Raw genomic sequence first — 288,358 nt, forward strand, 5'->3', positions numbered from 1 at the left:
TGTCTGTGTTTAGCTAATGAATGGTATACTGTATGTGTTTACCTAGTGAATGGTATAATGTCTGTGTTTAGCTAGTGAATGGTATAATGTATGTGTTCACCTAGTGAATGATATAATGTCTCTGTTTCGCTAGTGAATGATATAATGTATGTGTTTAGCTAGTGAGTGGTATAATGTATTTGTTTAGCTAGTGAATGGTATAATGTATTTGTTTACCTAGTGAATGGTATAATGTATTTGTTTACCTAGTGAATGGTATTCTGTATGTGTTTACCGAGTGAATGGTATACTGTATGTGTTTACCTAGTGAATGGTATACTGTATGTGTTTAGCTAGTGAATGGTATAATGTCTGTGTTTAGCTAGTGAATGGTATACTGTATGTGTTTACCTAGTGAATGGTATAATGTATGTGTTAACCTAGTGAATGGTATTCTGTATGTGTTAACCTAGTGAATGGTATAATGTATGTGTTTACCTAGTGAATGGTATAATGTATGTGTTTACCTAGTGAATGGTATACTGTATGTGTTTAGCTAGTGAGTGGTATAATGTATGTGTTAACCTAGTGAATGGTATTCTGTATGTGTTTACCGAGTGAATGGTATAATGTATGTGTTAACCTAGTGAATGGTATTCTGTATGTGTTTACCGAGTGAATGGTATAATGTATGTGTTTACCTAGTGAATGGTATAATGTATGTGTTTACCTAGTGAATGGTATACTGTATGTGTTTACCGAGTGAATGGTATACTGTATGTGTTTACCGAGTGAATGGTATAATGTATGTGTTTACCTAGTGAATGGTATAATGTATGTGTTTACCGAGTGAATGGTATACTGTATGTGTTTACCGAGTGAATGGTATACTGTATGTGTTTACCGAGTGAATGGTATACTGTATGTGTTTACCGAGTGAATGGTATAATGTATGTGTTTACCGAGTGAATGATATAATGTATGTGTTCACCTAGTGAATGGTATAATGTATGTGTTTACCGAGTGAATGGTATAATGTCTGTGTTTAGCTAGTGAATGGTATAATAAATGTGTTTACCTAGTGAATGATATAATGTCTGTGTTTCGCTAGTGAATGGTATAATGTCTGTGTTTAGCTAGTGAATGGTATTCTGTATGTGTTTAGCTAGTGAATGGTATAATGTATTTGTTTAGCTAGTGAATGGTATAATGTATGTGTTTAGCTAGTGAATGGTATTCTGTATGTGTTTAGCTAGTGAATGGTATAATGTATTTGTTTAGCTAGTGAATGGTATAATGTATGTGTTTAGCTAGTGAATGGTATTCTGTATGTGTTTACCTAGTGAATGGTATAATGTCTGTGTTTAGCTAGTGAATGGTATAATGTATGTGTTTAGCTAGTGAATGGTATAATGTCTGTGTTTAGCTAGTGAATGGTATAATGTATGTGTTTAGCTAGTGAATGGTATAATGTATGTGTTTACCTAGTGAATGGTATAATGTATGTGTTTACCTAGTGAATGGTATAATGTCTGTGTTTAGCTAGTGAATGGTATAATGTCTGTGTTTAGCTAGTGAATGGTATAATGTCTGTGTTTAGCTAGTGAATGGTATAATGTATGTGTTCACCTAGTGAATGATATAATGTATGTGTTTACCTAGTGAATGGTATAATGTATGTGTTTACCTAGTGAATGGTATAATGTCTGTGTTTAGCTAGTGAATGGTATAATGTATGTGTTTAGCTAGTGAATGGTATAGTGTCTGTGTTTAGCTAGTGAATGGTATAATGTATGTGTTTAGCTAGTGAATGGTATAATGTCTGTGTTTAGCTAGTGAATGGTATAATGTCTGTGTTTAGCTAATGAATGGTATACTGTATGTGTTTACCTAGTGAATGGTATAATGTCTGTGTTTAGCTAGTGAATGGTATAATGTATGTGTTCACCTAGTGAATGATATAATGTCTCTGTTTCGCTAGTGAATGATATAATGTATGTGTTTAGCTAGTGAGTGGTATAATGTATTTGTTTAGCTAGTGAATGGAATAATGTATTTGTTTACCTAGTGAATGGTATAATGTATTTGTTTACCTAGTGAATGGTATTCTGTATGTGTTTACCGAGTGAATGGTATACTGTATGTGTTTACCTAGTGAATGGTATACTGTATGTGTTTAGCTAGTGAATGGTATAATGTCTGTGTTTAGCTAGTGAATGGTATACTGTATGTGTTTACCTAGTGAATGGTATAATGTATGTGTTAACCTAGTGAATGGTATTCTGTATGTGTTAACCTAGTGAATGGTATAATGTATGTGTTTACCTAGTGAATGGTATAATGTATGTGTTTACCTAGTGAATGGTATACTGTATGTGTTTACCGAGTGAATGGTATAATGTATGTGTTCACCTAGTGAATGGTATACTGTATGTGTTTACCGAGGGAATGGTATAATGTATGTGTTTACCTAGTGAATGGTATACTGTATGTGTTTACCTAGTGAATGGTATAATGTATGTGTTTACCTAGTGAATGGTATACTGTATGTGTTTACCTAGTGAATGGTATACTGTATGTGTTTACCTAGTGAATGGTATACTGTATGTGTTTACCGAGTGAATGGTATAATGTATGTGTTTACCTAGTGAATGGTATAATGTATGTGTTTACCTAGTGAATGGTATACTGTATGTGTTTACCGAGTGAATGGTATAATGTATGTGTTCACCTAGTGAATGGTATTCTGTATGTGTTTAGCTAGTGAATGGTATAATGTATGTGTTAACCTAGTGAATGGTATAATGTCTGTGTTCACCTAGTGAATGGTATACTGTATGTGTTCACCTAGTGAATGGTATACTGTATGTGTTTAGCTAGTGAATGATATAATGTATGTGTTCACCTAGTGAATGGTATAATGTCTCTGTTTAGCTAGTGAATGGTATAATGTATGTGTTCACCTAGTGAATGGTATACTGTATGTGTTCACCTAGTGAATGGTATAATGTATGTGTTCACCTAGTGAATTATATAATGTATGTGTTCACCTAGTGAATGGTATACTGTAGGTGTTCACCTAGTGAATGGTATACTGTATGTGTTTACCTAGTGAATGGTATACTGTATGTGTTTACCTAGTGAATGGTATAATGTATGTGTTTACCAAGTGAATGGTATACTGTATGTGTTTACCTAGTGAATGGTATAATGTATGTGTTCACCTAGTGAATGATATTCTGTATGTGTTCACCTAGTGAATGGTATAATGTATGTGTTTAGCTAGTGAATGATATTCTGTATGTGTTCACCTAGTGAATGGTATAATGTATGTGTTTAGCTAGTGAATGATATAATGTATGTGTTCACCTAGTGAATGATATAATGTATGTGTTCACCTAGTGAATGATATAATGTATGTGTTTACCTTGTGAATAGTATTCTGTATGTGTTCACCTAGTGAATGGTATAATGTCTGTGTTTAGCTAGTGAATGATATAATGTATGTGTTCACCTAGTGAATGGTATAATGTCTCTGTTTAGCTAGTGAATGGTATAATGTATGTGTTAACTTAGTGAATTGTATAATGTCTGTGTTCACCTAGTGAATGGTATACTGTATGTGTTCACCTAGTGAATGGTATACTGTATGTGTTCACCTAGTGAATGATATAATGTATGTGTTCACCTAGTGAATGATATAATGTATGTGTTTACCTAGTGAATGGTATTCTGTATGTGTTCACCTAGTGAATGGTATAATGTATGTGTTCACCTAGTGAATGATATAATGTATGTGTTCACCTAGTGAATTATATAATGTATGTGTTCACCTAGTGAATGGTATAATGTATGTGTTTACCTAGTGAATGGTATAATGTATGTGTTCACCTAGTGAATGATATAATGTCTGTGTTCAGCTAGTGAATGATATAATGTATGTGTTCACCTAGTGAATGGTATAATGTCTCTGTTTAGCTAGTGAATGGTATAATGTATGTGTTAACTTAGTGAATTGTATAATGTCTGTGTTCACCTAGTGAATGATATAATGTATGTGTTCACCTAGTGAATGGTATAATGTCTCTGTTTAGCTAGTGAATGGTATAATGTATGTGTTAACTTAGTGAATTGTATAATGTCTGTGTTCACCTAGTGAATGATATAATGTATGTGTTCACCTAGTGAATGGTATAATGTCTCTGTTTAGCTAGTGAATGGTATAATGTATGTGTTAACTTAGTGAATTGTATAATGTCTGTGTTCACCTAGTAAATGGTATACTGTATGTGTTCACCTAGTGAATGGTATACTGTATGTGTTCACCTAGTGAATGATATAATGTATGTGTTCACCTAGTGAATGATATAATGTATGTGTTTACCTTGTGAATAGTATTCTGTATGTGTTCACCTAGTGAATGGTATAATGTCTGTGTTTAGCTAGTGAATGATATAATGTATGTGTTCACCTAGTGAATGGTATAATGTCTCTGTTTAGCTAGTGAATGGTATAATGTATGTGTTTACCTAGTGAATGATATAATGTCTGTGTTTAGCTAGTGAATGATATTCTGTATGTGTTCACCTAGTGAATGGTATAATGTCTCTGTTTAGCTAGTGAATGGTATAATGTATGTGTTCACCTAGTGAATGGTATACTGTATGTGTTCACCTAGTGAATGATATAATGTATGTGTTCACCTAGTGAATGATATAATGTATGTGTTTACCTAGTGAATGGTATTCTGTATGTGTTCACCTAGTGAATGGTATACTGTATGTGTTTAGCTAGTGAATGGTATACTGTATGTGTTCACCTAGTGAATGGTATACTGTATGTGTTCACCTAGTGAATGATATAATGTATGTGTTCACCTAGTGAATGATATAATGTATGTGTTTACCTAGTGAATGGTATTCTGTATGTGTTCACCTAGTGAATGGTATACTGTATGTGTTCACCTAGTGAATGGTATAATGTATGTGTTCACCTAGTGAATGGTATACTGTATGTGTTTACCTAGTGAATGGTATAATGTATGTGTTAACCTAGTGAATGGTATTCTGTATGTGTTAACCTAGTGAATGGTATAATGTATGTGTTTACCTAGTGAATGGTATAATGTATGTGTTTACCTAGTGAATGGTATACTGTATGTGTTTACCGAGTGAATGGTATAATGTATGTGTTCACCTAGTGAATGGTATACTGTATGTGTTTACCGAGGGAATGGTATAATGTATGTGTTTACCTAGTGAATGGTATACTGTATGTGTTTACCTAGTGAATGGTATAATGTATGTGTTTACCTAGTGAATGGTATACTGTATGTGTTTACCTAGTGAATGGTATACTGTATGTGTTTACCTAGTGAATGGTATACTGTATGTGTTTACCGAGTGAATGGTATAATGTATGTGTTTACCTAGTGAATGGTATAATGTATGTGTTTACCTAGTGAATGGTATACTGTATGTGTTTACCGAGTGAATGGTATAATGTATGTGTTCACCTAGTGAATGGTATTCTGTATGTGTTTAGCTAGTGAATGGTATAATGTATGTGTTAACCTAGTGAATGGTATAATGTCTGTGTTCACCTAGTGAATGGTATACTGTATGTGTTCACCTAGTGAATGGTATACTGTATGTGTTTAGCTAGTGAATGATATAATGTATGTGTTCACCTAGTGAATGGTATAATGTCTCTGTTTAGCTAGTGAATGGTATAATGTATGTGTTCACCTAGTGAATGGTATACTGTATGTGTTCACCTAGTGAATGGTATAATGTATGTGTTCACCTAGTGAATTATATAATGTATGTGTTCACCTAGTGAATGGTATACTGTAGGTGTTCACCTAGTGAATGGTATACTGTATGTGTTTACCTAGTGAATGGTATACTGTATGTGTTTACCTAGTGAATGGTATAATGTATGTGTTTACCAAGTGAATGGTATACTGTATGTGTTTACCTAGTGAATGGTATAATGTATGTGTTCACCTAGTGAATGATATTCTGTATGTGTTCACCTAGTGAATGGTATAATGTATGTGTTTAGCTAGTGAATGATATTCTGTATGTGTTCACCTAGTGAATGGTATAATGTATGTGTTTAGCTAGTGAATGATATAATGTATGTGTTCACCTAGTGAATGATATAATGTATGTGTTCACCTAGTGAATGATATAATGTATGTGTTTACCTTGTGAATAGTATTCTGTATGTGTTCACCTAGTGAATGGTATAATGTCTGTGTTTAGCTAGTGAATGATATAATGTATGTGTTCACCTAGTGAATGGTATAATGTCTCTGTTTAGCTAGTGAATGGTATAATGTATGTGTTAACTTAGTGAATTGTATAATGTCTGTGTTCACCTAGTGAATGGTATACTGTATGTGTTCACCTAGTGAATGGTATACTGTATGTGTTCACCTAGTGAATGATATAATGTATGTGTTCACCTAGTGAATGATATAATGTATGTGTTTACCTAGTGAATGGTATTCTGTATGTGTTCACCTAGTGAATGATATAATGTATGTGTTTACCGAGTGAATGGTATACTGTATGTGTTTACCGAGTGAATGGTATAATGTATGTGTTTACCTAGTGAATGGTATAATGTATGTGTTCACCTAGTGAATGATATAATGTATGTGTTCACCTAGTGAATTATATAATGTATGTGTTCACCTAGTGAATGGTATAATGTATGTGTTTACCTAGTGAATGGTATAATGTATGTGTTCACCTAGTGAATGATATAATGTCTGTGTTTAGCTAGTGAATGATATAATGTATGTGTTCACCTAGTGAATGGTATAATGTCTCTGTTTAGCTAGTGAATGGTATAATGTATGTGTTAACTTAGTGAATTGTATAATGTCTGTGTTCACCTAGTGAATGATATAATGTATGTGTTCACCTAGTGAATGGTATAATGTCTCTGTTTAGCTAGTGAATGGTATAATGTATGTGTTAACTTAGTGAATTGTATAATGTCTGTGTTCACCTAGTGAATGATATAATGTATGTGTTCACCTAGTGAATGGTATAATGTCTCTGTTTAGCTAGTGAATGGTATAATGTATGTGTTAACTTAGTGAATTGTATAATGTCTGTGTTCACCTAGTAAATGGTATACTGTATGTGTTCACCTAGTGAATGGTATACTGTATGTGTTCACCTAGTGAATGATATAATGTATGTGTTCACCTAGTGAATGATATAATGTATGTGTTTACCTTGTGAATAGTATTCTGTATGTGTTCACCTAGTGAATGGTATAATGTCTGTGTTTAGCTAGTGAATGATATAATGTATGTGTTCACCTAGTGAATGGTATAATGTCTCTGTTTAGCTAGTGAATGGTATAATGTATGTGTTCACCTAGTGAATGGTATACTGTATGTGTTCACCTAGTGAATGATATAATGTATGTGTTCACCTAGTGAATGATATAATGTATGTGTTTACCTAGTGAATGGTATTCTGTATGTGTTCACCTAGTGAATGGTATACTGTATGTGTTTAGCTAGTGAATGGTATACTGTATGTGTTCACCTAGTGAATGGTATACTGTATGTGTTCACCTAGTGAATGATATAATGTATGTGTTCACCTAGTGAATGATATAATGTATGTGTTTACCTAGTGAATGGTATTCTGTATGTGTTCACCTAGTGAATGGTATACTGTATGTGTTCACCAAGTGAATGGTATACTGTATGTGTTCACCTAGTGAATGATATAATGTATGTGTTCACCTAGTGAATGATATAATGTATGTGTTTACCTAGTGAATGGTATTCTGTATGTGTTCACCTAGTGAATGGTATAATGTATGTGTTCACCTAGTGAATGATATAATGTATGTGTTCACCTAGTGAATGGTATTCTGTATGTGTTTACCTAGTGAATGGTATAATGTATGTGTTCACCTAGTGAATGGTATACTGTAGGTGTTCACCTAGTGAATGGTATACTGTATGTGTTTACCTAGTGAATGGTATACTGTATGTGTTTACCTAGTGAATGGTATAATGTATGTGTTTACCTAGTGAATGGTATACTGTATGTGTTTACCTAGTGAATGGTATAATGTATGTGTTTAGCTAGTGAATGATATTCTGTATGTGTTCACCTAGTGAATGGTATAATGTATGTGTTTAGCTAGTGAATAGTATTCTGTATGTGTTCACCTAGTGAATGGTATAATGTCTGTGTTTAGCTAGTGAATGATATAATGTATGTGTTCACCTAGTGAATGGTATAATGTCTCTGTTTAGCTAGTGAATGGTATAATGTATGTGTTAACTTAGTGAATTGTATAATGTCTGTGTTCACCTAGTGAATGGTATACTGTATGTGTTCACCTAGTGAATGATATAATGTATGTGTTCACCTAGTGAATGGTATAATGTATGTGTTAACTTAGTGAATTGTATAATGTCTGTGTTCACCTAGTGAATGGTATAATGTCTGTGTTCACCTAGTGAATGGTATAATGTATGTGTTCACCTAGTGAATGATATAATGTATGTGTTCACCTAGTGAATGATATAATGTATGTGTTCACCTAGTGAATGATATAATGTATGTGTTTAGCTAGTGAATGGTATTCTGTATGTGTTCACCTAGTGAATGATATAATGTCTGTGTTTACCTAGTGAATGATATAATATCTGTGTTTACCTAGTGAATGGTATTCTGTATGTGTTCACCTAGTGAATGGTATAATGTATGTGTTCACCTAGTGAATGATATAATGTATGTGTTTACCTAGTGAATGGTATTCTGTATGTGTTCACCTAGTGAATGGTATAATGTATGTGTTCACCTAGTGAATGATATAATGTATGTGTTTACCTAGTGAATGGTATTCTGCATGTGTTCACCTAGTGAATGATATAATGTATGTGTTTACCTAGTGAATGGTATTCTGTATGTGTTCACCTAGTGAATGGTATAATGTATGTGTTCACCTAGTGAATGGTATAATGTATGTGTTCACCTAGTGAATGATATAATGTATGTGTTTACCTAGTGAATGGTATTCTGTATGTGTTCACCTAGTGAATGGTATAATGTATGTGTTCACCTAGTGAATGATATAATGTATGTGTTCACCTAGTGAATGATATAATGTATGTGTTGACCTAGTGAATGGTATTCTGTATGTGTTCACCTAGTGAATGGTATAATGTATGTGTTCACCTAGTGAATGATATAATGTATGTGTTCACCTAGTGAATGATATAATGTATGTGTTCACCTAGTGAATGATATAATGTATGTGTTTACCTAGTGAATGGTATTCTGTATGTGTTCACCTAGTGAATTATATAATGTATGTGTTCACCTAGTGAATGATATAATGTATGTGTTGACCTAGTGAATGGTATTCTGTATGTGTTCACCTAGTGAATGGTATAATGTATGTGTTCACCTAGTGAATGATATAATGTATGTGTTCACCTAGTGAATGATATAATGTATGTGTTCACCTAGTGAATGATATAATGTATGTGTTTACCTAGTGAATGATATAATGTATGTGTTCACCTAGTGAATGATATAATGTATGTGTTCACCTAGTGAATGATATAATGTATGTGTTTACCTAGTGAATGGTATTCTGTATGTGTTCACCTAGTGAATTATATAATGTATGTGTTCACCTAGTGAATGGTATAATGTCTGTGTTTACCTAGTGAATGGTATAATGTATGTGTTAACCTAGTGAATGGTATTCTGTATGTGTTTACCTAGTGAATGATATAATGTCTGTGTTTACCTAGTGAATGGTATTCTGTATGTGTTTACCGAGTGAATGGTATAATGTATGTGTTTAGCTAGTGAATGATATAATGTATGTGTTCACCTAGTGAATGATATAATGTATGTGTTTAGCTAGTGAATGGTATAATGTATTTGTTTACCTAGTGAATGGTATAATGTATTTGTTTACCTAGTGAATGGTATTCTGTATGTGTTTACCGAGTGAATTGTATACTGTATGTGTTTACCTAGTGAATGGTATACTGTATGTGTTTAGCTAGTGAATGGTATAATGTCTGTGTTTAGCTAGTGAATGGTATACTGTATGTGTTTACCTAGTGAATGGTATAATGTATGTGTTAACCTAGTGAATGGTATTCTGTATGTGTTAACCTAGTGAATGGTATAATGTATGTGTTTAGCTAGTGAATGATATAATGTATGTGTTCACCTAGTGAATGGTATAATGTCTCTGTTTAGCTAGTGAATGGTATAATGTATGTGTTAACTTAGTGAATTGTATAATGTCTGTGTTCACCTAGTGAATGGTATACTGTATGTGTTCACCTAGTGAATGGTATACTGTATGTGTTCACCTAGTGAATGATATAATGTATGTGTTCACCTAGTGAATGATATAATGTATGTGTTTACCTAGTGAATGGTATTCTGTATGTGTTCACCTAGTGAATGGTATAATGTATGTGTTCACCTAGTGAATGGTATAATGTATGTGTTCACCTAGTGAATGATATAATGTATGTGTTCACCTAGTGAATGGTATACTGTATGTGTTTACCTAGTGAATGGTATAATGTATGTGTTCACCTAGTGAATGGTATACTGTAGGTGTTCACCTAGTGAATTATATAATGTATGTGTTCACCTAGTGAATGGTATAATGTATGTGTTCACCTAGTGAATGATATAATGTATGTGTTCACCTAGTGAATGGTATACTGTATGTGTTTACCTAGTGAATGGTATAATGTATGTGTTCACCTAGTGAATGGTATACTGTATGTGTTCACCTAGTGAATGATATAATGTATGTGTTCACCTAGTGAATGATATAATGTATGTGTTTACCTAGTGAATGGTATTCTGTATGTGTTCACCTAGTGAATGGTATAATGTATGTGTTCACCTAGTGAATGGTATAATGTATGTGTTCACCTAGTGAATGATATAATGTATGTGTTCACCTAGTGAATGGTATTCTGTATGTGTTTACCTAGTGAATGGTATAATGTATGTGTTCACCTAGTGAATGGTATACTGTAGGTGTTCACCTAGTGAATGGTATACTGTATGTGTTTACCCAGTGAATGGTATACTGTATGTGTTTACCTAGTGAATGGTATAATGTATGTGTTTACCTAGTGAATGGTATACTGTATGTGTTTACCTAGTGAATGGTATAATGTATGTGTTTAGCTAGTGAATGATATTCTGTATGTGTTCACCTAGTGAATGGTATAATGTATGTGTTTAGCTAGTGAATAGTATTCTGTATGTGTTTACCTAGTGAATGGTATAATGTATGTGTTCACCTAGTGAATGGTATACTGTAGGTGTTCACCTAGTGAATGGTATACTGTATGTGTTTACCTAGTGAATGGTATACTGTATGTGTTTACCTAGTGAATGGTATAATGTATGTGTTTACCTAGTGAATGGTATACTGTATGTGTTTACCTAGTGAATGGTATAATGTATGTGTTTAGCTAGTGAATGATATTCTGTATGTGTTCACCTAGTGAATGATATAATGTATGTGTTCACCTAGTGAATGGTATAATGTCTCTGTTTAGCTAGTGAATGGTATAATGTATGTGTTAACTTAGTGAATTGTATAATGTCTGTGTTCACCTAGTGAATGGTATACTGTATGTGTTCACCTAGTGAATGGTATACTGTACGTGTTCACCTAGTGAATGATATAATGTATGTGTTCACCTAGTGAATGATATAATGTATGTGTTCACCTAGTGAATGGTATAATGTATGTGTTCACCTAGTGAATGATATAATGTATGTGTTCACCTAGTGAATTATATAATGTATGTGTTCACCTAGTGAATGGTATACTGTATGTGTTCACCTAGTGAATGGTATTCTGTATGTGTTCACCTAGTGAATGGTATAATGTATGTGTTCACCTAGTGAATGGTATACTGTATGTGTTCACCTAGTGAATGGTATTCTGTATGTGTTCACCTAGTGAATGGTATAATGTATGTGTTCACCTAGTGAATGATATAATGTATGTGTTCACCTAGTGAATTATATAATGTATGTGTTCACCTAGTGAATGGTATACTGTATGTGTTTACCTTTTGAATGGTATTCTGTATGTGTTCACCTAGTGAATGGTATAATGTATGTGTTCACCTAGTGAATGATATAATGTCTGTGTTTAGCTAGTGAATGATATAATGTATGTGTTCACCTAGTGAATGGTATAATGTCTCTGTTTAGCTAGTGAATGATATAATGTATGTGTTAACTTAGTGAATTGTATAATGTCTGTGTTCACCTAGTGAATGGTATACTGTATGTGTTCACCTAGTGAATGGTATAATGTCTGTGTTTAGCTAGTGAATGATATAATGTATGTGTTCACCTAGTGAATGATATAATGTCTGTGTTTAGCTAGTGAATGATATAATGTATGTGTTCACCTAGTGAATGGTATAATGTCTCTGTTTAGCTAGTGAATGGTATAATGTATGTGTTAACTTAGTGAATTGTATAATGTCTGTGTTCACCTAGTGAATGATATAATGTATGTGTTCACCTAGTGAATGGTATAATGTCTCTGTTTAGCTAGTGAATGGTATAATGTATGTGTTAACTTAGTGAATTGTATAATGTCTGTGTTCACCTAGTGAATGGTATACTGTATGTGTTCACCTAGTGAATGGTATACTGTATGTGTTCACCTAGTGAATGATATAATGTATGTGTTCACCTAGTGAATGATATAATGTATGTGTTTACCTTGTGAATAATATTCTGTATGTGTTCACCTAGTGAATGGTATAATGTCTGTGTTTAGCTAGTGAATGATATAATGTATGTGTTCACCTAGTGAATGGTATAATGTCTCTGTTTAGCTAGTGAATGGTATAATGTATGTGTTCACCTAGTGAATGATATAATGTATGTGTTCACCTAGTGAATGATATAATGTATGTGTTTACCTAGTGAATGGTATTCTGTATGTGTTCACCTAGTGAATTGTATAATGTCTGTGTTCACCTACTGAATGGTATACTGTATGTGTTCACCTAGTGAATGGTATACTGTATGTGTTCACCTAGTGAATGATATAATGTATGTGTTCACCTAGTGAATGATATAATGTATGTGTTTACCTAGTGAATGGTATTCTGTATGTGTTCACCTAGTGAATGGTATAATGTATGTGTTCACCTAGTGAATGGTATACTGTATGTGTTCACCTAGTGAATGATATACTGTATGTGTTCACCTAGTGAATGGTATACTGTATGTGTTCACCTAGTGAATGGTATACTGTATGTGTTTACCTAGTGAATGGTATACTGTATGTGTTTACCTAGTGAATGGTATAATGTATGTGTTTACCAAGTGAATGGTATACTGTATGTGTTTACCTAGTGAATGGTATAATGTATGTGTTTAGCTAGTGAATGATATTCTGTATGTGTTCACCTAGTGAATGGTATAATGTATGTGTTTAGCTAGTGAATGATATAATGTATGTGTTCACCTAGTGAATGATATAATGTATGTGTTCACCTAGTGAATGGTATAATGTCTCTGTTTAGCTAGTGAATGGTATAATGTATGTGTTAACTTAGTGAATTGTATAATGTCTGTGTTCACCTAGTGAATGGTATACTGTATGTGTTCACCTAGTGAATGGTATACTGTATGTGTTCACCTAGTGAATGATATAATGTATGTGTTCACCTAGTGAATGATATAATGTATGTGTTTACCTAGTGAATGGTATTCTGTATGTGTTCACCTAGTGAATGGTATAATGTCTGTGTTCACCTAGTGAATGGTATACTGTATGTGTTCACCTAGTGAATGGTATACTGTATGTGTTCACCTAGTGAATGGTATACTGTATGTGTTCACCTAGTGAATGGTATACTGTATGTGTTCACCTAGTGAATGGTATAATGTATGTGTTCACCTAGTGAATGATATAATGTATGTGTTCACCTAGTGAATTATATAATGTATGTGTTCACCTAGTGAATGGTATACTGTATGTGTTCACCTAGTGAATGGTTTCCTGTGTGTTTACCTAGTGAATGGTATACTGTATGTGTTTACCTAGTGAATGGTATAATGTATGTGTTCACCTAGTGAATGATATAATGTATGTGTTCACCTAGTGAATGGTATACTGTATGTGTTTACCTAGTGAATGGTATACTGTATGTGTTCACCTAGTGAATGGTATAATGTATGTGTTCACCTAGTGAATGGTATACTGTATGTGTTCACCTAGTGAATGGTATAATGTATGTGTTTAGCTAGTGAATTATATAATGTATGTGTTCACCTAGTGAATGGTATAATGTATGTGTTCACCTAGTGAATGATATAATGTATGTGTTTACCTAGTGAATGGTATTCTGTATGTGTTCACCTAGTGAATGGTATAATGTATGTGTTTACCTAGTGAATGGTATTCTGTATGTGTTCACCTAGTGAATGGTATAATGTATGTGTTCACCTAGTGAATGATATAATGTATGTGTTCACCTAGTGAATGATATAATGTATGTGTTGACCTAGTGAATGGTATTCTGTATGTTCACCTAGTGAATTATATAATGTATGTGTTCACCTAGTGAATGATATAATGTATGTGTTCACCTAGTGAATGATATAATGTATGTGTTCACCTAGTGAATGATATAATGTATGTGTTTACCTAGTGAATGGTATTCTGTATGTGTTCACCTAGTGAATTATATAATGTATGTGTTCACCTAGTGAATGGTATAATGTCTGTGTTTACCTAGTGAATGGTATAATGTATGTGTTAACCTAGTGAATGGTATTCTGTATGTGTTTACCGAGTGAATGGTATAATGTCTGTGTTTACCTAGTGAATGATATAATGTCTGTGTTTACCTAGTGAATGGTATTCTGTATGTGTTTACCGAGTGAATGGTATAATGTATGTGTTTAGCTAGTGAATGATATAATGTATGTGTTCACCTAGTGAATGATATAATGTATGTGTTTAGCTAGTGAATGGTATAATGTATTTGTTTACCTAGTGAATGGTATAATGTATTTGTTTACCTAGTGAATGGTATTCTGTATGTGTTTACCGAGTGAATTGTATACTGTATGTGTTTACCTAGTGAATGGTATACTGTATGTGTTTAGCTAGTGAATGGTATAATGTCTGTGTTTAGCTAGTGAATGGTATACTGTATGTGTTTACCTAGTGAATGGTATAATGTATGTGTTAACCTAGTGAATGGTATTCTGTATGTGTTAACCTAGTGAATGGTATAATGTATGTGTTTACCTAGTGAATGGTATAATGTATGTGTTTACCTAGTGAATGGTATACTGTATGTGTTTACCGAGTGAATGGTATAATGTATGTGTTCACCTAGTGAATGGTATACTGTATGTGTTTACCGAGGGAATGGTATAATGTATGTGTTTACCTAGTGAATGGTATACTGTATGTGTTTACCTAGTGAATGGTATAATGTATGTGTTTACCTAGTGAATGGTATACTGTATGTGTTTACCTAGTGAATGGTATACTGTATGTGTTTACCTAGTGAATGGTATACTGTATGTGTTTACCTAGTGAATGGTATACTGTATGTGTTTACCGAGTGAATGGTATAATGTATGTGTTCACCTAGTGAATGGTATTCTGTATGTGTTTAGCTAGTGAATGGTATAATGTATGTGTTAACCTAGTGAATGGTATAATGTCTGTGTTCACCTAGTGAATGGTATACTGTATGTGTTCACCTAGTGAATGGTATACTGTATGTGTTTACCTAGTGAATGGTATTCTGTATGTGTTTACCTAGTGAATGGTATACTGTATGTGTTCACCTAGTGAATGGTATAATGTATGTGTTCACCTAGTGAATTATATAATGTATGTGTTCACCTAGTGAATGGTATAATGTATGTGTTTACCTAGTGAATGGTATACTGTATGTGTTTACCTAGTGAATGGTATAATGTATGTGTTTACCTAGTGAATGGTATAATGTATGTGTTTACCAAGTGAATGGTATAATGTATGTGTTTACCTAGTGAATGGTATAATGTATGTGTTCACCTAGTGAATGGTATAATGTATGTGTTTACCAAGTGAATGGTATACTGTATGTGTTTACCTAGTGAATGGTATAATGTATGTGTTCACCTAGTGAATGATATTCTGTATGTGTTCACCTAGTGAATGGTATAATGTATGTGTTTAGCTAGTGAATGATATTCTGTATGTGTTCACCTAGTGAATGATATAATGTATGTGTTTAGCTAGTGAATGGTATAATGTATGTGTTCACCTAGTGAATGATATAATGTATGTGTTCACCTAGTGAATGATATAATGTATGTGTTCACCTAGTGAATGATATAATGTATGTGTTTACCTTGTGAATAGTATTCTGTATGTGTTCACCTAGTGAATGGTATGTCTGTGTTTAGCTAGTGAATGATATAATGTATGTGTTCACCTAGTGAATGGTATAATGTCTCTGTTTAGCTAGTGAATGGTATAATGTATGTGTTAACTTAGTGAATTGTATAATGTCTGTGTTCACCTAGTGAATGGTATACTGTATGTGTTCACCTAGTGAATGGTATACTGTATGTGTTCACCTAGTGAATGGTATACTGTATGTGTTTACCGAGTGAATGGTATAATGTATGTGTTTACCTAGTGAATGGTATAATGTATGTGTTTACCTAGTGAATGGTATTCTGTATGTGTTTAGCTAGTGAATGGTATAATGTATGTGTTAACCTAGTGAATGGTATAATGTCTGTGTTCACCTAGTGAATGGTATACTGTATGTGTTCACCTAGTGAATGGTATACTGTATGTGTTTAGCTAGTGAATGATATAATGTATGTGTTCACCTAGTGAATGGTATAATGTCTCTGTTTAGCTAGTGAATGGTATAATGTATGTGTTCACCTAGTGAATGGTATACTGTATGTGTTCACCTAGTGAATGGTATACTGTATGTGTTTAGCTAGTGAATGATATAATGTATGTGTTCACCTAGTGAATGGTATAATGTCTCTGTTTAGCTAGTGAATGGTATAATGTATGTGTTCACCTAGTGAATGGTATACTGTATGTGTTCACCTAGTGAATGGTATAATGTATGTGTTCACCTAGTGAATTATATAATGTATGTGTTCACCTAGTGAATGGTATACTGTAGGTGTTCACCTAGTGAATGGTATACTGTATGTGTTTACCTAGTGAATGGTATAATGTATGTGTTTACCAAGTGAATGGTATACTGTATGTGTTTACCTAGTGAATGGTATAATGTATGTGTTTACCAAGTGAATGGTATACTGTATGTGTTCACCTAGTGAATGGTATAATGTATGTGTTCACCTAGTGAATGGTATACTGTATGTGTTCACCTAGTGAATGGTATACTGTATGTGTTTACCTAGTGAATGGTATAATGTATGTGTTTACCAAGTGAATGGTATACTGTATGTGTTTACCTAGTGAATGGTATAATGTATGTGTTTACCAAGTGAATGGTATACTGTATGTGTTTACCTAGTGAATGGTATACTGTATGTGTTTACCTAGTGAATGGTATACTGTATGTGTTTACCTAGTGAATGGTATAATGTATGTGTTCACCTAGTGAATGATATTCTGTATGTGTTCACCTAGTGAATGGTATAATGTATGTGTTTAGCTAGTGAATGATATTCTGTATGTGTTCACCTAGTGAATGGTATAATGTATGTGTTTAGCTAGTGAATGATATAATGTATGTGTTCACCTAGTGAATGATATAATGTATGTGTTTACCTAGTGAATAGTATTCTGTATGTGTTCACCTAGTGAATGGTATGTCTGTGTTTAGCTAGTGAATGATATAATGTATGTGTTCACCTAGTGAATGGTATAATGTCTCTGTTTAGCTAGTGAATGGTATAATGTATGTGTTAACTTAGTGAATTGTATAATGTCTGTGTTCACCTAGTGAATGGTATACTGTATGTGTTCACCTAGTGAATGATATAATGTATGTGTTCACCTAGTGAATGATATAATGTATGTGTTTACCTAGTGAATGGTATTCTGTATGTGTTCACCTAGTGAATGGTATAATGTATGTGTTCACCTAGTGAATGGTATAATGTATGTGTTCACCTAGTGAATGATATAATGTATGTGTTCACCTAGTGAATGGTATACTGTATGTGTTTACCTAGTGAATGGTATTCTGTATGTGTTCACCTAGTGAATGGTATAATGTATGTGTTCACCTAGTGAATGATATAATGTATGTGTTTACCTAGTGAATGATATAATGTATGTGTTCACCTAGTGAATGATATAATGTATGTGTTTACCTTGTGAATAGTATTCTGTATGTGTTCACCTAGTGAATGGTATAATGTCTGTGTTTAGCTAGTGAATGATATAATGTATGTGTTCACCTAGTGAATGGTATAATGTCTCTGTTTAGCTAGTGAATGGTATAATGTATGTGTTAACTTAGTGATTTGTATAATGTCTGTGTTCACCTACTCAATGGTATACTGTATGTGTTCACCTAGTGAATGGTATACTGTATGTGTTCACCTAGTGAATGATATAATGTATGTGTTCACCTAGTGAATGATATAATGTATGTGTTTACCTAGTGAATGGTATTCTGTATGTGTTCACCTAGTGAATGGTATAATGTATGTGTTCACCTAGTGAATGGTATAATGTATGTGTTCACCTAGTGAATGATATAATGTATGTGTTCACCTAGTGAATGGTATACTGTATGTGTTTACCTAGTGAATGGTATAATGTATGTGTTCACCTAGTGAATGGTATACTGTAGGTGTTCACCTAGTGAATGGTATACTGTATGTGTTTACCTAGTGAATGGTATACTGTATGTGTTTACCTAGTGAATGGTATAATGTATGTGTTTACCAAGTGAATGGTATACTGTATGTGTTTACCTAGTGAATGGTATAATGTATGTGTTTAGCTAGTGAATGATATTCTGTATGTGTTCACCTAGTGAATGGTATAATGTATGTGTTTAGCTAGTGAATGATATAATGTATGCGTTCACCTAGTGAATGATATAATGTATGTGTTCACCTAGTGAATGGTATAATGTCTCTGTTTAGCTAGTGAATGGTATAATGTATGTGTTAACTTAGTGAATTGTATAATGTCTGTGTTCACCTAGTGAATGGTATACTGTATGTGTTCACCTAGTGAATGGTATACTGTATGTGTTCACCTAGTGAATGATATAATGTATGTGTTCACCTAGTGAATGATATAATGTATGTGTTTACCTAGTGAATGGTATAATGTATGTGTTTACCTAGTGAATGGTATAATGTATGTGTTCACCTAGTGAATGATATAATGTATGTGTTCACCTAGTGAATGGTATAATGTATGTGTTCACCTAGTGAATTATATAATGTATGTGTTCACCTAGTGAATGGTATAATGTCTGTGTTTACCTAGTGAATGGTATACTGTATGTGTTTACCTAGTGAATGGTATAATGTATGTGTTCACCTAGTGAATGATATAATGTATGTGTTTACCTAGTGAATGATATAATGTCTGTGTTTACCTAGTGAATGATATAATGTCTGTGTTTACCTAGTGAATGGTATACTGTATGTGTTTACCTAGTGAATGGTATACTGTATGTGTTCACCTAGTGAATGGTTTCCTGTGTGTTTACCTAGTGAATGGTATACTGTATGTGTTTACCTAGTGAATGGTATAATGTATGTGTTCACCTAGTGAATGATATAATGTATGTGTTCACCTAGTAAATGGTATAATGTATGTGTTTAGCTAGTGAATTATATAATGTATGTGTTCACCTAGTGAATGGTATAATGTCTGTGTTTACCTAGTGAATGGTATACTGTATGTGTTTACCTAGTGAATGGTATAATGTATGTGTTCACCTAGTGAATGGTATACTGTATGTGTTCACCTAGTGAATGGTATAATGTATGTGTTTAGCTAGTGAATTATATAATGTATGTGTTCACCTAGTGAATGGTATACTGTATGTGTTTACCTAGTGAATGATATAATGTATGTGTTCACCTAGTGAATGGTATACTGTATGTGTTTACCTAGTGAATGGTATAATGTATGTGTTTACCTAGTGAATGGTATAATGTATGTGTTCACCTAGTGAATGATATAATGTATGTGTTTACCTAGTGAATGATATAATGTATGTGTTCACCTAGTGAATGATATAATGTATGTGTTTACCTAGTGAATGATATAATGTATGTGTTCACCTAGTGAATGATATAATGTATGTGTTCACCTAGTGAATGGTATAATGTATGTGTTGACCTAGTGAATGGTATTCTGTATGTGTTCACCTAGTGAATGGTATAATGTATGTGTTCACCTAGTGAATGATATAATGTATGTGTTTAGCTAGTGAATGATATAATGTATGTGTTCACCTAGTGAATGGTATAATGTATGTGTTTAGCTAGTGAATGGTATTCTGTATGTGTTTACCTAGTGAATGGTATAATGTATGTGTTTACCGAGTGAATGGTATAATGTCTGTGTTTACCTAGTGAATGATATAATGTCTGTGTTTACCTAGTGAATGGTATTCTGTATGTGTTTACCGAGTGAATGGTATAATGTATGTGTTTAGCTAGTGAATGATATAATGTATGTGTTCACCTAGTGAATGATATAATGTATGTGTTCACCTAGTGAATGGTATACTGTATGTGTTTACCTAGTGAATGGTATAATGTATGTGTTTAGCTAGTGAATGGTATAATGTATGTGTTTACCTAGTGAATGGTATAATGTATGTGTTTAGCTAGTGAATGGTATAATGTATGTGTTTAGCTAGTGAATGGTATTCTGTATGTGTTTAGCTAGTGAATGGTATTCTGTATGTGTTTACCTAGTGAATGGTATAATGTATGTGTTGACCTAGTGAATGGTATACTGTATGTGTTTAGCTAGTGAATGGTATAATGTATGTGTTTAGCTAGTGAATGGTATTCTGTATGTGTTTACCTAGTGAATGGTATAATGTATGTGTTGACCTAGTGAATGGTATACTGTATGTGTTTAGCTAGTGAATGGTATACTGTATGTGTTTAGCTAGTGAATGGTATACTGTATGTGTTTAGCTAGTGAATGGTATTCTGTATGTGTTTAGCTAGTGAATGGTATAATGTATGTGTTTACCTAGTGAATGGTATAATGTATGTGTTTACCTAGTGAATGGTATAATGTATGCGTTGACCTAGTGAATGGTATACTGTATGTGTTTAGCTAGTGAATGGTATAATGTATGTGTTTAGCGAGTGAATGGTATAATGTATGTGTTTAGCTAGTGAATGGTATAATGTGTGTGTTTAGCTAGTGAATGGTATAATTTATTTGTTTAGCTAGTGAATGGTATACTGTATGCTTGTGAACCAGGTCAACCTTTCTCTTAAGGCCAATTTTAATTTCCGAAATCTACGGGAACGTTTTAATTTTATAGATTGGAAGATATATTTTTTGGGGGCAAAGATACATCTCTGTAATTCTTCTAAAGGTGTTTGATGAGAAATGTGCCAAAGCCTTCTTCCTGAAATACCCCAACACCAAACTCCTGCACCATCGTGCTGAACACAACGACACAGACAGATCCCATAGACTCCATATCCTGTTATCTAATAGTTTTGGACTTAAGGACAGTGTACATCTGTACACCTGGAGGCAAGGACAGGTAGAAACACATTTGGGGAAACAGCAGGTTGCTGGAGGACCAACAGTCAACAAACCACTAATATCCTGGCAAATTGGCTCATCCATTACTATACCCAATCAGGGAGGAGAGTCAGTAGAAAGTAAATCCCACATTAACCAGGCGCTATGTAATTTAGTGGTTCCCATTATAAGCCAAGTGGGATGTGACTGAAACACGGCGGCAAGTGAAGATCTTACTATCCAAATATTGTTACATCATTTAATTTCCACCTCTCATTCTCCAAACGGCTATGAACTCATCTGTATCAATATGAGTATTCCATTATGGAGGCCGGTTGACAGAGATTTAACTAACAGGCTTAGAGGGCCAGCCAAAAATCACAGGTCACATCATCAGAACACATACAGTGCATTCTGGAAAGTATTCAGACCCCATTACTTTTTCCACATTTTGTTACGCTACAGCCTTATTCTATTCTTTTTTTCTTTTTAAATACTCATCAATCTACACACAATAACCAAATAATGACAAAGCGAAAATAGGTCTATACAATATATTTTTGCAAACGTATTAAAAGTTTAAAACAGAAATACCTTTACACAAGTTCATAAGACCCTTTGCTATGAGACTCGAAATTGATCTCAGGTGCATCCTGTTTCCATTGATCATCCTTGAGATGTTTCTACAACTTGATTGGAGTCCACCTGTGGTAAATTCAATTGATTGGACATGATTTGGAAAGGCACACACCTGTCTATATAAGGTCCCACAGTTGACAGTGCATGTCAGAGCAAAAACCAAGCCATGAGGTCGAAAGGAATTGTCCGTAGAGCTCCGAGACAGGATTGTGTCAAGGCACAGATTTGGGGAAGGGTACCAAAGCATTTCTGCAGCATTGAAGGTCCCCAAGAACACAGTGGCCTCCATCATTCTTAACTGGAAGAAGTTTGGAACCACCAAGATTTTTACTAGAGCTGCCCGCAGGCCAAACTGAGCAGTAGGGGGAGAAGGGCCATGGTCAGGGAGGTGACCAAGAACCCGATGGTCACTCTGACAGAGCTCTACAGTTCCTCTGTGGAGATAGGAGAACCTTCCAGGACAACCATTTCCGCAGCACTCCACCAATTAAGCCTTTATGGTAGATTGGCCAGACAGAAGCCACTCCTCAGTAAAAGGCACATGACAGCCCGCTTGGAGTTTGCCAAAAGGCACCTAAAGACTCTCAGACCATGAGAAACCAGATTCTCTGGTCTGATGGAACCAAGATTGAAATCTTTAGCGGCCTCCCGGGTGGCGCAGTGGTCTAAGGCACTGCATCGCAGTGCTAGTTGTGCCACTAGAGATTCTGGGTTCAAGCCCAGGCTCTGTCGCAGCCGGCCGCGACCGGGAGGCCCGTGGGGCGGCGCACAATTGGCCCAGCGTCGTCCGAGTTAGGCTGGCAGGGATATCCTTGTCTCATCGTTCACTAGCGACTCCTGTGGCGGGCCGGGCGCAGTGCATGCTGACCAGCGGTGTTTCCTCCGACACATTCGTGCGGCTGGCTTCCGGGCTGGATGTGCGTTGTGTCAAGAAGTTGGGTTGTTTTTCGGGGGACGCATGACTCTCGACCTTCGCCTCTCCCTTGTCCGTAAGATCCTTGATGAAAACCTGCTTCAGAGTGCTCAGGACCTCAGACTGGGGCGAAGGTTCACCTTCCAACAGGACAACGCAGCAGTTGCTTCAGGACAAGTCTCTGAATGTCCTTGAGTTGCCCAGCCAGAGCCCGTGCTTCAACAACGTAACGTAACAAATTCTGGAAAAGTCAAGGGGTCTGAATATTTTCCGAATGCACCGTAAGTGCAACTCTCACTCAAATTGAAACGGATCCTTTTTATTGATTTATTTCTATTAAAAACATGAATGTATAACAGACATGGGGATGTGTCTGGCAAGGAACCACTGTTACCTTCTATCTGCATGGCCCCCTAGCTGATAGGCATCTATTAACTGAATCCAGGTCACAGCACTAATGTAATCAGCTGAGTTATCTGAGCACCATCACGTTCTATCTCACTACTGTCTATAATACTACAGTACCTTTACATTGAGTCATACTTCATGCTTGGTGCATGTGGTTCCCACATGTGATCATACCATCTTGATGTCTGGTTCTGTAGATCGTTCAGGTCCATCTGGGAAGTGGTCTGTAAACAAAACACAGGTGACTATGCCAAATCCTGTTTTCAAATCCTGCTGAGGAAATGGATTTTGCACTTTCACAAAATGAAATTTAACCGCATTGTGTCAGTGCCAAAGGCCTATATGTCAAAGTAACATTTGAGAGGGTGAAGTTCCCTGTAAAAAGCGCTACCCATGCTGGAAAACAAATCTCTCTTATTTTGGAGAGGCCCTGTAAATCATGTTCTTTATACCTCCGGCCGAAGTCAGACGACTCCCACGGTGGGAGAGGTGGATGATTGAAATACCAGCGGGCTCTCACTTAGTGGGTCAATAGAGGAGAACCTGTGTTCAACGGGAGAAACAGAGCCTGAGAGAGCAACCTGGTCTCAGAGCATTTTGCATAATTCCACTCCATTCAGTGCCGATTTTCAAAATGTACAATATTTTACGAATTTGCAAAATGTACGATATGTTACAAATTCCAATTTGTTGTGGCTAACGTTAGCTAGGTGACTAATGCTAAGATTAGCTAGCTGGCTAACGTTAGCTAGGCTAGGATTTAGGATTAAGGTTAGGTGTTGGGTTAAATAGTTAATTGAGTTTTGGCACTGATCTAGCTATGTATTCAGTATCCTACATTATTATAACCTTAATTTATATTCCTAAATTAAATGTGTTGGTGCATGAAAATCAGAATATCAGACCTGTCTCTATGTATCTCTAATTTTTCTCCCACTTGTACGTCTGTGAGAATCCCCTCTCATCCTCCCATGATGTATGTCTCTCTCCAGCCTGGTCTCGTAGACTAGACGTAACATAGTTAACATCAATCCAGTACACTCAAATTAGTACGATATGTTAGGTTTGGTATGGTTACATAAGACCGAAGGTTTACTTAAGGCAAATTGAAAGGAGGGTGGTTGGTCGGGGTAGAAGGGTAGGTGTATAATGCAAACATCTAGCAACCCATAGGTCGAATCTCATCAGGACCAACTTTAGTATATTAGCTAATTAGCACATTTTCAACTACTTACTACTTTGCAACTACTTAGCATGTTATCTAACCCTTCACCTAACCCTTTTATATCCCTAACCCTAATAAATCTTTGACATTGGCTCAATTAATGCAAAAAGCTTGAAGAAACTTAATGACAAACTTGATCTTAGAACTGCTGTTCTAAATACACAGAGCAACACTGGAACAGATGCTTATTCAAACATAGATTGAAAAGAATATGTGTAGGCACAGTAGAGCTTTCACAGACGTCGAGAGTCTCATTAAGCAAGCTGTATAAGATTTTACAACTTTGGCAGATGTCTCCGATAAAAGGGTCCAACATGTATAGCATATCCCCACATTGGCATATATCCCACCTGCTGCCTGTCTGCAGCTTCCATTACCATCAAGCTATGGTTTGATATTTTGATGGAAGTGACATAACAAGGAAATTACACTCGGAAATTGGAGGTGATTATTGCCTAACAAGCGCTAAGGGCAATGTTTGGTGCCGTAGAGAAAATGAGAAAAGTGCCAGAGAAGTCAGACAATATTTTGTCCAGGTGTGGTTGTGGGGAGACCCCTCTAAACGTTTCTCCACCACTCTCACAGTCAGAGGGCCATGGCACCGTGTTTATGGCTGCAACAACACTTTGTTTGTATCCTCTCCTTTCTTTCAGTAGACATGTAATGTGCCTCTGCCACTCCTGACCTACACCTGCAGTCATGCTCCTGACCTACACCTGCAGTCATGCTCCTGACCTACACCTGCAGTCATGCTCCTGACCTACACCTGCAGTCATGCTCCTGACCTACACCTGCAGTCATGCTCCTGACCTACACCTGCAGTCATGCTCCTGACCTACACCTGCAGTCATGCTCCTGACCTACACCTGCAGTCATGCTCCTGACCTACACCTGCAGTCATGCTCCTGATCTACACCTGCAGTCATGCTCCTGATCTACACCTGCAGTCATGCTCCTGATCTACACCTGCAGTGATGCTCCTGATCTACACCTGCAGTCATGCTCCTGATCTACACCTGCAGTCATGCTCCTGATCTACACCTGCAGTCATGCTCCTGACCTACACCTGCAGTCATGCTCCTGACCTACACCTGCAGTCATGCTCCTGACCTACACCTGCAGTCATGCTCCTGACCTACACCTGCAGTCACGCTCCTGACCTACACCTGCAGTCATGTCCTTATCTACACCTGCAGTCATGCTCCTGACCTACACCTGCAGTCATGCTCCTGACCTACACCTGCAGTCATGCTCCTGACCTACACCTGCAGTCATGTCCTTATCTACACCTGCAGTCATGCTCCTGACCTACACCTGCAGTCATGCTCCTGACCTACACCTGCAGTCATGCTCCTGACCTACACCTGCAGTCATGCTCCTGACCTACACCTGCAGTCATGCTCCTGACCTACACCTGCAGTCATGCTCCTGACCTACACCTGCAGTCATGCTCCTGATCTACACCTGCAGTCATGCTCCTGACCTACACCTGCAGTCATGCTCCTGACCTACACTTGCAGTCATGCTCCTGATCTACACCTGCAGTCATGCTCCTGACCTACACCTGCAGTCATGCTCCTGACCTACACCTGCAGTTATGCTCCTGACCTACACCTGCAGTCATGCTCCTGACCTACACCTGCAGTTATGCTCCTGACCTACACCTGCAGTCATGCTCCTGACCTACACCTGCAGTCATGCTCCTGACCTACACCTGCAGTCACGCTCCTGACCTACACCTGCAGTCACGCTCCTGACCTACACCTGCAGTCATGTCCTTATCTACACCTGCAGTCATGCTCCTGACCTACACCTGCAGTCATGCTCCTGACCTACACCTGCAGTCATGCTCCTGACCTACACCTGCAGTCATGTCCTTATCTACACCTGCAGTCATGCTCCTGACCTACACCTGCAGTCATGCTCCTGACCTACACCTGCAGTCATGCTCCTGACCTACACCTGCAGTCATGCTCCTGACCTACACTTGCAGTCATGCTCCTGACCTACACCTGCAGTCATGCTCCTGATCTACACCTGCAGTCATGCTCCTGACCTACACCTGCAGTCATGCTCCTGACCTACACCTGCAGTCATGCTCCTGACCTACACCTGCAGTCATGCTCCTGATCTACACCTGCAGTCATGCTCCTGACCTACACCTGCAGTCATGCTCCTGACCTACACCTGCAGTTATGCTCCTGACCTACACCTGCAGTCATGCTCCTGACCTACACCTGCAGTTATGCTCCTGACCTACACCTGCAGTCATGCTCCTGACCTACACCTGCAGTCATGCTCCTGACCTACACCTGCAGTAATGCTCCTGACCTACACCTGCAGTCATGCTCCTGACCTACACCTGCAGTCATGCTCCTGACCTACACCTGCAGTCATGCTCCTGACCTACACCTGCAGTCATGCTCCTGACCTACACCTGCAGTCACGCTCCTGACCTACACCTGCAGTCATGCTCCTGACCTACACCTGCAGTCATGCTCCTGACCTACACCTGGAGTTATGCTCCTGACCTACACCTGCAGTTATGCTCCTGACCTACACCTGCAGTCATGCTCCTGACCTACACCTGCAGTTATGCTCCTGACCTACACCTGCAGTCATGCTCCTGACCTACACCTGCAGTTATGCTCCTGACCTACACCTGCAGTCATGCTCCTGACCTACACCTGCAGTCATGCTCCTGACCTACACCTGCAGTCATGCTCCTGACCTACACCTGGAGTTATGCTCCTGACCTACACCTGCAGTCATGCCATGTTTTGACTGGTATTTATTACGTCCAAACATGATAAGGTTACAGATGTTTCATCAGTTTTACAGAGTTTTAGCAGACAATGCACATTACCTTGAGCCCTTACCATCATTAAATACAGTGTGCATATGGTACAATCAAATATCAACACATTGAATATTGATAATCAGTTAAATTAGATAATTGATAATCAATTAACTTACCTCACTCACATTGATGTGAAATAAATTGCTTGCTTGCAAGATTTTACGACAGAATGTATACTGCATGTGCACTTCTGATTGAACTTCTGGAACTTAATCAACATAATCTCACAAATAACCCTAGTCTCGGCGTTAAAGAGCAAGGAGTGGGAGTGGGCGGCCAGCAGCGGCAGCAGCAGCGGCAGAAGGAGCAGTGGAGGTGAAACATGAGCATGTGAAAGCAATTACAGCAGCAGGCTGGAGCTGTTAGCCTGAATGTGGGCTAGAAGGGGTGCCGGCTCAGGCTGTCTCTCCATCCCTATCCCATCGCCAAGTTGTCAGCCGGCCAAGCCACTTCCCCACAACTCTGCTGGCCTAAAAATCAAGAGGCCCTGCACAGGCAGGCGTGGTCCCTCCTCCAGCTCCACTCACACTGTAGACTAGACCCTTTTAGGAAAAAACTATAAGCCCTTGTTTCCAACTATGATCTATTAACTCACCCTGGGAGGACTGGGAGGGAGGGAAGGAAGGAAGGAAAAAAGGAGGGAAGGAGACAGCGTTAATGTGGAGCATGCATCAGTGAAGCTGGGAGGGGTCAGGGCAGGGGTTATTGATATTGTTTAACTGAGGAGACCTCTGGAAGGCATAAATAGCTGAGGGAAGCGTTCAGGTCTCGCAGTCCCTCCTCAAGACAGCCCAGGCACAGGTTTCACTCCTCAACTTCAACGATAACCACATCTGTATCTGCAAACTCAGTAAGTACCCACTCCTCTGTCATCTCAAGCCCTGCCTTAATGAATGTCAAGTGGACCTTTGTGTAGAGCGGATCTGACAAGCATGCGTGCAATGAGTACTGTAGGTGTTATGTGTGGAAAGCAAAAGCTATTTGTCACTCATCTAAATGTTGTGAACAAGTGTTCTATGAATGCATGATGTTCCTAATGGCATAAGCTTATTTATATTCATGAATGCGTACACGTGAATTGTCAGACTTAATGTCGCCGCTGTTACATTCCTAGGCTTTCATTGTCAGTAGGTTAGCTGTGAATGTTCATACTCATGTAGCTTAATGCCTACAGGTACATTTCAAACGCAATAATAATGAATGAAGACATATTATCGTGTATAGACTGTAAACACCTTAGAATTCTATCAGTGCAGATATTAATATAAACATCTACGTTGATGTTAAGCCTGCATCTGACCTGCTTCTGTTTCCCATTTCACTTTCACACTCATTGTTGCACTGTGTTTAGGCTAAGCGAGTGTTTGAGTCTGGAACTGTGGAAATGTTTTAAGGCCAAAATTCTTTCCTCCTCAGTCATATGGACCACATACTTTAAACCAACTCAGAAGGAATGTGGTTGGTTGCCCAGTCAAGTGGCGCAGAACCTGAAATGCCCCTCATTCCCCTATCTCTTTTCCAGCTCAGTAACAAGCATGGAAAGAGACATGAACGTGAGCAGCACTAGCAGTGTGGTGCACTGGCTAGCCAGCCTGACCCTAACCCTGCTTGGGAGTGTCCACCCCATGCCTGTGACCATAGACCCGGTGTGCACAGCAGACACCACTGCCAAGTACAGCCTGACATTTACAGGGATGTGGAGCCAAACCTCCTTCCCTAAGCAGTACCCAATCTACCGCCCCCCTGCCCAGTGGTCCCCTCTCATTGGTAAGTGAAATACTTTTTGGGCGGAAGGCAACCTAGCAGTTAAGAGCGTTGGGCTAGTAACCGAAAGGTCGCTGGTTCAAATCCTCGAGCTGACTAGGTGAGAAATCTGTCGATGTGCCCTTGAGTAAAGCATTTAACCCTAATTGATATTTTAAGTCACTTTGGATAAAAGCGTCTGCTTAATGACAAAAAATAAAATGTACTGTTATTAGCCTGTGATCTGACTCCCTTTGTTTATACTGTAATAGTAAACATATACTGTAGATTCCTATATTCATGAATAAAACATAGACATCAGGTAAATACTATAGACATCTGGTCATCATATGTATATGTAGCCATGCATTGCAGATTTCCACATTTTCCCTATAATTAAAAACTCTTTGAGCACCTGGAAAAGCGGTATATGCATCCAATCCATTCCTATTAGTTTACGGTGTGCCTGAAAAGCAGACATTTTAAATGCATTCTGAGCTGCTAGTTAAGAGCTACACAAACTGGGGGAAACAATCCATGTAATTTTTCCATTCCAGGGGTGACCCACAGTTCAGACTATCATATCTGGCAGCGGAATGAGTTTGCAAGCAACGGGGTGAGGGAGTTCTCTGAGAAGGGCGAGGCCTGGACTCTGATGAAGGAGGTGGAGGCGGCTGGGGAACGCATCCAGAGTGTCTACGGGCTGTTCTCTGCTCCAGCCTTGGTTGGGGGAACGGGCCAGATGACCTCAGAGTTCGAGGTCTTTGCAAGGCACTCTTTCGTAAGTTTCTCAATCTTCACAGAGCATTCAATAGCTATCTAAAATACATATCTCAATTTATGTCTATCTTATATACCTCTCTGAATGGCCATCTATCTTATGAATGTGCACCTATTTACTTGAAGAACCTTTCTAAAAGGTATGTCTCTTTGAGACTACGCCAGAAATCAAGTATATTGTCATAGAGAGATAACTATGTAAAACCTACCTATATTCTAAACCTTGTACCAACTTTTAACATAAAAGGTTTTTATGAGTATCCCAGTAGGTATAGATTAGTAGATTCATATATTTGCTGTTCAGTTGCCAACTCTCATTTATATGACCCAAAGCTAACAACCGTAAAAAAAAAATGTATATATAGTGGGGCAAAAAAGTATTTAGTCAGCCACCAATTGTGCAAGTTCTCCCACTTAAATAGATGAGAGAGGCCTGTAATTTTCATCATAGGTACATTTCAACTATGACAGACAAAATGAGGAAAGAAGAAATCCAGAAAATCACATTGTAGGATTTTTAATGAATTTATTTGCAAATTATGGTGGAAAATAAGCATTTGGTCAATAACAAAAGTTTATCTCAATACTTTGTTATATACCCTTTGTTGGCAATGACAGAGGTCAAACGTTTTCTGTAAGTCTTCACAAGGTTTTCACACACTGTTGCTGGTATTTTGGCCCATTCCTCCATGCAGATCTCCTCTAGAGCAGTGATGTTTTGGGGCTGTTGCTGGGCAACACGGACTTTCAACTCCCTCCAAAGATTTTCTATGGGGTTGAGATCTGGAGACTGGCTAGGCCACTCCAGGACCTTGAAATGCTTCTTACGAAGCCCCTCCTTCGTTGCCCGGGCGGTGTGTTTGGGATCATTGTCATGCTGAAAGACCCAGCCACGTTTCATCTTCAATGCCCTTGCTGATGGAAGGAGGTTTTCACTCAAAATCTCAAGATACATGGCCCCATTCATTCTTTCCTTTACACGGATCAGTCGTCCTGGTCCCTTTGCAGAAAAACAGCCCCAAAGCATGATGTTTCCACCCCCATGCTTCACAGTAGGTATGGTGTTCTTTGGATGCAACTCAGCATTCTTTGTCCTCCAAACACGACGAGTTGAGTTTTTACCAAAAAGTTATATTTTGGTTTCATCTGACCATATGACATTCTCCCAATCTTCTTCTGGATCATCCAAATGCTCTCTAGCAAACTTCAGACGGGCCTGGACATGTACTGGCTTAAGCAGGGGGACACGTCTGGCACTGCAGGATTTGAGTCCCTGGTGGCGTAGTGTGTTACTGATGGTAGGCTTTGTTACTTTGGTCCCAGCACATTGCAGGTCATTCACCAGGGCTCCCCGTGTGGTTCTGGGATTTTTGCTCACCGTTCTTGTGATCATTTTGACCCCACGGGGTGAGATCTTGCGTGGAGCCCCAGATCGAGGGAGATTATCAGTGGTCTTCCATTTCTTAATAATTGCTCCCACAGGTGATTTCTTCAAACCAAGCTGCTTACCTATTGCAGATTCAATCTTCCCAGCCTGGTGCAGGTCTACAATTTTGTTTCTGGTGTCCTTTGACAGCTCTTTGGTCTTGGCCATAGTGGAGTTTGGAGTGTGACTGTTTGTGGTTGTGGACAGGTGTCTTTTATACTGATAACAAGTTCAAACAGGTGCCATTAATACAGGTAACGAGGGGAGGACAGAGGAGCCTCTTAAAGAAGAAGTTACAGGTCTGTGAGAGCCAGAAATCTTGCTTGTTTGTAGGTGACCAAATACTTATTTTCCACCATAATTTGCAAATAAATTCATTAAAAATCCTACAATGTGATTTTCTGGATTTTTTTTCTCATTTTGTCTGTCATAGTTGAAGTGTACCTGTGATGAAAATCAAATAGGCCTACGAAACACAACGATCTCAAAGGAGTGTCCCTGTCATGAAAATCTTTGTTACTCATTGATGTTGTTTGCTATCTATGCCAAAGCTTTCATTAGTCATACCTGACATACTTCATCATAACATGTCACAGGATAAGATAGTTGTGCACCAGGGCATCCTACTCATTTTTCTATTCTGGTTAGACAGTTTGAGCTGTTCTGTGAAGGGAGTAGTTCACAGTGTTGTATGCGATCTTCAGTTTCTTGGCAATTTCTCGCATGGAATAGCCTTCATTTCTAAGAACAAGAATAGACTGACGAGTTTCAGAAAAAAAGTTATTTGTTTCTGGCCATTTTGAGCCTGTAATCGAACCCACAAATGCTGATGCTCCAGATACTCAACTAGTCTAAAGAAGGCCAGTTTTATTGCTTCTTTAATCAGCACAACAGTTTTCAGCTGTGCTAACATAATTGCAAAATGGTTTTCTAATGATCAATTAGCCTTTTAAAATTATAAACTTGGATTAGCTAATACAACATGCCATTGGAACACAGGAGTGATGGTTGCTGATAATGGGCCTCTGTACACCTATGTAGATATTCAATTTGTTAAAATCTGCCGTTTCCAGCTACAATAGTCATTTACAACATTAACAATGTCTACACTGTTTTTCTATTAAATTTGATGTTATTTTAAAACAAGAACATTTCTAAGTGACCCCAAACTTTTGAACGGCATTGTACATATATGTTTTTACACAACATTCAGAGTCTTCATTTGGGATCAGTTTCTTATTATTGGCCTCGGGGTATCCAATAAAAGATGTCAGCAAAAAATAATTATTACTGTTGGAACTGTAGTTGAGGAAAGCTCTGGAAAGATGAGAGTACGGAATAATGAAGAGCAGATTAAGACCACTGATCCTTTGAGTGGCTGCACTAAATTTGAGTTTACTGTTAGACGGACACCAAGAAACATCCACACATAACCCATCCTACTTCCCCCCCTCTCTCTACAGCTATCCTTCATAGTGCGGATAGTTCCCAGCCCAGACTGGTTCCTGGGAGTGGACAGCTTTGACCTGTGTGAGGGAGACCAGTGGAAAGAGAGCGTCACACTGGAGCTGTACCCCTACGACGCAGGCACTGACAGTGGCTTCACCTTCTCCTCTCCCAACTTTGAGACCATTCCTCAGGACAAAGTCACACAGGTAAATCTAAAAGAGCCCATGGTTCATCATCATGTCTATACTGTAGGTAACTGATGATGCTATATCAACTTTGGTAATCAATACCAGAAGTGCTGTTGACAACACAACTTGATTTTGTCCTTTCCAGATAACATCATCATCTCCAAGCCATCCTGCCAACTCTTTCTATTATCCCCGTCTGAAGAATCTGCCACCCATGGGCAAGGTCACCCTCACAAAGACCAAGAACAACCAGATCTTCAGCATACCCATGGAGCCCACCCAGTTCAACCAGACTGGCAATGAGATTGGCAATGAGATTGAGGACTCTCTCATAAGTAAGCAAGAAACATTTAAGAAACAAATACAGTGAATTAATATTTATCGCTTGCTATCCTGCAATCCTACCTCTCTGATAGAAAAAAACTTGATCAATTAGGTCTTTAACTTAGTCATCATCTTATGAACCAAGATGTATTCAATTTAACCCCATTAAAATGAAAGAAGAGAGCAAAGAATTGTCACTGGCCATCTGGCAAAACATAAAGCGTAAAGTAAAGCCTTGCGGTAATCGGATCCGTGGTGCGCCAGCATTGAGTTGGAGTCAGCAAGAGCTGTTCCTCTGTGCCCATGGCAACCAGGCAACACACAGGATAAAGGAGGTCAAAGGCATTAGACATTTCCTGCCTCTCAGCAGTGATGTCAAGTAGTCCAGCCTTGCTTTTATTTCCACGTTACATCCTCCTGCTTCTCTAATTCTCCCAAAAAATAACCTCAATCTGTGATAGATATCAACATTTTACTGGCTCATAACATGTGAGGGGGGGGGGGGGGGGGGGGGGGGGGTGGCTTGGCAAACCACATGATTTTTAAAACATACAAAGTCAAGTTTCTGTCATTTAATTATTCAATTAAAGTTCATCAAGGTTTAGCAACCGTAGCTAGGAATGTACAGCTACAAGCTTAGGATATATAAAAGCATATATTTTAAAGAGTTTCCTTACATTGGGATTTACTTTGGCATACATACAAAATACATTTGGTATCCCTGTATATTCTATACAATCAAAAAAAGTCCTGTTTCCTACAATTTTACAGCATTATTTGACATAGTACTTGGAAATATTCTATACCATTTTTTTCTGATTGAGCAAATTAACTAAAAGTTTAGTATCAGTTAATAAAGCAAGTCTTCCCCTTTCGTATGAAATGGTGTTGGGTGGCTTAGCTAAATCAGTCATTTTAATCTATGCCTGAAGGCTTATCCTTGTGTGGCATGTTATAACTCCAGCAGACCACCACACACACACACAGAGGGGCCCTAGAGCCTGGCTAGAGAAAGGGTCACTGAAATCATATCAACCCTTACTGCTGCACGCTCAATCAAGTGTTACAGGTCTCTGGCCTCTTGCAATTCAAGTGTTCTATGGATTGCTAAAATAATGTCTTAATGCATATTGCTAACAGAATATATCTGGTGTCCTTCCAACTAGATTCCACCCCTCTAGACTGTGAGGTGTCTGCATGGTCACCCTGGGGCCTGTGCAAAGGCAAATGTGGAGACTCAGGCGTGCGCCACAGAACTCGCTACATCCACCTACAACCAGCAAACAATGGGGTAGTCTGCCCCTCACTGGAAGAGGAGAACAAATGTATCCCTGATAACTGCTTATGACTGGCCGGCAAGACCACGAAACAGAAAAGAAGAGGTCATGCAAGACGACAAAGAGTACGAAAGATGCGTCCGTCATCTCCACTGGAGAAGCCCAAGCTGTAGAAATTGACCCTTTTCTCGCTGGGCTTCCTAGCCTATTCACTGGGAACAGTGGAGGCTGGTGAGGAGAGGACGGTTCAAAGTAATGGCTGGAATGGAATAGATGGAACAGTATCTAACCATTAGAAACAAGTGTAATACCATTCCATTCCAGCCATTACTATGAGCCCGTCCTTCAATTTAAAGTGGCACCAGCCACCACTGACTGAGAAAGATTTATAAATGGGTCACAGACATGCAATTATTGTGAGGCCTGAGGAGTGAAGACGTTGTCTAGAAACTCTGCCCTTAGTTCTTGTGATTTATGTTTCCCTACGTCATTGGGTTTTCTGAGGTAAGCTAGCCATGAGTCTGGACCTGGAAGCCAGTTCCACTGTTTTGTTCTTCTTCTTCATTGTTCCCCTCTAATCCAGGACTGATCTAGACCTGGGACACCGGGTGCGGCCAACTAATTATCAGGTAGAACAGAAAAACAGCAATACTTCAGACCTTGCAGGGTAAGATTTGAATACCCCTGTTTACAGACAATCAGCAGTGTTGGAAAAAGTACCCAATCATCATACTTGAGTAAAAGTATAGAAAGTTACTTAAGTAAAAGTGAAAGTCACCTAGTAAAATTTTACTTGAGTAAAAGTCCTTGTTTTTAGCCATGGGCAAACTCCAACACTCAGACATTATTTACAAAATATGCATTTGTGTTTAGTGAGTCCACCAGAACATAGGCAGTAGGGATGACCACGTGTTCTCTTGATAAGTGTGTAAATTTCACAATTTTCCTGTTCTGCTAAGCATTCAAAATGTAAGGAGTTCTTTGGGTTGTCAGGGAAAATGTATGGAATAAAAAGTACAATATTTTCTTTAGGAAGTGAAGTAAAAGCTGTCAAAAAAATAAATAGTTAAGTAAAGTACAAACACCCCCAAAAACTACAGCAATTTCAACAACAATTTCTCCAGTACTTTAAAGTAATTTTACTTAAGTACTTTACACCACTGACGATATGGCAGTCAACCCCAAAACCTCATCGAAGGCTCCATTACTTACAATAGACCAGATGTGTTTACAGATAAAGCACTCTTTTCCATGATGATCTCTACTACAGAGAATATATTTATTTACAGGGTTTGGACCTGTACTGTACAGTATCAAGCAGTAGAAATCTCACACTCGATCGTGCTATTGAGATATTGTCAAAATCAGAGAGAAATGGCAAAATGCGTACTTTTCTGAGAAAATGTACCTCCTAAAAAACAGTACACCGGATTTTGTTGATGTTTGTCTGTCTGTATGTATGTTCTTTGTAAGTCCAATAAACTGTAAATACATGTAAGTTGATTGCAATTTTATTTCTAATTGATGTAAAGCAACAATATTTCATACAATCAACAAAATACATCATGCTACACAACTGCATACACCACAGCATAAAATAGGCCTACGAAACACAACCCTCTCAAAGGAGTGTCCCTGTCACGAACATCTTTGATACTCATTGATGTTGTTTGCTATCTATGCCAAAGCTTTCATTAGTCATGCCTGACATACTTCATCATGCCATGTCACAGGACAAGATATGACAAACTGTCTTTCAAAGTAGTACAAATGAGCTCTTCCCTAGAAAACCCCTAAGCTACCTAAGCTACAGAAAACCTGAGAAATAGACTGACTCTGGAAAATTCCAAGAAATAGCAATCATAGCCTACATCTGGGCCATTGGTGCCTTCCGCTTCATATATTTCTGCTTGTTTCTCAAGTGTTGGTCTTATTTCAAACCAATGACAAATTATGGAAAATTACTGGGAAAAGTAACAGGAAAAATAGACAGATTATTGGCTTTTGATGGAGGACAGTCTTTACAGATACTATGCGACTACAATCTTAAGGGAAAAAGGTGCTATCTAGAACCTAAAAGGGTTCTTCAGCTGTCCCCATTGGAACATACTTTGAATAGCTCCTTTTGGTTCCAGGTAGAACCCATTTGGTTCCAGGTAGAACCCTTTTTGGTTCTATGTAGAACACTTTCCACAGAGGATTCTATATGGAACCCTAAAGGGTTTTCCTATGGGGACAGCTGAAGAACCCTTTTGGAACCCTTTTTTCTAAGAGTGTAGGTTTCATGATGGTACAGTGCACACTAGTTAATAAGTGAACAATTTAATGTTTCTTTATCAGTACATGTGGGCTTCTACTACTGGTCAGGCTTATCAGTTTCTCTGCTGACCTTGGGTACCCACTCAGACGCACAGTTTGGACGGTCGGTCGCAGCAACAGCAGGTGTCAGTTTCTCACACCAGAGTTGTCGCCTGCACACTAGCAACCATAAGGCTCATTATACTCATTTAACTTTGTCACATACTGTGTGTCAAAATGAATGTGAGGGGCATTGGGATGTAGGTTCTGTGTTACCTGGCACTGATGGCTGTTATGTACTTTGATTTGGGTGAACATTAGCAAAAGTGCCTCATCAAGGAGATTCAAGGTAACATGCTGATCACAGGTCAGTTTTATGGGCAGGTGGAGAGGAGGACATTGTTCTGCATGGTTGACAGGTGAGTTCTATGGGCAGGTGGTTTAAAAAGTTCAGTGGATTAGCAGAGATCATGATGAAGTCAACCAATTAAAAAGTTCATTGGGTTAGCAGAGATCATGATAAAGTCAACAAGGAGGCATATGGCATTTGTTTGATATTCTATTACATTTTTAGTTGAACCTTTATTTAACTAGGCAAGTCAGTAGTGTTCTATTAGTATTTGCACGCTTAATTTGCAAAATCATCTCTACTTTTTCTGTAATAATGGCTTACTCCAAAGCAATTTTAAGCACATTAGATGTAATAAAACATGTGGAATATCGGCTGTCTGTGTTGTGTTTTTCTCAGGTCATTTTCTTTTGGAGTATTGGGAAAAATAACCCTAACTCCCCTCCTCTTGGCCTCACTATCACTGTGATCCAGACCACCATGTCATTTTTCTTCTAGATATTAATTAAAAAAACATGACAGATTTGGAAAATTCTAAGTCACATCCCACGCCTCTGGCCCACATTGTTGTGCATGCAGTCCAACTCGAATCTAAGGTTTTCCATTTTCGCCGGTGACAGGCTTGTGAGTTCCTCCATGCACTGAGTCTGCTGGACTGTGTTGCTCCACAACCATATTTGAATATTGTTCTGATATTTCCAATGCAGAGGATTCATTTTGATGCTGACCCCAGTGCTGAGGCACAAAGACAAGACCCAGACTATGGAGTACAACCTGAAACCCCTAAGAGACCAGATGCAAAACATCACCACAAGGAAATAATCAAACACACTTTGTTATGCAAAGGGTCATTTTCCAAAATTCTAGTTTCAGAAAAAAGCGGACTATTATTTTGATCAGAACTAGACCTATAGTACAATACATGAAAACAACAAATATTGTGTTGCGCTACTAAGCCTGTCCTATTAACGGTCTATAATGAACTATTCACCAGCCCTTTTATTCATATTCACAGGAACTAGATGAGACGTTTTGCCAGATCAGTGAAGAAACCAATGGGAAAGTTTTGTGGTGGGCTGTTGTGTAGACTTCCATTCAACTATCAGTTGGATTTTGGCAAATCAAAAGACTGAAAGACTTCCTGATTGCAAAGAAGTTGATTTGATAAAAACTTTAGAGCAGGAATTATGTCTGGCAGTACAATGCAGTGGCCACTAGAGTCAAATGCTATTCCAAACTAGACTTGAAGATCAGTGCTGAGGAGGCATCTATTTTACTGTACATCCTTCTAGAGACAATGTATGAATTAATAAAATGTGTTTGTTTCATTTTACACAACTGTCCCAATTTGTTTTCTCCAATGAACACACCAAAATGTAAATAATGACGTAGCCAGCCAATCAGAAAGCGATCTGACATGCAAACAAACCGAAAATCAGAAGGTAGCCAAGCTAGTTGATTGCTACAGTTGCTAAAGCCAGAAAACGACACGGAAGGGTTTGTGACAGTTTACTAACTAGTCCCATAGAGAACAAAGGGCCATCGTGTAAGTCAGATGTGGACCTTTCTTCAGTAAAATATAATTTACGTTTTAGTAGACACCTGTTCGGGGGCAGCTAAGTAAGAAAAGTTACTGTAGCTAGCTATTTTTTTTTTGGGGGGGGGGGGGGGGGGGGGGGGGGGGGGGGGGGGGCGTTGACACGCAAGCTAACGTTAGCTAGCTAGTTCGTCTTTATAGTCCTGTAAGCCATTAATCTATTTTGGCTGATCTCTGCGACTTAAAAGCAAGAAGATAGAATGTCTGAGTTTATAACTATGTCGTAGTTTTATGTTATTTTATTTTTTTACTATCTAACATTGGCTAACGTTAATCTCTTAGCTATAGAAAATGTCTTACTGGATCTGCTGTAACTCCTGCTTCAACCTCCCTGGTCCTGACCGCAAACTAGCTGTTACTACCTGTGGTCATGTCATCTGCAACGTGTGTTTTCAGAAAGGTAGCAAGTTCTGTAGGTCTTTAATTGTACCAATGTACCCTGTTATGTATCCTTAAATTAAGTTCAACATATCATACTACCTTACGTATGATGCTATATGAGATATGTTCCTCCATGAAACTCAGCCTACTTCTCGGTTTGCAGCAGGTCTGTCTTTTTTTAGAATACACAGGCTAAACTTGAACACACGGACCTCTGCTGGTCGTTTTCTGATGTTACAGAAACTATTTGGCCGCACAAAAAACCGTCACGCAGTTTGAAAGCATAATTCTAGTCCGTGTTATATCATAATGGCATGCTATTGTATTGTATAAAATAATGTGCTTGTTCCAATAACCACATTGTACATTTTCTTTCAGCCAATCAAGGGGAGTGCATGATATGTAACGCAAAATGTCAAGTTACTCCTCTCTCAGACAAAGTAAGCAGTGATACAGTATCTTATAGATGTGATTATCTGGCGAGGCTCACAAATAAATCTATTTGATAACCTAAACTTTACAATCTTTATTTTCACAGAGTAGTGCAGAAGTAAAGGCCCTCTTCTCTGACATAAATTCTGTAGCAACCAAACACTTAACAGAGATAAGCAAGGTATTTCTCTTGATGCTCATAACAGGATAGGCACATAAGATATTAGCCTATTTATAGTGATAATTTGAAACACCTCAAAGTTGTACTGCATGTATAAAAACAACATATGTATGCACTCTATTAGGTGTTACTATTCCAGGCAAGGCACCAAAAGAGGTTGTTGGCACATTCCCAGCAGAGGGTGAGGCTGGGGGACATTTAGTTGTATCTCTACTACTATTTAATAATACCAAAGAGTTTAATGGTAGCCTCTCTCTTCTGTTGTTATAATTTGAAACATCTGTGCTCCTTATTTTTCAACCCGTTTAGAATGAAAAGTTAGAAGAAGTTTTACTCAAGATGAAGCAAGAAATGCAGCAAATGTCCAAGTAAGAATGTAAATCATTAGACATCATATAGCAGAATTCACTACCACATATTAACGACTGCTTAGTGTGACTTTAACATTCTTATATTTACCAGGAAAATTACAGAGCAGAATGTCTATATTGCCAAGCTGGAGAGCACTCGTCAGCAGCAAAGGTATCAATATCTTTATGGGTGTTACTGCTTTCTACTCACCAGGTGTCACTATTGTCATCTTTGTTTTTCAAACATGAGATCATGGAGGGGACTCATTTGTTATCAACATATTTTTTATTCAGACCAACTCTTAATGACCATGGTTGGAGATGAATCACATTCCTCTCTCTCTCTGTACAGTGCAAAAGCAGCTTCTACATCACAGCTGAACCGTAGTTCTCACAATGCTCGTTCACATCAAATCAAATCAGATCAAATGCAGATACCATTCAACTCACCCATGTCCCTCTCTCGCTACTCGTCTACTACAAGTCTGTAAGTATTACATCTTAGGAAATCTGCATTAGGCCTACACATATAAAACAAATGTGAACCCTTAAGTTAAAGGTTACAAATATTTAGCCTAAATGAACATAGATGCCAGTACATAGAATATATCCAGGAACAAGCTAATGTATTGTGTAACTGTTTTCTGATGGTTTGATATAAAATATGACATGACGTTCTGCGGTCGTCCTGACCCGGTTTGATTTATAGTCAGCATGCTGTAGACTAGTCTAGCTGACAGACAGAGCATGTGTCTGTCTACTGGGCTCTCTGTGGGGCCCTTTGCTCCAGACCTCTATCACAACAGCCCTGAGCTGCAGGGGAGAAAGGGGATCCTCCAATGTAAACTGTGTATATCCTGACTTCATTCACCCTAGCTGCTGTTTGGCTTTGCCCTGCAGTACCACACCAGTCTCACCTGAATAAGCTGGGCAGGCTTGTGAACATTATGTCTGAGTGAGCATTTCCATAATCTTTCTTCCCGGGTTCTATGAGAATGAAATGTGACATGCCATGTTATGTGATTTCCCCTCAGGGCAGAAAACATGGAGGTGGATAACAAAGGTCTGTTTAGGAAAGTATGTGAACCTTTTCATTTGACCAAATATGGTTCAAATCAGAGACAAATAATCGAAAAAATGGTATCTAAATATGTCTCCGGTTCATATTAATAGTATACTTATTTAGTTTTAGCTGTGTATACCCTGACTCCAAATCATTCTCCAAATCATTCTCTAAATCATTCTTTGATGTTTAATACCAGTGATGAGTTCTACGGCAGACTGAAACTGGTTTTAATGACAGAGACGTATGTTTGTGCAAATGGAAATGTTTTTTTCTCCCTGAACAGCCGGCGCTCTCTGGAAGTGTCCAGAGGTTGTCCTTGATCAGCCCTCCACAGGACGGCCGGATGGGTACGTTTGCTACTCTACTCTGCTCTACTCACAGACAGCCAGATAGATACCTGTGGAGCTGTTCACTGCTTACGTAACAGCACAATGCTTCAATGGATTCAACTTTTGTGTGTTGTATCTGAATAAGGTTTTTCGTTCTTGTTTGTGTTTGACTCGGCTATGAGTCTGGAAGCACTATATCTGAGTTTTAGCATACAATATTTAGGGTGTTGCTGAACTTGTGGTGTGTGAATTCTAAATATTGCATCTTTAGGTACGGTCCCCCATCGATCGACCAATCAGAACACCCTAGTCAACCACTCAGCTCGCTCGGCCACTGTCAGGTCTAACTTGTTATAATCACATCATTATCACAACTTAATCATTTATACACCAATGTGCCATGACACAATAAATTAACTTTGATGCCTTGCCTTCTGTCCTCCCAGCCGCCTGGCGGAGTTGCAGATGACCCCTAACCTGCCGTATCGTATGAACACGGGGTGGGAGACGCCCGTGTTCAAGCCCCCGTCAGCCTACAGACACTCCTCCATGTCTTCTCTGGTCATGTCCTCTCTGGGGGTCACCTGCCCTCCACCGTAACACCGCCAAGAGCCAGCCATCACGACGGCACAAGGAGATGTCTTTGATCCACTTCTATGCCCTCCACGAGTGACTTAGCTAGAGTATCAAATCACTTGGCAATGGTTGAACTCTCCACCATGGAGAGATGAGCTGTGGAATAGGAAGTGTTGTTCAGAAATTGAGCCCCTTCACACAGGGTTAAGAAGAGTTTGGAAGCAGTGGTCTGTTGGTTGTGTGTGCAGTGTAGCGTGTATATTGTCATTGTAATGGATTACATACAGTATTACTTGTCACAGTAACAAATAAAATTTAACAAACCAATCAAATTGATCTCTCAATAATTAATTGACCAATAAGACACTGAAATCACAAAACCTGTACAGTAACCTCTGTACCACTGAGTCATTAATCATTAACGAACCACTCATCTGATAGGCATGTTTAGAGGTTGTGATTTGCAGTACAATTAGTTAACACCCACAGTGAGTCCCAGACAATGCCAAGCGTTCCATTGGCCTCCAGCATGACTCACCCAGGACAGGACCAGCTCTACTCTCTTCTCTGTTGTCTCTGGGGGGCCTGCTGCTGCCTGCCTGTCCCTCCGAGGCATTTTCAAGGTCAACTAATCACAAAGGCACCGTGTGAAGAGGTGTGGGCAACATAATTGTGTTATTTCTTCAAATAGCTTGTCTAACATGGCAGATATGACACATGATTAGAACAACCTCCATGGCCTTTTGATTGCTTCGAGCCCCAAGGGCAGGAAACTACTTCTTACAAGCACAGGTTTTGGCTGTCATAACTACTTTAAGGATTTACAGACTTGCACAGGGCAAAAGTGGTGGTTTGCGTGCAAAAGTAGATTGCTTGGAACAGGGTTGGAACACCTTAGTAAGATGGCAGTTAGACTCAGAAGGCTACACTTCCCAATCCCGTCTGAATCAGCCATCTGCTACCAGTGACCTGCTACCTTTCAGGACAAAGATAGAGGAGATCTTGGAAGCACACTATGATTATTTCCTGTGGTTTCAATGTTTCCTTAAAGCTTTTAACAGACATGATGACATGGAATGATGACACCCTGAAGACAGCTGTGGCGGGAGATGAGGACCGTTCATTCATTTTACGTCAACTCAGGCAGCTGTGGGCCGCAAATGAAGCATGATGAAACACAGGAAGTATGGCGGGAACATGGGTCTGTCCTGGCAGAACAAATTCTCCTGCGGGCCGATGAACCAAAATGACCCTCCTTGTTTGTCTTATTAGAATTTGCCAATGCACATTACTTTAATGTATAGGTCCCTTGGCAGAACATTTCAAAGTACCACCTATTCTCAGTTTGGACATAGAGAAAAATGATTAGGGAATCCCCCAAAAAGTAATTCTACTCTGATAACATTTCAGGGAATGGAAATTCCATTCACATTGATTTGCAGCTGACTTTCCACTCAAAATGAGTCATGCTAAATCAGTGTGTTGTGCACCCTGTGATGAGTGTAGTGGAGCCACAAGTGATGTTCTGCACTGGACACGTACACAACCAGTGCATTCAGAAAGTATTCAGACCCCTTGACCTTTTCCACATTTTGTTACATTACAGCCTTATTCTAAAATGGATTAAATACTCAATCTATACATAATACCCCATAACAATAAAGCAAAACGTTTTTTATGTTTTATTTGTGCTAATCTATCATTTAAAAAAAATGTAATAGCACATGTACATTTTTGGCATGGATATATGTTTTATTTTTATATCACATTTACGTAAGTATTCAGACCCTTTACTCAGTACTTTGTTGAATCACCTTTGCAGTGACTACAGCCTGGAGTCTTCTTGGGTATGATGCTACAAGCTTGGCACACCTGTATTTACGGAGTTTCTCCCATTCTTCTCTGCAGATCCTCTCAAGCTCTGTCAAGTTGAATGGGGAGTGTTGCTGCACAGCTATTTTCAGGTCTCAACAGAGATGTTCGATCGGGTTCAAATCTTGTCCCGAAGCCACTCCTGCGTTGTCTTGGCTGTGTGCCTAGGGTTGTTGTCCTGTTGGAAGGTGAACCTTCGCCAATCCCTGACTAAGGCCCTTCTCCCCTGATTGTTCAGTTTGGCCGGGCGTACAGATCTAGGAAGAGTCTTTGTGATTCCAAACTTGCTCCATTTAAGAATGATGGAGGGTACGGTGTTCTTGGTGACCTTAAATGCTGCAGAATTTCTTTGGTACCCTTCCCCAGATTTGTGTCTCAACACAATCCTGTCTCGGAACTCTATGGACAATTCCTTCAACCTCATGGCTTTGTTTTTGCTGTGACATGCTCTGTCAACTGTGGGACCTTATGTAGACAGTTGAGTGCCTTTCCAAATCATGTCCAATTGAATTTACCACAGGTGGACTCCAATCAAGTTGCATAAACATCTCAAGGATGATCAGTGGAAACAGGATGGACCTGAGCTCAATTTCTGTTTTCTAATTTAGTTTAATTTGGTAAAATTTCTAAAACCCTGTTTTTGCTTTGTCATTATGGGGTATTGTGTGCAGATTGCTGAGGATATTTTACTTATTTTAATCCATTTTAGATTAAGGCTGTAACGTAACAACATTTGGAAAAAGTCAAGGGGTCTGAATACTTTCCGAAGGCACTGTATAAACACATATAATTACATGCATGTGTTGCATGGACATATGACCTCCCCAACACATGTGCATTCTCACAGGCAGATATACTTTCACACTCACACACACACACACACACACACACACACACACACGCACACACGCACACACACACACACACACACACACACACACACCTGGTGCTCGTTAGCTCACTCAGAGGTAGAAAACAGGCTATCATGTTGGGTTAGGCAGAGCCCTATCCCCTCTTGCTTCTGGGCTAAATCTGTGTGGATTTACACCATGGGTAAACTCCAAATATGGCTTTAAATCTAAATTAGTCAAAGAGTTTTCCATTGTGCCAAGCGAGAGCAGAAACAGAATGTCCGTGCTCCCACACAGCAGGCACGGCGGAGCGTTTCATTGCAAAACCGTCAATGTTTACAGCTGTAGGCATAGGGCCTACACATGGCTTACTACAGCTTGACGAGCCCATCACTGAATCCCCCTCATGGACACGTGTTTCATTTATATTCAGCTGAGATTGAACAATGCCTTAATTGTGTTGTACAGATGCACAGAGTACATTATTCCCTTCATTACGAGACATGCAACAAAGAGGAGTTGAAAACGAGTGTGTCGAAGAGTGTAAGTCAGACCACAGAGTTGGATGACCCTGTCTAGTGGCATTTCTGACTCAAAAACAATACTGTCAAGAGTCATGATCTGGACCTGCCTAATTTGGTCACAGTTTTCAGGCCATTCCATAAACCTCACAACAAGCCCATAGCACTTCATGACAGCCAACTTGCCTCTTTTCCACAGCACTGGCTACAGTTGCAAGATTTTACTTGACCAATCTGTTAAAAAACAAAGATAAATATTAGAGCTGTAAGCATGTGATCATTACTGAGAGAAAAAGGAGAACCCATTTGCGTATCTTGTCGTGATGTGCCTGTCCAGACAGGTATCTTTGTATAATCTGTGTTTCCTCTGTTGCCCACAGCAACACGTGCCGTTTCAGTAGCTTTTCATGGTTGTGAATGACCACAATTTAAAAGGAATCAGGTGTGAACAGACGCTATTGTATATAAGAAATGTGCATGAACTCCTGTGCTGGGATTTGGTATAATTTCCTGTTTGGGGTCCAGTGAGAGTGAAATTCAGCCCTGGGGCAAGCTGTCATTGTGTCAAAGAGAGGCAGAGAGAGAAATGTAAATCAGTGCTTTCTCTCTCTCCTGGATGGCTGCAGGGCTTACAAATGAGTCGTGCCACTTCACCAAGGAAAAGAAAACAATTTCTAATGGTGGGCACAATTATTTAACACTCACAGTGTGTCCTCTCATAGAGGCATACATCTGCTTGATAAATTGAAATTACATTTAATATGCTCCAGTCTTAAATCGGATATTCTCACAAGGCATGTTGTTCTTGTCAACCACAATTTAGGTGGATGACAGGTATAATTACAGAAAGACTTATCTCACAAATAAATGATTCTCCTTGCCCACACTTGCTGTTCAGAATACGTTGTCTCAAGTTCTGTGGATGAGTGATATGGTTCTTGCCTGGCTACCCATCCACACTGCTCTAGCCAAACGCCACGCCCACTGTTTCTTCTCAATGATATACAGAGAAATAAGTAGAGCAGTAAATCTCAATTCAGGACGAGTCGTCAGGTAAATATGCTTTAGGCTCAGTTGTCTTCCTGACACCAGCTACCTGTGATGTGAACCAGTGGTCAGTGGCTCACACTATAATCCACTAGACTCCCACGGACAGCCTCTGATTTCAACACAACTTTTATTTAAATCTTCTTCAGGATCGGTGGGTCCCCCACGGGACGGTTGAGCTAACGTAGGCTAATGCAATTAGCATGAGGTTGTAAGTAACAAGAACATTTCCCAGGGCATAGACATATCTGATATTAGCAGAAAGCTTAAATTCTTGTTAATCTAACTGCACTGTCCAATTTACAGTAGCTATTACAGTGAAATAGTACTATGCTATTGTTTGAGGAGAGTGCACAGTTATGAACTGTGCCTAATTAGTTATTAATAAACTAATTAGGCACTCAAACTGGACAGTTTTATCTCAATCTCTTCATTCAAAGACTCAATTATGGACACTTTACTGACAGTTGTGGCTGTTTTGCGTGATGTATTGTTGTCTCTACCTTCTTGCCCTTTGTGCTGTTGTCTGTGCCCAATAATGTTTGTACCATGTTTTGTGCTGCTACCATGTTGTTTTGCTACCATGTTGTCGTCATGTTGTGTTGCTACCATGCTGTGTTGTCATGTGTTGCTGCCTTGCTATGTTGTTGTCTTAGGTCTCTCTTTACATAGTGTTGTGTTGTCTCTCATGTCGTGATGTGTGTTTTGTCCTATATTTATATGTTATATATATATTTTTTAATTCCCAGCCCCCGTCCCCGCAGGAGGTCATTTGCCTTTTGGTAGGCCGTCATTGTAAATAAGAATTTGTTCTTAATTAACTTACTTGCCTAATTAAAAAAAGGTAATTTTTTTTTTTTGAATACAGCTTTTGAGGATAAAGATCTAAATTGTGGATTTGATACATTTGGGAGAGTCGAAATAGCCTCTATGGTGGTCTATGAGTAAAAAGAGGATGAGGCTGATGTGGTACTGGCCGGCCCACTCATGTTCTCTTAGTCACACACAGACATCCCGCATGTGAAGGGCCTTTGAAGGCCCTGACTCCAACCCATGCTTGAGTGATGTCAGCCGGGCTGTGGAAGTCCTTTCCTGTCAGACAGCTTGGCAGGATGTGTAAAGAAAGTCTGAAAGACAACCCTGAGATTAGGCTGCTTTTGTCACGGCTCCGTGGCAGACTTTAGAGGCCTTGGCCTCTTTCCCATCACAAAGATTTCCTTTCTCACTCTGCATCCCTCTCTCTTCACCAGCACAGTAAACATCTGGGGGAAACCACGGCCTCTTTATTTTTTTGTGTGGTTTTTATTTCCCCAGTTTTAAACGGTGGTTTTGTTGTTCTGAACATCAATTTGAAAAGATGGAGGTATGCAAACAGAGGGAATTATTCTCAGCCAGATATTCACAGGTGTGTCCTTCACGCCGGCTTCATTCATCTGACAGTTCCTTTCAGTGAGCACCAGTAAAGACCTCTGGACACTTTTCCATCATCACAATACAGTTGGTAGTTGCATAAGTGCCCAAGAATCTGGTACAAGGGTTCACACGCTCTTTTTTTCAGCACTATTGATTCTTAAACATTACAATTAAAGCATGTCCACCATTAGTATTAATATATAGTGTATCACTAATATATAGTATCAATATATTAGTGATTTGGATATAAAGCCCCCATTCACAATTATCCAAAATGTATATTTTATTGTCAATCAACAAAAGTCTTATTTTGAAGGCTGAACTAGCGAGGCTACATACTGTCACTGAGTGTTCCAGAATGAGACCATTCTCATTGATGCCTGCTCCTCACCCTGTCGTCCTCATTGAGAAGCTGTGAACTCAACACCGATGTCTGTCAACAGCACAGGTGTGTGTCATCTGCTTCAATCACTCCGCTGAGAGCTTCTCAACCCTGAATCCACACGCAAGACTTGTTCATCTATCATCTAGAACAAAAACACTGACTGACAGCTAAATTAGTTGCTCTGACTGCCCCTATCTTTTTAACAGCAAATTGCATTTTAAATAGCACATATACTTGTGTTTAATGATCCCTATTCCCATGTGTCAATTTTGTGTACTTAAGAGTTATTTGTTTCTAATCTCCTAAAATGTGTTATATACCCTCATGTCTGCTCCGGCTATCTGTGGCCTGTCCCTCTAGGCTGTCTGTGGCCTGTCCCTCTTGGCTGTCTGTGGCCTGTCCCTCTAGGCTGTCTGTGGCCTGTCCCTCTTGGCTGTCTGTGGCCTGTCCCTCTAGGCTGTCTGTGGCCTGTCCCTCTTGGCTGTCTATGGCCTGTCCCTCTTGGCTGTCTGTGGCCTGTCCCTCTTGGCTGTCTGTGGCCTGTCCCTCTTGGCTGTCTGTGGCCTGTCCCTCTAGGCTGTCTGTGGCCTGTCCCTCTTGGCTGTCTGTGGCCTGTCCCTCTAGGCTGTCTGTGGCCTGTCCCTCTTGGCTGTCTGTGGCCTGTCCCTCTAGGCTGTCTGTGGCCTGTCCCTCTTGGCTGTCTGTGGCCTGTCCCTCTAGGCTGTCTGTGGCCTGTCCCTCTTGGCTGTCTGTGGCCTGTCCCTCTAGGCTGTCTGTGGCCTGTCCCTCTAGACTATTTGTTGATGACTGATTTTATGATGTTCTCTATTCTTTTTATATAATAAAAGTCACTTGACATGCATGCATGAATTGTACACATAAACAGCACTATTCATTGCACAGCTTCATATAAAACACAAATTGCAAAGATTAACTACCATTTTAATGACGTTGATAAAATGAGTAAAATGTTTCCATGTGACAAAAATCATATTGAACCTAAAAGACAATAGACTGTACAAGATTGTCTATAGAAAGTTTACCAATAATGTTTTGAATATCTGAATGGCACATATAAATATTTTACACTTGATACATATTTGCTACATAGCTTACACTGTAACTATAAGACAAAATGTCATCCACTGATGAGGTGCTATTTTTTTTTTTTACATAATGCCCAATTGTAAAGAAAAAAATTATAATTCTTGTTTATGAAATTAAATTAAAGTAGGCATTGATATACAACACCAGTCAAAAGTTTGAACACGCCTACTCATTCAAGGGTTATTTATTTGTACTGTTTTCTACATTGTAGAATAATAGTGAAGACATCAAAACTATTCAATAACACATATGGAATCATGTAGTAACCAAAAAAAATTTCAACAAATCTAAATATATTTTATATTTGAAATTCTACAAAGAAGCAACCCTTTGCCTTGATGACAGCTTTGCACACTCTTGGCATTCTCTCGACCAGCTTCATGAGGTAGTCACCTGGAATGCATTTCAATTAACAGGTGTGCCTTGTTAAAAGTACATTTTTGCTTTTGAGCCAATCAGTTGTGTTGTGGCAAGTATTGTTGGTATACAGAAGATAGCCCTATTTGGTAAAAGTCCATATTACAGCAAGAACAGCTCAAATAAGCAAAGAGAAATGACAGTCCATCATTACTTTAAGACATGAAGATCAGTCAATATGGAGCATTTCAAGAACATTTAAAGTTTCTTCAAGTGCAGTCGCAAAAACCATCAAACGCTATGATGAAAATGGCACTCATGAGGACCGCCACAGGAAAAGAAGACCCAGCGTTATCTCTGCTGCAGAGGTACCCTATACAAAATAGAACCTGATTGTTTTCCCCACACTAAAACAGTTAGTCTTTTTTAAACATGAAAAATATATATTTTTATAATTATATGCAGTGGGGAGAACAAGTATTTGATACACTGCCGATTTTGCAGGTTTTCCTACTTACAAAGCATGTAGAGGTCTGTCATTTTTTTTTATCATAGGAACACTTCAACTGTGAGAGACGGAATCTAAAACAAAAATCCAGAAAATCACATTGTATGATTTTTAAGTAATTAATTTTGATTTTATTGCATGACATAGGTATTTGATCACCTACCAACCAGTTAGTTTTTCTTTAAGAAGCCCTCCTGTTCTCCACTCATTACCTGTATTAACTGCACCCGTTTGAACTCGTTACCTGTATAAAAGACACCTGTCCACACACTCAATCAAACAGACTCCAACCTCTCCACAATGGCCAAGACCAGAGAGCTGTGTAAGGACATCAGGGATAGAATTGTAGACCTGCACAAGGCTGGGATGGGCTATAGGACAATAGGCAAGCAGCTTGGTGAGAAGGCAACAACTGTTGGCGCAATTATTAGAAAATGGAAGAAGTTCAAGATGACGGTCAATCACCCTCGGTCTGGGGCTCCATGCAAGATCTCACCTCGTGGGGCATCAATGATCATGAGGAAGGTGAGGGATCAGCCCAGAACTACAAGGCAGGACCTGGTCAATGACCTGAAGAGAGCTGGGACCACAGTCTCAAAGAAAACCATTAGTAACACACTATGCCGTCATGGATTAAAATCCTGCAGCACGCAAGGTCCCCCTGCTCAAGCCAGAGTATGTCCAGGCCCGTCTGAAGTTTGCCAATGACCATCTGGATGATCCAGAGGAGGAATGGGAGAAGGTCATGTGGTCTGATGAGACAAAAATAGAGCTTTTTGGTCTAAACTCCACTCACCGTGTTTGGAGGAAGAAGGATGAGTACAACCCCAAGAACACCAGGCTTCCGGGTTAAGTGGAAATTGTGTCAAGAAGCAGTGTGGCTTGGTTGGGTTGTGTTTCGGGGGACGCACGGCTCTCGGCCTTCGCCTCACCTGAGTCCGTATGGGAGTTACAGCGATGCGACAAGACTAAATACCAATTAGATACCACAAAATTGGGTAGAAAAAAAGGGGTAAAAGGACATTAGACGAGTGGAAATATGTCCTTTGGTCTGATGAGTCCAAATATGAGATTTTTGGTTCTAACAGCCATGTCTTTGTGAGACGCAGAGTAGGTGAACGGATGATCTCTGTATGTGTGGTTCCCACCATGAAGCATGGAGGAGGTGGTGTGATGGTGCTTTGCTGGTGACACTGTTGGTGATTCATTTATAATTCAAGGCACACGTAACCAGCATGGCTACCACAGCAGCATTCTGCAGCGATACACCATCCCATCTGGTTTGTGCTTAGTGGGACTATCATTTGTTTTTCAACAGGACAATGACCCAACACACCTCCAGACTGTGTAAGGGCTAATTCACCAAGAAGGAGAGTGATGGAGTGCTGCATCAGATGACCTGGTTTCCACAATCCCCCGACCTCAACCCAATTGAGATGGTTTGGGATGAGTTGTACTGCAGAGTGAAGGAAAAGCAGCCAACACGTTCTCAGCGTATGTGGGAACTCCTTCAAGAGTGTTGGAAAACCATTCCAGGGGAAGCTGGTTGAGAGACTGCCAAGAGTGTGCAAAGCTGTCATCAAGGCAAAGGGTGGCTACTTTTAAGAATCTAAAATCTAAAATATATTTTGACTTGTTTAACACTCTTTTGGTTACTAGATGATTCCATATGTGTTATTTATAGTTTTGATGTCTTCACTATTATTCTAAAATGTAGAAAATAGTAAACATGAAGAAAAACCCTTGAATGAGTAGGTGTGTCCAAACTTTTGAATTTTTATATACTGTGTGTGTGTGTGTGTGTGTGTGTGTGTGTGTGTGTGTGTATATATATATATATTTCTGATTTTCTCTATTTTTGTATATTTTCAATAGTGAATCAGATTTCAAAACCTAATAGGGAACCTGAGTTTATAAATACGGATATGGACACTTATTTGATCTATTTAACAAAGTATTGCAACACTCAATTTTAGATTTTTTTATTGAACTACGTAAGTCAGTTAAAATAACAATTTCTTATTTACAATGACGGTGACACTGGGGAACAGTGGGTTAACTGCCTTGTTCAGGGGCAGAACGACAGATTTTTACCTTGTCAGCACGGGGATTCGATCCAGAAACCTTTCAGTTACTGGCCCAATGCTCTAACCAGCAGGTTACCTTCCGCACCAAATTCACCTGTGTGAAAAATGAATTGCCCCTTTACACTTAATAACTGGTTGTGCGACCTTTAGCTGCAATGACTGCCACCAAATGCTTCCTGTAGTTGTTGATCAATCTCTCATATCGCTGTGGAGGAATTTTGGCCAACTCTAGCATGCAGAACTGCTTTAACTCAGCAACATTGACGGTTTTTCAAGCATGAACTGCTCGTTTCAAGTCCAGCGACAACATCTCATTTGGGATTTGTCTGGACTTTGACTAGGCTATTCAAAAACTTCAAATTTGTTGCATTTAAACCATTTTCATGTACACTTGATTGTGTTTGGTTTTCGCCGGATATAATGAAACCCATTTCTTCCAAAAATATTCAAATTTGCCAAAAAGACCCTGGATGATCATCAAGACTCTTGGAAGAATGTTCTATGGACAGATGAGTCAAAGTATAATTTTGTGAACGACATGGGTACCATTACGCCTGGCAAAAACCAAACACTGCATTCCACAGTAAGAACCTTATACCAACAGCCAAGCATGGTGGTAGCGTGATAGTTTGGGATGCTTTGCTGCCACATGGCCTGGATTGACGGTAAGGCAAGTACCTTAATATAAGGAACCATCAATTCTGCTCTGTATCAGAGAATTCTACAGGTGAATGTCAGGCCATTTGTCTGTGAGCTGAAGCATAGCTGAGTCATGCAGCAAGACAATAATCCAAAACACACAATCAAGTCTACATGAAAATGGCAAAAAAGTTTTGAAATGGCCTAGTCAAAGTCCAGACCTATTCCCAAATGAGATGTTGTCGCAGGACTTGAAACGAGCAGTTCATGCTTGAAAACCCAGAAATGTCGTTGAGTTAAAGCAGTTCTGCATGGAAGAGTGGGCCAAAATTCCTCCACAGAGACGTGACAGACTGATCAACTACTACAGGAAGCGTTTGGTTGGAGTCATTGCAGCTAAAGGTGGCACAACCAGTGTAAAGGGGAAATTACTTTTTCACACAGGGGCATGGGTGTTGCATAACTTTGTTTATGAAATAAATGAAATAACTAAGTCATTGTTGTGTTGTTTGTTCACTCAGGTTTCCTTTATCTAATATGAGGTTTTGGTTGAAGATCTGATAACATTCAGTATCAAAAATATGCAAAAGTAGAGAAAATTAGAAAGGGGGGGTGGGGGGGGGGGAACTTTTTCACAGAACTGTGTATATGCATTCGGAAGGTATTCAAACCCCTTGACTTTTTCCACATTTTGTTATGTTACAGCCTTATTCTAAAATGGATTAAATAAATTGTTTTCCTCATCAATATACACACAATAAACCATAATGACAAAGCAAAAACAGCTTTTTATACATTTTAGCAAATGTATTAAACACAAAACACAGAAATACCTTATTTACATAAGTATTCAGATCCTTTGATATGAGACTCTAAATTGAGCTCAGGTGCATCCTGTTTCCATTGATCATCCTTGAGATGTTTCTACAACTTGATTTGAGTCCAGCTGTGGTAAATTAAATTGATTGGACATGATTTGGAAAGGCAATCCTGTCTATATAAGGTCCCACAGTTGACAGTGCATGTCAGAGCAAAAACCAAGCCATGAGGTCGAAAGGAATTGTCCGTAGAGCTCCAAGACAGGATTGTGTCAAGGTACAGATCTGGGGAAGGGTACCAAAAAATGTCTGCATCATTAAAGATCCCCAAGAACACAGTGGCCTCCATCATTCTTAAATGGAAGAAGTTTGGAACCACCAAGATTATTCCTAGAGATGGCCACCCGGCCAAACTGAGCAAACGGGGGAGAAGGGCCTTGGTCAGGGAGGTGACCATGAACCTGATGGTCACTCTGACAAAGCTCCAGAGTTCCTCTGTGGAGATGGGATAACCTTCCAAAAGGACAACCATCTCTGCAGCATTCCACCAATCAGGCCTTTATGGTAGTGGCCAGACAGAAACCACTCCTAAGTAAAAGGCACATGACAGCCAGCTTGGAGTTTTCCAACAGGCACTTACAGGACTCTCAGACCATGAGAAACAAGATTCTCTTGTCTGATGAAACCAAGATTGAACTCTTTAGCTTGAATCCTAAGTGTCACGTTTGGAGGAATCCTGGCACCATCCCTACTGTGAAGCACGGTGGTGGCAGCACCATGCTGTGGGAATGTTTTTCAGCAGCAGGGACAGGAAGACTAGTCAGGATCGAGGGAAAGATGAACAGAGCAAAGTACAGAGAGATACTTGATGAAAACCTGCTCCAGAGAGCTGAGGACCTCAGACTGGGGGCGAAGGTTCAGCGTCCAACAGGGCAAGAAACCTAAGCACACAGCCAGCCAGAGCCCAGACTTGAACCCGTTTGAACATCTCTGGAGAGACCTGAAAATAGCTGTGCAGCAACGCTCTCCATTAAACCTGACAGAGTTTGAGAGGATCTGCAGAGACGAATGGGAGAAACTCCCCAAATACAGGTGTGCCAAGCTTGTAGCGTCACACCCAAGAACACTCAAGGCTGTAATCGCTGCCAAAGGTGCTTCAACAAAGTACTGAGTAAAGGGTCTGAAAATGTATGTAAATGTGATATAAAAAATAAATAAAAGTATACATGTGCAAAAATTTCTAAACCTGTTTTTGCTTTTTCATTATGGGGTATTGTGCGTAGATTGAGGGGAAAAACGAAAAAGTCAAGGGGTCTGAATACTTTCAGAATGCACTGTGTATAAATATATATATATATTGAGTCTAGACAATTACTTAGGATTTAAATTTGTAGGTCAATTGAACAGGGTATTTCCATGATTCTAGATTCCCCCCAAAAGGCTGAAAGTAATAGATGAACTTTAACACTACTTTGATCAACATACTTGGAATAAGTGCATGAATTCTGAATCTGGCAGTCCATTAGCTTTGACACAACAAATACTGGGGTAAAACACAGAACAACTGAACAATCAGTTTGAGGACACTTTTCACAGACAATGCAGCAATCATACTGTATTTTGGTTTTTGGGAAGCTTTCCATTTCTCTTCTCAAAGCTTAAAAAGGGTTCCATTACATGAGCATATTCCACAGTTTCCTATAGTGGTCAGAGTTATACCCTATACACACCCAAAGAACAAGAGACAAAAAGAAAGATGGCCACCTGAGAATTCAAAAGTTGAACAAGTCCTTTTGTGATTGGGTGCACCTGCGGTTTGGATCAGCCCAACAGTACCACTGACCATGACGCCCACATGTCAGTGACCTGTAAAACCCAAGTAATAACGAGAAGAACACAGAATTATTGTATGCGTTGCTGTAATCCTGAATATTTCAGTATCTAGGTTCTTTTTTAGGATAGTGACAATATGATCGGCCTTAGGAATTATAACGTTCTTTACACGATTTCATACCATTTCCTATTACCCATAAATCATTTCCCATTCACGTACAAAAGACTGCAATGCTTTGCAGGTCCTTTTCCTTGAACAAAACCTTTTTTAGAAACAAAATACATGCAATCTTTGTTGACTCAATCCCGCTGTGTCTCTGTTGGTTGACCTCCTTCTGACCTTCTCAGGATGTGAAGGCACATTTGGATTCTGATTCAATCCAACAGCAATCCATAAAATCTGTGAACATTTTACATTGAACCGTATTCCTTTTGGTGCTTACTGAGGCTGTGCATCTGACAAAAATGTGGAGCTAATAGACATAATCCTCTTGGACCCTTCCACAGACACTGCACATGAAGGCCAGAGAGGTGTTGCAGGAAATGCTGCTATTTTCCTACAGAGTAAAGACTCTCAAATGAGACAGAGCTAACTCTATACATTCACTCATTTCAGTCACTGTGAGTTTGTGCAGATTGAACCAGACTAGAGAAACAAATGTTGCCATCTCTCTGCAGTGGTTCTGCAGTGGGGTTCTGTGTGAAATATTGCTCCATTTGGACTCACATTAGTTCATGTGGGATTCCTGAAGGCATTTCCATGTCCCTTATTCTGTACCTCATGGAGGGTGCTATCTATCCTGACTGTGTCCATGTTCCCCAGGGCCTTGGTTCAGTACAGTATAGTATTTAGCAGTAAGAGGGTTTGTGTGCAGCACCCCAGCTCAGACTGTTTGGCTGGGTCTTTAGGAGGAAAGCAGGACTGGGCATGTGGAGGGGAGGTGGTGGGAGCTGACCCAACACTGCAGACATGAGGGCCTGTCGGTACAGTGGCAGCTAACATTGGTAGTGGATATGCTGGTGTTGGTGCACTTTTCCATCCATGTGTGAGTGTGTGTGTGTGTGGATGTCTGTGTAGATCTTTGGGTAGACTTTAGGGACCACCAGACCGCTGCCTCCCTGGGCCAGGAGGAGCTGCTGCTGCTGGGTCATGTAGTAGCTCAGGCAGTCTTTGTCCCCGCTGGGGGGGCAGGCTGGTACCCGTGGGGGCGGGCGCTGTAAGGCGGTCAGGGCCTGGGCGGTGACCACACCTCCAGAGGAGCAGTGGCGTTTGGATTGACAGAACCACAGCAGGACAGTACCCAGGATGAACACCAACCCTGCTGGGAGGCCGATGATCACAGGCCAGGGCAGGCTGTGAGAGGTAGCCGTGGGGATGGGAGTGTGTTGAGGCTTTGGGTCTGGAGGGGAGAGAAGAGGAAATATGGGAAGTTATGAGCAGCTTGGTCAAAAGTCACTATTAAAACCTGATGGTGAATACATACAGTAGTAAGTATAACCATTATTAAAACAACTTCAGTTTAACAGTTTTGGATGATGGGTGCATCACATGTTGTTTAGTGGTAAATGTGACAGGATGTTACATGGTTGTAAAAGGGTGTTATGGGTAAACAGGGTGTAACAGGGAGTTATGGTTAAACAGGGTGTCATAATATGGTGGTCACATGGTGTTATGGTTAAACAGGGTGTCATAATATGGTGGTAACAGGGAGTTATGGTTAAACAGGGTGTCATAATATGGTGGTAACAGGGTGTTATGGTTAAACAGGGTGTCATAATATGGAGGTAACATGGTGTTATGGTTAAACAGGGTGTCATAATATGGAGGTAACATGGTGTTATGGTTAAACAGGGTGTTATAATATGGTGGTAACAGGGTGTTATAATATGGTGGTAACAGGGTGTTATGGTTAAACAGGGTGTTATAATATGGTTGTAACAGGGAGTTATGGTTAAACAGTGTGTCATAATATGGTGGTCACATGGTGTTATGGTTAAACAGGGTGTTATAATATGGTGGTAACAGGGTGTTATGGTTAAACAGGGTGTTATAATATGGTGGTAACAGGGTGTTATGGTTAAACAGGGTGTTATAATATGGTAGTAACAGGGAGTTATGGTTAAACATGATGTTATAATATGGTGGTAATAGGGTGTTATGGTTAAACAGGGTGTCATAATATGGTGGTAACAGGGTGTTATGGTTAAACAGGGTGTTATAATATGGTGGTAACAGGGTGTTATGGGTAAACAGGGTGTAACAGGGTGTTATGGTTAAACATGGTGTTATAATATGGTGGTAACATGGTGTTATGGTTAAACATGGTGTTATAATATGGTGGTAACATGGTGTTATGGTTAAACAGGGTGTCATAATATGGTGGTAACAGGATGTTACAGGTAAACAGGGTGTAACGGGGTGTTATGGTTAAACAGTGTGTTATAATATGGTGGTAACAGGGTGTTATGGTTAAACATGGTGCTATAATATGGTGGTAACAGGGTGTTATGGTTAAACATGGTGCTATAATATGGTGGTAACATGGTGTTATGGTTAAACATGGTGTTATGGTTAAACATGGTGTTATGGTTAAACAGGGTGTTGTAATATGGTGGTAACATGGTGTTATGGTTAAACATGGTGTTATGGTTAAACAGGGTGTTATGGTTAAACATGGTGTTATGGTTAAACAGGGTGTTGTAATATGGTGGTAACATGGTGTTATGGTTAAACATGGTGTTATGGTTAAACATGGTGTTATGGTTAAACAGGGTGCTATAATATGGTGGTAACATGGTGTTATGGTTAAACAGGGTGTTATAATATGGTTGTAACTGGATGTTATGGTTAAGCACGGTGTTATGTAGTTGTAACAGGGTGTTCCACTCACCAGGCAGGACAGTGAGGTAAGCACTGCGGAAGCTGTAACCCATGGTGTTGGCACCCAGACAGATGTACATCCCAGCGTCCTCCTCCTTGGCCCGGGTGATGAGCAGCTTGTTGAGGTAGGAGCCATCTGGCCTGGACCACACCTCTCCTGTGGGCAGCACCACGAAGCCATGGTCGCCCACCTCGATGGTGGAGTTGTACTTGTTCTCGTCCCCCGGCTCCACCCTCTTCAGCCACTGAATCACCGGCTTGACGTCACTGCGAACCTTACACTGGAATGAGGTGGTACCGCCGTAGTCCACCGTGGTGTTCACCGGATGGGTGCCGGTCAGGATAGGCTTGGAATTTGTCCGCTCTATAACGGGAAAAATATGTATAGAGCGTATTCAGACAATTCAACTGAACAGAAAAGTTATTGCCATGTTCAGCGCTTTCCTCTCGTTCTCTGTGCTGCGGCTAGAATAGGCTGAGGTTGAGGGAGAAAATGCCACATTTGACACAAGCAAGCACAAGTTTTATTCACTTCCTCCTCTCCGCTTCTGGGTTTGGTAGAAACATGTGTTTTTGTAGTCAGCACACAGATGGGATATAATGCTAAGCAGATGGTCAAGGGGAGAGAGAGAGGGAGGCTGAGGCTCACCATACCACATCAGCCCAGGATTAACCCAACCTCACAACACTCAACCAACCTAAACCCAAACCCCATCCTCAAAACTCAACTATAAACCAATCTGACCAGTAAACAAGAGTTAATGCCCAACCTCCAAACTCAACCCACTGTATTAATACCCTGCTCTAGCCTAGTGGTTAGAGCGTTGGGCCAGTAACCGAAAGGTTGCTGGATCGAATCCCCAAGCTGACAAGGCAGTTAACCCACTGTTCCCTGGGCGCTGAAGATGTGGATGTCGATTAAAGCAGCCCCCTGGACCTTTCTGATTCAGAGGGGTTGGGTTAAAAGCGGAAGACACATTTCAGTTGAAGGCATTCAGTTGTACAACTGACTAGGTATCCCCCTTTCCCTTACCCTCAATGCTAATCAAACTTCAACAATGACCCAAGCTTATAAATCAACCAAAAAACAATACATCTATACTGTAAGTAAGTGACCAAACTTACGGATGACTTCCACTTTGTATGTGGCGTTGATCTCTCCAGCCCGGTTGGAGACGTGGCAGGTGTACTTCCCGCTGTTCTCAGGGGTCAGATTCTTCAGACTCAGGGTCCACTTCTTCTTACGGCCCTCACCCACCTCCTCAGGGGTCAGCGGCTTGTTGTCCTTCAGCCACACGATGTCCGGACGAGGGTTCCCGCTGGCCGTGCACTTCAGCCGTACTGAGCTGCCCACCGGCCGGGCGATCACGCGCTTCCTCATCTTGGCTGGCTGCGTGAAGCGTGGTCGGACTGCGATCAAAGGAAGGGTTGTTTACGAAATAGTGTTGTTGAGAAAAAGGATAAACTTCACAGGAACAGTTTATAATGGTGTGCACAATGCACACCAGACAGCTATTAAATATCGCAACGAATCACACTGGAGGACTTTGAAAATAATGAAGGTTAAGTATGTTTGTTTGACAACATCGTTTTTCTAACACTGAGCAAATAAATATGAAGGGTATGTTGTGGGGCTTCCATTTGGGGTCAAACAGTATTTCTGGTGTGGCGGCACTATTCAGCATATCATAACCCACCAAGGGGCACGTTGACAAAACCACCACTTTCCCCTTTAAAGTTTCACTCAGCAGTTCAACGCTGGTTGTATCTGAACTGTGTCGAGGCAGAGTCAACAGGAGAAAAGACAATAGTGGACTCCAGTTTGATACGACTGGTCAAAGGGGGCAGCCAACAGGGAGAGAGGGGAGAGGATGGAATGTTTCCCCAAACACACTTCATTCAAATAGCCTGCTCTCTGGCCTGTCAGAGGTAATTACCCAAGCAAACAGCACCCTGCTGGTGGGGGGGAGGGGGGGGGGGTTGTGTGTGCCAGGGCAGCACACACAGGGCAGAGTGGTGCCAGGTGTGGCCAGACACACTAGAACTACACCCCCTCTCCAGAGACTGGGCCACTACATACCCATCACTAAGACAATGCCCTGTTTTCTAAATGATCTAGGGTCAGATGAAACCAGAGATAAACGTCAGAGAGAGAGAGAGAGAGACAGTGCTCAGTGTCTTACCCAGTTTCCCTGAGAGGTCAGTGGGGTATTCTGGGTCTCCCGCTGTTCCTGCTCCGTCCCTCCCAGTGCTGGCATCCTCTACAGATAGAGAGAGAGACACAGACAAACAGCATAGCATCAGTGTCAGAGGGAAATAACGTCCTCCCAGTGATAAAACAGTTTTATAACTCACAGCTCTAGCAGTGATCCAATATGCTCTAATGTGTCTGTGGATGTAGTAGTGGGATTAGGCCAGAACCAGAATCCAGCCTGAAGTATCATGGGATGATGAAGACCCCAGATCATCTCTGTGACTGGTTCTGCTCAAGGCTTTGTTCTGCCACCCCCCTCCTCACTCCAGGAGACACAAAGTGATGGACTAACAATGATGAGTCAATGCTAAACAGATCGGCCATACTGAACGTCATGAAACCACTTCAAGATGTGGACATATTCTGAGGAGCCGTTCATCAGAGATGCAAGAATCAGACATTACATCAGGTAGGACTGGGTAAACCAATGCCAACTTGTCAAAACTGATAAGTGACTGATCTATTCTCAGTGGCTATATGTGCTAATATTGGCCTGGCTGGCCTGCGCTGAAGAAAAATCTGCTTGTGAAAAGAGCGAGCCAAGAACAGTCTTGGACCACCTGCGGGTGCCACATGTATTGATTTGCAGCCAACGTCTTTGAATTCAGCCATTTGGACTGAGAATATATTTTAAATGCAAATAGAAGAAAATGAAGACAGCATCCTGTTGGCTCTATATGTGCAGTGCTGGATAGTTGTATCTGACGAACTGGTAACCTGAGTTGCTGTATGGTATTCTGCTTACACCACGCTCTCCTCTGCTCCTCCCTACAACTCCAACACATGACCGGCATGTTCAGAGCTGCCAGTTCTTTGAAGCCGGCGGCAGGACAGTTTGATCTCAAAGAATACATGGTTAAACACTCTTACAGTACTGGGCCTCCAGAAGAGAGGAGAGGAGGGGAGGAGGGGAGAGGAAGAGGTGAAAATGTGTGGAGAATAGAAGAGAGGAAGGGAGTGGAGGAAGAGAGGAAAAGAGAGGAAGAGAAGGGAGAAAGAGGAGAGAGGAAGGGGGGAAGAGAGGAGAGGAAGAGGAGAGGAAGAGGAGGAGAGGAAGAGGAGGAGAAGAAAGGAGAGAAAGAGGACGAGGAGAGAGGAAGAGGAGAAGAGGAGAGAGGAAGAAGAGAGGAAGAGAAGATAGGTTATGAGAGGAAGAGGAAAGAGGATAGGAAGAGAGAGGAAGAGAAGAGAATATAGGAAATGAGAGGAAGAGGAAAGAGAAAGAGGGGGAGAGGAAGAGGAGAAGAGAGGAGAGGAAGAGGAGAGGAAGAGGAAGAGGAGAGAGGTAGAGGAGAGAAGAAGAGGAGGAGGAAGAGAGCACCATTGATGGACACCGGACAGCTTCATTATCAATCCACTCACCCAGCCATGCTCCTTACATACTAGGTAGGCCCCTACAGTGGGCCCCTACAGTGGGCCCCTACAATGGGCCCCTACAGTGGGCCCCTACAGTGGGCCCCTACACTCCCTCCCGCTCTCCATCCACAGTACCCTTTCTTCAAATCAAAATACAATGTATAGGTACAGTGGGGCAAAAAAGTATTTAGTCAGCCACCAATTGTGCAAGTTCTCCCACTTAAAAAGATGAGAGAGGCCTGTAATTTTCATCATAGGTACACTTCAACTATGACAGACAAAATGAGAGAAAAAAATCCAGAAAATCACATTATAGGATTTTTAATGAATTTATTTGCAAATTATGGTGGAAAATAAGTATTTGGTCACCTACAAACAAGCAAGATTTCTGGCTCTCACAGACCTGTAACTTCTTGTTTAAGAGGCTCCTCTGTCCTCCACTCGTTAACAACCTGTATTAATGGCACCTGTTTGAACTTGTTATCAGTATAAAAGACACCTGTCCACAACCTCAAACAGTCACACTCCAAACTCCACTATGGCCAAGACCAAAGAGCTGTCAAAGGACACCAGAAACAAAATTGTAGACCTGCACTAGGCTGGGAAGACTGAATCTGCAATAGGTAAGCAGCTTGGTTTGAAGAAATCAACTGTGGGAGCAATTATTAGGAGATGGAAGACATACAAGACCACTGATAATCTCCCTCGATCTGGGGCTCCACGCAAGATCTCACCCTGTGGGGTCAAAATGATCACAAGAAATGTGAGCAAAAATCCCAGAACCACACGGTGGGACCTAGTGAATGACCTGCAATGTGCTGGGACCAAAGTAACAAAGCCTACCATCAGTAACACACTACGCCGCCAGGGACTCAAATCCTGCAGTGCCAGACGTGTCCCCCTGCTTAAGCCAGTACATGTCCAGGCCCGTCTGAAGTTTGCTAGAGAGCATTTGGATGATCCAGAAGAAGATTGGGAGAATGTCATATGGTCAGATGAAACCAAACTATAACTTTTTGGTAAAAACTCAACTCGTCGTGTTTGAAGGACAAAGAATGCTGAGTTGCATCCAAAGAACTCCATACCTACTGTGAAGCATGGGGGTGGAAACATCATGCTTTGGGGCTGTTTTTCTGCAAAGGGACCAGGATGACTGATCTGTGTAAAGGAAAGAATGAATGGGGCCATGTATCGTGAGATTTTGAGTGAAAACCTCCTTCCATCAGCAAGGGCATTGAAGATGAAACATGGCTGGGTCTTTCAGCATGACAATGATCCCTAACACACTGCCCGGGCAACGAAGGGGTGGCTTCGTAAGAAGCATTTCAAGGTCCTGGAGTGGCCTAGTCAGTCTCCAGATCTCAACCCCATAGAAAATCTTTGGAGGGAGTTGAAAGTCAGTGTTGCCCAGCAACAGTCCCAAAACATCCCTGCTCTAGAGGAGATCTGCATGGAGGAATGGGCCAAAATACCAACAACAGTGTGTGAAAACCTTGTGAAGACTTACAGAAAATGTTTGACCTCTGTCATTGCCAACAAAGGGTATATAACAAAGCATTGAGATAAACTTTTGTTATTGACCAAATACTTATTTTCCACCATAATTTGCAAATAAATTCATTAAAAATCCTACAATGTGATTTTCTGGATTTGTTTTTCTAATTTTGTCTGTCATAGTTGAAGTGTACCTATGATGAAAATTACAGGCCTCTCTCATCTTTTTAAGTGGGAGAACTTGCACAATTGGTGGCTGACTAAATACTTTTTTTGCCCCACTGAACATACACCACATACAGTTGAAGTCAGATGTTTACATTCACTTAGGTTGGAGTCATTAAAACTAGTTTTTCAACCACTCCACACATTTCTTGTTAACAAACTATAGTTTTGGCAAGTCAGTTAGGACATCTACTTTGTGCATGACACAAGTAATTTGTCCAACAATTGTTTACAGACAGATTATTTCACTTATAATTCACTGTATCACAATTCCAGTGGGTCAGAAGTTTACATACCCTAAGTTGACTGTGCTTGGAAAATTCCAGAAAATGATGCTTCTGATAGGATAATTAACATCATTTGAGTCAATTGGAGGTGTACCTGTGTATGTATTTCAATATCTACCTTCAAATTCAGTGCCTCTTTGCTTGACATCATGGGAAAATCAAAAGAAATCAGCAAAGTCTGGTTCATGCTTGGGAGCAATTTCCAAACGCCTGAAGGTACCACGTTCAACTGTACAAACAATAGTACGCAAGTATAAACACCATGGGACCACGCAGCCGTCATATCGCTCAAGAAGGAGGCATGTTCTGTCTCCTAGAGATGAATGTACTTTGGTGCGAAAAGTGCAAATCAATCCCAGAACAACAGCAAAGGATCTTGTGAAGATGCTGGAGGAAACAGGTACAAAAGTATCTATATTCACAGTAAAACGAGTCTCTTATCGACATAACCTGAAAGGTCGCTCAGCAAGGAAGATGCCACTGCTCCAAAACCGCAATAAAAAAGCCAGACTACGGTTTGCAACTGCACATGGGGACAAAGATCGTACTTTTTGGAGAAATGTCCTCTGGTCTAATGAAAAATATAACTATTTGGCCATAATGGGCGTCGTTATGTTAAGAGGAAAAATGGGGAGGCTTGCAAGCCGAAGTACACCATCCCAACCGTGAAGCATGGGGGTGGCAGCATCATGTAGTGGGGGTGCTTTGCTGCAGGAGATACTGTTGCACTTCACAAAATATATGGCATCATGAGGTAGGAAAATTATGTGGATATATTGAAGCAACATCTCAAGACATCAGCAGGAAGTTAAAGCTTGGTAGCAAACAGGTCTTCCATATGGACAATGATCCCAAGCATACTCCCAAAGTTGTGGCAAAATGGCTTAAGGAGAACAAAGTCAAGGTATTGGAGTGGCCATCACAAAGCCCTGACATCAATCCTATAGAAAATTTGTGGGCAGAACTGAAAAAGTGTGTGCGAGCAAGGAGGCCTACAAACCTGACTCAGTTACACCAGCTCTGTCAGGAGGAATGGGCTTAAGGGAAGCTTGTGGAAGGCTAACCGGAACGTTTGACCCATGTTAAACAATTTAAAGGCAATGCTACCAAATACTAATTGAGTGTATGTAAACTTCTGACCCACTGGAAATGTGATGAAAGAAATAAAAGCTGAAATAAATCATTCTCTCTACAATTATTCTGACATTTCACATTCTTAAAATAAAGTGGTGATCCTAACTGACCTAAGACAGGGAATTTGGAATAAATGTCAGAAATTATGAAAAACTGAGTTTAAATGTATTTGGCTAAGGGGTATGTAAACTTCCGACTTAAATTGTACATATGCACTGGGTAAAACAGTATGTAAACATTATTAAAGTGACCAGTGTTCCATGACTATGTACATAAGGCAGCAGTCTCTAAGGTACAGGGTAGAGTACCTGGTGTTAGCCTGCTAGTAACAGTGTCTAAGGTTCAGGGCAGGGTGCTGGGCCGAGGCTGACTAGTAATGACTATTTAACAGTCTGGTGGCCTGGAGATAGAAGCTGTTTTTCAGTTTCTCGGTCCCAGCTTTGATGCACCTGTACTGTCTCCACCTTCTAGATGCTAGCCGGTATAAACACGCTCGGGTGGTTGAGGTCCTTGATGATCTTCTTGACCTTCCTGTGACAGCAGGTGCTGTAGATGTCCTGGAGGGCAGGCAGTGTGCCCCCGGTGATATGTTTGGCTGACTTTCCCACCTTCTGGAGAGCCCTGCCGTTGTGGGCGGTGCAGTTGCCGTACCAGGCGGTGATACAGCCCGACAGAATGCTCTCAAGTGGTGTCTACTGCACATTCAAACACTAAAGGCACTATGAGGGTTTATTGTGATTACACTGGGGACTTACATTTGAGCACACGCACACAAAGAACATGACCATGTTGAACATCATTCCATCAATTTCAGCTGTACTCAATAACAATATCCCCCCTCTTTTAATAAGATCCCCCCCAATCACAAGTCAAATGTCCTACAGTAATATACATTTCATGTCCTACAGTAATACAACCTCCATGTCCTACAGTAATATACATTTCATGTCCTACAGTAATACAACCTCCATGTCCTACAGTACTACAACCTCCATGTCCTACAGTACTACAACCTCCATGTCCTACAGTAATACAACCTCCATGTCCTACAGTAATACAACCTCCATGTCCTACAGTAATACAACCTCCATGTCCTACAGTAATACAACCTCCATGTCCTACAGTAATACAACCTCCACGTCCTACAGTACTACAACCTCCATGTCCTACAGTAATATACCCTCCATGTCCTACAGTAATATACCCTCCATGTCCTACAGTACTACAACCTCCATGTCCTACAGTAATATACATTTCATGTCCTACAGTACTACAACCTCCATGTCCTACAGTAATATACCCTCCATGTCCTACAGTACTACAACCTCCATGTCCTACAGTAATATACATGTCATGTCCTACAGTAATACAACCTCCATGTCCTACAGTACTACAACCTCCATGTCCTACAGTAATACAACCTCCATGTCCTACAGTAATACAACCTCCATGTCCTACAGTACTACAACCTCCATGTCCTACAGTAATACAACCTCCATGTCCTACAGTACTACACCCTCCATGTCCTACAGTAATACAACCTCCATGTCCTACAGTAATACAACCTCCATGTCCTACAGTAATACAACCTCCATGTCCTACAGTAATACAACCTCCATGTCCTACAGTAATACAACCTCCATGACCTACAGTAATACAACCTCCATGTCCTACAGTAATATGCCCTCCATGACCTACAGTAATATACCTTTCATGTCCTACAGTAATATACCCTCCATGTCCTACAGTAATACAACCTCCATGTCCTACAGTAATACAACCTCCATGTTCTACAGTAATATACCTTCCATGACCTACAGTAATATACCTTTCATGTCCTACAGTAATATACCCTCCATGTCCTACAGTAATACAACCTCCATGTCCTACAGTAATATACCCTCCATGTCCTACAGTAATATACCCTCCATGTCCTACAGTAATACAACCTCATGTCCTACAGTAATACAACCTCCATGTCCTACAGTAAAACAACCTCCATGTCCTACAGTAATACAACCTCCATGTCCTACAGTACTACAACCTCCATGTCCTACAGTAATATACCCTCCATGTCCTACAGTAATACAACCTCCATGTCCTACAGTAATATACCCTCCATGTCCTACAGTAATATACCCTCCATGACCTACAGTACTACAACCTCCATGTCCTACAGTAATACAACCTCCATGTCCTACAGTAATACAACCTCCATGTCCTACAGTAATATACCCTCCATGTCCTACAGTACTACGACCTCCATGTCCTACAGTAATATACATGTCATGTCCTACAGTAATACAACCTCCATGTCCTACAGTACTACAACCTCCATGTCCTACAGTAATACAACCTCCATGTCCTACAGTAATACAACCTCCATGTCCTACAGTACTACAACCTCCATGTCCTACAGTAATACAACCTCCATGTCCTACAGTACTACACCCTCCATGTCCTACAGTAATACAACCTCCATGTCCTACAGTAATACAACCTCCATGTCCTACAGTAATACAACCTCCATGTCCTACAGTATTACAACCTCCATGTCCTACAGTAATACAACCTCCATGTCCTACAGTAATATGCCCTCCATGACCTACAGTAATATACCTTTCATGTCCTACAGTAATATACCCTCCATGTCCTACAGTAATACAACCTCCATGTCCTACAGTAATACAACCTCCATGTCCTACAGTAATACAACCTCCATGTTCTACAGTAATATACATTCCATGACCTACAGTAATATACCTTTCATGTCCTACAGTAATATACCCTCCATGTCCTACAGTAATTACATGAATATACCCTGCATGTCCTACAGTAACATACCCTCCATGTCCTACAGTAATGCACCCTCCATGACCTACAGTAATATACCCTCCATGTCCTACAGTAAAATAACCTCCATATCCTACAGTAATATACCCTCCATGTCCTACATTAATATACCATCCATGTCCTACAGTAATTACAGTATTATACCCCCATGTCCTACAGTAATTACAGTAATATACCCTCCATGTCATACAGTAATACCCTCCATGTCTTACAATAATTACAGTAATATAGCCCTCCATGTCTTACAGTAATTACAGTATACCATCCATGTCCTACAGTAATCACAGTAATTTTTATTTTTTTATTTCACCTTTACTTAACCAGGTAGGCTAGTTGAGAACAAGTTCTCATTTGCAACTGCGACCTGGCCAAGATAAAGCAAAACAGTTTGACACACAACAACACAGAGTTACACATGGAATAAACATAACATACAGTCAATAATACAGTAGAACAAAAGAAAACAAAAAGTCTATATACAGTGAGTGCAAATGAGGTAAGTTAAGGAAATAAATAGGCCATCGTGGCAAAGTAATTACAATATAGCAATTAAACACTGGAATGGTAGATCGGCAGAAGATGAATGTGCAGGTAGAGCTACTGGGGTACAAAGGAGCAAAATAAATAAATACCAGTATGGGGATGAGGTAGGTAGATAGATGGGCTGTTTACAGATAGGCTAAGTACAGGTGCAGTGATCTGTAAACTGCTCTGACAGCTGGTGCTTAAAGCTAGTGAGGGAGATGTGAGTCTCCAGCTTCAGAGATTTTTGCAATTCGTTCCAGTCATGGGCAGCAGAGAACTGGAAGGAAAGACGACCAAAGGAGGAATTGGCTTTGGGGGTGACCAGTGAGATATATCTGCTGGAGCGCGTGCTACGAGTGGGTGCTGCTATGATGACCAGTGAGCTGAGATAAGGCGGGGCTTTACCTATCAGAGACTTGTAGATAACCTGTAGCCAGTGGGTTTGGCGACGAGTATGAAGCGAGGGCCAACCAACGAGAGCGTACAGGTCGCAATGGTGGGTAGTGTATGGGGCTTTGGTGACAAAACGGATGGCATTGTGATAGACTGCATCCAGTTTGTTGAGTAGAGTGTTGGAGGCTATTTTATAGATGACATCACCGAAGTCGAGGATCGGTAGTATGGTCAGTTTTACGAGGGTATGTTTGGCAGCATGAGTGAAGGATGCTTTGTTGCGATATAGGAAGCTGATTCTAGATTTAATTTTGGATTGGAGATGCTTAATGTGAGTCTGGAAGGAGTCTAACCAGACACCCAGGTATTTGTAGTTGTCCACGTATTCTAAGTCAGGGCCGTCCAGAGTAGTGATGCTGGACAGGCGAGCAGGTGCAGGCAGCGATCGATTGAAAAGCATGCATTTAGTTTTACTTGCGTTTAAGAGCAGTTGGAGGCCATGGAAGGAGAGTTGTATTACATTGAAGCTCGTCTGGAGGGGCCAGAAGTATACAGAATGGTGTCATCTGCGTAGAGGTGGATCAGAGAATCACCAGCAGCAAGAGCAAAATCATTGATGTCTACAGAAAAGGGGGTCGGCACGAGAATTGAACCCTGTGGCACACCCATAGAGACTGTCAGAGGTCCAGACAACAGTCCCTCCGATTTGACACACTGAACTCTATCAGAGAAGTAGTTGGTAAACCAGGCGAGGCAATCATTTGGGAAACCAAGGCTGTCGAGTCTGCCAATAAGAATGTTGTGATTGACAGAGTCGAAAGCCTTGGCCAGGTCGATGAATACGGCTGCACAGTAAGGTCTGTTATCGATGGCGGTTATGATGTCGTTTAGAACCTTGAGCGTGGCTGAGGTGCACCCATGACCAGCTCTGAAACCAGATTGCATAGCGGAGAAGGTATGGTGGGATTCGAAATGGTCAGTAATCTGTTTGTTAACTTGGCTTTTGAAGACCTTAGAAAGACAGGGTAGGATAGATTACTAGATTATAGAATATAGAATATACTCCTCCATGTCCTACAGTAATACCCTCCATGTCTTACAGTAATTACAGTAATATACCCTTCATGCCCTACAGTAATTACAGTAAAATAACCTCCATGTCTTACAGTAATTACAGTAATATACCCTCCATGATCTACAGTAATATACCCTCCACGTCCTACAATAATATACCCTCCATGTTTTACATTCATATACCCTCCATGTCCTACAGTAATAGACCCTCCATGTCCTACAGTAATATACCCTCCATTTCCTACAGTAATATACCCTCCATGTCCTACAGTAACATACCCTCCATGTCCTACAGTAATATACCCAACATGTCCTACAGTAATTACAGTAATATACCCTCCAATAGCCTTCTGAAATATAATATGGGGCGGCAGGGTAGCCTAGTGGTTAGAGCGTTGGACTAGTAACCGAAAGGCAGGGTAGGATAGATTACTAGATTATAGAATATAGAATATACTCCTCCATGTCCTACAGTAATACCCTCCATGTCTTACAGTTCAAATCCCTAAGCTGACAAGGTACAAATCTGTCATTCTGCCCCTGAACAGGCAGTTAACCCACTGTTCCTAGGCCGTCATTGAAAATAAGAATGTGTTCTTAACTGACTTGCCTAGTTAAATAAAAGGAAAAAATAATATCCAAACAGCATGGCTGCAGAAAATCAGCCTTCACCCGTTGCGGCCCGCCCATCAAAAACTCTCCCTGATTCATAGAAAGTCAAACAAAGACATGCAGTATGAGGGGTCAGGTTTCTCAATAAAACAAACTCCCTTTCCCCTTTCTTCTGAGGAAAATGGCACAACAGCGTGCTACATTTCACACATTCACTGACTGGGTGCCTTGTGACAGGCCTGTTTGTGTAACCCCACAGTGTATTTGTTTTAATGTCTGCAGAGTAGCTAGGCGGCAGCTCTGGAGGGCTCAGCTCAGTCCTCCGAAATATGAATCCCTGAGTCCAGTGTTAGTGTAGGCCTCTGTTTTCCAACAGAGTCATGTCTTTCAGTCATTTTTATTCAGAGACATTGGATCTCAGTCTGGACAGTCTAGTCTGGTAGCGAGAGGGTGGGTGGGTCAGTGTCTACTGTCCTCTCCTATTCACTGGCCAAGCCTAACTCTTCACAGTTCAATTGTGGCTTGAACCCCTCAGAATCAGAGCTTTGCCACAAGACGTTTTAGATTGATGTACAATACCAGATAATAAAACGCTTGGACAGAATTTTACCTCCAACTAAACACCCAGATCTAAACAAATAATATTTCTCCCAAAACCACGCTAATTACTCTGTCATCTTTTCTGCTTTTTGAGCAGAAACTAGAGTGTGAAACCTGAGAGGGACTGTTATTCCAACTCCACACACAAAGACTTAGCTCCAGAGGATTGACAGTGTGCAATGTTAGCTACAGCCTTCACCCCCAGCTCTCTTGAGAATCTGATTTACACAATTCCAGGGCCTAGCTTATGGAAACCATTACCATTTGGTGCTGTTACACAGGTCTGTATTAACGACTGTCTCTAAACGGAGGGGGAGATTTACGAGCAGTGGCGTTACTACATTACCTAGTGCCACTACACCCGTACAAAGGAATGAATAACACAGAGGCCGACAGATTAACAACCTGTTGAGGATATTTACAGTCAAAATCGCACCAGATGCATCTTTGAAGCGTTAACATTTTCAAAGTTCATTAAACATTACTGATTCGGCGCTATTAAAATGTTGACATTTCACAACATTTCCTGAGTGTGTGAGTTTTAATTGGTTTTAATGGCCAGACTGTGTATGCTTGGCTTGCATTGCCTAAGAACTCAATTCGCAGAGGCCCTCCACAAATCCTTTTCATCTCCCTTTTTGTAGAGCGAGTGTCTTCAACATGAAAGAGACATGAAACTAGAGTGAATCTTTTTAAACATTCTTTTTCACTAAGCTGTCCACCTAATAGTTGCTCCTTTGAAAGTTATTTTAGACTGAGCCAAGGCAACAACATTTATGACTAATACTATTTACTCAATGTGATTACGCATTGCAATTTCTGAGCTATATGAACAAATATGAACATGCTTAAACTGTGAATTGTTCTGTGAATAGTTTCCAGCTTTCAGACCATTCCATAAGGTAATCCATCTGCATGGGCCGATTACCCAGGATGCCTTGCTCTCTGGCAGGGTTCCACGGCGAGGAATTGCAGGGCAGATTTAGGGAGGCCTTATTCTGTCGAGCAGAGGACTGACCCGGCATTAAGCATTTCCTCTTCTCTTTTAGGGATTACCGGCACAGAGGGGGGAACGACTTGGACCACGCGACTTCCTGCCTCAGTCCAGGGTTCTCTGGGACCTCAGCACCAGGAGAATCCGAGGGTCAAAACTAGCCACAATTTGGCCTTCTGGGCTGACTCCTGGTCTATCTGTTCTGGACCCACTTTTCTATATGAGTCTGGACCCAGTACCACTGTCCTATGAGTCTGGACCCAGCTGCTCTGAAGCTCCCCTGCAACAGCCAGGAGCTGCCAACTGACACGTAGGTCGATGTCTAAGGGGCTTGTCAACAAATGAACAGCTACAGCACTAGCAAGAAATAGTGCAATGTTGGTATGATAAGTCCATTGTCCAGAATGCAATGTATTTAAAAAAGCATATGAATGTGTAACAGATAGGTTGGGGATGGGTTCCATTTAATCAAAACAACATGATACAGATGTACCTACATCAGTATCTGGAGAAACATTCTGGGAGCCAGTCTAGTTCAACATGGCAGTGGTTCAGTCAGGAATGGGAACTTAAGCAATAGCTAACACTTTTCCTTACTCAGACTGTTAGGGACCCCAAGATAAACCTGCTATTATAACAAGTCATTCGAACCCCCTAAAACACCACAGTATATGTCCCTTCTAAATTCAGAAACAAACCGAGCAGTTCAGCAACAGGTTCAGCTCTCTATGTTCAAAGTCAACACTAACAGACAAGTATTTCAGTGATTTCTACTGCGATCTTTCAGACAAAAGAAAAACATAGCTTACATGTGTGTGTGTGTGTGTGTTTTTGTAACTCCAAGCAGAGCTCTGTACTTCCTCACGTTGGTTTAATCTCCTGCCATCAACAGGCTCTGTAGTCTAACTGTGGTCACCTGTGTGAGGGGAAGGAAAGAGGACCTGCTGCACCTCAGGTTCCAGTGTGTACAGAGTCCCGTGGGCTGCCGTGTTCAGCACACACAGCTGGGACGCACACACACACTGTCCTTGACTGTCATTCTCTGGAGAAAAATATCCTTTTGTTGTTCCACTTATGGTTAAGAGAATGGAAGCTGTTTTTGGTGTGCCGTGCATACTCTGTAAAACTAGGTCACTGGTCAGTGTCTCCCTGACATACCCTGTCAGAACCACTTTGGGCTTGTGGTTTCTATACCTGGCAGTGTTGGAGGGTTGCTCTGTGTGTGGAAGAGAGAAGCAGCAGGTATAACCACTAGGGGGAGGTAATGTCTGATTAGGCATCATTCAGTCTCCTGTTATTAGTGAGAGGAAGAAATCTACCTATAGTAGTGTAGATCAGCGGTTCCAATCAGGCGTACTAGGACCTCTGGGGGATACATGGGGGCCTATCCACAGGGGGTACTTGAGAAGACTCATGAGACTATAGACCTACTGGTAAAATGCACAAGGGGGTACTTCAGTGGTTGTACAGTAACTGATAACCACTGGTTAAGATGGCTAAACACTTTCCAGTTTCGTCTGGTATGACGTAGCATAGCGATAAAGCCGCTCTCACTACACTTGAAGTTAATAAGAATACGATTTTAGATCACAAAAACGTCTATCATACATGTCAGGTGTCAATAGTGGCTGATGTCATAACGCGGGAGGTTGACTTCTCTCGAATGAGCCATTGATCATATTTTTGTGATACTCCTACCTAGATAAATTTGTAATTTAACAGAGGGTCTAACACATTTCTCCTATTCGTCTGCCTTTTCAGGCCAGGGTGCATTGCATGGCCGTTGCCAATGTCAGACTACATTCTGCGAGGAACATAGATCTGTAGGTTGAACATGGTGAGATTGTAGACTCCTAAACTGATAGTGCAGTTTTTTTTATGCGATTTTACAGCTAGCTAGCTACTTCACATGCTGATATTGACTTTGGTATTATTTTGATAGTTTGCTAGCTAGCTAGCCAGCCCATAGAAAGGGTATTGCATTGCGGCTTTTGTGGTCAACTTGAGCTGCAACTGATTTCCACAATGTTGCTACCAACCTTATTATTATGACAAAAAATATTTAACACTCCAAATGATCGAAATTTGTGGTTTTGGATGGATTTTTTCTTTATCATAGTCCAAATACACAGTATGATTAATGATTCATGTGATGGATCTTTTGTCATGAAACGTTGCAAACCGATTCCTATTCACTATTGAAATGTGCTATACCCAGGGTTACTGTTAAGTTTCTGTGTCAATTACTTTAATGTATCTTTAAACGGTAATGGGACGCTATCATATTCTGCTGATCAATTTGGAATTGATGGTGCGGTTGATTGTTGAGATGAACATTTTCAAAATGAATATAAAGAACAGATCCTTGGAGCATGAACATCACTAAGTACAAATATAATGTCAACATTCGCTAAAATAACATATCTGAGTACAAGTGGTCTATCCAGTTGGTCATAAATGTCAAGTGCGATGCATTTTATAAGTTCTGAAACCTGCAGTTAGTATCATGTTCTGTGTGTATCCGCACTAAAATGACTTTTTTTGTTCACTGTTCAAATCTTGGTTTCTGCCTCACTTGGAAAGCACATTTCCCTCATGCCTGTGTGCAGGGGCTGCTTCATATCATGTTAACACTTCATTTCCTCAGGATCAGGTATGAAAGCCAAATATTTGCCTAAAAGGGGTTTATGGGTGGACTGGAGAAGATACAATGGAACGCTGAACCCCCCCCCCCAAATTAGGACGATGGTCTAATCCAACCCGCTCACATTAGGATGATGGACTGATCCAACCCCCTCACATTAGGAGGATCTGTCCAGGCAGGTCCCACATGGATTCACTTCAAGGAGGGAACCGACTGGATTCCACCTCACATGTCTGTCTGTCTGTCTGTCTGTCTGTCTGTCTGTCTGTCTGTCTGTCTGTCTGTCTGTCTGTCTGTCTGTCTGTCTGTCTGTCTGTCTGTCTGTCTGTCTGTCTGTCTGTCTGTCTGTCTGTCTGTCTGTCTGTCTGTCTGTCTGTCTGCCTGTCTGTCTGTCTGTCTGTCTGTCTGTCTGCCTGTCTGTCTCACAAGAGCCTCTCACTAACACCAAAGAGGACAGTGCACATGGGGAAGGGACACACTTATGTCCACACAGGTCTATCTCAATTTAATTTAGTCTCTAGCTATGTTTTTGTTCAGTTTAACTTTTTATTCTCTGAGTTGTAAGGGCAGCCCTCCTAAGACATATCTGAGGGGAAGTGAAATTAGGAGATTCACAGTTGTCTTCGGAGGTGGTCGCTGCCTGCGACGTGCGTCTCTGTCTCTTCTCTTCCACTCTTCCGCTCATCATCCCAGCTGCTTCAGTGTAACTCTAGCAAACATGAAGGCCAGGACGGGGCTTTACCGAATTAACATATCTCACATATTGATCGCCCCACGCTCCCTTTGAAACCGACACTCCCGCCCTTGCACTTTGAACTCCTCTCTACAGTTCCGCCTAAATCATTTCAACATATAAAGGCTTTGTAAAAGCAATGGGGTTCAGGTTGGAGGTTCCTGTTACGGAGAAATGAAAGTTAATTCAGAGAAGCAGGGAACATATATTGACATCCCCCTACATCTAACATAAGGTTAAGAAGATGGGTAATATGCAGGTCATGGATAATATTATAAATCATATTTATACAAACTGCAGCCTGCCAAACAACAAACAAAAGCCCAAAACACTGCCAAAACACTTTTACAGATTGTTTACACGTATTTTATGTGCAAAACACAGATAAACAGTCTGAACTACACTGTACTATAAAACCCTGTGGAATGTGAGACTACCTCATGCAACCCATACTACAAAGTCAACAGTCAGCCAAAAACTAAAGCCTTAGGTTAAAAAACATGTTATCTTTCACTGTGTCGAGGTTACTGCTGACAGTGTCCCCTTGACAAATAAACATTTACAGCAAAACACTAACTTGTACTTTTTACTGTTCTACATCATTCAACTATTCCATACATTATTAAGAGGAGGAGATGAGGGTTGAGTGAACTCTACTTTGTGGTTTGTGCTTGACTTGGTACAATATGTTTATATTGACTTTCCACCATATGACAGCTTTCCTCCCTCTCCCAGACGAGTATAGCACATCCTGAAGGAGTATCACTTAGATCTTACAAATCACACAGTGGAAGCTACAAACCACATCAACACAGAGTTTCCACTCAAGGAGAATGTCTTTGCCACGCTGACCGACATACCTTCATAAACTATGGTAAATCTCTGAATAATGCAAATGTCTGCAGTTGAAATGAATTGAGAATGATTACAGTGAATGATACGTGGGTATACAGAACGTTTTGAAATGCGCTCAGGTCAGAAGAATGTAAAAACAAGCCTTCATCCCCGTTGACACAAGCTATCACTTTCAACACAGCGTCCTGCTGATCAAACTGACGTCCGATAGCCAAGGCGCCAGGGAATGATTCCTATGTTTGTGTAACAAACTAACTAAAAGGGGTAATCGCATAGCTATACTCATACCCAGATACGGCCTGGTAAATGGAGACCTTTATATCAACATTAGAAATAAAAAGTAGCTGAATTCTGAAATCATGCTGATTAACTGAAACAAGTTCATATTAACTGAAACAAGTTCATATTAACTGAAACAAGTTTTCCATCTTGTTTTGACTTCTAATGTAACGTGAACGTTGTTTTAACTCTTATAAAGGAGACAAAAAGATTGAAAAGATTCATTTATCCAGAGAATCTGCACATGAACAAAAGAAGACAAGAGGAAAGTCATTGTCACGTCCTCATTACGGATCAAAGTGACGCTAGTGGTTCTTGGGCAATTCTAGAGGGACAAACATTTCTCAAAAACACAGGAGTACCACAAATAAACATTATGCAGAACTGCTGGACAAAGGCTTGTGAAACCTCAAAATATTTTTTTGGTGTGCAACGTACTCTTTCTTCAAACATGTCTTTACGAACTGCTAGGCCTATTGCCCCCCATACACACTCCACTTGCTATACCCGTTCTACCCCCTCCACACTCCACTTGCTACGCGTATTCCTCCATCCACACTCCACTTGCTATGCATACTGCCCCCCATCCACACTCCACATTACATGCCTATTCCTCCATCCACACTCCACTTGCTATGCATACTGCCCCCCATCCACACTCCACATTACATGCCTATTCCTCCATCCACACTCCACTTGCTATAACTATTGCCCCCTATCCACACATGCTATGCCTATTCCTCCCATCCACACTTGCTATAAGGATTGCCACCTATCCAAACTTGCTATACCCATTCTCCCACCTCCAAACTCCACTTGCTACGCCTATTCCCCCTATCCACACTCCACTTGCTATGCCTATTCCCCCTATCCACGCACCACTTGCTATACCTATTCCCCCCATCCACACACCACTTGCTATGCCTATTCCACCCCATTAACACTCCACTTGCTATGTCTATTCCCCCCATCCACACTCCACTTGCTATGCCTATTCCCCCCATCCACACTCCATTTGCTATTCCTATTCCCCCATCCACACTCCACTTGCCTAGCCTATTCCCCCCATCCACACTCCATTTGCTATTCATATTCCCCCCATCCACACTCCACTTGCTATGCCTATTCCCCCATCCACACTCCACTTGCTATGCCTATTCCCCCCCATCCACACTCCATTAGCTATTCATATTCCCCTCATCCACACTCCACTTGCTATGCCTATTCCACCCATCCACACTCCACTTGCTATGCCTATTCCCCCATACACACTCCACATGCTCTGCATATTCCCTCCATTCACACTTGCTATGCCTATTGCCCCCATTCACACTCCACTTGCTATGCCTATTCCCCCATACACACTCCACTTGCTATGCCAATTTCCCCCATCCACACTTGCTATGCCTATTACCCCCATCCACACTCCACTTGCTATGCCTATTCCCCCATACACACTCCACATGCTCTGCATATTCCCTCCATTCACACTTGCTATGCCTATTCCCCCATACACACTCCACTTGCTTTGCACATTCCCTCCATTCACACTTGCTATGCCTATTCCCCCATACACACTCCACTTGCTTTGCACATTCCCTCCATTCACACTTGCTATGCCTATTCCCCCATACACACTCCACTTGCTTTGCACATTCCCTCCATCCACACTTGCTATGCCTATTCCCCCATACACACTCCACTTGCTTTGCACATTCCCTCCATTCACACTTGCTATGCCTATTGCCCCCATCCACACTCCACTTGCTATGCCTATTCCCCCATACACACTCCACATGCTCTGCATATTCCCTCCATCCACACTTGCTATGCCTATTCCCCCATACACACTCCACATGCTCTGCATATTCCCTCCATCCACACTTGCTATGCCTATTCCCCCATACACACTCCACTTGCTTTGCACATTCCCTCCATTCACACTTGCTATGCCTATTCCCCCATACACACTCCACTTGCTTTGCACATTCCCTCCATTCACACTTGCTATGCCTATTCCCCCATACACACTCCACTTGCTTTGCACATTCCCTCCATCCACACTTGCTATGCCTATTCCCCCATACACACTCCACTTGCTTTGCACATTCCCTCCATTCACACTTGCTCTGCATATTCCCTCCATCCACACTTGCTATGCCTATTCCCCCATACACACTCCACATGCTCTGCATATTCCCTCCATCCACACTTGCTATGCCTATTCCCCCATACACACTCCACTTGCTTTGCACATTCCCTCCATTCACACTTGCTATGCCTATTCCCTCCATCCACACTTGCTATGCCTATTCCCCCATACACACTCCACATGCTCTGCATATTCCCTCCATCCACACTTGCTATGCCTATTGCCCCCATCCACACTCCACTTGCTATGCCTATTCCCCCATACACACTCCACATGCTCTGCATATTCCCTCCATCCACACTTGCTATGCCTATTCCCCCATACACACTCCACTTGCTTTGCACATTCCCTCCATTCACACTTGCTATGCCTATTCCCCCATACACACTCCACATGCTCTACATATTCCCTCCATTCACACTTGCTATGCCTATTCCCCCATACACACTCCACTTGCTATTCCTAATACCCCTATCCACACTCCAGCTGGTCTCGCTCTAATGGTGTAGAGCCGCTCTTCGGTGGACAAAGGTCGTCCGTAAGGGATGTGATGCTGCTGGGGGTGGTAAGGAGTTGGTGGCAACTCGCTTGTCCTCCAGGGCGGACGCAAGGTTTTTAAGGACTTGGTTGTGATGCCAAGTGTAGCGTCCTTGGGTGAGGCTTGTTTTACACCCTGTGAGAATGTGCCTGAGGTTGGCTGGCATGGCACAGAGGGCACAGTCCGGATCTTCACCATACCATTGGTGAAGATTAACTGGTGTTGGAAGGACGTCATATGTTGCTCTGATGGAAAAGCTCAACCGCCTCGCTTCCATGGCCCACAGATCCTTCCAGCTGATCTCTCTCTTCTCCACACTGTCCCATCGAGTCCACTGTCCCTGTTTGGCAAGAGAGACTGCATTGGCCCACCTTGCAGCCTCCTCCTGATGGCGTACTTCCTGCACTACCATCTTCCGCCGCTCTGGTGCAGTGGCCTTACTCTAAGCAGCACGGCTAGTTAGCCCAAGGCCTCCTCTCCCTTGCTAAACATGAGCCACAATGTCAGCATGTCTGAGGGCTGCTGTTGCCTCCTGGACTGCTTTTCCTGGCCTCCATTTGCGCCCAGTTGCCAAGGTCGGCACGTTGTTTCTCACCACTGGGTCTCGAGATTCATTCAGTGTCATCTGGAGCCTGGTTTTTGCACACTTGAATTCCTCTGTTAGACTGGTGAGGGGCAGCTTGAGGACACCATCTCCATAGAGGCCTATGGTGGTAAGGCATCGTGGAACTCCGAGCCACTTCTTTAAGTAGCCTGTGACTCCTCTTTCCATCTTCTCCACTGTTGAGATTGGAAACCCATACACTGCTAGGGGCCACAACACCCGGGGTAGGAGACCAAACTGCAGACACCAGGCCTTTAACTTTCCAGGTAGCTGGGTGTTGTCGATGGACTGTAGGCTACTACTGATGTATTTGCTGAGTTGTTGCACCTGGTCTTTGTCCTTCAGGCTTGCATCATACCCCCTTCCAAGGTGTTTTACCGGCTGCTCAGACACTGTTGGGATTTGGTTCATTCTTCATCTCCGATGAAGAATTTCAGGTCAGAGAGTACTCCCTTCACAATCGAAATGCTGCGTGACTTGGATGGTTTAATCTTCATTCGGGCCCAGCTGATGTTCTCCTCAAGTTTTCTGAGCAGTCTCCTGGTGCATGGGACAGTGGTGTTCAATGTTGTAATGTCGTCCATGTAGGCTCTGAGTGGAGGGAGGCGGAAACCAGAGTGGACTCGCTGTTCACCAGCAACCCATTTTGAGGATCTGATGATAACCTCCATTGCGATTATGAATGCCAACGGAGAAATGGTACATCCCGCCATTATACCTACATTCAGGCACTGCCATGAGGTGGTGAACTCTGAGGTGGTGAAGCAGAACTGCAGATCCAGGAAGTACGACTTCACCAGGGTTGTGATGGTGTCCGGTATGTGGACAAATCTGAAGGCTATACCTATTCCACCCATCCACACTTGCTATGCCTATTCCCCCCCCCCATCCACACTTGCTATGACTATTCCCCCATCCACACTCCACTTGCTCTGCACATTCCCCCCATCCACACTTGCTATGTCTATTCCTCCCCATCCACACTTGCTATGCCTATTTCCCTCCATCCACACTTGCTATACCTATTCCCCCCATCCACACTTGCTATGCCTATTGCTCCCATCCCCACTCCACTTGCTATACCTATTCCCCCCATCCACACTTGCTATGCCTATTCCTCCCATCCCCACTCCACTTGCTCTGCACATTCCCCCCATCCACACTCCACTTGCTCTGCACATTCCCCACCATACACACTTGCTATACCTATTCCCCCCATCCACACTTGCTATGACTATTCCCACATCCACACTCCACTTGCTCTGCACATTCCCCCCATCCACACTCCACTTGCTCTGCACATTCCCCACCATACACACTTGCTATACCTATTCCTCCCATCCACACTAAACTTGCTATTCCTATTACCCCCATCCACACTCCACTTGCTATTCCTATTACCCCTATCCACACTCCACTTGCTATACCTATTCCCCCATCCACACTTGCTATGCCTATTCTTCCCACCCCCACTCCACTTGATATTCCTATTCCCCCCATCCACACTTGCTATGCCTATTCCTCCCATCTCCACTCCACTAGCTATGCCTATTGCCTCCATCCACACTCCACTTGCTATTCCTATTGCCCCCATCCACACTCTAGTTTGCTATGCCTATTCCCCCCATCCACACTCTACTTTGCTATTCCTATTCCCCCCATCCACACTCTACTTTGCTATGCCTATTCCCCCATCCACACTATACTTTGCTATGCCTATTCCCCCCAGCCACACTCTACTTTGCTATGCCTATTCCCCCCTATCCACACTCTACTTTGCTATGCCTATTCCCCCCAGCCACACTCTACTTTGCTATGCCTATTCCCCCCAGCCACACTCTACTTTGCTATGCCTATTCCCTCCTACCCACACTCTACTTTGCTATGCCTATTCCCCCATCCACACTATACTTTGCTATGCCTATTCCCCCCATCCACACTCTACTTTGCTATGCCTATTCCCCCCTACCCACACTCTACTTTGCTATGCCTATTCCCCCCAGCCACACTCTACTTTGCTATGCCTATTCCCCCCTACCCACACTCTACTTTGCTATGCCTATTCCCCCCATCCACCTTCTACTTTGCTATGCCTATTCCCCCCATCCACACTATACTTTGCTATGCCTATTCCCCCCTACCCACACTCTACTTTGCTATGCCTATTCCCCCCAGCCACACTCTACTTTGCTATGCCTATTCCCCCCTACCCACACTCTACTTTGCTATGCCTATTCCCCCATCCACACTATACTTTGCTATGCCTATTCCCCCATCCACCTTCTACTTTGCTATGCCTATTCCCCCCATCCACCTTCTACTTTGCTATGCCTATTCCCCCATCCACCTTCTACTTTGCTATGCCTATTCCCCCCATCCACCTTCTACTTTGCTATGCCTATTCCCCCCTACCCACACTCTACTTTGCTATGCCTATTCCCCCATCCACACTATACTTTGCTATGCCTATTCCCCCATCCACCTTCTACTTTGCTATGCCTATTCCCCCCATCCACCTTCTACTTTGCTATGCCTATTCCCCCATCCACCTTCTACTTTGCTATGCCTATTCCCCCCATCCACCTTCTACTTTGCTATGCCTATTCCCCCATCCACCTTCTACTTTGCTATGCCTATTCCCCCCATCCACCTTCTACTTTGCTATGCCTATTCCCCCATCCACACTATACTTTGCTATGCCTATTCCCCCCTATCCACCTTCTACTTTGCTATGCCTATTCCCCCCATCCACACTATACTTTGCTATGCCTATTCCCCCCATCCACACTCTACTTTGCTATGCATATTCCCCCCATCCACACTCTACTTTGCTATGCCTATTCCCCCTATCCACCTTCTACTTTGCTATGCCTATTCCCCCCATCCACACTATACTTTGCTATGCCTATTCCCTCCTACCCACACTCTACTTTGCTATGCCTATTCCCCCATCCACACTATACTTTGCTATGCCTATTCCCCCCATCCACACTCTACTTTGCTATGCATATTCCCCCCATCCACACTCTACTTTGCTATGCCTATTCCCCCTATCCACCTTCTACTTTGCTATGCCTATTCCCCCCATCCACACTCTACTTTGCTATGCCTATTCCCCCCATCCACCTTCTACTTTGCTATGCCTATTCCCCCATCCACACTATACTTTGCTATGCCTATTCCCCCATCCACACTATACTTTGCTATGCCTATTCCCCCCATCCACCTTCTACTTTGCTATGCCTATTCCCCCCTATCCACACTATACTTTGCTATGCCTATTCCCCCCTACCCACACTCTACTTTGCTATGCCTATTCCCCCATCCACACTATACTTTGCTATGCCTATTCCCCCCTATCCACACTCTACTTTGCTATGCCTATTCCCCCCTATCCACACTCTACTTTGCTATGCCTATTCCCCCCATCCACCTTCTACTTTGCTATGCCTATTCCCTCCTATCCACACTCCACTTCTTTCTTTTCTATTCAGGTTGGACCACTGCAGAGGTTGGGATGATAATCACCCTGCGGAATCACAAAGGAAACCAAGCAGAGGAAACAAAAAATAATTCTAATGAGAAAAGATTCCTTCATCATACAACCTAGCCGCTGCAGAGAACCTATTATGGGCCTTTTAAAGTGGGGGAACGCAGGGTAGTGTGTGGCTGCTGACTCAAAGGAGGACAAGTCCCTCCCTCTGTGGGCCAAGCCCTCAGGGAACAATAGTGGACAATCTTAATCCCCAGTACCACATAATGAGCTGTAAGCTTTCCTTTCAGCACAGAAATGTCTCCCTGCTTACCGCTCTAATCACAGACAAATACCCTTGTCCCATTCACAGGCCTGAAAACCTTGTTCTTTCCTGCACCTCTCAGCTAACCCTCGTCACTCACTCCATTTTTAAGTGTTGATGAAGTTTGAGTGCTGGACGACCCGTGAGAATGGATGGATGGGACCTCATTTCTCGTTGCATTGGAGGGTTCTCGTTGAGATGCATTTCCATTTTTTGATGGGTCGGCATCTGCTTAGATGTTGAGAGGCTTTTTGTTGATGTGAGATTCTCACTGTGCTATCATGTTGGCAAGGAAGGCCCATGTTGGAGATGTGGTCTAGGAGTGGACAAATGACCAATCTCGTTCCCTCATTATTCCCAGCGAGCCGCTACACATGTTCAGAATGACTTATTGAGAACGAAAAAGACATAGCATGCTAACTGCATGAGAAATGTTCATGCTTTCATTGAGAATTTCAGCCAAAACTGTGGGTTGGCTACTTAAGTTCCATTAGGGAGCGTTTGTGCGAGCTTGACTTACTCTGGCCCACATTTTAACAAATACAACACTGCCTCTAGCCTAAAACAGAGCTTGACTTACTCTGGCCCACATTTGAACAAATACAACACTGCCTCTAGCCTAAAATAGAGCTTGACTTACTCTGGCCCACATTTCAACAAATACAACACTGCCTCTAGCCTAAAATAGAGCTTGACTTACTCTGGCCCACATTTCAACAAATACAACACTGCCTCTAGCCTAAAATAGAGCTTGACTTACTCTGGCCCACATTTCAACAAATACAACACTGCCTCTAGCCTAAAATGTCAAAGTTTAACAAGGACTCTCCTCCTCACCAGTGTCATGATCAAATATATAATCAAGAGCCTCACATACAGTATATTGTTTGGTCATTGTGCTGCCACAGAATTAATTGTGAGCAAGGCCTCAAAAAAGCTTTATATACCAGAGCTGTGAGAAAACTTCAATATATTATTGAAACAATCTTGCGATTGTTTGTGAGAATGCCAACAGGTGTGGAAAGATTATATTGGGAAACAGTTCCTGTGGGGGTTGCCATGGAAGCCAAGAAGGGGAGTGAGGTGTTTGTGTGTGTGTGTGTGTGTGTGTGTGTGTGTGTGTGTGTGTGTGTGTGTGTGTGTGTGTGTGTGTGTGTGTGTGTGTGTGTGTGTGTGTGTGTGCGCTCAAACACACATGCATGTGGGGGTCTGGGAGAGGAAGTGCATCCATCTGATGAATGGGCATATGACTGAACTCAATTTTATACACTAATTGTAGTCTCACCCATTCATTTCTAATTACCGGTCATTTTTGACTGGGAAAACCACAGGTGTACAAATGTTAAATAAAACACCCAAAATGTAATGAAAATCATCAAAGTGTATTTTGTGTGTTCAGATGCCCTGTGTGGACAACGTCACTTATGACAATCAGATTAAATGAACTACATTTTTCAGAGAGAAAACTTGTAAATCGGTCCAAATCGAAAAATTTGGGGTAGGTGCAATGTAAAACAAAAAAATGACAAGGGTTTGACTGAGAGGACTAACTAGTGTTTCCAAGTGGCCACACACCTCTCCAAAGTGTGCACAGTTTCTAAGTCATTTCAATGTACTTTCATGACTCAAAGAAGAGTCTTCAACTTTAAGGTGTTTTTTTTTTTTATAGCTCTCCTAGCTGTGCCGTTGAGGAACTAGAGCAAGCACAGTTGTTTTCTTTGGAACAAAACCCTGCATCCCCACCTTTACACAATTACTTTTGTTGTTTACGCAATCCAAAAACGGTCCAACGGTCCATTAAAAATAGCAATCTGGGTCAGGTGGGCATAATTTGAAATCTTGTTCTACTGCCAAAATGACTAGCTAAGCTATAAAATACGATCTTACAGTGTTAGGCTTTCACAAGGCAATTCAGAGAAGCAGATCGTAATTTTGGTGCGCATAGAATGGCGTCATTCGTGGTCCACGTAACATTTTCTTCACAATTGAACACACATAGGCTCATTCTGTTCAATGCAACCCAGGGTATAACCCCATGTCAAACTGCACATCAAACATAGTGATCATAAACGTTGACACTATATATTACTTGAGTTTTATTATATGGAAATGTGAAGTGCACATTTGGAATCATAGGTGTTTGGCTTGCTTGCATGACATCAAAGCGGTATTTATTAGAATCATCAACGTCTCATCTTTCAAAATACATTGAGTCCTTGTAGTTTACAGCATTTCCCTCAGACAGCAAAACATTTGATAAAGTTGCCCAATTACCAGGAGGGATGGGGGAAACTTCTTGTCGAACGGTGCTCAAGTTCAGAATGGCTGTCAGTCAAAACCCATACAGAGCTGTCAACTGCAGAGCCTGAGCTCCGACTTCATGTATAGCATGTTACTGTACAGCCACTGCATTCCAATTAAGGTGTTTATCAGTGTTGAAATCTGACATTTTCAACTCGTATACGGGTAAGAGTGTAAAGGGTTAACCCATACAACACTGCCCCTAACCTCAAACAGAGCATGAAGACATACAGAAGAAAACAATAGACCCGAAACCAATTCAACTCCTGAGAGAAAGAAGACTTCCAGCTGAAGCATGTAGCGCTCTGCCAGGGAACCTTTCTTCCCTTTGAGTGGCCGGTCAGCGAGGGAAAGGGAGAGGGCTGGATGAGGAATCCATTAAAACAGAATGACAGCTAATCGGCTTAGGGAGAGCTGCTCTGTGGCCGAACCAAATGAAAGATTTTGGTTCCAAGACTCCATGTTCCATTTAAGCTCCCAGTGGAGCCGCATGAGCCCCCGATGGGGAGACAAACGACCAGCCACTTCAGGGATGAGGGGACAATTAAGCGCTACAAATGAATAAGCCCACTAGCCAGATCAGCTTTGAAGATGCATCAACTCTCTTCATTCTAGAGAACATTCCTGTAATAAAAGTGTTTCAAAGTGTATGTTTTTTTTTTATTTTTTACCTTTATTTAACTAGGCAAGTCAGTTAAAGATCAAATTCTTATTTTCAATGACGGCCTAGGAACAGTGGGTTAACTGCCTTGTTCAGGGGCAGACAGACAGATTTTTACCTTGACAGCTCGGGGATTCGACCTTGCAACCTTTCGGTTACTAGTCCAACGCTCTAACCACTGCTGCCCCGATACTGTGAACAGCATTGGTCCATCTAAAGACGTTGAGCTAGTATTTTCTGGTGTCTGCCTGCATAGATCTCATCCATTCTCTCAATCTTGTTACCGTTTATCTGTGGTCGGTGACTTGATCCAGGACCGTGATGTGGGCCCATGACAGTGCAGCCTCCTCTCCAGCCCACAGGAACAGGCAGGCGTGACATGGAAGTCTGGACCCCCATGCCCCTTGTGCCTTGTGTGTGTGTGGGGGGGCTCTGTCCCTGCCTCACAGGTCTGTTGCTGTTTCCTTTCCGGCTCTTTGAATAACTGCTTGCAAATAGCTTTGAAACCCAAAGCCCCACTCCCACCTGTGGCATGGCAACCCCTCTGGACTGCTATGTTGACATTTCTGTTGTTTTCTTCATTTCCGCTGTGCTGTTTCCAAGGGGAGTAGGTTCTCTAACAATGTGATAGGGAGGCAATGTTATCAGCTGGGGGGATAGGATAGCAATGGTCTAGTTAACATTGTAGGCACAACAATCTGGCTCAACTAAACACTATACGATATCACTATGGTCTATCTGTGGCTATGGCTGCAAAGAATAGTGCTTTTTAATGAACTGGCATGGACTGTACCTAATGCTGAAGTTACACTAAAAAGATCTCAGCTATGTGTGTAGGTTACTGCATGTATACTACTCCCTCAACACACAGCATTTCTAACTTTTACGATGTGAGAAACAGGTTTGTGAATTCTAACATGAGGGAGAGCAGAAGCTCTGTCTGTCAACTATGTAATTTCTTCAGCTCTGCCACACCCTGTAACCCTGTTCCCCTTTCTGTCCCAAATGGCACCCTATCCATTTCTAGTGCACTACTTTTGACCAGGGCCGATAGGGCACTTTATAGGGAATAGAGTGCCATTAGGGAAGCATTCTCTGTAACACTGTTCCCCTTCCTGATCCTTCCCTACTACAGACTGCCAGTCAACCCCTGGTTCCTGACCACCCATTCGCTCATACCACCCCACCATCATGGCAGGCAGGCCTGTGGACACATGGCCAGTGAGGATTAGTGGAGCACAAGTGAAGACAAATTTACCCAGCCACACGCCACAAAGGCCTCGTTAGCACATGAAGGGGAGGCAAGCGGGGGGGGGGGGGGGGGGGGGGGGGGGGGGTCAACATCAGAGAGCAGCTTCCCAGCTACCAACACTACCCCAACGCCCAGCTCTCTGAACCAAGAACTAAAGAAAAAACGCCAATCCTATCCTCCCCCTTCCTGTCCACCTCTTGCAATGGTAGCGTGGCTGGAAGTTCAATAATTAAAAAAATGAAAACAGATGTGAAAACACTACAAAGATGCCAGATTCCAGGTATAAACATATATCTAAATTAAATCACCAACTATTCATTTCAAATAAATATTTTCCCTTCCACATGAAGTCAAAATCAAACGGAAATCAGTGAATTACAGTAAAAGCCCTTTGTAACTTGACCACAGGATCTGAGTGCAGACCATGGAACAGCGTTCAGCATTCAACCCTCTGTGTGTGAGGGAGGGAGGGAGGGAGGGACAGCCGCTGTTTGAGGCCCTACACTTTGGGTTCTTTCTTCTCCCTGTCTGATGAGACACCAGATTTCTCAATAAAACTGCAGTAACTCGAGTCAATGCCTCCGAGCACTTTTCAATTTATTCAACATCTAATGGGATATCGTGGAGAGCACCCATGAAGGTTGTGATATTGGTGGTAATATGATCTGTTTTCTTCGGTTCTGCACGGAGAGAGCTGTGGAATTTGACACTTGCGTCATGGTGCGGAGCGAGAGAGAGCGAGAGAGCGAGAGAGAGAGAGAGAGAGAGAGAGAGAGAGAGCGAGAGAGAGAGAGAGAGAGAGAGCGAGAGAGAGAGAGAGAGAGAGAGAGAGAGAGAGAGAGAGAGAGAGGGAGAGAGAGCGAGAGAGAGAGAGAGAGAGAGAGAGAGAGAGAGAGAGAGAGAGAGAGAGATTAAGGAGAACAGGCAGGTCCAGAGAGTTTGTTCCCAGTTCATTTACCTTCTCGTAACATTTCTTTCTCTGTGTGTTTTTCAGTACAGACTCAAGGTCTGTGTGTGTGGAACATGGATACAGTGTGCCTGCCTGTAAAGAAAATAACATTCTGAGAATTACAATTGCGGGACAGGACACCCTTGCGATCCTCTACCATATGCAGTAATCGTTACACCTCAACAGATGTAAGACACATGACCAATAGTGTGTTATTAACTTGCATTTAAGATTAGTGTCTCTAGTACCACACATTCAGAGTTCTTACAGCAATATTCTTACTTACAAGGAATAACAGACCGTTCCAGAGCCTATCACAGTTGTGCACATGAAGGACGGACATATATAGAAGGCAGAGAGAGTGACCTCTCACTCCAACAATCACCAGCGTAAACACAAGTCACCAGGCAGTCATGCACTCTAACCAGCAGCAGTCACATTCTGGTCAGATGAACCAGACTGATCCAGGGAAATAAGTGTTTATTTTAACTACTGTTAATAGTAAAAAACGTGCCTCGATATCAGTCAGGCACATCCCTATTTGGACACAAAATGTGACCTTCAGTTAACTTTGTTCCTGTATTGACACCCTGACATAAACCCTGGAAGCCTATCCTGTTCAACTCCTGAAAATGAAAACTAAATGCTGCTGCTGGTAGAGGTTATCACTTCTGCACTATCTGTACAGTATGTCTACACCCCATCCCACTGGCAGCATGTGAGGTCAACAGAACCATCATAAACAGTACTGTCAGGTTACTGAACCGTACTGTAGACGAGTTGGTACAGCGAAACATTTTTCCCATAACCTTTAGAGTACAATTATACCCTGGGTTAATGGTAAGAGAACCAAGTGCATAGAGAAATAGATACAGTCTGCCTGTCTATCCCTCCTGGTCCAGGATCAGTCTATCTGCCTGTCTATTCCTCCTGGTCTAGGATCAGTCCCAGATGTTGGCTCAGTCTGAGCTTCTAGCGCCAGAGTAAGCTGCAAAAATCACCATAAATCACATTGTGTCACTTCCAACCAGCTCCCTACACACACACACATCTCTATCCAACACTCCTTTCTAGTCACGCTTGTGTTGTCATCACATTAATAAATCCGGTAGTGTCATTCACGATGGTGCAGTATACAACTTTATAAATATGAGAAGTAGATTTGTGAGTACAGTACAAGCTGTGGGTCCCATCATGAAGCCATTCTCCATCTCACTTTGTTCCTCTACATCAGTGGTTCTCAAACTCTTTCACTCAGAATCCCCTCTTCCAGTGTTGAGGAACTTTCACTCAGGCCCCCCTTTAGCCAGGCCTGCTAGAAAACTCTGAGCTTGGTGATAGAAGATCAACAGATCAACATGTGCTCCTATTACGTGAGCCCAATCCTCAAAACTGATCAAACCCCCAGACAAAACATTTGGATGCCAGAGGCAGCAGGCATTAGTAAACAAACTGGGATGCTCGTGTGGCAAGAGGAAAAATACATCTGTCATCATGGCAGCCTGCAATGTAGTAAATTCATTCACATATGAGTAAGTGGGTGGGGGGGTGGGGGGGGGGGGGGGGAGGACACGGCCTGCCACTGACCGATGAACAGCGATGCCTTTACTTGTGTTTTTGCGGTAACGCTTGGCGCCTCCTTTTCCTAGGTCCTTGCGTCTTTATTTATTTTTTGTTTGTTCTTGTTTAAAGTGCTTTATCTTGATTGCACAGATACATCATGTATTTAAAAAACCATAAAGTTGGGTTATATTTCATAATAGATGGGTTAGCTGACAACGTCACGAAAACGATGCACACGCTTGAATGGGGCAGAAGTCTGAGTTGTGATTCTGGATGAGCAGATACTGTAGCTACCAACAATGACAAGAAATTGCAATGTGGGGAATCGTAGTGGACTCGTTTCAGCTAGTTTAATATTTTTCCTGATATCATGTCTTGTTTTGAGGTGTTTTGACTGATTTCATGTCAATGCTAATATGGGAAACAATTTGCTCGCTAGCTAACAAACAACTGTAACAATATTCATTGGGAAAATGTATTTATGTTTTCAATAAACATTTGAGACTAAATATAGTTTACACATTGTCAACAATCGAAGCCAACCCAGTCTGTTTTGCCCTATAGTGGCGCACGCATCGATTTTGTTGCTAAACAACCAACCCGTCTATATACACATTCAATATCAACGACTACCAGCTGGATGGGAGAAGGGTTCCAACAGACTCCTCTCATCACCGGTCAGTCATCAACACCAGGATAACACTGAAATAATGCTGCTGAAATAATGCTGCTGGGGTGGGGAGATTACAGTATGTACAACCTCCCACTCATTTCAAGACGGACCAACCGTGGTCCCACAATGGTTGAAAGACTGAGCCAGATGCAACGGTCAGAAATTAGCATCATACAGTGCATTTGTAAAGTATTCAGACCCCTTGACTTTTTCCACATTTTGTTGTGTTACAGACTTATTCTAAAATGGATTAGTTATTTGTTTCTCATCATTCAACACACAATACCCCATAATGACAACGTGAAAACAGGTTTTTAGAAATGTTTGCAAAAAAATAACAGAAATACCTTCTTTACATAAGTATTCAGACCCTTTGCTATGACACTCGAAATTGAGCTCAGGTGCATCCGGTTTCTATTGATCATCCTTGAGATGTTTCTACAACTTGATTGGAGTCCACCTGTGGTAAATTCAATTGATTGGACATGATTTGGATAGGTACACACCTGTCTATATAAGGTCCCACAGTTGACAGTGCATGTCAGAGCAAAAACCAAGCCATGAGGTTGAAGGAATTGTCCATAGAGCTACGAGACAGGATTATGTTGAGGCACAGATCTGGGGAAGGGTACCAAAAAATGTCTGCAGTCACCAAAACTCTTCACAGAGCTGGCCGCTTGGCCAAACTGGCAATCGGGAGAGAAGGGCCTTGGTCGGGGAGGTGACCAAGAGCCTGATGGTCACTCTCACAGAGCTCCAGAGTTCCCCTGTGGAGATGGGAGAACCTTCCAAAAGGACAACCATCCTGAGGGGCCCCCGCTGATCCTCAACACAGGGGACCTGTGTATGTGCTTAGTCCCCTCCTGTACTCCCTGTTCACTCACGACTGCGTGGCCAAGCACAACTCCAACATCATCATTAAGTTTGCTGAGAATAAAACGGTGGTACAGCTGATCACCGACAATGATGAGACAGCCTAGAGAGAGGAGGTCAGAGACCAGACAGTGTGGTGTCAGGACAACAACCTCTCTCTCAAAATGAGCAAGACAAAGGAGATGATTGTGGGCTACAGGAAAAGAATGGCCGAACACACCCCCATTCACATCGACAGGGCAGTAGTGGAGCGGGTCAAGAGTTTCAAGTTCCTTGGTGTCCACATCACCAACAAACCATCATGGTCAAAACACACCAAGAAAGTCGTGAAGAGGGCACGACAACGCATTTCTCCCCTCACGATACTGAAAAGATTTGGCATGGATTCCAAGATCCTCAAAATGTTATACACCTGCACCGTCGAGAGCATCCTGACTGGTTGCATCACTGACTGGTATGGCAACTGCTCGGCCTCCGACCGCAAGGTGCTATAGAGGGTAGTGCATGCAACCCGGCACATCACTGGGGCCAAGCTTCCTGCCATCGAGGACCTCTATACAGAGGAAGGACCGCAAAATTGCCAAGGACTCCAACCACCCTAGTCATAGACTGTTCTCTCTGCTACCGCACGGCAAGCGGTACCAGAGCGCCAAGTCTAGGTCCAAAAGGCTTCTTAACAGCTTCTACCGCCAAGCCATTCCAATTTATAACATTTTTGACATGCGTTTTTCTGGATTTTGTTGTTGTTATTCTGTCTCTCACTGTTCAAATAAACCTACCATTAAAATCATAGACTGATCATTTCTTTGTCAGTGGGCAAACGTACAAAATCAGCAGGGGATCAAATACTTTTTTCCCTCACTGTACGTGTACATATTACCTCAATTACCTTGATTAACCTGTACCCCCGCACATTAACTCAGTACTGGAACCCACTGTATACAGCCTCGTTATTGTTATTTTATTTTTAGTCTTTTTATTTTTTTCACTTTACTTTATTTTGTAAATATTTTCTTAACTCTTATTTTTCTTAAACGGCATTGTTGGTTAAGGTCTTGAAATCAAATCAAATCAAAGTTTATTTGTCTCGTGCGCCGAATACAACAGGTGTAGAGCTTACAGTGAAATGCTTACTTACAGGTTCTAGCCAATAGTGTGAAAGAAAAAGGTGTGTGTGTGTGTGTGTAGGTAAGTAAAGAAATAAAACAACAGTAAAAATACATTTGAAAATAACAGTAGCAAGGCTATATACAGACACCGGTTAGTCAGGCTTATTGAGGCAGTATGTACATGTGGGTAAGGTTAAAGTGACTGTGCATATATGATGAACAGAGAGTAGCAGTAGCGTAAAAGAGGGGTTGGCGGGTGCTGGGTGACAATGCAGATAGCCCGGTTAGCCAATGTGCGGGAGCACTAGTTGGTCGGCCCAATTGAGGTAGTATGTACATGAATGGATAGTTAAAGTGACTATGCCTAAAAGATAAATAGAGAGTAGCAGCAGCGTAAAAGAGGGGTTGGGGGGGCACACAATGCAAATAGTCCGGGTAACCATCTGTTCAGGAGTCTTATGGCTTGGGGGTAAAAACTGTTGAGAAGACTTTTTGTCCTAGACTTGGCACTCCGGTACCGCATGCCATGCGGTAGTAGAGAGAACAGTCTATGACTGGGGTGGCTGGGGTCTTTGACAATTTTTAGGGCCTTCCTCTGACACCGCTTGGTGTAGAGGTCCTGGATGGCAGGCAGCTTAGCCCCAGTGATGTACTGGGCCGTACGCACTACCCTCTGAAGTGCCTTGCAGTCGGAGGCTGAGCAATTGCCGTACCAGGCAGTGATGCAACCGGTCAGGATGCTCTCGATGTTGCAGCTGTAGAACCTTTTGAGGATCTCAAGACCCATGCCAAATCTTTTTAGTTTCCTGAGGGGGAATAGGCTTTGTCGTGCCCTCTTCACGACTGTCTTGGTGTGTTTGGACTAGAGGTCGACCGATTAATCGGAATGGCCGATTTCAAGTTTCCATAACAATCGGAAATCTGTATTTTTGGACACCGATTTGGCCGATTTAAAAAATATTTTTTACACCTTTATTTAATCTTTAATCTTGTCAGCTCGGGGGATTCAAAGTCCAACTCTCTAACCACCTGATTACATTGCACTCCACGAGGAGACTGCCTGTTACGCGAATGCAGTAAGCCAAGGTAAGTTGCTAGCTAGCATTAAACTTATCTTATAAAAAACAATCAATCAATCAATCATAATCACTAGTTAACTACACATGGTTGATGATTTACTAGTTTATCTAGCGTGTCCTGCGTTATAATCGATGCGGTGCGCATCATTGCTCCAATGTGTACCTAACCATAAACATCAATGTCTTTCTTAAAATCAATACACAGAAGTATATCTTTTTAAACCTGCATATTTAGCTAAAATAAATCCCGGTTAGCAGGCAATATTAACCAGGTGAAATTGTGTCACTTCTCTTGCGTTCATTGCATGCAGAGTCAGTGTATATGCAACAGTTTGGGCCGCCTAATTTGCCAGAATTGTACGTAATTATGACATAACATTGAAGGATGTGCAATGTAACAGAAATATTTAGACTTATGGATGCCAACCATTAGATAAAATACAGAACGAGATTAGGCTGGTGTAACCGATGTGAAATGGCTAGCTAGTTAGCGGGGTGCGCGCTAATAGCGTTTCAAACGTCACTTGCTCTGAGACTTGGAGTAGTTATTCCCCTTGCTCTGCATGGGTAACGCTGCTTCGAGAGTGGCTGTTGTCATTGTGTTCCTGGTTCGAGCCCAGTTAGGAGCGAGGAGAGGGACGGAAGCTATACTGTTACACTGGCAATCCTAAAGTGCCTATAAGAACATCCAACAGTCAAAGGTTCATGAAAGACAAATGGTATAGAGAGAAATAGTCCTATAATTCCTATAATAACTACAACCTAAAACGTATTACCTGGGAATTTTGAAGACTCATGTTAAAAGGAACCACCAGCTTTCATATGTTCTCATGTTCTGAGCAAAGAACTTAAACGTTAGCTTTCTTACATGGCACATATTGCACTTTTACTTTCTTCTCTTTGCATTATTTAAACCAAATTGAACATGTTTCATTATTTATTTGAGGATAAATTGATTTTATTGATGTATTATATTAAGTTAAAATTGGTGTTCATTCAGTATTGTTGTAATTGTCATTATTACAAATAAATAAATAAAAATCGGCTGATTAATCGGTATCGGCTTTTTTTGGTCCGGTAAGCAAATTGGAGTGGGTCTAAGGTTTCTGGGATAATGGTGTTGATGTGAGCCATGACCAGCCTTTCAAAGCACTTCATGGCTACAGACGTGAGTGCTACGAGTCTGTAGTCATTTAGGCAGGTTGCCTTTGTGTTCTTGGGCACAGGGACTATGGTGGTCTAATTGAAGCATGTTGGTATTACAGACTCAATCAGGGACATGATGAAAATGTCAGTGAAGACACCTGCCAGTTGGTCAGCACATGCCCGGAGCACACGTCCTAGTAATCCATCTGGCCCCGCAGCCTTGTGAATGCTGACCTGTTTAAAGGTCTTACTCACGTCGGCTACGGAGCGCGTGATCACACAGTCGTCCGGAACAGCTGATGCTCTCATACATGCCTCAGTGTTGCTTGCCTTGAAGCGAGCATAGAAGTGATTTAGCTCGTCTGGTGGGCTCGTGTCACTGGGCAGCTCGCGGCTGTGCTTCCCTTTGTAGTCTGTAATTCACTGCTCAAAAAAATAAAGGGAACACTGAAACAACACAATGTAACTCCAAGTCAATCACACTTCTGTGAAATCAAACTGTCCACCTAGGAAGCAACACTGATTGACAATACATTTCACATGCTGTTGTGCAAATGGAATAGACAACAGGTGTAAATTATAGGTAATTAGCAAGACACCCCCAATAAAGGAGTGGTTCTGCAGGTGGTGACCACAGATCACTTCTCAGTTCCTATGCTTCCTGGCTGATGTTTTGGTCACTTTTGAATGCTGGCGGTGCTTTCACTCTAGTGGTAGCATGAGACGGAGTCTAAAACCCACACAAGTGGCTCAGGTAGTGCAGCTCATCCAGGATGGCACATCAATGTGAGCTGTGGCAAGAAGGTTTGCTGTGTCTGTCAGCGAAGTGTCCAGAACATGGAGGCGCTACCAGGAGACATGCCAGTACATCAGGAGACGTGGAGGAGGCCGTAGGAGAGCAATAACCCAGCAGCAGGACCGCTACCTCCGCCTTTGTGCAAGGAGGAGCAGGAGGAGAACTGCCAGAGCCCTGCAAAATGACCTCCAGCAGGCCACAAATGCGCATGTGTCTGCTCAGACGGTCAGAAACAGACTCCATGAGGGTGGTATAAGGCCCGACGTCCACAGGTGGGGGTTGTGCTTACAGCCCAACACCGTGCAGGACGTTTGGCATTTGCCAGAGAACACCAAGATTGGCAAATTCGCCACTGGCGCCCTGTGCTTTTCACAGATGAAAGCAGGTTCACACTGAGCACATGTGACAGATGGGACAGAGTCCTGCCTGCAATATCCTCCAGCATGACCGGTTTGGCGGTGGGTCAGTGATGGTGTGGGGTGGCATTTCTTTGGGGGGCCGCACAGCCCTCCATGTGCTCGCCAGAAGTAGCCTGACTGCCATTAGGTACCGAGATGAGATCCTCAGACCCCTTGTGAGACCATATGCTGGTGCGGTTGGCCCTGGGTTCCTCCTAATGCAAGACAATGCTAGACCTCATGTGGCTGGAGTGTGTCAGCAGTTCCTGCAAGAGGAAGGCTTTGATGCTATGGACTGGCCCACCCGTTCCCCAGACCTGAATCCAATTGAGCACATCTGGGACATCATGTCTCGCTCCATCCACCAATGCCACGTTGCACCACAGACTGTCCAGGAGTTGGCGGATGCTTTAGTCCAGGTCTGGGGGGAGATCCCTCAGGAGACCATCCGCCACCTCATCAGGAGCATGCCCAGGCGTTGTAGGGAGGTCTTACAGGCACGTGGAGGCCACACACACTACTGAGCCTCATTTTTACTTGTTTAAAGGACATTACATCAAAGTTGGATCAGCCTGTAGTGTGGTTTTCCACTTTAATTTTGAGTGTGACTCCAAATCCAGACCTCCATGGGTTGATAAATTTGATTTCCATTGATCATTTTTGTGTGATTTTGTTGTCAGCACATTCAACTATGTAAAGAAAAAAGTATTTCATAAGAATATTTCATTCATTCAGATCTAGGATGTGTTATTTTAGTGTTCCCTTTATTTTTTTGAGCAGTGTAGTTTGCAAGCCCTGCCACATCCGACGAGCGTCAGAGCCGGAGTAGTATCATTCAGTCTTAGCCCTGTATTGACGCTTTGCCTGTTTGATGGTTCGTTGCAGGGCATAGCGAGATTTCTTGTAAGCTTCCGGGTTAGAGTCCCGCACCTTGAAAGCAGCATCTCTACCCTTTAGCTCAGTGCGAATGTTGCCTGTAATCCATGCCTTCTGGTTGGGGTATGTTCGTACAGTCACTGTGGGGACGACGTCCTCGATGCACTCATTGATAAAGCCAGTGACTGATGTGGTTTACTCCTCAATGCCATTGGAAGAATCCCGGAAAATGTTCCAGTCTGTGCTAGCAAAACAGTCCTGTAGCTTAGCATCTGCTTCATCTGACCACTTTTTTATAGACCGAGTCACTGGTGCTTCCTGCTTTCATTTTTGCTTGTCAGCAGGAATCAGGAGGATAGAGTTGTGGTCGGATTTACCAAATGGAGGGCGAGGGAGAGCTTTGTACGCATCTCTGTGTGTGGAGTACAGGTGATCTAGATTTTTTTAGATTGGTAGAACTGATTTAAGTTTTCCTGCATTAAAGTCTCCGGCCACTAGGAGCGCCGCCTCTGGGTGAGTGGTTTCCTGTTTGCTTATTTCCTTATACAGCTGGCTGAGTGAGGTCTTAGTGCCGGCATCTGTCTGTGGTGGTAAATAAACAGCCACGAAAAGTATAGCTGAGAACTCTCTAGGTGAGTCCTGCTTGCTGTTATTGTTGAATTTTTTTTTGTCTAATCGGAGGTGAGTGATCGCCGTCCTGATATCTAGAAGCTCTTTTATGCCGTAAGATACGGTTGCAGAAACAATACGTACAAAATAATTTACAAATATCGTGAAAAAAACCACAGTAACAAATGGCAAATAGCTAATAACAAATAGCACAATTGGTTAGGAGACCGTAAAACGGCGGCCATCTCCTCCGGCGCCATTTTGGGCACCCTGAAAGTAAGCATTTCACTGTAAGATCTACACCTGTTGTATTTGCTGCATGTGACAAATACAATTTGACTTGAAGCCAACTCAGTCTGCTGCGACTGACTGCTCCTGTGGTCCATCAACCAGCTCACTCTGTATAATAAACCCATACACCATTCATGCACAATACTCCATACAGCAGTCATGCACAATACATACACTTCACACAAATGCAATTTATCACATTTGATACAAAATTTGAATGAATACTGGGCCATAATAGCAAGCTAAAGATACTTGAGCCCTATAGTCATAAAAGTCTATAATCAGCCTTGCTTCACCTCTGAGCCTTGCTGGGTCCCAGTGGCTGACACCTGCATACAATCAGTGAGGCTTTGGCTCCCCGTGATCCCATTGGCCAGTGCACTGATATCTTCAACGTAGTAACAGATATGCAATGAGAAAAAAATGCAAAAGGAATCTTTTAATTTCCCTAAAATTGTGTCGTCATGTAACTCTCTTGACTGGCTTCTGTAACCGGATCGAACAGTAAATCTTTTGTGCGATCAAATACAATAAAGTGGAAAACGAAAACTGTGAAAATATTTATACAAATGAAATGTGGTCCATGAAGCAGCAGTTGGCAAGGCAGCCAGAGACAAGCCTTAATGGGGAAAAGGTGTCAATACTTCAGTGAGTTAAACTCCAGAAAAAAACAATAAGGCTCTTTTGGTCCCGGTGTGGGTTAGACTTTAGTCCCGGTGTGGGTTAGACTTTAGTCCCGGTGTGGGTGAGACTTTAGTCACGGTGTGGGTGAGACTTTAGTCACGGTGTGGGTTAGACTTTAGTCCCGGTGTGGGTTAGACTTTAGTCCCGGTGTGGGTTAGACTTTAGTCCCGGTGTGGGTGAGACTTTAGTACCGGTGTGGGTTAGACTTTAGTCCCGGTGTGGGTTAGACATTAGTCCCGGTGTGGGTTAGACTTTAGTCCCGGTGTGGGTTAGACTTTAGTCCCGGTGTGGGTTAGACTTTAGTCCCGGTGTGGGTGAGACTTTAGTCCCGGTGTGGGTTAGACTTTAGTCCCGGTGTGGGTGAGAATTTAGTCCCGGTGTGGGTGAGACTTTAGTCCCGGTGTGGGTTAGACTTTAGTTCCGGTGTGGGTTACACTTTAGTCCCGGTGTGGGTGAGACTTTAGTCCCGGTGTGGGTTAGACTTTAGTCCCGGTGTGGGTTAGACTTTAGTCCCGGTGTGGGTTAGACTTTAGTCCCGGTGTGGGTTAGACTTTAGTCCCGGTGTGGGTGAGACTTTAGTACCGGTGTGGGTTAGACTTTAGTCCCGGTGTGGGTTAGACATTAGTCCCGGTGTGGGTTAGACTTTAGTCCCGGTGTGGGTGAGACTTTAGTCCCGGTGTGGGTTAGACTTTAGTCCCGGTGTGGGTTAGACTTTAGTCCCGGTGTGGGTGAGACTTTAGTCCCGGTGTGGGTGAGACTTTAGTCCCGGTGTGGGTTAGACTTTAGTCCCGGTGTGGGTTAGACTTTAGTCCTGGTGTGGGTGAGACTTTAGTCCCGGTGTGGGTTAGACTTTAGTCCAGGTGTGGGTTAGACTTTAGTCCCGGTGTGGGTTAGACTTTAGTCCCGGTGTGGGTGAGACTTTAGTCCCGGTGTGGGTGAGACTTTAGTCCCGGTGTGGGTTAGACTTTAGTCCCGGTGTGGGTTAGACTTTAGTCCCGGTGTGGGTTAGACTTTAGTTCCGGTGTGGGTTACACTTTAGTCCCGGTGTGGGTGAGACTTTAGTCCCGGTGTGGGTTAGACTTTAGTCCCGGTGTGGGTTAGACTTTATTTCTGGTGTGGGTTAGATTTTAAAAAGGTGTATGTCCCGGTGTGGGTTAGACCTTGCCTTTTCAACCATGCCAAATCATTTTTGGGACCAAACAAGTGAAGCATGGATTTATCTATGTTCCCATGTTGGATTCAGAGTTCACCAAGCAGACTGGTTGGGCTAATGAAAATACACTTGCCTGTTTCCATACTAAGTGGACCTCAGTGGGGATCTCATAGCTTAATGCTCCTATTACATGACCTACCGTCTTCTGGGGTCAAATCCACGATTCATGACGGTCTCCTTCAAAGCCAACACGGCAGGAGGCACTGAAGTCTAATTCTGCATCTGCACAATTATGTGACCCTACCCTAGTTAACGTGTACGTTCCCTGACTGCAAAATACATGGAAGTCAAATTGGCGGCCCCCTTTGAACGCTTCTTATTCGTGCCACGTAAACAACATGCCGCCCGGGCTTGGCGAGAGGAGGCAAGCCAACAAATAAAACAAGAACAAGTTTTAAGAAATCTGACTAAACAGCATCTCCAGGCCCGTGTCGGTGCTTCAAACACAGGCTGGCACCCAGAGCACCCTGGCACAGGCAGGGGGAGGGGGAGCAGCTGCTGCTGAGGTCATCTGGGCAGCTGCCTCTTTCCACACCTCACAGGCCCAGCCAGCCAACACTGGGGCCCAGACAGCCATCATTGTAGCCCGGCCTCCACGCTTCAAATAACTACGGCAGACCTATTCTCCATTCAGACTCTCTCTCTCTCACTCTCCCCTCTTGTGTTACCATAAAAATGTTTTACTCTGCATTGTTGGGAAGGGGTCGTAAGCAATCATTTCACGGTAAAGTCAACACCAGTTGTATTTGGCGCATGTGACAAATAGAAACTAATTTGATTTTCTCTTTCTCTCTCTCTCTCTCTCTCTCTCTTCAGTCGTGACATTTGTATTTGAGTGATCTGATTAGTCGTTTATTCAAGCACCACTACGCTCCCACAAGTCACAACTTCTCGACCAATCCAGAAGTTGACACGTTCACACAGCACTAGCAAGCTATCCTTAGCAAAAAGAAGCGTCCATCAATCTACTCACTGTGTTATTTATTTTAGGGAAAATGATTTACAAAAGTAAACTTTCAATAGTGAACATACTATCAATATACTGGCTACTGTTGATAGTCGACAAAAAAGCTACAAAAATACACTATAGCATCTGTCTTGGCTTGCCTACTGTAGCCAGCCTGATACTGCTTTTGGAATCACAGTTCTCTTAAAGGTGCAGCATCCTATTTTGAGATGACAAAAAATATTCTGAAAGTGACATACTTTAGAAACTATAATGAATGCAATTAATACAATGCAATTCTTAAGAATAGAGTAATGACTTGCATTGCTAAATGACATTAAACAGGTTTTTAATACATCATTCTAAACAAAAGAGGCTGCAGGTAGCCTAGCGGTTAGCGCATTGTGCCAGTAACCAAACGGTTACTTGTTCGAATCCACAATCCGACAAGGTGAAAAATCTCCAAGGCACTAATAATGGTAGACCCTGGCCGTGACCCCACTCTCCAAAGGTTGATTAAGGAGAGCTGGGATATGCAAAAAATATTTTATTTATTTATTATACATATAGCCTAATTAATAGCTGCATATAGAGAGAAAGCATGCCAACTTATAGGCCCTGCATGACCCCAATGCATTAAGAAACTATACCATGTCCGTGCCAGTAGAAATTCTGTTCGGGCCAGTAGATTTTTGGTCCCATTCCACTGATTCCGCTCCAGTCATTACCACAAGCCTGTTCTCCCCAATTAAGGTGCCACCAGCCTCCTGTGGTTAGCACTGTGGTTGATTTATAGTGAACAGAGCCAATGTGAGGGTCCGTTAGTACTGAACAGACCCAGTGTGAGGGTCCGTTAGTACTGTGGTAGTAAACTGAGCCAATGTGAGGGTCCGTTAGTACTGTGGTAGTGAACAGAGCCAATGTGAGTGTCCGTTAGTACTGTGGTAGTGAACATAGCCCAAAAGGCACCCTAATTCCATATATAGTGCACTACTTTTGCACTATATAGGGAATAGGGTGCCATTTGGGATGTGGCCAATATGAGGCTGAGGGTGGGTCCGTGGTAATGGTTTCCCTCCTTTTTGAGTCTGATTTACCACCAGTGGAGTTAATTACCCTCCTTCCTTTGTCCCAATGGCAGCCATTCTGGCCACGCAGCCAGGGGCCACATACGCTGAAGCCCAGTTCCTGCTGTTTAAACACCGGCTCTGTTTAGACTGATGGAGAACTTGTTTGTGTTCCCAAAGACGGCAATAATTGTTGCCAGTTTGGCTTTTTTACAATATCAGTTAAGTGTCTACAGACATCTGTCTGAGCATGTTCATTCCAACATTTCCCTGAGTTGTTAGGACACTAGTCAGACTATGAATAATGACCAGCTAAAGAAAACAACCTCTCAAGATAAAACCCTGGCATTGGGAATGAGCACGCTCCACACTGGCCTCGAACACACAAAGTCACACACAGTCAAACTCACTCATATGCAAGCACACACGTTCAACCAAAACAATCTGAATAGGAAAAGCTCTCTCTCTCTTTCACTCACACAAACACACACACACACTCATCCGTGGCATGAGGGTTCAAGTCCTTAAATAGTTGGGGTTTGGAAGGAGGGAGGGCAATCACAAGACCAGCCCATGGATGGATGACCCCCCTCCATCCCAGCGTCCATCTCTCCCCAGGACACCCTGCCAAATTAGACCCTGATTCATTAGGCAGACAGCCTCAGACATGACATGGCTTATAACCATCACACCTGAACACAGGCAGGCACCACTCATAGACAGGGCTGGGGGGTGGTTGGGGTCACAGAGAACCAAGGAGGAGGAGAGTAGTAGGATTATTATTTCTGTGTCTTATTGTCCAATTTCACTGGTTTTTGGCCTGGCGTCAGGGTGGTGGTGGTGATTCTCTAACAACATGAATGGAGCCATTCCACTGATAAGAATGATATGAGGAGAACCACTAACCAACCAACCAGTGGTAGAGCAGCCGTGTGAAATCATAAAACATATTAGATCCACTTGGCTCCCGTCGAGGTAGAGGAGGAGATACTGTACTGACTGTGTAGTAGTGTATAGCTTGGTTTCAGGTCTGTTCGTGCTGTCTTGGTCATTGTCACACCCCAAGACAATAAACAGATCTGGGACCCGGCAAATTGGATGGGAGGGGGGAGGAGACTCACCGACGACGATGAGGGTGTAGTTGATATTGACGCTGCCGAAGCCATTGGTGGCCTTGCAGATGAAGGTACCTGCGTCTTCGGCCTCCACCTCTTTGATGCGCAGTGCCTGCCGAAGCACCCGGAAGCGCATCCAGCCACTGTGGATGTTGCGGCCATCCTTTGCCCACATGATGAGTGGTGGAGGGTCGCCCTCCACGGGGCACTGCAGCTTCATGGTGCGCCCGATCCGCACCGTCTGCCTGTGGGCGATCTTCTCTGCCACGTGGGGAGGGCCTGGGATGAGACGGAGACGTAACAGTGTTATAATGGGACCTACAGTAGATTACAGACAACTGAATCAATCAGTAATATGCAGCTACAATGTTTGCTACTTCAGGTAAATATGGGCTGCCATACAGAACAGAACAATGCTGAGCCTGGTACTGACTATAATTTGAACTGAGATCAACCTTCTGCCATACAGAACAGAACAATGCTGAGCCTGGTACTGACTATAATTTGAACTGAGATCAACCTTCTGCCATACAGAACAGAACAATGCTGAGCCTGGTACTGACTATAATTTGAACTGAGATCAACCTTCTGCCATACAGAACAGAACAATGCTGAGCCTGGTACTGACTATAATTTGAACTGAGATCAACCTTCTGCCATACAGAACAGAACAATGCTGAGCCTGGTACTGACTATAATTTGAACTGAGATCAACCTTCTGCCATACAGAACAGAACAATGCTGAGCCTGGTACTGACTATAATTTGAACTGAGATCAACCTAACATTAACATTAAACAGAAGCTGGTGTGCTCTGATCTGAGGATTAGAAAAACAATGTCTGTGAGCAGATATTAAGATGAAATAAAAGGTAGAGTGGGCAGGGGGAATTTGAGGGGGTGATTTAACGAGGGAGGGAGAATAAAATGCGTAGGAGAGTGAGAGAAAGGCAGACAGAGAAATAAAACACAGAAAGGATCTGTGGTCTTCTGTTCCATCTCCATGCTCTCCTCTTAAAAACATGTTGGATGTGGAGACCAGCAGTCTAGAATAGTCCCCTGTGAGCAGCACGTCTAGATCAGTCCCCTGTGAGCAGCACGTCTAGATCAGTCCCCTGTGAGGAGCACGTCTAGATCAGTCCCCTGTGAGCAGCACGTCTAGATCAGTCCCCTGTGAGGAGCACGTCTAGATCAGTCCCCTGTGAGCAGCACGTCTAGATCAGTCCCCTGTGAGGAGCACGTCTAGATCAGTCCCCTGTGAGCAGCACGTCTAGATCAGTCCCCTGTGGGCAGCACGTCTAGGATCAGTCCCCTGTGAGCAGCACGTCTAGAACAGTCTTTCTGAATAAATCACATCACATTTCCACCGGGTTCAGTCCCTGGGCACCAGAGGTCAACACGTCATTACTGCCTTGTAACGTGCACATCTTCAGCCCCTTTTACAAAGTCAGCCCTTCCAATTGCCAAAGTGACATGTGTGAGGAAAAATGCTAAAAATGCAAAATTTCTGACTACAGTACAACTAGTGCTTCATGTGTTTAGTGTTAGCCATCCATAGTGGTGTGCAGTGATGTGTTGAGCGAGGCTTTAGTGCTAGCTTCTCCAGCCCACACACTACAGTACATGGCACACTCCCTGGAAGCAGTCTGGAGGCAGTCTAGTCTGCAGGCAGTGTGATAGTTTCACTTTTTATGTCTGTGGGAAATGGTAACCACAGTCCCTTGTCAGCTGGCCACAGCTCCCTCCTTACTCTTCAGCTACCGGGCTGTGGCTGGACAGATTCACTGGGTTGTTTGTGTGCTGGTCTTACTACTGATTGTGTGTGTGTGTGTGTGTGTGTGTGTGTGTCAGTATCACTATAATGTGCTCCTTGGTTAGTCATTATTACAGGGTTAAAACTAAGGTGCCCACCTGAGTAACACCAGACAGAAATCCTTCCCTCCACCATGCTGTGAGCATGCTCATGCCCGTTAGCGTAAAGCTAATTCCAGATTTGATTAATATGACTTGCATGAAATGTAACTCGATGGAGCCTGCATAAATTTGATTTGGTGGGTCGTTAGAGAAGCATTTTTGGCTTAGTTGAAAAGTTTTGCCGTTCTCACTCAAACAATGGCTGTTCAGCTTTAACTGTCACTGTTATGTCCGTTGTTGGAATGAGACCAAGGTGCAGCGTGGTAAGCGTACATCTTTCTTTAATTTTTATGACTACCAAAAAAACTAAAAAAAGATAAACGAACGTAACGTTCTGTAGGCTACACAGTAACTGTACAAAAACAAGATCCCACAACTGAAGGTGGGAAAAAGGGCTGCCTAAGTGTGATCCCCAATCAGAGACAACGATAAACAGCTGCCTCTGATTGGGAACCATACTAGACCAACAAAGAAATAGAAACATAGATTTGCCGACCCAAGTCACACCCTGACCTAACCAAATAGAGAATAAAAAAGGCTCTCTAAGGTCAGGGCGTGACAGTCACATCTTTCTATCATGTCCATTCATCCTCTAATCAGTTTTAGCCAATCCTTTTACAGAGATGGGAATCATGGTGAATAATTCTAGAGAGCAGTATGGACCCACTGGGTGAATCAACGTTGTCTCCACATTTTAATGAAATTACATTAAACCAACGTGGAATAGACATCTGTACCCAATGGGGAAGATGTTTAGAGGGGCAGTCTTACCAAGATAGTGGCACATCACTGATTTCACAGGAGAACGCGAGAACCAACATTTAAACGGATGGCGGTTGAAAATGTGAAAAGAAATGAGTCACAGTGAGGAATTCACTGGACTCGTCTTTGTCCTCCCACTTCACTGTTAATGGTTGACTCATCAGGAGCAAAAACCTCTAGTAAATCCTTCCTGGTCAGACTTTCTCACAGATTGGAATCTCATTCTCTCTGGAAGCCTGTAGACCTAAAATCCTGCTCTCTCTCTCCGTGTTGACTTCCAGCTGTACTGCTCTGTGCCTTCTGTTTGAGAGAAAGCCCAGGATTCAGGGCCCATAACTGCTCCTCGGGGGTCCAACAGAACCGCACCACCTCCCAGAGATCACAGGAGCATGACACAAGACTGCACCCCCCACATACTTTCACCAGTTAACCTGCTTTTCACTCCTCTGCCCTTCTCTTTTGGCCAGAGTGATGAATTGAAAACTCCTCTCTGAGGAGCTTTCCTTGACGTTGGAGGGACGACTGGCCTGGAGTCTGTTTAACCTCTCTCTGGGGGAATTAAACAGAAACGACCAAAAAACATCTATTTTTCATGAGATTGTCTGTCAGTGTGAATGCAGGTCACTGCTGCTTTGTGTGTGTGTGTGTGTGTGTGTGTGTGTGTGTGTGTGTGTGTGTGTGTGTGTGTGTGTGCGTGCGTGCGTGCGTGCGTGTGCATCAGAGAGCGAGCGAGAGGGAAAGGGAGAGAGAGAGAGTTGTGTGAGGAGAGCAGAGGGAATTGTGGGGAGAGGAAATTGCAGGCTGGACCTTTTAAAACACAATCTGTTTTGTCCATTTAAACCTAAATGCCTTACCCTATGCTGCTGCTGCTGGCTCCACTTGGGGGATCTAAAGTACACTACATGGCCGGCTCGTCGAACATCTCATCCCAAAATCATGGGCATTAATATGGAGTTGGTCCCCCTTTTGCTGCTATAACAGCCTCCACTCTTCTGGGAAGGCTTTCCACTAGATGTTGGAACGATGCTATAGCGAGACCATTATTCCTCCTCCACCACTATGCATTGGGGCAGGTAGCGTTCCCCTGGCATCCGCCAAACCCAGATTAGTCCGTCAGACGGTGAAGCGTTATTCATCACTCCAAAGAACGCGTTTCCACTGCTCCAGAGTCCAATGGCGGTGAGCTTTACAAGACAACCAACGCTTGGCATTGCGCATGGTGATCTTAGGCTTGTGTGCCATGGAAACCCATTTCATGAAATTCTCAACGAACAGTTCTTGTGCGGACGTTGCTTCCAGAGCGCTTCAGCACTCGGCAGTCCCATTCTGTGAGCTTGTGTGGCCTACCACATCGTGGCTGAACCGATGCTGCTCCTAGACATTTCCACTTCATAATAACATCACTTACAGTTGTCCGGGGCAGCTCTAGCAGGGCAGAAATATGACAAACTGACTTGTTGGAAAGGTAGCATCTTATGACCGTGCCACGTTGAAAGTCACTGAGCTCTTCAGTAAGGCAATTCTAGTGCCAACATTTGTTTGCATGGCTGTGTGCTCGATTTTATACACCTGTCAGCAACATGTGCGGTTGAAACAGCCAGATCCAGTAATTTGAAGGATTGTGCATAGTGATCTTTTTTTGTCATACTTTTTTTTGTTATATATAGTGCAGCTTAAAGAGGTAGCCTGATTCGATATCCCTCATCTCTATGGATCTCTCTTCCAGCCGCATAATCCCATTTCTCTTTATTCCCTTTTACAGCAAACTGGCTTAAGGTATAGAGGGAATCAACATACTGGCTTAAGTTAAAGAGGGAGTCAACATACTGGCTTAAAGTATAGAGGGAGTCAACATACTGGCTTAAAGTATAGAGGGAGTCAACATACTGGCTTCAGTTAAAGAGGGAGTCAACATACTGGCTTAAAGTACGGAGGGAGTCAACATACTGGCTTAAAGTATAGAGGGAGTCAACATACTGGCTTAAAGTATAGAGGGAGTCAACATACTGGCTTCAGTTAAAGAGGGAGTCAACATACTGGCTTAAATAAACCCCTAAAATAAAGTAGCTTAATTTAATTTGAAACCCCAAATATATTTTGCATGAAGAAACAACCTGTCATTCATCATAAACGTTGTGAATATCTGGTGTTTCCCTCTTCACAATGTTATGGTGAGTGAATGAGGACCCAAAAGCGAACTAACTTAAACAGAGCTTCTTTAATAACCAAACATAGGTAGGCTCAGATAGACCGGCAGATTCCGACAGGACAGGACAAGGTTACAGCAAACATGACGATAGTCTGGCTCAGGCATGAAACACAACAAACAAGAATCCGACAAGGACAGGAACAGAAACAGAGAGAGATATAGGGACCTAATCAGAGGGAAAAAGGGAACAGGTGGGAAACGGGGTGAATGGGTAGTCAGAGGAGACAAGGAACAGCTGGGGGAAAGCGGGGGAGAAAAGGTAACCTAACAACGACCAGCAGAGGGAGACAGGGTGAAGGGAAAGGACAGAGACAAGACACAACATGACAGTACATGACAGTACCCCCCCACTCACCGAGCGCCTCCTGGCGCACTCGAGGAGGAAACCTGGCGGCAACGGAGGAAATCCTCGATCAGCGCAAGGTCCAGCACGTCCCGAGAGGGAACCCAACTCCTCTCCTCAGGACCGTACCCCTCCCAATCTACGAGGTACTGGTGACCACGGCCCCGAGGACGCATGTCCAAAATTCTACGGACCCTGTAGATGGGTGCGCCCTCGACAAGGATGGGGGGGGGGGGGGGAAGACGAGCGGGGGCGCGAAGGACGGGCTTGATGCAGGAGACATGGAAGACCGGGTGGACGCGACGAAGGTATCGCGGAAGAAGAAGTCGAACTGCGACAGGATTAATGACCCGAGAAATACGGAACGGACCAATGAACCGCGGGGTCAACTTGTGAGAAGCTGTCTTAAGGGGAAGGTTCTGAGTGGAGAGCCAAACTCTCTGACCGCGACAATATCTAGGACTCTTAGTTCTACGCTTATTAGCAGCCCTCACAGTCTGCGTCCTATAACGGCAAAGTGCAGACCTGACCCTCTTCCAGGTGCGCTCGCAACGTTGGACAAAAGCCTGAGCGGAGGGGACGCTGGACTCGGCGAACTGAGATGAGAACAGCGGAGGCTGGTACCCGAGGCTACTCTGAAAAGGAGATAGCCCGGTCGCAGACGAAGGAAGCGAGTTGTGGGCGTATTCTGCCCAGGGGAGCTGTTCTGACCAAGACGCAGGGTTACGAAAAGAAAGACTGCGTAAGATGCGACCAATAGTCTGATTGGCCCGTTCTGCTTGACCGTTAGACTGGGGGTGAAAGCCGGAAGAGAGACTGACGGAAGCCCCAATCAAACGGCAAAACTCCCTCCAAAATTGAGACGTGAATTGCGGACCTCTGTCCGAAACGACGTCTGACGGAAGGCCATGAATTCTGAAAACATTCTTGATGATGATTTGTGCCGTCTCTTTAGCAGAAGGAAGCTTAGCAAGGGGAATGAAATGAGCCGCCTTAGAGAACCTATCGACAACCGTAAGAATAACAGTCTTCCCCGCTGACGAAGGCAGTCCGGTGACAAAATCTAAGGCGATGTGAGACCACGGTCGAGAGGGAATAGGAAGCGGCCTGAGACGGCCGGCAGGAGGAGAGTTACCGGACTTAGTCTGCGCGCAGACCGAACAAGCAGCCACGAAACGACGCGTGTCATGCTCCCGGGTGGGCCACCAAAAACGCTGGCGAATGGAAGCAAGCGTACCCCGAACGCCAGGGTGGCCGGCTAACTTGGCAGAGTGAGCCCACTGAAGAACGGCCAGACGAGTAGGAACGGGAACGAAAAGAAGGTTCCTAGGACAAGCGCGCGGCGACGGAGTGTGAGTGAGCGCTTGTTTTACCTGCCTCTCAATTCCCCAGACAGTCAACCCGACAACACGCCCCTCAGGGAGAATCCCCTCGGGGTCAGTGGAGGCTACTGAAGAACTGAAGAGACGAGACAAAGCATCAGGCTTGGTGTTCTTAGAGCCCGGACGATAAGAAATCACGAACTCGAAACGAGCGAAAAACAGCGCCCAACGCGCCTGACGCGCATTAAGTCGTTTGGCAGAACGGATGTACTCAAGGTTCCTATGGTCAGTCCAAACGACAAAAGGAACGGTCGCCCCCTCCAACCACTGTCGCCATTCGCCTAGGGCTAACCGGATGGCGAGCAGTTCGCGGTTACCCACATCATAGTTACGTTCCGACGGCGACAGGCGATGAGAAAAATACGCGCATGGGTGGACCTTGTCGTCAGAGAGGGAGCGCTGAGAAAGGATGGCTCCCACGCCCACCTCTGACGCGTCAACCTCGACAACGAACTGTCTAGAGACGTCAGGTGTAACAAGGATAGGAGCGGATGTAAAACGATTCTTGAGGAGATCAAAAGCTCCCTGGGCGGAAACGGACCACTTAAAGCACGTCTTGACAGAAGTAAGGGCTGTGAGAGGAGCTGCCACCTGACCGAAATTACGGATGAAACGACGATAGAAGTTCGCGAAGCCGAGAAAGCGCTGCAGCTCGACGCGTGACTTAGGGACGGGCCAATCAATGACAGCTTGGACCTTAGCGGGATCCATCTTAATGCCTTCAGCGGAAATAACAGAACCGAGAAATGTGACGGAGGAGGCATGAAAAGTGCACTTCTCAGCCTTCACAAAAAGACAATTCTCTAAAAGGCGCTGGAGGACACGTCGAACGTGCTGAACATGAATCTGGAGTGACGGTGAAAAAATCAGGATATCGTCAAGGTAAACGAAAACAAAGATGTTCAGCATGTCTCTCAGGACATCATTGACTAATGCCTGAAAGACAGCTGGAGCGTTAGCGAGGCCGAAAGGAAGAACCCGGTATTCAAAGTGCCCTAACGGAGTGTTAAACGCCGTCTTCCACTCGTCCCCCTCCCTGATGCGCACGAGATGGTAAGCGTTACGAAGGTCCAACTTAGTGAAAAACCTGGCTCCCTGCAGGATCTCGAAGGCTGAAGACATAAGAGGAAGCGGATAACGATTCTTCACTGTTATGTCATTCAGCCCTCGATAATCTATGCAGGGGCGCAGAGACCCGTCCTTCTTCTTGACAAAAAAAAACCCCGCTCCGGCGGGAGAGGAGGAGGGGACTATGGTACCGGCGTCAAGAGCTACAGACAAATAATCTTCGAGAGCCTTACGTTCGGGAGCCGACAGAGAGTATAGTCTACCCCGGGGGGGGGGTGGTTCCCGGAAGGAGATCAATACTACAATCATACGACCGGTGTGGAGGAAGAGAGGTGGCCCTGGACCGACTGAACACCGTGCGCAGATCGTGATATTCCTCCGGCACCCCTGTCAAATCACCAGGCTCCTCCTGTGAAGAAGAGACAGAGGAAACAGGAGGGATAGCAGACATTAAACATTTCACATGACAAGAGACGTTCCAGGAGAGGATAGAATTACTAGACCAATTAATGGAAGGATTATGACAAACTAGCCAGGGATGGCCCAAAACAACAGGTGTAAAAGGTGAACGAAAAATTAAAAAAGAAATGGTTTCGCTATGATTACCAGAAACAGTGAGGGTTAAAGGTAGCGTCTCACGCTGAATCCTGGGGAGAGGACTACCATCCAGGGCGAACAAGGCCGTGGACTCCCTTAACTGTCTGAGAGGAATGTCATGTTCCCGAGCCCAGGTCTCGTCCATAAAACAGCCCTCCGCCCCAGAGTCTATTAAGGCACTGCAGGAAGCTGACGAACCGGTCCAGCGTAGATGGACCGACAAGGTAGTGCAGGATCTTGAAGGAGAGACAGGAGTAGTAGCGCTCACCAGTAGCCCTCCGCTTACTGACGAGCTCTGGCCTTTTACTGGACATGAAGTGACAAAATGACCAGCGGAACCGCAATAGAGACAGAGGCGGTTGGTGATTCTCCGTTCCCTCTCCTTAGTCGAGATGCGGATACCTCCCAGCTGCATGGGCTCAGCACCCGAGCCGGCAGAGGAAGATGGTAGTGATGCGGAGAGGGAGGCGACGGAGAGCGCGAGCTCCTTTCCACGAGCTCGGTGACGAAGATCAACCCGTCGCTCAATGCGAATAGCGAGTTCAATCAAGGAATCCACGCTGGAAGGAACCTCCCGGGAGAGAATCTCATCCTTTACCTCTGCGCGGAAACCCTCCAGAAGACGAGCGAGCAAGGCCGGCTCGTTCCAGCCACTGGAGACAGCAAGAGTGCGAAACTCAATAGAGTAGTCTGTTATGGATCGATTGCCTTGACATAGGGAAGACAGGGCCCTGGAAGCCTCCTCCCCAAAAACAGATCGATCAAAAACCCGTATCATCTCCTCCTTAAAGTCCTGATACTGGTTAGTACACTCAGCCCTTGCCTCCCAGATTGCCGTGCCCCACTCACGAGCCCGTCCAATAAGGAGAGATATGACGTAGGCGACACGAGCAGTGCTCCTGGAGTAAGTGTTGGGCTGGAGAGAAAACACAATATCACACTGGGTGAGGAACGAGCGGCATTCAGTGGGCTCCCCAGAGTAACACGGCGGGTTATTGATTCTGGGCTCCGGAGATTCGAAAGCCCTGGAAGTGGCCGGTGGATCGAGGCGGAGATGGTGAACCTGTTCTGTGAGGTTGGAGACTTGGGTGGCCAGGGTCTCAACGGCATGTCGAGCAGCAGACACTTCCTGCTCGTGTCTGCCTAGCATCGCTCCCTGGATCCCGACGGCTGAGTGGAGAGGATCCGAAGTCGCTGGGTCCATTCTTGGTCGGATTCTTCTGTTATGGTGAGTGAATGAGGACCCAAAAGCGAACTAACTTAAACAGAGCTTCTTTAATAACCAAACATAGGTAGGCTCAGATAGACCGGCAGATTCCGACAGGACAGGACAAGGTTACAGCAAACATGACGATAGTCTGGCTCAGGCATGAAACACAACAAACAAGAATCCGACAAGGACAGGAACAGAAACAGAGAGAGATATAGGGACCTAATCAGAGGGAAAAAGGGAACAGGTGGGAAACGGGGTGAATGGGTAGTCAGAGGAGACAAGGAATAGCTGGGGGAAAGCGGGGGAGAAAAGGTAACCTAACAACGACCAGCAGAGGGAGACAGGGTGAAGGGAAAGGACAGAGACAAGACACAACATGACAGTACATGACACACAATGCAGAAAGACTGCATTTAATCAGTGGACACCAGTCGTTTTTATTACAACACGTCCTAATTGTTTTCTTTACTAAAGTAGAGGTCTATTACTAGTATTACTATTGCTAAAGGTACTGCAAACAGTCGTGGCCAAAAGTTTTGAGAATGACACAAATATTAATTTCCACAAAGCTTGCTGCTTCAGTGTCTTTAGATATTTTTGTCAGATGTTACTATGGAATACTGAAGTATAGTTACAAGCATTTCATAATTGTCAAAGGATTTTATTGACAATTACATGAAGTTGATGCAAATAGTCAACATTTGCAGTGTTGACCATTCTTTTTCAAGACCTCTGCAATCCGCCCTGTCATGCTGTCAATTAACTTCTGACTGATGGCAGCCCATTCTTGCATAATCAATGCTTGGAGTTTGTCAGAATTTGTGGATTTTTGTTTGTCCACCTGCCTCTTAAGGATTGATCACAAGTTCTCAATGGGATTAAGGTCTGGGGAGTTTCCTGGCCATGGACCCAAAATATTGATGTTTTGTTCCCCGAGCCACTTAGTTATCCCTTTTGCCTTATGGCAAGGTGCTCCATCATGCTGGAAAAGGCATTGTTCGTCACCAAACTGTTCCTGGATGGTTGGGAGAAGTTGCTCTCGGAGGATGTGTTGGTACCATTCTTTATTCATGGCTGTGCTCTTAGGCAAAATTGTGAGTGAGCCCTCTCCCTTGGCTGGGAAAGCAACCCCACACATGAATGCTCTCAGGATGCTTTACTGTTGGCATGACACAGGACTGATGGTAGTGCTCAACTTGTCTTCTTCGGCCAAGCTTTTTTCCGGATGCCCTAAACAATCGGAAAGGGGATTCATCAGAGAAAATGACTTTACCCCAGTTCTCAGCAGTCCAATCCCTGTACCTTTTGCAGAATATCAGTCTGTCCCTGATGTTTTTCCTGGAGAGAAGTGGCTTCTTTGTTGCCCTTCTTGACACCAGGCCATCCTCCAAAAGTCTTCGCCTCACTGTGCGTGCAGATGCACTCACACCTGCCTGCTGCCATTCCTGAGCAAGCTCTGTACTGGTGGTGCCCTGATCCCGTAGCTGAATCAACTTTAGGAGACGGTCCTGGCGCTTGCTGGACTTTCTTGGGCTCCCTGAAGCCTTCTTCACAACAATTGAACCGCTCTCCTTGAAGTTCTTGATGATCCGATAAATGGTTGATTTAGGTGCAATCTTACTGGCAGCAATATGTGTGTGTGAAGCCCTTTTTGTGCAAAGCAATGATGACAGCACGTGTTTCCTTGCAGGTAACCATGGTTGACAGAGGAAGAACAATGATTCCAAGCACCACCCTCCTTTTGAAGCTTCCAGTCTGTTATTCGAACTCGAAATCAGCATGACAGAGTGATCGCCAGCCTTGTCCTTGTCAACACTCACACCTGTGTTAACGAGAGAATCACTGACATGATGTCAGCTGGTTCTTTTGTGATAGGGCTGAAATGCAGTGGAAATGTTATTTTGGGATTCAATTCATTTGCATGGCAAATAGGGACTTTGCAATTAATTGCAATTCATCTGATCACTCTTCATAACATTCTGGAGTATATGCAAATTGCCATCATACAAACAGAGGCAGCAGACTTTGTGAAAATGTATGTTTGTGGCTACAACTATAGGCGTAAACATAATTCATTTTTAGAAAGAGATAGCACTTATATAGCCTAAGAAAGTAGCAGAAATGTGCAGAAAGTAGTTTTGAATGTATTTTATTGAAGGGAAACAATAACAGTCTTCAACATTTTTGACAACATAGTGATATATTCTCATATATTGTAAAATGAGGAATTCAACTACAAAATACTAGTCTTCTCCCATTTTTTAAACCATTGCCTCCACTAGGGTTGCACATTTTGGGAAATATTCAGGAAGTGCAAACTTTCCATGGGATTTAACAGGAATATATGGGAATTAACGAGAATATATGGGAATTAATAGAAATATGTGTAAATTAATATTAATACCATTTAAATGTAGATGTTTTTTGCATTGGATATATTTCCCATATCATATGGAGACAGAAACATAAACCTTTTACCTTGTCTGTCACGCCCTGACCTTAGAGATCCTTATTATTATCTATGTTTGGTTAGGTCAGGGTGTGACTAGGGTGGGAAAGTCTATGTTTTCTATTTCTTTGTTATTTGCCAAGTGTGGTTCCCAATCAGAGGCAGCTGTTTATCGTTGTCTCTGATTGGGGATCATATATAAGTTGTCATTTTCCTTTTGGGTTTTGTGGGGTGTTGTTTTCTGTTTAGTATCTGTACCAGACAGAACTGTTCGCTTCGTTTTCACTTTGTTATTTTGTTTGAGTGGTTTTTGATAATAAAAATCATGAACACTTTTCACGCTGCGCTTTGGTCCACTCCTTTCGACAAGAGCCGTTACATTATCATTTGTTGACATAATGGCAAATGATTAAATCCTTACAATAGAAATAAAAATGTAAAAAACTGTTACGAATTGAACTTTAATTAAATGAGTTGACTCTTCACATGTGATGATTTTACTGAACAACAAAAGAAAGGGAACACTGAATGATCCCCAATGATCCATCGCATCTCCCAAAAAGGTTTCAACATTCAACATCTGTAAAACAATAGTCTAGAAACAAAAGCTTTGGTTGTCTTCCTCTCAGGCTTCCATGTCTTCTCCCTGGACCTCCTCAATATCCACCTCTTGAACATCTGAGGCCTCATCTTCACTGTCACTTTCCAACCTTGTTGAGGATGGCTCGTGGTCAGGCTCACAAAGCCTCAAATTTGCCTGGATGTACATCAATTTTTCAATCCTTGTATTGGTCAGCCTTTTGCGTGCTTTGGTGTGTGTGTTCCCCCTCATGGACCAGTTGTGCTCCGAGGATGGCTGATGTTGTTGGGATTTGGAGGATGATGGAGGCAACAGGGGAAAGAGTCTGATTCACAAAGTCCCTTCCACCAGGTGGCTGATGAGATATGTTGGCACGACTGCCATATTGCATCTCCATCCCAAAGCCCTTGCTTGGAAGTGTACTTCGCCAGACTGTCAAGAACCTTGCCCTCATCCAGGCCAAGGTGGCGAGACACGGTAGTGATAACACCATAGGCCTTGTTGATCTCTGCACCAGACAGGATACTCTTGCCAGCATACTTGGGGTCCAACATGTACGCTGTGACCTGTATGGGCATCAGGCAGAAGTCTTCACACTTTTTAATGTATTTCAGAACTGCAATTTCCTCTGCTTGGAGCAACAGTGAAGTGGGCAGGGCAGTATGGATTTATTCCCTTAATCTGCAAGCAGAGTCTTAACATCAGACAGGATGGCATTGTCTCCATCAATCCGTGCAATGGCTACTGCTATAGGTTTCAGGAGTTTCAGGCTGCTTACCACTCTCTCCAGGAGGATTCTCTTGATGGGGCTTTCCATATCGGGCAGACTGTGATATGGCCACTTCTTGGAGAGACTCCTTCCCCTCCAGGAGACTGTCAAACATGATGACAACACCACCCCCAACGGGTGTAGCTGGGCAGCTTCAGTATGGTGCTCTTATTCTTCTCACTTTGTTTGGTGAGGTAGATTGCTGCTATAACTTGATGACCCTTCACATACCTAACCATTTCCATGGCTCTCTTGTAGAGTGTATCCATTGTTTTCAGTGCCATAATGTCCTTGAGGAGCAGATTCAATGCATGAGTAGCACAGCCAATGGGTGTGATATGAGGGTAGGACTCCTCCACTTTAGACCAAGCAGCCTTCATGTTCGCAGCACTGTCTGTCACCAGTGCAAATACCTTCTGTGGTCCAAGGTCATTGATGACTGCCTTTAGCTCATCTCGATGTAGAGACCGGTGTGTCTGTTGTCCCTTGTGTCTGTGCTCTTGTAGAATACTGGTTGAGGGGTGGAGATGATGTAGTTAATTACTCCTTGCCCACGAACATTCAACCATTCGAGATGATTGCAATACAGTCTACTTTCTCTATGATTTTCTTGACCTTCACTTGACCTCTGTTGTACTCTGCATCCAGCAAATGAGTAGATAAAGCATGTCTGGTTGGAGGGGTATATGCTGGGCAAAGAACATTCAGAAATCTCTTCCAATACCCATTGCCTGTGAGCATCAGAGGTGAACCAGTTGCATACACAGCTCGAGCAAGACATTCATCAGCATTTTTCTGACTACGCTCCTCCATTGAATAAAAAAGGATGACCATGAGCTGTTGCTATCGATAAGGTGTCTGATTCATAATTTTCCCCTCGGATAGAAGTAGAGGGACTTTGTCAGAGGTTTCTTGTTGTGAGCGCTGAGGGAACTTTATGCACTTGGCCAGATGATTCTGCATCTTTGTTGCATTCTTCACCTATGATTTGGGACAGTATTTGCAAATGTACACAGCTTTTCCTTCTACATTAGCTGCAGTGAAATGTCTCCACACATTAGATAGTGCCCATGGCATTTTCCTGTAAAGATTAGAAACAAATTAGTAAAAAAAAGAAATACAAATTAATTTACAAATAAATAGTTAAGCAGTTAGATTAAACAACATATTTGTTGATTGGTTTTAAAATGAAACATCTATCTATGGAAACAGGTGAATTAACACTCCTCAGTTAGCAGGCTCAAGCACGCTAAAACCCACATGGTAGCAAAAATTAACTAGCAGAAATTGTTAGAAATGATTTAAACACACTTTGCTGTAGTCTACTATTTACTAGTTAACAAAAAATTATGTATGTCATATAAAATATATTCACCCCACCCAGTATTGTAATCAAAACTTACCAGAAAACATGTAGTGCTTGGCTTAGATAGTGAAGTAGTGTGGGCTCAATAGCATCTCATGAGTGTACAAGATCTTGATCATCAGTTGCACTGTGCATGGAGAGGGTTGCAATTCGATTGAATTGGGGATAGTTTAACCATAATATGCCACAAGACCTAGAATTGCCTTATGTGTATCCCACAAAAAAGGTTCACTGTTATAAGACAACTTTTTTGAAAATTCCAGACATTTACCAAAAGGTTTCCGACCCTTTGCAACCCTAGCCCCCACCCACAAGGTGTATAAACAACAACAATAAATAATAATAAAATAGATACAAAACAAAAACGTGAAGAACATAAATCAATCAACTCTAATTAGCACATGTAGGACAGTATGCAAGTGTGTGTGCATGGACTTGGCAGATGTATTTCTCACATGTGCAGCACACAGTATTTGTTTTACAGTCCTTCGTTGGGGGGCATAACTGGCATCTCCTCCTCTTGTCTGCTCCAGCTGCAGCCTCAGGTGGATCAGGACAAGATTCAGCCCCCTGAACAGCTTTCACAAGCGTTTAAGAGGCTGCTGTGCGGGCGAGGGGCTCCCTTCTTTGAATGTATGTGGTTACAAGTCCCTTTCCTAGCTGCTCCAGGAACACCCTCCTCTTGTTCTGCTGATCGGGCATCCAGGTAGGGATGATCTTGTTCCATATCACAAAGGCATTGTATGAGGACACATCAACGATATTATGGAAGATGACTAGGGGCCAGCGGGCAGTCATCCTCCTGCAGCTGTAAGTTCCAATCACCTTGTCCAGATTGTCCACGCCTCCTTTGTTGTGGTTGTAGTCCAGGATGATGGCTTGCTTCCTGTCCTCACGATCACTGATCTCAGACGTTTTGTGCAGTGTGCTCAGGAGGACCACATTCTTGTTCTTCTTTGGGACGTAAGACGTAAGAAACTAGAGTGGGGGTGGGCTTGTTCTTTCTAACTGTGCCAACCATGGTGATGTTCCTCTTCAGGAGCTGCTGGCTGAGTTCATAAGAGGTGAAGAAATTGTCACATGTGGGCCCTGGGGTCATCCTTATGACATTTTGTGCTGCCATCCTGCCCTGGTTGTCATATGGTGACAAGGACAATGTTATTTTGCTGTTCTTCGACAAAAATGTCTCTCTTTCAGCTTGGGGGATTTATTTTTCATCTGCAGATGATGCATCGTGCTCTGGGTTATATTCTTCCCCATCTTCTTCTTCAGACACCTCCTCCTCTTTTAAATCACTGTTCTCTTGTTCCTCCTGGACCTGCTGGGCACTGAAACGTGCATTCATGGCTTCAGCAAAGAGAGAACTGGGGGGACTACCATCTGCAGCACCTTTATAGCCTCTGACTGCATTCCCCATTAGTAAACAATGCTTTCAAGAAACTTTTATTTTGTCTGAAATGTTGTTTATTTTGTCAGAATTTAAAAAAAATGTTGTCTGTGAACTTGAGTCATGTGTGGGGTCGTGGAGGGGAGATGCTGCACATGCGCAAGAAAGTTTTAGTTTTGTCTGAGTTCAATCAGTAGCACACATAGTCTCCATTTCTCATTGTGTGCATGTGTGTGTGTGTGTGTCTTTGTGGTGTGTAAATTATTTTATAACTGCCGGGTCAAAAATGACCCTAAGACAATCTTTGTACCCTGGTGGTGTACAGCTTTCATGGAAATATGAACAAAGGTGATGTTTCACTTTTTCTAATGTTGGGGTCACTCTAGGAAAAATCATCAAATTTCTCTGCTGTGGCGGGTCATTTTTGACTCTTAAGACAACACAAGGCTTAAGGTAAGGAGGGAGTCAACATACTGGCTTAAGTTAAAGAGGGAGTCAACATACTGGCTTAAAGTATAGAGGGAGTCAACACACTGGCTTAAGGTAAGGAGGGAGTCAACATACTGGCTTAAAGTATAGAGGGAGTCAACATACTGGCTTAAAGTACGGAGGGAGTCAACATACTGGCTTAAAGTACGGAGGGAGTCAACATACTGGCTTAAAGTACAGAGGGAGTCAACATACTGGCTTAAGTTACAGAGGGAGTCAACATACTGGCTTAAAGTATAGAGGGAGTCAACATACTGGCTTAAGGTATAGAGGGAGTCAACATACTGGCTTAAGGTATAGAGGGAGTCAACATACTGTTTAAGGTATGGAGGGAGTTGAGTCCACATACCGTTTAACCTCTCTCTAGGGGAATTAAACAGAAACTACCAAAAAACATGTTTTTCATGAGATTGTCTGTCAGTGTGATTGCACGTTTGCTTTGTGTGTGTGTGTATACATCAGAGAGAGAGAGAGAGCGAGAGAGAGCGAGAAAAGGAAAGAGAGAAAAAGAGAAGAGAAAGAGTTGTGTGAGGGGATGATAGGGAATTGTGGGGAGAGGAAATTGCAGGCTGGACCTTTTAAAACACAATCTGTTTTGTCCATTTAAACCTAAATGCCTTACCCTATGCTGCTGCTGCTGGCTCCACTTGGGGGATCTAAAGTACACTACATGGCCAAAAGTATGTGGACACCGGCTCGTCAAACATCTAATTTCAAAATCATGGGCATTAATATGGAGTTGGTCCCCCTTTTGCTGCTATAACAACCTCCACTCTTCTGGGAAGGCTTTCCACTAGATGTTGGAACGATGCTGCGGGCACTTGCTTCCACACAGCCACAAGAGCATTAGTGAGGTCAAGCACTGATGTTGGGTGATTAGGCCTGGCTCGCAGTCTGCATTCCAATTCATCCCAAAGGAGTTCGATGGGGTTGAGTTCAGGACTCCTTCCAGGCCAGTCAAGTTATTCCATACTGATCTTGACAAACCATTTCTTTATGGACCTCGCTTTGTGCACAGGGGCATTGTCATGCTGAAACAGGAAAGGGCCTTCCCCAAACTGTTGCACAGAATCGTCTAGAATGTCATTGTATGCTGTAGCGTTAAGGTTTCCCTTCACTGGAACTAAGGGGCCTAGACCGAACCATGAAAAACAGCCCTAGGCCACTATTCCTCCTCCACCAAACTTTATAGTTGGCACTATGCATTCGGGCAGGTAGAGTTCTCCTGGCATCCGCCAAACCCAGATTAGTCAGTCAGACTGTCAGATGGTGAAGCGTGATTCATCACTCCAGAGAACCGGTTTTCACTGCTCCAGAGTCCGATGGCAGCTTACTCTACACTAATCCAGCCGATGCTTGGCATTGCGCATGGTGATCTTAGGCTTGTGTGCGGCTGCTCGGCTATGGAAACCCATTTCATGAAGTACCCGCCGAACAGTTCTTGTGCTGACGTTGATTCCAGAGGGAGTTTGAACTCGGTAGTGAGTTTTGCAACTGAGGACAGCACTCGGCAGTCCCATTCTGTGAGCTTGTGTGGCCTACCACTTCGTGGCTGAGCCTTTTTTTCTCCTAGACATTTCTACTTCATAATAACAGCACTTACAGTTGACCGGGGCAGCTCTAGCAGGGCAGAAATTTGACAAACGGACTTGTTGGAAAGGTAGCATCCTATGACCGTGCCACGTTGAAAGTCTACTGTCAACGTTTGTCTATGGAGATTGCATGGCAGTGTGCTCAATTTTATACACATGTCAGCAACACGTGTGGTTGAAACAGCCAAATCCACCAATTTGAAGGATTGTCCACATACTTGTTTTGTTATATGTATACGGTATATAGTGTAGCTTAAAGAGGTAGCCTGTTTCTATATCCCTCATCTCTATGGATCTCTCTTCCAGCCGCATAATCCATTTATCTTTATTTCCTTTAACTGCATACTGGCTTAAGGTATAGAGGGAGTCAACATACTGGCTTAAGGTATAGAGGGAGCCAACATACTGGCTTAAGGTATAGAGGGAGCCAACATACTGGCTTAAGGTATAGAGGGAGCCAACATACTGGCTTAAGGTATAGAGGGAGCCAACATACTGGCTTAAGGTATAGAGGGAGCCAACATACTGGCTAAGGTATAAAGGGAGCCAACATACTGGCTAAGGTATAGAGGGAGCCAACATACTGGCTAAGGTATAAAGGGAGCCAACATACTGGCTAAGGTATAGAGGGAGCCAACATACTGGCTAAGGTATAGAGGGAGCCAACATACTGGCTAAGGTACAGAGGTAGTTAACATGCTGGCTAAGGTATAGAGGGAGCCAACATACTGGCTAAGGTATAGAGGGAGACAACATACTGGCTAAGGTATAGAGGGAGCCAACATACTGGCTAAGGTATAAAGGGAGCCAACATACTGGCTTAAGGTATAGAGGGAGCCAACATACTGGCTTAAAGTATAGAGGGAGCCAACATACTGGCTTAAGGTATAGAGGGAGCCAACATACTGGCTAAGGTATAGAGGGAGCCAACATACTGGCTAAGGTATAGAGGGAGCAAACATACTGGCTAAGGTATAGAGGGAGCCAACATACTGGCTAAGGTATGGAGGGTGTCAACATACTGACTTAAGGTATAGAGGGAGCCAACATACTGGCTTAAGGTATAGAGGGAGCCAACATACTGGCTAAGGTATAGAGGGAGCCAACATACTGGCTAAGGTATAGAGGGAGCAAACATACTGGCTAAGGTATAGAGGGAGTCAACATACTGGCTAAGGTATAGAGGGAGCAAACATACTGGCTAAGGTATAGAGGGAGCCAACATACTGGCTAAGGTATAAAGGGAGCCAACATACTGGCTTAAGGTATAGAGGGAGCCAACATACTGGCTTAAAGTATAGAGGTGGTGATTGACATTGTCAATGAGGTGCGACTGTCCTTGTATCCTGGAGAGTCTGGGCTCTGATCATAGACTGTAAGGAAGAGGAAGAATTCCACAGCAGATACACTGTCTATTGGCCAGTGAGTCCGATAGAGACATTTGGTCTGTCGAAGAGTCCAATGCACAACAAGCTGTTGGCATGCGCCTGTACTCTGAGCTTGGAGAAAGGGAGTTGGGATCTGTAGAATGTTTTTGATTATGAACTCTTAAGCAGGACTTAGGTCTAATGTGTTCTCTGTGCCAGAGTCTTCGCCTTCAGGAGGTCAGGGTGAGCCTGGTGAAAACTGATAGTCCTACCACACCAAGACCAAAGAATACCCCTACCATCCCCATAGGTTAACCCTACCACATCATCCCAGACACAGAATAACCCTACCATCCCCATAGGTTAACCCTACCACATCATCCCAGACACAGAATAACCCTACCATCCCCATAGGTTAACCCTACCACATCATCCCAGACACAGAATAACCCTACCATCCCCATAGGTTAACCCTACCACATCATCCCAGACACAGAATAACCCTACCATCACCATAGGTTAATCCTACCACATCATCCTAGAACATAGGATAACCCTACCACACCATACCAGACCACAGGTTAACCCTACCACACCATACCAGACCACAGGATAACCCTACCACACCATACCAGACCACAGGTTAACCCTACCACACCATACCAGACCACAGGTTAACCCTACCACACCATACCAGACAACAGGTTAACCCTACCACACCATACCAGACCACAGGTTAACCCTACCACACCATACCAGACCACAGGTTAACCCTACCACACCATACCAGACAACAGGTTAACCCTACCACACCATACCAGACAACAGGTTAACCCTACCACACCATACCAGACAACAGGTTAACCCTACCACACCATACCAGACCACAGGTTAACCCTACCACACCATACCAGACCACAGGTTAACCCTACCACACCATACCAGACAACAGGTTAACCCTACCACACCATACAAGACCACAGGTTAACCCTACCACACCATACCAGACCACAGGTTAACCCTACCACACCATACCAGACCACAGGATAACCCTACCACACCATACCAGACCACAGGTTAACCCTACCACACCATACCAGACCACAGGATAACCCTACCACACCATACCAGACCACAGGTTAATCCTACCACACCATACCAGACCACAGGTTAACCCTACCACACCATACCAGACAACAGGTTAACCCTACCACACCATACCAGACCACAGGTTAACCCTACCACACCATACCAGACCACAGGATAACCCTACCACACCATACCAGACCACAGGTTAACCCTACCACACCATACCAGACCACAGGATAACCCTACCACACCATACCAGACCACAGGTTAACCCTACCACACCATACCAGACCACAGGTTAACCCTACCACATCATACCAGACCACAGGTTAACCCTACCACACCATACCAGACAACAGGTTAACCCTACCACACCATACCAGACCACAGGTTAACCCTACCACACCATACAAGACCACAGGTTAACCCTACCACACCATACCAGACCACAGGTTAACCCTACCACACCATACCAGACCACAGGTTAACCCTACCACACCATACCAGACCACAGGTTAACCCTACCACACCATACCAGACCACAGGTTAACCCTACCACACCATACCAGACCACAGGTTAACCCTACCACACCATACCAGACCACAGGTTAACCCTACCACACCATACCAGACAACAGGTTAACCCTACCACACCATACCAGACCACAGGTTAACCCTACCACACCATCCTAGAACATAGTCTAGTCTATAGACATTAACACCAAGCCTAGTCTATAGACATTAACACCAAGCCTAGTCTATAGGCATTAACACCAAGCCTAGTCTATAGGCATTAACTCCAAGCCTAGTCTATAGACAATAACACCAAGCCTAGTCTATAGGCATTAACACCAAGCCTAGTCTATTGGCATCAACACCAAGCCTAGTCTATAGACATTAACACCAAGCCTAGTCTATAGACAATAACACCAAGCCTAGTCTATAGGTATTAACACCAAGCCTAGTCTATAGACAATAACACCAAGCCTAGTCTATAGGTATTAACACCAAGCCTATATACATTAACACCAAGCCTAGTCTATAGACAATAACACCAAGCCTAGTCTATAGGTATTAACACCAAGCCTATATACATTAACACCAAGCCTAGTCTATAGACAATAACACCAAGCCTAGTCTATAGACAATAACACCAAGCCTAGTCTATAGGTATTAATGCCAAGCCTATATACATTAACACCAAGCCTAGTCTATATACATTAACACCAAGCCTAGTCTATTTACATTAACACCAAGCCTAGTCTATTGACATTAACACCAAGCCTAGTCTATAGGTATTAACACCAAGCCTATATACATTAACACCAAGCCTAGTCTATATACATTAACACCAAGCCTAGTCTATATACATTAACACCAAGCCTAGTCTATTGACATTAACACCAAGCCTAGTCTATTGACATTAACACCAAGCCTAGTCTATAGGTATTAACAACAAGCCTAGTCTATAGGCATTAACACCAAGCCTAGTCTATAGGTATTAACACCAAGCCTAGTCTATAGACATTAACACCAAGCCTAGTCTATAGACAATAACACCAAGCCTAGTCTATAGACAATAACACCAAGCCTAGTCTATAGGTATTAACACCTAGCCTATATACATTAACACCAAGACTAGTCTATAGACAATAACACCAAGCCTAGCCTATAGGTATTAACAACAAGCCTAGTCTATAGGCATTAACACCAAGCCTAGTCTATAGGCATTAACACCAAGCCAAGTCTATTGACATTAACACCAAGCCTAGTCCATAGGCATCAACACCAAGCCTATATACATCAACACCAAGCCTATATACATTAACACCAAGCCTAGTCTATGGGTATTAACACCAAGCCTATATACATTAACTCCAAGCCTAGTCTATAGACAATAACACCAAGCCTAGTCTATAGGTATTAACACCAAGCCTATATACATTAACACCAAGCCTATATACATCAACACCAAGCCTATATACATTAACACCAAGCCTATATACATTAACACCAAGCCTATATACATTAACACCAAGCCTATATACATCAACACCAAGCCTATATACATTAACACCAAGCCTAGTCTCTATACATTAACACCAAGCCTAGTCTATATACATTAACACCAAGCCTAGTCTATTGACATTAACACCAAGCCTAGTCTATAGGTATTAACACCAAGCCTAGTCTATATACATTAACACCAAGCCTAGTCTATAGGCATTAACACCAAGCCTAGTCTATAGACATTAACACAAATCCTATAGACAATAAAACCAAGCCTAGTCTACAGACAGTGACACAAACCCTATAGACAGAAACACCAACCCTATAGACAATAACACCAAGCCTAGTCTATAGACAGTAACACCAAGCCTAGTCTATAGACAGTAACACCAAGTCTAGTTTATAGGCATTAACACCAAGCCCAGTCTAGACATGGACACAAACCCTATAGACAATAACACCAAGTCTAGTCTATATACATTAACACCAAGTCTAGTCTATAGACAATAACACAATGTCTATAGACATTAACACCAAGCCTATAGAATTTAACACCAAGTCTAGTCTATATACATTAACACCAAGTCTAGTCTATAGACAATAACACCAAGTATATTCTATAGACAATAACACCAAGTATATTCTATAGAAATTAACACCAAGCCTATAGACAATAACACCAAGTATATTCTATAGAAATTAACACCAAGCCTAGTCTATAGACAATAACACCAAGTATATTCTATAGACATGAACACCAAGCCTAGTCTATAGACAATAACACCAAGTATATTCTATAGACATGAACACCAAGCCTAGTCTATAGACAATAACACCAAGTATATTCTATAGACATGAACACCAAGCCTAGTCTATAGACAATAACACCAAGTATATTCTATAGACATGAACACCAAGCCTATAGACATAAACACCAAGTCTATAGACATTAACACAAAGTCTATATACATTAACAACAAGTCTATATAGATTAACATCAAGTCTAGACTATAGACAATAACACCAAGTTTAGTCCATAGACAATAACACCAAGTCTATATACATTAACACTAAGTCAATAGACATTAACACAAGTCTAGTCTATAGACAATAACACCAAGTCTATTCTATAGACATTAACACCAAGTCTATAGAGATGAACACCAACCCTATAGACATTAACACCAATATGATGGAAATATGTTGTTAAAAACAGCAATACATTTATAAAATTAATCAATAATTTAAGATCAGTGTGTGGTACGGAAAATAAGGACATAGGCCTACATGCTGGGTTGGAACTGGTCGTGAGATGATTTCACCAACAACTTGATGGTGTTAGATGACTGTAGACATGGGATGGTGTTAGGTGACTGTAGACATGTGATGGTGTTAGGTGACTGTAGACATAGGATGCAAAATAGTGATTGTATCCTAGGCAACGGCACAGCACTCCTTCTAAAGGGATAGATCAGCCTGTTTGTTCACTTTCAATCCATCTCTAAGTCACATAATTCCTAGGGAATCATTAATACACACGCATACTTTGAAACACTGGCATAGTGCTTAACATGTAAACTCCTTAGTCCTTAGGCCCAGTCCTTGAGCTTCCAGATTATAGTGACTGTCTGAAGTGGGCCGAGAAAGCAGAGAGAAGCCGACAGAGGGGCGAAGGGAAAAGCTGATTGGGTCTCTAACCCTAACCTCCCCTTAAGCGGGGAGGAATGAGGAGCGGGTGGGTTTTCATGTTGCCACCTTGGGCCCTGGGCTCTGGTGGGTTATCATGTTGTCACCTTGGGCCCTGGTGGGTTATCATGTTGCCACCCGGGGCCCTGGTGGGTTCTCATGTTGCCACCTTGAGCCCTGGGCTCTGGTGGGTTCTCATCTTGCCACCCTGGGCCCTGGTGGGTTCTCATGTTGCCACCTTGGGCCCTGTGCCCTGGTGGGTTCTCATGTTTTCACCTTGGGCCCTGGGCTCTGGTGGGTTCTCATCTTGCCACCTTGGGCCCTGGTGGGTTCTCATGTTTTCACCTTGGGCCCTGGGCTCTGGTGGGTTCTCATCTTGCCACCTTGGGCCCTGGTGGGTTCTCATGTAGCCACCCTGGGCTCTGCAGAGCCAACAGCAACATACTGGGTCTGTTTGGTCTCTTAACCTTCCTCTCATTAGAGCAGGTTCTCATGGCCTGCATCCCAAATGGCACCCTATTTCCAATAGAGTGCACCACTTTTGACCAGGGCCTGTCACACCCTGACCATAGTTTGCTTTGTATGTTTCTATGTTTTGGTTGGTCAGGGTGTGATCTGAGTGGGCATTCTATGTTGGATGTCTTGTTTGTCTATTTCTATGTCTGGCCTGATATGGTTCTCAATCAGAGGCAGGTGCTAGTCATTGTCTCTGATTGGGAACCATATTTAGGTAGCCTGGGTTTCACTGTGTGTTTGTGGGTGATTGTTCCTGTCTCTGTGTTTGCACCAGATAGGACTGTTTAGGTTGTCACTTTTCTTGTTTTGTTTATTCTGTTCATGTATAGTCAGTCGTCTTTATTAAAAACATGAATAACCACCACGCTGCAGTTTGGTCCGCCTCTCCTTCAGATGAAGAAAACCGTTACAGGGCCCAGGGCTGTAGTTCACTATTTAGGGAATTGGGCACCATTTGGCATGAAGCCAAGATAAAGGTTAGGGAACGATGGTGGGACAATACATTTCAGACATTTAGTTTCCCAACAGAAGGGCCCATCACAATAGTCGGCTCATAGGAAAGCCAATACGCACGCTCTCTATTCCACACACCCATAGCTATCCGAAGACCAACTGAGAGCCCCATCTCCCTCTTTGCTCTCTCCTTCCCTATAGCCCTGGGTGCAGAGTGATGACTACACAGGTAGACAGACTGCACCGCCTATCCTTTTCACAGGTAAAGAGTGCTCATTTCTACAGCTGTCAATAGGTCAATTGCTCCCAATTGGTAAAGCATGACAGTTAACACTGGCCCGGGGTTGGGAGGTGGTTACGTTTACATTAAAGACTGTGAACTTAAAGAGTAGCCACACTTTCCTCAGAGTAAGACTGGTCACACCTTTACTGAACTGACTCATCTGAAAGGAATTTTGAAGAGACCCTCCTGAAATACAGATAAATAATAATAAAGAGTTCTAATCATCAAGAATGGTGTAGTTACTACAGTGCCTTCTGGTCCTCGTCATATGTGTTAAATGAGAGCGGAGGAGTGTGAGAGAGAGAGGAGGGGGGGTAGAGAGAGATGGGGAGAGAGAAAGAAAGGGAGAGAGACTGATCCAGCCTGTGTCTCCTTCTCCCTTCAGGAGCCCTGCAATTCTGGGCTGGTGGAGGGCCTCAGTGTTAGCATCATAGGGTTCTGGGAAAGCTGAGGGGTGTGGGCACTGAGCCGATCATGTTTCCACACCGACCAGTCAGCAGATTGCGCACAGTCTTTAAAGTTCCACTTGCTGTTTTCAGGAGCAGGGCAGATCGGAGGAGTGTGAGAGAGAGTGTGAGTGTGAGTCTGAGTGTGTCAGGCAAAATTAAACATCAGTGCTCCTGTGACGCAGCCCTCCAACACTTATTTCCTGTAATGATGTTTCAGCGATGCATCATTGTTCTGCCTGAGTAAGAACATTCTAACTGCCTGGTTTGGAAATAGGCTAACTCTTTTGACTCATCACATACGCGGCTGCTACTGTTTATTATCTATCCTGTTGCCTAGTCACTTTATCCCTACCTATATGTACATATCTACCTCAACTACCTCGTATCCCTGCATTCCTTGTGTTATTCTTTTTCGACTATTTCTCTATTTTTCCCTCTGCATTGTTGGGAATGACCCGTAAGTAAGCATTTCACTGTTAGTCTACACCTGTTGTTTAAGAAGCATGTGACAAATATAATTAGAGTTTGATTTAAAGAAGAGGCCATGTGTCCATGGGATTCAGAGGGACAAAAATCCTGACCATGTCATCATGAGAACCACAAGCAGCAGGACTTCACCCAGACACTTACAGGTCTTTCTCAATACCACAGTACGAACTCCATTGTCCTTGCTCTGAGTAATGGCAGTAAGTGATCTGGGTACTGGAAGTAATCCAGACCCCCCAATTACCACTAGTTTTGTGCAAAATCTACAAACACATCTGTCGTTTTTCAAGTGAACAGATCAACAAATTAAGAAATGATGCCATCAGACCTGGAACATGCCCTGGACATACAGTGGGGGGGAAATGGTTTCAGAAGCATTTTAAAAGAGTAACCAAAAAGGCAAGAACCTGAGAAGGAGTTCAATCAAAAAGTTAAGAATTTTACTAGAATCTATTGGAAGAAAACTTGGGCCTGAATGACAAGTATCCAGATGTACTGGAAGCGAAAGGAGTGATACAAAAATGTAAAGTTTGCAGATAATTCCCAGGCCTGTGACCTGGGTTCTGGAGAGAGAGAAGCTGGCAGCAACTGTGTTAAAGGCTACAACTACTATTACACTGCCACTATGGAGCTTTACACAGTATTTTACTGGGGGTGGCTAAAAATGACCCTCCACGAGTAGCAGCCCATCCCCCCTCGAGCACTGGGTCTAGTGACAGACAGACAGAGAGCGAGACAGAGAGCGAGAGAGAATACCTGACCACTGTGACTGACCCAAAATGAAGGAAAGCTTTGACTATGTACATACAGACTCAGTGAGCACATAGCCTTGCTATTGAGAAAGGCCGCGGTATGCAGACCTGGCTCTCAAGAGAAGACAGGCTATGTGCTCACTGCCCTCAAAATGAGGTGGAAACTGAGCAGTACTTCTTAACCTCCTGCCAAATGTATGACCATATTAGAGACATATTTCCCACAGATTATACAGACCCACAAAGAATTTGAAAACAAATCCAATTTTGATAACTTCTGACACCTATTGTGTGAAATACCAGTTTGCAATCACAGCAACAAAATGTGTGACCTGTTGCCACAAGAAACGGGCAACCAGTGAAGAACAAACACCATTGTAAATACAACCCATATTTTATACTTTAACTATTTGCACATCGTTACAACACTGTATATAGCCATAATATGACATTTGAAATTCCTTTGGAACTTTTGTGAGTGTAATGTTTACTGTTCATTTTTATTGTTTATTTCACTTTTGTTTATTATCTATTTCACTTGCTTTGGAAATGTAAAACATTTCCCCATGCCAATAAAACACTTTGAATTGAATTGTGAAAGACAGCTGTAAGAGAGAGAGAGTGAGAAAGAAATCAACGGTACAAAGTCTGAGGACTGAGATAAATGACTGCATCACTTCACCACATCCAACCTTGACTTATTGGCCTGTACCTGTTTGATTTTGCTGTGGCAGCAGGACTTCACCGGACACAAAGAGTATCTGTGCTGAGAATAGGATACAAATAATGAAAGTATTCTGTTTCTCCAGGCTCATCCTAGTATGCAGAGGCACATGGAAGGCAGACCAGGAGTAGTGGGCATATATTCTGAGGAGAGCTCCACCCACCCACACACACAATAGACAAGAGGAGCTTTGCATTTGCCATCTTGAAGACAGATGAGAGGTCTGAGTTTTTTATTTTTTTACCTTTATTTAACTAGGCAAGTCAGTTAAGAACAAATTCTTATTTTCAATGACGGCCTAGGAACAGTGGGTTAACTGCCTGTTCAGGGGCAGAACGACAGATTCCTTGTCAACGACAGACCTTGTCAGCTTGGGGATTTGAACTTGCAACCTTTCAGTTACTAGTCCAACTCTCTAACCACTAGGCTACCCTGCCGCCCCTGCCGAGTTCATGAATCAAAATCAAATCCAATTTGATTTGTCACTTGAGCCGAATACAGGTGTAGACCTTACAGTAAATTGCAAACTGACAAGCCCTTAACCCCTAGTCGGCGGGGGGGGGGGGGGGGGGGGGGGGGGGGGGGGGGGGGGGGGGGGGGGGGGGGGGTCAATGCATTTAGTCCGGGTGGCCATTTGATTAATTATTCAGCAGTCTTATGGCTTGGGGGTAGAAGCTGTTAAGGAGCCTTTTGGACCTAGACTTGGCACTCTGGTACCCCTTGCCGTGTGGTAGCAGAGAGAACAGTCTATGACTAAGGTGGCTGGAATCTTTGGCAATTTTTTGGACCTTCCTCTGACAACGCCAAGTATATAGGTCCTGGATGGCAGGAAGCTTGGCCCCAGTGATGTACTGGGCTGCACCCACTACCCACTGTAGCGCCTTACGGTCGGATGTCGAGCAGTTGCCATACCAGGCGGTGATGCAACCGGCGAGGACACTCTCAATGGTGCAGCTGTAGAACTTATTGAGGATCTGGGGACCCGTGACAAATCAGTTCAGTCTCCTACTTACCACATGGTGGCGGCCCGTCAGGAAGTGCAGGATCCAGTTGCAGACGGAGGTGTTAAGTTCCAAGGTCCTTAGCTTAGTGATGAGCTTTGTGGGCACAATTGTGTAGAACACTGAGCTGTAGTCAATGAACAGCATTCTCACATACAGTTGAAGTCAGAAGTTGACATAGACTTATGTTGGAGTCATTAAAACTCATTTTTCAACCAGTCCCCCAATTTCCTGTTAACAAATTATAGTTTTGGAAAGTCAGTTACGACTTGACACAAGTAAATTGTTTACAGACAGATTATTTCACTTATAATTCATTGTATCACAATTCCAGTGGATTGACTGTGCCTTTAACCAGCTTGGAAAATTCCAGAAAATGATGTCTTGGCTTTAGAGGCTTCTGATAGGCTAATTAACATAATTTGGGTCAATTGGAGGTGTACCTGTGGATGTATTTCAAGGCCTACCTTCAAACTTAGTGCCTCTTTGCTTGACATCATGGGAAAATCAAAGGAAATCAGCCAAGAACTCCAAACGCCTGAAGGTACCACTTTCATCTGTACAAACAATAGTACACAAGTATTAACACCATGAGACCACGCAGCCGTCATACCGCTGTGGAAGGAGACACGTTCTGTCTCCTAGAGATGAATGTACTCTGGTGCGAAAAGTGTAAATCAATCCCAGAACAACAGCAAAGGACCTTGTGAAGATGCTGCAGGAAACAGGTACACAAAGTATCTATATCCACAGTAAAACGAGTCCTATATCGACATAACCTGAAAGGCTGCTCTGCAAGGAAGAAGCCACTGCTCCAAAACCACCATAAAAAAGCCAGACTACGGTCTGCACATAGGGACAAAGATCGTACTTTTTGGAGAAATGTCCTCTGGTCTGATGAAACACAAATATAACTGTTTGGCCATAATGACCGTCGTTATGTTTAGAGGAAAAAGTCAAAGAACACCATCCTAACCGTGACGCATGGGGGTGGCAGAATCATGTGCTTTGCTGCAGAAGGGACTGGTGCACTTCACAAAATAGATGGCATCATGAGGAAGGAAGATTACGTGGATATTTTGAAGCAACATCTCAAGACATCAGTCAGGAAGTTAAAGCTTAGTCACAAATGGGTCTTCCAAATGGACAATGACCCCAAGCATACTTCCAAATTTGTGGCAAAATGGCTTAAGGACAACAAAGTCAAGTTATTGGAGTGGCCATCACAAAGCCCTGACCTCAATCCTATAGAAAATTTGTGGGCAGAACTGAAAAAGTGTGTGCGAGCAAGGAGGCCTACAAACCTGACCCAGTTACAACAGCTCTGTCAGGAGGAATGGGCCAAAATTCACCCAACTTATTGTAGGAAGCTTGTGGAAGGCTACACGAAATGTTTGATCCAAGTTAAACAATTTAAAGGCAATGCTACCAAATACTAATTGAGTGTATGTAAACTTCTGACCCACTGGGAATGGGATGAATGAAATAAAAGCTGAAATAAATAATTCCCTCAACTATTACTCTGACATTTCACATTCTTAAAATAAAGTGGTGATCCTAACTGTTTTAGGTCATTTTACGAGGATTAAATGTCAGGAATTGTGGAAAAACTGGTGTATGTAAACTTCCGACTTCAACTGTAAGTATTCCTTTTTTCCAGGTGGGAAAGGGCAGTGTGGATTGCAATTGAGATTGCATCATCTGAGGATCTGTTGGGGCAGTATGTGAATTGGTCTAGGTTTTCCGGGATGATGGTGTTGATGTGAGCTATGCCCAGCCTTTCAAATCACTTCATGGCTACTGACGTGAGTGCTATGGGGTGGTAGCCATTTAGGCAAGTTACCTTCACTTTCTTGGGAACAGGGACTATGGTGTGAAACATGTAGGTATTGCAGACTCAGCCAGGGAGAGGTTGAAAAAGTTAGTGAAGGCACTTGTCAGTTGGTCAGTGCATGTTCTAAGTACACGTCCTGGTAATCCTTCTGGCCCCGTGATCTTGTGAATGTTGACTTGCTTAAAGGTCTGTTCACATCGGCTACGGAAAGCGTGATCACACAATCATCTGGAACAGCTGGTGCTCTCATGCATGCTTCAGTGTTGCTTGCCTCGTCGCGAGCATAAAAAGCATTCAGCTCGTCTGGTAGGCTCGCGTTACTGGGCAGCTTGTGGCTGGGTTTCCTTTTGTTGTCTGTATTAGTTTGCAAGCCCTGCCACATCCAAAGAGTGTCAGAGTGAGTATAGTAGGATTCAATCGTAGTCCTGTATTGATGCTTTGCCTGTTTGACAGTTCATCTGAGGGCATAGCGGCAGCTCTAGCCTTTAGATCGGTACGGATGTTGCCTGTAATCCATGGTTTCTGGTTGGGATATGTACGTACGGTCACTGTGGGGATGACGTTGTCGATGCACTTATTGATGAAGCCGGTGACTGATGTGGTATACTCCTCAATGCCACTGGAGAAATCCCAGAACATATTCCAGTCTGTGCTAGCAAAACAGTCCTGTAGCATAGCATCCGCGTCATCTGACCACTTACATATTGAGCGAGTCACTGGTACTTCCTGCTTTAGTTTTTGTTTGCAAGCAGTAATCAGTAGGATAGAATTATGGTCAGATCTGCCAAATGGAGGGCGAGGGAGAACTTTGTAAGTGTCTCTGTGTGTGGAGTAAAAGTGGTCTCGATATTTTCCCCTCTGGTTGCACATGTGACATGCTGGTAGAAATGAGGTAAACGGATTTAAGTTTTCCTGCATTGAAGACTCCGGCCACTAGGAGCACCACTTCTGGATGAGCATTTTTATTCTTTAATTATGGCCCTATACAGTTCGTTTAGTGCGGTCTTAGTGCCAGTGTCGTTTTGTGGTGGTAAATAGACGGCTAAGAAAAACATAGATGAAAACTCTCTTGGTAGATAGTATGGTCTACAGCTTATCGTGAGGTACTCTACCTCAAGCGAGCAATACCTCGAGACTTCCTTAATATTAGACATCGTGCACCAGCTGTGATGGACAAATACACACACACCCCCCCTTGTCTTACCAGATGCAGCTGTTCTGTCCTGCTGATGCACGCAAAACCCAGGCAACTGTATATTATCCATGTCGACTCATAAAATATTACAGTTTTTAATGTCCCGTTGGTAGGATAGTCTCGAACCGAGCTCATCCAGTTTACTCTCCTGTGATTGCACGTTGGCCACCATAAAGACAGAAGAAAGGTCTGAGTTCATAAAGCCAGGGATATGGATACTCTTACATTAAAATTTGTTATATTTTAAATAGTTGTGTTTTCATGTGTGAATTATTACAACCAAAATTACTTCAAATGCTTAAAATTCAAATGGACAATAAAATACATGTTGTAATTTGATAAGGCTTTGGAGACATGCTTCCTATTCTCTCTCCCACGTGTCCTCCTCCCCCATGTATCTGCTCCACTGGGTTCCTTGTCTGACAGCATTCCCCCCCCACACACACACCTCACCCCCATATGTACCCCAGACCCCCCCACACACACACACCCCCCACGCCCATATGTACCCCAGACCGCTACCTCTCTCACACATTCCTCACCTCCTCTCAGACATGACTAACTCAATTTGTTATGCGCAGGTCTCTGTCAGAAGAGGTTTCATCCGAAATTTCCAGTCAATTGAGTGCCGGGCAACCTGGCCCTGACAATGAGGCTAACTCTGTTCCTCAGGGAAACATTACAATTGTGTGTACCTACAGACAGAGACAAGCACTGAGGTGTATCTCCCTTTCTCATCTTGCACTCATCACTGACATCTTAATGAGGCATACATACAAACTAGCAGTCAGCTCAAATCAACAAAGAAAGCATTGACAACATGTTTTTTTTTAGAAGAAAATAGGTTAAGCCAGATAAGGGATGTACACAATATGAGCTCACAAACATTTGTAATAGTTGAACTCATCATATGAGATGACGGCAGTACTTGGCGCACACCCCACCAACGATGCTGTCCTTGGTGTGTGACTGTGTGTTGAGGGCCAGTGTGGATTGGCACAACTAGACATGAATGCCATGAGTCAGAGGCAGGGGCTGAGCCAGGTAGCACTCTGTTCACCACTGCCCGTCGATCTGTTCACCACGGCCCTGGCAGAGTGGCACTCTGTTCGCCACTGCCCGTCGATCTGTTCACCACGGCCCTGGCAGAATGGCACTCTGTTCACCACTGCCCGTCGATCTGTTCACCACGGCCTCAGGTTCGTTTCCCCCTCGGCTGCTGTCATTCAGGGGTCACTCTCACAGAGACGACGACCGCGCCTCCCCAAGCCCCTGCTCTCCCCCCTATCTCCTCCTCTCCCCTTCTCAAAGTTAAAGTCTTAAAACCCAGGGCAGCTAGCCAGAAAAAAGACTTAAAGGTCTTAAAGTATTTTGAAATAGGGACCCTGAAGAATAGAGATATTTTAGTCTCTGACATAAATCTCAGTATGATAATAGGTGACAACTCTGAGCCAGAATATGAGGATTATATATGGTTAATAGAGGACTTCAACATTGTGCTCATGTAACTTTGTGCACAGAAAATAATCACGGCTAGCACTCAAGGTTTTCCATCTGCACAACCTGAGGGTGATGGTGGTGGAATTCCATGCCGAAGAGACAGAAAGACAGACACACAGAGAGGAAATGGGGGACGACATCCAATGTGCAAAGTTTAAATAGCCTGTAGAGGATCTGCTTACGTCTCTCACTTCATGGTCTTAGAGAAACACACATTTCTCAGGCCCATTCAAATCCTATTGAGGAAGACTGGGGGAGACAATAGATGGTGTTGCCCTAAGCTTAAAGACAAACCAACTGTGAGAACAACACTGTGAAATAGCGAGACCTCCAGCAAACAACGGATTTAAAACTGGGGGAAAAGACAGCTGCTCATAGTGAGCCACGTCATATCACATGGTCCTTTTATCAGGCCTGATCCACCATGAGACTGGGGGAGAGATATAAGAGGCAGCAACAGATGAGAAATCCCACAGGTGCAAGCCTATTCACTCCAGACAGCCACCCTGACACCCCAAAGCTCCTCCACTGAATTCGAACCAAATCAGATCAAATCAAATCAAATTTTATTTGTCACATACACATGGTTAGCAGATGTTAATGCGAGTGTAGCGAAATGCTTGTGCTTCTAGTTCCGACAATGCAGTAATAACCAACAAGTAATCTAACTAACAATTCCAAAACTACTGTCTTGTACACAGTGTGAGGGGATAAAGAATATGTACATAAGGATATATGAATGAGTGATGGTACAGAGCAGCATAGGCAGATACAGTAGATGGTAACCAGTCAGCCAGGTGGTTCAGATTTCCTGGTTGGAGCCTATGGGTTTGGCTGGGTCTGTGTCCCGACTGCATCCTTTAAAAACCCACAACACTGCACCTAACAGCCAAAGCAACACAAGCTCCTCAGTTGCTAAAGCCTTCAAATTCCCAACTTTCAAACCACCCCACAACTCCCACACTCCTTATACATTCCAACAGCAGTGTGGATTCCACCCCGACAGCTGGAGTAATGAACAAGCCATGTGTGTGTGTGTGTGTGTGTGCTATGCTTTTCGATACATCACCTGGGCTTACAGGGGGGGGAGGCTTTGTGATGTCATTCAGACATACACCCCCTGGGCTTGCGGGGGGGAAGGGGCTCTGTGATGTCATTTAGACATACATCACCTGGGCTTATTAGGGGCTCTATGATATCATTCAGACATATCACCTGGGCTTATGGGGGGGGGGGGGGGGGGCTCTGTGATGTCATTTAGACATACATCACCTGGGCTTATTAGGGGCTCTATGATATCATTCAGACATACATCAGCTGGGCTTTTGGAGGGGGGCTCTCAGATGTCATTCAGAAATACATCAGCTGGGCTTATTAGGGGCTCTATGATATCATTCAGACATATCACCTGGGCTTATGGGGGGGGGGGGGCTCTGTGATGTCATTCAGACATACATCAGCTGGGCTTTCGGAGGGGGGCTCTCAGATGTCATTCAGAAATACATCACCTGGGCTTATTAGGGGCTCTATGATATCATTCAGACATATCACCTGGGCTTATGGGGGGGGGCTCTATGATATCATTCAGACATATCACCTGGGCTTATGGGGGGGGGGGCTCTGTGATGTCATTCAGATATACATCAGCTGGGCTTATGGGGGGCTCTGTGATGTCATTCAGACATACATTAGCATAGCTTATGTGGGGCTCTGTGATGTCATTCAGACATACCAAAACCTCTCAGATATTAAGTGGCTGTTATGGTCATTTTTTTTGGGGGGGGGGGTAATACAGCTGACCTTTCACCCCAGTACCAAAGGAAATGCCGGTGGAGGCTGATTGGTTCAGGTTGTTTAGAAAGAGCACAGGGGGCACTGGGTTAGTCCCACACTCTGAACAAACCAGCGGCATGCAGCAAAGGGAGAGACTGACTCAGTGTATGGCTGTGTCCCAAATGGTACCCTATTCCCTATATAGTGCACGACATAGGGATCTGGCCAAAGGAATTGCACTATGTAGGGAATAGGGTGCCATTTGGGACACTTAGAAAAGTAGTGTAGAGCAGGTGTTTCCAAACCTCTCCTCTGCTCTGGGACCCCCAGCCATTCCATGTAGTTTAACTATTCCAGAGCTAGCACACCTGATTCAAATTGTCAACTAATCATCAAGACCTTGAATAGGTGAATTAGGTGAGCTAGTTCAGTATTACAACAAAATTGTGAAATGTCTGGGGTTACCCAAGGAGAGGTTAGAAAACCACTAGTGGACACAGTATGACTGCCATTCGTCAATCACGTTAATGCTCAGTTTAGGTCCCAGAATGCTTGGGGGGGTCTCTCTCTCTCTCTCTCTCTGTCTCATCCTTCCTTACAGTCTCTCTCACACACACACACACCTGCTTAGGGGTGCAGGCCCCAACACAAACTGACACAGAAAATCCTAAAGAAAACAAGGAGAGCTGTCTCCGGTCCCGGGATTGCTTTTCAACATCTCATTTGTAATACGACCAGGAGAACAGCTGGGAAGGTGGGGGAGGAGGGAAGTACATGCATACATATATACAGTGCCTTCAGAAAGTATTCACACCCCTTGACTTTTTCAAAATAATGTTGTGTTACAGCCTGAATTTAAAATGGATTAAGGTTTCGATTGTTGTGTCACTGGCCTACACACAATACCCCATATGTCAAAGTGGAATAATCATTTATTTAGATTTTTACAAATTAATAAAAAAATGAAAAAATATCTTGAGTCAAAAGGTATTCAACCCCTTTGTTATGGCAAACTTAAATAAGTTCAGGACAAAAAATGTGCCTCACAAGTCACATAATAAGTTGCATGGATTCTGTGTGCAATAATAGTGTTTAACATGATTTTTTTATGACTACCTCATCTCTGTACCCCATATTTACAATTTTCTGTAAAGTCCCTCAATCAAGTAGTCAAGTTATTTTATTATTATCATTTTTTTGTATTTTACCCCCTTTTTCATGATATCCAATTACCATCTTGTCTCATCGCTGCAACTCCCCAATGGGCTCGGGAGAGGCGAAGGTCGAGTCATGTGTCCTCGGAAACATGACCCGTCAAACCGCGCTTCTTAATTAACACCCTCCCCTAACCCGGAAGACGCTGAGCCAATTGTGCGCCTCCCGGTCACAGTCGTTGTGATACAGCCTGGGATCAAACCCGGGTCTGTAGTGACGCCTCAAGCACTGTGAAGCAGTGCCTTAAGATCTCTGAGCCACTAGGGTAGTCAATTTCAAGTACAAATTCAACCACAACGACCCGGGAGGTTTTCCAATGCCTCACAAAGAAGGGCACCTATCGGTAGATAGGTAAAAATAAAAAAAGCAGACGCTGAATATCGCTTTGAGCATGGTGAAGTTATTAATAACACTTTGGATGGTGTATCAATACACCCAGTCACCACAAAGATACAGGTGTCCTTCCTAACTCAGTTGCCAGAGAGGAAGGAAACTGCTCAGGGATTTCACCATGAGGCCAATTGTGATTTTAAAACAGTTACAGAATTTAATGGCTGTTCTAAGAGAAAACTAAGGATGCATCAACAACATTGTAGTTACTCCACAATACTAACCTAAATTACAGAGTGAAAAGAAGGAAGATTGTGCAGAAAAAAAATATTCCAAAATAGGTATCCTGTTTGCAACAAGGCAATTAAGTAATTGCAAAACCTGCAAAAAATGTGGCAAAGAAATTAACTTTTTTATCCTGAATACAGAGCGTTATGTTTGGGGCAAATCCAATACAACACATCACTGATTAACACACTTCATATTGTCAAGCATGGTGGTGGTTGCACCATGTTGTGGGTATGCTTGTCATCGGCAAGGAATAGGGATTTTATTTTTGATAGAGACAAAATTAAGCTAAGCACATACAAAATCCTAGAGGAGAACCTGGTTCAGTCCGCTTTCCAACAGACACTGGGAGAGGAATTCACCTTACAGCAGGACAATAACCTAAAACACAAGGCCAAATATACACTGGAGTTGATTACCAAGACGACATTGAATGTTCCTGTGTGGCCTAGTTACAGTTTTGACTTAAATCGGCTTGAAAATCTATGGCAAGACTTGAAAATGGTTGTTTAGCAATGATCAACAACCAACTTGATAGAGCTTGAATAATTTTTTAAAGAATAATCGTCGTTGTCCTGTTGGAAGGTGAACCTTCACCCCAGTCTGAGGTCCTGAGTGCTCTGGAGCAGGTTTTCATCAAGGATCTCTCTGTACTTTGCTCCGTTCATCTTTCCCTTCATTCCTGACTAGTCTCAAAGTCCCTGCCATTGATGTGAGGCTTGGCATTCAGGCCAAATAATTCAATCTTGGTTTCATCAGATCAGAGAATCTTGTTCCTCATGGTCTGAGAGTCCTTTGGGTGACTTTTGACAAACCCCAAGCAGGCTGTGATGTGCCTTTTACTGAAGAGTGGCTTTCGTCTGACCACTCTACCATAAAGACCTGATTGGTGAAGTGCTGCAGAGATGGCTGTCCTTCTGAAATTGTTTGGAAGCCTTCCCCAGATCTGTGCCTCGACACAATCCAGGTTCGAAAATCTAAGGACAATTCCTTCGACCCCATGGCTTCGTTTTTGCTCTGACATGCACGGCCAACTGTGGGACCTAATATAGACAGGTGTGTGCCTTTCCAAATCATGTCCATTCAATTGAATTTACCACAGGTGGACTCCAGTCAAGTTGTAGAAACATCTCAAAGATGATCGATGGAAACAGGATGAACCTGAGCTCAATTTCGAGTCTCAGAGCAAAGGGTCTGAATACTTATTATTATTATTTTTTATTTTTTTACAATTTTGCTAAAGTTTCTAAAAACCTGTTTTCACTTTGTATTATGGGATATTGTGTGTAGATTGATGAGCAAAAAATGTCATTTAATCCATTTTACAATAAAGCAGAACATTACAAAATGTGGAAAAAGTCATGGGGTCTGAACACTTTCTGAATGTGCTGTACATGACAATGGTTAAAAAGGTTTGGAATGGCCTAGTCAAAGTCCAGACCTAATACCGATTGGGATGTTGTGGCAGGACTTGAGACAAGCAGTTCATGCTTGAAAACCCCAAATGTTGCTGAGTGAAAGCAATTCCTCCACAGAGATGTGAGAGAGTGATCAACAACTACAGGAAGTGTTTGGTTGTGGTCATTGCAGCTAAAGGTGGTACAACCAGTTATTGAGTGTAAGGGGCAATTACTTTTTCACACAGGGGCATTGGGTGTTGCATAACTTTGTTAAATTAAATAAATAAATAAAGTATAATTGTATTCGTTATTGGTAAACTCAGGATCCCTGAGTTTATCTAATTTTAGGTTTTGGTTGAAGATCTGATAACATTCAGTACAAAACAAATAGCAAGAAAAAAAAAGAAAATCAGAAAGGGTGCAAATACTTTTTCACAGCACTGTACAGTATCTAATCAAGACAGTGTTCAATTTTTCATATTTTTAAAAATTCATTTTATAATTTTTCTTCAAATTTGACAGTACAACGTATTTTGAGCAGATTATTGACAAAGACAATCAAATCCATTTTAATTCTACTTTGTAACCCAACAAAATGTGGAAAAAGTACCGGGGTGTGAATACTCTCTGAAGGCACACAAAGAGGAGAAAAAGCAGAATCTGCAGGAGGACTGGTGTGTTATTGTAAGCCCCTGGTGAAAGGTCAGGCATGCACACTCCCTGCTGCCCTCTGACCTGTAGCAATGACCAAACACAGGCTCCAGCCACCAACAATAAACTATTGTTTCACCACTGTACAACACAATGCACTGTCTGTGAGAGTATGTGCTGTCCAGCCTCCTCACCCTCCTGCTGCCCAGCCTCCTCACCCTCCTGCTGCCCAGCCTCCTCACCCTCCTGCTGCCCAGCCTCCTCACCCTCCTGCTGCCCAGCCTCCTCACCCTCCTGCTGCCCAGCCTCCTCACCCTTCTGCTACCCAGCCTCCTCACCCTCCTGCTGCCCATCCTCCTCACCCACCTGCTGCCCAGCATCCTCACCCTCCTGCTGCCCAGCCTCCTCACCCTCCTGCTACCCAGCCTCCTCACCCTCCTGCTGCCCGGCATCCTCACCCTCCTGCTGCCCGGCCTCCTCACCCTCCTGCTGCCCGGCCTCCTCACCCTCCTGCTGCCCGGCCTCCTCACCCTCCTGCTACCCAGCCTCCTCACCCTCCTGCTGCCCGGCCTCCTCACCCTCCTGCTACCCAGCCTCCTCACCCTCCTGCTGCCCAGCCTCCTCACCCTCCTGCTACCCAGCCTCCTCACCCTCCTGCTACCCAGCCTCCTCACCCTCCTGCTGCCCAGCCTCCTCACCCTCCTGCTGCCCAGCCTCCTCACCCTCCTGCTGCCCAGCCTCCTCACCCTCCTGCTGCCCAGCCTCCTCACCCTCCTGCTGCCCAGCCTCCTCACCCTCCTGCTGCCCAGCCTCCTCACCCTCCTGCTACCCAGCCTCCTCACCCTCCTGCTGCCCAGCCTCCTCACCCTCCTGCTGCCCAGCCTCCTCGCCCTCCTGCTACCCAGCCTCCTCACCCTCCTGCTGCCCAGCCTCCTCACCCTCCTGCTACCCAGCCTCCTCACCCTCCTGCTGCCCAGCCATAGCTGTGTCTGACCTAGACTCAACAGACCTCTAGTCTGCCTGCCTGTCTGTCTATGTTGTGGCTATTTCAGGCTGGAAAATATGTCAGTGTGGGTGTGGCATAATTCCAATACATCCGCAACAATATAAAGATGTTGCCTTCAGTGGCTAATGTGTTTGCAACATGGATTGACGCAGACTGGGGTACAGGCTTCTGGCTAGCCTAATGGAAGTCATGTCAGACAAGATTGGAGGACTGCAGGGAGGACTGGTGAAAACAGTAGTCCAGTTGGACTGCAGGAGAACTCTCTATCTTTCCCTCCTCTATTCTAATTGAGCTGTTTCTCCTCATTCCTACACAGGGAACCTATCCCAGTCGCATTGAACACCATGATTCTGTACCAGGAGGACTAGTGCATGGTGTCCCCATACCACCCTCTGCCATTGTGGGATAAAAACCATCAACCTACCCCTGAGGTGTCTTGATGGACACATTAAAACACAAACACCAGACGTGCTAAACTAACATTGACTTTATCTGAGCTCCTGTTTAATTCAGTTCCTTTTGAAGCCAGACTTTGTTTCTTAATCACCACATCCTCAACTCAGCAACATGCTGTTCCCAGTCTTAAATCAATTTACGACCTCCTGGGTAACACAGCTTCATTACTGGGGAATGTGATTAGCAGCCCAATGCTAATAAGGAGAAGCGAGAGAAAGATGGTTGCTGTGTAAACACCATCTGACATGCTAATAATCACTTTATGGCCTGTAGTCTGACAGAAGCCTTGCTCTATGGATCTATCCTCCTCATTGACATGAACTGGAGTAGATCTCTCATTCCTCACTCACACTCAGCTCTGTTTGTCACGTCTGGAAGACGGCTTATGTCTGAGCTTTGCCTGATGGTTTTGTGTGCATCATTTCCTGGAAATGCCAATAGGAATTTATTATAACAGTGCAATATAGTATTTACATTTTATGACACATTTGTCTCAATACACACACTTTGTCATTGTTAATAACATTGACTTTAACCAAGACATATGTATCAATCCCTATTCTAAATGTAACTACTGTTTGCTTAACCCACACTCCAGGCTCTGTGGATATACTACAGAGCTGTGAGGGGACCAAAGGCTACCCAGTGGCTCAGTTATGTTTCTCCAACACTCTAAATTAACTTCACACATTCCCTCTGGCTTAGGGCTAGCCATAAACTGCTGCAGTGGGAGGATTGTGAGGTAGGAAGGGAGAGATGGAGGGAGGGATGGATGGACGGAAAGAGGGTGAGATGGAGGGAGGGAGAGATCGAAGGAGGGAGCGATGGAGGGAGATATGGAAAGAAGGAAGGAGAGAGAGAGGGACTCAACCTCATCTCAGTTTCTATTCACTTTTAGAAGGCTCAGAGGAAGACAAGAAAGTTAGATAAGCAGGCTGTATTGAAAGTTAGATAAGCAGGCTGTATTGAAAGTTAGATAAGCAGGCTGTATTGAAAGTTAGATAAGCAGGCTGTATTGAAAGTTAGATAAGCAGGCTGTATTGAAAGTTAGATAAGCAGGCTGTATTGAAAGTTAGATAAGCAGGCTGTATTGATTTTCATTGTATACGTTTAGAGAATCAGCCCGTTTGGTGGGTTACTCTATAAAGGTGTGTCCAGATGCTCAATCATGAATCCTGGAGGGCTGGAGGGCTGCTACCAGCATGTAGCCGCATGGTGGTCCTAGTTTGTACAAACAGCACAGCAGGCCCCTACAAACCAAACAGCTCCACCTCCAAAAGCCCCCACATCTCCACGTGTCCATATGGCTGCCCGTCTCCATTGACTAAATGCAATGCTGGTAGTATTTAGTCTACCTTTTCTGCACCACGATCCTGTACGTCATAATGAGTCGGACTTTACTAAACGAGACAACGATACCAAGGTGAATGCAGTTCAATTTAATTTGTGATCATAATTTCGTTTTTTCTAACTGTTATGGTAACTATCCCATGACTTACTTGTTTCCCCATTTAGTTGGCACAGATGTTAACACCCACATTTCTGCATTAATAGTCTCTCTCTCGACCATGCAGACCCTGAATCATTGCATAAGCTTATACAGTTCATATGCCTCTCTGGCAGCTGGGCCCAAACTGTGCTTCCGCATGTAGTGGAAAATATTTGTCATCTGACGTGATGTTCTGCATTCCCCGTGCACCAAGGACACACAGGAACAGCAAACTCTTATTTAGGAGGGGAGAACTCAAATGGGGTCAAGGGTTATTGTTGTTCCTTTGTTAGTCATTTAGCAGACGCTCTTATCCAGAGCTACTTACAGGAGCAATTAGGGTTAATGGCCTTGCTCAAGGGCACAGACAGAGTTTTCACCTAGTCGTCTTGGGGATTCGAACCAGCAACCTTTCAAAATGCATTCTCTACTCCACATCATAGCAATCAACCTGAACTCTAAGAAAAGTGTTGTTACATGTCCTGTAGTTTTGAAAGTATGTTCCTTTTCTACTCCTGAAGGTCCCATCTGAAGGTATGAAACTAAGGTCACAAAATAATTATAGAATGTCAGCATATGTTTTGATGTGGACTCAAGATGTTCTACTGTATGTTGAGTTGCCATTGTTGACCCCCCACAGTATGTCCAAAGCCCAGCGTTGGGTCAAATGGAGTGCAAAGTATCTCAGATCACATGGGAAATAATCTCTGATTCGGTTTCAGTATCTCTGAGATATTTTGTTTTCTGCACAACCACCATGCTTGTCTTAGTCTTATCAAACCTGTCATATCAGACTTCATGAAGAAAGGAAGAAGTTTGTTTCTCTAATATCCGCATGCCATCGTCTATCTCTCCCTCTGTGTACCCAGTGAGGCGCTAGCTAGGCTACCCCCAGTGAGGCACTAACTAGGCTAACCCCAGTGAGGCGCTAACTAGGCTAACCCCAGTGAGGAACCCCTTATCATCACCAGGAAGACCAGTAAGGTTGTGTCTACCTTTAAGCCCACAGCTATCCTTGCCGCCTTGCTCCATTTACGATCAGAAACGCTGTGGCATTGCACAGCAAACAAACATAAATAGCCTAATCTAGTCGCATTTCTCTCTATGGGTATCTGTTGACTTTTGCTTAAGCGTCTCCGTGACTGCTTGGCTGTGTGACTCACTGATCCTATCTGCCTGAGCGTCGTGCGCTTGGCTCCCCATGTCCCCTTGCTTTCCCCACAAACAGACAGACAGAGAGGCAGACATACAGAAAGGCAGGCCAGAGCAGGCAGACAGACAGGCAGACTACAAGTCTGTTGAGTCTAGATTAGACACAGCTACGGCTGGGCAGCAGGATGGTGAGGAGGCTGGGCAGCAGGAGGGTGTGGAGGCTGAGTAGCAGGAGGGTGAGGAGGCTGGGCAGCAGGAGGGTGAGGAGGCTGGGCAGCAGGAGGGTGAGGAGGCTGGGTAGCAGGAGGGTGAGGAGGCTGGGCAGCAGGAGGGTGAGGAGGCTGGGTGGCAGGAGGGTGAGGAGGCTGGGCAGCAGGAGGGTGAGGAGTATACTATCTGCGCACCTCACTTGACACTTGCATACTGCGCTGCAGCCAAAAGGTGTGATTTAGGAAGGGTTTATTAGAAAACAGAAGGTGCCAAAAGCTGTGTGATCTAGGCAGGGTCCATTATAAAATGGAGGGTAGGCACTAAGCCCGAATGGACTATACCCCTAACTTGAGTTACACAACCACAATTTTGTACAGAAAAATACAAAGTTGTGAATTAGCAGCTTGTCGTAGATATCATCAGCACTTTTTGAAGATGGCTGCCTACAGATCTACTTCAGGTGAAAGGTTGTGGGAATTGCTCATAAATATTCATTTTTGGGGAGGGTAAACTAATTGTATCTGATCCCAACACTTTTTCACGAAAGCATACTTACCAGAAGTACACTGGAACACTCTGATAATAAAATGATGTGCATTGCGAGCAAATACGGCTCTAGACAGTTAGCGTACAGTGGTAAGGCGCTGAGTTCCTGCTATCTGTTACCACTTGCAGTGTAAGTTCAATCCCCCATGAGGTGCAAAGAAAACAATTGAAATGTGGACTTACATTTATTGAGGTATTGTGTTGGGAAGAAAAGTGTAATAATTAGAGGCTCAATTCAATACAACCCGCATTGCCATATTTACGGAGCAGCTCTTTTTCCCAATAGCCAAATTATCTCATAGATCTGTCTTGGGTACTGTATAAAAACCTACAACTAGAGTGACTCCTCTCACAGGTATGCTTTCACTTCTCAGAATTAAAAAGTGTGTCGGCATGGGATGAATGTTGTCAATAAAGGATAAGACAAATGTATATCTGCCCCATGTGGTATTAGAAATCTCAACCATTGAACTATGAGCCAACTGTCTTAGCAGCCTGCACCACCAGTCATAGCGGTTAGGAAAAAATACAATGAGTTGACACGACCACCATTGTCATCCATTTCTTGTTACGATGGATGTAGCTACGAATAGAAACGTATAAACCTCATCGTTTACAAGTTTTTTTTTCTTTAGTAAAAGCCCATAGATATGTACGAAATGGTAAGGAAAAACGTTGTATTTGGTCATATGTGGAAATGTGGCCTACTGCCTTTTAGAATGTTGTGTAACGTCAGTAGTCTATTCAAGGAAGCATCGTGCAAAATATATTGGCACACTCCACCTACCAAGACCATTGGCAAATAAGGCCCGCTGTCACCTGCTTTTATAGAGAGCCTTGCGGTGGTACCACCCAGCACATCTAGAAGGGAGTGTATTTCATACCGAACCCCTACCTTAAGATGACGTAGAGGCACCTTCTCAAGGTGCCTCTACATCACAAAATGTCAATGGTAGAGTTGAACCGCTAGGGGGAAAGAGCTAGATTTACTACTAAAAGACCAAAATATATCACTTTTGCAATGAACTGTCAAAACGAAGACCAGAACGCAGGTGTCTCACTATAACTTAGCCTTAAACATGGTTTTCCATCAAAACAAGTTTTAATGAATGTTACTCTTTAAAACACTTTCAGTTGTTATTGTTGCTTACTACTAAGTTACTACTCACCCCGTGCACAGTCCGACAACAGGATTATTTCACAAATGAGCAGGCAAATCCATAAATGCCCCATTCTTTCTGGATCGCAGGTTTCAACACTTCAAATCTGGGATAATGAAAAAACAAGACAATTCACAGTGAGGCGAGGTGCAACAACACATACTGGTTTTATCCACATCATCTCTAAGCTACTGGATATGGTTTTACAACAACAATATTATCTCACAGACGTTTCTTTGGAAGTGGGATAGCCAAGGAATTTAGTAAATATAACAGACTTACAGTCTTGTAACTAGTGACATTAAAACAAGTTGTTAATCATTTAACTGGAAAATACAATACTTCTGTTCCTAACACTAGAAAATGTGTTTCTGGAAAAGCAATTTAGGCTTTTTATTTATGATCTTCATTCAAACGAGCAGCTCTTATTCTGTTCATATGACCCTCTGTTTCTGGATAGAGGAGTTATTATTTCTGCCATTGTGTACATAAAATTGTAAGTCATTTGAAATTATGAACATCCTTTAGAGTTTTGAATTTAATCTGTGATAAGAATTATCAACATCACATAACATTGACTGTTATATTAAAGCATCTGCTATTGGGGAAAGAGACATGTCCTCCTAACTCATTGTATTAGAATTGGTTATAGATGCTGATGTATAAACTACAGTTAATCTAGCTGCTAATGAACCATCCACATAGATCATAAAATAAACATGTCATATGTGAGTTAGGTCGAGGCCAGGGTCATCTTTGTCCAGCACCCCTGGAGCAATTAGGGTTAAGTGCCTTGCTCAACAGAGTTTTCACAGAAGTCGACTAGGAAGGTTGGAACTACCTTTCGGTTACTGACCCAACTCGCTAACCACTAGGCTACATTCCGCTCTAGATCAGTGAGACATGGTGAATCAGTGGAATGACAACATTTTACACTCAAAAGTGGACAACAAATAATAGCTTTTATAAGGTAATATAGACTAACTATAATTTATGATGAACACAAACATTTTGATTTATGCAATACAGCTGTGTACTGTCCTATTAGTAAAACATAAGTAATAATCTGTAGTATCAATTAAAAGTTGTCTACTTATGCATTTCTAAAACAAACATGCATCCTTCTAAAATCAGCTGCTTAAAAAGAATCACATTGTAACCAGGGCCAATAACCCATTTTAAAATAATACAAGTTAGTAAGTAGTGATTTACCTGAAATGTCCTGCAGCAATGATTTGTATTGAATCGGTTTCCCACTAACGGAAAGTCTATCATTCTTATTGCCTTTACATTTGCATCAAAGGTGATCTAATCCAAATAATCAACAAATCAATATCCACTAAATGTTGAACTGCACGCACTGTCGCTCAAGTACCTGTGGCTCAGTTATTGAAAACAATTGTACCCTCCAATACAAAGAACACTATTGAACGTTAATATCAAACATGCGAGAGATCAAATCTAGTTCGTTTTTTGAATGACAGTCATCACATAACGCTCGTGTGAGACCACCTCACCGGACAGAACGCGTGCGTAAAAACTAAATAAATAAAAGTCCTCTGCTCGCGGTAGTCTACAGTTAACTCCTACCCTTATGAATTTCGGAAGAGCCGCTGCAGGCCTAATCTGTTTATTTATTTTCGCAATTTTCATTTGCATCCAAATACCTTTTTGCAATAATTGAGCTAACAGACCTTGCCATCCAGTAATCGACCGCAGGCAAACAAACAGCCGAGGGAAAGGCGGTCCATCCAAGCTCGGAACTTTTGCCCAATCACAGTGTAGCCCTAGTCACAGCTACTCAACAAATTTTAAGAATTAACTCTTTCGTATTAGCCTACATTTAAGGCAGTTCTGCTGAAAACATGGACTACATCATAATAATATATATATATATATATATATCATAATAATTGTAAAAAATATATATAGGCTAATATACATAATCACAAAATGTATAACAATAAAACATTAATGTAATAAATGCATTATAATGTAATTACAATGTAATGATAGTTAATATTCAATTGCATTTCTATTCCCACTAATCAGTAATCAGACAGATTGATTAAAGATTGAAATGGTATGGTTTGGGTGTTAAAAATACACACTGGCCTAGCATTAGAAAATTGGTCAAAAACATTCATAAGAGAAAATGGTCATTTAAAGAATACATGTGATAGGACAAAGTGTCATTTTATCAGACCCAGATTAAGCATTATCCTGGGTTAAAACAAGCTCCATGTAAAATGTCCATTGAGAATGTACTCCTGGACTAGGTTAAATCTGTGTCCAGGAAATCGGTCCCATGTGGTTCCTAATAAATTCATCAAGTAACACACCGATGCACTGAGAAGGAACATTAGATCAACCCGCATAAAAATAATTAATTTGATTTGTACGGTGCTTCTCACACCCAAGGCGCGGAAGAAAATAACACATGTAGTACAAATAACAATGAAAACAATCCAAAACACAGAAGATTGAAAGCAGACAACAATCAAAGCTATATACAGGTGTCGTCAGATCCGGTGGGCAGGAGAACTGAATTAACAGAGGACTTTGAACACTTTTCTGAAGAGCTGTCTTTAGCTGTTCCTTAAATGAGGCCGGAGACTCTGCAGCCCTGACAGTGACTGGAAGTGCGTTGAGGAGGATGAGGAGCTGCACAACTGAAAGCTCTGTCACCCATAGTTTTTAGTCTGATGTTGGGATGCTGAAGGGAGATGGACCTGGAGGAACGAAGGCTGCAGGATGGTAGGATGTCAGACAGGTACTTGGGTCAGAGTTGTGGATAGCTTGGTATGTGTGAATCAGGATTTTAAAGTCAATGCATGAGCATATGGGGAGGCAGTGGATGTTGAACAGCACTGGAGTGATGTGCTCACGGAGGGAGGTGTAGGTGAGGACACGTGCAGCACAGTTCTGGATATATTGTAGCCTGTTCAGACACATGGCATACGCACCAACAAACAGAGCTATTCAATAGTCCAGGCAGAGCAAGATACAGGCATGGATGAGTCGTTCAGCTGCAGGATGTGACAGCATAGGTTGTAACCTGGCAATGTTCTGTAGATGGAAAAATTCAAGTTTGGTCACACCTTTGATGTATGCCTCAAACGAGAGCGGACTGTCAAATATCACACCCAGGTTGAGAACCTCACTGGAGGAGAGGACCTTGTCACCAATATATCAATTATCATCGATCCTACTTGAATGAAGGGACTTGTAGTCAAAACAATGTTTGCTTCTTTGCTCTCAAACTTTAAAGCACAGGAAACAACTGAAGGGGATTGTTACACAGACAAAGTTCAATAGTAGCCCTCAAGTAAAAGTTTAATCCATTGACATAGAGCAGCTGCTATATTATCAATATATATTATAATAAACTGTATATTGTATAGCCCTCATGCTTACAGTGCACTTGGAAAATAATCAGATTTTTCCCACATTTTGTTACGTTACAGCCTTAGTCTAAATTGATCAAATTGTCACCCCCCCCCCCCCCAATCAATCTACACACAACACCCCATAATGTGCAACTGAGCAAGAGGACAAGTACATTCGTTTTTGCTCTGACATGCACTGTCAACTGTGGGATCTTACATAGAAAGGTGTGTGCTTTTTCCAATCATGTCCATTCACTTGAATATACCACAGGTGGACTCCAATCAAGTTGTAGAAACATCTCAAGGATGATCAATGGAAACAGAATGCACCTGAGCTCAATTTAGAGTCTCATAGCAAAGGGTCTCAATACTTATGTAAATGAGGTATTTATGTTTTTTATTTACAAAAATGTCAACAAAAAAAAGATAGATGTGAACCTTTGTTATTTAGTCCAAAATAAAAATCAGAAATATCACATTTAAGTATTCAGATACTTTACTCAGTACTTTGTTGAAGCACCTTCGGCAGCGATTACAGCCTCGAGTCTTCTTGGGTATGACGCTACAAGCTTGGCACACCTATATTTGGGGAGTATCTCCCATTCTTCTCTGCAGATCATCTCAAGCTCTGTCAGGATGGATATGGAGCATTGCTGCTCAGAGATAATTGATCGGGTTCAAGTCCGGGACTGGCTGGGCCACTCAAGGAACTTCAGAGACTTGTCCCGAAGCCACTCCTGCATTGTCTTGGCTGTGTGCTTAGGATCGTTGTCCTATTGGAAGGTGAACCTTCGCCCCAGTCGGAGGTCCTGAGCACTCTGGAGCAGGTTTTCATCGAGGATCTCTGTACTTTGCTCCGTTCATCTTTCCCTCAAACCTGACTAGTCTCCCAGTCCCTGCCGTTGTAAAACATCCCCACAGCATGCTGCCGCCACCACCATGCTTCACTGTAGGGATGGGGCCAGGTTTCCTCTAGACGTGACACTTGGCATTCAGGCCAAAGAGTTCAACAATCAGAACAGAGAATGTTGTTTCTCATGGTCTGAAAGTCTTCAGATGCCTTTTGGCAAACTCCAAGTGGGCTGTCATGTGCCTTTTACCGAGAAGCGGCTTCCGTCTGGCCACTCTACCATAAAGGCTTGATTGGTAGAGTGCTGCAGAGATGGTTGTCCTTCTGGAAGGTTCTCCCATCTCCACAGAGGAACTCTAGTGCTCTGTCAGAAATATCCTTTTGTTCTTGGCCAAATCCCTTCCCCCCTGATTGCTCAGTTCGGCTGGGCAGCCAGCTCTAGGAAGAGTATTGGTGGTTCCAAACTTCTTCCATTTAAGAATGATGGAGGCCACTGTGTTCTTAGGGACCTTCAGTGCTGCAGACATTTTTTTGGTACCCTTCCCCAGATCTGTGCCTCGACACAATCCTGTCTCGGAGTTCCACAGAGAATTCCTTCGACCTCATGGCTTTGGTTTTATTCTGAAACGCACTGTCAACTGTGAAACCTTATATAGACAGGTGTGTGCCTTTCCAAATCATGTCCATTCAATTGAATTTACCACAGGTCGACTCCATCAAGTTGTAGAAACATCTCAAGGATGATCAATGGAAACAAGATGCACCTGAGCTCAATTTTGAGTCTCATAGCAACGGGTCTGAATAGTTATGTAAATAAGGCATCTGTTTTTTAATTAATACATTTGCCAACATTTTTAGAAACCTGTTTTCACTTTGTCCTTATGGGGTATTGTGTGTAGATTAATTTACATTTTTTATTTCATCCATTTTAGAATGAGGCAGTAACGTAACAAAATGTTGAAAAAGTCAAGGGGGTCCAAATACTTTCCGAATGCCCTGTATATATATATATATATATATTTTTAAATCCTGATAAATGAAATGGGTAAATATTCAATGATATTATGCTATTTATATGCTTTAATTACATAAACAGGGAAATGTCTTAATGACCTTGGTAGGCTGCTATTGTGTTTATCCTATGGATTCTTGGACAACTGAGAGCCTGTGCAAAAAGATAGTGACTCTTAGTGGAGATTTGAGGGAATGCATGCCACAAATGAGTCAGCCAAAAGTAGCTGGTAGTACAACATATTTAAATACTAAAAAGTTACAAATTACCATTCAAAAGTTTGGGGTCACTTACACATTTCCTTGTTTTTGAAAGAAAATCATATTTTTTGTCCATTAAAACAACATAAAATTGATCAGAAATACAGTGTAGACATTGTTAATGTTGTAAATGACTATTGTAGCTGGAATGGGCAGATTTTTTTATGGAATATCTACACACACAGGTCCATTATCAGCAACCATCACTCCTATGTTCCAATGGCACGTTGTGTTAGCTAATCCAAGTGTATAATTTTAAACGGCTAATTGATCATAAGAAAACCCTTTTGCAATTATGTTAGCACAGCTGAAACCGTTGTGCTAATTAAAGAAGCAATAAAACTGGCCTTCTTTAGACTAGTTGAGTATCTGAAGCATCAGCATTTGTGGGTTCAATTACAGGCTCAAAATGGCCAGAAATAAAGAACTTTCTTCTTAAACTTGTCAGTCTATTCTTGTTCTAAGAAATGAAGGCTATTCCATGTGAGAAATTGCCAAGAAACTGAAGATCTCATACAACGGTGTGTACTACTCCCTTCACAGAAAAGCTAAAACTGGCTCTAACCAGAATAGAAAGTGTGGGAGGCCCCAGTGAATAAATGAGCAAGAGGACAAGTACATTAGTGTCTAGTTTGAGAAACAGACATCTCACAAGTCCTCAACTGGTAGCTTCATTAAATAGAACCCGCAAAACACCAGTCTCAACTTCGACAGTGGCTGGCCTTCTAGGCAGAGTTCCACTGTCCAGTGTCTGTGTTCTTTTGCCCATCTTAATCTTTTATTGGCCAGTCTGAGATATGGATTTTTCTTTGCAACTCTGCCTAGAAGGCCAGCATCCCGAAGTCGCGTCTCCACAATCCTGTCTTGGAGATCTACAGACAATTCCTTCGACCTCATGGCTTGGTTTTTGCTCTGACGTGCACTGTCAAATGTGAGACCATATAGACAGATGTGCCTTTCCAAATCATGTCCAATCAATTGAATCTACCACAGGTGGACCCCAATCAAGTTGTAGAAACATCAAGGATGATCAATGTAAACAGGATGCACCTGAGCTCAATTGATTCTCATAGCAAAGGGTCTGAATACTTGGGTAAATAAGGTATTTGATTTTTTACAATTAGAAAATATGTTGGATTACTTATTTTCACATCATCATTATGATTATCATTAATAAGGCTGTCACATAAAAAGTCAAGGGTCTGAATACTTTCCTTAGGCACTGTATATATACACAGTACTAGTCATTTGGACACACCTACTCATTCAAGGGTTTTTCGTTTTACTATTTTCTACATTGTAGAATAATAGTGAAGACCTCGAAACTATGAAATAACACATATGGAATCATGTAGTAACCAAAAAAAGGGTTAAACAAATCAAAATATATTTTATATTTGAGATTCTTCCAAGTAGCCACTCTTTGCCTGGATGACAGCTTTGCATACTCTTGGCATTCTCTCATCAAGCTTCGTGAGGTATTCACCTGGAATGCATTTCAATTAACAGGTGTGCCTCGGCAAAAGTTGATTTGCGGAATTTATTTCCATCTTAACGTGTTTGAGCCAATCAGTTATGTTGTGACATGGTAGGGGTGGTATACAGAAGATGGTATTTTACCAAATAGGGCTAAATCCATATTATGGCAAGAACAGCTCAAGCTTAGAGAAATGACAGTCCACCATTACTTTTATACATGAAGGTCAGTCAATACAGAACATTTCCAGAACTTTAAAAGTTTCTTCAAGTGCAGTCGCAGAAACCATCAAGCGGTATGGTGAAACTGGCTCTCATGAGGACACCACAGGAAAGGAAGACCCAGAGTTACCTCTGCTGCAGAAGATAAGTTCATTAGAGTTACTAGTCTCAGAAATTGCAGCCCAAATAAATGCTCCAGAGTTCAAGTAACAGACACATCCCAACATCAACTGTTCAGAGACTGCGTGAATCAGGCCTTCATGGTCAAATTGCTGCAAAGAAACCACTACTAAAGGACACCAATACGAAGAGACTTGCTTGGGCCAATAAATACATGCAATGGACATTAGACCAGTGGAAATCTGAGGAGTCCAAATTTGAGATTTTTGGTTCCAACCAGTGTCTTTGTGAGACGCAGAGTAGGTGAACAGATGAACTCTGCATGTGTGGTTCCCACAGTGAAGTATGGTGGTGCGATGGTGCTTTGCTGGTGAGTCTGATTTATTCAGAATTCAAGGCACACTTAACAAGCATGTCTACCACAGTATTATACCAAAGAGTGATCACCAGACCTCAACCCAATTGAGATGGTTTGGGATGAGTTGGATCACAGTGTGAAGGAAAAGCAGCCAAGTGCTCAGCATATGTGGGAACTCCTTCAAGACTGTTGGAAAAACATTCCAGGTGAAGCTGGTTGAAAGAACGCAAAGCTGTCATAAAGGCAAAGGGTGGATACTTTGAAGAATATAAAATATATGTTATGACACTCAGTTTCTACATGATGCCATATGAGTTATTTCATAGTTGTGATGTCTTCCCTATTATTCTACAATGTAGAAAATAGTACAAATAAAGAAAAACCCTTGAATGAGTAGGTACATCCAAACTTTTGACAGGAATTGTAGATCTCAGGGTAGCATGAGTGCTCAACAATGCACTCTCCTACCTCGGGGTCTCTTCTCACAGTTTCTGTCACAAAGATACCTGAAACAATGCTTTCAATCAACATTTTTATTGAACCTTAAATTAACTTATCATTTATCTATCTCTATCCACACATACACAAAATTATTTACAATGGTGATGACCAAATTCAAGCAACACCCACCATTCAGACAGCCACCTACTCAGCAGCAATAATCAGATGCTTCTACTGGAGTTAGTGTTGGGTCTCCTGTGGCAACATGTAACTTTTTGGCCAACCAGACCAAATTCGCATAGAAATGTGGGTTATAGATCTATAATTCTACTTTAAAGCAAGTCTAATACCGCTTTTATCTGTTCTATGTTTAAGTTCTGTTTGAGTCTTACGTTCAGTTTTGTACACAAGCTTAAAAAAGCTGAAACAATATTTTTGGTTATGGAAAATATATTTCAATGGTTTAGATGTACAATGATTCTCTACACTATGCTAGCTTATTTTGTCATATAAACTGATATTAGGCTAACTATTAGAGTTTTAGCATATAGGAAATGGTGGCGCGATTTCTGCATAGAGCAACTTAAGTGCCATTCACATGAGCTATTGCCATCGACACAACATGTGACTTCTTAAGATAAAAATAAAAAGACCAAGTTGCTAAATTAAAATTATAAAATGTGGCATTTCATTAAAACAGTATCTGATCAAAAGGTAATATAGCTTCTGAGCTTAGTTTTTTCTTGGTTGTGGTCACTGGTGATGCAGATCCACAACGATCTGATTACTGTGAAATGAATGACCAGCAGTACGAGAATAGGTGGAATACGTTTGTTTTTTTAAATGTAGGTGAATGTCTGCTGGCATGAGAGTCATTGTAGAAGAAACATCGGTTGAATATGTTTGTAAACAAAAAGGTATGCTTGTCCAGTAGGGGGCAGTGATAGTCAGGTATGATTCAAAGTGTTGCAGGTTTGGAGAGGGTGAAACCAGTGGATGAGTCATGGGTGTTTGGCATCAGATGTATATGGGGTGGTATTGCCTGTGGGTCAGTTTCTTTCTGCAGGTTGGGCAAGTGTGGGATCTCGACAGTGAGTCGCGGAGGCACTGACTGCAGAAAAGGTGACCACATTTTGTGGAGACCACTAGTCTGCCACTTTCAATGATCTAGAGGAAGAGGAAAACAGAACCTTAGTTGAAGAGACAACTTCACATTCTGGTAGCTACACAGCAATTACAGAAACAGTTTGGCATAGTCACCTTCACACACACAATTAAGTATGCTTCTCTTACCTCAGCATAGGAGTCCATACACACTGGGCAGCTGACTGTACCTGGCGTAGACCTGTGGAGAACAGACCATCAGGATCTACCGCAACCCAAGGTCATGATTTCAGTGGTTACATGCCAATATTATGAGTGGATAAATGGATGAATGAGATTGATGCTTTTATGTGCCTCAACACAAATATTCTAATAAAATTGTTTAAAAAAAAATCATTTTTTTATATGTAATCTGATAAGATTATCATGTCAGAGAGGTTGTTAGTTAGTACCTGGCTCTACTGCTGGCCTGTAGAGAAGATAGAAGGTCAGCACTGAGGCTCCCATTGGCATCCCCCTCCTCATCACTGCTCAGCACGTAACTCTCACCGCCAAGTCCACGTCTGCCCTGAAGCCCTGATATATGCCATTTAGCAGATAAACATGCATTTTTCTAACAGAGTTTGTCTGATGTAGTGATGAATGATTACTTGAGGGTCAAAACATAGTTAATCTAAATCTTTGTGATTGAGGAAAACAATGAATTACCTTCATCGACAACCTGGTTTCCCCATTCGCAATCATGCAGTGGTGGAAAAGAAAATAGAAACATAAAATGTCAACATTTCAGTCTTTAAACAGTGACAAAAGCTTATTGTTATCAATACAATTAAAACAGCTAATGCATACATCATTATTTGCATAGAGAGAGCTCCCAAACTCACCACCACAGAATCAGTGTTGGTCAAGTCAACCACAGTTGACTCAGAACCTTCACATGTCAAGTCCACCACCTCCTCACCTGCACAGCCAAAAGAAGGGTTTGAAACCTATCCATAATCAACCAGAGAGAAAGGCATAAAGCCATTGGTACTCACTGCTAGTCCTACTGCTCTCCAGCACAGCAATGGTCTCAGCAGTGGCTGCTGCTGCACGAAGTGGCATAGTGGTGGTGACTCTGCTACTCTTGGCTGTGCGTCTGGAACTTGAGGGGGCTCCAGTCCTTCTCTTCCTCTGTGTCTGTGACAATGTACTGCTTTTTAGTAACCAGACCCCTTTGCTTAAGTGAAAATGAAACTGAAGGTTTTGGAGGGTTATCATGTGACAGGAATGTGGGCCTACAACAAACACTACACATTGCCTGCTACCGTAGGCTGAATGCTAGAACAGCCATTTACATGTTAAAAATGTTATGGGATGCATTTCCTCGTTTTTAACGTTAGGCCACTCTGGTAGGCCTACATTATGATCAAATAGACTCAGCGGGTATCAGCCTCAGTGTTCGCAGTAAACGCACACTGGGAGTTGCAAGGAATTTTCACAACGTTGCGCTCAGCAGAACTGACATTTTCTAAATTGTCTAAAAAAAACGAGGGATGTAAAGGTGAGAACTTACTGTACTGCTCATGTTGTGATGGGAAAGGTGTGGATGAAAATCGGTAAAATATAGTACACGCTGAAAATTCTACATCCGTTCCGACTCAAGCTCGAGACAAATTTAACAGTAATCTGTGGAAATAAAATAAACCAATGACGTTACAGAACAAGCAGTCAGTCATCTGTTGTTGTTGAAAAATAGAAACATTAACATTAGCTAGCTAATAAAACCAAACAGCACCACAATCCATCTCAGTCTCTGCTTAGAGAAATAAAACGTGAGTTTATATACTAGCTACGTGTATCCACAAACATAACTAACCAATTGTTGTGTGGTTTAGCTGCTGTGATAAAAAAAACAGCTGGTTAGCTAGCTAAGTTAATGAGGTTAGCTTGCATATTAGCTGGGTCTGAGCAGGGCAGCTCATCAAGAAGCGTAGGTTTATCCCGAGAACATGGTCATTAACACGGTTTATTAAGCATGACATGCGTCTAAACAACTAGCTAAAGTATCTGATTATCACAAATGCAGTGGATAATGAAAACATGGGCTATAGTAGCGAGAATTACATTTTTAGCTAACGAGCAAAGCCAGCTAATTTAGCTAACATGCTCCTATGCAAACTCTACCTCCTTGTAAAATAGGGTTTACAACCCGAGTCATCTTAACCTAACGTTAAACAAAAACATTCAACATTTGGGTGAGTGACTGGTAACAGCTAGATGTATTAAATTATAAATAATCCAGGTTTAAAATGGTACATACTTTTTTGAAAATCAACTTCCTCTCTCCTGCAGCCTACAACGGGAAACGCTTCTTCTTCTACTTTGGGGTTGGGTTGGCTGATCGCATCCACACGCCCCACCTTCATAGAATGAAAAAATGCACCAGCAGCCCCGGTGGGCAGAGCTGGGCACGTTGGACTGGGACTTTTAAGCTTGTCGTTTTACAATGGGTCCACAATGGTCATGTGTAACCTAGTTGAGATCAGTGTATTGCATTTAATTTCGTCTTTGAGTTAAGTATAAATATATTTCAGTAGTAAACAGGGAAACAACAACGAGTTCCAGGCAGTTCACAATAGAAAATACCAGAGGGGCATCGTTTACTAGGCTACCTAAATTATTGGGATCATCTGGTTACCACCAGTGTTTGGAATACATTGAGTTACTTGACAACACAGACCATGGGACGCCTTTTCTCACCTAAGGTGTATTTGTCAAAGGTCCGCGGTGGGTCTGTGTAAACTATACGATTATATTGGAGACAGGTTTATTGCGGTGAATGTCATCTGTTCTTTTACTCGTATAGCATTTCTAAGTAGAAGCCATATCAGCCAGGGAAAATAATTGTTCTCACTTTATAATAGAACATTCAGATGTTCTGCCTGACTGTGGCATTCTTTACCTGAATTTTTAGGATTTTCATGTAATCACAACAAAAATACTTATTTTGCTCAAATAGGGATAATTAATTTTAGAATATAACATTCCGTTTTCTGCCTGAATGTGGCGCTGTTTACCGTTATTTTCTGGATTGTCTAGTGAACAGAATAAAACCACTCATTTTACTCAGCTAGAGATTTAATGAAATTGTGTTTCTTTTAAAAGGTGGGCTGACCTGAATAATACATTAAGGGGAAAGTATCCAGAGGCTGATTATCGTTTGGCACATCTTTTTATTTACAATGCTGGCTGCCATGGTTAACACAAACACAGGACATTGAATGCTACCCGAATTGACTCAGTGAGGTCAAACAGGTGTGTGTGTGTGTTAGTCAGATTTTCCAGTGTCCATAGCAACACTATTGATTATTCTCTATCCCCAGTGCATGTGGTGTATTTGTATTTATTATGGATCCCCATTAGTTCCTGCCAAGGCAGCAGCTACTCTTCCCGGGGTCCAGCAAAATTAAGGCAGTTAAACAATTTAAAAAACATTACAATATATTCACAACACATTAAGTGTGTGCCCTCAGGCCCCTACTCTACTACCACATATCTACAACACAAAATCCATGTGTACATGTATGGTCAAATCACATTTTATTTGTCACATGCGCTGAATACAACAGGTGCAAACCTTACAGTGAAATGCTTACTTACAAGTCCTAACCAACAATGCAGTTTAAAAAATACCTTTAAAAAAGAAGAATAAGAAATCAAAGTAACAAATAATTAAAGAGCAGCAGTAAAATAACAATAGCGAGGCTATATGCAGAGGGTACCGGTGCAGAGTCAGTGTGCTGGGGCACCGGTTAGTCAAGGTAATATGTACATGTACTGTAGGTAGAGTTATTAAAGTGACTATGCATAGATAATAACAGAGAATAGAAGCAGTGTAAAAGAGGGGGGGGGGGGGGGGGGGGGGGGCAATGCAAATAGTATCTGGTCAAACACAACAATTTTTTCCGAAAAGTTTACTAAGGGTTGGTAACAGGCTGATTGGTCGGCTATTTGAGCCAGTAAAGGTGGGCTTTACTATTATGTAGCTGAATGGCTTTTTCTTCCCTCCAGGCCTGAGGGCACACACTTTCTAGTAGGCGTAAATTGAAGATATGGCAAATAGGAGTAACAATATTGTCCGCTATTATCCTCAGTAATTTTCCATCCAAGTTGTCAGACCCCGGTGGATTGTCATTGTTGATAGACAGCAATATTTATTTCACCTCTTCCACACTCACTTTACAGAATTCAAAATGACAATGCTTGTCTTTCATAATTTGGTCAGATATACTTGGATGTGTAGTGTCAGCGTTTATTGCTGGCATGTCATGCCTAAATTGGCTAATCTTGCCAATGAAACAATCATTAAAGTAGTTGGCAATATCAGTGGGTTTTGTGATGAATGAGCCATCTGATTCATTGAACGATGGAGATTTTTGCCTTTTTGCCCAAAATGTCATTTAAGGTGCTCCAAGGCTTTTTACTTTCATTCTTTATGTCATTTATCTTTGTTTCATAGTGTAGTTTCTTCTTCTTTTTATTCAGTTTAGTCACATGATTTCTCAACTTGCAGGATGTTTGCCAATCAGTTGGGCAGCCAGACTTATTTGCCATTCCTTTTGCCTCATCCCTCTCAACCATACCATTTATCAATCCACAAGGATTTAACCGAGATCTGTCAGGTTGGATGGGGAGCGTCGCTGCTCCTGAGTTCAATTTCGAGTCTCATAGCAAAGGGTCTGAATACTTATTTAAATAAGGTATTTCTGTTTTTAATTTTTTTGAATCTTACATTTTTTTTCTTATAACTGTTTTCGCTTTGTCATTATTTGGTATTATGTGTAGATTGATGAGGAAATGTATTTAATCCATTTTAAAACAAGGCGGTAACGTAACTAAATGTGAAAAACGGGAAAGGATCTGAATACATTCAGAATAAACTGTATATACAGAATAGGTTGTCATCCCGGGTGGCGCAGTGGTTAAGGGCGCCAGCTGTGCCATCAGAGTCCCTGGGTTCGCGCCCAGGCTCTGTCGTAACCGGCCGCGACCGGGAGGTCCATGGGGCGACGCACAATTGGCCTAGCGTCGCCCGGGTTAGGGAGGGCTTGACGCGCACCAGCGACTCCTGTGGCGGGCTGGGCTGGGCGCAGTGTGCGCTAACCAATTATTAGACAATCTTGTCTCATCACTGCAACTCCCCAATGGGCTCGGGAGAGGCGAAGATCGAGTCATGTGTCCTCGGAAACATGACCCGCCAAACCGCGCTTCTTAACACCCGCCTGCTTAACTCTGAAGCCAGCTGCACCAATGTGTTGGAGGAAACACTGTTCAACTGTTCAACTGACATCTGAAGTCAGCCTGCAGGCGCCTGGCCTGCCACAAGGAGTCGCTAGAGCACGATGAGACAAGTAAAGCCACCCGGCCAAAGCCTCCCCTAACCCGGACGATGCTGGACCAACTGTGAGCCACCCGGTCACGGCCAGGTTGTGACGCAGCCTGGGATCAAAGCTAGGTCTGTAGTGACGCCTCAAGCACTGCGATGCAGTGCCTTAGACAGATGTGCTGCTCGGGAGACCCCTTAATGTATTTTTCCTTTCAGCCAGGCCCACAAGACACAAATCTGTAGTTGAGTAAAATACGAAGATTTGTTCTGGTCACAAAATAATCCAGAGAATTATGGCAAACAGCGCCACATTCAGGCAGAAAACAGAATGTTATATTCTCAGCCAGGACCATCTTTTCAAAGAAAACGAATTATCTCTATTTGAGCCAAATAAGTATTTTGTTGTGATCACAAGAAATCCTAACAATTCAGGTAAAGAGTGCCACAGTCAGGCAGAAAATCTGAATGTTCTATCATAAAGTGAGAACAATTATTTTCCCTGGCTGATATGGCTGCTACTTAGAAATACTATAACAGTAAATTAACAGATGACATTCACCGCAATAAACTTGTCTCCAATATAATCACATAATTTATTTACACAGACCCACCACGGACCTTTGACAAATAAATATCCGTGTGAAAAGGCGTCCCATGGTCTGTTTTGTCAACAAACTCAATGTATTCCAAGACTTGTGGTAACCTATGATCCCTATAATTTAGATAGCCTAGTAAACGATGCCCCTCTGGTATGTTCTATTGAGAACTGTCTGGGACTAGTTGTTTTCCTGTTTACTACTCAAATATATTTGACTTATTAAGTAAAATATGAAATTAACTGCAATACACTGGTCTCAAATATATTAGCATAACTAGGCTACACAGATCCACGGCAGTCCCACTGTAAAATGAGAGGCTGTATTAAAACGTGTCCCAGTCCAACATGCCCAGCTCTGGGCTTCTTCCTTTCTTCTTTTTTCCCTTTTTTTCCCCTTCTTCTTCTTCGTTTTCTTCTTCTTCTTTTTCTTCTATGATATCATGGCGGTCCGCAAACAATCGTTTAAGTGCATGCCGCAACCTACTGTGCTGAATGTACGATCAATCGTGATCTGCCCAATTCTTTACTACCATGAACATAAAAAAAACAAATAAATCCCTACTAACTTGTACCACACCCTCCCCCTCACCTTCCCCCAAAACCCCTCCCTAACCCCTCCCCCAAACCCCCCCCCCACCCCCCCCCCCCCCCACCCCATTAAACTGTATCTATATCACGCTGAAACACTCCACCCTTAGGATTGTTCAGCATGTCAACAACCTTTTCAACAGTAACATCTGTTACCCCCAATATCTCTTTTGCTGTCTCCGCAATAACCTTCGACCCGAGTCGTATTGATAACCTTGAGCACAAGATTTCTGAACAGGCCTCGAAACCATGCCAGGACCATCAGAAGCACCAGCCCCGACAGTAGGTCCACTTACTACAGGTACATTTATGTAAGCTCCATCAGTCCGCACTGTAGTTCTTACCAATCTGTTTTACGGCTTCTGCACATGATCAATTATGACTGATCCTATTTCTCTGAGCCTCTCTAACCTCTCTCTGTACTCGAAATTCACCAAATGCAGCACTGTGTTCTCCCCCACAATTACAGCACGTAACCTTCACATTGCTCCCACAACCACCGTAATCATGTGTCCCTCCACACTTTTCTTTCCTTTACACTGAGCAGCTACATGTCCCATTCTTTGCCATTTAAAACACTGCAGTGCATATGGGACACATTCTCTAACATTGAAATTAAGGAATCCGTTCTGTTCTTTTTCCGGCAAGACTTTCTCAAACCTCTCCATCCCTGATAAGCTTTCACTTCTTTGATCCTCTTTCCTACTGATCAACCTTTTGGCCTCAATCACTCTGCCTCCCTTCACATTTTCTTTAATATCATCTATGAACATCTATGGATATATGGATATTTGGATAAGCACCAGGTACCTGCCTGGCTTTTAATCTTCTTCCCATTCAGTTTTTCCCATCTTCCCTTGCTGAGCGTGGCTACCACACAATATTAACAACCTACCATTTCCATCTACCATTTCCACCGCTTCACTGCTTTCTGTCTCATGATCTCTCTTCTTCCTACGTCTTTCCACTACTGACCATTCCGGTCCTTGACCCTCTTCCTCCCGCTCCATACCATCAGAACTGACACCCATATTGTTCTCATTCCAGCACAGCTGTTGCTTCACCAACTTTTCCTCCATTTCGCCCATTTAGTCCGCACTATCCGCCTCCATTTTCGACCTTCTCCCACGGCCGCCTGCTCCTTCTGCACCCCACTGGGGCTTCACGACTTCTTCTTTACGGTTTTTGGGCGAATCGCAACCAAATGACAGTTGCATACACCACCTACTGCACTGGAGTGTGAGGCCAGTCACAACCTATCTATACCTCTATATTCTCTTAACTAACCCAGAATTTCTAATTGAATAAAAACATTCCCTACAAACCTCACTACTCCCATCACCGCACCCATCCACTCACCATTCCTGTCCAACCTCTCTGACCCTGTCAAACAACCTCTACCATTCTACATCATACATTTCACAAAATAATAATAAATATTCAACCGTTTCCTCTACCAAACAGCCATTACACATTCCAGTACCATGCCCTAATCTCATCCTACACAACATAACTTCCTCCCTTCTGTTCCCATTATATGACATTATCTCCCATACAGATTTCCTAGTACTATATAAATGTCTGCCCTTACTACTTTCATCCCATTGTCGCTGCCAGAAATCTAACCCAACTCCACCTGTATATCCACAATATTATTTTTCTCAGCTCTTTTTGCTATTATATCTACTATATTATTTCCATTAACTCCTGTATGAGCCAGAATCCAACAGAACAACATTTTAATACCACATTTTTCTTGTTAAATATTGAATATTAAAACATACAATTTACCTGTAGTCAACATTTACATTACATTCAGTCAACTAACAGACTCCCATCCAGAGCGACCCACAGGAGCAATCAAGGTCAAGCGCCCCGCCCAAGGGTGTGTCGATAGATCTCCAACCTGAACCATTGACCTATCGGCCTCTGGCCCAAGCGCCTAACTGCCAGGCCAACAACCATCCAAGATCGCCCCCACAGTTCTCAGAGAAAAACAAAGGAAAACAACAATGCAAAAACAAAAGACATCATGGACAACAAAGGCCAACTGTATACGGTTGAGTGCATGTGTGGGACTATTTACATGCGTGTGTGTGTGTGTGTGTGTGTCCATGTGGTTGTGCATGTGTGCGTTTGAATACAGGTGTGTGTATATGCATGTTTACACGTGAACAAACACCTGCACGGCACTAAATGTAAGAGTGTTGCCCCTCAGTGTCATTCAAACATACTCTTTTTTTGTTTATTTTGACTTTTATCTTTCTGTCATTCTATCCTCTGTCCAGCAACTCCACTCCCACATGTCTCCAGTTCCCCATCCCAACCCTCAGCTTCCCTCAGCCCATATCACCTATCTCTGCTGGCCACCCTCTTCGAATTTCTACACGCCATATATCTGCAACAGTACCTTGATACAGATAACTTGAAACCCCATGATAAAGACCACTCCTCTACTGCTACAAAAGCACCTTGAGACAGATAACTTGAAACCCCATGATAAAGACCATTCATCTACTGCTACAACAGCACCTTGACACAGGTAACTTGAAACCTCATGATAAAGACCATTCCTCCACTGCTACAACAGCACCTTGCATTTTCTCTATTTCAAAAGGAATATTTCTTCCCCTTTTCCAAATGGCACCATCATCTGTATATAAGGCCGCCCTATGCCCTGTCCAATATCCCAAAAGATAATAATCAATCTTCAACGTGAATAAGATAGTTATAGCACTATCCTGTGGAGTTCCATTTTCCACCTTATATTCTCTTGATAACTCACCCTGACCTGGAAAGTTCAGTCAAACAAGAAATCCATTATCCAGGTGTACATTCTCCCACTAATACCCATTCCATTCAATTCAATCAGTAGACTTTCCTGCCACATTGTATCATATAGTTTTTCAATATCAAAATATACTATTGACATCACATCCTTCATTGCCAAAACTTTGGTCACCTCAATACTAACTTTAACCAATGCATCAAGGGGAGTCCTTCCTTTTCGGAATCCACTCTGGTATGGACTTAATAGACCCCTATGTTCCAGATAACACATCAATCTGCCTACAAACAACTGTTCCATTAGTTTACAGAGATTTACTGTAAGTGCATTAGGTCTTTAACTAGCAGGACTGGATGGGTCTTTACCAGGCTTCACAAAAGGCAAAACGACAGCATGTTTCCATCCTGATGGTAGCACTCCTCTTCTCCATATTTTCTTAAATTAACTCGATCTTTCCCAAAACTTCTGTAGGCAGATGTTTAAACATAATGTAGCATAATCGATCTTCACCTGGAGCAGTGCAACCACACCCCTCCAAGGCCCTCGTTATTTCAAACGTGGTTAATTAAGCATTCAGTGACTCTCCACAATCACACTTCTTACGGTATACACCTTCATGCATTCTTAGCTTTTCTTCCTTACATCTTTTACATTCATCACTTAGATTGTCAACTTTATGCACTGCTGCAAAAGCTCTTCCTAGAGCACCTGCTTATTCTTTGTTTGAAACAGACATAACATTTTCCTCAGCCAACACGGTATCTGTACTGTCTTTCCTTTCCCCATCATTCTCTTTAACATTTTCCACACATCCCCCAGTTGTTTCCCTTCCTAAAAGCATTATCACAATTGATGGCCTTAGTACATGCTTCAGTCCACCAAGGAACTATCTTTAGTCTACCATTCCCCCCTCTTATTGGAATAGCCAATAAGGCAGCATCCAATATGACTGAATTGACAGATGCAGCACAGTCTTCTACCGACCTTTCCATTGACAATTTATGACCCTCTTTTTCACACAAAGTGTAAAAAAAGTTCTGAGTTTGCTTTGTTAAAGCACCCATTTGAAACCAGTTCCCTTTTCTGAAACATACGTCAAGATCTACTGTATGTTGCACATGACCAGTGGCGACCAGTCATTCAGGGCAGATGGGGCAGTGAAAAGCTCTTACAATATTCGATCATTATATTTCTCAAAAACAGGTTATAGCTACATGTGCACCACCAAGTCAGAAGAGTAGGCGAAATTAAGAGGTGAAAATAGACAACATTATTAGGCTGAGACATATGGTCTACTAACAGCGTAAATTAATCGAAATGATGGATTGCCTCTTATCGGCTTGTCGTCCCCTTATGCCATAGTTTGTACATCTCAAATGTCAGTATAAACCAAATTTGTTTAAGCAAGTGAGCCATATCAGCTATGTTTTTTTTTAAAGGCAGTAAATGAGGCTGAATGAACTGGTAGGTGTTGGGACTCTGCTGTAGGGACAGTTTTATGTAGGCCCTAACAGTTTGTGGGCACCGTTTGTCACCGTTATAGTGCAATTAATGTATTGTTTAGTATTGAGTAGTGGCTTTGCTGGCATGCAGCCCACTCTTCTTTTTTTTGTTGCCCCACCAAGATTTAGATGCTAAAATAGCCACTGTAAGTTATGTTTTTTTTTAAAGGCAGTAAATGAGGCTGAATGAATTGATTCGCTGCCAGACAAAGCTCTGCTGATAGCCAGGTGTAGCAGTGGTAAGATGTTGGGACTCTGCTGTTGGGGAAGCTTTATGTAGGTCATAACAGTTTGTGGGCACCATTTGTCACCGTTATAGTGCAGTTTATGTATTGTTTAGTGTAGTGTAGTGGCTTTGCTGGCATGCATCCCATATTCTTTTGTTTGTTTGCCCCACCAAGATTTACGTGCTAAAATCACCATTGCACATTACTGGGAAATTATCACTACCTATTGTGGATTCTATCTTCACATCCCACTCACATATACCAGCAATGGAGGACACCAGCAATGGAGGACATGACGATGTACCTCTCATTCAATCTTCAACAACTGAACTATTGGAATGTGTGGTATTGCTGCCCCACAAGCTGTTATGCGCATAGGCATTTCCACAACATATCTCCTTATCACTTGAACTGGATTTCGTAACTGTGTCTAATTCAGATACAGAAATGGGTTTACAAGGATTATAGTAATTCAACTATGTGATATTACCCCCTTCTCTACACATCTCCACTTCCCCACATTCATGCTCTTTGAAACCATGTATCACTCTATCTGCTACACCTTATTTGATAAATGTAGCACACCCACCACCCGGACCCTCTATTCCATCACCTCTCACAGAAATAAACCCAGGTACAATATAATCCAACTGAGGATTAAACCATGTTTCTTGTATACACACCACATCCAGTAAAACATCTAAGCCATGTATAAACTTCTTCAATTCTTGTCCATTGGCTATCAACTCCCGGTATGGGAGTGGCTTTTTGGGCTCCCGAGTGGCGCAGCGGTCTAAGGCACTGCATCTCAGTGCAAGAAGCGTCACTACAGTCCCTGGTTCAAATCCAGGCTGAATCACATCCCGCCGTGAATGGGAGTTTCATAGGGCAGCTCATAATTGGCCCAGCGTCGTCCAGGTTTGGACGGGGTAGGCCGTCATTGTAAATTGTATTTATATTTTTTATTTTATTTCACCTTAATTTAACCAGGTAGGCTAGTTGAGAACAAGTTCTCATTTACAACTACGACCTGGCCAAGATAAAGCAAAGCACTGTGACACAGACAACAATACAGAGTTACACATGGAATAACATAGAATAAACAATAAACAAGCCAATAACACAATAAACAAGTCAATGACACAGTAGGAAAACATAGTCTATATACAGTGTTTGCAAAAAGCATGAGGTAGGCAATAAATAGGCCATAGTAGCGAAGAATTACAATTTAGCAGATTAACACTGGAATGATAAATGAGCAGATGATGATGTGCAAGTAGAGATACTGGTGTGCAAAAGAGCAGAAAAGTACATAAAAACATCATGGGGATGAGGTAGGTAGATTGGGTGGGATATTTACAGATGGACTATGTACAGCTGCAGCGATCGGTACGCTGCTCAGATAGCTGATGTTTAAAGTTGGTGAGGGAAGTATACGTCTCCAGCTGAGCGATTTTTAGCAATTCGTTCCAGTCACTGGCAGCAGGGAACTGGAAGGAAAGGCGGCCAAATGAGGTGTTGGCTTTAGGGATGATCAGTGAGGTATACCTGTTGGAACGTGTGCTATGGGTGGGTGTTGTTATTGTGACCAGTGAGCTGACATAAGGCGGAGCTTTACCTAGCATAGACTTATATGTACCGAGGGCCAGCCAACTAGAGCATACAGGTCACAGTGGTGGGTGGTATAAGGTGATTTGGTGACAAAACGGATGGCACTGTGATAGAGTGCATCTAGGTTGCTGAGTAGAGTATTGGAAGCTATTTTGTAGAATGACATCGCCGAAGTCGAGGATCAGTAGGATAGTCAGTTTTACTAGGGTACGTTTGGCGGCGTGAGTGAAGGAGGCTTTATTGCGAAATGGAAAGACGATTCTAGATTTGAGGAGAGGGACGGAAGCAATACTGTGACACATAGGCCTGGAAAGTATGACAGAACTTTGCAGGTTATCTCTGCAGTAGATTGCAACTCCTCCCCCGTTGGCAGTTCTATCTTGACGGAAAATGTTGTAGTTGGGTATGGAAATCTCCAAATTTTTGGTGGCCTTCCTAAGCCAGGATTCAGACACGGCAAGGACATCGGGGTTGGCGGAGTGTGCTAAAGCAGTGAGTAAAACAAACTTAGGGAGGAGGCTTCTGATGTTAACATGCAATGCTTTTTTGATCACAGAATTCAACAAATGAGGGTGCCTGGGGACACGCAGGGCCTGGGTTTACCTCCACATCACCCGAGGAACAGAGGAGGAGTAGGATGAGGGTACGGCTAAAGGTTTTCAAAACTGGTCGTCTAGAGCATTGGGGACAAAGAATAAAAGGAGCAGATTTCTGGGTGTGGTAGAATAGATTTAGGGCATAATGTGCAGACAGGGGTATGGTGGGGTGCGGGTAGAGCGGAGGTAAGACCAGGCACTGAGTGATGATAAGAGAGGTTGCATCTCTGGACATGCTGGTTATAATGGGTGAGGTCACCGCATGTGTGGGAGGTGGGACAAAGGAGGTATCAGAGGTATGATGAGTGGAACTAGGGGCCCCATTGTAAACTAAAACAATGATAACTAACCTAAACGACAGTATACAAGGAATATTGAGACATATAGAGACATAAATAGAGACATAAAGCGAGGCATAAAACAATCACAGGTGTTCATTGTGAGAGCTAGATAAGACAACAACGGGTAAGACAAGAACAGCTAATCAGCTAAGACAACAACAACAGGTAAAATGGTGTCGGTTAACTACACCCAGAGCCTGAGTTCGCGGCTGGGGCCGACAGATAAACAAAAATAAACAGAATGGAGTACCGTGATTAATGGACAGTCCAGCAGGCATCAGCTATGTAGCCAAGTGATCATAGGGTCCAGGGGACAGCAATTGTAGTGGAGAAACAGTCCGATACTGGTAGGCTGGCAGGTATTATCCAGGCTAAAAAAAGGGGTGGTATCCGTGCAGAAGGTAAAGGCCGCTAGCAGTGGCTAACAATGACTAAATAGCGTGTGGCTAATTAGCTGGTTAGCTGCTGATGGCTAGCTTCTGATGGCTAGGTGGTTCTGGCTATAAGGTCTAAAAAAATAAAATAAAAAAATAGTGGTTCCATATCACATTGGGTGAGGCAGGTTACCGGAAGGTATAATTGATTTAAAATGGAAAAGAATTTGAAATTAAATTGAAATATATACAAAAAAAGGACGAAAAATACAGAAGTACACGAGAGGACGAACAAAACACATCTGCACTGCTACCCCATCTTGGAATGTATGATCATTTATGTACAAGCATTAATGCTTGCATATCACATTAACAATCGGCTGAGGTTCCACTGGCGTCCTCGGCGCGGCCACTATCTGCCGATATGTTGTATCTGGAGTATTTTGAAAACTAGGTTCATTATTCACTTTCCGAACATCCTCATAGGATACATTGTTAGTAAATGTGTACCTCTGCGCTTCCATGGCTTTGAGTTGTACCTCACATCCTCCATATACTGTATGTTCTCTGTCGCAGTTACAACATTTAACTTTAGCATCAGTCCCACATTTCCCATACTAGTGATCCCCAACACTCTTTGCACATCTCATTTGACCTTTGCACACATTAGCAACATGCCTCATCCGATGGCACTTAAAGCACAGAAGTAAAAGTGGTACGTACTCTTAAACTTTTTCAGCCTGGGACGCAAATTAGAAATGTTTTTCCTGGGACTCAAGCTTAGGAAAATACGCAACTATACGTTCACTACTGTTCAAACGTTTGGGGCCACTTAGAAATGTCCTTGTTTTTGAAAGAAAATCACATTTTTTGTCTATTAAAATAACATTAAATTGATCAGAAATACAGTGTAGACATTGTTAATGTTGTAAATGACTATTGTAGCTGGAAACGGCAGATTATTAATGGAATGTCTAAATAGGTGCACAGAGGCCCATTATCAGCAACCATCACTCATGTTCCAATGGCACTTTGTATTAGCTAATCCAAGTGTATAATTTTAAAAGGCTAATTGATCATTATCAAACCCTTTTGCAATTATGTTAGCACAGCTGAAAACTGTTGTCCTGATTAAAGAAGCAATAAAACTGTCCTTCTTTAGACTAGTTGAGTATCTGGAGCATCAGCATTTGTGGTTTCAATTATAGGCTCAAAATGGCCAGAAGCAAAGAACTTCCTTCTGAAACTCATCAGTCTATTCTTGTTCTGAGAAATGAAGGCTATTCCATGCGAGAAATTGCCAAGAAACTGAAGATATTTTACAACACTGTGTACTACTCCCTTCACAGAACAGCTTGAACTGGCTCTAACCAGAATAGGAAGAGTGTGAGGCCCCACTGAATAACTGAGCAAGAGGACAAGTACATTAGAGTGTCTAGTTTGAGAAACAGACACGTCACACGTCCTCAACTGGCATCTTCATTAAATAGTACCCACAAAACACCAGCCTCAACGTCAACAGTGAAGAATACAATACATATTTTAAATTCTGAACTAGAATAAACTGATTGATCACACCTCACAGATGTAGACCAGAAAATACACACACACACACAGTCATAATGAGAGGTGTGTGTCTGGTTGAAGTTTTCAACAAGCATGTCTATTCTGGGCTCAGTTTTTAACAGTGCAACACTGAGGTCATACTCAGCATTGACACTGTTTCTGTACTTGTTTTTTTTTAAAGTAATGTCAGAGTTGAGAACCCTGAATCATATAGTTATGTGGTGCCAAACTGGATCAGAATATCGACTGCTTTCTCAGTCAGGCAGGAGACCGCTTCCTGCTGTAGATGAGCAACCCAGAACTGTATGAGTGTGTTTGCCTCAAAAAGCATCTTGCTTAAATCAGTTTATTCCAGTTCAGAATACAAATTATTACATGTTTTTAACAGCAACAGTTCCAACCTAGACTAGTTTCAACAATAATTTCTACAGTAAGATGTACAGTAGGCCTGATCATTTAAAAAAAATCTTCATCTGTACTGTTATAAACGCTTTGGTACACCAGAAGTACATTCATTTCCAATGGAAAGCTGCGTTTGCCTTGCAGCATTGCGTTGCAGAGGCAGTTGCAGTGCGTTCTGTGTGGTGCATACGTTCCATTTATCGAACATATGCATCAAATTGTATGAGTAGACTTGACAGAAAGTAGCAACATGTGAATGTCGAATTTTTGTTGCACACATATCCAGTAAATAAATGTGAGATTAAATAATAAAAACAGTTTGATTGCATAGTTTCTTTACATATTTGTATGAATGTATTTGCCAAGTAGCATACATATTATTTACTCGATGACATCTGAACATGTATTGTGAGAGCCTATAATATAATTTCCCCCCAAAATGCATAGTTTTGGAGCAACATGCAATAATAAATAGTCAAGATAGCAGAGAGTAGGCTCTTTCAACAATGAGACCAATGTTGAGGAAGGTGGTTTTGATCTCGCAGTTGGACTGGGACCAGCCCCGCCGAAAGCGTGGGTCTAGAGATGGTTGAAGTCCCGAAAGCATGCAGGGGAGTTCCACTGTCACATTCAAGAGCTTCAACTATTTCGAGAAGAATTTCGAAGTTACTTTCGTCTGAACCGAAGCGAGTTCGATCACCTGCTCAAGATGGTTGGAGCCAGGATCGCCCGGATGGATACCAACTACCGGGAGTCCATTAGCCCAGATGAACGCCTGGCGATTTGTCTCCGGTAAGCTAAATTCTAGTGAATTTGTAAAGCTTTTGATACCGTAATTGATTGATATTAGATATATTTTATGTGCAACCTAGCTAGCTAAAAGGCTCTCTAGTTAATAGCCCTTATGTGACATGAGATGTACTTTTACACAATGTTCATTAGGACTATAACTTTTCCCAAAGTTGATTTAAAATGTTTTTTTAACGATGCAATGTTACCAACTGAAAAGAAAGTTGGGGTGCCCTCTATTCTGATGGAGGTAGGCTAGTCTTCTCCAGGACCACTTGTTGTTCATTCATTAAATTCTTCTTGGAATCACTTACACGCTGTGAAAAATGGTTCCAAACGTGTCCTTCTGCTTTCCCCATAGGATAACCCGTTTTGGTTCCAGGTAGAAGAACTCTTTGGGGAAAAGGTTATACATGGAACCAAAAATAACCAATTTCAAGTTACACACAATATTGATAATTATTTTGAATTATATTTCAGATTCTTGGTGACAGGGGACTCCTACAGGACCATTGGATTCAGTTTTGGAGTTGGATGGTCCACGGTGGCAGGCATTGTCCCCTCTGTGGCACAAGCCATTTGGGACTGTCTGGTTGGTGAATACATGCCTGTCCCCAAGGAGGAAGACTGGAGGGCCATTGCTGCCGTGGTCCTGGAGAGGTGTAATTTCCCCAACTGTCTTGGCTCCATTGACGGGAAACATGTAGTAATCCAGGCTCCACCGTGCTCAGGTTCGCAATTCTACAACTACAAGGGTACATATTCAGTTGTACTCTTGGCTGTAGTAGATGCCATTTACTGTTTCCGTGTTGTCGATGTTGGTGCTTACGGCAAGGGAAGTGATGGCGGGACCCTCCGCGACTCTGCCTTTGGCCAGACACTTCAGGATGGCACCCTGGAGTTTCCACCTCCTGCATCACTCCCTGGGGCTGAAGACCTGGGACCCGTTCCACACGTCTTCGTCGGCGACGAGGCCTTCCCTTGAGACCCAACCTCATGAGGCCCTACGCTGGACGTCAGCTGCCATTGCCAACGCTTGTAAGGATCTATAACAAACGACTATCCAGGGAAAGGTTAGTTGTTGAATGAGCCTGTGGGATTCTGGCAGCCAGGTGGAGAACGTATCGGAGAGTGCTTGGTCTCAGCCTCTCAAATGTCGATGCCTGCGTGAAGGCCACGTGTTCTCCACAACTACCTGCAGAGGTCATTCCAGGTGCCGCTCCGGATGGAGATGGGCACGCCAAATGGTCACCTTCCTGATGTCACCAGGGCAGGTGCCAACAACGCCCCCAGACAGGCACTCCAGGTGAGGGAGAAGCTGACCACCTACTTCTCATCGCCAGCAGGTGAAGTCCCATTGCAGTATGCCGTGGAGTGAAACGGCTCTTTTAAGAGCCCCATAACACAAAGGTTATTTTAAGAACCATCCACCATTGTCCATAAAATAGCATTTTTCCCCCAGATTACTTTATGTATCATTGTCTCTCTTCATTTGGAAGCTATATTTAAGTGAAATTTGTGAGTAAAGACCACACCTTAACCCCTTCCCTCTCCCACTAACGTCAGTATTATACACACCTGGCATGGTACACCAGGTGAACGGGAGCACTAATGAAACTTATACGACATAGTTAGTATGATAACAAAGGGAAGGGTAACCTAGGGTCCATACAAATAGTACAGTTTACCACCATGTTCACTGGCCTGACAAAATACAGGTGGAAAAAAAACTAATTAGGAAGAGAATGTTTTTACTTTCATCTTGTCTTAAATCTGCAAAGGTGTAGGGAAGAAATAAGCAGATTAAGTCTAAATTAGATATTAATAAACAACTGAAACAACTGACTATGAAAACATTATAATTTAATACGTATTCAAGTACAGGAAAGAACATGACAGGTATGTGTGTTGTAAAAATGTTTACAAAAATGTAACTATTGAAAGAGGTGTGTGTGCGTGCGTGTAAAAAAACTATATTTAAAAAATGAATGTGTAGCCTGTAATCTGTAAGAGAACAACAAGAGCATGTATTTTTGGCACAACTGCAGACCGATACAGGGACTACTCATAAAGCCTAGACGTAGTAGGGGAACTTCAGACATGGCCATAAAGAGAGAGAGGGCAGGGCACTGGAGATCTGAGGTACGAAGAGGTGTGTGTGTGTCTCTGTCATAATATGTAGCTATAACACAGCTAAACAAACAAATGGCCCCTGGACGTCACGGACCAGTTGATGGAACATAACTTCACAAAAAGTTGCAACACCCTGGTTTTCAAGTGGTTTTAAATTAAAGAAATATATTGACCTTTAGTCTCGCAAGAGACCAAGAGCATCTGTGAAAACTCTGTATGAGTTTCAATTGAGAAATCTATGTAACACTAATAATGAGTACTATCCTAAGACTTTATAAACAAATTAATTGACTGAATTTAAACAGAACTGATGTGTGTGAAATGAAAGGTACAACGAGGGAGGTCAAAACAACAACCAGACAACTCCTCTTCCTGTCCTTCCTGTGAGCAGGTCGGCTAAATTGACTCCATTTCTGAAAGGGAAGAGAAAAATAACACATACAAGCTTAACATAATATGACACCATAAAAGGTGAGATTTATGTTAACTAAATACTGCTTGTATAGTGTAGTTAGTGGCATAAATATAGGAACAGTGTGGTAAAGTTGGTAATACTTGCTGTTTACTCATGGAATTTGTATTTCAGATCAAAAGATGAATATGACAGGCAGATATTTCGACAGCAAACTGTTTTAGGATATTTTCTAACCCAGAAACAACAGCTATACATTTGCCTCATATTAATACTTTGATCTGAAATACCAATTAACCTACATGACTATACTGTAAAAATGACCTACTTTACTTCACTGTCGCACACTTATGACACTACCTGTGATGTGGAGAGAAAAAAAACGTACCATTGAACTCGGCTTCGAAAAGCAGCTGATACATTTTAACCTTGACTGCTGCTTTTCTTTGCTGAGGCAGCCTCTTCAGTGTTGGCACCAGGCTCATGGCAAAGAGGGTCTCTTCATCCTCCTTCCTGTGAGCATCAGGTTGGGCTGCATCCCTCTCGACGGCTTGGAGGAGAGCCTCTGCTGAAATGAGTTGAGTGGATCTGGGGGCTGGTGTGACGTTGTTCCTCTTTGTTTCTCTCTCTGTTTCTCTCCACGGCCACATCCTGTTCAACGAGGTACTCAGTGGTCACTTCCGTGAGGTTCATAATAATCTCAGGTGGTCCTAGATCCAGAGGTGCTTCCTCCATTTCATCATCTTCCATGGCTGCACCGGTGGTGGTCATACTCCTGGATGATGTTGTAGAGGGTCTCACTCCACCGGTGGAGGTCATACTCGTGGATGATGTTGTAGAGGGTCTCACTCCACCGGTGGAGGTCATACTCGTGGATGATGTTGTAGAGGGTCTCACTCCACCGGTGGAGGTGATACTCGTGGATGATGTTGTAGAGGGTCTCACTCCACCGGTGGAGGTCATACTCGTGGATGATGTTGTAGAGGGTCTCACTCCACCGGTGGAGGTCATACTCGTGGATGATGTTGTAGAGGGTCTCACTCCACCGGTGGAGGTGATACTCGTGGATGATGTTGTAGAGGGTCTCACTCCACCGGTGGAGGTGATACTCGTGGATGATGTTGTAGAGGGTCTCACTCCACCGGTGGAGGTCATACTCGTGGATGATGTTGTAGAGGGTCTCACTCCACCGGTGGAGGTGATACTCGTGGATGATGTTGTAGAGGGTCTCACTCCACCGGTGGAGGTGATACTCGTGGATGATGTTGTAGAGGGTCTCACTCCACCGGTGGAGGTCATACTCGTGGATGATGTTGTAGAGGGTCTCACTCCACCGGTGGAGGTCATACTCGTGGATGATGTTGTAGAGGGTCTCACTCCACCGGTGGAGGTGATGGTCGCATTTGAAGGTGACGTTGAGGGTCTTGATGCACCGGTGGCGACAACACTTGTGGATGACGTAGTAGAGGGTCTGGCTGTAAAATTGCCACTCGTTGCCCTAGGCACAATAAATGGATCCAGAAAAGAAAGAATGTGGCAGAAGCGCAAAGGCTGCTGGCCTGAAGCTGCTGACCCAGACCTCTTCTTCTCTTTCTCTGCCCTTCTCTCTCTCTGATACCTGTCCCTGAGTCCACTCCACTTCCTCCTACAGTCTTCTTCTACATAGACATGAACATGATAAACCAAACCATTACCTAGCATAACTGTAGTTATTAGATAGCTATCATGGACATGTCACCTACTGTACACATAGACACACACACACACACACACACACACACACACACACACACACACACACACGGTTATCTGACCAAATTATCAGGGGTACAGTAGTATCTACTATTTCTATTACTATTTATCTAGCATACACACTCACACTCTTTCAAACATGATTATTTGGTAAAGTTATCAGGGGTAGTAACTAGTAGTAACTAGTAACTTTTACACACACACACACCTCATTGGCTAGGTTAGCTAGCTAGCTAACGCTAACTAGCCACATCTAGCACAAGCTCACTACTAAACTGACCTGGCAATCCTACTATCGTGGACCCTTGTCTCCAATCAGCATTTTTTGTGTTTATGTCCCTGTAGCTGTCAGCAGTTGTGTCAAAAAGACACGGTTTTGAGGATAATGCGACCATTTGCAAAAGTTACCTGCATCAGTATAGTTGCCTAGCTGCGCAAAATGTTATGCAGCAGTGATGCAACAACGCAGTCGGTGTGTTCGAAGCGTTAGGCTGCTTTAGCTAACCGGATAACTGAGTAGTGATCCTAGCTGCACCCTATAGTTGTAGTGTCCACTCGACCGCCACTCTTTTTGCTTTTCATCCTTTTTGCTTCAATAACTTTTCCTCCTTTCAGGGAAGCCTTAACTTCTTCCATGGTCATTTCCACTGGCATCCCAGCAATTACTCCTCTCAGTTTAGACATAACATCATGAATGTGACATTTCACCCGACCCCAATATAGTGAGTATATATATATTTTGTTTTACTATTTGCAATGATCAGAACCTTCCCATAACCCAGTGGTTTGGCATCCCTAATCACCCCAATCTTTTTCCTAATTGATTTTGTGAAATGCAACGGATGAAAGTACTTACTTGCTGGTTCTGGGAACACTACCAAAACTTTATAACGTTCTACTCTAACCTCTTAGTCTAGAGTGGTCCTTTACAGGTCTACTCTCAACACTACTCATTGTTTCCCCAGCAGTATTCATCCCTCCATCACTCTCATTTGTAAATGGCTGATCACTGCTGGTCTTATCGTCATTATCATCATCAATTTCCCATTAGAGATTCAGTATCTCTATTGCTTTGAATGCTACAAAGTAAAAAAAAAAATAATAAGAAAAAAAGCATTTAATATATTGTTTAAATCAATAATAAAAAAAATAGAGTTGTAGTTGGGGGCAGGTAGGCTACTTGTTTCAAAAGTTAGAGAGGGCTGTGTTATTGTTCAGGAGAGGGACTGTAAGGGTTTTCTACAAGGACCCTGAGCATTCCCTTCAGTGGCAAACTATTGTTGGGAGAGGGGTCTATAAATGTGTCATAAATGTGAGGATTATTCCATTGACATTTTGTGTGTCTCAATCTTAAATGTCATGAGGTATTACTCAATTTAAATGAAGGGAAGTTACATTGTGAGAAACATGATTAATCATATCACCTTTGTAAATGATTTTAAAGGGTTAATGACCTTAGGTTTGAGCATCTGTGGTCTCCATTTCAGAAAATCAAAAATGACCTAAAATGTATCATTGGTGTTACTACTCTGACAAGTGGCACAATATTATAATGGTAAAACCTATTTAAAGTCTTTAAGCTGCTATAGTAGTTGATTTGGAATGAGAAGAAGTACACAAATGCATTTCAGTAAATACAAATAGAGAAAATGGAAGTATATGTTTTCCAAACTCAATGGATTACTTTACAATAATGGATTAATTCAGTAACCAAACATTTCTTTAAGTCATTCATGTTTACAGGTTCCTGTAAATCCATACATCAAGGTAGTCTATGCCCCGCCCATAAATGTGCAGGTAAGATCAGGTAAAAAGGGTGAGAACAGGCATGTCTCCTTTGACAATCGTGTGGTTGAAGAAGGATATGCTAGCATTGCTGCTGCTGCACTAAAGTAATCTGGAACGGTTTTGACAGAAATCTTGGGATTATTGTTGATTTGAATATTAGATCGGCTAGATTAAACTAAGGATATAGACAAGGTGAACATTTTCAACCATGAACAGATTTCGAAAGTGGTTTCACAAACCTAAGGTAAGTGTCTTTTAAAAAATGTAACCATGCAAGTCAGTTTAGAACAAATTCTTATTTACAATGACAGCCTACCGTGGAACAGTGGATTAACTGCCTTGTTCAGGGGCAGAACAACAGATTTTTACCTTCTCAGCTCAGGGATTCAATCCAGCAGCCTTTTGGTTACTGGTCCAATGCTCTAACCACTAGGCTACCGGCCACCCATCACAATCTTTTGGTCCTATCAAATGTCTGATACTCTTTTTTGGAAGATTTTATTCAAATCTAATAATTCATAACCCTTTATTATTTGAGGTATTTTAAGAAAAAAATATATTTGTGCATTTCCTAGCAGTTTCTTTGTCTTTTTTGTGAGAAACATGTTTCCCATTATATATTTTTAAAAATGGAGCAACAATAATCGTATAAACATTAGCAGTACTATTCCATGTAGAATATCCTGTATTTGAGTCAGACATGCTAGCACTATTCTTTTTAAACTTCAAACCAGTGGTATGTCCACGTTTCCTCTGTAAACACGGACATGTAAGCTGCTGCCCAGCTAATTACAGTAAGGGCTCCTTTGTCGGTGGCTGCTGGGCTTTGTAATAGAAACACAGCCTCATTCAATAGCTCTGCTTCTGGGCTTTTTTTCAGATAGCCACAAGTCAAACCCCAGGGGCATTGTTCTCTCTCATTTGTTGAGCTCCTTTTGTTTGTCCAAAGTGTAGAATCTTACAGAAAAAAATATGTACTGTTACTCCCTCCCTCCTCAGTCCTTTTACCGTAAAAAATGTGATTAGTCTATTCAGTCTTTCACTTCCTAATGTTACACTATTTGTTTGCCTGAAGAAATCGGACCAACAATTGCTTGCCCAGTTTTACTGTGCTGATGAAGAGCTGAGGCAAGTGGCTGCCAAGCTCAACAGCCTGAATGGCAAGAACGAACCCCAACGCTGTGCCCTGCTGGTCAGCCAGTTCCGCTCCTGCCAGGTAAAGAAAGGCTGTGCCCCAAATGGAACCATATTCCCTATTTGGTGCACTACTTTTGACCAGAGCCCTAAAGGCCCTGGTCAAATGTAGTGCACTACTAAGGGAATAGGGCGCCATTTTGGACACTCATAAGTGAATCATCATCACTTCCTCTTATTGTAATGATAAAAGTAGAGACCTTTAAGATAATGATTCACAAACTGTAAAATAGTATGTGCTATCTTCAATGGGATTTCAATTCCTCTTCTTGGATTTACAACAGGACAATGTGCTGAGCATCCTCAACCAGATCATGAATGAGTGTATTCCAGGCGAGAGAGCCAACCGAGACTTCTATGTCAAGTTCCCAGACGAGATCCAACAAGAGAACCTGGAAGGCCAGCTGTGGTTTGGAGCTGAGGTACCTGCTAGCATAATCTTATCTTGACACTTCAGACGTTCATGTCTCGGCGACAGCATTAAAGAACAATGGCTGGTCATAGCGATTTTAGCTATTATCTTTGAAAAGCTGACTATGTAGAATAACACATTTATGTTTGGCCATAGTGTTTGGCTGCTGGCTCCATCATCATGAACCAGGAGGCTGAGAGCGAGGCAATGCGTCCCCTAGCAAAGGAACTGACTCGCTGCATAGATGAAGTACGGAACATCGCCCGTGACCAGGCTCTTCGCAATCGGAACATCTATACAGAGCTACTGTGCCAGGCCTTGAGAAAATTTGACAACCTGTTTGCAGGTTTCGAGTTCAGGTGAGACGGTGAAAATGATATTTTACTCCCACAGGAAAAGTGGGTTTCATAGCGTAACACACTCACTCTCTTTTTCCTTCTGTACCTCAGCTATGTTTCAGCCATGGTACCAGTCAAGTCCTTTAAACAGTATGACATCCAACAGGATGTCACTGTGCTGTTCTGTGAGACAGTGTCCAGGTGAGAATGTATACATAGTTCTCACCTACTGTACATATGCTTCCTATCAAATCATTTATTTATTAATCTACTAATAAATGTTACTAAGTCACTTTTTCCCTCATGGATTCTGTTAGGGCACTAAAACGGGGATATATCACTCAAGACCTGATCGATGACTATGAGCCTGCACTCATGTTTACAATCCCACGATTAGCTATAGTGTGGTGAGTGTTCTGAAAAAACTCTCCAATAAATACCTTTTCAATTGTCATTTTTATTGTACATTATTTGAATAATCTACGTCACTACAAATTCTCAAACCAAATGCCATGTGTCTGTCTAGTGGTCTAATGGTGTTTCCTGATGGCCCCATGAAGCTGGATGGTGAGTTGGAGGACATGTCTGAGTTATTCAGGCCCTTCCACTCTTTACTGAAGAAAATTAGGTACAGTACCTCCATTTCAAAGTTTTAACAGTAGCATTAGTCTTGTTGAGGTATTTCCAAAAGTCAACATTTTGGTATATGAACAGGAATCTCCTGCGCACGCTCAAGGAAGAAGAGCTTCATTCGTTGGAACGCAACCTCTGTGTCACTCATGAAGAGGGTTTGGTTGCCCGCCGCTGTTCTTCAGCCATACCACATTCAGCCATCACTCTGGCCCAGCAACTAGAGCATACCATGCATGGGAAGCAGGGGGCAAAGTCCCAGTCAAGTGTTCCTCCTCAGGCATGTGTCGTGATGGAGGAGGACAAGGAGGACAACCCTTCCCTCCTGCAAGTTGAACCTGGCCGTTTAGAGTGGGACCCAGAGGTTGAGCTGTCATCCTCCTTGCAGACTGACATCATGGAGATGGAGCTGCTCAGCATGATGTTCTACCAGGCGGGAGATGAGATGTCCAGCTTTCTGTCCCCAGCACCCAGCCAGACTTCATCTCCTTACCCCCAGAGGAGGGGGGCTGCCAGCCTCACCCCCAGCCCCATGGCCTCTCCTCTCAGGCTCCGCAGGGCTGGGAGCAGAGTGTCGTCTGGTGGTTGGTCGTCTGGTGGGTCAAGTGTAGACAAAGAGGAGCGTGTCTTCTACATGGATGACTTGGACGGGACACAGAAGCAAGGCTATTCCCTTCCTAACTCCCCATATCTGAATATGAGGCGGAACATGTCTTGCCCTTCTTCACCGTGGACCAGCTTGTCCAGGAAGTGTGCGGAGGCAGCCCTCCAGCGCAGCAAGAACTGGCCCAGCAGTAGCAGGCTCTCGATCCCAGACCCTGGGGTTCTCTCTGTCCCCCCCATCTGCCTGAATGGGGAGGGGTTGAGCCAGAATGTGAGCCAGGATGTTTTAGAGACGGCAGAGCTGATTGCACTGAGGATGAAGGGGATGAAACTCTCTGAAACTGTGATCAATCCCCTATCTCCCAACCTGTCTACCTGGACCGAGAAGGTGAAAGAGGAAAAAGATGACGATGAAGACGACGATGAAGAGGATTCACAGCTGCAGTCTCTGAATGAAGGGGCCACATACTGCCAGATCAGCCCCTGTATCTGCCTCCAGTGCCCCAGTCTGCATATATTCCCACCAGACCATGACACCTACGGCTGCCTGACTCCCCAAACCCAAGGTCCCCCCTTATCTGCTGTTAGAAGCCCAGCTCTGAGCCCCAGGGAACAGGGGAAGGAGAGGAGCCATGTGCTGGGCCCACGGTTCTCTTCACTACGGGCCAAGGGTCAACAGAGAGATGGTGTTCCAGCATCTGTTGCCTGCCCCAGCCTGACCCAGTGGAGAACCAATGGAGATGGGAAGGCTGAACAGAGAGTGGTAGAGGCAGAGCCAGAGGAATACACCCTGTCTCAGTTCAGGTAAGTGCTAACCTCATACTTGCTCTAGTTTGAATGACGTAACCCAAAAGTTGATCAATTATACTACTATTACACTACTATAAACCAGTATACTATTTTCTCTAGTGGCACTTTATAAATTACAGAATTGTTATAATACATGACAATAACAGTTTTAGCCTAGCTTTCAATGTCTGAGCAGAACCTAATGTTCCCTATGTCCCCTACTTCTCCCAGCTATCAACCCAGCAGTAATAACACAGAGGGGATTGAGCATCCTGACATCCAGTTGGCCTGCCACAATATCCGATCCCGTTTCAATAGCAGCGGTGACCTCCTTCACCGTCTGTTTGTGTGCATCTCAGGTACAGTAGGTCCTCATTGTCTTTCGCTTTGTCAATATTGTAAAAAATGTGCACATTTTTCCCCCTTTAGAACCCCGTCATTAACCACACATTTTTTATTTTTCACAAAAAAAAACAAGTTTGACAGGCCCACTACGCTAAAAATGAGCATTGAGCTATTAGTGCTTTTTGAGGTCATTTTGGTTTCGGTTCAAAAAAAAAAAAAAATCACGGTTTTCAATTTAGTTTTTGATTATTTATTTTTTTACAATAAATGCACTACGCATTATGTGGGTTGAATGCTGTAACAACACTGAATAAAACAATTAATAAAAGTCCCATGATGGTAGTGACTGTCAATTTATTAACAATACAGTGTTCACATTACTTTACTTTAATAAAATATTTCAGTTGTGTATATCACATTTATTTTATTTGATGACTTTATTATTTCATTCCAAGTCATCATCTCATCTTTATAGAGCTTCTACCTATGCTGTCTTAACAACTCCCTACTACATCGCACAGTTTGGGCTTGATCTGATTTATCTCTAGAGAAACTGAGCATCGGGCAGAAAAAAAACAGAACAAAAACAGAACGAAATGGCATTCAAATAATGTAACCGAAATTTTGGTTAATCGCTCAGCACTACTAAAAATGGACCAGCCCATCTGTCAATTGCCCGAAATGCCAGATGGCCAGTCTGCCCCTGTATTATGTCATACAGTATCTGGATATGCCTATCCCTGTTTGACATAGCTCTTACATCATAAGACTGAGGGGACAAGTGATCTTAGTCTCTGATAATGTATCAACTCTAACCAGGTGTTGCAGACCAGCTACAAAGCAACTACTCCAGTGACCTAAGAACCATATTGAAGACACTCTTCCAGATAATGACGACTAAGACAGTTCTTGCAGAAGAAGACAAGCAAAGGAAAGGTACTACAGTGCTTGGGCATATAATGTGACAAAACCATGACATGAGAGATTCTACACTGCAAAAAGTTCAATCTAAGCACGCTTAAATATCTTATAGAGTGATTTCTCACTTTTAAGAAATTCTTACCAAGCTAAATTATCTAACATCATTGGCAGAAATGTTTTCTTATTTTAATCTAAAAGTGCTTTTCTCTTATTTTAAGAAATTTGACCTTAGTCATATTATTTGCAGTGTCCGTAGACCACAGGAGGTTGGTGGAACATATATTGTGGACAGGCTGTGGTAATGGCTGGAGAGGAATTGGTGGAATGGTATCAAATACATTCAACAGATAGGTTCCATGTGTTTTAATGTCATTCCATTTGCGCCGTTCCAGCCATTATTATGAGCTGTCCTCCCCTCAGCAGCCTTCTGTGACGTTGATGCATCCAAAATCTCTCGACTCCCAGTTCAATATGGTCTGTGTCCTGTCCATGTCTCACCAGCATCCTTAGGCCTGAGTAACAAGGCTCTGGAGGACTGTGCCTTGTGTATGGAGTGGCTGTCCTCCTCCCCATCGATGGAGCAAGATGTCCAATGTGAAGGTGATGTCTCCTTTTGGTCTTGTCATTTTAACTGTCCCTATTATCATTTTCTAACCATACATCAACAACTTCAATCACATGTAGCGCTCCCAAACTGGGTTCCTGATGAGGCCTGTAGCGTCTGCACAGCATGTAACGCCCCCTTCACCTTAATACGCAAGAAGCACCACTGCAGGAGCTGTGGCAAGGTACCTGTAAATACCCAGACAAGGGTACCATATAATCACCACTCAACTTCCAGCCACACATAGTCACACACTTACTAATGAACACAGACTTGTGAATGTATGCGAATAATTTTGAAATGTATGTCGTCTCAGATCTTCTGTTCTCGCTGCTCTGCCCGCTCAGCGCCTCTACCGCGGTACGGCCAGGTCAAGGCTGTGAGGGTATGCACCCACTGCTACATGTTTCACGTCACGCCATTCTGCCCCTGGAACAGCAACTGACTCAACCCTGGCCCTCATTATTCTATCAATCCAACTGTTTAAGGTAGTTTACTAGCTTATCAATTAAATAGGCATTCACAATGTGGTACCTGTTTTTTGTGACTTTTAGATGTGTAATAGTAAGAGTATCAAAATGTCATACAAAATGTTTCAACATGTGGAGGACCTTCAATCGTTTGTATTGAATAATATTTTATATTGAGTGTTTTTCTTTCTATAACATCACAACTGGGCACTGACATGAGTGAAACCTCTCAGAATGTTTATTACTTTAAGACAAGACAGATATTTTATTCTGCTTCAATCCTTGAGTTGTAGCCACACCATCTGATTTCACACACATATGCAAGAACAAGAGTGCTTTCTCACTACTTAGGAGTGGTTGACAATGTCAAACTGAGTGAGAGGGATCATTAGATAACAATACCATTTCATTCAGCAAGCAGTGCTTTCTTTAACCATTCGTTTCACAAGTTCACTAAGATACAATATAACTGTTGTGTTGCACAATATCCACTACTTTGAATTGTTAGGCTGCTGGGCACGTACAGCTTAACTTTCTTCCGTGCTACTTTTACATTGTCAGCAACCTGGTTGGACAATTCATTGTACTCAAAAACACATCAAGCATCTCCACTAGAAGTTCCATCAGACAGAATTAACATTAAAAGTAACAGTGAGCAATTAGCCCTCTCAGATTCATTTTCTTCCCCCAAAAACAACTATTTCAATCATGGATAACACCTGAAAGATAAGAGCTGTAAAAAAAGAAGAAGCACATTCAAAGACTTCAAGCATTTCAAAACTTCAGCTCAAACAGAACTAATTTTGTCAAATCAAGCAGGACAGAACAAGCCCTCCACCCAGTGTCCCCAATGTAAAGGTTCAGACAGTCAAGGGAGACTTGACACAGAACGGCTGACTGAAAAAACAACGACCCCATTACAAAAGCCCTTGGTACAACAGCAGTGCAAACCATTAGCTTTCTTTAACTAAACCACTTATAGGACTACCCTGGAGGACACAAGACACATCACAGTAGCCTCTTAAAATAACATATTTCAAATTTGCTCACAAAATATCTGTATATGACAGGATCTTGTCATCCAAGCCAGCTAGTGGCGTGCTTATTTTTTGTTTAGATCGAGGACACAGGAGCGTTTCCCAGGGCAGAGGAAGTGTGGTCAGTGGCAGGGACATCCAGCCTGGCCTCACAGCTAGCTGTTTGCAGACCAAGCCTTCATTACACCACAATGCAGTCCCACTGACCTGAGCAACTGCTCCAGAGACCTGGGATGGAGAAACAGAGCAGGCTGTTAACGAACACTTGCCCCAGAGTCCATGTCTAAGATAACACAAACAAACACAAACAACAATAAGATACATCGACATGCTTCAGTCTGTGGATGGCAGATGCATTTCATTACCTACTAATCTTCTTAAACGTCAGCACTACAGAGATGGAAAGGAGATCTTGTCAACTTGATTCATCTTAATGTGATTATCAAGGATTTGGAAGATCTCCTGAATGTTGGGTACGTATCCTGACTGCAGCTTGGACCAGATTGGTACATCTAAAAGGGAGTGTAGAAAAGATAGGAGACAAAGATGTTTACATATAATTTAACTGAATTTCATCATCACTGAATTAGTTGTGTACATCCATGCAAGGATGTAAAGTGAAGAAAGTGTTTTCAGTGACCCCATTCAACTCACCATTTAGTGTGATTTCAAATGCACTGGTGGACAAGAAGTGGGTCTCCAACATGTTACTGAGGAAGAATGTCATCAGGCACGAGAATATCTGGAAGACAAACAAGTGTGTTTAGTCAAAATCTATTGAAGTTGAAACCGTAAAACCTCACCTTATTTTCTTGAGTCCACGTCCATGCTCTGGGAGTCTCCAGTCCAAGCATAGCGAAGGGATTTTGTCCACTGACAACCAGGGCAATGGCAAGAAGTTTGAAGTAGGAAAAGAAATTTCCGAGATATCTGGTGGAGGGCAAAAAGTGGTGATCAGAACACCAAATTCCCTGACGAAATAAATGTTGACTGGCTACATGGCAATAACGTGCCATCTTACTTGTTGATGGTTGTGGGAGGGTAATTTTCCCCTTCTATGCGGATGTCCGGGTACAACTGGCTGATAGACCGGGAGTACTCCTGGAACACCTTGCTATACCCTCAGGAGATGCTGTAACACAAAAACTGGTTAGAAATGTGTGTATTTGACATAAATTAGAAGTTATATTATATTATTGAAGTTATATTTCGTGGCTCCCGAGTGGTGCAGTGGTCTAAGGCACTGCATCTCAGTGCTTGAGGTGTCACTACAGACAACCTGGTTCGATTCCAGGCTATATCACAACCGGCCGTGTTTGGGAGTGCACAATTAGCCCAGGTTTGGCCGGTGTAGGCCGTCATAAATAAGAATTTGTTCTTAACTGATTTGCCTAGTTAAATAAAGGTTACATTAAACAAATAAAAATAGCTGGATACTGTGACACCAAATTCCAGACTACCAGCCTGCATATAGTTAGCTAGTTCAGGTAATATGCCGGTTCTTTCATTCTATATTAGGAGCCAAAAAGGCTGTATATAGCTAGGAGGATTAGCGAGCAAGCTCAGCTAAGAACTTAATAGCTAACTAGCTAGTAGCTAGCATCAAACAATGTCCCCAAACGATCAAATGGCTAGTTAGCATAAGCTAGTTAGCATTGACTAGCTAACTGCGCCTGCTATCTAACGTTAGCTAGAAAAATAGCTACATAACAGAGAAAAACGATAATCTTACCAAAACTGGAATTTCAGCACTGGCCCAGTGTAGAGGGCCTGCTTGCTGAACCTCTGTGGGTCGGCATCCCGCAAACTATCAGCCCCCATATTCAGGCTGTCAGAGGCCTGCGCTGGGTGTTGAGTCATCATGGACCTCCCGACGTAAATGTCTTTTACAGTGACAACTGTGAACAGCAGAAGCGCCGTCAAGATACCCGTTTGGCTATATTCTGCCATTTGAAACGGGGTTTAGGGGACCAACGCCCCGCTTCACAACCAAGTCTATCGACTGGCAAACTACTGTACACCTGACAGTTTTCTTCTGACCCGTCTCCACTGGCAAGCGGCTACAAACTGGCTAGCTCTGTATTAGCAGCAGCTTCATCCTCTTCCTGTAATCTGTGCACTACATCTCTGAAATGCTGCCCCCTGCCGGAGTGGATGCAGCACTATTTGTATGAATACGTTATACTGTATCTCTAATTCTATGGATACACTGTACAGTGTCTTCAGAAAGTATTCATACCCCTTGACTTATTTCAAATGTTGTTTTGTTCCAGCCTGATTTCAACGTGGATTAAATCGTATTTGTTTCTCAACCATTCGCACACAATACCCCATAATGACTAAGTGAAAACATGTTTTTAGAAAAGTTATCAAATGTATTGAAAATAAAATACAGAAATATATCATTTAAATAAGTATTCACACCCCTGATGTTAGAATCACTTATGGCAGCGATTACAACTGTGCGTCTTTCTGGGTAAGTCTCTAAGAGTTGTGTACACCTGGATTGTACAATATTTGCCAATTATTATTTTCAAAATTCTTCAAGCTCTAGTTGTTGATCATTGCTGGACAACCATTGTCAAGTCTTGCCATAGATTTTCGAGCAGATTTAAGTCAAAACTGTAACTCGGCCACTGAGGAACATTCACTGTCTTCTTCTAAGAAAGATCCAGCATAGATTTGGCCTTGTGTTTTAGGTTAGTGTCCTGCTGAAAGGGGAATTCATCTCCCAGTGTCTGTTGGAAAGCAGACTGAACCAGGCTTTCTTCTTTTTATTTTTTATCCTGAAAAACTCTCCAGTCCTTAACAATTCCAAGCATATCCATAAAATGATGCAGCCACCACTATGCTTGAAAATATGGAGCGTGGTACTCAGTAATGTGTTGTATTGGATTTGCCCCAAACATAACACGTTATATTCAGGACAAGAAATTAATTGCTTTGCCAAAAATAATTCTGTATTATTTTAGTGCCTTAGTGCCTTGTTGCAAACAGGATGCATGTTTTGTAATATGTTTTATTCTGTGCAGGCTTCCTTCTTTTCACTCTGTCAATTAGTTTAGTATAGTGGAGTAACTACAATGTTGATTCATCCTCAGTTTTTTCCAATCCCACCCATTAAACTCTGTAACTGTTTTAAAGTCACCATTGGCCTCATGGTGAAATCCCTGAGCGTTGTCCTTCCTCTCCAGCAAAAGGAGTTAGGAAGGACACCTGTATCTTTGTAGTAACTGGGTGTATTGATACACCATCCAACGTGTAATTAATAACTTCACCATGCTCAAAGGGACATTCAATGTCTGATTTTTTATTTGTACCATCTATGTGAGGCATTGGAAAACCTCCCTGGTCTTTGTGGATACATCTGTATTTAAAATTCACTGCTCGAATGAGGGACCTTACAGATAATTGATTGTGTGGGGTACAGAGATGAGGTAGTCATTCAAAAATAATGTAAAACTCTAATATTGCACAGAGTGAGTCCATGCAACATATTATGTGACGTGTTGAGCACATTTTTACTCCGGAACTAATTTAAGCTTGGCATAACAAAGGGGATGACTACTTATTGACTCAACATATTTAAGCTTTTCAATTTGAATTAATCTGTAAAAAATGTACTTTGTCATTATGGGGTATTGTGTCTAGGCCAGTGACAAACAAATCTGAATTTAATTCATTTTAAATTCAGGCTGTAACACAACAGAAGGTGGAAAAAGTCAAGGGGTGTGAATACTTTCTGAAGGCACTGTAGCTTTGTATGCAGCTATCATCACTGATGATGGGTGGGGTTATATCTTGCCTGTTTGGCCCTGTCCGGGGGTATCGTCGGACAGTGTCTCCAGTATTTATGCTGCAATAGTTTATATGTTGGGGGGCTAGGGTCAGCCTGTTATATCTAGAGTATTTCTCCTGTCTTATTCGGTGTCCTGTGTGAATTGAAGTATGCTCCCTCTAATTCTCTCTTTTTCTCTCTTTCTCTTTCTCTCGGAGGACCTAAGCCCTAGGACTATGTCTCAGGACAACGTGGCCTGATGACTCCTTGCTGTCCCCAGTCCACCTGGTCGTGCTGCTGCTCCAGTTTCAACTGTTCTGCCTGCGGCTATGGAACCCTGATCTGTTCACCGGACGTGTTACCTTGTCCCGGACCTGCTATTTTAGACTCTCTCTCTACCATACCTGCTGTCTCTAACTCTGAATGATCGGCTATGAAAAGCCAACTGACATTTACTTCTGAGGTGCTGACCTGTTGCACCCTCTACAACCACTGTGATTGTTATTATCTGACCCTGCTGGTTATCTATGAACGTTTGAACATCTTGGCCATGTACTGTTATAATCTTCACCCGGCACAGGCAGAAGAGAACTGGCCACCTCTCAGATCCTGGTTCCTCTCTAGGTTTCTTCCTAGGTTCTGGCCTTTTCTAGGGAGTTTTTCCTAGCCACCGTGCTTCTACACCTGCATTGCTTGCTGTTTGTGGATTTAGGCTGGGTTTCTGTACATCACTTTGTGACATCGGCTGATGTAAAAAGGGCTTTATAAATACATTTGATTGAGGATGTTGGGGAGATACTTTCGGAAGGTGCTGTAGCTCAGTATGCAGCTATCATCATTGATGATGTTGGGGAGATACTTTTGGAAGGTGCTGTAGCTCTGTATGCAGCTATCATCATTGATGATGTTGGGGAGATACTTTTGGAAGGTGCTGTAGCTCTGTATGCAGCTATCATCATTGATGATGTTGGGGAGATACTTTTGGAAGGTGCTGTAGCTCTGTATGCAGCTATCATCATTGATGATGTTGGGGAGATACTTTTGGAAGGTGCTGTAGCTCTGTATGCAGCTATCATCATTGATGATGTTGGGGAGATACTTTTGGAAGGTGCTGTAGCTCTGTATGCAGCTATCATCATTGATGATGTTGGGGAGACACTTTTGGAAGGTGCTGTAGCTCTGTATGCAGCTATCATCATTGATGATGTTGGGGAGATACTTTCGGAAGGTGCTGTAGCTCTGTATGCAGCTATCATCATTGATGATGTTGGGGAGATACTTTTGGAAGGTGCTGTAGCTCTGTATGCAGCTATCATCATTGATGATGTTGGGGAGATACTTTTGGAAGGTGCTGTAGCTCTGTATGCAGCTATCATCATTGATGATGTTGGGGAGATACTTTTGGAAGGTGCTGTAGCTCTGTATGCAGCTATCATCATTGATGATGTTGGGGAGATACTTTTGGAAGGTGCTGTAGCTCTGTATGCAGCTATCATCATTGATGATGTTGGGGAGACACTTTTGGAAGGTGCTGTAGCTCTGTATGCAGCTATCATCATTGATGATGTTGGGGAGATACTTTCGGAAGGTGCTGTAGCTCTGTATGCAGCTATCATCATTGATGATGTTGGGGAGATACTTTTGGAAGGTGCTGTAGCTCAGTATGCAGCTATCATCATTGATGATGTTGGGGCAATACTTTTCAAACAAACAGTAAGTAGGAAAATTGAACATGTCATTATTTTAATTGCATAAAGTAAATTCTTACTGAAGGTTTCACATAATGTCAAATCAAATCTTATTTGTCACATGCGCCGAATACAACAGTTGTACTGTGAAATGCTTACTTACGAGCCCTTTTCCAACATCACAGAGTTAAAAAGTAAGAATATTTACACAAAAAAAAAGAATGAAATAGTAACACAATAACAATAACGAGGCTATATACAAGGAGTACCGGTACTGGGTCTATTTGCAGGGGTATGAGGTAGTTGGGGTGATTGAGGTAATATGTACAGTTGAAGTCGGAAATGTATATACACTCCACAGGTTGGAGTCATTAAAACTCGTTTTTCAACCACTACACAAATTTCCTGTTAACAAACTATAGTTTTGGCAAGTCGGTTAGGATATCTACTTTGTGCATGACACACATAATTTTTCCAACAATTGTTTACAGACAGATTATTTCACTTCTAATTCACTGTATCTCAATTCCAGTGAGTCAGAAGTTTACATACACTAAGTTGACTGTGCCGTTAAACATGTCATGGCTTTAGAAGCTTCTGATAGCCTAATTGACATGATTTGATTAAATTGGAGATGTACCTGTGGATGTATTTCAAGGCCTACCTTCAAACTCAGTGCCTCTTTGCTTGACATCATGGGAAAATCAAAAGAAATCAGCCAAGAGCTCAGAATTATTTTGTAGACATCCACAAGTCTGGTTCATCGTTGGGAGCAATTTCCAAACGCCTGATGGTGCCACGTTCATCTGTACAAACAATAGTACGCAAGTATAAACACCATGGGACCACGCAGCCATCATACCGCTCAGGAAGGAGACGCGTTCTGTCTTCTAGAGATTAACGTACTTTGGTGCGAAAAGTGCAAATCAATCCCAGAACAACATCAAAGGACCTTGTGAAGATGCTGGAGGAAACAGGTGCAAAAGTATCTATATCCACAGTAAAACGAGTCCTATATCGACCTAACCTGAAAGGCCGCTCAGCAAGGAAGAAGCCACTGCTCCAAAACCTCCATAAAAAAGCCAGACTACGGTTTGCAACTGCACATGGGGACAAATATTGTACTTTTTAGAGAAATGTCCTCTGGTCTGATAAAACAAAAATATAACTGTTTGGCCATAATGACCATTGTTATGTTTGGAGAAAAAAGGGGGACGTTTGCAACCCGAAGAACACCATCCCAACTGTGAAGCATGTTGGTGGCAGCATCATGTTGTGGGTGTGCTTTGCTGCAGGAGGGACTGGTGCACTTCACAAAATAGATGGCATCATGAGGAAAGGAAAATTATGTGGATATATTGAAGCAACATCGCAAGACATCAGTTAAGTTAAAGTTTGGTTGCAAATGGGTTTTCAAATGGACAATGACCCCAGGCATACTTCCAAAGTTGTGGAAAAATGGCTTAAGGACAAGAAAGTCAAGGTATTGGAGTGGCCATTACAAAGCCCTGACCTCAATCCTACAGAAAATGTGTTGGCAGAACTGAAAAAGCGTGTGTGAGCAAGGAGGCCTACAAACCTGACTCAGTTACACCAGCTCTGTCAGGAGGAATGGGCCAAGTTAAACAATTTAAAGGCAATGCTACCAAATACTAATTGAGTGTATGTAAACTTCTGACCCACTGGGAATGTGATAAAATAAGAAATAAAAGCTGAAATAAATCATTCTCTCTACTATTATTCTGACATTTCACATTCTTAAAATAAAGTGGTGATCCTAACTGACCTCAGACAGGGAAGTTTTACTACGATTAAATGTCAGGAATTGTGAAAAACTGAGTTTAATTGTAATTAGCTAAAGTATATGTAAACTTCTGACGTCAACTGTACATGTAGGTTGGGGTAAAAGTGACTAGGCAATCAGGATAGATAATCAACAGTAACAGCAGCATATGTGAAGAGTGTGAAAGAGTGTGAGAGTGTGTGTGACTGTGTATGTGGCATCAATATGCATGCATGTGTGTGTGTTTTTTTGTGTGTGTGAGCGTATATAGTGTGTGTGTGTGTGTGGTGTGTATTGGAGTGTTAGTGTAGTGTGTGTGAGTGTGTGGGTAGAGTCCAGTGAGTGTGCAAGAGAGTCAGTTCAAAAATATTCTGAGTAGCCATTTGAGTAATTGTTCAGCAGTCTTATGGCTTGGGGGTAGAGCTGATCAGAAGCCTTTTGGACCTAGCAGTAGCAGAGAGAACAGTCTATGACTTGGGTGGCTAGAGTCATATACAATCTTCAGGGCCTTCCTCTGACACTGCTTGGTATAGAGGTCCTGGATAGGAGGGAGCTCGGCCCCAGTGATGTACTTGGCTGTATGCACTACCATTTGTAGCGCCTTGGACTCGGATGCCAAGCAGTTCCCATAAGAAGCGGTGATACAGCCAGTCAAGATGCTCTCAATGGTGCAGATGTAGAACATTTTGAGGGTACGAGGGTCCATGCCCCTGAGGGGGAAGAGGCGTTGTCGTGCCCTCTTCATGACTGTGTTGGTGTGTTTGGACCATGATAGGTCTTTAGTGATGTGAACACAGAGGAACTTGAACCTCTCAACCCGCTCCACTTCAGCCCCGTCAATGTGAATGGGGGCGTGCTCGGCCCTCCATTTCCTGTAGTCCACGATCAGCTCCTTTATCTTGCTGACATTGAGGGAGAGGTTGTTGTCTTGTCACTTGTCTTGTTTCATCGTCGTCGGTGTCTTGTTTCATCGTCGTCAGGCCTACCACCGTTGTGTTGTCAGCAAACTTAATGATGGTGTTGGAGTCGTACGCGACCACGCAGTCGTGGGTGAACAGAGACTACAGGAGGGGACTAATATGGAGCACTAAAGATACTTAAAACAGGCTTAGTGTCTCACTGACTTATGAGCAGATCCAATAAATATCCCAAACAATCCAAAAAACTATTGAAATATTATGAAGTGTGTATAATTTGACTCTTCGGCTAAGTAATATCAGACTGCGACTACCAATTTCTGCAACATCTAGTGGAGATTCTTTGCACTACATTTTTTTAATAACCTTGAAAATTGTGTCAAGTGAAAGATCCTCACCTCAAAACGTTATTTTTAGTAGTATGTGCTTTGTGATCACCAGCTGCAAAATGCAATAAAGGACACATGATATTTGTTGAATATTTAATTTTGAGGCAAAGACAGGAAACAGTCACAAATTGGATGTTTTGATGACGATCAGAAACATGATGATGATCAATGGAGGGAAAACAGAAAGCAGAAATAGCAGACCTGAAGCCAGAGAAACCCCTGGTTGGGCGGGGGAAGGGTATTGGGCTAACTAGCATCGTTGCCTCCCCATCCTCTGCATTATGGTTATGACAATTCAATGTGAAGGATTATTAGTGGATATGTCTTAAAATATAGTTAAAAAACAAACAATATACTCAACAAATGTAAAACGATTGCAGCACATATACAGTACGTCAGTGTGAAGCCCAAATAGTCTTTATGAAAGTCCCTTTGTGAGATTGTGACAATCATGTTACACACAAGTATATTGCATGAAACAATAATACTGACAGCAGACATGTACAGACATGATAATACCGACAGCAGTCATGTACATACATGATAATACTGACAGCAGTCATGTACATACATGATAATACTGACAGCAGTCATGTACATACATGATAATACTGACAGCAGTCATGTACAGACATGATAATACTGACAGCAGACATGTACATACATGATAATACCGACAGCAGTCATGTACATACATGATAATACTGACAGCAGTCATGTACATACATGATAATACTGACAGCAGTCATGTACAGACATGATAATACCGACAGCAGTCATGTACATAAATGATAATACCGACAGCAGTCATGTATATAAATGATATTACCGACAGCAGTCATGTACAGACATTATAATTCTGACAGCAGTCATGCACATACATGATAATACCGACAGCAGTCATGTACATACATGATAATACCGACAGCAGTCATGTACATACATGATAATACCGACAGCAGTCATGTACAGACATGATAATACCGACAGCAGTCATGTACATACATGATAATACCGACAGCAGTCATGTACATACATGATAATACTGACAGCAGTCATGTACATACATGATAATACCGACAGCAGTCATGTACATACATGATAATACCGACAGCAGTCATGTACATACATGATAATACCGACAGCAGTCATGTACATACATGATAATACCGACAGCAGTCATGTACATACATGATAATACCGACAGCAGTCATGTACATACATGATAATACTGACAGCAGTCATGTACATACATGATAATACCGACAGCAGTCATGTACATACATGATAATACCGACAGCAGTCATGTACATACATGATAATACCGACAGCAGTCATGTACATACATGATAATACCGACAGCAGTCATGTACATACATGATAATACCGACAGCAGTCATGTACATACATGATAATACCGACAGCAGTCATGTACATACATGATAATACCGACAGCAGTCATGTACATACATGATAATACCGACAGCAGTCATGTACATACATGATAATACCGACAGCAGTCATGTACATACATGATAATACCGACAGCAGTCATGTACATACATGATAATACCGACAGCAGTCATGTACATACATGATAATACTGACAGCAGTCATGTACATACATGATAATACCGACAGCAGTCATGTACATACATGATAATACTGACAGCAGTCATGTACATACATGATAATACCGACAGCAGTCATGTACATACATGATAATACTGACAGCAGTCATGTACATACATGATAATACTGACAGCAGTCATGTACAACTCAAATACAAAATAAATTAACATACTTTACAAACACCACTGGATGACCTCTCTTGACTTAAGGCCATTATTACAGAATGTGATAATGATAACATATCAAGGAAAGAAAGTAAAACAAGAGAGGGTCAGACAGACAGACAGACAGACAGACAGACAGACAGACAGACAGACAGACAGACAGACAGACAGACAGACAGACAGCAAAACACTATTATAATTTTTAAGAAGAAAAACTTAAATAACTGCAGGCACATTCTTTCAAGAAATGTTAACATTAGAACAGTATCTTCGCCTTATGTTGTTTATGTTAAATTGTTCAATTCAAGTCACAGCAGTATTAAAAGGAGATATAATCATTGCAGAGTGGAGGAGCCTCAACAAGGGCAGTTACTCTTATTAACATCTGTCTCTTGTGAAAGCCTAACCCTTCCATCCTCCCTCTCAACATCCCTGTACAGCAGGGACTTCTGGGCTTTCAGCCGACATGCCAGGCACATGAAAATGGAGTCCACATTTTGGCTCTCCTTGGGGTCCTTCGCCGAGGTCTCAAACAGCAGCATGTTGTGGGCATCTGCAAACTTGAGGGCAGTGTTGGAGGGTACTTGGATATGACTAACCAGGTCACACTTGTTACCCACCAGTACCCGAGGCACAGTGGGTGAGACACGGTGCCCGTTGCACTCCTGGATCCACGTCTTCAGGTTCTGGAATGAGGCCATCTTGGTGACGTCGTAAACGAAAACGACAGCGTGCACATTGCGGTAGTAGTGTTCTACCATGCTCTTTCTGAAGCGCTCCTGTCCTGCAGTGTCCCACACCTGAACCTGTTGAGGAGTAATAACACATCCAGTGGTCAGAGAGGAATCATGTGTATTGGTCAGAGAGAAATGGGAAAACATCTCTAGATAATGCATCACAGTAAACACACACCTTTGGCTGACGTATCGAATTGCATAGGGAATATGTCGTTTGGAGAGTGTTTGCACATTGGGAAGACGTCGCCAAGACATCAGAATATAATGTTGACGCCTGGCCAACATATAAAAGATGTAGAACTGTAGAATTTAGAATGTAGGTATTCTACACACATCTGAAAGACATCTTGCCAATGAGCAAACAATGTCTAAACACCATCTTCCTGATGTATCCTGTATATATCGTGCCTACGATGGATATAAGTGTGTTATCTGGGATTACGAGGGTTGAGACATAATCAGACATAATCAGAATAAATACTAGACTGGAAAATACTACCTAGGAAAATGTGCATTATGTTTGGAGGACCATTGCATTAAGTTTAGAGGACCATTGCATTATGTTTGGAGGACCATTGCATTATGTTTGGAGGACCATTGCATTATGTTTGGAGGACCATTGCATTATGTTTGGAGGACCATTGCGTTACGTTTGGAGGACCATTGCATTATGTTTGGAGGACCATTGCATTATGTTTGGAGGACCATTGCATTATGTTTGGAGGACCATTGCATTATGTTTGGATGACCATTGCGTTATGTTTGGAGGACCATTACATTATGTTTGGAGGACCATTGCATTAAGTTTAGAGGACCATTGCATTATGTTTGGAGGACCATTGCATTATGTTTGGAGGACCATTGCATTAAGTTTAGAGGACCATTGCATTATGTTTGGAGGACCATTGCATTAAGTTTAGAGGACCATTGCATTATGTTTGGAGGACCATTGCGTTATGTTTGGAGGACCATTGCATTATGTTTGGAGGACCATTGCATTATGTTTGGAGGACCATTGCATTAAGTTTAGAGGACCATTGCATTATGTTTGGAGGACCATTGCATTATGTTTGGAGGATCATTACATTAAGTTTAGAGGACCATTGCATTATGTTTGGAGGACCATTGCATTATGTTTGGAGGACCATTGCATTAAGTTTAGAGGACCATTGCATTATGTTTGGAAGACCATTGCATTATGTTTGGAGGATCATTGCATTATTGTTAAGTTCCCCAGTTTCAGTGTTGTTGTGGGTTTGTATGTGTGCGTTTCAGGATGGCTTCCTGGATTTCAAGCAGCTGATTGGTTGGCCCCATTGCAGATTGGAGCTCTGACCCTGCCCTCTCATCAGGGGATACAGCTGTCTGCAATTACCGACTCCTTCTGCAGCTTTAAAAGCCAGTGTTCCTTTGTTATGAGGGAGAGCGTCTTGGTATGTGCTGGTCTGGTAAATTTGTTGTAAAGTATTTTGTAGCCTGCAGAGGTATGTGTTTGCTATAGTACCTAGTGCTTTTGGTTTATTCAAATTGTTCATGGAGTTTGGTGACTTATTCTGTTACATTTGTTCCCAGGAAGGCACCTTGGGAGTGTTTAGGCAAGAGGCCTGCGGGCATACCCATAGTATGTACTCTGTCTAGGCACACTAGGTAAGACCTGGGTGGCGTTGTGGGTAGGCAGGTAAGATAGGAGCGGGGACTAACTTTTACTTTGGTTCTGTTTTATTTATGTAACTAGGCAAGTCGGTTAAGAACAAATTCTTATTTTCAATGACGGCCTAGGAACAGTGGGTTAACTGCCTTGTTCAGGGGCAGAACGACAGATTTGTACCTTGTCAGCTCAGGGATTTGATCTTGCAACCTTTCGGTTACTTGTCCAATGCTCTAACCACTAGGCTATGCTGCTGCCTCTTCTGTCCAGCACCTTTTTGGCCACTTTACTGTGTGAAGAGAACAAATTCCCTGTAAATGGTAACATTCTCTACCTCTGTCATCCTTACCTGCACCTACAGTCACATACTACTTTCACTCCACTGGGAGTTGAGCGTAGCAGGGTGTTATGGACACCTCTTGGAGGGAAAGCAACAATTATGTTTGGAGGACCGTTGTGGCCTGGGGGCATGAACCATTCCCAAAAGGGCAGACGATTAGAATAATTCCACATGGATGCTTTTATCATTAGAGATCAAACCCCCTGGTCACACCTGTCATTTCAACGTGAACAACTGAGTAATATCTGGTTGAGATTTTGACAGATGAAATTACAACCTACATTCACTCAAAGACAGACACAAGTTAGTTGAATTCCCAATGTGTGATCACTGTGCTTTCAACCATCTAAAAGCACATCCAAATGACAATGGAACAACAGTCAGATTTTTGGTTTAGTTTTCATCTAAATGTTTTTTCACTGGGATTCAACCATATAAAAGCGAAGTTGAAATAGGAATACAATGACTGACATTGTTTATTTAGTTAACTTCATGTGTCATCACTGCCCTCCTAATAGCACAGCCACATGACCTGTACTGCTGTTGATTACATTAACAGTATGTACCCTATGCATAGTATAGTGATCAATGCTGTTTGAGATGCTTTCTTATAGCACCTGCGACCTTTGCATGCTATCTTGAACATGAACACTTTCTATGATTCCGTAAGAGGACATAGTTACAGTAACCTCAATGTGGTCACATGTGTTACTCTTTAGGCCATTAACTGTATAATAAAAGTAATTTTGACTTGTTCTGTTGACCAGGCAACCAAATATCAACATTTTTAAAGGAGAGCTACTGCTTGGATAGCTCCATCTGAGCCACTGACTTAATCCCATTTAACTTTTATTTTTGGTTGAGTTGGAGATGTAAATCCAACATTTAAAAAATCTTTTGTAAAAGTGATATTGAGTTGTTTTGTCAACCAAAAACATATCACCATTTAAACAAGAGAAACCTACTGGCTTCGGTTCCAGTTTGTGGTATGATTGTGAAACAGATTGTCTGGTGAGTGGCAGAATGAGAGAAATGTTGTAGCTTAGCTGTGAATGTCTGCTTGAGAGAAATGCCGCCCTCCAGAGTTCTCTCCCTATCCCAGTCTGTCCCCACGTGCTTCAAGATGTCCACCATTGTTCCTGTACCCAAGAAAGCAAAAGTAACTGAACTAAATGACTATCACCCCGCAGCACTCACTTCTGTCACCATGAAGTGCTTTGAGAGACTAGTCAAGGATCGTAAACACCTTTACCTTACCTGACACCCTAAACCCACTTCAATTTGCTTACCGCCCCAACAGATCCACAGATGATGCAGTCATCGTTACACTGCCCTATCCCATCTGGACAAGCGGAATACCTATGTAAGAATGCTGTTCATTGACTACAACCCGCCCTGTGCAACTGGGTCCTGGACTTTGACGGGCCTCCCCCAGGTGGTGAAGGTAGGAAACAACGCCTCCACTTCACTGAACCTTAATTAACACTGGGGCCCCACAAGGATGCGTGCTCATTTCCCTTCTGTACTCCCTGTTCACCCATGACTGCGTGGCCACGCACTCCTCCAACTCAAGATTACAGACGACACAACAGTAGTTGGCATGATTAACAACAATGATGAGACAGCCTACAGGTAGGAGGTGATGCCAAAAAGACCAAGGACAACAACCACCGAGGCACTGCCTGTTTACCACACTATCATCCAGAAGGCGAGGTCAGTACAGGTGCATCAAAGCTGGGACCGAGAGACTGAAAAACAGATTCTATCTCAAGGCCATCAGATTGTTAAATAGCCATCACTAGCACATTAGAGGCTGCTGCCATATACACAGAGACTTGAAATCACTGACCACTTTAATAATGTTGATATATTTTGCATTACTCATCTCATATGTATACTGTAATCTGTCCTATTCTACTGTATCTTAGTCCATGATTTGATTTAGTCGTCTATTGTTTAACTTCAATTGTTGATTGAGACAGAGATCAGAAAACCAACATCTTAAATTTGAAATCAACAAGAGCTTGAAACCCTAGACCTATTCTATTGTTTATTTTTAGTTGAATTCTGGGTTGAATTGCAACAATAGCTGTTGATGACTTTACATATGCTATATAGGCCTAAATAGTATCATTAATGATATTGATTCATCAAGTATGGTTACTGTTAAACCTATTATTTGAAATGACTGATTGCAACAGTGAATCTATTTAATCTTTCAGTGGAGGATTCTCAATTATTCTCACGATAGCACATTGCTAAGAGTCTGACAAATATGAAAGCTGAGCACGGCTGGCCTTTAACACTGTGGATGCCCAGCCAATAGTTTTATCTCATAGGCAAATCTTCAATGTTATATCAACTATGTTTAAAATTGATTCGCATCATGACATAATCCTGGGGTTGAAATTTCACCTTCAAAACAACAGTTGATGAATTTTTGCAAATCCAGTGTTTTAATTAAACCGATTCCATATCACAATATGTTGGCAAATTACATTGAAACAATGCTGATTCAACCAGTTTGTGCCCTGTGGGAAGGCACTATATTTTGAAGACTGTATTAGTGTATGCCATTTCTGAATAAAATAACTGATACTTAAACAAAGATGCTCTATTGCTTATGTTTTCATACTGAGGAAAGGTTTATTTTGAGGGTGACTCTCAATGAGAAGTCACGATGAAGACTAATATTGTAAAAACATCACTATCGATGTCACTGTTGCTAGATACGCTGGGATTAGGTCATGTTTGGGGCGGGGGCATTCAGAGGTTGTACTACACTGACATTTTGTGTTTTTATATACACTGAATAAAAGTAAACGCTACATGTAAAGTGTTGGGCCCATTTTTCATGAGCTGAAATAAAAATATCCCAGACATTTTCCAAAAAGCTTATTTCTATCAAATGTGCACAAATTTGTTTACATCCCTGTTAGTGAGTGTTTCTCCTTTACCAAGATAATCCATCCACATGACAGGTGTGGCATATCAATAAGCTAATTAAACAGCAGGATCATTACACAGGTACACCTTGTGCTGGGGACAATAAGGTCACTCTAAAATGTGCAGTTTTACACAACACAATGCCACAGATGTCTCAAGTTTTGAGGGAGTGTGCAATTGGCATGCTGACTGCAGGAATGTCCACCTGAGCTGTTGCCAGAGAATAATGTTCATTTCTCTAACATAATCTGCCTAACAAAATGTTTGAAAATTTGGCAGTATGTCCAACAGGTCTCACAACCGCAGACCACGTGTATGGAGTCATATGATGGGTGAGCAGTTTGCTGATGTCAACGTTGTGAACAGAGTGCCACGTCATGGTATGGGCTGGCCTAAACTATGGACAACAAACACAATTGCATTTTATCGATGGTAATGTGACTGCACAAAATCCGTGACGAGATCCTGAGGCCCATTGTAAGGCCCTTTTTTAAAGGTGACCAACATATGCATATCTGTATTCCCAGTCATGTGAAATCCATAGATTAGGAGCCTAATTTATTTAAATTGACTGATTTTTCTCATGAACTGTAACTCAATGAAATATTTTAAATTGTTGCATGTTGCGTTTATATTTTTGTTCAGTTACTAGGCCTTGCAGAGAACGGTTGGTGAACTGGGGATATGATGGTGATCTGAAATTAAACGGTAAATTCCGTAATTTGAGAACCATGCCAACATTGCTGAAGGTTCTATTAATTCAAAAGATTCAACCTAACAGGCCATTAAATATAAATTGATGGACTCGGGAGAGAAATAATTCTCTATTCGGTTTATTGACATGTCATGCATAGATTTATAACGGTTAAAGCCGAACACATAACTGGTCAATTGACCCAAATAAAAACGACCCTGTCCCGACCAGATGCTAAATTAGGCTATTACCTTTATTTTTTCGCCCTCTATTTCCACTGCTTTCTCCCTGAAATCCACACCGATTGTCGCCTCCGTCTTCTCGGGAAAGCTTCCCCCGGTGAAGCGGAAGGTTAAGCAGGTCTTCCCTACATTTGAATCCCCGATTACAATTATTTTAAATATTCGAGTCTGAACACTTGAATCTAAGGACGTGCTGAGATCCACAGATGATGTGAAATTTGTATTTCTTGAGTTTCTCGAACCGGTACCTCCCTCATTTCCAAAAGATTCATTTGCCATTACGCTAAAATGATGTACACAGTTGTGCACTGGTCTCGCGGATGGGGGAAGGTGAGGCAGTCAGGCACCGCAACAACAGCGACCCACTCCCTCACAAGCAGCTTCATTGAAGAAGGCAAAATGCAATTCTTGCAATGTTCCCCTATTTACAAACACTGTAAATATGCATAGAAAATAGTTTCTAGTCAGTAAACATAATGGTAATGTTTAATGTGATTTATAGCCTATATCAAAGAGGAAATGAATAAGGCTACAGTAGGCTAATATTTAACAATCTTTAGATTGTCAACATCTGTCAATATTGTTTATTCTTCTACCATAGATATTTTACATGTATTCAAATGTAACCTACAAATGTCTTTCACTCAGGTTTGATTTCACACTTGAAAAATCATGTGATCCATTCAGCTGATCAGATGCCATCATCCAAAATGGTGCAAATGCATTGGCCTCTTACCTGTTGTCCAGATAAGACAAGTGTCTACTGTATAATGCAGCTTTTAAGGTGAAAATCAATACTGAGAGGTTTCAAGTAAGTGAGTGCACCAGTGATGCATATTTTCCACATTGCACTGGATATCCTAGGCCTATTATAAATAAATATTTAGGTCTAGTCATTAAGTGCAATTTCCCAAATATGTATTAACAATGTATTAAATAAATTCACAGCTGGTAGAATTAGTTGCTGGGTCTCCATTTTGATTAGCTCTGTTGAACAATTAGAACATTTGTATCACACAAAGCTTCATTTTACGCCCTCTATGAAAGGCTCATTTGTTCCAAATGGTTTGCATAAAATCTGAAAGCATGCCTCAGAATGGGATTCGCACAATCAGAGAGGGCGTACAAACAGATAGATTCCTGTGTAAGTGATGCACTTTTATTTTTTCTATTGTCAGAAGCAACACTAGGCACCTGCAAGCTGTATCTTAGTAAAAAAGGGATATAGATAAACCAACAATGTGAGTTCAGTCAACACAGTATAATTAGATATTTACATACAGGAATATTTATACATTCAAAGAAAAGAGAGCATTCCCTAAGTCACATCTGTTATGTTTTTATATGCTTATATTTCTGCCAACAATTAAAGCAGACCTTTTTCTCCTTTCCTTGTTAGTGATATAAGAGTTCACACTATTTTACCTCATATAATATGCACATTAATGGTAAGGTTACATAAATACACTGTACATATGGTATTCTAGAGGATTAAGTTTTACATTCAAGTGTAATTGTCAGATTAGATTAGGGCTTTATGTTGTGGCTCAGATCACCTGAAGATATGTTGCTTTGAAGTCACTTCCTAGAGCATTTTTTGCATTGCATTTGTAAATTCCTGAGTTCATAAGCACTGGGTCTTGTATGACCAAGCTGCCCTCAACCGTCATGTGAATTCCTCCCTGTGCCGTGAAACGGTTGTTGGGAACAAGTGTGGTTCTTCCAGGTAGAGTCCATGTTATCTCAGGCTTTGGTATGCCTGCAGCGATGCAGTTAAGTGTTACTGATGAACCTCTGTGGACTCTAGTGATGGAAGGGGGTGCGTTTGTGATACTTGGAGGATACACCATAACTGCAACTGGGTATGACAACGCAGATGACCCAAATGTGTTGGTGGCCTTGCAGACGTAGGTTCCCCTGTCAAATGTGGCGACCTCTTTGAGTTGAAGTGTGCCGTTTGATAAAAATGTAATTCTCCCAATAACCTGGGGCTTGTCCAGGACCAGGCCATTTGGTAGGGTCCATGTGATTGAGGCCTGTGGCCAGCCATCCACAGAGCACGGCAGGTTCAGAATTTGGCCAAACGTGATCTTCATGATCCCTGTTGTGCCTCGAATCACAGGCTTTCTTCCTGGTTCTAGAGCGTATCGCTTCTCTGCAGTCCCAGCCACGTTTTTCGCCAGACAACGGTAAACCCCTTTGTCAGCTGTCACTGGCTGGTCGATGCGCAACGTCCCGTTTCCTCTATAGTGAGTGAAGTGTTGATGTCTAGTGCCTGGCATCAGCGCTGTGCCATTTGGCAGGATCCAAACAAACTCTGGGTTTGGCTTACCGCGGGCAGGACACTCCAGAGTGACATCACTTCCATCTTGTTTTATTGGTAAAATCTCAATGTTCGGCATGGCGAAGCTTGGCTTCTCTGCTATGGATGCCACTTCAAGCTCAATTGCCAGGCTTGCTTCTCCCAAGTGATTTTTGGCCAAACACACATACTGACCCTCGTCTGTCTTCCTCACTCCACGTAGCTCTAGACTCCCATTCTTGTGGACTTGGAAGCGTCCTCCCAGGTAAGGTGTTGGCAGAGAGAGGCCGTAGGGTGCGGCCCAGGAAACGCGTGGCTCAGGCTTGCCCTCCGCTCTGCAGTCAAGCAGTGTTGTCTGATAAGATACTGCCAACACTTTCATACTGCTTCTTCCACCTTGTTCATTGATGTGTGGCTCTCTTGGTTCTACTTGTATCTTAATGTTCTTGATGTCATCCCCAGCAGAACTCCTTGCCACACAAGCATACTTCCCTTGGTCGGCCAAAGTCACCTTCTTTATCACCAAAGTCCCATCATCTAAGGTTTGGTATTTGGTTGAAGAGGATGTGATGACGTCATTGCTTGGGGAGAGCCACACAATGGTTGGTGGAGGCTCCCCAGTCGCCTGACACGTCATATAGGCAGACTCTCCTAGTCGGGCCGTGAGCAACAGCTGAGCCTTGGATGTGATTCGGGGGAAGTCAGGGCCTACTTTGATGCTCACCTTCATCTCATCCTCCCCCAGTTCATTCTTAGCATGGCATGTATAGTCCCCCTCATCCTTCTTTCCCATCTGCTGCAGCAACAGTGTTCCATTCCCGAAGATGACATAGCGGCGAGAACGGGTGCCGCTGTCGTCCGACTGTAGGGCGTTGTTGATCATGGTTCCATCAGGGAGGCTCCAGGACACCTCTGGGTCAGGGAGGCCTGAGGCAACACAGTCCACCTGGAAGTTCTCCCCGGAGGTCACCCTCTTCTGAGCTGTGGCCAGATGTTCGATCTTAGGTGGCATCATGAGCACCTGCACCTGGAACAGCTCCATGTCCTCACCGTTGGGCCTCTGGAACATACACAGGTAGCTACCTCCGTCTTTTTCAGTCAGCTGCAGGATCCGTAAGGTCCCATTGGAGAACACGGTGACAGGTCTCTCAGGGCTGATTATGAAAGAAATAGACACACAATATTAATGTTTTTAACAAGGGTTGGAACCGGTTCAGAGTACAGAACCGAAAACCAGAAAATAACAATTACTTGAAGAAAAGAACCCGAACCGAAAACGAAAGTGATCTATACTGTTCCGGAACAGAACTGTCATTTTAGTTAATAACATTAATAACATTATTTTATGTTACGGGCAATTTTCCAGTCCCACAAAAATCGCAACGAAGTGCTTCAAGGCAAGCTTCCTCCATCCTCTCTCCTAATCATAACCATTTCTGTTGCATCTCACACCCCACACTGTGACTGGCAGCACAGTGTGTGTGTTTGTCTGTCATTATGATTAAACCATGCTGTTATGACAAAATGCAATTTGCTCTTAATGACTTCACTATACAGATTAAACCACTTACCCACTACAAAGCAAACTCCTCTATCCTCCCTGATTGGTGAAGTAATGTAAGGTCGAGCTAAATGTAAAAACAACATATATATATATATATATATACAGTGGGGCAAAAAAGTATTTAGTCAGCCACCAATTGTGCAAGTTCTCCCACTTAATAAGATGAGAGAGGCCTGTAATTTTCATCATAGGTACACTTCAACTATGACAGACAAAATTAGGAAAAAAATCCAGAAAATCACATTGTAGGATTTTTTATGAATTTATTTGCAAATGATGGTGGAAAATAAGTATTTGGTCACCTACAAACAAGCAAGATGTCTGGCTCTCACAGACCTGTAACTTCTTCTTTAAGAGGCTCCTCTGTCCTCCACTCGTTACCTGTATTAATGGCACCTGTTTGAACTTGTTATCAGTATAAAAGACACCTGTCCACAACCTCAAACAGTCACACTCCAAACTCCACTATGGCCAAGACCAAAGAGCTGTCAAAGGACACCAGAAACAAAATTGTAGACCTGCACCAGGCTGGGAAGACTGAATCTGCTACAGGTAAGCAGCTTGGTTTGAAGAAATCAACTGTGGGAGCAATTATTAGGAAATGGTAGACATACAAGACCACTGATAATCTCCCTCGATCTGGGGCTCCACGCAAGATCTCACCCCGTGGGGTCAAAATGATCAGAAGAACGGTGAGCAAAAATCCCAGAACCACACGGGGGGACCTAGTGAATGACCTGCAGAGAGCTGGGACCAAAGTAACAAAGCCTTCCATCAGTAACACACTACGCCGCCAGGGACTGTACCTATGATGAAAATTACAGGCCTCTCTCATCTTTTTAAGTGGGAGAAATTGCACAATTGGTGGCTGACTAAATACTTTTTTGCCCCACTGTATGTGTGTGTATATATATATATATATATATATATATATATATATATATATACAGTGCCTTGCGAAAGTATTCGCCCCCCTTGAACTTTGCGACCTTTTGCCACATTTCAGGCTTCAAACATAAAGATATAAAACTGTATTTTTTTGTGAAGAATCAACAACAAGTGAGACACAATCATGAAGTGGAACGACATTTATTGGATATTTCAAACTTTTTTAACAAATCAAAAACTGAAAAATTGGGCGTGCAAAATTATTCAGCCCCTTTACTTTCAGTGCAGCAAACTCTCTCCAGAAGTTCAGTGAGGATCTCTGAATGATCCAATGTTGACCTAAATGACTAATGATGATAAATACAATCCACCTGTGTGTAATCAAGTCTCCGTATAAATGCACCTGCACTGTGATAGTCTCAGAGGTCCGTTAAAAGCGCAGAGAGCATCATGAAGAACAAGGAACACACCAGGCAGGTCCGAGATACTGTTGTGAAGAAGTTTAAAGCCGGATTTGGATACAAAAAGATTTCCCAAGCTTTAAACATCCCAAAGAGCACTGTGCAAGCGATAATATTGAAATGGAAGGAGTATCAGACCACTGCAAATCTACCAAGACCTGGCCGTCTCTCTAAACTTTCAGCTCATACAAGGAGAAGACTGATCAGAGATGCAGCCAAGAGGCCCATGATCACTCTGGATGAACTGCAGAGATCTACAGCTGAGGTGGGAGACTCTGTCCATAGGACAACAATCAGTCGTATATTGCACAAATCTGGCCTTTATGGAAGAGTGGCAAGAAGAAAGCCATTTCTTAAAGATATCCATAATAAGTGTCATTTAAAGTTTGCCACAAGCCACCTTGGAGACACACCAAACATGTGGAAGAAGGTGCTCTGGTCAGATGAAACCAAAATTGAACTTTTTGGCAACAATGCAAAACGTTATGTTTGGCGTAAAAGCATCACAGCTGAACACACCATCCCCACTGTCAAACATGGTGGTGGCAGCATCATGGTTTGGGCCTGCTTTTCTTCAGCAGGGACAGGGAAGATGGTTAAAATTGATGGGAAGATGGATGGAGCCAAATACAGGACCATTCTGGAAGAACCTGATGGAGTCTGCAAAAGACCTGAGACTGGGACGGAGATTTGTCTTCCAACAAGACAATGATCCAAAACATAAAGCAAAATCTACAATGGAATGGTTAAAAAATAAACATATTCAGGTGTTAGAATGGCCAAGTCAAAGTCCAGACCTGAATCCAATCGAGCTGTTTTGCAAGGAGGCATGGGAAAAAAATTCAGTCTCTCGATGTGCAAAACTGATAGAGACATACCCCAAGCGACTTACAGCTGTAATCGCAGCAAAAGGTGGCGCTACAAAGTATTAACTTAAGGGGGCTGAATAATTTTGCAAGCCCAATTTTTCAGTTTTTGATTTGTTACAAAAGTTTGAAATATCCAATAAATGTCGTTCCACTTCATGATTGTGTCCCACTTGTTGTTGATTCTTCACAAAAAAATACAGTTTTATATCTTTATGTTTGAAGCCTGAAATGTGGCAAAAGGTCGCAAAGTTCAAGGGGGCCGAATACTTTCGCAAGGCACTGTATATATGCTCTCCCTTGGCAGTTTAATATATATATATATATATATCAGAGGTTTGAAAAAGAACAAAAAGGAATGATATGAGCCGGTACTTTTTGGGGGTTCTAACCGGTTCAGAACTTTATTTTGCTGCTCAGAACAGTGGAACATAACAAAAAACAATTATGCTTCTGTTCAGAACGAAACAATTAGAAAATAATTTTGGTTCCAACCCCTGGTTTTTAATCAGAAATACAATATGATTTAAGTGACATTGAGAACATTTTAAAATGTATTATGATGTAAGATACATTCTAATCAAATTATGTGCAATAATTTACACCATTTAGTTACGCTGGATTTTCAATTACAGTGTAATTACATAATGTAACTGCACAATAGATACTTTGTATTTGTACAACGGTGCTTCTCCCATTTCCTGCTTCTCTTGTCTCACTGAATTCTGTGCCACTAGTGTCCCACTGTTTGGGAACCATGTTGAGCAAGAATTAATTGGGTGTACTCGACAGACGCCCTGCAAATTGACCGTAAGGATATTTTTACACTGAAAAAAATGACGTTTTTTTAAAGGTTCTTCCTCAACTCTTAATGTTCCTTAGAGAACTCTTGCCCGATAAAGAACCTTTGAGTTCAGTGTGGGGTTCTTGACATGGCATCTACAGTATTTAGAATTCTAAAAGGTTATTTAGATGGAAGCATGTCCATTTAATAGCACACAGAAAATTGGCCAGTGTTAACTAGTGTTGATATTTCAGTGTAACATTTCTAGTATTGATTCAAGAGTTAAATTAACAATCAGTGGTGTAAAAGAACACACGTGTTGGTGTTAATAACAGAGTTGAACCAAAACCACGCCTATCATTACCATATTTCCCAGCATGCTCTATTGCAGGTTGATTTTTGGTTTATATCTATGTTTTTGCATGTTTCTTGATAGTTTTTTTTTTCATGTGCAATATTATTCTACTCAAATATAAATACATTTTTTTCTAAACTAATCAAATCGGTTACTTGGACTTATTGAACCCATTATTAAAATGGTTGTTCCAGTTTAGATGTTGGCTATCCCCACTCTGGGAGGCTTCCAATAGGAATTACACATCACTTTGCAAGCCAGAATAATGTGACTGCTATGCCTGATATGGCCTGTAAACTATGAAAGGCCATTGTATTAGAGTAAAACGGGCCTAAAAATGAGGCTTTATGAAATATGTATTGTATTGTTTTAAATCATTGAATTTGAATGATAACACATTCACTTGGGATCTCACTTGGTGAAGGCCACAGGCCTGAAAATGAATGAATGCAGCAACCTTCTCTTTCACTATCAAGCACAGTCATGGGTGGTACTGGTAACTAAAATTCACTCAAAAGGCACCCTGGGCAATATGAAAATAATGCTCAACACCTTATTTGCATAAAATAAGGTGCTGAGTGTGTGTAATTCTTCAAAGAACCATCCCATTTAAGGTTCTTCAGAGAACCTAAAATGGTTCTCCTATGGCATTGCTCTGGAGAACCTTATTTTTTATTTTTTAAGAATGTAGTCTCTGACAGTGGGACCCATCAGGGTTTCTGACCCTGAGATCACAGGCTGGTTGACCTTGGTCAGGCTCCAGCAGATAGCTTGTTTTGAATTACACTAATTGTGTTTGAAAAAAATAATTGTGTTTGATTAAACCTCCCTGAAATTGAGGGCTGTAATAGAGTTGAGAAGTTATTTATAAGGTCACTGGAGGGAAAGCGATTAGAATGATAGTACAGATAATTTAGCTTAATGAATAATTACAGCTATTCTTCAGATCTCTGATACCTAATCAATATCAGCACAGTGTATTATTATTATAGGAAAACTCCTATATAGGTTTGATTACTAGCATGGTGGAGTTACCTGTAGCGATGTTCCAGCAATGTTTTGGATGGTAGCTGCCACAGAGTGCCACGGGGAGTGCCAGTGGACTCTGGACAGTGCAGGTACACAGTGGAGCCATACATGGCTGTGACTCGGTGCTGTTGGGAGGGGTGGTGTGACAGTCGCAGGCTGGGGACCTCCTGCCTGGCCTTCAGGTACAGAACTCTCCTGGCCGCGCCCACTGCGTTGGTCACAGAGCACTCATACCTCCCCGAGTCTTCCGGAGAGATGTTCTTGATGTACAGCGTCCCATTGGGGAAGACAAACAGTCTCCTGCCGAGGATCTGGGAGGGTTTGACATGTACCCCTGCAGGGAGGGTCCACTTTAGCACGGGCGCAGGCTCTCCCTTGGCAGTGCAGTGGACATACACACTTCTCCCTTCCTGGATGACGATGCTCTCCGAGGCCTCCTCATTGATGGTGGGCGGTAGCGCTGCCACGTGGATGTGAAAAGTCACTGTGTCAGCCCCGGCTGCATTGCTAGCGATACACCTATAGTCGCCTTTACTGGAGAAGTTAGCTGATTGGATCCTCAGGGTGCCGTTAGCCAGCAGAGAGGCTGACCTGTCAAGAGCTCCCACATCACGCACAAAGGTCCTGTCTGGAAGAATCCAGGAGATCTGAGCCTGGGGCTTGCCAGAGGCTACACAGTCTAAGCTTATAGCCTTCCCCAAATACACTGGGACCTCTCTGGAGTGGGGACCTATGATTTTGGGAGGCTGGGTCAGCACAGCCAGGGTAATGACCATTCTGTCCGAGCCAAATGTGTTCTGTGCCGTGCAGAGGTACTGGCCTCTGTCCTGTAGCTGAATGTTTTTAATCACAAAGGTGCCGTTCTTTACAACTTCAAATCTCTGTCCGTGTTTTGTGTTTGCTTGGACGGTAGCACCTGTTGTTGAAAAGAGAGAGAAGCACATTATTGGTACTCTGGATTAGGCTTGCGTCCTAATGTTAATGCAGTGAATTATTTTGGAGTTTTTGTCAAGGGTCTCTCTGTCAAATATTACAGCATGAGTTGAGCACAATCAGGTGGTGCCATTGTGTTAATATATTATACAAATGTCTTTATTTTATTTTTTATTTCACCTTTATTTTACCAGGTAGGCTAGCTGAGAACAAGTTCTCATTTACAACTGCGATCTGGCCAAGATGAAGCAAAGCAGTGCGACACAAACAACAACACAGAGTTACACATGGAGTAAACAAACATACAGTCAATAACACAATAGAAAAAATATATTTACAGTGTGTGCCAATGAGGTAGGATAAGGGAGGTAAGACAATAAATAGGCCATAGTGGCGAAATAATTACAATATAGCAATTAAACACTGGAGTGATAGATGTGCAGAAGATGAATGTGCAAGTAGAGATACTGGGGTGCAAAGGAGCAAAAATAGTTTTTTTAAATAACAGTATGTGGATGAGGTAGTTGGATGGGCTATTTACAGATGGGCTATGTACAGGTGCAGTGATCCTTGAGCTGCTCTGACAGCTGGTGCTTGAAGTTAGTGAGGGAGATTTGAGTCTCCAGCTTCAGTGATTTTTGCAGTTAGTTCCAGTCATTGGCAGCAGAGAACTGTAAGGAAAGGCGGCCAAATGAGGAATTGGCTTTGGGGTTGACCAGTGAAATATACCTGCTAGAGTGCGTGCTATGGGTGGGTGCTGTTATGGTGACCAATGAGCTGAGATAAGGTGGGGTTTTACCTAGCAAAGACTTATCCTTACCTGGAACCAGTGTGTTTGGCGACGAATATGAAGCGAGGGCCAGCCAACGAGAGCATACAGGTCGCAGTGGTGGGTTGTATATGGGGCTTTGGTGACAAAACGGATGGCACTGTGATAGATTGCATCCAATTTGCTGAGTAAAGTGTTGGAGGCTATTTTGTAAATGACATTGCCGAAGACAAGGATCGGTAGGATGGTCTGTTTTACAAGGGTATGTTTGGCAGCATGAGTGAAGGATGCTTTGTTTGCGAAATAGGAAGTCGATTCTAGATTTAATTTTGGATTGGAGATGCTTAATGTGAGTCTGGAGGGAGAGTTTACAGTCTAACCAGATACCTATGTATTTGTAGTTGTTCACATATTCTAAGTCAGAACTGTCCAGAGTAGTGATGCTGGACGGGTGAGCAGGTGCTGGAGGTGATCGGTTGAAGAGTATGCATTTAGTTTTACTTGCATTTAAGAGCAGTTGGAGGCCACGGAACGAGAGTTGTATGGCATTGAAGCTCGTCTGGATATTAGTTAACACAGTGTCCAAAGGGGGGCCAGAAGAATACAGAATAGTGTTGTCTGCGTAGAGGTGGATCAGAGAATCAGCAAGAGCGACATCATTGATGTACACAGAGAAGAGAGTCGGCCCGAAGATTGAACCCTGTGGCACCCCCATAGAGACTGCCAGAGGTCCGGACAACAGGCCCTCCGATTTGACACACTGAACTCTGTCTGACAAGTAATTGGTGAACCAGGCGAGGCAGTCATTTGAGAAACCACGGCTGTTGAGTCTGCTGATAAGAATGTGAAGATTGACAGAGTCGAAAGCCTTGGCCAGCTCGATGAATACAGATGCACAGTATTGTCTCTTATCAACGGCGGTTATGATATCGTTTAGGACCTTGAGCATGGCTGAGGTGCACCCATGACCAGCTCGGAAACCAGATTGCATAGCGGAGAAGGTACGGTGGGATTCGAAATGGTCGGTGATCTGTTTGTTAACTTGGCTTTCGAAGACCTTAGAAAGGCAGGGTAGGATAGATGTAGGTCTGTCTAATCCTTTGCAGCCTCAATTAGCCTATGCATATATTATTTCTGCTGCTCCTTGAATGTTAACAAGCTTGTAAAATATAGTATTTCTGTTGGATATTATTCTTTACGATGGTAAGCTCACAAGAGCCTGAAGTCAAAATATTTATGTCTTGCATTACAGAGAGACTATACTGTAATTCCCTGCAGAGAGGCAATAATTGTTTCTACCCTACAAAGTCTTTCACAATAAAAGTGTTTAAATACCTGTGGAGACTTTAGTCCAGGAGAGCGCTGGCTGTGGGTCTCCTGATGCTTCACAGGGCAGCAGCACATCACCCTCAGCCAGGGCAGACACACTGACTGTGTTCACAGAGCTGATCCTAGGCTTCACCCCACTACCCATCAAGTTGGGGAATGGCAGGGCCGTGCTCAGCCTCCTCTGGCCCCAGTGGCTGTAGTGCCAGCGGCTGCCGTACAGGACACTGGCTGTGGAGTAGGGCCTGTTGGTGGGCACGGGGAGGGAGGTGGTGGGGGGCACAGGCCAGTACTTGTATGACTGAGTGGGAGGCTGGTAGTGAGGTCTAGGTGTAGGGTGACTGATCTTGGGCTTAGTTGTCACTCTCTTCCCTAGCTGTGAAATACGGTCCAGCTGAGCCTGTCTGTATCTGTTTCTGAGCTTGGAGAGCATTAAGAGGTCCTGCTGTCGGGTCCTGCTGGCTGGGCCTGGGCTCCTGTGGGGTGGGTGGGAGGTCAGCGGGGCTGCCATGCCACTGCCCGGTGAAGCAGAGATGAACGCTGTGGGCCTGACAGTCTCAGCTGTGATTTCTGGTCGATTGGTGACCCCAACGCCCCGGCCCCCTGGGTGGGGGAAAAGCATGGGCCTCTCTGTAAAGAAAGGATGTGGCCCTGAACCATGAACTGAGGGCCACACTTGTAAGCGGCTATAAGGCCAATAGGGGGTGGGAGCGCGGGGTGGAGGGGTGGTTTGAACTCTCATTTGGACATTCTGTTGGTGGATCCAGGGGTGGATGGGGAGACTGGGACTGTCAGGTTTCATTTGAGAGTGATCCTCCTCCTTTTTATATGAGTTTCTGTGTGTGTTCCTCAGAAAATCCTCCCGAGCAACACTGCCTTTTGCAACGGTTCTCAAATGTGTTTGTGTCTTATCTTGTGATTTTTTAGGAGTTGGATTTAGAAAATGTACTTTTGTTAAAGGGGTTTCTGGCTTTGCAGCACCTTTATCTAAAACATCAAGTTTAGTCAGTACGGGTGTTGCCATAGCAACCGTATCATGTGACAAATTAGGCTTTAAATGAATGTTATAATTAATATGAGTGTGCTTTGTTGTTGTTGTTATCTTTGGGGATGTTTGCCTGTTTTGGGTAGTCTGTCTAATAACATCCTGTTTTTTTAAGTTCTCCCATGTCCTCTCCTGTCCAGGCACCTCAGTTGGAGGAGGTAGATTTTCTGCTGAGGTGATTGTCTCTGGTGTAGGCACATGCTCTCTGTTTGAAAGGTTAACTATACTAAGGTCTTTCATCTCTGGTGTTAATGATTTTATGGGAATGCTATCTGATTTGTCTGTAGCAGTGTTGGGATTAATGATCGGATCAACAGGCTCATTGTCATCATGTGTTGAAATAGTGGGTATGTGTTCTGTAATATTGTCCTCCATTTTAGAATTGTCGTTTTGCGATGCAGTAGATTCTTGTTTTTCCACTCTTGTTGCGGGGTGATGGAGTGTCGCCTGTGGTTTGTGTGATGAGGGGAGGGAGGGTTTCTGAGGTCGAACCCGTCTCTGTGGGGGTCTGCCCCGTCTGTAAGGGGGTCTTCGTCTGTTTGTCCAAATAGGATTGTTCTTCTGGTTCACTCTCTCTCTCTCCCTCCCCACATGCTTGTCTTCTAGATGCATTGGTTGTGTGACGGATTGAGGAGCTTCTGTAACAGACAGATTTATGACCGAGTCTGAATCTGGGTTTGGACCTCCTTTACCTCTACCACGGTTCACAAGTAATGCTTTCCCTCTTGGGGCCTGTGTCACATGTTTTCTAGGTGGAGGACGTAAAGGTTCAGGTTGCTTTTCGGAAAAGTCCAATTCACCTTCTGTTTCTGTGTGGCTCTTGGTGGGCTTTTTAGTTGTGGTTGTTCTGGTAGTTGAAGGAGGAGCAGTTGTTGTTGTTGTGGTCGTGGTTGTTGTAGTTTTTCTCATGGTAGTGGTAGTAGGAGTAGTAGTGGAAGTAGGAGTAGTAGTGGGTTTAGGAGTAGTAGTGGTAGTAGTAGTGTGTTTAGGAGTAGCAGTGGTAGTAGTGGGTTTAGGAGTAGTAGTGGTAGTAGTAGTAGTAGTAGTGGGTTTAGGAGTAGTAGTGGTAGTAGTAGTAGTAGTAGTAGTAGTAGTGGGTTTAGGAGTAGTAGTAGTCGTGGGTTTAGTAGAAGTAGTGGGTTTAGGAGTAGTAGTGGTAGTAGTAGTAGTAGTGGGTTTAGGAGTAGTAGTAGTGGTTTTGGCTGTCATTGTCGTTGCTGTTTTTGTTGTTGGTGTAGTTGGTGGTGGTCTTGTAGGCGGTAGTGTCGGAGGTTTAGCATTAGCTTTGGCTAGGATCTCAGCCCAGCGGTTGGGGTCGAGCTCCTTGACAGACTTATTAGGTTTCCTCTTGTTATCCTTGATCCTCTTCCCTTTCATACCAGGGCGTAAAAACCCTCCAGGGTACCTCTGTTGTCCACCCACCCTCTTAGGAGACTGTGTAGCATGGGGGCCTTTTATCTCCTGGAACCCTGACCCCTCACCTTCATCCTCCTTACTCCCAAACAAAGGTGATTCTCCCCTGGCTGTTTCAACACCAGGTGATTCTTTCTCGACCTCTTCTTTTGCATCCGAGTCTTTCTCCCCTGTGACGACCACGAGATGAGCCAACATGTCTACTCCATAGAGGTTAGCAGCCAAACAGCTGTACTCCCCAGCGTCCTCATGAGTTGTCTTTTTGATCACCAGGGATCCATTTTGATTGACGTAGACCCTCCCCTTTGGTTGCGACGGTTGTAGGATCTGATTTTTAGGGAGGTACCAGCGTGTCTCGCTAGGCTGTGCTGAGTTCACATAGCAGGGGAGTGAGAGGGACTCCCCGCTCTCCACTTCCATCTTCTTCCCATTTAGAGTGTTCGGACTGAGCAGGCGTTCTTTCACTGTCAACCTCACAGGCACCATGTCCACATCAGTCTCTGTGCGGACTAGACAGTGATACAGCCCAGAGTCAGACACACTAGCATTTCCAATGACCAGTCTGCCTCCCTCAGACACCAGCCGGGAATTAGATTCTTCCAGGATAGATAGATCTGGGAGCATCCACTCCACAGACTGTGACCCTGAACTGATAACTGTACACCCCAGACTGACCTCTGAACCCTCCAGCACAGATTGAACTCTCCCAGGGCTTCCTCTCTTTATTAGGGCCCAGGAGGAAGTCACATCCTCCTGCTCTCCCCTACCACTGACGTGCTTGGAGATGAATGTGGTAAAGTCCAGCACCAGTTTTTTCGTTGTGGTTTGCCGTCTGTTCAGCTGCAGGGTGACCCTTGGTTGGAGGAGCCACGTCGGTTCAGCCATTAAGTGTCCTTTGAGATCTGTAAAGTAAGGGGATTCCTCGTTGTGTCCCTGGGAGTACTGAAACGTGACTCTGCTGGTGTTCTCCCTCCTCATCCCCCTCTCCAAGAGAGCAGGGCTCTCGTAGTAGTAGGCCACCAGCCTCCAGAGGTTCTGCAGAGCGTCCCGGTCGATCTCACACTCCAGCAGGCTGACCAGGCTCACGTTGACCGCCACCTCCCCAGACGTCCGCAGGTTCTCCCATGTCACGGAGGAGCTCTCGCTGGGCCGCCGGACATCGCAGGCCACGTGTGCTTTGTTCCCGTGGTTGTCGGTCAGGACGAATGTGAGGTGGCCCAGGGGACGTTCCAGGTCCCTGGTGTAGGGCAGGTCAGGCTCTGAGTCCGCATCGTCCCAGCCGGGGCTGTCCCACTGCTTCAGATCGGACACCAGAGTGGGCCGCTCACAGACCAGCTGGCCAGCAGACAGTCCCAGGACCTGGCTGCCATTTAAGGACTGAGGTGAGGAGCAGACAGCACAGCTCTCACCAGAGGCAGCGTCCCGCTCCTTCTTACACTTAATCACTCCTGACAGAGAGAGACAGAGAGACAGAGAGACAGACAGACAGGCAGACAAAGAGAGAGAGTGAGAGTGCGAGAGAAAGAGAAAGAAAGAAAGAAAGGACGAAGAGGTGAGGGTGTCAGAATTGTCATTTTTCAGTTTGTTTACCTTAAAGTTGGTTCAGAGAAAGTTACAGATTACTGCACGCTAATTAGAGCATTGTTTAGTGATCGAGTCATGCAACTATTTATAAATATTAGCAGTCCAACTGGGTCAGAGGAAACAGCACATAAACACTCACATTGATGTATTATACACATGGGCCCAATCATTGTTGTGAAGTGAATGACAAATATGTATGTGTTGGAGTGTATGGCAGACACTGGAGAAATATACAGCACAAACAACTAAAGAGAGAGGGAGAGGGAGAGGTGGGAGAGAGAGAGAGGGCAGAGAGACAGATAGACAGGAGAGAGAGAGAGATCAGAGAGACAAAGAGAAAGAGAGAGAGACAGGAGAGAGAGATAGGGCAGAGAGACAGAAAGAGAGAGATGGGAGAGAGAGATAGGGCAGAGAGACAGAAAGACAAAGAGAGAGAGACATGAGAGCGAGAGAGGGCAGAGAGACTGCAAGAGAAAGAGAGAGAGACATGAGAGAGAGAGAGGGCAGAGAGACAGAAAGAGAGAGACAGGAGAGAGAGAGGGCAGAGAGACAGAAAGAGAGAGAGGGCAAAGACAGAAAGAGAGAGATGGGAGAGAGAGATAGGGCAGGGAGACAGAAAGAGAAAGAGAGAGATGGGAGAGAGAGAGGGCAGAGAGACAGAAAGAAGAAGAGAGAGATGGGAGAGAGAGATAGGGCAGAGAGACAGAAAGAGAGAGAGAGAGACATGAGAGAGAGGGCAGAGAGACAGAAAGAGAGAGAGAGGGCAAAGACAGAAAGAGAGAGACAGATAGATGGGAGAGAGAGAGAGAGAGGTCAGAGAGACAAAGAGATAGATAGAGACATGAGAGAGAGAGGGCAGAGAGACAGATAGAGAGAGAGAGGGCAAAGACAGAAAGAGAGAGACAGATAGACGGGAGAGAGAGAGAGAGGTCAGAGAGACAAAGAGATAGATAGAGACTGGAAAGAGAGAGAGAGAGAGAGAGAGAGAGAGAGAGAGGCCTCACCCTCATGTTTGTTGTTCCACTCTAGCAGCCACTGGAGATGGCAGTCACAGGTCCAAGGGTTGCCATGCAGGGAGAGCAGCTCCAGTTTGCTGAGGGGCATCAGGGTCCCAGGCTGGAGGTAGTGCAGCTGGTTGTCCGACAGGTGGAGGTGACGCAGCCCAGAGCTCCAGAAGTTCCCCAGGAGAGAAAGGGTGATGAAGCTGTGTGGGTGGAGGTCCCTCAGCTTGTTGCCCTCTAGCTGTAGGAGTTTTAATGATGTTAGCCCACTGAAGGTGTACGGCTCGATGAAGTCTATGTTGTTGCGGTCCAGGTGGAGTCGCACCAGGCTGACCAAGCCCTCAAACATACCAGGGGTGATGGCCTCCAGCTTGTTGTAGCTCAGCTTCAGAATCTGGCAAGAAGTAGAAATTGGTTAAAAAAATGTTACATTTAAATGTTTTACAATATGGTTGCCTGTAGACAAGTGACTGAATATTTAATAGTGAGACACAATCCCCTGACTGTTATGCATCTATGTAGGTTATCCTTCTTGTCTTGAATGAGACGACAGACTCCCCTTGGTGCCAGCCTGTCTGTCGGGGGAACTCACCTGCAGAGAGCGCAGGCTGTAAAATGCTCCTGGAGACACGGTCGTGATATCATTCCCATGGAGCATAAGCATCTCCAGCTGGCGGAGTTGTGTGAACTCTGACCCCCCCACGGCCTGGAGGCTGTTATAGCTACACAGAGAGACATCGAGAGGGAGGGACAACATGAGAATGTTGCAGGAGCTGCCTGCCTGTGTGAAATATAAACAAGTAAAGAGCCAATAATCCTGAGAAATCCTCAAAGACATGGAACAGATCAAGCAATCCTTTGGCAGGGAAAGTTGTTTAAAATATGTTACACCAGTGTGAGCCATTCCAACCCCCCACATGTACCGTAGATTGTTGGGTGCAAGTACAGGGCGTTCTTTAAAAACTATTATATATCAGTTCAATTCCCATAACCCAGAGCACCCCATAGTTTCTTGTAAATAGGCTTCTATGTTATACTGGGCTGTCAAATAAAGTGTAACCAGAACATGTTGGCCTATTATATTGGATATTATTAAGATAGAGGACCCGACAGTCTGCTTACACTGAACAAAAATAGAAACACAACATGTAAAGTGTTGGTCCCATCTCTCATGAGCTGAAATAATAAATATTTCTCACAAATTTTGTGCACAAATTTGTTTACATCCCTGTTAGTGAGTATTTCTCCATTGCCAAGCTAATCCATCCACCTGACATGTGTGGCATATCAAGGAGCTGATTGAACAGCATGATCATTAAAAGGGTACCTGCTGTCTCGCCCTCCGAATGCTCGGCTATGAAAAGCCACCTGACATTTAGTCCTGAGGTACTGACCTGTTCGCACCCTCTACAAACACTGTGGTTATTATTTGACCCTGCTGGTCATCTACGAACGTTTGAACATCTTGAAGAACAATCTGGCCTTAATGGCCATGTACTCTTATAATCCCCACACGGCACAACCAGAAGAGGACTGACCACCCCGCAGAGCTTGGTTCATCTCTAGGTTTCTTCCTTTCTAGGGAGTTTTTCCTAGCCACGGTGCTTCTACATATGCATTGCGGTCCACGAAAGTACGTCCACAAAGTGAACATTTTTGTATGGAGGTCAATGAGAGAGTGTTGACTTTTGTTAACACATTGTTAATTTGCTACGTGAGGCATATTTGATAGAATAGAAGTTTCATCATGGTTAGGCTGTTATGTTTTTATTTAACTAGGCAAGTTAGTTAAGAACAAATTCTTATTTACAATGACGGCCTACCCGGGCTAAACCCAGACGATTCTGGGCCAATTGTGCACCGCCCTATGTGCCTCCCAATCACGGCCAGATGTGATGCAGCCTGGATTCAAACTAGGTACTGCAGTGACACCTCTTGCATTGAGATGCGGTGTCTTAGACCACTAAACCACTCGGGAGCAATGGCTATGAACGTATTGCTATAAGTGGACTCACGTGACATTTCGGCAACTTTGAAAAAACAACAACTTTATATTGGAGTTGTGCTTGTTGTCAGAGATGGAGGACTCATCATGGATATTATCTGTTTTGGCAAAATGGCTTCCACCATTTTAAAGTAGTCACCTGGGTGGGGATTCATCTGAGTTGGGAGCAAACAGCCAATGAAGAAGAAGAAAAATGGACTACTTTAACATGGACACTATAATGTTCACACACATTATACTGCGCCCTCTTATTGCTTAAAATTGTCCTACCTGATTTTGCTGCCTCCCTCCCGCCTTCCATCTTTCAGGACATGCATTACCATTGTTGGAGCGGTCACTTGACCGTCTTGACAATATAATAGACAATCCTTGGGAAGGTATACACTTGTTTCCCCGTGGACCGGTTTGTACATTAAACATTCTCCATTCATGCTACAAAGGCGCAGATATCCTCCTTAACTCTATTTAATGGCATGCTCTCTGGACAGACGAGTCAAACATATAACCTTTGGCCTCAATTAGAAATGTTATGTTTGTCGAAAACCAAACACTGAGTTCAAACAGAAGAACCTCATCCCAAACGTCAAGAATGGTGGTGGGAGTGTGATAGTTTGGGGATGCTTTGCTGCCTCTGGACCTGGACCTATCAATGACACAACCATGAATTCTGCATTGTATCAGAACATTCTAGAAGAGAATGTCAGGCTATCCGTTCTTGTGCTGAAGCTGAACCGAAAGTTAATCATGCAGCAAGACAATGTTCCTATCCTGACACGCAGATCTACCAAAGAATGGCTGCAGAAGAAGAAATTCCGCATTTTAGAATGGCCTAGACAAAGTCCGTACCGAAACCCCATGGGAATGTTGTGGCAGGACCAGCTGTCCATACAAGGAAACCAGAGCATGACATTTTGACATCACATGACTATAGCTCACAACCTTGTCACACTCCAGAACATGACATGTTGACATCGTCACACGATGAAAGCACTCCAGAACATGACATTTTGACATCATATCATTAAATATAACATTTCTACAGTATTTGGAATACAGGAGCAGTCTTACCCCAGGTTAACCCTCTCTGTGTCCTTGGGCAGGTTACGTGGGGCAGAGGTGAGGTGGCGGAAGGTGCAGTGTACCTCCTTGATGCCAGGGCAGCTGCAGCCTCTGGGGCATGGGGCACACAGGGCCAGCGGAGAGAGGAGCAGCACCAGCAATAACAGCACTGCCCTCAGTCTCAGCCAGGGAGCCAGGACAGTGACACCCTCAGCAGCCATGGCAGGTCTCTCACGCCATCATCCGACCTGGGACAACATGAAGACACAGGAGGGAAGGTTAGTGTGCTTCAGCAGTTTCACTTTGTAAATGGTATAGCTATTGTTATTGTGATTGAACAAATAAGTTGCAAACTCTAGAATACCTGTAATAGTGCAAATAAATCAAAATCTTCTTAAGTGGTAGTACAACATGCTAACATTACAAAAGCACAAAGGGCTGGAGTGGGATTAAACTGTTGAAAGTAGGCCTAGCTACAGTGTTTGGTTATATTCATTGCTGCATCTCTTGCTTTCGTAACGTTGTCCTTCACTCTTAGAAAAAAAGGGTTCCAAAAGGGTTCTTTGGCTGTCCCCATAGGAGCATCCTTTTTTGTCCCAGCCAGGTAGAATGGAACCCAAAAAGGTTCTACTTGAAACCAAAAGGGTTTCTTCAAAGGGTTCTCCTGTCGGGACATCTGAAGAACCCTTTAACGTTAAGAGTGTAAGAATTATGGGAATGAGTTTTAGAATATTGTTTTAGATGTTTCATATCCAAATGCATAGAGCTGCTGCTGAATTCATAGGGGAAAAAAACCCATAAGATTCTTCCTTAGAAAATGCAAAGCAATAAATACTTATTGCATGCCTGTGCTAGCAGGCCTACGCATTCAAGAGCTCAATTACAAAATCCCCCTTCAAAAGGTTGATGACAAGTACAGTACCTCCCAAACGGCAAAATATTCACCTTGAGGGCAAATAAAACAAGCTACAGTTTCTTGTGTTGTTGGTGCGTTGCCTTGTGTGGACCTTGGTGGTTAGAGGCTAAGCTGTTTGTCATGCCGTGTGTGCAGAGGGTCTATGAGGGAGACATGATTTATCATGTCTGTCGTTGGTATGATAATGACCCATGATGAGTGTGCCAATTTTGGACAGTTTCCTCCCTCCCTCCCCCTCTTCCTGTCCCACCACCTTTGCTGACTCCAGCTGCATGTTGAAATACCCATCTGAGTGAGAATAAAACACACTGACAGCCCAGGCCAGCCCCGCCTAAAGGGACCCTGTAACAGAGTGAAAATACACTCTGTCTGAGGACGACAGGAGTTTGTGTACGAGTAATACGACCATAATATAGTCTTCAATCTGACTCCATTATCATGTGAATGCTGTTGGTCCATAAGCGTATCCGATGGGTCTAGTCAAGGAAGCTAGCCTTGCATTACCACTCTGAATACTGTACACTGAGTTTACAAAACACCTGCTCTTTCTATGACCGACTGACCAGGTGAATCCAGGTGAAAGATCCCTTATTGATGTCACTTTTTAAATCCACTTCAATCAGTGTAGATGAAGGGAAGGAGACAGGTTAAAGAAGGTTTTTTAAGTCTTGAGACAATTGAGACATGAATTGTGTATGTGTGCCATTCAGAGGGTGAATTGGCAAGACAAAATATTTAAGTGCCTTTCAACGGGTTATGGTAGTAGGTGCGAGGTGCACCGGTTTTGTGTCAAGAACTGCAACGCTGCTGGGTTATTCACGCTCACAGTTTTCCGTGTGTATCAAGAATGGTCCACCACTTAAAAGACATCCATACGACTTGACACCACTGTTGGAAGCATTGAAGTCAACATGGGGCCAGCATCCCTGTGTAACGCTTTCCACACCTTGTAGAGTCCTTGCTTCGACAAATTAAGGCTGTTCTGTGAAGACGGTGAGGTACAACTCAATATTAGGAAGGTGCTCCTAATGTTTTATACACTCAGTAAGATACATGTGTCCAAGATAACCGTTATGCAATTATTAAGAAGCTGTGAGACAAAGAGCTAACACTGTTTCTTGCGACTAAAGTCAGCACTAAATGATTGAGTTAACCTCAGCTCAGAGCTGCACAGTTAAGAGGCCAAGCATATCTGCTATTTGTAGTGTGAATAACATTTATCATTAGACCATACATAAAATAATAATTCACAGAATAATACTCAGACATATGAGGACTACCTTTCATATTCATTTAAAAGTAATCAGATTTATTACAGTTATGCAATAAGAATACACTTATCAAATGGTTCCTACCAGAAGTCTTCGATGTCAAAAGATACTAAATATCTAAAAGTCTAAACGTATAAAACCCCACTATAGTGTAATGGAACCCTACACCAGGAGGTTTACAATGACTCCATGAAGAAAGTTTCCACCAGTCTTTTGTTCTCTGTGGGAATGTCCGTTGCTGGAGGAAGCCACGGATAAGGTATGTTTGACTCTTGTGATAGATGTCAGATGGTCAGCCATCCAGGCATGGCCATAAATCATGATGGAGTCATCACGCTGGGCCTCGGCGCCTGCAAGTCGCTAGACACATCTTCCTCACTGGCCTTCATCATCATCTCTTTATTTTTAGACTACAACCCAAAACACAGCACACACACATCACTGATGACAGGAATGAAAATAGAGAGAGGTTTGTGGTTACAGCAGTCTATGCCAAATGTTTGCTAGTCGTAAAAGTTTGTTAGCTGTGCTTTTAAATCATTGTCAGTAGGTGATCAGGCAGGCTTTGCTGGGTATAAACCGTATTGTGTGAAAATGTACAAATGTATACCACAGTACTGAAAACACTCTCCAATCTTTGGTGCACACCTGATGACATGTCACGTACCACCAAAAGTTCATAACAAGTAACTGCCAGGCAGTTGGTCATTACATTGATGGGTTTAACACAACCCACAGCTACACACTAGAGCGGACTTTCTCTCCAGTCTTAAATCACCTGGCAGAGCTGAGGCACCACATGCCTGTAATGTATAATATATCTAATTCAGATCAAAATCACATGTGCTGTCTGGGAGTCAAAATAACACATATATGACACCCATATGTTTCCCATATATGACGTAATGTATGTTATGAAGAACCTTCACACTTTTTATTGAGATTTAAAGCAAATTGAAGATGCCATTTTAAATATTCAATTTTAGGGATATAATAAAATGAATCTCTCGGACTGTAAAATGTTGGACTAAAGCCCCTTTTCCACATGTCTGTCTTTACTCTGAATTGTGATTAAGCGCTTCACTATGAATTGCGGTTATGTATATCCTAACCACAGGTCAATCAGTCCAAAATGACAGGAACCATATAAAATAACATTAATGTATGTCTTGATTTAAGTGTTGAATTAGTTTCCAACTAGAATTGACTGTTTCTTATAGGTAAATACTGTGTGCTTAAATAGCCTGTATGTTGACAAATCAAAGATTCTTCAGGCAATTGCTCTTTTGATAACGTATGGTAAATGGATTCAGTCAGACTTGGCGTCAGTTGATTATTCACCTAAGAAAGGAATTTTGTGCATCAGCAATAAATTCTTGCACCAACAACAATGTGAACTTCACTATGTGGCAATATTCTTCAACTCTTGTCAAATACTGTATGTTGCTTACCTGGAAATTCCTCCAAGAAAAAGTCGGTTGACAGCAGTGTTCACAGTAGACAATAAGACACCAGTTCGGTAGAGGAGTGAGGTATCCAGTCTGTGTTTAGTCTTGTTGTGACGCTCTGAGGTAAACCAAGCAGCACTAGGTCTGTGTTAGGAGTGATGGAGGAGAGTTGGGTCTGTTTTGGAGAGGTGGGACCCTAGCTGAGTCTGCACTGGTCCACCCAGCCACACACATCTGGATTAGAGTTTAACTCTAACCCACTCCTCTCTTCCTGAGAGCCTGGCTATACAGGGGAGGAATGCTGTGCTCTGGCTCTGCCTTTGCTTCTCTCTCCTCCACCCCCTCTATTCTCTCTCTCTCTCTCCACCCTCCCCTCTCTTATTCTAACACTGTGATTATTTATATCCTTTGGCTTGTCTGGTTGGTTTTTACATAGAATATCATGAATGTAAAGATGATACATTTATAGTGTTTTGCATATTTTCAGATATATATTGAACAGGTTGGTATCAGCTATATTCACATATATACCCCCAAAGATAATCACATTGAAAGCAATGTTGTCAAATACTTTTGTGAATTTTCCAAATTGTGAGGTTGCAATATACCCCCCCCCCCCCACCCGAATATACACCCCCCACCCTCCCCACTCCAATATACACCCCCCCACCCATCCACCTCCCCATTGTAAATATGAGTCAGACAGGTATTATTGTCAGATTGGGCTCTGACATTCCTGTCCCCCTTCTTCCTTTCACCTCCTAAACATATCTTCTTCCCCATGTCTGTGATGACAGGCTTTGCAGTTTGCACCCATCATCCATCCACAGTACCCCCCCACCCCAACCATCCACAGTACCCCCCCCCCAACCATCCATCCCCAGTCCCTCCCATCATCCATCCACAGTACCCCCCCCCCCCATCCATCCACAGTACACCCCCCCAACCATCCATCCCCAGTTTCTCCCATCATCCATCCACAGTAACCCCCCACCACCATTAAGAGTACCCCCCCACCACCGTCCGTCCACAGTACCCCCCCACCATCCATCCACAGTACCCCCCCCACCCCATCATCCATCCATAGTACCCCCCCTAACAGATTCTGTTCTGTTTTTTTTTCTGTATTCTGCTGTTGTTTCATTTTCTGTCTTTGCCCAGCAGTGTCGGGACAGGATGTGTCTGCTCATCATCAGGCTGACCATGTCTCTCAGCTGCATCTGGCAAATTAATTTGGCTCTCTTCACTTTTTACTGTTTCTCAGCGATAGTCAGACCTTGGAAAATGGTGGAAAGTGAAGAAATAGTAAACCACCCAATCACTCTGAATTTGCTAAATAGATTAGATATACAGGCCAATACCTTGTAGCTACAGTACATGTGTAGCAGAGGAAATAGGAAATCTGAACCATGGAAGCTGGCACAAAAGCCTCAATCACTCCTAAACAAAAGAGAGACAGTCCATTTCTAGACTGAAAGTTATTTTGGTCTTAGTGTATCATTAATTCATCCTCCTTTTCTCTACCAACACAGATAAAGCCATGCCTGCCCTCTGCTTGCGGTACTGTGAGGGTTGACAGGGGAACAATGCTATGAAAGAGATCATGCACAGGAGAGGTCTCACCTTACACGAGTGGGCTCATCTTGCATTCCCAGAACACTGCTGCCAGTACTCTGTCTCTCTGATATGCAGACAACCCACCATGGGCTCTGGTATTAATGCATGCACTCTCTGTTTCATCTTTACAATGGACTTAACACGTGTAAAACAACACGCTAAGGACAATTTGGGACTAAATAACTCACTCACTCACTCACTCACTCACTCACTTTCTCACTCACTCACTCACTCACTCACTCACTCACTCACTCACTCACTCCTCCAGGGACGGAGTTCCTTTAGATCTCTTAGGTCATTACCCCAGCTAGCCCAGAGCTAAGTGGCAGCAGCATACCAAATCAGGCCCCTCAGCTCTGCTCTTCACCAACTGGACCTGGCTGTCCTTTTGAGCGTGTAACTGCTATGTAATGCTGTGGTGGTGCTGTCCTGGACCAGGTCCATTTGAAGATCAAAGTATCATTGGGTGTTTGATCCAACTTGACTTGTACGTAAAGGGATCAGGTCTTGTTTTGCCTGCTGACCTAAAATCGATGGCAGATAGAACTACTACACCAGAAACCAACTTGCTCTAACCAACTTGCTCTAACCAACTTGCTCTAACCAACTTGTTCTAACCAACTTGCTCTAACCAACTTGTTCTAACCAACTTGCTCCATAAAGAGCTGGAGCAGTTCACCTCAGGCCTACATCATTAAAAAGGCATCATCAATCATTGACATTCAATTGAGCATTATGCACTCACACAATGAGACCACTCAATAATGGCTATGGTCTATGCGCACCCTGAAAGCACATTCTTAAGATTCCACTCCATCGTGGGAGATGGCGTGATCATGCATTCCACATCTCAATTCATAAAGATGCCAATGATATTTACTTGCAGTTTCACAGTGAGCCAGACCATCATTCTAATGATCTAAAAAAAAAATCAGGAGTGGAAATACTCTCCTCCATTTGCCAGGGTTGAACAGAACCCAGCAGTGTGATGCATGATAACCTTTTCACTTTGGGCTACAGTGCTACCACATCTCCAGCAGAGCTGAGTCGAGTATTTAATTACCAAATTAGGCTCAGGATGATTGGATTCCCTGTGATACAAATGGAGAGTTTCACCAATCACATACTAAGGGGGTCTCCTTAATCACAATGAAACATACAGTCTATGATCAATGCCTTGCTCTGTCTCTCTCTCACCTTGTCCCTACTCGGTCCATCTCAACCCCTGGCTGCCTGCTCTCTCTCTCTCTCTCTCTCTCTCTCTCTCTCTCTCTCTCTCTCTCTCTCTCTCTCTCTCTCTCTCTCTCTCTCTCGCTCGCTTCTCCTCTCTCTCTCTGTTACTCTCCTTTTCTCTCTGTTTCTGTCTGTCTGTCTCCCCCATGTAATCCATGACGTTTGACAGCCACAAATCAAGTGGTCAACAGCTCAGTGGACAGGAAGTTAAAAGTTCACCGGACATGGTTATCACAACTTCTATCGAATGTGTTTGGCTTGCAATCTTCTCCTTGTGAAGTCAATAAGAGTTTATTCTTCTGGAAGTCTGTGTGGGCCGTGCCAGTTTATTCTTCTGGAAGCCTGTGTGGGCCATGCCAGTTTATTCTTCTGGAAGCCTGTGTGGGCCATGCCAGTTTATTCTTCTGGAAGCCTGTGTGGGCCATGCCAGTTTATTCTTCTGGAAGCCTGTGTGGGCCGTGCCAGTTTATTCTTCTGGAAGCCTGTGTGTGCCATGCCAGTTTATTCTTCTGGAAGCCTGTGTGTGCCATGCCAGTTTATTCTTCTGGAAGTCTGTGTGGGCCATGCCAGTTTATTCTTCTGGAAGCCTGTGTGTGCCATGCCAGTTGATTCTTCTGGAAGCCTGTGTGTGCCATGCCAGTTTATTCTTCTGGAAGTCTGTGTGGGCCATGCCAGTTTATTCTTCTGGAAGTCTGTGTGGGCCATGCCAGTTTATTCTTCTGGAAGTCTGTGTGTGCCATGCCAGTTTATTCTTCTGGAAGTCTGTGTGGGCCATGCCAGTTTATTCTTCTGGCAGTCTGTGTGGGCCATGCCAGTTTATTCTTCTGGAAGCCTGTGTGGGCCATGCCAGTTTATTCTTCTGGAAGCCTGTGTGTGCCATGCCAGTTTATTCTTCTGGAGGTCTGTGTGGGCCATGCCAGTTTATTCTTCTGGAAGCCTGTGTGGGCCATGCCAGTTTATTCTTCTGGAAGTCTGTGTGGGCCATGCCAGTTTATTCTTCTGGAAGCCTGTGTGTGCCATGCCAGTTTATTCTTCTGGAAGTCTGTGTGGGCCATGCCAGTTTATTCTTCTGGAAGCCTGTGTGGGCCATGCCAGTTTATTCTTCTGGAAGCCTGTGTGGGCCATGCCAGTTTATTCTTCTGGAAGTCTGTGTGGGCCATGCCAGTTTATTCTTCTGGAAGCCTGTGTGGGCCATGCCAGTTTATTCTTCTGGAAGCCTGTGTGGGCCATGCCAGTTTATTCTTCTGGAAGTCTGTGTGTGCCATGCCAGTTTATTCTTCTGGAAGCCTGTGTGGGCCATGCCAGTTTATTCTTCTGGAAGCCTGTGTGGGCCATGCCAGTTTATTCTTCTGGAAGTCTGTGTGGGCCATGCCAGTTTATTCTTCTGGAAGTCTGTGTGGGCCATGCCAGTTTAATCTTCTGGAAGCCTGTGTGGGCCATGCCAGTTTATTCTTCTGGAAGCCTGTGTGGGCCATGCCAGTTTATTCTTCTGGAGGTCTGTGTGGGCTATGCCAGTTTATTCTTCTGGAAGCCTGTGTGGGCCATGCCAGTTTATTCTTCTGGAGGTCTGTGTGGGCCATGCCAGTTTATTATTCTGGAAGCCTGTGTGGGCCGTGCCAGTTTATTCTTCTGGAAGCCTGTGTGGGCCATGCCAGTTTATTCTTCTGGAAGCCTGTGTGGGCCGTGCCAGTTTATTCTTCTGGAAGCCTGTGTGGGCCATGCCAGTTTATTCTTCTGGAAGCCTGTGTGGGCCATGCCAGTTTATTCTTCTGGAAGCCTGTGTGGGCCATGCCAGTTTATTCTTCTGGAAGCCTGTGTGGGCCATGCCAGTTTATTCTTCTGGAAGCCTGTGTGGGCCATGCCAGTTTATTCTTCAGGAAGCCTGTGTGGGCCATGCCAGTTTATTCTTCTGGAAGCCTGTGTGGGCCATGCCAGTTTATTCTTCTGGAAGCCTATGTGTGCCGTGCCAGTTTGTTCTTCTGTAAGCTTGTGTGCCAGCCAGTTTATTCTTCTGTAAGCCTGTGGGCCGTGCCAGTTTATTCTTCTGTAAGCCTGTGGGCCGTGCCAGTTTATTATTCTGTAAGCCTGTGGCCCGTGCCAGTTTATTCTTCTGTAAGCCTGTGTGGGCCATGCCAGTTTATTCTTCTGTAAGCCTGTGGGCCGTGCCAGTTTATTCTTCTGTAAGCCTGTGTGGGCCATGCCAGTTTATTCTTCTGTAAGCCTGTGGGCCGTGCCAGTTTATTCCTCTGTAAGCCTGTGTGGGCCATGCCAGTTTATTCTTCTGTGGGCCGTGCCAGTTTATTATTCTGTAAGCCTGTGTGGGCCGTGTCAGTTTGTTCACCTCTTCTTCTATAGAGTTTTGGGGCATATCCAGGTTTCCTGGTGAATAATCTCATCTCTGACTGGATTGTATTTGTCTCAGTAATTGATCTACCCAAGATCTTGGCATTAACACTTATTTATAATGCGTAACCCTTTCACAGGTCACTGCTCTTTGTGACATTCTGACTTCATGGTGGGATGATTTATCTGAATAACACCTAACCCTTCTGGGTGTCAATGGAGAAAGCCAGGTAGAGAAGCGCTGAGTCACTGAGAAATGTATCCTTATCAATTAGAAAACAGTTAGGCCTATGGCCATTTGTTATCAATGTACCTTGGTGAGACAATTAATATCCATTGTGAATCTGTCGACAGTGTCCTCATCAAATGACCCATCCCTCCATGTATTTCATACTTCGTTTGTTCTCACCCATATTGCCCCCAATTCCAATAACGTGGCGGATCAAGTCTGTCCTTCAGGAATGGACCAATGGAAATCTCTCCTAACCGAGACCAGCTGCAGACAGACAGGATGGAGCAGGGCCAAGAAGAAGGTTATCCCTGGGTAGATAAGTCCATGGCTCCTCAATGCTCTGTCACCCCTCCCTCCTCTGCAGAGCTGTAAATCTCCCTATAGTCAGACCAGACCAGACCAGGGCACGATAGGACAGGATACACCGTGCCTGCCCTGTGCGTGTGTGCAGCCCTGGCAGCTGGATTGTAGGGGAGCAGTCAAACACACTCATGGCGGTCAAGTCAGCCAAGTTCACTTCCATAGCAGGAGTTTTATTGGAACAGGACTATCCATTATCAACGCGACTTGACATATTATCCATCATGATTTAGGCTCCAATTGTTTTATAGAGATGGAGCATGGTTAGGGAGACAGCAGATGTCTCTGGTAGTGATATTACCACCGAACAATGCACAACAACAAAACCTTTCTTGGTTACATGTTGTGCATTTTATAAGAAAGGGCTCCCGAGTGGCGCAGCGGTCTAAGGCACCATCTCAGTGCAAGAGGTGACACTACAGCCCCTGGTTCAAATCCAGGCTGAATCACATCTTGCTGTGATCGGGAGTCCCATCGGTTGGTGCACAATTGGCCCGGCGTTGTCTGGGTTTGGCCGGGATAGGCCTTCATTGTAAGTACAAATGTGTTCTTAACTTTCTTGCCTAGATAAATCAAAAATACAATAATAATATAACATTGTGTGTGTGTGAGAGCGTGAACGAGGACACAGCAAAGCAGGATGTCTTTCATTACCCGGCTGTGGGTGCCAACCCTCCCTCTCCGCCCCCTTTCCCCGTCTAGGGTAGCTGAGGGCCAGCCAGCAGGTGGTGCCGTGGCATCTCCAGTACCTCATCACTCCCAGATGAAGGTAGTAAAGGGATTTGGCAGATCCACTTCTTAATAACGCTCACCTGCTGAGAGGCCCTCTCTGGGAGGCTTATCATCAGCGATGGCAGATAGAAAGGATGTCTTTCAGGTGCCCAGGGTTATCATATCTCTCTCCTCTTTCTTCTCTCTCTTTATCTCTCTCTGATTCTCTCCCTTTCTTTCTCTCCCTTTCCCTCCCCCTTTATCACTCCCTTTCCTGCACTGTGCGGGCCAGGTTGTGCAGAGGGAGAGAAAAGGGGTCTTTAACATCTCATCAAAAAACAGATATATGATAGTTGATGCCAAAAACATTGTTTCGCATTTTTTTTTTACCGTTGCCACAATATGTTGTTCAGAGCATAAAGAAAGTATAGTATTGTCTGACTTCACCTTTAATATTGCATGTATTGGTAACTTATTTGAAGGAAAATATAAAAAAATATATAAAAAAATATTTTATATACAGTACCAGTCAACAGTTTGGACACACTTACTCATTCCAGGGTTTTTCTATATTTGAGCTATTTTCTACATTTTAGAATAATAGTGAAGACATAAAATCTATGAAAGAACACATATGGAATCATGTAGTAACCATAACAGTGTTAAACAAATCAAAATATATTTTATATTTGAGATTCTTCAAAGTAGCCACCCTTTAGGGCTATCTTCTGTATACCACCAATACCTTGTCACAACACAACTGATTGGCTCAAACCCATTAAAAAGGAAAGCAATTCCACAATTTAACTTTCAACAAGGCATACCTGTTAATTGAAATGCATTCCAGGTGACTACCCCATGAAGCTGGTTGAGAGAATGTCAAGAGTTTGCAAAGCTGTCATCAAGGAAAGGGTGGCTACTTTGAAGAATCACAAATATAAAATATATTTTGATTTGTTTAACACTTTTATGGTTACTACAGGGATTTCATATGTGCTATTTCATAGTTTTGATGTCTTCACTATTATTATAAAATGTAGAAAATAGTAAAAATTAAGAAAAACCCTGGAATGAGTAGGCGTGTCCAAACTTTTGACTGGTACTGTGTATATATATATATGGTGGATTGGAAAAGATGCAGACAATTACATTGATGGAAGCCACAATCTATCTGTGTCACGTTCTGACCCTAGTTCTTGTGTTATTTGTTTGTTTTAGTTGGTCAGGATGTGAGTTGGGTGGGCATTCTATGTTTTGTGTTTCTAGGTTGGTTTTCTGTGTTTGGTCTAGTATGGTTCTCAATCAGAGGCAGGTGTCATTAGTTGTCTCTGATTGAGAATCATACTTAGGTAGCCTGGGTTTCACTGTTGTTTTGTGGGTGATTGTTTGGTTGGTTCGGTTTTGTTCACGTTTATTGTTTTGTATTTGTGCTCATGTTGAGTTTTTCATATTAAAAACCATGGACACTTACCACGCCGCATCTTGGTCCGATCCTTGCTACACCTCTTCAGAGGAAGAGGAGGAAACCCTTTACAATCTGCAATATTAAAGCAGATCTACTGCCTATTTTAAAAAATGACATTAAAAATACATACAGTGGGGCAAAAAAGTATTTAGTCAGCCACCAATTGTGCAAGTTCTCCCACTTAAAAAGATGAGAGGCCTGTAATTTTCATCATAGGTACACTTCAACTATGACAGACAAAATGAGGAAAAAAATCCAGAAAATCACATTGTAGGATTTTTTATGAATTTATTTGCAAATTATGGTGGAAAATAAGTATTTGGTCACCTACAAACAAGCAAGATGTCTGGCTCTCACAGACCTGTAACTTCTTCTTTAAGAGGCTCCTCTGTCCTCCACTCGTTACCTGTATTAATGGCACCTGTTTGAACTTGTTATCAGTATAAAAGACACCTGTCCACAACCTCAAACAGTCACACTCCAAACTCCACTATGGCCAAGACCAAAGAGCTGTCAAAGGACACCAGAAACAAAATTGTAGACCTGCACTAGGCTGGGAAGATTGAATCTGCAATAGGTAAGCAGCTTGGTTTGAAGAAATCAACTGTGGGAGCAATTATTAGGAAATGGAAGACATACAAGACCACTGATAATCTCCCTTGATCTGGGGCTCCACGCAAGATCTCACCCCGTGGGGTCAAAATGACCACAAGAAAAAATCCCAGAATCACACGGGGGGACCTAGTGAATGACCTGCAGAGAGCTGGGACCAAAGTAACAAAGCCTACCATCAGTAACACACTACGCCGCCAGGGACTCAAATCCTGCAGTGCCAGACGTGTCCCCCTGCTTAAGCCAGTACATGTCCAGGCCTGTCTGAAGTTTGCTAGAGAGCATTTGGATGATCCAGAAGAAGATTGGGAGAATGTCATATGGTCAGATGAAACCAAAATAGAACTTTTTGGTAAAAACTCAACTCGTCGTGTTTAGAGTACAAAGAATGCTGAGTTGCATTCAAAGAACACCATACCTACTGTGAAGCATGGGGGTGGAAACATCATGCTTTGGGGTTGTTTTTCTGCAAAGGGACCAGGACGACTGATCCGTGTAAAGGAAATAATGAATGGGGCCATGTATCGTGAGATTTTGAGTGAAAACCTCCTTCCATCAGCAAGGGCATTGAAGATGAAACGTGGCTGGGTCTTTCAGCATGACAATGATCCCAAACACACCGCCCGGGCAATGAAGGAGTGGCTTCGTAAGAAGCATTTCAAGGTCCTGGAGTGGCCTAGCCAGTCTCAAGATCTCAACCCCATAGAAAATCTTTGGAAGGAATTGAAAGTCCGTGTTGCCCAGCAACAGCCCCAAAACATCACTGCTCTAGAGGAGATCTGCATGGAGGAATGGGCCAAAATACCAGCAACCAGTGTGTGAAAACCTTGTGAAGACTTACAGAAAACGTTTGACCTCTGTCATTGCCAACAAAGGGTATATAACAAAGTATTGAGATAAACTTTTGTTGTTGACCAAATACTTATTTTCCACCATCATTTGCAAATAAATTCATTAAAAATCCTACAATGTGATTTTCTGGATTTCTTTTCCTGCTTTTGTCTGTCATAGTTGAAGTGTACCTATGATGAAAATTACAGGCCTCTCTCAAGTGGGAGAACTTGCACAATTGGTGGCTGACTAAATACTTTTTTGCCCCACTGAATGTCCCGTTCCCCGTGACAATACATAATAAATATCCTACTAAGACATTACTGAATTATTGAAAGAAGTAACAGCAACTAGACTATCCATTATATAATGGATTCTTCTACGGAAGAGGCAGAATTATATCATATGTATCTATGTGAGTGGGGTGATATGTGCACTTCACAGAGACCTAATAATTAATACAACATGCAGCTTATGGTACAAAGCTTCCGGCAAATGCTTTGGATGCATTGCCAATTTTCCGTCCATGCAGCACATGTAATCATGATACACTACAACAAATGGGCCGCAAAGCATCAAATCGAAGACTCTTGAATGAAAAGCATTGACCTATTATGACAAGCTGCTGAAAGGGCTGGCATGTGGGTGAATCTCCACCGGTTGGAACTCAAAACAAGCCTTGTCTCATTAGAACAGGAGAACAGATGTGTATAGGAGACATGGAATCTCATTTCCACTGTATCTCTTTACGCCCTCGAGGAGAAGCCAACACTCCGCCAATCAGAATTGCAGTCTGAGCAGTAGGCTCCACATCAGATGTGTGGAAATGCCTTTCCTCATTACTTCTGCATCCCTGTAGTTTCTCTGCAATTCTGTAGTATGGCATCTCAGCCATTATGTGAATGGAAATCAAGTTGAAGCAAACAGGTATGAGTCAGAGCATCTCAGACACTCTAACAGCACATGTTTAAAACATAGGACACAGCCAGACTAAGACTTGGCGACTGGCCATTGTTTCAGTGGCTCAATTATTTTTGGATAAGGGAGAGATAACAGTTATATGGGACAGGTGTGTTCAGATTTCAGATGGAGATAATGGGATCCGAGAGGAGGGTTTTTGTACAGTATATCTCGCCTGCTAAGCAATGTAACATTCACAAGTGGTTTGACCAGATTCTGGGGGAAATCTCTGCAATATAATATGCTGAGAAAGCAGTGATGAAATATAATTTTTATATCCTTTTCCATTATTTTATCCAAAAGGCTGTGGATAGCCCTCTGAAGTTATTTTGTGTAGTTTTGCTGCAGTCAAGCATATCCTACTGTTGGCTGGGGGTGTTAGGGGAGACTAAGTCATTGTCACGCTTTGCTGCTGATTGATCGTGTGGTGTGTGTGTTTGTGTGGTGTTCTTGTTTTGCTGTCTTGTTTCAGTTGGGTTGGCGTGTTCTATGCTTTTCTCCATCATAAACTTGACTGTGTTCCATTCACGTTTTTTTCCTCAGTCTGTGTCATTAGCCTCAACTCACCTAGGAAGCTAATATAGTTTTTGTTCAGTGCATGTCATTAGCCTCAACTCACATTGGACGCTAATTTAGTTTTTCCTCAGTGCGTGTCATTAGCCTCAACTCACCTAGGAAGCTAATTTAGTTTTTCCTCAATGCATGTCATTAGCCTCAACTCACCTAGGAAGCTAATTTAGTTTTTCCTCAGTGCGTGCCATTCGCCTCAACTCACCTAAGAAGCTAATTTAGATTTTCCTCAGTGAGTGTCATTAGCCTCAACTCACCTAGGAAGCTAATTTAGTTTTTCCTCAATGCGTGTCATTAGCCTTAACTCACCTAGGAAACTAATTTAGTGTCTTTTGGTCTCGGTTGCTGCTCTCCCAACTGCCTGAGGAAGACCAACAGTGTGATGAGGAAACCATCTGCTTCACGTCTTTCCTCTCCCCAGAGTCCACATGTTGGGAGATGATGTGGCCTCGTTTGTGATTAAACTGCCGTAGCATGGAAAATGTTCACTGGCTTTCTTCCTGGCACATCGTTTGCTACGTGAACACAGGCATCTGTCTTTCAACCATTATGTTTTCATGGACTAAATCCGTCACAGTTTTTGATTTGTGAATTTATAATTTGAGCTCAGGGGTTGGATGAGCTCTCCATTGAACCAAAACACAGGTTGCTTCTTTAACCTCCATAGCTCCATGATGATCCACCCTGGGAAGCCGTGTAGTTTCTGTGGTTGGAACAAAGCTGTGAATATTCAGTATAGTGGACTGGGTAGAGCCATTGATCTGATCTGAACTGATCTGACATTGCAGTTTACTCCCTTCAGTATTGAATACCTGTGTTGTTTCCGTCCTGTAACATATTAAGCCTGGCCTGTCCCAGATATCCACAGTCACAGCCCCCCTTTGGCAAACTTCACCATCAGGCCCGTATGGAGCTACAAAGCTCCGACTTCCTTGGGTTTGATGTAAAGACAATGTATGCTTTGATCAGCCATGTTCCATCACTATAGCATCTCCTCCTGTGTTAAGTGTTTGAACAAACGGGAGGAGACAGCTGCTTGACTGTACATAACTTTGCCCCGGGCCAGAACACGCCCACCAGATGATTTGGAAATTCTTATACATGTCCATAAATATGCAAATGGGAAACAAGACTCAAAGACTTCATACTTCATCATCAATTATCAGGATATATATTTGTTTTAACGCTGTAGTACTATGTCAGAGAAGATTGGAGTCGGAGCGAGGTGTGGGATATTATATGCACACATTTGACACAATTATAGGATACTAGCATTCAATAGTTCCATTATACTGAATCCAAATTACACTGCATAACAGTAACCTGTAATGACCTCCCTTCAGCAGAAAATGGTGCATTGTATAGAATCTCTGCCATTTGGCTCAGAGGCAAGCGAGTGCCGGTGCACGCACATTCCAACACAAAACATCCAACAAGCCGTCTCATGTATAAAGCAGAGGTGGGGTGACATCACTCATCATCTCGACTCCTAATAAGTAACAACCTAGAGTCATGGGAGTAAAGGAAAGCAAAGCCTGAGAGACATCTTTCCCTCTGCTCTCGTTTGCTGCTACGGACTGCAGGATGCTTGACAAACTGATAGTATCCAGCTGCACAACCTAGGTCTTATCAGAGGGCTTTTCTTAGGGAGGATCAGTGTCCATCTGTGGTTTTAGGGCTGGGCCTCCTGACTCCCTCTCTTGATAGGTTAACAATGCTTGACTGCCAGGCATGAATCCAAAAGGCATCCAGAGGATCGTATTGGCTGAGTTGATCATGCAGAAGGAGCATGCTTGGAGACTTAGCTACTCTGGCTCCTTTCACAGACTTTTCAGGAGGATTCACATGTTATGGCTGTATTTTTCTCAGAGAACGATTACAGTCAGTCAATTTTACTGGAGACCAGGTTTAATCTGTAGGATATGATCCATGTTTCCTAGCTGGGTCACCATAAGGTCCTCTGAACAACTGTGCTGCTGTCTAAATAGTTCCAGGCTTCCCTTGTTATTTTTACCTGAATGAAGTGGTGCAGCTGGAAAATAAATGGCATTTTACACCCATCTCATGACTGAACCTAGTGAGATGGAAAGTCAATGAGGAGTAGAAATCTGTCTGGCTTTTCATTGAAACTGACTGAGTGATTCTTCAATTCAAGCCCATTCACTAACAGTTCCAGTAAGGCTGACTTCCATCAGCCATCTTGTGTGGCGGGCGGAAGACGCATTGTGCTGGTGCTCGGCGGCGCACGCTAACTTGCTAAATGAACAGGAGACATGGAAAAGCCATTGTGCCTGCCAGGGGAGGAAAGCGAGAGCTCAGCACTCAGGCTTTGAAAGTACGCTGTTTGAAATGTAGGCCACCGAAAGAATCGGCACAGCAAATTAGTAGCTCAGGTTGTCGAGCAGGCACACAATAGCAGGACAGGCTCATATATCAGCTCAGTGGCTCTAGCTCATAGTAGTAGAGGGAGTAGTAGAGAGTATGGAGGGGCCAGGATGGCCTGGTGGACGGCCAGGCAAGGTTTACAGTACTTGAGGATGAGGCCAATACAGAGACAGAGGCTCTCCTGTCTGATGGCAGGCCCAGATGTGAATGCTGAGCTGCAGGCTGCAGGGACCAGGCACGTCAGGCCAGTCCACAACAGACCCCACCACCCTGGGGACCACCACGTGATTTATGGGACTCAAAACCCCACTTCCTCTTCCCACTCTGCTTCTGCCCCAGAACGATCTTCATTTGTCCAGGCTGCTCTGTTTCCGTATTCAGATCCAGCCAAGTCTCCGGGAATGAAATGCCTGCCTGCAGGAGAAGAGCACCTTTAAAATACATCAGCTCCCTGTTTTAAAATGTGGCGCTTGTTGGACCTTAGGGACCGGATAATATGGGTCAAGCAGAGGAGGCTGGGTCGAGGAGATATAGCTGGATGGGCTCATTGAGCCCGTCCTACTGTAGCGCCGTCCACCAGCCTCCTCTGGTGTCAAGGCCCATGGAGCATCTCTGTCAACAATTAGACTTTTTTGTGGCCAGGAGTATGGACTGGAAAGCTGGCAGCCTCATGTGCAAGATTCTATACTGTTACACTCAGCCTCTGCTGTAGTCAGATCAGGAAATGCCTACATGCACATTGGCAACACATGGCATGGGTTTCCTCTGTTCATTCACCTCTCCTCCAGTAGATGGTGCTCCATTCCACTAAAAATCTTTGATGTCCTCCACTAGACTGCACAGAGCTGCATGAGGACATTTCATAAAAGTCAACAACATTATGAAGTCTATTGTTATCGTTTCTGGGATAATGATAAACTACAGGAAATGCTATATTATATTTTTATATATTGCTATGTTATGTGATGTCATGATATCATCCTCATTAAAGAACATGGAAGATAACATTTGAGGCCTTGTGTCTTTCAGACAACGCCCGAATCCCCCCCCCCTCCCCCCAACCCACACACACACACACACACACACACACACACACACATGCAGTCTTGTACAGATAACCGTGTGGGAACACACAATTCAGTCCCATTCAAAATCCTATTTTTCCCTAACTCCTAACCCTAAACTTAACCTGTACTCTTACCGTCACCCTTACCTTAACCCTAACCCTAGTCCAAAAACCTAATCTTAACCCTAACCCAGCTCCTAACCCTGACCCTAAAACTAACCCTAGCTCCTAACCCTAAGCCTTAACGGAATTCTAACCCTAACACTAATTCTAACTTTAACCCTAAACCCCCTAGAAATAGCATTTGACCTTGTGGGGACCAACAAAATGTCCCCAGTTGGTCAAATTTTTTGTTAGAATTAGTGTTAGGGTTAGAATTCCGTTAAGGCTTAGGGTTAGGAGCTAGGGTTAGTTTTAGGGTTATGGTTAGGAGCTAGGTTTAGAGTTAGGGTCCCTAAACCCCCTAGAAATAGCATTTGACCTTGTGGGGACTAACAAAATGTCCCCAGTTGGTCAAATTTTTGTTTCTTTACAATTCTTGTGGGGAGTTCTGCTCCCACAAGAATAGTTAATAGTCCACACACACACACACACACACACACAAAATCGTCTTATCTTTTCCTGTCTTCTCGGTACCATACTCTCCCTATCTGCTGTAAATCCCAGCAACGGGGAGTGTGTGGCAGAGATGATTGAAGGTATGATTGTGTTTGGTTAGGGACGAGCTCAGGTGATGCCATATCCAGTGAGTGTATTGCTCCGTGGGCAGGTTCATAAGAACCACAGTTATTTGTGTTTGCCCTGGGATCTATATGAAATCCATGTCTGTGTGTGGTGTTCTAGTCAAGCCCAGCTGGACCTCTCTGTGCTGGGCCTGCCTCCACTGGGCTCTCCCTGGGTGGGTTGGGGGGTTGGATTTGTCTGGGAGTATCAGCACATGGCTCTCACCCTCTCAACTGACAGCTGCCAACACTGCAGTCTGTCTCCCCTGGCGGGTGTCTGACTCTGAACCTCCCACGTCACAAACTTAAGCCCCGTTGGCACGTGTTCCCTCCATACCCCCCCCCCCCCCCCCCCCCCCGCAGCTCACTGCTATCCTGTGCTAGAGGTGACTTCTCTGAGTGGGTTTGGGTATGTACTGGATCAGATTTTCTATTAGGGTCTATACTGGATCAGATAGTAAATTGGGGTCTATACTGGATCAGATATTATATTGGGGTCTATACTGGATCAGATATTATATTGGGGTCTATACTGGATCAGATATTATATTGGGGTCTATACTGGATCAGATAGTATATTAGGGTCTATACTGGATCAGATAGTATATTAGGGTCTATACTGGATCAGATAGTATATTAGGGTCTATACTGGATCAGATAGTATATTGGGGTCTATACTGGATCAGATATTATATTAAGGTCTATACTGGATCAGATATTATATTAGGGTCTATACTGGATCAGATAGTATATTAGGGTCTATACTGGATCAGATGTTATATTAGGGTCTATACTGAATCAGATAGTATATTAGGGTCTATACTGGATCAGATGTTATATTAGGGTCTATACTGGATCAGATATTATATTGGAGTCTATACTGGATCAGATAGTATATTAGGGTCTATACTGGATCAGATAGTATATTAGGGTCTATACTGGATCAGATGTTATATTAGGGTCTATACTGGATCAGATATTATATTAGGGTCTATACTGGATCAGATATAATATTTGGGTCTATACTGGATCAGATAGTATATTAGGGTCTATACTGGATCAGATATTTCCTCCCTCATGTTCTGTTTTGTTTTACTAATCTTGTTCTGCTTTATCCCTGCTTAACAGAAAGTCAGGATTTCAGTGGCGGTGTGGCTGAGTTATACGTGGTCTCTGGCTCAGTCTGGGGCCAGGACCTGTTAGCAGACAGAGGAGCAGGGGAGGTTTGTGTCTGAAGGGGAGAGTTGTATGTCCCCACTGCCTCTACATAGTAGGGAACACAGTTGTTTACAAAACATTTGGAAAGCGAAAACACACTCCAACATGAAAGAGCTCCCATTTCCCGTTCGGACTAATACATCTGTGACCCTCTGAGCCCTCAAAGCTGGGGCAACACAATTATCCCGTAGGACGGGATTCTCATCTAAGAATTACAACTGTTTTTCTCACCTTTTGGGATTTTTCCTGGCGGCATGCATACATTATTGCAGTGCTTGTGCTGGGAAAACCTCTTATGGTGTAATTATACTCAATTGCGTTGTCATGCAGAGGTATATCACGGTTGCAGTCACTTTTAAGATTGAAAAGGAAATGAGCATATTATAAAAACGTTCACCTTCAATCGTGAAACCTCCAAAGAAAAAACAACAATCCACATTTAAATGTTCTATTACGTTAAACTTTCAGGTCAGCCACGTTATTTTCACTTGACTGCTCCCTTGTCCTTCACATTACTTACACAGAGTCAATAATGTCTCTCCCAAAGGAAAACGGGCTCATTTTAATTTCCTGGTTAGTTGGCATTCTCGTCTCCTTCAGTAGGTGTCGTTGTGGCTCTCTGTTCAACTCATGTCGCCCAGGCAACGGGGGCACTGCTGTGCACAAGGTTCTCATCCCCTTACCTTTCCAGACGACAGCAGCAACAATAGATGCGGTTTGAAACTCCCCTTAATCTGACTAATCCCCTTCCACTGAGTGGAGACCACTCCTCTGTCTTTGGACCAGTGGTTGTTATTAAACTGTGCTATGCCCCCGAGGCTCCTATAGCCCTGAACCGGGAATATCAGGCTAGATGCTGGTTGGTGGGGGGGTGGGGGGGGGGCTTCCTGACACCCCACAGTCATCATAGATCTACATTCACCCCATTGTGGAAGATGTGCTATCATTTAAAACCAGAAGGGGATTCCAATAACCACTGCCAAACCAAATCATTACACGCTTCTGCGGCTTTCTTTTACTGTGCTATTAACTCTCATTATGAACACAATGGTAGCTACCCACAACGTCGCTCAGGAGTGGAGGGAACAGGCCCCGTCTTCTGGCTGCTGTAAACTGTGAGAGAATGGTTGTTCCTGGCTGATACTGAGACGGAAGGATGCGAACATTGGGTGTCGTGACCCGTGTCCCGCTGCTCTGCTGGGATCCACCTAAACACTGTTGAGGCCTCAGATGTGGGCTTTGCCAAGGCTAGGCCAGGTCTGAAGTGAGGCAAGGCATGTTTCTCAATATGCATACTACTGTGCCCCACACTCTCATGCGCTTAGTGCATTCTCCAAACATGTTCTCTTGAGTACATTCTTGTGAGGATGAGAGAGTGTGGAGAATGCATAAAGCAATACATTTGAGAAGCACTCGCACTCCCACCACTGTATTGACTTACACCTCACCTCCCTATTCACTGAACCTTCTTCCAGCCAGGACAATGGTAACAATAGACGAGATATACACAAAGCAAAAGTTTTACTTCATAATTATCAGTTAGATATGTGAACCGTAATAATCTAGCTAGCCAGCTAGTTAAACAGGCAAAAATTACCTAAAACTAATGTTATTCAAGGTAGCTACTAATTCTTCATGGCTAGATAGCTAGCCAGTTAGCCCTATTGACTTACTATGGACTTACAGCACCCATTCACTGAACCGTCTTCCAGCCAGGACAACAATGGAAATAGAGACGAAACAAGATATACACAAAGCAACCATTTTACTTCATAACTATAAACTAGATATTTGTGAACCATACTAATGTAGCTAACCAGGTAGTTTAACAAGCAAAAAGGACCTAAAACGTATATTATGCAAGATAGATGTAAATTCTTTGTGGGTAGCTAGCTAACAGTTCTTTGTGGCTATATAGCTAGCTAAGAGTACTAGTACCTAGGAAGTTAGCCCTATTGACTTATTATGGGCTTGCTATCTCAAATCAAATACAATTTAATTGGTCACATACACGTGCTTAGCAGATGTTATTGCGGGTGTAGTGAAATGCTTGTGTTTCTAGCTCCAACAGTGCAGTAATATCGAACAAGTAGAATCTAACAATTTCACAACAATATACACAATACCCCTAAATCTAAAGTAAAGGAATGGAATTAAGAATATATAAATATTTGGACGAGCAATGTCAGAGCGGCATAGACTAAGATACAGCAGAATATAATAGAATACAGTATATATGTATGAGATGAGTAATGCAAAATATGTAAACATTATTAAAGTGACTAGTGTCCCATTATTAATGTGGCCAGTGATTTCATGTCTATATAGGGGAGCAGCCTCTAATGTGCTAGCGGTGGCTATTTAACAGTCTGATGAAGCTGTTTTTCAGTCTCTCGGTCTCAGCTTTGATGCCCCTGTACTGACCTCGCCTTCTGGATGATAGCGGGGTGAACCGGCAGTAGCTTGGGTGGTTGTTGTCCTTGATGATCTTTTTGGCCTTCCTGTGACATCGGGTACTGTAGGTGTCCTGGAAGGCAGATAGTTTGCCCCCAGTGATACATTGGGCAGACCACACCACCCTCTGGAGAGCCCTTCAGTCGTAGGTGGTGCAGTTGCCGTTCCAGATGGTGATACAGCCCGACAGGATGCTCTCAATTGTGCATCTGTAAAGATTTGTGAGGGTTTAAGGTGCCAAGCCAAATTTCTTCAGCTTCCTGAGGCTTCTTCACCACGCTGTCTGTCTACAGTATGTAGGCAGGTAAACATGCCTAAATTAACACAACATGGATTTATTAACATATGAGATGTGAATAGGCAACATTTCATTGCGAAGTCGGAGTGTATTTTCTCCCGCTTCAGTTCAAGTTATGGGCGGCATTGATTTCAATAATTTTTTTAAGTGTTTGCATCATATTTCTTTGCATACTATCCGTTTGCATCGATGCATGCTTCAAAATATGTACAAATGGAGTACGCATTTGAGAAGTGCCCTCCCTACTCTGTTTCGCATACCTTGATTTGGACTCATACTCCGACCCTCCCGTGCTCCAATTTGAGTGCTCGGAGCACAGTAGAATGTATTTTGAGAAGCATGAAGTGCACCACTTGACCAGCGCACATTAAAGCACGATATATGGAATATGGTGCCATTTTGGGACATCACAGCAGCTAGGGTAGCAGTAGTTAGAGACACAGCAGCTAGGGTAGCAGTAGTTAGAGACACAGCAGCTAGGGTTGCAGTAGTTAGAGACACAGCAGCTAGGGTAGCAGTAGTTAGAGACACAGCAGCTAGGGTAGCTTTAGCTAGAGTCACAGCAGCTAGGGTAGCAGTAGTTAGAGACACAGCAGCTAGGGTAGCAGTAGTTAGAGACACAGCAGCTAGGGTAGCAGTAGTTAGAGACACAGCAGCTAGGGTAGCAGTAGTTAGAGACACAGCAGCTAGGGTAGCAGTAGTTAGAGACACAGCAGCTAGGGTAGCAGTAGTTAGAGACACAGCAGCTAGGGTAGCAGTAGTTAGAGACACAGCAGCTAGGGTAGCAGTAGTTAGAGACACAGCAGCTAGGGTAGCAGTAGTTAGAGACACAGCAGCTAGGGTAGCAGTAGTTAGAGACACAGCAGCTAGGGTAGCAGTAGTTAGAGACACAGCAGCTAGGGTAGCAGTAGTTAGAGACACAGCAGCTAGGGTAGCAGTAGTTAGAGACACAGCAGCTAGGGTAGCAGTAGTTAGAGACACAGCAGCTAGGGTAGCAGTAGTTAGAGACACAGCAGAACTTATTTGTATTGCTTTTAATCTTTTGAATGAATTTATCTTATTAACACTTTGTTCTAGCTAGCTATTTGTGTAGGCAGCTATCAAGTAAACCCAATGATAGGGTAGCAGTAGCTAGAGTCACAGCAGCTAGGGTAGCGGTAGCTAGAGTCACAGCAGCTTGGGTAGCAGTAGCTAGAATCAAAGCAGCTAGGGTAGCAGTACCTAGAGACACAGCAGCTTGCGTAGCAGTAGCTAGGGCAGCAGTAGCTAGAGTAGCAGTAGCTAGAGTCACAGCAGCTAGGGTAGCATTAGCTAGGGTAGCGGTAGCTAGAGTCACAGCAGCTAGGGTAGCAGTTGCTAGAGACACAGCAGATAGGGTAGCAGTAGCTAGAGTCACAGCAGCTAGGGTAGCAGTAACTAGAGTCACAGCAGCTAGGGTAGCAGTTGCTAGAGACACAGCAGCTAGGGTAGCAGTAGCTAGAGACACAGGGAAGCCAGTTAAATGACATTAATGATCCTCTGGGTGTGAAGTGGCTGTGGATTTGGACAGGTGCTCTCCCCAGCTACACTCACATTTATAGCAACGCTTGCAGCCAACCCTCTCACTGCCTAGCTGGTGAATAGGACTCTATACTCTACTTGCCTACTGGTTGGTTACCATGGCTCCTGACTGCTTTCATTTTGGTCTTGGAAAGCACAGATAAATAAAATAGAAGGAGGGGAGTGGTGGGGGGTGGAAAGGTTTCCCGTTGTTGGCGTTATGAGCATTCTTCCTGTAGGTCTGGGGCATGTATAGTTGAACTTGAAATTGTTTCTTCTATGGCCTCCCGAGTGGCAAAGTGGTCTAAGGCACTACATCGCAGTGCTTGAGGCATCACTACAGACCAGGTTCGATCCCAGGCTGTGAAGACCCATGAGGGGGTGCACAATTGTCCCAGCGTCGTCCGGGTTAGGGGAGGGTTTGGCCGGCCGGGATGTCCTTGTCCCATCGCGATCTAGCGACTCCTTGTGGCTGGCCGGGTGCATGCACACTTACTTCAGTCGCCAGTTGTATGGTGTTTCCTCCAACACATTGGTGAGGCTGGCTTCTGGGTTAAGCGAGCAGTCTGTCAAGAAGCAGTGCGGCTTAGCAGAGTCGTGTTTCAGAGGATGCATGGCTCTTGACCTTCACCTCTCCTGAGTCCGTACGGGAGTTGCAGTGATGGGACAAGACTTTAACTGCCTATCAATATCACAAAAAAGGGGGGGGAAATGTAAAATATTTAGCCGTCTCAAAATGCACATCAGCCAATTAAAATCTTTGATTTACTTACACGTTATAGAACGCTACATTGTAGCTGGTCCCATCAGATAACCTGGCACACGTTAACCCTATGCTAACCTCACCAGCTCAGAGTGACTATTTCCTGTAACAGATTCCTCAACAACCTATCAAAGATTTTAGACTTTAAATCCATGAATCAATGGCATTTCTTAAAATAAGTCAACCCTGGCCACCAGAGGGACATTTTAAACCTACAAATTCAAGGTTTACTTTCGTTCTGTTGATCTGTAACAAAATGTTGTGTGCCAATATTGCACTGATGCATCCTTGACTAGGCTACTAGCTAGCTGCTAGTACTAACATAAGACAAAAAAAAATGTTTTTACCTAAATTAGGACCTTACAACATGTCCGTTTATTGTATGTCATAGGAAAAAAAGAGGAAGAGACCTGTGAAATAGCAGTCCTGTACCATTACCACTGCTTCCTTGTGCCATATACTGTTAATAGAATAGAATAACAGAAGCATTCTATTCTGTGAGGCATGTTGTACACGTGGAGAAGGATGAAATCTCAGGGACATCCTTTCTACATAACCATACCTTGAAGCACACAGACTGTATGACATTGGCTTAGCCAGGAAAGGAAAGAAAAAAAAGGCTTTTACTTGACAGATTTTCATCACGATCTGATTGATTTTTGCTGGGTTTTTCCTTTTGCTTAGTAATGTTGTTGGCTTCTGAAACTATACACACTTGAGGGGAGATACATAAATATACCTTTGAATCAATGGTGAACTGAATTTATATCAGTTACCTTGGTAACGGGAGGCTGTGCTATGCAATAAGAGGGAATACATTCAGTACAGTAGGCTAGATGAAGAGCAAAGACTGTTTTTCATGTAAAAGTTCAAATGAATGTTGCGAAACCTAGCCAAGGGAAGGAGATAAATCCAAATCTGGCAGTTGTATAACATCATTCATAACCCTAGTTAACCTGCTGGATGCCAATCACGATCAAAGCAATATTATTTTTGATTTACAATAGTCAAGGCCATTACTGGATCCGAGTATAGCTAAATACAATTGAGAGATGCATAACACCAGGCCTGGAATTGACATATTTCTGGAAGCCCATAGCTAATTAGTCCTAATTCAAATATCATCAGAGGTACAGTATGTAATAGTTAAACTGCATATTGAGCAGCTGTGTGCCGGTGATTTGGAGCTAGATTTTTCTCTCTTGTTTTGGATGAGCGGTCACAAAGCTGCAGTGATGATGGAGGGGAAGGCCCATGCCTGGCAGAGCACTACGCTGGCCATTGAAAAATGTAGGCGCACACAAAGAAATGTTGGATCACAATGAAAAATATTTGAGGTAATAAAGCTAGAATCCTTAATTTTTCTAGGCGCACTGGTGCTCCTAAATTTAAATTCCAGGTTGCACAGCAAAATATTTAGGCGCATATGCAAGTAAATTGGTCGCACTTTTAGAGCCCTGCCAGGTTTGGAACTCTGGGGCACAGTGGGTTTGGCCCAGGCGCACTCGCTGAGGGATTGATCGGCATGAATTTGAGAAGGAAAGAGCAGTGAAGCAGTTTATTGAGTAGAAGGTGGGGGTTAGGGAGGATATTGGGCCCGGCTCAGCAACTTTTCACTCCCTGTTTGGGGCAGGCTTGCCCCCCTCCTATGGCCCAGTGACATTTGGAGCGTCAGCCCGAGAGACGCATGGCAGAGGCTGATAGATTTACTACTTAATGATCTGCTGATACCCAGATGGAAGGACAGGACCGAGTTGGGGACAAAGTCTTTGGAATTTGTTGTGTTTTTCAGTGGAATAGAGGTGTGAATCAGCAGAACACTGTAGTCTATTGGTTCACGTCCTCAATAAAAACAGTATATGTTTGCTCCCACATCCTTAAGAGCATGAATCATGATGTTGTTTATTCGTTTGACAGGGACATGGTTCTACTCATGGTGGATGATGCTACAAAAATATCTGGCATGTCAACCCGTTCTCATCCACCCCTAGCTGAGCTATTCTTAGCATCTGATTAAACATGCTCTTTGTGACAACAAAATGAACTTACCCATTTTTCATACAATTTGTGCTCAATAGTTCTAGGTCTGTAAATACACCATATCACCAAGAAAGATTGCGTTAAACAGAACGCTGAAAGGCACTATATCTATCAGAGTTTGCATATTAGGCTGCCAAGACACGTAATCCTCTCTTACAAGTAATTCATGTGAGGCAATTTACTTATTTGTACATAAAAAAGCCATCCGGCGAATAGACAACAAACCACAACCAAAGGTTGAAATTATCATGCTCTAAGTACGTTGGGAGTTATGTGGCTGGAAGTCAGAAATGGGCATTGATAGAAGAGCTTTTGGAATGGGGTTATCTTGATTTCATTCCTTAGGTGTGGGAACACTCTCTGTTCTTCCTGTTTTCAGGGAACACTACGTTCTTCCTGTTATCAGGGAACACGCTGTTCTTCCTGTTATCAGGGAACACACTATGTTATTCCTGTTATCAGGGAACACGCTGTTCTTCCTGTTATCAAGGAACACACTATGTTCTTCCTTTTATCAGGGAACACGCTGTTCTTCCTGTTATCAGGGAACCCGCTGTTCTTCCTGTTATCAGGGTACACGCTATTCTTCCTGTTATCAGGGAACACACTATGTTCTTCCTGTTATCAGGGAACACACTATGTTCTTCCTGTTATCAGGGAACACACTGTTCTTCCTGTTATCAGTGAACGAACCAAGAAATGTAATCATCTGCTTCGCTTCAAGTCCTTAGGAACTGTGCAGTATTGTGTTTTTGTATGTATTATTTATTACATTGTTAGCCTATAAAACCTTAAGTGTTATTACATACAGCCGGGAAAAACTATTTGATATCAGAGAGACGTCAACTTACCAGCACAACCAGCACTACGACCAGGAATACGACTTTCCCAAAGCAGATCCTTTGTCTGCACCTCCCAGGGCATTTAAGCTGATTCCAGAGGCCCCCCAAAACAACGCCGTCGGAGGAGAGGGTGCCGGAGCTGTCTTCTAGTAAGAGTTCTGATGCGCACACACCACGCACCACTTCCGAGAATATTACTCACTAATGTTCAGTCCCTAGTTAACAAAGTTGACGAAATTAGGGCAAGAGTTGCTTTCCAAAGATATATCCTGGATTGCGATATACAGTGCCTTGCGAAAGTATTCGGCCCCCTTGAACTTTGCGATCTTTTGCCACATTTCAGGCTTCAAACATAAAGATATAAAACTGTATTTTTTTGTGAAGAATCAACAACAAGTGGGACACAATCATGAAGTGGAACGACATTTATTGGATATTTCAAACTTTTTTAACAAATCAAAAACTGAAAAATTGGGCGTGCAAAATTATTCAGCCCCCTTAAGTTAATACTTTGTAGCGCCACCGTTTGCTGCGATTACAGCTGTAAGTCGCTTGGGGTATGTCTCTATCAGTTTTGCACATCGAGAGACTGACATTTTTTCCCATTCCTCCTTGCAAAACAGCTCGAGCTCAGTGAGGTTGGATGGAGAGCATTAGTGAACAGCAGTTTTCAGTTCTTTCCACAGATTCTCGATTGGATTCAGGTCTGGACTTTGACTTGGCCATTCTAACACCTGGATATGTTTATTTTTGAACCATTCCATTGTAGATTTTGCTTTATGTTTTGGATCATTGTCTTGTTGGAAGACAAATCTCCGTCCCAGTCTCAGGTCTTTTGCAGACTCCATCAGGTTTTCTTCCAGAATGGTCATGTATTTGGCTCCATCCATCTTCCCATCAATTTTAACCATCTTCCCTGTCCCTGCTGAAGAAAAGCAGGCCCAAACCATGATGCTGCCACCACCATGTTTGACAGTGGGGATGGTGTGTTCAGCTGTGTTGCTTTTACGGCAAACATGACGTTTTGCATTGTTGCCAAAAAGTTCAATTTTGGTTTCATCTGACCAGAGCACCTTCTTCCACATGTTTGGTGTGTCTCCCAGGTGGCTTGTGGCAAACTTTAAACGACACTTTTTATGGATATCTTTAAGAAATGGCTTTCTTCTTGCCACTCTTCCATAAAGGCCAGATTTGTGCAATATACGACTGATTGTTGTCCAATGGACAGAGTCTCCCACCTCAGCTGTAGATCTCTGCAATTCATCCAGAGTGATCATGGGCCTCTTTGCTGCATCTCTGATCAGTCTTCTCCTTGTATGAGCTGAAAGTTTAGAGGGACGGCCAGGTCTTGGTAGATTTGCAGTGGTCTGATACTCCTTCCATTTCAATATTATCGCTTGCACAGTGCTCCTTGGGATGTTTAAAGCTTGGGAAATATTTTTGTATCCAAATCCAGCTTTAAACTTCTTCACAACAGTATCTCGGACCTGCCTGGTGTGTTCCTTGTTCTTCATGATGCTCTCTGCGCTTTTAACGGACCTCTGAGACTATCACAGTGCAGGTGCATTTATACGGAGACTTGATTACACACAGGTGGATTGTATTTATCATCATTAGTCATTTAGGTCAACATTGTATCATTCAGAGATCCTCACTGAACTTCTGGAGAGAGTTTGCTGCACTGAAAGTAAAGGGGCTGAATAATTTTGCACGCCCAATTTTTCAGTTTTTGATTTGTTAAAAAAGTTTGAAATATCCAATAAATGTCGTTCCACTTCATGATTGTGTCCCACTTGTTGTTGATTCTTCACAAAAAAATACAGTTTTATATCTTTATGTTTGAAGTCTGAAATGTGGCAAAAGGTCGCAAAGTTCAAGGGGGCCGAATACTTTCGCAAGGCACTGTACTCTGTTTCACGGAGACATTGCTAGTTGTGGACATGCTGCCGGGGTCCGTACAACCAATGGGATTTTCAGTGCATCGCGCCGACAGGAACAAGACGGCCATCAAGGAACTTCACTGGACTTTATGCAAACTGGAAACCATATATCATGAGGCTGCATTTATTGTAGCTGGGGATTAAAACAAAGCTAATATGAGAACAAGTCTACCTAAATTCTATCAGCATATCGATTGCAGTACACGAGCGAATAACACACCCGACCACTGCTACTCTAACTTACAAGGCCCTCCCCCACCCTCCTTTTGGCAAATCTGACCATGACTCCATCTAGTTGCTCCCCTCCTATAGGCAGAAACTAAAACAGGAAGCGTCCGTGCTTAGGTCTATCAAACGCTGGTCTGACCAATCGGATTCCACGCTTCAAGATTGCTTCGAACATGTGGACTGGGATATGTTCCGGGTAGCCTCAGACAATAACATTGACGTATACGCTGACTTGGTGAGCGAGTTTTATAAGGAAGTGTATAGGATATATTGTACCCACTGTGACTATTAAAACCTTCCATAACCAGAAACTGTGGATTGAACACAGCATTTGCGCAAAACTGAAAGCAGGTACCACCATGGCAAGGCGACTGGAAACATGACCAAATACAAACACTATAGTTATTCCCTCCATAAGGCAATCAAACAAGCAAAGCGTCAGTATAGAGACAAAGTAGAGTCGCAATTCAACGGCTCAAACACGAGACATATCTGGCAGGGTCTACAGACAATCATGGACAATCACATCAACGTCTTGCTCCCAGACAAATTAAACAACTTCTTTGCGCGCTTTGAGGAAAATACAGTACCACTGACACGGCCTGCTACCAAAGACTGTGGGCTCTCCATCTCTGTGGCCAACGTGAGTAAAATATTTAAACGTGTTAACCCTCGCAAGGTTGCCGGCCCAGACAGCATCCCCAGCCCGATCCACAGAGCATACGCAGACGAGCTGGCTTGTGTGTTTACGGACATATTCATTCAATCTCTATCCCAGTCTGTTGTCCCCACATCCTTCAAGATGGCCACCATTGTTCCTGTTCCCAAGAAAGCTAATGTAACTGAACTAAATGACTCACTTCTGTAATCATGAAGTGCTTTGAGAGACTAGTCAAGGATCATATCACCTCCACCCTACCTGTTACCCTGGACTCACTCCAATTTGCTTACCGCCCCAATAGGTCCACAGACGATGCAACTACACACTGCCCTATCCCATCTGGACAAGAGGAATACCTATTTAAGAATGCTATTCATTGACTACAGCTCAGCATTCAACACCATAGTACCCTCCAAACTCATCATTAAGCTTGAGACCTTGGGTCTCGACCCCGCCCTGTGCAACTGGTTCCTGGACTTCCTGACGGGCCGCCCCTAGGTGGCGAAGGTAGGAAAAAAACATCTCCACTCCGCTGATCCTCAACAATGGGGCCCCACAAGGGTGTCCCCTGAAAACCCTCACTAACTTTTCAGGTGCACAATTGAGAGCATCCTGATGGGCTGTATCACCGCCTGGTATGGCAATTGCACCGGCCACAAACGCAGGGCTCTCCAGAAGGTGGTGCGATCTGCACAACGCATCACCGGGGGCAAACCAGCTGCCCTCCAGGACACCTACTACACCCGATGTCACAGTAGGGCAAAAAGATAATCAAGGACAACAACCACCCGAGCCACTACCTGTTCACCCTGCTTCCATCCAGAAGGTGAGGTCAGTATAGGTGCATCAAAGATTGGACAGAGAGATTGAAAAACAGCTTCTATCTCAGGGCCATCAGATAGTTAAACATCCACCACTAGCACAGAGAGGTGGCTGCCTACCTACAGACTTGGTCACTTTAATAAATGGAACACTAGTCACTTTAATAGTGTTTACATATCTCGCATTACTCATCTCACATGTACAGTTGAAGTCAGAAGTTTACATACACTTAAGTTGGAGTCATTAAAACTCGTTTTTCAACCAATCCACACCTTTTCGGGCTAGGGTGCAGTATTTTCACGTCCGGATAAAAAGCGTGCCCAAAGTTAACAGAAGCTAGGACATGCATATAATTGGTATAGTTAGATAGAACACACACTAAAGTTTCTAAAATTGTTTGAATAATGTCTGTGAGTATAACAGAACTGATATGGCAGGTGAAAACCTGAGAAAAATCCATTCAGGATTTTTTTTTTAGGTTACTCTCTTTTCAATGAGGTTTCTATGGGGACCTAGATTTCTGTGGCACTTGCTTGCAGTTTATATTGCTTCCACTGGATGTCAACAGTCTTTAGAAATTGGTTGATGTTTCTCCTTTGAGAAATGAAGAAGTAGGGCTGTTCAGAACGAGGATCGAGTGTAGTGTACTGTTTGTTAGAGGCGCATGACCTGAAAGCACGCTCCACTTTGTTTTTATCCGCTATTAACGCAGTTTATCCCGTCTTAAATTTGATCGATTATTTACGTAAAAAAATACCTAAAGTTGTATTAGGAAAGTTGTTTGAAATGTTTGGAACAAGTTTACAGGTAACTTATTAGATATTTTGTAGTCATGTAGCGTGAGTTGGAACCGGTGTTTTTCTGGATCAAACACACCAAATAAATGGACATTTTGGAGATATAACGACCAAATTAATCAAACAAAAGGACAATTTTTGATGTTTATGGGACATATTGGAGTGCTAACAAAATAATATCTTCAAAGGTAAGGCATGAATTATATAGTTATTTCTGCGTTTTGTGTCGCGCCTGGCAGGTTGAAATAGGAATGTCATGTGTTTGTTTGGTGGTGTGCTATCCTCAGATAATCGCACGGTTTGCTTTCGCCGTAAATCCTTTTTGAAATCTGACACGTTGGCTGGATTAACAACAAGTGTAGCTTTAATTTGGTGTATTGTATGTGGGATTTCATGAAAGTTTATTATTTATAGTAATTTAATTTGAATTTGGCGCTCTGCCATTTCACCGGATGTTGTCGAGGGGTTCCGCTAGCGGAATGTCTAGCTGTAACAAGTTTTAACAAACTATAGTTTTGGAAAGTCGGTTAGGACATCTACTTTGTGCATAACACAAGTAATTCTTCCAAAAATAGTTTACAGACAGATTATTTCATTTATAATTCACTGTATCACACAATTCCAGAAAATGAGACTTTAGAAGCTTCTGATAGACTAATTGATGTAATTTGAGTCAATTGGAGGTGTACCTGTGGATGTATTTCAAGGCCTACCTTCAAACTCAGTGCTCTTTGCTTGACATCATGGGAAAATCAAAAGAAATCAGCCAAGACCTCAGAAAAAAAGTGTAGACGTCCACAAGTCTGGTTCATCCTTGGGAGCAATTTGCAAACACCTGAAGGTACCACATTCATCTGTACAAACAATAGTACAAACACCATGGGACCACACAGCTGTCATACCGCTCAGGAAGGAGACGTGTTCTGTCTCCTAGCGATTAACGTACTTTGGTGCAAAAAGTGCAAATCAATCCCAGAACAGATGCTGGAGGGAACAGGTACAAAGTATATATATATCCACAGTAAAAACAAGTCCTCTATTGACATAACCTGAAAGGCCGCTCAGCAAGGAAGAAGCCACTGCTCCAAAACCGCCATAAAAAAAGCCAGACTACGGTTTGCCACTGCACATGGGGACAAAGATTGTACTTTTTAGAGAAATGTCCTTTCGTCTGATGAAACAAAAATAGAACTGTTTGGTCATAATGACCATTGTTATTATGGCCAAACGGGGGAGGCTTGCAAGCCAAAGAACACCATCCCAACTGTGAAGAACAGGGGTGGCAGCATCATGTTGTGGGGGTGCTTTGCTGCAGGAGGGACTGGTGAACTTCACAAAATAGATGGCTTCATGAGGGAGGAAAAGTATGTGGATATATTGAAGCAACAACAAGACATCAGTCAGGAAGTTAAAACTTGGTAGCAAATGGGTCTTCCAGATGGACAACTCCCAAAGTTGTGGCAAAATGGCAACAACAACAAAGTCATGGTATTTTAGTGGCCATTACAAAGCCCTGACCTCAATCCTATAGAAAATTTGTGGGCAGATCTGAAAAAGTATGTGAGAGCAAGGAGGCCTACAAACCTGATTCATTTTCACCAGCTCTGTCAGAAGGAATGGGCCAAAATCCACACAACGTATTTTGGGAAGCTTGTAGAAGGCTACCTGAAATGTTTGACCCAAGTTAAACAATTTAAAGGCAATGCTACCAAATACTATTTTTTTTTTATTTTTAAACTAGGCAAGTCAGTTAAAAACAAATTCTTATTTACAATGACGGCCTATGAACAGTGGGTTAACTGCCTGTTCAGAGGCAGAACGACAGATTTGTACCTTGTCAGCTCGGGGATTTGAACTTGCAACCTTCCAGTTACTAGTCCAACACTCTTACCACTAGGCTACCCTGCCGCCCCAGTAATTGAGTGTTTGTAAACTTCTGACCCACTTGGAATGTGATGAAAGAAATAAAAGCTGAAATAAATCATTCTCTCTACTCTTATTCTGACATTTCACATTCTTAAAATAAAGTGGTGATCCTAACTGACCTAAGACAGGTAATTTTTACTAGGATTAAATGTCAGGAATTGTGAAAAACTGAGTTTAAATGTATTTTGCTAAGGTGTATGTAAACTTCCGACTTCAACTGTATATACTTTATACTGTCTCTTTCACTATCTATTCTTTACTATCTATTGCATCCTAGCTGCTATGTCACTGCCCAACCATATATTTTATACTTATATATTCTCATCTTATTCCTTTACTAGATTGTGTGTGTTAGGTTTTGTTGTGGAATTTGTTAGATATTAGGTTTTGTTGTGGAATTGTTAGATATTACCTGTTAGATACTGCTGCACTGTCGGATCTAGAAGCATAAACATTTCGCTACATTCACAATAAAATCTGCTAACCATGTGTATGCGACCAATACAATTTGATTTGATTTGACACCGTTCTTCCTGATATCAGTGAACCCCCCCGGTCATTCTTGTTATCAGGGAACACTCTCTGTTCTTCCTGTTATCAGAGAACACTCTGTTCTTCCTGTTATCAGGGAACACTCTGTTCTTCCTGTTATCAGGGAACACTCTCTGCTCTTCCTGTTGTCAGGGAAGCACCAAACTCACCATCAAGGATTTACACAGCGGGAGGTCAAACAAGGAACTGACCGCTCTGATTTCCTTTGGGCTAAATGTGATGCGTAGGAGATTTAAAAAATGAAATGCACTTTTACTGTCTGGGCCTCTGTGACCTGAGTTTGTGTGTGGGCTTGTGTGAGTGTGTCAGTGTGTGAGTGTGCAATTAATGTGTGTGTGTGTGTGTGTGTGTTGCTGAGTGCTCCTTCTCCCATGCTCATTAACTCTCTCCTCCATCTCCCTCTGGGAGCAGACGGTGGTGTGGTTCTTGATGACTACTGGGAGAGAGAGAGATAAAGATAAAAGGTTATTCCTATTATACAGGAGGGGACATCAAAGACACTACCACTCCCTGCATTTCAGAGTGGTTTCATTCTCTCATTGTATTTGCTAATCCTAAAAAGTGGACTTGTCCACTAACAATGTGGCTGGGGAATCGTTTGAAGTTTCAATTGAGGCACTCAGACATGTACGAGGGCGATAGCACCGCAAGGAAAGCATCGCTTTCCCCAAAAATCTTCCGTGTCATTAACATGACTACGAGGATAGGAAACCTACAGTACCGCACAATTTCTTCCAGTCTTTGAAAGAGAGACTTGCAGTGAAGTCACTCTTCTTCCATATACGTCACACAGTGCTTCCAGGCCCTCTGAGTCTCTCTCTCTCTGGGCAGGTTTTTAGAGTATTTTTTAGCTGTAGCTCCATGGTAGTCAGGTAGAAGCAGCATTGCTCATTAAAGGGTAATGGAAACACTAAGATTTAGAACGTGAAGTATTAGTGGATTGAGTACATCTCTTTCCTTAGATTTACTTCTTAAAGTGTTTCCATTCTCCTTTAATAGCTGTATCTCAGTCTTGTTTCATGCCATCCAGCCACCCAGCCAGCTCCAACAGATAGATTACTGTCCCCTCGACAGGCAGGCGGGCGGGCGGGCGGGCGGGCGGGCGGGCGGGCGGACGGACGGACGGACTGACTGACACCTGCGAGGGTAAAAAAGAAAAACGCCCTGTTAAGAACTCTTTTTATTTTTTAAAATATTTTTTATATATATTGACTTTCAACGCATAAAGGCATAACATTTTTTGGGTGTTTAGAATTTCAAAACAAGAGTCATATACATTTAAAATTCTTTGTGTTGCAGAAATTTTAGGTGAAAGGTGCAGTGAAAATGTGTTGTTTTAACTTAAATAATATGTCACTGGGATACACACACTATCATCTTGACACTGCCTACAGACAGACAGACAGACAGCCTGCCTGCCTGCCCGCCCGCCCGCCCGCCCGCCCGCCCGCCCGCCCGCCCGCCCGCCCGCCCGCCCGCCCGCACGCCCGCCCGCCCGCCTGCCTGCCTGCCTGCCTGCCTGCCTGGATAGGGAAAAGGGTGCCAATTGAGATTCACACATAGAGAGAAAGGCCCTGTCTGTCTGTCGGTCGGTCGAGGGGACAGTAATCTATCTGTTGGAGCTACAAAAGTAGTGCACTATACATTGAATAGTAGTCCAGTATGGTGCAATTTGGGATACAGACTCTCATTCACCCAGGGGAGGGGGATAAAGGAAAATCCACTGGACCGGGGAGAGGGGGGATCGGAGGGCTGCCCAGAGAGCCTCCCAAGCAGAGGGCGAGGGATCGGAGGGCTGCCCAGAGTGCAGAGAGCCTCCCAGGCAGAGGGCGAGGGTTCGGAGGGTTTCCCAGAGAGCCTCCTAGGCAGTGCACGTCTGGCAGGGTGACGGGCTAATGACAGGCCAGCAGGACAAGGCTGAGCTACTGCCTCATATCATAATAAGGCCTGCTGTTGGAGTTGCATGGATCTCCTGTCCCTACTCCGACTGGGCACTCGGCTGGGCTCCTAAACAGCGGTCCTCCTTGCATCACGGTAATTGTCCTGTGTAAACAGAAACAGCAGCTCCCCCACTCTTCCACTTCCTTCTCCTCTACCTCCCTCCTACTCTTCTTCCCCCTCTCCCACACACACACACACACAAGGCCCTCTCCTATTGTCTCCTTCATGCCCAGAGGTGAGAGGTTGGAAGTAATTGGATAGGTATCCATTGGAAACAGGCTGTGGTGTTGTGCCCATGCCCACATGGGATGCCCGCCCCCTCCCTGGAGCGCTAAGGCAGCAGGCTGTCTCCTCAACACCCTGGAACTATTGCAGCGTTTCCCTATTGTACCTGAGGGCTTAGTATACTGGTTACACAGACACACACCGGTACACACACACACCGGTACACACACACACACACACACGCCGGTACACACACACACACCGGTACACACACACACACCGGTATACACACACCAGTACACACACACACACCGGTACACACACACACACCGGTACACACACACACACCGGTACACACACACACACACACACACACACACACACACACACACACACACACACACACAGTATTTACAAAGTCAATCTTTTGAGAAGGAGATTTCAGCATAGCCCTTCCAAATCTGACTGAGGGTTTCTGTAAATTACTGCCTTTTCCACAAAACTTTTTAGGCCGAAATAAATCCCAGGAGGTTTCACACTGTGCTGAGGAATACCTGATGCGTTTGCCAACAAAGCACAAGCTCTAATTCGCTCATTTCTCACACATAACCGTGCATACATTCACACTCTACAGTCAAACCACCTTTGTACTGTTGTTGGTTTGTTGCATTGGTTGTTTGTTCGACCATTGCAGCAGTCAGCTCTTCTCTCCCACTGTTTTGTCCTCTTACCAAGGATGAGGGATGTAATGCAGTCTCAGTGTTTCCCTCTATTTTCATGCTAAATTCTTGCCACCTCTGAAAAATAAATATTAGATATAAAAATATATACACACACACCACCGGTCAAAAGTTATGGAACACCTACTCAAGCACTTGTTGACAGCTTTTCCTTAATTCTGCGGTCCAACTCATCCCAAACCATCTCAATTGGGTCAGGTTATTGTGGAGGCCAGGTCATCTGATGCAGCACTCCATCACTCTCCTTATTGGTCAAATAGCCCTTACACAGCCTGCAGGTGTGTTGGGTCATTGTCCTATTGAAAAACAAATTATATTCCCACTAAACGCAAACCAGATGTGATGGCGTATTGCTGCAGAATGCTGTGGTAGCCATGCTGGTTAAGTTTGCATTGAATTCTAAATAAATCATAAACAGTGTCACCAGCAAAGCACCCCCACACCATCACAACTCCTCCATGCTTCACGGTGGGAACCACACATGCAGAGATCATCCGTTCACCTACTCTGCGTCTCACAAAGACACAGCAGTTGGAACAAAAATCTAAACTTTGGACTCATCAGAACAAAAGACAGATTTCTACCAGTCTAATGTCCATTGCTCGTGTTTCTTGGCCCAAGCAAGTCTCTTCTTATTATTGATGTCCTTTAGTAGTGGTTACTTTGAAGAATCTCAAACACTTTTTGGTTACTACATAATTCCATATGCGTTATTTCATAGTTTTGATGTCTTCACTATTATTTTACAATGTAGAAAACAGTAAATATAAAGAAAAACCCTTGAATGAGTGTGTCCAACATTTTGTCTGGTACTGGTACACTACCGTTCAAAGGTTTGGGGTCACTTAGAAATGTCCTTGTTTTCCGGGAAAACATACATGAAATGAGTTGGAAAATGAATAGGAAATAGTCAAGACATTGACAATGTTATAAATAATTATTTTTAGTTTAAATAATAATTGTGTCCTTCAAACTTTGCTTTCATCAAATAATCCTCCATTTGCAGCAATTACAGCCTTGCAGACCTTTGGCATTCTAGTTGTCAATTTGTTGAGGTAATCTGAAGAGATTTGATTGGCTTGATGGGCACTTCTTACGTACCATGCGGTCAAGCTGCTCCCACAACAGCTCAATAGGTTTGAGATCCGGTGATTGTGCTGGCCACTCCATTGTAGACAGAATACCAGCTGACTGCTTCTTCCCTAAATAGTTATTGCATAGTTTGGAGCTGTGCTTTGGGTCATTGTCCTGTTGTAGGAGGAAATTGGCTCCAATTAAGCGCAGTCAACAGGGTATGGCATGGCGTTGCAAAATGGAGTCATATCCTTCCTTCTTCAAGATCCCTTTTATCCTCTACAAATCTCCCACTTTACCACCCCCAAACATCACATTGCCTCCACCATGATTGACCGATGACGTCAAGCACTCCTCCAGCATCTTTTCATTTTTTTTGTCTCACGAATGTTCTTCTTTGTGATCCGAACACCTCAAACTTAGATTTGTCTGTCCATAACACTCTTTTCCAATCTTCCTTTGTCCAGGTGTCTGTGTTCTTTCGCCCATATTAACCTTTTATTTTTATTGGCCAGTCTGAAATATGGCTTTTTCTTTGCAACTCTGCCTAGAGGGCCAGCATCCCGGAGTCGCGTCTTCACTGTTGACGTTGAGACTGGTGTTTTGCGGGTACTGTTTAATGAAGCTACCAGTTGAGGACTTGTGAGGCATCTGTTTCTCAAACTAGACACTAATGTACTTGTCCTCTTGCTCAGTTGTGCACCGGGGCCTCCCACTCCTCTTTCTATTCTGGTTAGCGCCAGTTTGCACTGTTCTGTGAAGGGAGTAGTACACAGTGTTGTACGAGATCTTTAGTTTCTTGTCAATTTTTTGCATGGAATAGCCTTCATTTCTCATAACAAGAATAGACTGACAAGTTTCAGAGGAAAGTTATTTGTTTCTGGCCATTTTGAGCCTGTAATCGAACCCAGAAATACTGATGCTCCAGATAGTCAACTAGTCTAAAGTGTAATGAACACGATGGGAGACAGAGAGCTGGTTTCAAGTGCAGGGTGCAGCAAGTTTTTATTTGTAAAGGACCACAGTAGGAGGCAGGTAGCTGGGTCCAGGGACAGCCAGAAGGTCATACACAGGGGGTCCAAAAAGGCAACAGTACAGGCAGGGAAATGTCGTCCGGGAGATCAGGCAATAGGTTGAGAACAGGAAAACCGATAGGCTAAAGTACAGGCAGGGAAGAGGCAAAAGGCATCGTTAGTGAGGCAGGCAACAATTATCATACACGGGAGGAGTCAATTATTGGGCAAACCAGCGCTCTGAATAGAAGCGTGTCACAAAACAAACAATACCTCACAATGATTGGGTGCAAAGAACTGAACTAAATAGTCTGTGATAATGACATACAGGTGTGTGAACAGGTGATCAGAATTCAGGTGATTGGGATCTGGAGAGTGAGCTGCGTCCGGGGGATCTACGTGTTTGAGAGTGTGAGTTGGAAGCAGACATTACATAAAGAAGGCCAGTTGTATTGCTTCTTTAATCAGAACACGTGTTCAGCTGTGCAAGCATTATTGCAAAATGGTTTTCTAATGATCAGTTAGCCTTTTAAAATGATAAACTTGGATTAGCTAACACAACGTGCCATTGGAACACATGAGTGACGGTTGCTAATAATGGGACAGAAGTACTTCTCAGTTTCATCAGCTGTCCGGGTAGCTGGTCTCAGATGATCCCGCAGGTAAAGAAGCTGGATGTGTAGGTCCTGGACTGGCATGGTTACATGTGGTTTGCAGTTGTGAGGCTGGTTGGACATACTGCCAAATTTAAAAAAAAATATATTGGAAGATGCTTATGGTAGAGAAATTAACTTTCAATTATCTGGAAACAGCTCTGGTGGACATTCCTGCAGTCAGCATGCCAATTGCACGCTCCCTCAAAACTTGAGACATCTGTGTCATTAATTTTATTGTCCCCAGCACAAGGTGTAATGATCATGCTGTTTAATCAGTTTCATGATATGTCACACCTGTCAGGTGGATGGATTATCTTGGCAAAGGAGAAATGTTCACTAACAGGGATGTAAACAAATTTGTGCACCAAATTTGAGCAAAATAATATTTTTGTGCATATGGAAAAATTATTGGATCTTTTATTTCAGTTGTTCCGTTTATATTTTTGCAGAGACACGCTTTTAAATGGATAGTAGTTGGCTCAATTACCGGACGTCTACGGGAACAGCTAGCATGTCATTGCGCTAATGCTGGTAGCAATGCAACCCCCCCCCCTCCCTCCCCCACCCTTGCCACCACTGCGGAAAAAATCTTGGTGGAAACACTGCAGTCTGATTGTGCTCTGCTGTGCTCTGCCATGGCTGTGCCAGTTAAATAAGGACCCACACAATTAGGCCCCTCCCCGCCCTGGGCCCTGTAATGAATCCCCTCACTGATGAGTAATGTGTTGGCCTGTCTGTCGCTTGGCTAATAGAGCTTTGTCTCTTCTAGCTCTGCACCGGGGAAAATGAATGGCTGACAAATGAGCCGCGTCCTCTGGCAGAGCCCGGTCCCTCTGTGTGTTTAGTTCCCAGGACAGGGATGGGGGACCAGCCATGGGCATGAGGCAGGCCCAGTGCTAGGTGCGTAGGTCTGCAGGTAGCAGACCTAGGCCGCCAGGCCCAGTGCTGCACTGGCTGTGTTGGGCTTAGAAATGTTCCCTGATGCACTTTTTACTTCCACTATCCCCATCCATATGGGCTGCCACACTTCATCAACAGATATCATTTTTAGGCTAGCACCGGTTGGCTGGTACTGACTGCCATTCACTAAGGTGTGTCAGCATTAGGGCTAATACCCCTTTTGTCAGCAGAAACTAATTGGTGCTGATTCATTTGTTTTGTCCATCATTACCAGAATGTATATCCTATACTGTTGGAGAACAAGCAATGTACTGTTTAGAAAATAATATGCTGTAATTCCTTCTTTATCTAGAATACCTGGATGTTGTGTTGTTATAATAATGAGTGTGAGCTCTTTCGTTTTTGTATTGGTCACTAATGACAGGTCACGTCCACCATGTTCATGCTGCTCCAATGTGAGGCACCTGAGAGCTCCATATGGACCCCAGGGGAGCTGCCCAGACCACTGATCCTGTCTTCTGTCACTACAGCAACAGCCGTGGCCATTAGCACAGCCTTAATTACACAGCAGTCAGTGAGTCTTGATGCCCTCCGCCCCCCTCTCCTCCCCCTTCCCCTCCACAACCCCCTGTCGCTGCAGCCTGTTGTCTATCTCATGCTCAGCCCCCACATCCACAACAATCCATCACACAGGCTTGGCATGGGGAGAGCTCATGGATAGGCGGGCCACTGTCTCTCTCCTACCAACCTGGAGAACATCAGCTCTGTCACAACCTCAGGATCTGAGTTTCTATTTACATGTGAGCCTCTGCCACTGGCATGCTACAGAGAGAGAGAGAGAGGACGTATAATGACGTCGTAGTCCTTATGATGAAAAGAAACAGAACAGGAGGATGAGAAGAAAAGAGAGAAAAAAGCACAGCCATCAACAAACATAGTTCTCCTCCGTAGGGGTCTGGGTAATGAGTGGGCTGGTAGCAGGAGGTGGTGGTGTTCTGCCGTACCGCTGAGTGTAAATCCATCAACCTTGGAGACAACATCATGTGAAGACATTCAAATGGCGAGAGTGTGTGACATCTAGGTACTGTAGCGATGCATGCCATTCGTCACACCTGGAGAGACATGCTTCTGACAACCAATCCAAACCCGGCGCTTTACGAATTCTTGTTTTTTCTTTCTGTTTCGTGTTGGATCAATTTCTTCCTCCATATATTATTAATTTGATACAATTTGTAATTCTGAGCAGGCAATACATTTCAAATGAATTCAATCGGAGAATCAGACTTGTAGATCTGTAGATCCCCCCCCCCCCCCCCCCCCACACACACATGCACACACACAAATATCAGCCATTGGAAGAGGAGGATCTTGAATTCTAGAAAACCGGCACCAATTTGCAGTGCATTATGAAATGTATCCTCATAGAGACATTTAAGGCCGTATTTAAGCTTGCATTGGTTTTTTTTACCTTGTAGCAGCACTAAGCAAGTTTAACTAATGGCCTCAGATGACTAGCAATGGACATCAAACCAGCAACAAGATGAGCCTGGTGGAGAGAGGCTTTACCCCAGGGTATCGGGGCACTGTAACAGCATCGCTAATTGCCCCTCAGGCAGCCTCTGCGCAGGGAACCTCTTTTGAATAAATATGTTGAAACACTAAACAATGTAGCCAACTAAGATGTGTGTATAAAAGACACACACAGCCAGAGACAAATACAACCGCTTTTCTCCAGGTGATATTGATTTGACCTGCTGTGAGTACATGGGAATATCACCAGCATAGTGCTTGATGCTTTTAGCACCCTGCCTATGAATGTGTCCTGTATGAGTAACTTAAGTGCTCCCTCTATCCTCCAGTTCAGGGATGCTAGATGTGCTGCATGCTAGTTTATTAAAGGTACATTGCTTGATGACTATGTGGGGAATGAAAGAGGCCATATTCTATACTGTCATTCAGAAATATGCATTCAGCTTGAAGATCCCCTTTCCCTTGAATCATTGAATGATTCATGTTGTGAAAGTTTATTTGTGTTAAAGAATATTTGTGACCACGCTATATCTCAACATCTTCTGTTTGCGGAGATACATGACATTTCATCCCAACAAGGACATATTTTAGATTACAGTAACAAAACCTGATTTAATAAGATGGCGAAGGCTTCAGCTTTTCTGCTTGCTATTCACCTCACATTCCAATGCAACACAAACTGCTGCATCGCCAGATGGAATTTACACATTGTAATCAATGGTTTATTCCTGTTGAGGAGACGTGGTTGAGCCTGATATTGCCCTCCTGCTGGGAGTGAAGGAACGCCATCGATAATGCTCCGGCTCCAGTCTGAATGAGGTAACAAACGGGAGCGCAGTTCCACACTGGGATTAGGAACCATGACTCAGGCACACTAGAGAGAGGAACGGGAATGGGGCTGCCTCAAACTGACTGACTCACAGCCCCATGCAGATGTAGATTCACTGGCCAACGTGCAGTGAAAGTCCATGAAATTATGTTTGTCCCACTACTGCTAGCCCCATTGCGTCTTTTCTCTTTGTTCAGCAGCGTAGGGCCTTGAAATAAACCAGTGATCAATGTTCATCTTCTGGCATATTGGCATACAAGTTTGTCCGTTTTAATGAACTCGCTCTGGCAGTTCTATTAAATCAGAGGCGATTATTATCTTGGCTTTTTATGATTTGGTTCATTGGACCGCAGAATGAACTCTATATTAAATAGCATTCATTGAACATTTCCTATTTGTGCCAGTAACCATTATATTCAGTGTTCCAACACAGTCTACTGATGTCTTCCATTGCATGAAGATTCATCAGGGCCCTTATGAGAAAGAGATGAAAAGTTATTCACAACAGATTATGGGGTAGTTGGTTGATAGAAACCCTCTCCTCTCTGGTTTATGAGAATACTTTTGCTAACGTATGCTCTTCTATAAACACATCCACCACTGTCTCTAACATCACATGGGAGGTGAACTTTCTGAGAGCCATAGACAGAATGTGTTTAGTCACTGTATGTAGTCACATCATGAGAGTCAATTAATGCTCTTATTTAAGTTAAAAGACAGGCCATTTTGTAGTTATATCACACCTGTAAATGCCCATCAGGGAGCAAGCCTATGATATGGCTTGTCATGATACAGGGTTGCTTTTCCCAGTTAGGGGACATTTACTGTGATCCTAACCTCCCGGTGTCATCGCTCCAAACAGAACCCTCGTAATGAGAATACGCCCAACAACAAAGATACATCTCCTGTATTTGCAGAGTGGGCGTGTGTCATACCTTTTAACTGGGATGCCTGGGTGGCTTTGATCCCCCAGAAATCAGTGGGGTTTGTTGAGCTGAATGCGGTGCGGGGAGGTTGAGCGGGCCACTAATGCGCTTTGTGTTTATGGGGCTGCTGCCATGTACTGTGCTGATGCATACTGGAGACTTGCCTGTGCCTCTGGGTGGAAGACACACTTCCCAGGCTGCACAATGGATTGGTTATGCATGATTTAAGAGATTTGGGGGATGCTCTGTGCAGATGGAAAGCTGCCTTTCTTTTCCCTGTTGAGGCTGTAAATCACCACTGGAAACGCCTCTTTGGAAAACAGCTGACCTCCACCACTCTCTGTCTGTCAGTGAATTCATTCCTCATTCAAGTTACTCACAACTGATTAGTATGCACAACTACAGTGACATGTTCTGTTCTTGAACACTGAGCGTTAATTGCTTAAACTTGTGCCATGGCATTGATACATCAAGTATTTTTGGGCGCTGCAGTTCCTCTTGCAGTTCTTACTTCTCTTTTTTGATGCTTCTATCACCCTCGCTGGTCTTGTTGCCTTATTGGAAACCAACCCAGTAAGGACCTGGTGTCCTTTACGATTAAGAGCAGTGGTCTGGTGCTCCGGTTTCTCCTCTGTAGACTTTGATAATAAGTAATGTCCCCTCCTTAGTAACCTAACACAGTAAGGGGCTCTCCTCTCCTCTTCACTAACCTAACACAATAAGGGCATTGGTCATCTGAGAGAGCTGGCATATGCTGTTGTCTGCCATCACTACAGGGGGTAGGGAGAGGGCACAGGCATGGCACCCCAGGAGTTGGGGGGGGGGGGGTGACTCTCACAGTGCAGCTGTTCTATTATCTCCCCCCTATGACGCAAGGACAAGACTCTGTCATGACCCCCCCCCCCCCCCCCCCCCCCCCTCGTGACCTGATAGTGCCCCCCCCAGTTCTGATGGAGTGGCAGATGATGGCCCAGATCCCTGCTCCCTGCATGGGAAAAATACATCCTACTGACACAGACCTCCTCTGGGGAGATGGCATAATGACATAGTCCCTTGTCTGAGGATGCTGTTCTGCTCCTCCCAACATGACTCACATAGAAGGAGGGGGAGCAGAGAGATGGAGGTAAAATGAGAGAGGAAGGGGGAGAAGGGATATACTGTATAGAGAGACGGAGGTATAGAGGGAGACATTTTAGCTCAAATATACAGTACCAGTCAAAAGTTTGGACACACCTACCCATTCAAGGGTTTTTCTTTTTTTGTACTATTTTCTAAATTGTAGAATAATAGTGAGACATCAAAACTATGAAATAACACATATGGAATCATATAGTAACCAAAAAAGTGTTAAATAAAACAAAATCTAGAAATCTATATATCTATATATTTTAGATTCTTCAATGTAGCCACACTTTGCCTTGATGACAGCTTTGCACACTCTTGTAATTGTCTCTGCCAACTTCACCTGGGATTCTTTTTCAACAGTCTTAAAGGAGTTCCCACATACGCTGAACACTTGTTGGCTGCTTTTCCTTCACTCTGTAGTCCAACTCATCCCAAAGCATCTCAATTGGGTTGAGGTCTGGTGATTGTGGAGGCCAGATCATCTGATGCAGCACTCCATTGGTCTCCTTCTTGATCAAATAGCCCTCACACAGCCAGGAGCTATGTTGGGTCATTGTCTCATTGAAAAACAAATGATAGCCCCACTAAGCGCAAACCAGATGGGATGGCGTATTGCTGCAGAATGCTGTGGTAGCAGTGCTGGTTAATTGTGCCTTGATTTCTAAATAAATCACAAACAGTGTCACCAGCAAAGCACCCGCACAACATCACACCTCCTCCTCCATGCTTCACAGCGGGAACCACACATGCAAACATTATCCGTTCACCTACTCTGCCTCAGAAAGACACGGCGGTTGGAACCCAAAATGGAACCCAAAAATCTCAAATTTGGACTCATCAGACCCAAGGACAGATTTCCACTCGTCTAATGTCCATTGCTCGTGTTTCTTGGCCCAAGCAAGTTTCTTCTTCTTATTGGTGTCCTTTAGTAGTGGCTTTTTTGCAACAATTTGACCATGAAGGCCTGATTCATGCAGTCTCCTCTGAACAGTTGATGTTGAGATGTGTCTGTTACTTGAACTCTGTGAAGCATTTATTTGGGCTGCAATTTCTGAAGTTGGAAACGCTAATGAACTTATCCTCTGCAGCAGAAATAAATCTGGGTCTTCCTTCCTCTTCCTTTCCTGTGGCGGTCCTCATGAGAGTCAGTTTCATCATAGCACTTGATGGGTTTTTACAACTGCACTTGAAGTAACTTTCAAAGTTCTTGACATTTTTTCAGATTGACTGACCTTCATGTCTTAAAGTAATGATGGACTGTCATTTCTCTTTGCTTATTTGAGCTGTTCTTGCCATAATATGGACTTGATATTTTACTAAATAGGGCTATCTTCTGTATACGACCCCTAACTTGTCACAACACAACTGATTGGCTCAAACGTGATGAGTTTCATAGCCTTTTGTAGAGTAACTTAGATACTTTTCAAAATAATCAAACAAGCCATACTTGTTGCCTTACCTTCTCTGCTATGCAATCTGCTTTCCGAGCTGGTCATGGGTGCACCTCAGCCACGCTCAAGGTCCTAAACGATGTCATGACCTCCACCGATAAGAGACAATACTGTGCAGCTATATTCATAGACCTGGCCAAGGCTTTCGACTCTGTCAATCACCACATTCTTATCGGCAGACTCAACAGTCTTGGTTTCTCAAATGACTGCCTCGCCTGGTTCACCAACTACTTCTCAGACAGAGTTCAGTGTTTCAAAACGGAGGGCCTGTTGTCCGGACCTCTGGTAGTCTCTATAGGGGGGCCGACTCACTTCTCTGTATACATCAATGACGTCGCTCTTTCTGCTGGTGATTCTCTGATCCACCTCTACGCAGACGATACCATTTGGTATACTTCTGGCCCTTCTTTGGACACTGTGTTAACTAACTTCCAGAAGAGCTTCAATGCCATACAACTCTCGTTACATGGCCTCCAACTGCTCTTAAATGCAAGTAAAACTAAATGCATACTCTTCATCCGATCGCTACCAACACCTGCCCGCCCGTCCAGCATCACTACTCTGGACGGTTCTGACTTAGAATATGTGGACATCCTCAAATACCTAGGTGTCTGGTTAGACTGTAAACTCTCCTTCCAGACTCATATTAAGCATCTCCAACCCAAATTTAAATCTAGAATCTACTTCCTATATCGCAACAAAGCATCCTTCACTCATGCTGCCAAACATACCCTAGTAAAACTGACTATCCTATCCTATCCTACTGATCCTTGACTTCGGCAATGTCATTTACAAAATAGCCTCCAACACTCTACTCTGCAAATTGGATGCAGTATATCACAGTGCCTTCTGTTTTGTCACCAAAGCCCCATATACTACCCACCACTGCGACCTGTATGCTCTCGTTGGCTGGCCCTCGCTTCATATTCGTCGCCAAACCCACTGGCTCCAGGTAAGGATAAGTCTTTGCTAGGTAAAGCCCCGCCTTATCTCAGCTCATTGGTCACCATAGCAGCACCCACCCATAGCACGAACTCCAGCAGGTATATTTCACTGGTCACCCCCAAAGCCAATTCCTAATTTGGCCACCTTTCCTTCCAGTTCTCTGCTGCCAATGACTGGAACGAATTGCAAAAATCACTGAAGCTGAAAATCACTGATACTCATATCTCTCTCACTAAATTTAAGCACCAGCTGTTAGCTCACAGATCACTGTACCTGTACATAGCCCATCTTGTAAATAGCCCATACAACTACCTCATCCCCATACTGTTATTTTTGTTGTTGTTGCTCTTTAGACCCCAGTATCTCTACTTGCACATTCATCTTCTGCACATTTATCACTCCAGTGTTTAATTGCTAAATTGTAATTATTTCACCTCTTTATTGTCTTACCTCCCTTATCTTACCTCATTTGCACACACTGTATATAGACTTTTTTTTCTACTGTGTTATTGACTGTATGTTTGTTTATTCCATGTGTAACTCTGTGTTGTTGTTTGTGTGGCACTGCTTTGCTTTATCTTGGCCAGGTCGCAGTTGTAAATGAGAACTTGTTCTCAACTAGCCTACCTGGTTAAATAAAGGTGAAAAATAAGTAATGCCTCTACTTAAACCACGTACTATGTTTGTAGCCTGAAGATCGAGTTTCTTCCTTTTTAATGAAAATTGTACTTTAAAGGGATTCTTTACACAAATGAAGTCATTTAGCTACAAATACAGGCTATGAAGTCAAGGAATTTGGATGCATTGTACTGTTTCACTGAAAGAGCAGGGAAGCCTTGAATGCTTTCTCACAGTACATGGCATGTGCTTGTGTACGTGTGTGTGCGTATTCCAAATGACACAGTCTCCCCAGAGGAATTGGGGTAAATCAAATTACAGTGAAAAAAGAGAGCCTGGTTGAAGTTTGAGCCTGTGAAATAAAAACATTAATCTTAATAAGCTTCCCTGAGGAAATCGCACAAGATTGCTGTGTGTTATTATATTTGATTACAGCATTGTGCGTTAGTGTAAAAAGCTCCCCTCTATTCTGTGTGGGCATGTGGAAAGAAATGGGTCTCTCTGGCTTCTGAATGCAGTGGATAATCTGGGCACAAACAAGCCGGTGTTTGAATGAATTACTCACAGCACTCAATGAAAGCTGAGTGCCATTTGAGTGACTGGTCTTGGCTGGGAGACTTGAACTCACTAGAGCCAGGCATGTGGATGCTATGCTATTAGGCTCAGTCCATAGGGTTAGGTGAATAGTACACCTGCTGCATCAGACAGACCAGTAGTATTAGGCATCCTTATCAATGTTAAATTGAGCATAACTTGACATTACAAATAAAAAAATTGTGACAGAGTGTGTGACAGAGAGATCATTGGAGACACTTTGGGATTGAAGGGCTAAGATTTTGTCCAATTTATCTCCTTGGTTGCTGAATTCTATAAGGCTCAGGACACTCCTGACAATCCTTGTGCGCTTCTCTGTGAAGAAGAGCAATGGAATAGCCAAGTTACAATTTCCCATCTCAGACGGCTAAGCTCTTGATCTGTCTGCAGAACCCTTACCTCTGAGGCTTTGATCTTTGCTCTTTTGGCTGAGTTAAAAGAAAAAGAAACACTAATGAAACCAGCTCACTTGGCCCTTTTTCTGCCAAGCAGGGAAAGAAAAAAAACGTATATTCTGTTCCGTTTCAAGGGCCCCAATGTCCTAGGCTGTTATGGAATACTAAAGTGTGTCCCACTCCCCTCCCTCCCCAGCCCTCCTTTTGGACTGAACGTCTGTATGGAAGCCAGAATTTAAATGTCTCGACTGTCACTGACTAAGTGACCTTTTCTAATGGCAACACAATGAGTTTAGCTCTTCTTAACCACACAATGAGTTGGAACACGACACCTGCTCGGTATATGAAGAACAAACTGACATAGGAAAGAGTGAAGTACACCTTGGCTTTAATTGCTCATACATACATGTTGGTGATAAGCACATGGCACATTAGGTAGTCAGGGAGTAGTGTGTTCCTCTCAGGTGCATTGCCAGCCCGGAAATCCGTTTATCATGCTGACTAGCAGCCAGGCTCCTAAAAAACAAACAAAGCTATCTCACAGGAGACTAATTTACCATGAAACCCAGTCCTGAAACTCACCTCATTCATTCTAGCACATTTCACTGACACAAAATGAAGGATTGCACTAAAACAAGTGTGCTCTCTACAGGACTACCAAGGGTAAGAGGTATCAGCTTCTGATTGAATCATGCTGGTGGATGACTAATGATATGACCAGGGCTGGCATTTGTAGTCTTGTGCCTCTATTGCAACATTCATTCTTATTTAATATGGACCCACAACACAGAGACATGTTTCTACTGCTATGTAGGCTAAGAGGTTACTCTGTCCGATCCAGTCTACCCCAAACTAAGAAATATATAGTGTCAGAGGAAGGCCCTAAAAATTGCCAAAATTGCATCCTAAGTCATAGACTGTTCTTTCTGCTATGGCACAGCAAGCGATACCGATAAACCAAGTCTGGAACCAACAGGACCCTGAACAGCATCTACCACCAAACCTTAAGACTGCTCAACAGTTAACTATATAGCTACCCGGAACCAAGAGGACCCTGAGTTTTTCCTAGCCACCGTGCTTCTATACCTGCATTGCTTGCTGTTTGGGGTTTTTGGCTGGGTTTCTGTACGGTACTTTGAGATATCAGATGGTGTAAGAAGGACTTTATAAATACATTTGATTTGATTCTACCCCCAAGCCTTAAGACTGCTCAACAGTTAACCATATAGCTACCTGGAACATCTGCATTGACCCTTGACTGTTTTGACTCATCACTCACACTGCTGCTACAGTTTATTATATATCCTGTTGCCCAGTTACTTTATCCCCCTACCTACTGTATATGTTCATAGCTACCTCAGCTACCTTTTATTCCTGCACATCCACTAGTAATGGCAACCCATGTATATATCCAATCGTTACTCATTCTGCATTTATTCCTTGTGTTATTATTTTTCTATTATTTCTATTTTTTTTCTCTGCGTTGTTGGGAATGACCGTAAGTAAGCATTTCACTGTTAGTCTACACCTGTTGTTTATGAAGCATGTGATAGTTTGATTTGATAGTGCCACCCATGAAATGCACACTTGCTTAAGTTAAGTAACTGAGTCACTGAGTTCTGTATTCATTGGATGTCGTCTGAGATGGCTGGGGATATCTGTCTCAGGTGGACTGGGTTCTGGAGCAGAGAACTCATTCCTCTTCAGTACCTGTGTAACGGTTTTCTTCGTGAGAAGGAGAGTCGGACCAAAATGCAGCGTGTGGTTTACGATCCATGTTTTAATGAACAAACGTAAAACACGAATCAATGCAAACACTACAAAAATAAAGAACGTGATGAACGTAACGAAAACCTAAAACAGCCTATCTGGTGAAAAACACATAGACAGGAACAAACACACAGTGAACCCCAGGCTACCTAAATATGGTTCCCAATCAGAGACAATGACGAACACCTGCCTCTGACTGAGAACCATATCAGGCTGAACATAGAAATAGACAAACAAGACATGAAACATAGAATACCCACTCAGATCACACCCTGACCAATCAAAACATAGAAAATACAAAGTAAACTATGGTCAGGGCGTGACAACCTGTAGGGAGTGGATGTGGTTAAGACCAACAATCCAGGAAGACTCAATCATAGGGGGAACAAGGGTCCTGTCAATAACTTAGACACTTTTATGTTGTAGACTGTAAATACTGTATATAGAGTGGCTTGCGAAAGTATTCACCCCGCTTGGCATTTTTCCTATTATGTTGCCTTAGGGGTGGTTTGTATCATTTGATGTACACAACATGCCTACCACTTCGAAGATGGAAAATATTTTTTATTGTGAAACAAACAAGAAATAAGACAAAAAAACAGAACTTGAGAGTACATAAGTATTCACCCCCCAAAGTCAATACTTTGTAGAGCCACCTTTTGCAGCAATTATAGCTGCAAGCCTCTTGGGGTATGTCTCTTTAAGCTTGGCACATCTTGCCACTGAGGTGTTTGCCCATTCTTCAAGGCAATACTGCTCTATTCTCTCAAGCTGGATGGGTTCCGCTGGTGTACAGCTATCTTTAAATCATACCACAGATTCTCAATTAGATTGAGGTCTGGGCTTTGATTAGGCCATTCCAAGACATTTAAATGTTTCCCCTTAAACCACCCAAGTGTTGCTTTAGCAGCATGCTTAGGGTCATTGTCTTGCTGGAAGGTGAACCTCTGTCCCAGTCTCAAATCTCTGAAAGACTGAAACAGGTTTCCTTCAAGAATTTCCCTGTATTTAGCGCCATCCATCATTCCTTCGATTCGGACCAGTTACCCAGTCCCTGCCGATGAAAAACATCCCCACAGCATGATGCTGCCATCACCATGCCTCACTGTGAGGATGGTGTTCTCAGGGTGATGAGGTTTGGGTTTGTGTTTGGAGTGTATGGCTTAAAGTGGTCCTATGGACAGATACTCCAATCTCCGTTGTGGAGCTTTGCAGCTCCTTCAGGATTATCTTTGGTCTCTTTGTTGTCTCTCTGATTAATGCTCTCCTTGCCGGGACTGTGAGTTTTGGTGGGCGGCCCTCTCTTGGCAGGTTTGTTGTGGTGCCATATTCTTTCAGTTTTTTAAGAATGGATTTAATGGTGCTCCGTGGGATGTTCAAAGGTTCTTATATTTTTTTTATAACCCAACCCTGATCTGTACTTCTCCACAACTTTCTCCCTGACCTGTTTGGAGAACTCTAAGCTCTTCATGGTGCCGCTTGCTTGGTGGTGACCCTTGCTTTGTGTTGTTGCAGATTCTGGGGCCTTTCAGAACAAGTGTATATGTACTGAGATCATGTGACCGATCATGTGACACTTAGATTGCACACAGGTGGACTTGATTTAACTAATTATGTGACTTCTGAAGGTAATTGGTTGAACCAGATCTTATTTAGACGCTTAATAGCAAAGGGTGAATGAATATGCACGCACCACTTTTCCATTTTTATTTATTTAAATTTTTTTGAAACAAGTTACTTTTTTTTCACTTCACCAATTTGGACTATTTTGTGTATGACATGAAATCCCCCCAAAATCCATTTAAATGACAGGTTGTAATGCAACAAAATAGGAAAAACGCCAAGGGGATGCCAAGGGGATGAATACTTTCGCAAGGGACTGTACATATATTTAATCTCACAGCCTCAATGTGTTCCTGTATACCTCCATAAAACTATATACAGTTGAAGTTGGAAGTTTACATACACCTTAGCCAAATACATTTAATCTCAGTTCTTCACAATTCCTGACCTAGTAAAGATTCTCAGTCTTTGGTCAGTTAGGATCACCACTTTATTTTAAGAATGTGAAATGACAGAATAATAGAACAGATAATTATTTATTTCAGCTTCAATTTTTTTTCCATTACATTCCCAGTGGGTCTGAAGTTTAAGTACACTCAAATAGTATTAGGTAGCATTGCCTTTAAATTGTTCGGTTCAAATGTTTCGGGTAACCTTCCACAAGCTTCCCACAATAAATTGGGTGAATTTTGGCCCATTCCTCATGACAGAGCTGGTGTAATTGAGTCAGGTTTGTAGGCCTCTTTGCTCGCACACACTTTTTCAGTTCTGCCCACAAATTTTCTATAGGATTGAGGTCAGGACTTTGTGATGGCCACTCCAATACCTTGACTTTGTTGTCCTTAAGCCATTTTGCCACAACTTTGGAAGTATGCTTGGGGTCGTTGTCCATTTGGAAGACCCAAATGGACACTGACCCAAATGGACAATGTCATCCAAGCTTTAACTTCCTTACTGATGTCTTGAGATGTTGCTTCAATATGTCCACATAATTTTCCTTTCCTCATGATGCTATCTATTTTGTGAAGTGCACCAGTCCCTCCTGCAGCAAAGCACACCCACAACATGATGCTGCCACACCCATGCATCACATTTGGGAAGGTGTTATTTAGCTTGCAAGCCTCCCCCTTTTCCCTCCAAACATAACGATGGTCATTATGGCGAAACAGTTCTATTTTTGTTTCATCAGACCAGAGGACATTCCTCAAAAAAGTATGATATTTGTCCCCATGTGCAGCTGCAAACCGTAGTTTTGGTGCAGTGGCTTCTTCAGTCTTTCAGGTTCTGTCAATATAGGATTCCTTTTACTGTGGATATAGATACTTTTGTACGTGTTTCCTCCAGCATCTTAACACGGTCTTTTGCTGTTGTTCTGGGATTGATTTGCACTTTTCGCAACCAAAGTATGTTCATCTCTAGGAGACAGAGCGCTCCTCCTTGAGCGGTATGACGGCTTTCTGGTCCCATGGTGTTTATACTTGCGTACAATTGTCTGTACAGATGAATGTGGTACCTTCAGGCATTTGGAAATTGCTCCCAAGGATGAGATCTACAATGTTGTCTTGGCTGATTCCTTTTGATTTTCCCATGATGTCAAGCAAAGAGGCACTGAGTTTAAAGGTAGGCCTTGAAATACATCCACAGGTACACCTCCAATTGACTCAAATGATGTCAATTAGCCTATCAGAAGCTTCTAAAGCCATGACATCATTTTCTGGAAGTTTCCAAGTTGTTTAAAGGCACAGTCAACTTAGTGTATGTAAACTTCTGACCCAATGGAATTGTGATACAGTGAATTATAAGGGAAATAATCTGTCTGTAAACAATTTTTGGAAAAATTACTTGTGTCACGCACAAAGTAGATGTCCTAACCAACTTGTCAAATCTATAGTTTGTTAACAATACATTTGTGGAGTGGTTTGAAAACGAGCTGTAATGACTCCAACCTAAGTGTATGTAAACTTACGACTTCAGCTGTACCTGTAGGTGGCATTCTGGACAAAACCATAGTGGTTTCCTTGAGAGGAAAGCTGTATTCATACTGCAGCAATATAAGCTACTGTGCTTTTCAAATCAAATTAGCAAAACACTGCTCTGAATAATTAGCCTAATGAAAACAATTTCACAGGCCTTAACATCAATAAACAGAGGTTTGTCAACAGCGGCCATGGCACAGCATGTAATTACACCTTTTATCAGGTTCTAAGTATCTCCTTTCGCTCAATGACTTCACCCCTCACCCCTATTCCACAGCTCAAGACAGTATTCCTGTACTCTGAGAGAGAGAGAGAGAGAGAGCGAGAGAGAGAGACAAAAGGAGGAGGAAGATGGAGAGAGACATAGAGACAAAAGGAAGAGGAAGATGGAGAGAGACAGATGGAGTTGAGAAGTGAAATGGGTGTAGACAGAGAGCAAAAGAGAAAGAGAGACAGATCAATAGAGAGGGAGGGGTAAGAGCTGTCTAGTTAAGCAGTCATCCTCCTATAGCTGAACACCCAGATAGATCTCCCCAGCTGGACCTGGTGGATCACGTAGATCCCATCCACAGCTGTAGTATATATCTTCTACTAACATACATAGTTCATGGGGAACAAAATGAGGCCCGGCCAAAAGCAGCTTGTGACATGATAGAGAGATGAAACAGATTGACTGGTGAACTGCCCTGGGGCGACTGACATGCTGATAACCAACATGGTGTCCACACTGAGAAAGATGTAGAGGAAAACACAGTGATGGATCGGCAACGCATAAAGGGAATGAGGAATGAGTGGGGATAGACATCAACAAGGTTGTTGGACGCTATAAACGCACAGTGAATATGTAGCTTGCTCATAATTCTTACTGCAAAGCAAAGACTGTCAACAAGGTATTTCAGTAAATACGTGACAAAAGCTATTATCCGCAATGTCTTCTTCACATCTGGAATATATGAAGACCCTGGGGTGTTACTGGGTCTAAAACCAGCTAATTGAACTACATTTCAGGCCCGTCCTGACTATATTTAGCCGAAACGTAGGTTGATGCCATACTGTTCCAGGACAAGTTCTGCCTTTGTAAACAGCTGACAGGAAGATTAACCTCTTTCACAGCAAAAAGTCTCACTATGAGCCCTGCTGCCAGGAGAGCTGAGGGATCCTGGGTCCTATACGCTGCTACACCTCCCCACAATTAATGTATTCAGGTCATTAATTAAGTACAACAGAGGTCTTATGAATATGGCTTAGGTCGAAGGTCAACACTCTTGTCAGTTGATAATGATTTGGATACTCCTGAGGCACTGAGGGTATAGGTTCCAGAAGACAGCAGCAGTTAGTGTAGCAGAGTCAAGAAGGCACCTTTACTCTCCTCAACTCCACAAGGCCTCCTGGTGGGGTGGATATGTTGTCAGCCCTGTCTAATGAAGAGTAACGCACGCACGCATGCACACACACAGACATACACACACACACACTCATTTAACCTGTGTATGTAAGAGTTCTCATTCACGGTAGATATCTCATAGGTGGTTTCCTCATGACATCGTAGACGGTGCACTTTTATATTGAATAACGCTTACAGGTGATGTTACGCCTTGGTAACTCTTATCTCCTCAAAATACACGTAATGGTCGCTCGCCAGATTGTGTTTTACGTTTTCCAACGGCAGGCCTCAAAATAAATTTATAGTAAGATGTGTAGCTTTTCTGTTCTGTCGCACACCAGCAGGCTTTTTGCTGTGCTCAAGTGCATAGGGAAGAGTTTTAATCCCTATTTCTGTTTTAATCTTTGCTGTGGTAGCTACCTTGGCTCCTGCTGGATTTAAAGGCTCGCTGCAGCTCCATTCAGCCTGGTTTCCCACCACCTGCTGGCATGTCTCCTTCCTGCTAGCAGAGCAGAGCCCTGAGCTCCTCACATTACATAATGAACAACACATCCCAGCTAGCGTAATGACTACTCTCAGAGAAGAACACATCCCAGCTAGCGTAATGACTACTCACAGAGAACAACACATCCCAGCTAGCGTAATGACAACTCACAGAGAACATCATTTCCCAGCTAGCATAATGACTACTCACAGAGAACACATCCCAGCTAGCGTAATGACTACTCACAGAGAACAACACATTCCAGCTAGCGTAATGACTACTCACAGAGAACAATAAATCCCAGCTAGCGTAATGACTACACACAGAGAACAACACATCCCAGCTAGCGTAATGACTACACACAGAGAACAACACATCCCAGCTTGCGTAATGACTACACACCGAGAACAACACATCCAAGCTAGCGTAATGACTACACACAGAGAACAACATAAACAAACAAGGGGAGGCTGAATGAATCCGCTTTGATCTACACCCAAACAATATTCTATCTGAGGAATAGAATTGTGGAATCAATTTATGGCTGCTTTGGAGCTTGTTGTTCTTTGGGTAGGAGGCGATCTTTATCTGTTGTTTATGATCTTCATGACTCTATTGATCTGGCTACAGCCACGCCAACAGTGGAGGGGAGCCAGTGTGCAAATAGAGCTAGCTTTTGCCCATCTCTCTTTAAAAGATGGCAGTGGTAATCAAACTGGCTGCTCTCTCTGTCTCTCTGCAGCACTATAGCTGCACTGCATCTCTGCTGCTGCCTCCTCTTTCTGTTTGCCCCTCCTCCTTTTGGTTTGTCTCTGCTTATCACTGTGTTTCTTCCTTAACGAACAGTGCTCAGCTCCCCTGGCTCTTATGACACTTGGGCATTAATTTGATGAATGTTTTAATCCTCAGTGACTAGGCGCCGCAGGCACAAAAGGAAGGCGGCCCTCCTGCAGCCATCCATCACGTTGCTGCTGCCTCGCTCCCGGCTGATGCTAGATGCTGCTTCTGTTTATGGGCCCGTCGGGCCGGCAGTACTCAGCACCAGGACGGTGACAGTCCTAAAAGACCGGCTTTCTGTTTGGAGAACGTGTGTTCCCAGATTCCAGACAGTCGGCTTTATGACGGGAGACAGCAGATGATGTCCCAGGGTGACAATAGCCATTGTAATTGCATCAAAACACATTAGTTCTAATTAAGATTTGAGCGTCACAGAATGCGCACAAAGACCCCTGGTCATTAAGGCTCTCTAGATGGAGCTTTTTGTTCTTCATTAAAATAATTTGAATCTGATACATGCATCAATCTGAACAATGAATCGCTCAAATATAATAGTCTGTGTTTGTCTATTTATTTAACTAGGCAAGTCAGTTAAGAACAAATTCTTATTTTCAACGACAGCCTAGTAACAGTGGCAAGGCCTTGTTCAGGGGCAGAACGACAGATTTTTTACCTTGTCAGCCCAGGGATTCGATCTTGCAACCTTTCAGTTCCAAGTCCAACGCTCTAACCACTAGGCTACCTGCTACCCATTTTGACTTATAGAAGGAATTTATTGGTTGGTTAATAAATCTTTCTATTACTTAATTCATCACTGCCAATGCTCTTTCTCTTTTACTGCATCCCGTTTCTGAAATATGAGAAGAAGAAATATGTAGAGTTATAGGAGGTTGGTGGCACCTTAATTAGGGAGGACAGGCTCGTGGTAATGGCTGGAGCAGTATTAATGGAATGATATCAAATACATCAAACACATGGTTTTGGTTTCCATGTGTTTGATGCCATTCCATTTGCTCCGGCCATTATTATGATCCATCCTCCCCTCAGCAGTATGTGTTTGACTTGCGGCTGTCGCAGGGCTGACAAGTGTTGACTGCTCCCTCACTGAATGATCTCTCAGTGGTTCCTCTCACAGTCAGTTGTGGTGTAGATAAGATCAGTTCTGGGTCACCTGATCCAAGCCTCAAGTAGTGTTTCCCTTCCCAACATGATTTCTCCAGACACTGTAGATAGAACAGTAGGTCTGACAAGTGCACCATTCTCTTAATCAGAGACTGGTAGCAGCAAGGTGGTGAGGGGCCTTGTGGGCCAGGATCATGCACGTTTTAGTGATGCTTTTCAATGAAGCTATTGAAGACCTGGGGTAGGGAGTTAAACAAACCCCTCATGAAGGAAGTGCCCAAAATCCCAATGATGACAAGATCTACAGTAGAAAGGATATGGGCTTCAGCCCAATTTAGGCAGTTTCGATACCATCCCCTCCCAACAATGATGAAAAGATGAAATAACGACTTTGAACAACAAGAAGGAATCGGACAAAGCATCCTATGGCAATTGGGTTGGATGGGCTCTGTGCTCAGCTGCCTTGCACACACATCCATTTTTCAAATCAACCTGAAGATGTTTCTGCCCAGCGGCCTAACCTCCAGACAGCCACCGGTGCCCCTGCATGTTATGGAGCATCATGGGAGCCTTAGGAGCACTAATGGCTTGTGACACAGAGCTCTGGGAGGCCTCACCCCGAGCCTCAGGGGACCGACCCCTCTCCTCTCCTCCTCTCCTCTCCTCTCCTCTCCTCCCTCCCTCCCTCCCTCCCTCCCTCCCTCCCTCCCTCCCTCCCTCCCTCCCTCCCTCAGTCAAACCGTCTCCATGTCCTTCACATGGAAGAATAAAGCACAAACAAACTCAGGTGTCGAGGAAGATTAACTGCAAGATCAAGGAGAAAATAAAACATACAAACCCCAGAAGCAGGGGAGGGGATTTCTCTCCTCTCCTCTCCAGATTTCCCCTGAAGGAGAAGGAATTAATATTTCATGTCCAAGACAGGGGAGGGCTTTCATACAAAATACATACTTCAGGATATAAACAATGATAAACTGCAGTAATGAAGAGTCTGATCTCTCACAGTGGTGGGCCATGATATGGACGCAGCCACCTAATTGTCTGCATTACTGTGTGTTTTAAAGGACAGCTCGTCCTCACACTGTTTCAATGAGTTGATAAAGAATGTCTCTGTCAATTGGCAACTGACTGTGTCTTATACTGTAGATCAATGTTGAGAACAGCCACAGAGCTGCCTCCATTTCCAACACAGCCCACTCTTCCTCCACATTGTGTGAATAATTACACTTGATTTAATTTAGAGTTGGAAAGAAGCCCGAGTGCCACAAAGACAGCATTTTCTGCATTCATTTGAATTCAGTAATTTCAATGGAAACTCATACTCAATCCATATTGATTAAAACGTTAATAGACAGTGTATTGGTGGAGAGCACCCTAGTCATGCTTGCTTCAGCCCATCATTCAACCCCCCCCCCCCCCACCCCCCCACCTCCTCCAGTGAAATAGAGCCAGTGTCATCGCTCAGGGAGAGAAAGACTCTGCTCTGAATGCTCTTGGCATGTAACATAAAGGATTACCCAACCAACCTCGCTAATTTTCAGCCGCTGCAGAGGAAAAGATTACTTCTCCAACGAGAACAATGGCCAAGTATGGACCTTGAGAATAAATCTGAAAAAATACTTTGAATGCGAGCACGATTCTGATCTTCGAGCTTTTGATGTTGTTGAAAATACAGTGCAGCAACTACCTGTACTGGAACATTGATTTCTCTGTTGACCCCTCAGGTGGGAAACTAAACGTCCCAATTTAGCAGTCTGGGCTGTTGGGAGATGGATTACGTGACATTTCGAATATATTGATTGCTTCCTGTAAAACAAGCGGGAGCAGTGAGATAAGCATGCCAGGGAGGCAGTGTGACAGAGGCTACCTGGAACGCTCCAAGCATCATCCATACGCCAAACATTCTGAGTTACCAAGTCACCAAGGTCACTGTGATTACATGTCAGTATCTTCCGTCATACGATTAGCTAGCTGTGTTAGCAGTACTGAGCATACTGATCAGCTCCCCAGACTGTCGACTGTGCAGAGCTACTGCGGGTCTCACCATGTGTCTGCTAACACAAGGTGTGTAAGGGTCTATATGGATACAGTACCTGAATGTGTGAAACACTGAGTGAATAAATGAAACTAATGTGTGCAAGCACAATATCTAATGTGAAGTAGTCCAACTGGGTGCTACAAGTCTGTGGGATGCTTCAAGGTGTGCTATTCCCCACCACATTATATGGAGCTCCAGAATGACACAGCAGAGAACTAACCCAGTTAATGGTCAGTTCTGGTTAAATAGAACCACATTCAGTAACAAGCAACGCTGGAGGATGTACAGCTAACCCAAAGCAACCTTTCTGGCAAATACAGTAGTGAAGGGTCTTTTGGCACATTTAGTGAAACATATGATGGAAGCTTACAAGACAGTGATGGAGAGATCTGTCTATGTCCAGGGTCTGTTAACTAAGATGTTTTGGGGGTGTTCGTGTCAGGATCCTCAGAAGATAGAAGTCTGAGCTCAGAAAGAGTGTTCCCTTCAGTCAAACTTCGTGTTCTGTATGTGGGCTTCTCCCCGGTGAAGGGAAAGCTTTGACGGGGGCCGTGCCACCTGTAAAGATGGTCCTGAACTCTTTCATTGATCTGAACCTTTTAGAAATCCTTGTTCAGCTGCTTCTACGCCACCCGTCCCTTTCCTTCCTTCCTCACTGACAACATCTCTCTGTCTACCTGTCAGTGGACTCAAGGAGTGAGGAGCATGGAGGTGCAGAGGTATCTCAAAGGTTAGGCCTCGTCTCTGATACATGAACCAAACTCATTGGATCTCCCCATCAATCCCCTTTCCACCTCCCCAAAAATGAGCATTTCCCACAGCCAGCCTTGGATAATAGACCTCTTTCATCTGGGCTCGTTGTTAAAGTCAGATTATACATATATATTGTGCCACTCTGAGGCTCTGCTTGCACAGCAGAAAGGAGAGAGGGAAGCCTGCAGCACTCAGAAATGCCTGTGTCCTCATGCCACAATATCAAACGCTATCCATTATTCATCCGATTCCATTTAAACGTGTCCCCATCAGAGGCGTGCATTGATTGCCATGCCAGCCACCACTGCTAAACTTCAGGTAATTATGGCGAATGGGGAATCTGGGAGAGATCCGGTTTCACAGAGCTGCTGTTATTTTGGGTGTTTTATGTCATTGTCTCCCCTGAGTGCCACTGATTATACGATAGAGATTAACATTTGAAGGCATTATCAATTCCCTAATTATAATTACGGGAAGAAGGGAGAGAGTCAGATAAGAAGCTATGAAGTGGAAAATCCCTTTTCCTCTATAAAAACAGAAGAGCTCTGGCACAGGGAGAATATCAAGGTGTATGCAGAAAGATATTCATGTGTTTATGACTGTCAGTAAATTCATTGAATTTATTGAATCCATGAAAGAAAAGCCTTAGCTACCTAAAACGGATTTCATGAGTCGTGCCTCAGCGTTTCTTTTGCTGGAACCTTCACTGCTTTTGTAGTAGAATGGGCTTCTATGGGCCCACAATGATGAATTGTACCTGAGTGCTTTGGTTACCATAGTAACGCTTTATCCCCATTATGGCCGGGAAAGGGCAAAGAAAAAAATTCGGTTTTAGACACCTATATTCAAAGGAAAGCCTTTGTATGACACCTTGGGTCATGACACTGGCTATACATTTAATACAGCAACACATTCATCTGGTTAGTAATTTTTTACCCGGTCTTAAACTAAACACATCTATGCACAGACAGTGTATTGTTAATTAGTGTTAGTCTGGATCCACAGCAGTGAATGCCTCCCAGCAGCCCAGAGGCAGAGCTAGAGGAAGCGTGGGGGGGGGGGGGGGGGGGGTATATATAGAAAGGTTTACTGTGGTAAGTGAGCCCATGAGCCTAGCAGTAGCACCACCAGCCATGTTTCACCTCACTTGTACCGCCCAGACAAAACTCATGGGGGTTAGCTAGCACCAAGAAACAGGGAGGCCATGGAAAGGGAGTGTGTACAAAACAGGGAGGTCAGGGATTGTGTGTTATATATATGCCATTTAGTTTTTATACAAAGCGACTTACTTAGTCATGCAAGCATACATTTTACGTATGGGTGGTCCCGGGAATTGAACCCACTATCCTGGCATTGCAAGCACTATGTTCTACCAAGCAAGCTACAGAAGACCCCCATTCTCAATTTAAATCAAACATCTGCATTTCCATTTCCTAATATTCCCTCAACACAAAAAAGCTAGATGGTCTTTCAGGGAAGGAGTGTGTGTTTCAGGGAAAGAAAGTGTGCATTTCAGACAAGCCCTGAAACCTCTTTGCAAAAGCCATGACAATGTTTTCATTAACTCACCCAGTGTAAATCAGCAGGTTCCCCCTCTGTTCCCCCTAGTTCCTGCATGGTCAGCTGTTCAGAGTGCACAGTGCCTCAGCGTGCCAGGAAACACTGCTCAGCTTTTGTCATAGGGTGTGTCTATTATAGTGCAAAAGTTTTGACCAGGGCTGGTTTCCCAATAGACATCTTAAGGCTAAGTTAATTGTTAGAACCTTCATATGAACCTCCAAGCCTTTTCCCAAAACCATCGTTATTAAGGGATCGTACCATTTTTTTCAATTTTCACCTAAAATGACATACCCACATCTGACTGCCTGTAGCTCAGGACCTGAAGCAAGGATATGCATGTTATTGATACCATTTGAAAGGAAACACTTTGATGT

At 43.0% G+C, this 288,358-nt stretch overlaps 9 protein-coding genes and 1 long non-coding RNA gene across 24 annotated transcripts; 3 read left to right on the forward strand and 7 right to left on the reverse strand.

The window, feature by feature from the left end:
• Positions 1-28,479: 28,479 nt before the first annotated feature.
• On the forward strand, positions 28,480-36,499 carry spon2b (spondin 2b, extracellular matrix protein). Its single transcript, XM_021583556.2, has 6 exons — positions 28,480-28,663; positions 29,336-29,580; positions 30,114-30,337; positions 33,226-33,417; positions 33,545-33,734; positions 34,890-36,499. The coding sequence occupies exons 2-6, from the start codon at positions 29,349-29,351 to the stop codon at positions 35,069-35,071; spliced, it is 1,020 nt and encodes a 339-aa protein (XP_021439231.1). The 5' UTR covers positions 28,480-28,663; positions 29,336-29,348; the 3' UTR covers positions 35,072-36,499.
• A 2,555-nt stretch (positions 36,500-39,054) lies between these two features.
• On the forward strand, positions 39,055-42,891 carry LOC110504750 (probable E3 SUMO-protein ligase RNF212). Of its 13 annotated transcripts, none has more exons than XM_036970204.1 (12): positions 39,055-39,193; positions 39,527-39,644; positions 40,004-40,065; positions 40,164-40,238; positions 40,363-40,419; positions 40,548-40,606; positions 40,701-40,760; positions 40,941-41,075; positions 41,623-41,665; positions 41,938-42,001; positions 42,255-42,324; positions 42,430-42,891. In XM_036970204.1, exons 2-12 carry the CDS (start codon positions 39,536-39,538, stop codon positions 42,581-42,583), a joined length of 888 nt encoding a protein of 295 aa, XP_036826099.1. In that variant the 5' UTR covers positions 39,055-39,193; positions 39,527-39,535; the 3' UTR covers positions 42,584-42,891. The 13 variants fall into 13 exon arrangements, with proteins under 13 accessions (XP_036826099.1, XP_036826108.1, XP_036826101.1 ...); XM_036970213.1 differs by having other exon boundaries at positions 41,623-41,651; XM_036970206.1 differs by having other exon boundaries at positions 39,055-39,144.
• Positions 42,892-55,402: 12,511 nt separating this feature from the next.
• On the reverse strand, positions 55,403-150,766 carry fgfrl1a (fibroblast growth factor receptor like 1a). Of its 2 annotated transcripts, none has more exons than XM_036970032.1 (7): positions 150,716-150,766; positions 149,031-149,127; positions 103,889-104,161; positions 61,062-61,139; positions 60,004-60,288; positions 58,889-59,242; positions 55,403-57,397 (listed from the first exon to the last, which is right to left on the reverse strand). In XM_036970032.1, the coding sequence occupies exons 2-7, from the start codon at positions 149,092-149,094 to the stop codon at positions 56,994-56,996; spliced, it is 1,458 nt and encodes a 485-aa protein (XP_036825927.1). In that variant the 5' UTR covers positions 149,095-149,127; positions 150,716-150,766; the 3' UTR covers positions 55,403-56,993. The 2 variants fall into 2 exon arrangements, with proteins under 2 accessions (XP_036825927.1, XP_021439233.1); XM_021583558.2 differs by having other exon boundaries at positions 150,234-150,748.
• Positions 150,767-157,226: 6,460 nt separating this feature from the next.
• On the reverse strand, positions 157,227-160,707 carry rnf4 (ring finger protein 4). Of its 2 annotated transcripts, none has more exons than XM_021583559.2 (8): positions 160,556-160,707; positions 159,809-159,921; positions 159,291-159,432; positions 159,138-159,214; positions 158,962-158,974; positions 158,706-158,829; positions 158,443-158,494; positions 157,227-158,316 (listed from the first exon to the last, which is right to left on the reverse strand). In XM_021583559.2, exons 2-8 carry the CDS (start codon positions 159,818-159,820, stop codon positions 158,167-158,169), a joined length of 570 nt encoding a protein of 189 aa, XP_021439234.2. In that variant the 5' UTR covers positions 159,821-159,921; positions 160,556-160,707; the 3' UTR covers positions 157,227-158,166. The 2 variants fall into 2 exon arrangements, with proteins under 2 accessions (XP_021439234.2, XP_036826021.1); XM_036970126.1 differs by lacking the exon at positions 160,556-160,707 and adding an exon at positions 160,112-160,370.
• Positions 160,708-176,987: 16,280 nt separating this feature from the next.
• LOC110504753 lies at positions 176,988-178,318 on the reverse strand. Its single transcript, XR_002470640.2, has 2 exons — positions 177,937-178,318; positions 176,988-177,549 (listed from the first exon to the last, which is right to left on the reverse strand). It is a non-coding gene; the product is annotated as an uncharacterized LOC110504753 (long non-coding RNA).
• A 3,850-nt stretch (positions 178,319-182,168) lies between these two features.
• Positions 182,169-188,082, forward strand: LOC110504396 (lateral signaling target protein 2 homolog). The gene is made up of 12 exons (XM_036970063.1): positions 182,169-182,304; positions 182,567-182,704; positions 182,851-183,053; positions 183,144-183,233; positions 183,350-183,439; positions 183,559-183,660; positions 183,747-185,069; positions 185,286-185,413; positions 186,219-186,335; positions 186,822-186,920; positions 187,005-187,108; positions 187,241-188,082. The coding sequence occupies exons 2-12, from the start codon at positions 182,597-182,599 to the stop codon at positions 187,367-187,369; spliced, it is 2,493 nt and encodes an 830-aa protein (XP_036825958.1). The 5' UTR covers positions 182,169-182,304; positions 182,567-182,596; the 3' UTR covers positions 187,370-188,082.
• Positions 187,615-190,560, reverse strand: selenot2 (selenoprotein T, 2). The gene is made up of 6 exons (XM_021583561.1): positions 190,164-190,560; positions 189,453-189,563; positions 189,235-189,361; positions 189,086-189,173; positions 188,797-188,943; positions 187,615-188,659 (listed from the first exon to the last, which is right to left on the reverse strand). Exons 1-5 carry the CDS (start codon positions 190,379-190,381, stop codon positions 188,822-188,824), a joined length of 666 nt encoding a protein of 221 aa, XP_021439236.1. The 5' UTR covers positions 190,382-190,560; the 3' UTR covers positions 187,615-188,659; positions 188,797-188,821.
• Positions 190,561-197,065: 6,505 nt separating this feature from the next.
• rab33a (RAB33A, member RAS oncogene family) lies at positions 197,066-205,777 on the reverse strand. Its single transcript, XM_021583563.2, has 2 exons — positions 205,399-205,777; positions 197,066-199,588 (listed from the first exon to the last, which is right to left on the reverse strand). The coding sequence occupies exons 1-2, from the start codon at positions 205,666-205,668 to the stop codon at positions 199,139-199,141; spliced, it is 720 nt and encodes a 239-aa protein (XP_021439238.1). The 5' UTR covers positions 205,669-205,777; the 3' UTR covers positions 197,066-199,138.
• A 745-nt stretch (positions 205,778-206,522) lies between these two features.
• Positions 206,523-218,738, reverse strand: si:ch211-159i8.4 (matrix-remodeling-associated protein 5). The gene is made up of 3 exons (XM_021583562.2): positions 216,676-218,738; positions 213,645-214,554; positions 206,523-208,845 (listed from the first exon to the last, which is right to left on the reverse strand). The coding sequence occupies exons 1-3, from the start codon at positions 218,618-218,620 to the stop codon at positions 206,937-206,939; spliced, it is 4,764 nt and encodes a 1,587-aa protein (XP_021439237.2). The 5' UTR covers positions 218,621-218,738; the 3' UTR covers positions 206,523-206,936.
• On the reverse strand, positions 218,724-228,704 carry LOC110504397 (matrix-remodeling-associated protein 5). Its single transcript, XM_036970064.1, has 6 exons — positions 228,412-228,704; positions 224,783-225,021; positions 222,302-222,431; positions 221,713-222,103; positions 218,791-220,572; positions 218,724-218,749 (listed from the first exon to the last, which is right to left on the reverse strand). Exons 2-6 carry the CDS (start codon positions 224,992-224,994, stop codon positions 218,724-218,726), a joined length of 2,541 nt encoding a protein of 846 aa, XP_036825959.1. The 5' UTR covers positions 224,995-225,021; positions 228,412-228,704.
• Between the last annotated feature and the right edge of the window lie 59,654 nt (positions 228,705-288,358).

The sequence above is a fragment of the Oncorhynchus mykiss genome, chromosome 31, assembly GCF_013265735.2.
Source record: "Oncorhynchus mykiss isolate Arlee chromosome 31, USDA_OmykA_1.1, whole genome shotgun sequence".
Taxonomy (NCBI): Eukaryota; Metazoa; Chordata; class Actinopteri; order Salmoniformes; family Salmonidae; genus Oncorhynchus; species Oncorhynchus mykiss.

Coding starts and splice junctions, on each gene's coding strand:
- spon2b (XM_021583556.2), top strand. CDS start 29,349: ATGGAAAGAGACATGAACGTGAGCAGCACTAGCAGTGTGGTGCACTGG. Junction 29,581..30,113: donor CCAGTGGTCCCCTCTCATTG/GTAAGTGAAATA, acceptor TTTCCATTCCAG/GGGTGACCCACAGTTCAGAC. Junction 30,338..33,225: donor TCTTTGCAAGGCACTCTTTC/GTAAGTTTCTCA, acceptor CTCTCTCTACAG/CTATCCTTCATAGTGCGGAT.
- LOC110504750 (XM_036970204.1), top strand. CDS start 39,536: ATGTCTTACTGGATCTGCTGTAACTCCTGCTTCAACCTCCCTGGTCCT. Junction 41,076..41,622: donor TACTCGTCTACTACAAGTCT/GTAAGTATTACA, acceptor ATTTCCCCTCAG/GGCAGAAAACATGGAGGTGG. Junction 42,325..42,429: donor GCTCGCTCGGCCACTGTCAG/GTCTAACTTGTT, acceptor CTGTCCTCCCAG/CCGCCTGGCGGAGTTGCAGA.
- fgfrl1a (XM_036970032.1), bottom strand. CDS start 149,094: ATGGGGCATTTATGGATTTGCCTGCTCATTTGTGAAATAATCCTGTTG. Junction 104,162..149,030: donor GTTGTCGGACTGTGCACGGG/GTGAGTAGTAAC, acceptor GTCTCATCCCAG/GCCCTCCCCACGTGGCAGAG. Junction 57,398..58,888: donor TTACCTCACTGTCCTGCCTG/GTGAGTGGAACA, acceptor TCTCCCCTCCAG/ACCCAAAGCCTCAACACACT.
- rnf4 (XM_021583559.2), bottom strand. Junction 159,215..159,290: donor GGAGAGCAGTAGGACTAGCA/GTGAGTACCAAT, acceptor TTGGCTGTGCAG/GTGAGGAGGTGGTGGACTTG. Junction 158,317..158,442: donor GTATGGACTCCTATGCTGAG/GTAAGAGAAGCA, acceptor CTCTTCCTCTAG/ATCATTGAAAGTGGCAGACT.
- LOC110504396 (XM_036970063.1), top strand. CDS start 182,597: ATGAATGAGTGTATTCCAGGCGAGAGAGCCAACCGAGACTTCTATGTC. Junction 185,070..185,285: donor TACACCCTGTCTCAGTTCAG/GTAAGTGCTAAC, acceptor TACTTCTCCCAG/CTATCAACCCAGCAGTAATA. Junction 185,414..186,218: donor TCTGTTTGTGTGCATCTCAG/GTACAGTAGGTC, acceptor AACTCTAACCAG/GTGTTGCAGACCAGCTACAA.
- rab33a (XM_021583563.2), bottom strand. CDS start 205,668: ATGGCAAATGAATCTTTTGGAAATGAGGGAGGTACCGGTTCGAGAAAC. Junction 199,589..205,398: donor TAGAGGGCGAAAAAATAAAG/GTAATAGCCTAA, acceptor ACTCCTCAACAG/GTTCAGGTGTGGGACACTGC.
- si:ch211-159i8.4 (XM_021583562.2), bottom strand. CDS start 218,620: ATGAGAAAAACTACAACAACCACGACCACAACAACAACAACTGCTCCT. Junction 214,555..216,675: donor CTGGACTAAAGTCTCCACAG/GTATTTAAACAC, acceptor TTTCAACAACAG/GTGCTACCGTCCAAGCAAAC. Junction 208,846..213,644: donor TTGCTGGAACATCGCTACAG/GTAACTCCACCA, acceptor TTTCATAATCAG/CCCTGAGAGACCTGTCACCG.
- LOC110504397 (XM_036970064.1), bottom strand. CDS start 224,994: ATGGCTGCTGAGGGTGTCACTGTCCTGGCTCCCTGGCTGAGACTGAGG. Junction 222,432..224,782: donor ACAGAGAGGGTTAACCTGGG/GTAAGACTGCTC, acceptor CTCTCTGTGTAG/CTATAACAGCCTCCAGGCCG. Junction 218,750..218,790: donor ACCCACTACTACTACTACTA/CTACTACTACTA, acceptor CCCACTACTACT/ACTACTACTACCACTACTAC.